Source organism: Oenanthe melanoleuca, chromosome 1, assembly GCF_029582105.1.
Source record: "Oenanthe melanoleuca isolate GR-GAL-2019-014 chromosome 1, OMel1.0, whole genome shotgun sequence".
Classification (NCBI taxonomy): Eukaryota; Metazoa; Chordata; class Aves; order Passeriformes; family Muscicapidae; genus Oenanthe; species Oenanthe melanoleuca.
Genome location: NC_079333.1, coordinates 7,883,023 through 8,171,380, shown reverse-complemented (window position 1 = coordinate 8,171,380; position 288,358 = coordinate 7,883,023). Strand labels below are relative to the sequence as shown.

The 288,358-nt window shown below is 37.3% G+C and overlaps 1 protein-coding gene and 1 long non-coding RNA gene across 4 annotated transcripts; one reads left to right on the top strand and one right to left on the bottom strand.

The window, feature by feature from the left end:
* Positions 1-130,710: 130,710 nt before the first annotated feature.
* On the bottom strand, positions 130,711-267,638 carry GBE1 (1,4-alpha-glucan branching enzyme 1). 2 transcript variants are annotated; one of them, XM_056482866.1, is made up of 16 exons: positions 267,375-267,638; positions 234,073-234,242; positions 226,858-226,970; positions 211,176-211,301; positions 209,316-209,451; positions 206,683-206,773; positions 205,350-205,559; positions 183,947-184,062; positions 183,092-183,219; positions 178,612-178,710; positions 175,951-176,061; positions 173,064-173,235; positions 149,373-149,557; positions 148,140-148,268; positions 141,734-141,853; positions 130,711-132,438 (listed from the first exon to the last, which is right to left on the bottom strand). In XM_056482866.1, exons 1-16 carry the CDS (start codon positions 267,464-267,466, stop codon positions 132,382-132,384), a joined length of 2,055 nt encoding a protein of 684 aa, XP_056338841.1. In that variant the 5' UTR covers positions 267,467-267,638; the 3' UTR covers positions 130,711-132,381. The 2 variants fall into 2 exon arrangements, with proteins under 2 accessions (XP_056338841.1, XP_056338849.1); XM_056482874.1 differs by lacking the exon at positions 267,375-267,638 and adding an exon at positions 266,710-266,778.
* LOC130248857 (uncharacterized) lies at positions 267,303-278,685 on the top strand. 2 transcript variants are annotated; one of them, XR_008839698.1, is made up of 4 exons: positions 267,303-267,406; positions 267,866-267,968; positions 276,032-276,161; positions 277,583-278,685. It is a non-coding gene; the product is annotated as an uncharacterized LOC130248857 (long non-coding RNA). The 2 variants fall into 2 exon arrangements; XR_008839699.1 differs by lacking the exon at positions 267,866-267,968 and having other exon boundaries at positions 277,572-278,685.
* The last annotated feature ends 9,673 nt before the right edge of the window (positions 278,686-288,358 follow it).

Sequence of the window (288,358 nt, the reverse complement as noted above, 5' to 3'; positions counted from 1 at the left end):
GCATTTTCCTCCTAACCACTTTGAATGAAATTTCAGATGCTTCTGAACATTTCTTCTAATCTTAACTGATGCCTTTGGTGATATTTTTTTCCTCTGGAAAAAGGGAGGAAAATCTGAATATTTGAAAGTCAATATGTTTTCCTATTGTTAACTCAGAAACTTCCTATGGCTTTCTTTTCTATTGTTTTCTAAAGTTAGTTCTACTTTTCAAGCAAATTAATTAAGAAATATTTAAAGAGGGAAAATTTTTTTGAGTTGAAGGAGAAATATATTTTACACAATAGAAATTTTAGAAGTGAAGTCCCTTCAATTCCCTGCTTTTGCCAGGAAAACCACTTCCCATGCCATACAGAAATGTGTGAGGATGTCCTCCAGGTCCCATCCTCAGCCTCTGCATCCTGTTTCTTATTTTTACCTCAAACTCAATTCAGTTTTTGCACCACTGCTCCAGTCTCATTTGAAATAGCTTTACTAATGTGAGATTCACAACCGATTGTCTCCTAGAACAGGCAAAAAAGCAGGGATTACCCAAAGAGATAAAAGATAAAAGTAGTTCCTAAGCACTAATATATTATGTATTATTTATATTTGTTTGAAAAATAGAATACATTGGTACTGGAAAAAGATTAGGTTTTTTATAAATTATGCCTCCCTTTTATACTATGGAAATATGGAAATTTATCAAGAAAGTCCAAGTAAGGATGTGATTTTTATCTTAGTTTTTGTCAGACTTAACTGCTTATCTGTTTTAAATCACAAACGTTTGGAATCAGCATAAGAAGGAAATAAAATGACAATTTATTTTTGCATAGTTATTTTATAAACTTGAGATTAAAAACTGGAGGAAATGTAGGACTCTGTCAGGAGAGATGCTGCAAAGCCTTCCAACTTTTAGGTTTAAAAACCTTTATGAAAAGTTAGATAATCATTAATTTCTTAAGCCTCAAAGAAAGGTTTTCTTGTATTCAAGAAATAAAAAAATGAAACTAATAAAGGGGTGAAAAACTACATACATCTTTTCTGCTGTCCTTCATTTTCTTCTGCTTTTTATTCTCATACATACACATACTTGGGTTTGCATAAAATCTTGGAGATCTGCAATGCTGAGAGAAAAATCATGGGTAGAAGTGAAATATTCTCCCTTCTCACCTACCTAACAAACCAACTTGCTAAGTTTCACCTCTGGAATGTATAAGGAGAAAGAATACACTTGCTGTCACTGTGGCTTAAAAACCATATTTTAAACTCAAAGTTGTTTGGAACTCAGGTAGGGGTTGCCATTCAGAATGGCAGTGTGTAATTATTTACTATATTCTATTTTTCTATATTTTTATATAAATATAAAAACTTATAATACTTTCAGACATAATATTGATTATGTAAAGAGATTATAGGTGCTTGATATTACCTAAAATTCTGTCCTTTTTCAATTTTTTTAAGAGTAAACTAGAATTTGGCCATTCTATTTGTCCATAGGAAAAATCAGTAATATCCAACAAGAAAAATCCAGCATTAGCAATGTAAAATCCTTTACACACAAAAAGTACATAGAAGTATTATTATAAAATTTCTGAGCAAACATGTATTTCATAGTCCCAGAATATTGCAAATGGGAATGAAGCAAAATCAATTGAAGTAAAACCATTTAATTAAACCTGCCAGGTAATGAGGCTGCTTTATCCAAAACTTTCTCACTCAGCTTTGTCATGTTCTATTAAACCTCAGATCAAAACATTATCTGGCAATATTTAAGGTCTAAAAGCTTTCTGATAAAAGTCTTGTTTCTGTCAAAGAAATATTTTGATGGGCTGAATGATATTTTAGTGATGGGTCTTGCAACATCTCAAATTACATCTGAGTGATATTTATAGCATTTCATTTCAGGTGCTTGTCTTGGTCCTCTTGATGAAACCACACAGTTTCCCAGAAGATGGAGAGAAACCCAAGTGGGGGAAAGAGAGTTGGGTTGCTCTTAAACTGTTCTTCTCTTTTCAAAATTTTAAGAGCTTGGTATGAGAGCATCTAATGTCACCAAGCAGAAACTTCTTCAATATTGTGCCTTCAACCAAGATCCTTTTCAACAAAACAAACAATGCAAAAATAAGCACTGTTTAGTAGATTAATAATTTCAGAAGATATACATTAAAAGTCATGATGGAATTCAAAATTCAATGGCAGAAACTATCACTGTTGTCCTGAAATATTCTATGTTCTTCAACATAAACATTACAGTTTGTCATATTGGAAGTATTTGGTGTACATGTTCCCATTTTATTTTGTATTCTGTTGTCATATTTTTGAAAGGGGTGAATGGTGAGGAGAGGGACAAGAGGGGAAACAACGTGGCTGATGTTAAAAAGCTACACAACCCCAGGGGAAAGAGAAGAAGTTCATGAAAAGTGGAAGACCACAATGAATTATTAATCATACACTTACTTAGAGCCATCCCTGGGTCAGACAGTCCCTGAGCAGCAAAATGTGGAGACTGGGAGACCGTTCTGGGACATATCACTGTGTCCCTGCTCTTTTTTTACTCTGGTCCCTAGGCAATATACATTGGCCATTCTCCAAGACAGGATGCAGGACTACCTGAATTCGTACAACAGATATCAATATTGCAGCTCAAAACCACTCTTATTTATGGCCAGTTTTATTTCATATGTATAGTTAGGCTTTTACAGAATCCCATTTGCTTTAGGACTGCTGATAAGGTACATCTTGTTCATCTTGTATGCAGCTTTATTCCCTTAAAACCTGCTTCAGTAAAGGAGAAGTAGACAAAACCTGCCAGACTGCAAGCTTTAAATAATTTAAAGAACAAAGCCTTACTTATCATTCCAACAAAGTTCTCAGACAGAAGTAAAACAAAAACACAAAACAATGCCACAAAGCAAAGTTTTCTCCCTTAAGCTATATCTGGAGGAGCAATATAAGAATGCTTCCTGGCAGAACTGCTGGTATAATTCCATGGATATTTTTCTTTAAAATTATGAAAATTAAATAACTTTAGACAACAGACATTTGAATAATAATCTACACTAATGATATCCATGTACCCATGAAGCATCACTGCTAAGCCTGGAATGATAGTTATAATAACAAAATGGTTTTATGTTTTACAGGCCACATAGAGGAAAAATAAGAGTTGTACTGGAATCATAGAATTTCCCGAGCTGAAGGCACCCACAAGTATCACTGAGTCCAACTCCTGGCCCTGGGTGAGACAGCCCAAGAGTCACACCATGTGTCTGAACATGTGTCTGTCTCTAAACACTTCTTGAACTCTTTGGGACTTGGTTCTGTGCCCACTGCCCTGGGGAGCCTCTTCCAGTGCCCAGCCACCCTCTGGGTGAAGAATCTTTCCCTGATATCCAACTAAACCTGCCCTGCCACAGCTTTAGGCCATTCCCTCAGCTCCTGTCACTGGTGACTGAGTGAAGAGACCTGTGCTGCCCCTCCTCTTCCTCTTGTGAGGAATTTGTAACATCAGTGAGGTCTCCCCGCTCTCCTCTTCCTCAGTGTGACCTCAGCTGCTCCCTCCTGATCCCTTCAGCATCCTCATGGCCCTCCTTTGGACACTCTGTAACAGTTTTATATCCTTATCATTTATATCCTTATCATTTATATCCCTCACATCTTTCAGAGTAACATTATCGATATAACGATTGTTGTATGTTCATTCCATACATAATTTCAAACATTTAGATATGAATATTCGATTTTCTCACTCTAAGATCTTGTTTAATGTGTCAGCAGCACCCTACACAGTCATTCCTAGAAAAGGTGAGTTCCAAAGTTATGTCTAGCTCAGTATCCCATCTTTTGAGGGTACTTAAATTAGTTGTATTTAATAACTCTTGCTTGCTTTTTATCTCATGATCATTTTTTATCTGTGATCATTTTTAGAACCAGTCTAATGCCACAACATCCTGTGGCAATGTGATTCACTCTTTATCTACCCATTATGTGAATAAGCATCTACTTTGTTCCAGTTAACAATCACTCCCTCCTTTTTAATGAGAGACATTCCTCATTTCCTTCGTTTTACAGTCTTATGTCCTATTCCCCCTGCAGTGCTCTCTCTTTTGTTCTGAAGAGTCCTTGTCTATAAAATTATTCTTCATACAGAAACCTTTCCTTAACTCCTTTGATTTCCCTTCTATCTTTGCTGGTCCTACTACTCCATTTTTAGATAAATGATCTTGACAGCAAAAGATAATTTTATGGATAAAGCATTAGACTGTGGTCCTGGAAAAAGGAATTATATTTCTGCTTGTGTCACAGATCTTATGCATTATTCAGTTTTCTTGTCTGCTTAATTTTGAGTAACCATTCACTGCTAAGTGAAAATATTCCTCAGCAACACAGAACATTTCTGCTTCCAGCATGTAGAATATAACCACTGCAGGATATTTGGATATGAAATTATTACTTAAATGACACTATGGCATGAGTTTACTCTGGATATTTTTTAAAACTAATTGAGAACCTCAGATATTTGGAACAGACCCCTAAAGAATCTCAGAGACAATACAGTACCTTCAGAAGGAGCTCCAGTTCACTGTATCTGCCTCTCTCCTGTTTTGGACAATAGCTTTTCAGAAGTTGTTTCCAAAGTATAAATAACTCCTAACTTTGAGTAAAATTGTGATAAAAGTCCAGTATTCTGGATGGCTATGTAAGTTCAAACACGGCCAACTCCCATTTAGGTCATATACACCTGGACATTAAAAAGGTGCAAAAACAAGATGAGCAAACCAACAGTTCTCAGTTTCCACACTGCAAGGTGAATTGTTTTCATAAATGAGAACTTACCAATTCTCCTAATAGAAAAGCATTAGTCATTTTGTGCCCTAAAAATGGGTAATGCAGAGAAATCTAGAGAGAACTTTGGATTTTTCTTTTGTGAGTGTGTGGCAATTTCTCCAGTGCTATCCAATGATATCTGAATTCTATCATGCAAATGGCAGCAATTGCATCACCTTTCATGGCAAACCTGCATTCATAAACAATATGAGGCTTTCTAGATTTATTTTTACTAGGAGAGAGAAGCTTCAGCAGAATCCGTGGCATGATGCCAGCAAGGCAAACAAGGAGGATGCCAAAATAAATGAAAGAGCAGTTGAACTCCAAGCATCAAATTAAAACATTACTTTCTAATCAGTGAATAATATCTTTGTGCCTGAGAATCTTTGTGCCTGGACACAGAGCCTTAGGCATCTCAGCTGGAGTCCAACAAGCCCTAAGGCTTTACCCACACTCACAGCTCCAAACTTAATTTATGTACAAAAAAAGAGACTAAGAAAAATCCTCTCTGGGAGTCAAAAACTTTTTATGGGGGATTTGACATCTTTTCCAATCCAAAGTGCTTGGTGTAGTTAGTAAAGACAGGGAAACACTACAAAGCTTATTTCTCTCTCTTCTTTAGGTATTTATTCATGTGGACTTTGAAATAAGCTGTGGCATAGTATCAGAACATGTCCTAGGTACTTAAAACTAACTATTTAATTGGGAAATGTCTCCAAATCACTAAAAATAATTATTAAAAAATTCTATTGTATAGATAAGATATTCAGTTGGTTTCTCTGTGAATATACAAATTGAGAGTTTTGGTTTGTTTTGAACAGAAATTGTTTTCAGGGCTCCATATGCAAAGCAGCACCCTGAGCCAGAGGTCCCAGTGCCAGGTTTGGCATTAACATTAATTAATTTTATTTTTTAAATAATAATTAAATTAAATAATTTATTAAATAAATAAATAAATTAATTAAATAAATAAATAAATAAATAAATTATTAAATAATTAAAAATAATTTAAAAAAAAAATTAAATTAAATAATTAATTTTATCCACATTAACAGAGGACGAAACAAAACAGGAATTCCTTTTGCACTAAGTGCTTTCCTGGGTCACTGCCAGAAGACAGGACTGCCTTTCCCAGCAGGTTTCAATGAAATACTCCAGGTACTCCTTTCTGGGAGGAGCAAAGGCACAACCAGGCTTTCCCCCCACCATGATCAACAAGTCAACTCTATCCATGGCAGCAACTGCTAAAGCATCAGAGCTGTCAGTATTTTGGGCATCAGATTACACAGACAAGAAAGGAAAACAAAACTGGACAGTAACACCTTCCAAGGATGACCACTCTCCTCACAAACTCACTCCAGTCTCACAGTGGAGTGCCATAGTTTAACCATTCTATTTTCCTGTCTTGCATTTAATTTGATTTTCCACTTAGGGAATGACTGCACTTAATTGATCCATGTAAGCCCATCTCAGTGGAAGAAGTGAAGTCTACAAAATTCATCAGGGAAAAGCAAATGAAATGATTAGACACAAGCATCTCCCAGACATGCATGGCACAGTAAATTTTTATTTCACTTCAAAATGAAAGATACTTAAGCAAGGACTATTTGAGGGAAGGCATAAATAAATAAAATAATGTGTATGATTTGCTATTGAAAATAGAATAAAAAAATCCTTGGGCATAGTCTTAGATGAGGTAAAAGCTTGTGATGTAACATGTATTAGAAATGATCTGCACTAAGAGAAGGATATTGGTAACCCTTCATTTTATGCAATAGAACAAAAGATACTCTGTAAATTAACAATTACTGCCATAAATCCAATATTTTCCATTACTTACTCTAAGATGACCAAGGCAGTGAATCTTATAAGATAACTTATTTTTTGAGGGAGCAAACACCATTTACTATTTTCAGATATATTATTAACAACCCCAAAAGTACCAGTAACAGTCACATTTGTCCTTAGGCACAATTTTTTCAGTCTTTTGCTTTTGAACAAAAAATGTGTTAAGGCATAAAAGAGGTACTTTTTAGAAGGTATTTTCCTAAAAGTATTTATGGTCTATATATATGAGAAATAATGTTTAAGCAATTCCATCATATTCTGAAATTTTGCTTTAAAATAATCCTATTTAAATTAAACTTAATTTTTCTCCTCACTATTGTTCCACGTGTCCAGATATCAGGAGTGTTAGATTTTTTTTCCTTCTTGCAAAAGAAAAGTTTGTGTATATCTTTCTTTGATTATGACTGCATAAACACAGAGGTTTTCAATCACCTGAAGTTTTGTCAAAATCTCTTTGTTTCACCATGGTTGCATTTTTACTGAACAGTACCAGTGGAGCTGCTGGGACTTCTTCGAGACCAAATTCACAGATGACATGAACCCTCTTGAAAGTCCTTCCAGAATGCAAAGATCATGATGGAATTCTAAACTGGAAAAATCTCTTGCCCTTCTGTTGCACAGGATTTCTTTCTTCACTATTTGCCAAACTCTGATAACCAGATGAGCTCACCTGCCTCTCCTCAAATCTTTGTCATTACAGTCTACATAACATAACTGCAGTAAACAGAAGACTCTGGGATTAACTGCTGTCAGAATCCACTTTATGGGGTATCTTCAAATAAACTGAGCTACCATCTCAACTCTTTTACACATCTTTTAAACCATTTCTAGCCCTTTTTTCCATGAAACCCTAGAGCTGGCTCATAAAACAAAATTCTAATTCTGGTGTCTGTCTGGAAGCCACAGCTGGGAATTGCCTTCCCTTCCTGAAGCTGGATCTCAGCACTGTCTGTCAGGGCCTGACATCTGGGATTTCTAAGGCCACTTTCTGTTCTCACCTGCTACTAATCATCCATTATTATTCTTTATCCACATTAACAGCAATATTATTTTTGAAATCAATAATAATATTATTAAGACAATAAGTCTAAAGATACAACATCTCTATAGATCACTTTGGTTCAGTGCTTACCAGATGAAAATCAGGCTTCCTCCTTTCCCCTTCTCTGTGTAAAGATGTTAAAATAAATATATATATATATTCACTTTACAACACCAACAGACAAGGATATTGTCATGAATGTCTCTTGTCTCTGCAATTTCCAGGTAAATTATTTACTTATTCAGACTGTTGCATATATTTATTTTATACATTTAAATATTAGTTTGACATCTTTTAACTTCTCATTTTTCAGCTCTTCACAAAATGCAAGGACTTTGTGCCTTTAATTGGCTCAGCCTCTGATTCAGTATTTGCATGTGGTCAGCTCTGTGGAAACAAGGCAGTGCAATGCTTCACTTTTATCTGTAGAACTTCTTTTCTGCTGTAAAACTGATGGTCCTTTCTAGATTCTTCAAAGAAATTTCATTGTCTTTTGTTTTAACAGTGCACAGGACCAAAATATCTATGGAAGATCTAATAATGAGATAAGTTTGCTGTTATAGTTATTTTTCACCTTGAAAGATGCATTGCCTGCAAGTGCATTTCTAAATAGGAAGTTGGTGTGAACAAATGCACAGTGTGTTATTCCCCTTTAAAAGTGTGCTGACAGTTATGTCTTGTGTATTAAAATGCATCTTTATATCAAGCACTTATATCTCTTTTTAGGTTCCTGAGATTCCCAGACTTACTCACACTTAATCCAGGCTACATTTATTGTATTCAGGGTATTATAAACTTGCACAGAAATCTGATTTTGGCAACAAGAATTGTCTCGATATTCACAGATCAAAACATCAAGTGCTGACTTTTCCAATCTGTCCCTCCTTACAGCACCACCTGTGGACATTATAGAGCACCATGGATATGAAAGTCACAGACACAAGGCTGCTGTAGGTATGGCAGAAGGACACCTGCAATGGACTGATGTCTGCAATCTGGGACTTGCTTTTCCTTTGACACAAAAATGACCATATCTTTCTGGGAATCATTGACTGCAGGACTACATCACCTTTGGCCCATGGGAAGGATAATATTTCAATGCAAACCATTTGGGACAAGGAGGTATGTTGAAATTCTTTGTCTTGCTGTGCCTTCATCAGTCCTTCACAAATTGTCAGGAGGTGACTGCTGGAGGGATTTGCATCCTGCACCTGGAGAATCCTGAGGCAGAATCCCACAGAGATGATGGGGGCTGCCAGAAGAGCACTTGAAAGTCTCCCCAGGAGCTGCAGATCTCCTGAGATGCCCAGAGACTCTTCAGAAATTTTGCTGTTTTCCTTTAACCCAAAGAACTGCCTGTCAGTCTGCTCATGCCCAGCAGCATCCTGTGGTCTGCAGCTTTGGGGTGTGCCCTGGTAGATGGAGCAATGCATGGCTCTCCATTGGCATAGAATTCGGAAAGATTGGGAAAAGTCCTCAGGTGCACTGGTTGTTGTGTTGCCTGGAAAGGCTGACCTGGAACAGAGACTAGACAGAGCAAAAGAAATAAAATATATATTTATTGAAAGGATTCACCTTGGGCAAGAACCTGGTTGGGGCTACACCCAAATCAAATCCAAGATGCATCCTAGTAATGAGTTTTTACACTTTTTATAAGTTTTGTTTCATCTACATATTGGGGTCAATTGTCCAACCACAGCCCCAGGTTATGAAGTCTCAGCCCCTGGCTTGCCCCCTTTCCCTTGCCATTTTTTTTTCTTTTTGGGTACCAGTTATCCTTGATTCTCTAGCTAGGAAGGGATTGTTTTGTCTAACTACCTTGTAAAGAGACCTTACTAACACCCAATATGAAGTTTCAGAGTTACACACTAAGCAGCAGATTCTGAAAAATATGAAACTTAAAACCCAAGACATCAGTTCCTCTCTGGCTCTTCTGAGAGGTGAAGCAGGGCTGCAGCTGGCACGATTGAAAAGAATTTATTAGTAAGATTAATGTACCTATCATTCACTTCCCTCTATAACAAAATTCATTATTAGACTAGATATTACCATAACATAAAATACACTAGATGTCTTCATTTAGGAAAGCCCATATAGCTTTGTTATTACTGTTCCTCTCATGGATGAAAGCCCCAAAAATTGAATTTGGTTTCAGTGTTACACAAACATGCACAGCAAGGTGCAAGCTATGCTTCAGCAACTTTGGATGTGTAGCAAAAGGTCATCCAAATTTCACTGATGAATTTGTAACAGATAAATTGAGATAAATTCTGATTTATATCCCAAAATCTAGTTTATTAACCATCCCAAAAGAAAAATTTGCTGTTTGAAATATTTAAGGGTCAAATCTAATGAGTGGTCTCCTAATTTTTAAAATATTTCCAGAAAACTAGATTGAAGCACAGTAGAAAACCTTGCAGGAACTGGTGAAAATATGATAATCAATAGTGGAAATATTAAAAAATCCAATCAAATACTCTTCTAAAAATATTCCTTTGATGTCATTAACCTTGTCAATCATTCCTTTAAATAAATCCCTGTTCAAAAACAATAAAAAGAAGGAAATGTACAAGTATGTACTTCTGGAGCGACTTCATAAATTGACTAATTTTTGAAATATTTCACTCTGATTAATGAGAACAAGACAGCGGAAATATATTAAAGATGTGAACTGAAGATACAAACACACTCTACTTTTTTATAATGTCATTTTTCAAATGGTATTTTCTGAGCATTATTTTAAATACCCAATATCATTGCACGGAATCTAGCAATTCAAGGATTGTTTCTCAAAATCATTTTGGCAGGTCCTATTATTACTGCTACTGTAAAAACAAAGTAATAGGTGAATTTATAGCTGGGATGTACATTACCTCACTAATATGTCTTGATCTTGAACCTACAGAGGTGGATCTCTCCATCTACAGGAGAGCTAAAATCTGTTCAAAGATTCCATGGGGGCACCAGAAGAACAAAAAATTCCTTCATCCCCAGCTCATTACAGCACCAGGGTATTAGTATATTAGTTAGCTATTAGCTATTAATTATTAGTTAGTTATTAGTATAACTCCACATTTCTAGAATATGATCAGTGTGTGAGAGAATGACAGATTCCAAGAACCACATCAAAAGATGCAACAAGAAGCCAGCATTTGCAGTTAAAAAGAGAGGTGACTCAGTTTCCAGGGTTTGCTTTAAATGTCTAAACACTATTCTGACTCTGGAAGATATTTAATATTCAAAAATTTAAAAGAAACCCCAAAACCCTTGAGATTATTTTTTTCTCTTCTTGATGTTGTTCTGAAAGTGATATATCAGGGCTATGTCTACAATTTTTACTCCATAAAACCTACAAATAAATTATTCTCACTGGTGACACAGATGGCAAAAATAAGTCTGTATGTAAGATAATGGGAGGTCTGTGTATGTGAGAGTTACAAGATATAGGTGCTAATAATTAACATCTTTAAATCTAACTTCCTTTTCCATGTCTTTGTATGGAATTCAAAGTCATCTGGAAGGTATTGGGTATGTAAATTCCAAGGGCTGTACAAATCCAGTAGCTGAAGCTGAAACTTGAGATAAAAAAAAGAAATAAAAGATTTTTCTGAGAGAGAAAAGTAGTTTGTGCTTCAAGCTGAAATGATCCTGATATCTGATACAATGGAAGAGCTGAAGAAGAGATTAGCCATTTGAAAAATGACCATTTCAGAGTTTTCATTGATTTCTTAAAGGTCTATTCACTAAAAATACATTTAAAGCATAAATGACCAGGATCCTGCTAGTAGGTCATTAGTCAGATTCTAACTGTTTGTAGTCTGCTGTCTCAAAACAGTAAAAAACTATTGCTGCTCTAGGAGTCAGTTAGTATTTGCTATAATTGTGGGATGGCACATGCAACAGGATTCAGTATAACTGTTTGTATAAACCTGAAATTGTCTTACACTCTATAATTACTTTAAAATCACTAAGGATGCCTGTGGATAGTAGCACAGATCTTCATTCTAAAAAACCACAATGTTTTTGGAAGGAAAGATGCAGCCAAAGGTCCAGCAGTTAGGGCCACATGGTCACAGCTGATGCTGGATTCAGTGGTGTGGGAAAGCAAATGTAGTAAAGAAGAGAAGATAACAATTTATTCATAGCAAATTACTGACTTCTGATATATTTGGATTGCTCCCTTATTCTACCAGCATCAAGTTATTATCTGCTGGTTAGCTGTTATGCAGAATACCTGCTATTTTGAAGACAGATGAGGTCCTAAAACACAAGAAATAGAAAGTATGGTGACATTCTTTTAGAACTAAAAAAAAAAAAAAATCTGGAATGAATAAACAAACAAAGTATGCAACTCATGAAAGATTACACGTAAACAAGCAGCAGCTGTCAGGAGCAATTAGTGATAAAAATTTCTCCTAATTTTTTTTTTTTTTTAAACAAGTTAAAGAGTTTAGGGATAAAATGGGGGAAAAAAAAGCCACCATGAAGACAAAGAGAGGGGATACGATTCAGTTGCTTAAACAAAGTTTTAATTACCATGCAGACAAACAAACAGCCTTACAGGGCTGCCAGATACAACTTTAGATCCAGGTGAGACCTGCTGTCCTGTAGCTGGGAGCTGGAGGCCAGGCAGGACATTCTATGTGGCTGAAAAAGGATAAAGCAGAATGAATTTCTCAAAGCTCTGTTGTGCCTCTATTCACCATGGTGAGGTCACAGCTCCATGTCTGGGCTCACCAGCACGAGGGAGAGATGGACAAACTGGAGAGAGTCCTGGGGGAGGCCACAAAGAAAGGCAAGGCATTGAAGCATCTCTCCTAAGAGGAAAAGCTGAGTGTGGGACAGCTCAGCCTGGAGAAACCTCCTCTGTTGCACTGCTTGTACTGACCAAATGCCATCTTGCAAAGGCTTTTTGTTGTAAGCAATGAATGTAATGCATTATCCCTGAAATTACTGCACAGCCTGTGAGAACGATTAATTTTTCTGTAGATTACAAGGTAGTTAATTAATCTGAGTTAAAGTTAATTAAAATTTCACTCCCATAAGAAAAGTGTTGGTCCATTTAGCATATGTTGATTTTTTTTCAGCTAATGACCTCAAAAAAGGGAATGCTATTGTTCTTGAAGTTTGTTTTTGATAGCTGTGGAATTCCTGTGCATAATCCTCTGCTCAAGAAGAAGAAAAGTTAAATTTAGTATCTCTTATTATACAGTTAATTTTGCTTAACAGCAGAAAGACTAAATATTGCTAGGTAATTGTGACATCAGAGCTAATGAGTCAATCAAATTTGTATGCAGAATTTCTGGTGGTTTTTAATACATCCAGAGTCTGAGGGACACTGAGTAAAGGCATTAGAAATGGGATGTGGGGGGTACTCAGCTCTGTTTTCACTGAATTTAAAAATCACTTGGCCACATACTGTCTGTGCACAGCTCCTGAAAATCTCCCTTACACACATTCCCTCTGCTGGGGGAGCAGCACCATGAAGAAAAAAATGCAATAATGCACATCCATAGTGCTTATAGGAGTTGTGACCTGTAGATTGAGCTCTCCCTTCTGCCCTCATATAACATGCTGATGTCAGTAATATTTCAAAATTAGGATCTTATGCATCATCAACGTGCTTTGGCTATTTAGAGGCAAAACAACCATAAAACTCAGCTGGCTGGCATGCTCTACTTCCTTTAGTCTGTTGGTGAATCTGCTCTTAAAGTGGAAATAAATTATGATTTTAAATACTAGGAAAGATCAGAACTGCCACAGAAATATCTTATTTTTCCTGTGCATTATTAGTATTTAAGTTTTGAAATAATTTGATTAGAGTAAAACTAGTAGGTAAACATTCTCTTTATACTATTTAGGATAGGAAGGAGTTCTTTAAGCACAAAAGCACCACAAGGATGTAATAATTCCTCCAGAATAATTGTTATAAATTAAAAAAATATCTAAACTTCACACAAAACAGTCTTAGCCCTAATGTGTACTCTTACCATGAAAAAAATATTTTGAGGAAATTTGACAGTGGCAACAAATAAAATTAATTGTAGAACATTTAAAGAAAAATTGGGCAACTGAGAAATGCCAATAGTCTTGCATCATAACATATGCTAAAACTTCAGGAATACAGAAGTATTTTTGCAAATATTTATGTGCATAATACACAGACTTATAAATACTATTTCTGAGAAATCTATGAATAAACATATTCTGGCATTTCCAATAAAGCCTTCAACATCCTTTCTTGTTTTATCTTAAGTCACCTTTATCTTTTCTTATTCTATCAGTTTACTTAAAATATTTAAATACATTGAAGAAAAAACTTTGATTTGCACTATAAGATACGGAAATTTTAAGGTGGTTTTTTTAGTTTGCTTTTTTATCAGGTTTTTGTTTTAGTTTACAGGACAGGAATCTGTAGAGAAACTTGTCAGGAATATTTGTTTATGCTATGTATATATTTTAGTTGTTTCTTTTTTCAGAGTAAACCACTTTTATTTGAAATATAGAAGCCAAAATTTACTAATTTCAAAGTGTAGCCAGTTCATCATGGCTGGATGCCAGGCACCTAGTAAAGTTTTTCTCCATCACTTTCCTCCACAGCTGGAGAGGGGAGAGAAAATATAACAAAGGGTTCATGAGCTGAGATAAGGACAGAGAGAGAGCATTTACCAAATACATCACGAGCAAAGCAGCTCAGCTCAGAGATATTAATTGAATTCATTATTAACAAATCAGAGCAGGATAATGGGAAGTAAAACAAGACCTTAAAAACACCTTTCCCTCACTCTTCCCTCCTTCCCAGCTCTGCCCCCATCCCCAGTGGCTCAGGGGACAGGGAATGGGGGTTATGGTTATTTCATAAGCCATTTTTTCTGCTGCTGGTCAGTGATAGGATTTGTTCTCCTGCTGCACCATGGTGTCCCTCCCATAGGAGACAATCCTCCAATAACTTCTTCAAATGTGAGTCCATCCCATGGCCAGCAGTGCTCCCCAACCTGCTGCAGCCCTTCCACAGGGTCAGTCCTTCAGGCACAGCCTGTTCCAGCCTGGGTCACTCACAGGGTCACAGATCCTACCAGGAAACCTGCTCCAGTGTGGGATCCCCTCTCCCTGGGTCTGCAGGTCCCTGCAGGACCCTGCTGCAGCACAGGGCTCCCACAGGGTCTCAGACATCCCCCTGTTCTAGAATGGAATGGGTCTCCTATTTATTTTTTTTTTTAATTTTTTTTTTGAGCAGCTGTCTTGAAGCTCTATTCCATCACAATCATCAGTCTCAAGATGAAGTTCTCTTTGTTATAAAGTCTTTTAACAACTTTCTAGCCAATAGCACAATATTAAAAGCTGACAAGCATTTGCTCAGACCAATAAATAAAGCTACATTTACATCTTGCTTTGAGCAATGCTTGCTTGTAATAGCTTAAAACACAAATAAATCTTCATTAATAAGCTTACATATTTCTACTATCTTGCTTAACACATTTTCCTAAAGCCTATCTTTACACAGATTGTTTCTTTATTGTTTCTTGTCCTTGCATCTTCAGCGTTCTTGCATTCCTCCATCCTGAAATTTGCTTTCACACAGCTTTCTGAGAGTTCTATACCTTTTCTGTTTCCCACACAGGTGGATCTCTGCTCCCCTGTGCCCTCTTTGGGGCACAGCTCCCTCACCATGGTCTCACCTCCAGGGAAATCTCATCCCCCAGCTCCTGGAGCACCTCCTGCCCCTCTTCTGCACTGCCCTTGGTGTCTGCAGGGCTGCTCCTCCCACGTGTTCTCACCCAGCTTTTCTCTGGCCACAGTTACATCAGCACAATAAATTTTGTTTCCTGTTTAAATCTGTTATCACAGGGCCATTCCTGTCATTTCTGATGGGAACAACCTTGGCCAGCTCTATATCCATCCTGGAGCCACTTGGACATTGGCTCTGCTGGACACGTAGGAAGCTTCTGGCAGCTTCTTACAGCAGCCACCCCTGCAGCCCCCCTGCTGCCCAAACCTGCCCAGTACACAAAGATATTTGTGTAACTTAGGGGAGAGAATGTGACACCCACCAAAATTTAGGCCTGTCATTTCCTCAAGTACTTTTCAACGAGTTTTAGTGTTGTGCTGTGCCTAGACATTAAAATGCTAAAATTATTTGTAGTTTTTGCTATTAAAAAAAAGGAGTGGTAATGGACTGAATTAGTATAATCTAAAATTATAACATGAAAACAATCCCAAGTTATGATTATCCTTCATGAGAATGTAAAAACCACCATGACATTTGAAATATATTTGAAATATTTAGGTAAAAAAGTCTTTTGAAGGAATGGGTAGCTGTAGCCAGTTAAGGTTATTTACTGCAGACAACAAAAAAAAAAAAAAAAAAAAAAAAAAAAAAAACCCAAACAAAACTCAAACACAAAAAAACCACAAATAAACAGAAATTGCTTTAAGTGTGCTTCTAGCTTCCCCAGTTCCTGGTATCCTGCAATCCTGCCACCTCCAGGACACCCTGCCTGTCTTGGTGAAGAGACCACACTGTCCCAACAATCCCAGTCCAACCCTTAGGAACTCAAGTTTAGGGGACTGAGAAGTGTTAAATGAAGACTCCACTGTGATCTAATTTTAAAGACTTCTAAAGCAATGTAAATTTTACTTTTCTAGGCAAAACATTGCACAGAAGTTAATTACTATTGTTGATAATGATCTCTTATGCACTGCAGCTGAGTGTTGGTGATCCAAACCAAATTCCAAGGCTGTAGGAGGAAGCATAAACTAGTTAGGAAGGTTTAGTGTAAGCATCAGTTCATGGTCTAAAGTGTTTACTGCTTGAAACAAGCTTAGCTAATTGCCAATCAATGGGCTGCATTCTGAGAGACAAGTTTTTAACCAGTATATAGGAGAATAGTAAACTGAGGGTGAAAAAGAGAATGGCCTAAAATGATAACTCTGGTCTGATAAGCATAAACATTTACAGAAAATGATGTTTCTCTTCTAAAGAGGGAAATATTTTCCTAAGCACATCATCACAAAATGAATTTTTACCCTTCCCTGGCAGCAAAGCAGAAAAAAAAATTAAAAGTTGTGATCGAAATTAAGCTATGCAAACTCAACCTCTAAAAAAATAACTTCTTTACTGCTTGCTCTATTTAGTAATATGCTTGCAAATACATAACAATAACTTAATAATTGCACTCAAGCTTCTTGAATGAGATGCTTTGAAACAGCTCACAAAATGCATATGAAGCTCCAACAGTATGACTTATGGCTTATATAGCAAAATGTGATCATTTGATCTTTTGATGGATGAAGTAGATACAGTTAAAGCAAAGAATCAGAAGATAGGTATTTGAAATTAAACAGGCAAGGTGAATTTGCATATCAACTTGAGAATACAGATGGAAATTAAGGTGTATTTAATCAGCCACTTTATATTAACATTATTGATTACCTGAAGGCTTCTGGTTGTCACAGGAAATGTCAGATGCTCTAATTAGGTTATTGCACAACTTGTGTATGAGCTAATTGCACAGGGGACTTCACATAAAACAAATGCAATCTTTGTTTTACACATATATTTTTCCCCCCTCAACAGATCTTTTACATCTGCTGGACAATGACAGAATGAAATGCAGGTTCTGAATGCAGATTTGTTTTGGGAAGTCCAACAACTTTAAGTATGCAGACAGTGTGATTCCTATCTCTGGTTTACCAATGGGTCTATAAAGCCTTGCAGAAAGATTAATTACACCTCACATCAATTTTGGTCTCTAGATGTCATGTAAAGTACATAACACCAAAGAGGAAGCATAAGAATTTCGATTAAATCTATCAGAGAAAAAGAGAGAATCACAGGAAGGTAGTGGAATTTTAAAAAGGGTTGGTCTACTGTTTGCATTTTTTCAGATAACTAAAGTTCTTAAAATTAAGTGAGAAGTAGGAAGAAATAAGCTCAAAGGAAGATATGTTACTGATTGAAGAACTACTTCTATAAATCAGCAAGGTTTGAGAAAATAATAATCAACATTCAAGAACTCACAGATGCCATAACACTGTTATTCAAGGTTAAAACTGGTACAGAAAATAAAATGTCTGTCAAAGATGAAATAGAAATATAGTTATATGACTGACCTTTTGCATCAAACTCTACCGCAGTTCCATGATTTTCTCAAATGCTTCTCATAATGCTCATAAAACAATTCCACTCATAAACCAATTCCCCAAATATTTTAGTTGCAATTTTAAAATGCACAGTGCAAAAACCATAAAACCACTCTGCTCACAACATTTATCCAAGGATCTTAAAATGAATTAGTCATGCAAGTACCATATAAAGTAAATAATTAGAATTATATTCATTTTTGCAGGTCAGTGAGCAGGAAAAAGCTATTGAAATGCAGGTCCAAACTCTAATTCCAAATTGATAGCAAGGCCAGGAAAGGAAACTCAAAATCTTTTTCCCACTGAATTAAACATTCATTATCAAACATGAAATATGTGACAGGAAATCAATTTAGATTCTATAAGGGATCCTGTATGTAGGGTTTCTAAGAGGTAATGTTTTTCTATATAGTAAAATACTCTGAGGAGTTGCAGGTGCCTGCAGCCCCAGTTTTCAACACCAGGCACCTTCTCATCCTTATGGGCATTTCAACAACACTCAACACCCACGTTAACCTGAGGCCCAAACAAAGTGTATCATCCTAAAGGTGAGTCCTGCACAGAACATGCAGCTGGGGAAAGCTGACCTCATCCTCAAGGCCAAAATCCTGTTTTTTGTGACCTGTACAAGGCTGGGGTTCTCCATTTCCCTTCCTCTCTTTGGCTGTATCAGCCCTTTATCTCCAGCAGCTCGTGCCTTTTCCTGTCTTACACTCCTCCTAAGGTTATCACCAGGATTATCAACCTGCCAACACCAAAATTTTATCTCCCAGCTTTGATTCCCAGTGACTGACAATTTTCAAGATCCATCTTGTTCCAGTTGTTTGCCTCCTGGTAAAGGTTATTTCAAAATGACACTGCAAGTTACTATGAAATGCTGTTTAGAGTATGCTAATTCTTCCATACTACTCTAAGTGTCCATTTTTCAATTTCTCTCTCCTCCCACTTTTTTTTTTTTCCTTTTGAGAGAATAAATGCATTAATTAAAACTAGCTGCAACAGACTGACCATGCTGATCACACTTAATAGATCTAATCCTTTAAGTATGCCTTTTCCAGGACTTAAGAAATAATGAGATTTTACTCTACTTACAAACCAATGAATTCTGCTTGAAACTTCCAAGTAAGTGCCTCAACTGCATAAATACACTCAGCCTTGATACACAGCATCGAGTATTTTTAATCAGTCTTTGTTATGTTTAACACAAGTAACTTTATTTCACTTCTATTAACAGTAAAAAGTGGAAGAGAAGCATTTCAAGACAAGGCAGTGTTTGCCTAGTGCTGCAACTCACAAAATTGGACCCTGATCTTCACCTTGCCTTCTGCCATGCTATTTTTTGAGTTTGATGAATGTTAAATGTTAAGTGAAAACCACCTTTAAGAAAATTACCCCCAGTCTCAGCTTCTTGCAGTTACACCCCAACCAGGTCAGCCACTTTCCATCACTTTGTGCAAACTCCCTGTAGGTGACATAAGTCCAGTTCCATGTTTTTTTATACCTTGGAAAAAAAAATTAAAAGTGGGTTTTTTTGTTCTCATGCAGATGACTTTTGCACCATAACAGAAATCTCATTTTACAAATCCTCTTCTTTTCAACACTAGCAGTGTACAGTAAGTGGCTGCATCAGCCCATTGAACGAAGATATGAGCTAAATTCTAACAATGCAAAATGAAATTCTGTATGTTAACACAAATGTGTGGGTTAAATGTCACACAGCTTGAGGTTTTTTGTGGTCAAAACCATCTTCTCAGGTTGGCAGATTCTATTCTGGGGAGTCCCAAATTTCTGCTAAACTGGTCTTTGGCATGTCAAGTCTTTGTAGGTCGAGTTCACAAGCTCCCCAGTAATAGTTTATGAGAGCAAAGGATTCTCCACAAACATAAAAAGTGTGTTGGGGGAGGAAATGGAAGGAATGAGAAAGAAATAATTTTTAAGTCTGTTTTTTCTCCTATAAAAGATCCTAAACTTGAAAAGGAAATAGCTTCTAGAAAATTAAACAGTAAAATACAAATGAATTTTTAAAACACCAGTTAATATTTTCTGTCTTGAAATTAATTAAATTAAAATATATTTCAGGCATACAAAGTACCTTTTACTCAATATAATCACTGGTTAATTTGATCCTTCTTTTAATTTGATCAAAACCCCAGGAATCAAATCAGCTGTATTAAAAATAGCAAAACTTTCAATCCGTATTTTGATTAATTTTGATCGCCTTAGGCAAGTAATATCATATAATTCAATCACTGGTTATAGCACATTGCCATTTTAATTAATTATGAAAATGAAAATAATTGAGTGCGAACAGAGATAAGAGCCCAAGGAAGAAAATGTATTTATAACAGAAGGACAATTACAACTCAATGTTGTGTTATTAAGACATTGCTACTAAAATTTGAGTTTTACCATTTGTCATTGCAGCCCTCTCACTTACTGCCCAAGCCCAGTGCAGGACTTCACCTAGCAGTGCACTGTAAGCACAGGAAGATCAAAATTCAACAAAAAGAAATGCCCCCTCTTGAGATTCTCTTCTGTGGAGAAGCCTCTTGTACAATGATATGCAGCATTTTAGCCTTCTGGGGAATTTCAGTCCTGCCTTGAGGCAAATCTCCTCAGACAAGCTGCTCTCCTACCTCTTCAGGGAAAATTTGCTACCAGAACTGGCTCAGGAATGCAATGAAATTATTTAAACAAAGCTGAGGAGAGATGAGGGGGAAGGATCCAGCAGGTCTTTCATCACTTCCCATCCCTCTTCCTCCATTCTCCTTTCATTTTCACAACCCCCAGAGTGGAGAAGAAACAGAGGTCATGTTGGTGACTCAGGAGAAAAAGTCCCTGAATCCCTGAAGAAGTGCTGAGTATGGGAGCACTCAGAATAATGAAAAGACTGGTGCCACAGTTAATTGCTGGTCAAGCAGACTAATATTATGTAGATAAGGGATTCTGTAACTTCTCTTCATAAATATGGCAGGAATACCAAAATGAGTGATGCACATAAATTATTCCAAGAGAGTGATGATAATAACAACCACTACCACCACCAGATATAGAATAAAACCAAGGAAACTGCTAAAAAATAAATGTGAGGTCTTCTCACCTTTTTGTTTCCCTGCTTTCTTTTTTATTTAGTTTTGTTTTGTTTTTCTAGGATTAATAACATTGACTCACCAATCCATGAACATGAGCACATTTGTTCAAAACTATTTGTGAAAATCTGAGATAGAATTTATCACCTCCCTGCTACACACCAGGTAAAATTATTAGAGTTCAACATTTTGCAAAATAAACTCTGTTGAGGGTTGGCCTTGAGGGGAAGTATTCACAACACTCAGCTGCTGCCAGGTTTCCTTGATACATGTGACACTAAGAAAAATGAAAACATTCTGAGTTTATTAAGGCTCTCATCAGTAAAAACATCCAAAGCTTTTTGAAATTCCTCATCAAAAAATTGAAATATATTTTACTCCCATCATACACAACTTTTTGACTCCATTTTCTCCATAATCCAATTTTCTTCAAAAAACTGTACTATAACTCTGTGATGCAAAAGTATAATGGTAGTAAATTTTTTTTAGGTACAACAAGACCCAGAGCTACAGAGAATAAAACAGTTCCCACTATTTGTCTTCTCCAAGAGAAGGAAGTATTTTGGAAGCATCTTTTCAGACTCAATAGATCAAACTAAACCTGTGGCATTTAATAGCTAATTTTTCTTTCTTTTTATTTAATTAAATTCTGAATTTTTATTCCATTGCTCAATTCACATTGCAGCACAACAACATTCTGAATTATTGGGCTATCCCTCAGAATCCTGAACCATTTAAAACCCTGGCCTGTCAGCAGTATAGGTGGTCTGACACCAGATTCTGTGCTGCTGCACAGGTCATTTTGAGAGTCACTGGAAAAAAAATAGTCACATTGAATACATCTATTTATCTTTTATTTAATTTCATTCCAGTTCCCATAGTCATGACATGGTATATTTTCTTGTTTAGCTCCCCAGATACTCTCTGTCCATTCACAGAAAGCTGCTACTTGTTGAGATTTTCTCTTTCCCCATTCCCCCCCTACACACTTTAGGTTTAAGACCATTTTTTTTCAGCACAAACAATATTCTGATGACAGACTGTGATAGGTTTTATGCTGTTGATGTTCCTCATAACCTAAACAGGTTGCTAATATTAGTCATTGCTGGAACATTACCATAAAGGAAACAATAATTTTAAGTGCCATTAAAAATTATTATTATGTGCATTCAGGCATTTTCACTGAAAAGCTTTGATGGTGGGGGAGGAAATTCTCTTGAGAAGTCAAAAATCCAATTGGATCCGTTCTGAGCTGTCCAACTTTACCTGTGTTTGTCCTGTACTTCCCTCAGGATCAGAGCTGTTGTCTAGCACAATATATTCTAAGTTTCATCTGGTAAAATTAGTAATTGTTCAGATAGGCAGGAGAATATTTTTACAGACAGTCTATTAAAAGGCAATTTCAGATCCTAAATTTCTGTTTAAACCCCATAATTTATTTGGAATAACATGCAAAAGAATTTACCAAGCTTTTGCAGTATTCCCTTTTTGCATTTCTTTTTGTTGTTTTTATGTGACATCTGTAAAGACAACTAAGATGAGAGTGACTTAGTCTTTTTTTTCAGTAAACAACCTTTCAAAAGTAGACAGACTGCAATTAAGAACAAGCTTGTGACTCTAAAAGACTGTCTAAGAGAGCAAAAAAAACAACACTGGAACAAAACTTTGCCAGGCTTTGAAAAACAAATAAAAATAATGCATTTTTGTCAAGATTTTTTGCTCATTTCTGTATATTTTCTCCCACCAGTAGATACTGTTCGAGAGAAAATGGAATAAATTTGTCACTTATTTCTTGGAATGTGTCTTCCCTGTGTTAAGGACCTGTGATATTCTTAGTTTTCTATGTTTAAAACCAAACTGTTGGAATTGGTTATTTGGGGGAAACCTAATTTTAATTCTAAGTGGTTTTAAAGGTATTAAAATTCAAAAAACAAATGGATTTAAATAATTTTCAAATAAACTTTTATCACTTTTCAAATTTAATTACTATAAGAAGAGTATCACTATATTAAAACCTAATTACCTCATACTTTTTCTGGCTTCATGACAATGCACATAAAATGCTTAATATTCATGTAACATGCTACCTCACCCTGTAATATCACCATATTTATGGAAAGAAATTGTAATCCTCTTTACTGGCTCAGGTTAATTCCAATAAAATATTAAATCCATTTTCTAATCTAAATGAGTTCATTAGGAGAGGCATGGTACTGAGAATACCAAACTCTCTACAGAGTTCAGCTTCATTACATTTCAGTACTGTGCATTTCCAGAGCTGTTGTACTACATTTATGAGGATTTATCTGTACTGCTCCAAAAACATTCATCCTAATTCTGCTCCTTCTGTGCATGCTAATCATGAATATGTTAAGTGGAAATACTAAGCTAGCAGCCAATCTCATCCCCAGATGGGTTCAAGTTATGATTACAGAAGCAAATTTGCCATAAGCACTCATAAAAATGTGCCAGAGAAAAGGAAGTGAAGGTTTGGATTATTTTTATTTTCTTTTTTTTTTTTTTTTTTTTCCTTGACTCCCTATTCTATTTTTTTTTTTTACTTTAGCATAGTGGGGGAAAAATCTGCCAAGGAGAAGAAATGCCATAGAACACACTTAGAGGGTTATTTCCAAATAACTGGCAAACTATTTACATTATATTAGGCAGTGAAATGTAATGCATGGAAAAACTTTAAAAAATATAAACCAAACTCCTTTGGACTGACACCTGGTATCTTTCTCAAGTTTAAGGGCACCTCTCCACAAAAAAAACCAACAAACCACTGATCCCAAAGCACAGTAGTTCAAACTTCAGAGTGTAAGTGAAACAAGTATCTTCATTAAAAGCAGTGGGAAAGAATATTTTTACCAGGTCCTCTACAGCATCACCACCAGGAGTAATTCACTGAAATAAAATTTTTAGTTTTAAGGAAGAAATCTAAGATGAAGACAACACAAGTTGTTATCCAATTCTATATATATTATATATTATATATTATATATTATATATTATATATTATATATTATATATTATATATTATATATTATATATTATATATTATATATTATATATTATATATTATATATTATATATTATATATTATGTTATTCATATTAACTGCCAATATGTTATGTGTGTTAACTGCCAATCAATAGCAAAGAGGGACCTTTATCCTCAAACCTTTTCTCTTTCTTCTCAGGAGGATTAAACCACGATTTTGTCTGCACAGTTAATTTGATTTGATCAGTGTCATACTCCACCAGCAAAGCAAGGAAATCTTTAATGGCCACAAATATGTAGATAAACTACTGAAATATGGACAACCAGGGCCAGCAGGGACATTTTTAATCTGCATGTGGCAGTTCTGTACAGAATTGTGAGAACACATCTATCCTCCAGGAGAGGAACACTCCTTTAAATTCATCCCCAGAGTTAGGAAAAGTGAAAGGAAATAGCTCTGCCCTTTACTTTTGAATCATAAAATCATTAATGCTGGAAAAAATGGGTGTGAGTGGCTGGTTTTGAGCAGGGCAGCCACAAGGAATAACTCTGCCAACTTCAGGTGAGTGGCCGCTGGTTGTCACTGTTGCTCCACAAAATGGGAGCTGAAGAGCAGAAATTTCAAAATAGTTCTCACAGACAAAAGTTTCAGGCTTTTGGCTGATCCCTTTGAGTGGCCTAAGGTAAAGGCATCCACTGAATTTTAACAGCTTTCAAAGTGAGATTATTGTGTTAAAAAAAGAGCAGCAGTCAAAAAAAGTGATCAGACAACTGGATTTTTTTTTGTTATGACAAAAACCCAGCAGACCTGAATATACAAAAGAAAATTAAGTGCTAAAAAGCCCAGAAAAACAAACAAATCCAAACACATTTTAATCACAACTTTTCAATTCCCCTCTAAAGTCCATATGCAATTTAAAGATGTTTTACTGCACCAGTTTAAAGCCCAACCATGCAAGTTCTTCTAAACACAAAGCTGCTCACCCCAAATCATTCTCACCTCACAGCCCCTGAGAGTCTCTTCCCATAACCCCTGCATAATTTGGAGCTGAACTCTATACAGATCTCAGTGCTTGTCTGAGTAGTGCCAATGGGAAATTTGCTCAGAGTATTTACAATTTCCAGCTGCTCACACAAACCACTCAGTGGTGCTGTTCTGAGTGGCAGGCACTGAGTCAATGCAGTTTCCAAGGTCACCTCATTAGTTTGTAATTGCCACAGAATCAGACCAAATTGGTTGTGAACCTGGTCTACCACTTAGTCCCTCTATTATTCTGAGTAACTTCTCTTCTGAAGATGAAGGAATGACCAATTTTTTAACTTAAATGGAAAACAACTTTTTTTTTTTTTTTTTTTTTTTAATCAATGGGAGAAGCTTGCAGGGATTCTCTGCAATTAAAGGTTGGACTTGATGGTCTTAGAGGTCTTTCAAAACTAAAAAATTCTATGATTCTATTATGTCCTGCTTTATTCTGCTAAGAATTTTCATACAGGGATCCTATACCAAACAAATGGTTGAGTTTCACAAAAATTTGCTTTGATTTTTCACTTTAACCAGGAAGAAAAAAAAAAAGTAGAAAATGTAGAAGATAGAAGAAAGGATACAAATTCCAGGTTAGTTCTCAAGGGTTTATGTTCATAAACATTTCAGAAGTATTTTTCTTTACTTTAGAGAAAATCAAGTTTTTAAATCAAGGAGCACAATTTTATTGTCTTTTTAAGTGTTCATTCTTGAAAATAGGAATCTAACATTTAACAAAAAAAAAAAAAGCACTCATTTACACTCACAGTAATATCTCATTTCTAAATAAATAAAAACATTCACTGCAAATAGCAACATTTGCTAAAAAAAAAAAGGAATATACATTTTGTTACTGTATGTTTATATTTCATTTAAATAATCAGCTAACAGATGCCAGAGCTGAACAGCAGCACATATCTTCAGATAGCTCCTCCTTGCAGCCAATTTTGTCAAATTTTTTACAGTTTTCTCTTACTTTCACTGTTTTAAAGAGCTATTTATTCATATGCCTTCAGTTAAACAAAAAACTCATTTACCACATTTATATTTTTGAAATAAATTTCCTCACAGCACAGACAATGACTTCAGTGACTGCTGTTTTGGATTGTACTGATGAGCAGCAATTAACTGTACAAAACCTCCCAAGTTCATAGTGCTAAAAGGTGTGACTTTGAGTTCAATAGGTCACAAAGAACAAAATCAATTAAAAAAGCAGAAGGCTGAAAACAAGGCTGGCAACTGATGGAATTCCCACAAAGACTGAGAAAAGAAAGACTAAGAGATACAGAGACTAAGCTTTCTGTCCCATCACACACAGATTTCTGCCCTAAGATTAAAAATCAGCTGTGGTTTGTCATAGGAAAAGGGTTCCCCAAGCAATCCAGCTTTGGTGAATAATATTGGCTTGTTAAAAAGCAAACAAAGAAACAAAAGAAAATAAAACAACACTTTGGTTGTATGGCACTGGGGAATAGTGCAAGAAAAGCTCCAAATCTGACCAGCATGCAGGACAGGGGATCCCTTCCTACCTTTCTGTTCTGTGCCCTGCCCAAACTTTAATACTTAATTCTTGTTTGTGAAGCACAAAAGAGTGGGGCTGCAGAGGGGTAAAAATTTTGCAGTGGTTTTCAAATGTGTCTGAGTACCCAACAGAGAGTATATTAAAGAGATTATTCAATTATTGCATAAACTGGAGTAATGTTTTGTAGCATGCTGTGATCTTAGAAACTCCATTCCTTAAATTAAAAAAAAAAAAAAAAAATCTTAAAAAAGGTATTTTATTTGTAAGTATAATAATAGGGGTAAAATTACTTCAACCCCAGAGAGCTATTTTAAAACCCTGTATGTAAAGTATGTGAACTACAGGTTATTCACAACCTGATCACATTTCACTACATTGTACAGTGGCTAGCTTTCTTCTGACTGTAAGGGGTTTGTAGAAATGTCCTATTTTCAGGTAGGGAGATGGAATTTCTATAATCAATCTTTTTACTGTGGTACTTTCAGTCAGTGGGGAGCTACTGCATATGGACAAAGCAACTTTCACATGTTTATTTGGAGGGACTCTCAGCAGGGGTCTATAAATACCTTGCCCAGCAGCTCCCTGAGGAGAAGGCACATCAAAACCAAGCTGTGACATCAAATTGAGAGATAAATCCACACTGAGGCAGATTTCAGAGCTCCCTCCCCACAGGGAAGTGATGAGGGGCTGCAGAGTCCAGTCAGGCTCCAAACCTGGAAGCTATTCTGCCAGATTTGGGAGCAGACAAAGGAATTTTACTGTCCAGGAACCAGAAGCAGATGCCATTAAGGCAAAAAACAAAACAAAACTAAACTAAACAAACCCCTTGTGGTAACTGTATAATTGTGAGTATATGGACATTTTTCTTTTGCAGGATTTCAGGGACATGGATGACATGAATGAGTGTTTGGGGTTTGGACTTGACCTTTTTATCCTTTCCAAAAGAATACAGAAAGGAGGGGGGGAAAAAAGAAAAGGAAAAAGATTTTTTTTTTTATTTCAGTGTACCAGGAGCAGAGCTGGACAACTGAAATACATAAGTTAATACCCAGCTGTAAATTCAAGGATGAGGCCAAAACAAGCATAAAATCTTGTCCTACTAGGATTTTTTAAGGAGCTATTAAGAAATTAAATTCTGCTAGCAATAGTTTTGTGACTCCTTTAAAAGAAGAGTTACCAAATTAGCAGACAATGATTTCTGTTAAGGAAAAAAAAAACAAAACTGCAGTCTAAAATAACAATTAAAGACATCTATGACTAATCACAGTCTCATTGTCAATTCAGCATTGACCCTGGTTCTTTAAATTGCTGATTTCCCCACTGCCCACAAAGGAGGGGCTGGAACAGCTCTCCTGTGAATGCAGGAGTTGGGGTTGTCCAGCCAAAACAAGTTGAATAAGCAAAATGTTAAGAAATTAGTGCAGCAGGGCCGTGCAGGAGGAGAGTAGGCAGTATTGAAGCAACAGACTGCTCAGTACATTTATTTCAACCTGGCAGGAGTGACTTTTAAGTAGACTAATCATTTAAGCTATCAATTAAAGATGAGGCTTGACTGCAGCCACTAATGAGAAAAAACAAGGTATCATAATGAGTTGCCAGTATATTACTATTTATTTTCTGTGAGGAAAAAAAAAAAAAAAAAAGACACATTGCTGCAAATAGCACAAGAGAGAGCAAAGGAGAAATGACTGCATGGAGATGTAGCACTGAACAAGAGAGAGAAAAAGGTAGTGCTGGCTGGCAGCCACTTGCATGTCTCATTATGTGCTTATTGTTATTTATAAAAGATGCTTTATTATGCACTTTGAGAGCATTTCCCACTATTCAGGAACAGAAGAAAAATTCTTAAGGAAAAGAACCCCACAACCCAGCAATAAATGCTGGATGATTTTCCTCATCAGTCTGTTTGGGGAGGTGGCAGCCAGGTTAACCACCACTCCTACTTGAGCTTCTCAGAGCTAAATTATGCATGAGCAGGGATGGCACTGCAGAAACCATCACTAAGATGGTCACAGAACTACTCTGCAATGAGTCCATTGATGTGAGAGGAAAAATACACCATCAAAGGAGGGGGAGGGAATGGCACAAACAGTGTCAGACAAGTTGAACTCTGAGCAGCAGAAAATCTTAACTCTGTTCTAATTTTATAGTTTTAGACCTTTAATATTTTCTTGTAATTAAAAGTGATTTCTGAGATACAAAGGTTAGATTTATGCCTGACTATCATATTTTCCATCAAATCCATTAGAAACAGTTATCTAAAACAATGACAGGTAGTCAAAGCAATAATGTGACTACCTGTCTTCTCTGTTTTCCAAAACCAGCTCTTCTTCAAGACTCTACTTTTCAGGTATAAGACAAGCTATCATAAAAAAAAACAGTTTTAGAAAGTATTTTATTATTTGATTTCAGTAACACATTGAAAATTTTGGATTCTTTTGAATTCTGCAGTTTATTGAAATTACCTTGTTAAGATATTTATGAAAATTAACCTCTTATCGTTGCCCATTTGGGGGTTAGTTGGGTTTTTTTTCCTTATCTTCCATAAAATGTCAACTACACTCAACTATGATTTTGTACAGAAACATGATATTGCATCTCTCCTATTAATATATTTTTTCAGGTAAAAAATATATTATTAACATAATTGAAATTAAAATCTTTAAAAATAATGAAAGGAATTCAATATTTTATCATAAGGTGATTGTTCTTCACCAAGACCCTACCAGATTCCACTGAAAGGTAATATTACTTTTGATATTGTCTACAAATTCAGTATTTACCAGCCAGAGCATTAAAAAGAACTCTGAGACAATATATTGCCTCCACCAGCTGAGAATTCTACTCCTATCTTAAATTAAGTTATGAATAATTCCCATCCACTTGGGATTAACTCTGAAAGAAATTCCAGAGGGAACCAGCCCAGAGGGCCAGAAATAAAATGAAACTCTTAAGCAGGCAGAGCAGAAATTCAGGCTGCAGTGGAATTGTCAGGGTCTTTCCTTGCTGAATGCACCTCAAACCTCTGCTCTGCTGGCACCAGGATGGTCACAATGTGCCAAGGCATCAGCCAAGGTCACACCACACAAAAGATGCATTGCTGTGACCAAATTGTATCCCTTAAAAAGGCATGATTTAATAAAAATAATGATATTATAATCTACACTAAAGTACTTAGTAAATAAGATTTTAAGGTGAGAGGATAGGGGAAATTAGCTAAACCTCTCAAGTATGAGAAATAAAGAAACATAAAAATGTAAAGCCTTTTCAGCCTAGAGAAGGTGTAAAAAAGAGAGAGGGAAGTGAGTGGAAATCCACACAGTAATTGTAAATTTTAAAACCATGAGAGGAAATAGGAATCCAGTTCTTTAATTCCCCTTTATGACTCTATCTAGACTCAGGAGCAATATTCTTTATTGAAATATTTTCCATGGACTTACTGAAGGGCAGCATTTCCAGTGGAACACAGAGCTTAGTCTGGAGTGGATCTGATAAAGCTTCAGCCCATCCCTGCCCCATGGTCCTGGCAGGTCCCAGCACCTGGGTCACCTCTGGCTCCAGATCCCTTTTTCCCTGCCATGGGCACAACAAACTCTTCAGTCACATTCCAAGCACCACACACCAATCTCAGCTTCCTTTTCTGCTGCTGCCACAGAGCTAAAGCCAAAAGCAATAGCAAAAAATGAAATATTCTTTTCACTTATTGCTCAGCAGCACTCTAAGGATTACCAGGTAAGAGCTGAGACTCAAAAAAGCAAACTAGTTTTTGATCTTTGGCAGTTCTAACTACATATTATTTTAGAATACTGAATTATGTAAACCCACCAGCTCATGTTTATTATCACAATGACTTTTTTCAAAGTGATTAACACTTTGGTAGGATTGATTTAAACATTAACCTTCCCAAAATATTAGTCTCCTACAGGAAAATAAACAACCTTTATGTGATGTATTACATGTGCTTCACAGTGATATTCTTACTATGCAAAAAGATACTTCCAAGGAAAAAACTAGACAAAGCTAGACAAAAATGTAACCTGAATATTTTCTCAGATGGAAGTCGCAAGTTATTTGCTAAAAATCAGAAGCCAGACTTAGTCTGAAAACTTGCACAGCTCTGATAAGAGAGGACATCTTTCATAAATATTCATTAAAAATTACCTTTTCTGGATCATGAATTTTTCAAGCAGACACTGGTTTGACCTCTGCAAGGAACAAAATCCAATCTGTAGCACAATGTCTCAATTTTCTCACCAAAAAATAAAAATTAAAACAAATAAAACTGGCTTTTCTTGTTGAGCATCTACTTTTTTCCACTACATGAGGCCCAGGTCATTTAGCTTTGCAATCCAAGTATCCAAGCATTAATATTAAATTCAAATTACAGTCTTTAAATTCCAAAGTGTTACCTTCTTATTTTCTTGAAAAATTGATTGTGAGGCAAGACAATGGTTTGCATTTCAAACAATTTTTCAATCTACCATCACCATTCCTCACACATCTTTCAGTTCAAACAAGAAAGTTGTAATTGTTAATCTTAAACTCTTCATTGACATCTCCTGGGCTAGGCAGACTGGAATAAATTTGTAAATCTTCTCAATCTGCTTTTTCCTGCTGGAAGCTGGGGGCTCCCTTTGCACAAGTTTTATCACCCAGGTAAAACATGCAGATTGTTCTGGTTAATAAGAGAGGTACAAAAGGTGCTGGGATGACTGAACTCAGCTGTGCTGTGCTGAAGAATCCCTGGCTGGCTGTGATCTCTCCCCAGGGACTGTTTCACAGGGGTGTTTCAATCTAATCACCTAACTGCTGCTAGAGACTTGCTGTAGCCTTTTTAAAGAACCTTAATTTTAAATCATCATCATCACATTGGCAGCTTCAGCTCTTTTGCTGTTCACCTTTACCCCAACACATTTTTGATGCATAGATCAAAACACCTCCAGCCAATGCAGGCAGAAGCAGAGGGCTTTATACCTCAGCTTTGTACCCAAAATGGCACAGAAAAAGAGAATTATACCTTGTAAGGGTATTTCAACTTGTCTTAGAGAGAAGCATCATGCTTTTGGGCATCTTGCTGCATAATCATCATCATAATTTCTCCATAAAATCTCATTATTTTAAGGTTACTTGAAAACCAAGGATGGAAATGAGAGATTTCCTTGGATGATTTCTCTTAGTTGTAGGAATCTGAATAGGAGATTTGTTAAGCAACATATAACAGACACTTTCTCTTCAGATGCTCTATTCAGTTCCTCCTCCCCTCAGCTTGTATGCAGGCAAACCCTGTGAACATAGATATAAATGTAATAGAACTGTAGCTAACAGGGAAAAAATTGAGAAGCTGAAAACTTTAAATTTTGGCATGCTCTTATAAAATTCTGCTTACCACACTGTTCTCAAACACCCTAAATCATTTAAGCAAAACCACAGGATTTATTGCTTAAGATGAACATAAAATCCTTCCAGTGCACAAACTCATTGGGACATGCTAGAAGGGCTTAAGCTGTGTATTCATAGAGCTTCAGCAACAAAAAAAAATTATGTGGGGAGAGGTTGAATTGTGCCTACCTCGAGTAGAAACAGGCATGTGTCTGCATCAGCACACCATAACCTAGGCACAGTAATAGCCACATGCTAAAAAATGATTGAAAAATGTTCAGCATGGGAGGGGACTTTTAGAAAGTTTTATCTTGCTTACTTACCTCTTTGTTTTTACATCCATTTCTTTGGTTTGTTGTGCATTTCTTTGGACTGGAAAAAAAAAATGTACAGTCTGAAGTCCAAAAGAGAGTGGTTTGTTCAGTATAGAATTCAGAAATGTGTCAGGGGCTTTTATTACATTTTACATGTCGCTGCTTATGTGCAGAGAGAGCAAGAGAGAGAGAGGAAACGAAGCAACCCAGTTGCCAGAGAATCAAGATGTGGCAAATAATATATGCTCCCCCTTTCAAAGGCAAGGTGCATATACACATATAGGCTATTCATTGTGAACAGCAGAATTGCTATTTGCCTATTTCAAATGGAATCCAAATGTGCCAAGCACAGCAAGAATACTGAGAGCAAAGAGTGCTTAATATTCTAGCCCAGCTCACTGAAAAAAGCACTGAATTGACAGAGCAGTGTTCTGTAGAGCAACATGATGTGTCTGCTTTAAATGGAGAATAATGGATTTAAGTTTAGTGCAGAACTAAAGGGCTCAATTACTATTCATGAATTCTGAAATGTTCTACTACAGAAACTCCTTTTGCATGAAATGTTCATCAGAATCAATGTGTGGAACTACAAAAAGTAAACCTTGCCCCCTCTCACAATACAGTACTTACCTAGATTGGTGCATTTACAAAGAGCATTGCTGCAGCATTTATCTAAAGCCACCTAGACTACAAAATAAACTATTTTAAATGTGCTTCAGAGGGTTGCTGTAGGCAAAGCTGCTCTGCTAGTGGCATTTTGTGTTGCTTTTAGATAACTGCTCCAGCGTTTGCCTACCCTGAGAAGGGACTAGCACTTCAGGAAAGCTGTTTTCATGAGGTCTCAAGAGAACCTTTTGGGCAGCAATGTGAGAAGGCCAGTTTGCAAACCCTTTGAAGGGTTTCTCTAACACAGCTGGATTTTTGTTACAAAGGGCATTCACACTGATATTTTCAGAAATCTCTTTTTGTTCTTTCTGTAAATATTCAAAAACCCCATCTTCATTCAGCACAAAGTCAGAACCAGCACTCACATCCCATACAATTCAAAATTTCACTTGAAATATTAGGTTTATCCAATGCAAAAGTCTCATCATCTTCCACAGGTTTAGTCTGTAACATTTTTATGCAATATGAGGTTTGATCACTTGCTGAAATGGAGTCAGAGAATTGTCTTCTCTCTTGTGCTGCATATACAGGCATGTATTGATGTCTCATGGAATTATTCCTGAAATCTAAGCACATAACTCTTCAGATATGGTTGCCCTTTGCAGTTTACAGTACTCATTATAATTAGGACTAATCACAAGGAAAATTTTTGAGAAGAATGAGAAAAAAGTAGTGCAACCTGTCTTTAATATAAAGTATTGCTGGTATATCCCTTCTAATTATGTTCAAGTAGTAATCTCCCTTAAAAATGCATATATCTTTTATTTCTTTGTAACAAAAGGCCAAATTAATAATCTCTCTGCTTGGAAAACATCTGCCATTCAATATCTATTAGCATATAAAGGATGTCAATTCTTCAAACCCTTGTGTATCATGCATTATAATGGAGATTAGCACAGGATTTTTTGTTTGTTTATTTCCCCAAAACACTGTCTTTTAAAGAGTGAAAAGTTTTATGTGTTTTCTGGATGTACAGATGACTGTCAGTCCTGAAGGGCTTCCAGGGGCTCTGTGTTAACAGGCTCCCTCTGTTTGCATATTCCATGGCTCAAAGCAGCATATGCATAATTTTCTCATCATTGTGTGCCATCTGGAGTGTGCTGCTTGAACTGCAGGTTGAAAATAAGGTCTGAGGAGTATTTTCATTGCTTATATCTGGGAATGCTATTTATTTCAAGGCCTCTTTCTCATAAAACACATCTGAAATTTGGTTAGGGTTTTGCCAGCATTTTCAGTACAGTAGGAACTTCATTTTGGAAATTGCTTTTTTTGCCCTGTCTGCTCTCCTTTTCCTTCTCAGTGAACTAGAACCCAGGAGAGATGAGAACCAATCCTGATGCCTACCCCTGAATTTTTGTGATACCTCAACTAAGCAGCACAAGCTATGAAAAAACCATCCATGATTGCTGATTTAAACTTCCAGTTCTGAAGAATTAAAGGGAAAGTGAAGCAAAAAATCACCTGCAAAGAAATTGCAAGAAACTGATGACAATAAGCCAAGTTAGCTTACTTTTAAGTTTTAAATCATGTTTGGAGGAAGAAGGCCAAAAGCAGATCTGGAAATAAGTATAAAAGCAGAGATGTCTTTATTAATTGCAAAATCATCCTAAAAGGAAAACTTCACAGGAAAAAAAGCTTCTGCTGCCAGGGAAGTGCCACAGGGAATGAAATCCTGACTCCTTAAGAACAGCAAAAGCAGACACATGATACTCTCATCCCCTAAATGAGCTCTACATTTCCTTGCACTAAGAAGCAGCTCTTTTTCTTCTTCCCCCCACCCCTCCTTTTTTTTTTTTCCACACAAAAATCTTTGTCTTATCTTGTTTCAAAACCAGGTATTTAAAAAAATGAAACCTGTATGTCTCTGGCACAAAGAGAAGGTTGGGTTGGCTCTATGGGAGCTGGATCCAAGATCCTGTTTCCTAAGGGTCTCACAGACCCACAGTGTGGGAGGCAAGTTTGGAAATATTGAGAGGGTGTCTTTGTAGCTGAATTTCTGCAAGGATATATAGCAAACAGGTTCAGTTAAAATTTTAATTTTTAGATAAGCTAAATTTCAAAATCTCAAATGCACTCATGGCAGGTAATCCAACAAAAGGTAGAAAGTGAGTTTGGTACGACTCAGCTCCTTCAGCAGCCTGGAAAATATAATCATATTTTCATAGAGGAGACAGCTTTTGTTCTCCCCACTGCAGTTATGAATGGGGACTGCTGTGTTACCTTGAACTCTTTAATGCATCTTAGTTAAACAGTGACAAAGACTGGACTCAGACAATTTATTTTATGCAATCTAAAGTCGCTGGGCTACAGCTGAGATTACTTCAGGTAGGAAAATGTATCAGGGTTCATCCAATTGAAACAGTATAGATTAACTCTGTTGCCATAGAAACATATGATTTTGGCATAGCAAACACAAGAACAGTACATCTAGTCTGGTATTTCACTTCTGCCAAGGACTCTATCAGCTGATTATTCAAGGGATGATTATAATAAAACAGATATCATATGCACCTCTTCATAAATTTGAGACTATTAAAACAGCATTCTTGGAGTTATCAAAAAGTAGTGCAAAATTACCTCATATTACTATATGCACACTGAAAAACACAAAAATTGAAATAATTAAATGTATGCAGGTATATTAATTTTCTGTAATGTAAAACTTCTGACAGATAATTATCTGAATTATTTGGACAACTTTCAGACATCTTCAAGCAGATTTTATAAATGTAAGTCAACCTTCTTGCAAAAAACAAAGTTAAATTGTGTGTGAAATCATATTAGTAGCTCCTTTTTCTCTTTTATGTGTTTAACACTTTGAGTGGTCTTCAAGTTTGTCATCTTCCTACAAATTAGTGCATTTAGTGTTATTTTTCCAAGAGCTATGCCTAAGAGAATTTCCTTTCTTGACTTTTTTTCAACTAGCAAATTTCAGAGAAGGATAATGGTCAGCTTCCTCATGGATACCAGGTTAGTGATGCAAAAAAACTTTTTTTTTTTTTTTTTCCCAAATAAATGATTCAATTATGCTATAAAGTATATGCAAAAAAAATTAAGCCAGTTCAGTTTTCCATTTTCCAGATTTTCATTTTAGATTGCAAGCAAAATATAGACAAGTATACTCTAGAAAGAATGAGATACTGGCAAAGTAACCCTGTGAGTCTGGATTCTACATTTTAATTCTGGAACAACTCCATATTAAAGTGACATTCATTCTAATAAGAAATGTAACTCAGAAACTGCAAAGTTTTTAGACAATCTTCACTGAAATAAACATATTTTTTCACTTCATATTAGATGTCTCCTTCTTTTCTCTTTGGTAAGCTACATCAGTATTAAACACAGATGAAAGCTCACAAGTGATCAGAATTACACCATTTCTATTTTTGTGTGCACAGCCTTTTATTAGGAGCTGTGATTGGAAAGCTCTCTATATTGAATATCTCTCATTGCAAGTACAGGAAACATCAGGCAGACAAATTGTTTTAAAACGTGCTACACCTTAAGAAAGAAAATTTATGTATATAAATACCAGGGTTACACCTAAACTCTGTTACTCCTATGGATTACATATCTGTTTAATTCTATTGGTATTTGGGGCCTCAGAAAACAAAATACCAAATATCTTTAAGATATATTCTGTCTTACTACGAGACTGGAAATGTACATTATTTAGAAGGCTTTTTTTAATAGGTGGCTTTTTGATAGAATAAAATATCTTTATTCTAAAGAAAAATTATTATATTGAAAATGAATGTCTATGAATTTATGCCCCCAAAATCTTTCCAAAATAAGTAGTATTGTGATGGGATGACCTCATCCAAGTGCCAGCAGTTTTCATTTGCTCTCCTCAACAGGACAGTGGGAGAAAATAAGACAGAAAAGCTCATGGGGCAAGATAAACATCTTATCAGTATCCACTGCAGACAAAACAGATTTGACTTGGGGGATATTGATTTAATTTATTGTTAATCAAAATAACTTCAGGTTGTGAGGAGCAAAGACGAAAAAATAAAGTAACATCTTCAGAACCTTGCCCAGCTGAACTCCATCATGCCCACTCTGCCTCTCCCAGCACAACAGAGCAGGGGAAGGGGAATGGGGGCCACAGGCAGTCCATAATAACTTCTCTCTGCTGCTCCCCCTTTCCTCACACTTTTCACTTGCTCTGGCATTTTTTAACCATCTACTTTTTAGGCATACTCAAAATATATTAGAATATAGAATGTATTTTAATCAGTTTCAGATTTACAAATAAGGTGATGCCAGACAAATTTTAGAGCAGACCCATCAGAACCCACACATATGTTTCTTTAGAACTATGGTCTGTTTTCACATGTTTTTCTATCTCTGCCATCTGGGTATGCTGCATCCTTCAATTCCCTGGGGCATCTTTTAAACTAGATAAAATTAAGTTCTTCAGGACTTCTCCTTTGCCATTATCTCCAAGTATTCTACCCACTGGTATGACACTTTTTAAATCCAGGCAGCAAACAGAACTGAAATATATTTCAGAATCTGACAGAAAGCAACTAACCCACCAGACACAGCTATAGCATTCCAACCACAGGACAAAACTAATTCCTTTGATACAGGAAAGTGTTTCAGCAAAAATAAGAAAGGACTGCTTAAAAAAAACCCAACAAAATAAGCAAAACATCTACAAAGTGGATCTTATTACCATTTAGCTATTGAAAATATGAGGAGTTAAATGAAATAATACAAATGACAAAATATTCTATCCTTGCAGACAGTTCAGTAGTCTGCAACAGGCACTGCTTTAGAGTTAGCTTTTCACTCTGCTTGGAACAGAATAGATCTGTTGTGCATCAGCAAAAACAATTACTTTTTTTCTGAGAGTTTTTACTATTTTGCACCTGATTCCCCACAGCACTGGGTCCCTGTTTAGGTGCTCAGGTGCCATGTCCCAGCCTGGCATCTTCCTAAATCAGTCTGACTGGCAAAGGGACCCCTGACAGGTAAAGCACAGTTCCTGTAGGAAACCAACTACTCAGGAGAGAAGTATCAAGGGCTTGAACAGAGCTTCCCTTCCAACCTGAATCTTCCTGCACTTCTCACAATGATTTTCCCTGGCAGAACAACTCCACTAGTCACAGGCAGAGGCATCAGCAGCTATCCAGGCACCTCTGAACCTGCTCTGCTCCAGAAAATGCCCAGGCTCTGCCTAAATGTGGAGATGGCCCTAATGGTGCTGCTGATAGTGTCATTCAAAAGAAGAAGAGAGATTTTTGAAGGGGGATTCTGCTTCATTCTACTGTTCCTATTAGGCTCATTATACCACCAAAACTGCTGCAGTCAACTTAGGTAGACTTAAAAGATACTTGTGTTAAAATTATTATTTTCTGCTACTCATTTTCTCACTAGGCACTTCACCACCACAACTTGTCTGATTATTTAAAAGCTCATTCAGCTATGTTTGCTTTTCAACAGACATATAGCACATGTGACTGCCAGGTCTGTGCTCTCGTGGTGTCACTTACCAGTGTCACAGAAAGTCCATTGTGTACATTTTCTAAGGGGCCTTTAGGGGTAGGAATAATTTTTTTTTCTCTCCTCACTGTTTCTCTACCCCTTCTCTATAGACAGTGAGTTGAGGCACTGAAAAGCTGCTGGAAAAGTCCTGGGCAGCTGGTTCTATTGGCACTGCCTCAGCAGGATGGGTTGGGCCAGACCTTCAGGTGTCCCATCCAACCTCAGCCACTCTCTAATTCTGTGAGCTTGGAGCCATGACATTTCACATCCTGTGAGGACTTTCAGGCTCTTCAGGGGTTGAGATATGCTGCTTTCCACTCTCATGAAAGGTGAAAACACTGAAAAAACAAGTTTGGCGATATACTCAGGCACCTGTAAATTAGAACACACAGAAGAATAAATTACTGCAGACTAAATACATTTAAACTCCTAACAGAGCTAAAATGCTATTACTTCACTCAACATGGAAAAAAAAAAAAGGTTTTTTTGCTTATATGGAGTTATAGTTATAAGTCACTTCAAGCATTTGCTGAGAATCACAGAAAAAGAATACAAGTGACATTTCTCTGGCTTCTATCCATAAAACTCTCTATTGATCTTGGTTAATCTTTAGATGTTACCCTTTTTTAGAGGTCACAAACTCAGCATTGATATCTGCATTCCTATACTGTGGTAAAGGACTAGAATCCATGTTATATCTCAAGGTTTTTTAAAAAATATTGCACCTTGTCATGGCAAGAGCCAATTACCATACTGAACAGATTATTTTGTAAATGTTTGAATTGATTTTTCAATTCATTCTGGAACATAAATACAGCTGATGGATGTACACAAGAATTATTATAATTTTTTTTTTTTTCAAATCCAAAAGGAAATATTTTGTGCAATAATTCTATAATTTCATTTTACAAGAAATATCTGGAGAAATTACTTTTTAATCTATGTGATCATACACCAAGTATTGTGAAAATGACAAAAAAAATCTATAGTTCTTTATTTCCAAAGAATCCACTTCTGTTACTGGCATGTTTCACAGCACAACTGACAAAACTCTGGAAAAGGAAATACAATGGCAGATATTCTCAGTCCCTTTAGAAGCAAATACATATACATTCAACCTTGCAAGAAAGTCCTTTTGTCCTTGAAACATCTCATTTTAGATAATGATACTTGTACACTTTCTTCACAATAAAGATAGAAACCAAACCTTACTTAGTAAATGTAACATTTGTGAAATATTTCAGTGTCTAAGATTTGAACTCCTTCATGTGACCTTCCCCATGAAGTATTAACTTTAAGACTTGGATATGCAGCTCTGATTTATCTGTTGATATGGGCAAAAAAGTATTCATAAAAATATATGTGATTTCTAATTCTTGCCCTGCAGCAGCCAAAGTATAAAATGCATTAGTCCAACATGACAAGCTCCATCTCTGGGTTTGTTTGTTGTTCTTTTGGCAGTACCCCAGCATCTTCACCAAGAACTAGAGGGGAAAGAAGCATACAATAATTTTTGTTTTAGAATGAGAATCCACTCAAGCTGAGAGTCCTGATGCTTCTGGACCTCTTTCTACAATGGCATCTTTACAATGCAGAAATCATAATATTTTTTTTAGACTAAAATCAGGATTCTATAGGATTTATTCTGAGGTGATTGTGGCTTTCTACTCTTCTGATTTCTTACAGCAGAATCCCAAGTGATTTGGGTATTAATTGAATTGTTGAATGACAAAAACACATTATTGAATGACCAAAATATAGCTAAGTCTGGGAGACTTGTGCTCCTTGTTAGAAATTTTGATGAAAATATAAATTTAGGGCCATTTTGCAGGTTCTCTCTTTTATTTCACACAGTATTTCTCTCAAAGGGTGCTTGTTAGAGCAGTGCTCCCTGTTCTGGCCCCAGGTCCCTGAGGAGCTCATCAGTGGTCCTTCAGGGATCAATGGAAGACTTTTACTTAACTGTGAAACTGAGCCACCATTTACAGACAGGGGTCCTTGCAGGACAGGAGAGGTCGTTTCCAGGGAGGTTTAAAGTGCAAAGAAGGAAATCAATATGTAGTTTTAAAAATAACTCTGTTCAGGGAAGAGAGGAAACAATCATACAATGGGACATTTTAAAATTGTTTACTCTGTGTGTTATAGTACCAGGCATCAAGTGCAGCATTTTCTATGCCACACATTAAGCAGAAGGCATTTTCCCCAATGGAAAACAACACCAATAAATGACATAATAAATTTTAGCATCTTCCAGATAGGACAATAGCTTTAAAGAAAGGAATAAATACATAAGAAAAATGCTAAAAACCATGCAAATTATCAGCTCTAATTTGTAAATTTACTCCTTTGAGTGAGTTATCTTATTTTGACTTTGTTTTTCATTGAACAGAGGACAGTCTGATAAGTTTACATCAAATGGTTTGTATTTACCTGAACTGGTTTTAGAACCACAGTATAACCAGCTATTCAGCCTGGAGGCAGTGTGGGGGAGCAGCAGCCAGAGCCAGGTTTTCACAGGTTGGCCAGCTCTCACCTGGCTGCATGAATTCTGACAAGTGCAAAATTATTTACAGCTCTCATTTTGGAAAATCAAGCCATCTCTGTTTCCAATTCCCTATCCTCCTGAAATTTTAAAAAAATCCACTGTTAAATGCCTAACTTGCCCCCAAGTTCTTTTGGGAATTTGCCCAGATTATTGCTCAGAGTATGGCAGTATACCTGAAACCTGTGATACAGACATTAAAATGCAGATCTTGTATTAAAAAACTAATTTATTTTTGAGATCTTGGCATGAATTAATGCTTGCAGGGAAGAGAGGATCCCAGATCCTTGCAATGATACCTTCAGTAAGGTCAGGCAAGACCCCCTGAACTGCTGCCCTGCTTGGCTCCAACACTGCAGCTGGCCCATGGTTTTAACATCACCTCTCTGGCACATGCAGGATTCATTGCAACTGGCTAATTTAAACTCCATTAAAAACACCTCCTAAGTATCTTACAAAAGACTGTTCTCCATGACCTTTCCTGCCTCTGCAGGAACAGTTCCTATTGACTGTTTACTAGTGTCTTATCTCTGTACAATTTAATCAGTTTTGCAGCAGAAACCCCCGGGGCAGTGTCAGAAGGAAGTTTCAGATTCTCCACCACAGAGGTTGATCACCACATTTAAGGGTAAAAATCAGTCTGTGCACAACAAATCCAAAGAATTTTTGTAATTTGTTTGCATGTTTTTGTCAGAATTCTTCATTGAGTTTATATAATTATTTATCAAAATCAAACATCATCAGAATACAGCTGTTAAAAAAAAACCACCTGCACCTTAAAAAAACCAAATGTGTCACAAAATGCAGAAGTTACCCACAGAACACAAGAGAAATTTTCTTCCATTGCCAACCTCATTTTATACTACTTACTATTTTTGCACCTTTTAAAAACTTCTATCCTCTTTATCAATGAAGAAAAACACAAGGCCCATAAAAGAAAAGCCCTGAAAATTAGCATCAATGTTAATATTTAACAATAGTCAGAAATTCCTGGTTGTAGCATTTTCTTCTTGTCTTCTTTGTTTTAACAATCAGTAAAATGTCAGTTAAAACAAAACTAAAACAAGCAATAAACAAGTCCAAAATCAACAATGAAACCAACTGAAACAAATTTAAAATGGGAAAGAATGGGGAGAAAAAAATTGCTGTAATACAAACATCAAACAAACAAACACACCTGAGTAAAGATTCCTAAAAAACCAAAGGCTCATAGAAGTCTCATCCCATTTTTAGAAAACACAAAGGAGAAGCAGTAAGGACTCAGTGTAGTGATAGAACAAGGGATTCAAATTGAAAGAAAATAGGTTTAGATTATTTTTTTAGATTTTTTTTTATTTTTTAAGAACACTTCTGCTACTTTTCCAATACTAGAAAATGAGAAAGGAAATAGACAGGAAAGGTTCTTCTTTTCCTCAGCAGTCAAACTCCACAGTTGCCGAACAAATCTGTATTTTCAGCTCCTATAAAAACTGCCAGCATATCATGGTTAACTCAGCTGTACAGATAATTGGCCTTAGGAGGCTGGGGAGGTTGTTTTGAGAAGGCTGCTGCTCTCACTGATGGATTTTAGCAGCAGGACAGAGATAAGTTTCTGCCTCTTTCCCAACTTTCCTGTCATCTGTGCGTTAAGTATTGCAGCTTTTGTCTCTTTTTGTTTTGCCCGTTATAAACTTGTATGTATTGTTACTTCGAGGCAAAAAAACCTCAGCTGGTTCATGTGGTTTCCTGGTGGAAAGAAACCACTGAGCCACTTGCAAGGGCTGAAAGAAGGGGCAAGAAGAATGGTGCTGAAATTTAGAAAATACAAATTTGGGGAACATGCTGCAAAAACCCTACTGTTACTTGATGCTCCACAGGGAGCTGTGTCAGGTTTCCTACAATTAAAAGTTGGCTAAAATCCAGCCTGGACTCAGAGATTGGGGGAAAAGTGGGATGTAAAGCCTTTACTCTCCTTTGCTGCCTAACCTGGCTTGCCTGGCTTTGTCTCTTTAAATTAAGCCACTTAGTTTATATCTTAAAAGCCAAACCAAATGAATTTTCTTTAACATAAAAATCTTGGGAAGTTCACTCTCAGGGAAAAAAGAATTTTAAAAAAATTAAAAACAAGGTCTAGACAGGTCTGCCTGCTGATTTGAAGATTTTAAATAACACTGTTTGCTGAGAAACTTGCAAAATGCTACTGGAATGATTTAAGATAGCATGAAAGGTTACTCAAAATCTTGACAAGGAAATAAACCTGGAGCAGTATGCTTTGATGGACTCATCATACCTGAAATGAAAACATTTTGTAGAAGTCTGCAGTCAAAGAACTGAAACTATCTGAAGAGAAACAAAATATGAATCATATGCACAGTGAACAAAATTAAAAATTCCTTTATGAGAAGGGCTTAAGAGAAATCCACATTCACAGGTTGTGCTTATATCCTTACATATGAAAAACTTTTGTGGCTTTCAGTTTGCACTGACAACATAAGTTAATATGATAACTGGAGTTCCTTAAAGAAATGGTTTTGATATAAATAAAGATCATGCATAACTCCAATGTCTGTTGGAGTTGACACCTTGGTGGGGGTGAGAACAGACTGTGGGCTACAACTTGATTATGGATGTAAAGCTTGTGTTAATTCATGAATTTACATGCATCTTTAAACTCAAGATTAAATACATACATTTCACAAGCCTGTAAAAGTAATGTGGGGAGAACCATAGAACCACAGAGCATAGAACCTTCTCCAGGGCTGCTCTGGATCTGCTCATCCCAGCCTGGATTGGTACCAGGGCTTGCTCTAACACAGGTGCAGCCCCTGGGAACTGGTCTTGTTAAACCTCATGAGATTCCCATGCTCCACTTGCTGAGCTTGTCCCAGTCCCTCTGGATGGCATCCTGTCCTTCAGGTGTGCCAACAGCAAATTTGCTGAGGGTGCTCTTGATCCCTCCATCTGTGTCATTAATGAAGATTTTAAATAACACTGCTCTCAGTGTGGAACCCTGAGAGACACCACTTGTCACTGTGATAGCTGGTACACCTGAGGTGATTTTTGCAGACACAAGCAAGTATGCATTTGCTACTCAGAACAGCTAAAGCTGAAATGGCAGGAAAGAGTAAATCTTTTCACTTACTCCCAACTTTTGCACAGAAGAGAGAAGTTACTCTCAGTTTCTTACAGAAAAGAAGATGGAAAAGGAGATGAACATTTAGAATTTAAGGTCTGCCACAGAGAAGACAGGGGAGGAGATGCTGCAAGCAACAACCAGGAGAGAGCAAACCCCCTGAGGTACCTTGGATGCTGCAGGGCAGGGTGAGCTCACAGGCTGCCTCTGATGCCTTGGCACGAAGCTCAGAGCTGCAGTCCCAGCTCACAGGCTGCCTCTGATGCCTTGGCACGAAGCTCAGAGCTGCAGTCCCAGCTCACAGGCTGCCTCTGATGCCTTGGCACGAAGCTCAGAGCTGCAGTCCCAGCTCACTTTTCTCTCCTGTTGCTGCCTTGAGCCACATCTCCCGTGTGCCCAGCAGCATCCACTGAAGGTCAGGCAGTCCCACGCTGCCTCCCTCTTCCTGCTGCTCCTCCCTGCTCCTGAGCCTTGCCTCCTTGTGGAAACAGGCTTTACTCCAGGGAGGCAGGGCAGCACAGTCATCTGGCAGAAAACATGTTGCTTTAGCAGGTTTGTTTTCCACCAGCGAGCCAGCTGAGCAATTCCAGCTTGCAGAGCCTCCCTTACAGTTTAGTTAATCTGATTCATTCATTAATTGAACCCTTTTCAGTTTTGACACAATCTTGATAATTTTATCTCACATACAACAGAAATAAATATGGCAAGATCCACTTATAGAGTAGAAACAAAAAGACTTCAGCCCAGAAAGGAGTGAGGGATTGAGAGATGAAAAAAGAAATTTAATATCCCCAAAACCACCAGGAATCACAAATCTCTTTGTTAATTCTATTAACTCTGCCAACCAACTACAATTTCATACTTTCAGTGTTGGATATTTTTTAAGGGCTTCTACACTGGCCTGACCCCTTTCCTTACTGAAATCTCACCTTGGGATATTCCAATGACAAAACTTACCCTGGCCCAAGAAAATGTGAGTTGCAATACATAAGTGGCATGTATAATATGGAGAAGGTGAGAATGAGCAAATCAATTTGCTGCTTATTGGAAATTGGCTTTTCCAAGGGCTGGTCACCTAAGCAACCTAATCATGCTATGCATGCAATCTGCATCCATTGAACATTCAATATTGATCATTTTTTTGTGACTGCTGTACAAGACTACTTCTGGTGTCTGGGTAAGTACTGTGCCTTCTAAAATAGATGAGGTTTACTATTATTCTATGCAAGAAATTAAAAAGAGCTGTAATTCACACTCTCTGGTTTACCACTGGGATCTTGTATACTCTCTTCCCTATGGCTATGTGCAGAATATAATTACAACCCTTTTTTTTTTTTTTTTCTTATATTTCTTTCCCTGCTAGAAAAAATGCAATTTGGCTGAAGGTAAATGTTATGTGAAAATGAATAAATCTCAAATAAACATCTGCTAGGATGAATTCTTACTCATAGAAGTCTTGGATGGAGAGCTAGGAGAGAACAGTTTGTGGAAAGAATCTCTCAGATCTGAAATAACAATTGCTTGAATAAGAATGGGCAAAAATTAATAAAACCTCTCTGCTCCAAAAGAGACAAAGCACAGAATCTAGTTCAGCCACCCTCACTCCACATTTTAAATGCTCAGTAGTAGCCTGTTTGAAGTGAAAACCTAGTCTCACATTCATTTTATTGCAAAATGAAATAGGCTTCAAACCTTCAATGTTTCATAAAATTGATTTGCTTTTCCACTTTAATTATAACAGTGCCTTACTTAGATAGGTGGGCAGCTTTTTGTCATCACACAAGCAATGTCTTCTTTGAGAAAATCCTTCCTACTCTGTGCTAATTGGAAAGATGTAGCCAATGCTAAATATCCTTCAAGTCAGGCAACAAAAGAAAGGGGTGCAATGCACAGTTATATTTCTGCTTGCAAGTGGTCCTCTGATATTTCATTTATTTGAAGAAGTGGCCATTCAAAGAGGCATGATGATCTCCTTAGATTAAAAAAAATTAAAAAATAAAAAAAGACTGGTAATAATGGGTAGAATGCTGAATCAGTCAGGTGGGGACAGGTATTTTTACAAGTGAGCTAACATTATACATATACATATACATATACATATGCATATGCATATACATATACATATACATATACATATACATATACATATACATAATGTTAAGTACAGTTCAATGCTGTAAACTAAACTAAACTAAACTTTGCTGTTTAAACATAACCATTAGTGGTATTAGTCCATTGATGGTAAGACTGTGGGTAAAGCAATTTATTGTCTCAAGTTAGAAACTCCAACACAGAAATGTAAATGATAACTTCCATTAACTGTTGTTCTGTACATGTTTACAGTGAATTCTACAACTTAATAAATATGATTTAAAAAGAAAATATTCTAAACCAATGCTTTCCTTAACTCAGTCTTTTTAAATGTTTGTCAGAAAAGTAACTTTTTGGTTGACTTCTATTTTTCTGAAAACTGTTGCCTATTATTACCCTAAGAGCTGTAAGGTTCATGGTACTAAAAGGATCTCCTAAAAGGTTCAAATGTTTATTACAATAATTTCTGTAATAATACATCATAAAAATAAAGAAAAAAACCTCATAAATATGTACACTCACTTCTATTTGAAGGTCATACCTAACACTGTTAAGCAGATGTTCTAGTTTAACATGAATGCTGGGGAGGGGGACTGAGGGGAAAGAAAAAAAAAAAAGGAAAGAACCATCTACAAGAATGCTAATTAAAATGTGACAACAATTGATCGCGCCCTTTCACTGGGGGCACTTTAACAAATTTTTGCATTTGACCTTCACTGCTAAGCCACAGGAGCTATGAATTCATAGCATAACTAATTAATGATCGATCATGCTGTGTTTGAAGAGCCAGGGGGCTGCAGGAGGCAGGGCTGGAGCTGCGGGCGCGGTTCCTGCCGGAGCCGGCTCAGAGCGCTCAGCATAAATAAAATAAATAAAATAAAAGAAATAATCCCACATGCACTGCAGAGTGAGAGGGGCTCTCACACAGCTCCTCACAGGGTGGCACTGCTTAACTCTCTTGGGGCAGAGAAAGAAAAAAAAAACTCAACAAAAACCCAACAAAACGCAAACAAACAACAAACAAAACCAACCAAACCAACCAAATGAAAAACAAAAATGAAAAACAACAACAAAATATCATAAAACAAAAAAAAGAGTAATTGAAGAGGTCCCTGGAAACCTGGTCTCATAGGAAGCTGGGCTGCAGGCATGGCCCAGTGAGATGCGAGCAGAGCATTGCCGATCCATTGCCGATCCACGCCAGGCACAGCTGTATCCCTAAGGCAGGGCAAGCAGCACATCTCCTTTCCTCAAGAGGCTCCTTCCCCATCAGATCCCTTCCTTTGTATGCAAAAGTTGTGTTTTTAGCAAAATATGCAACCTACATGAGAGCAAGGTGTTCCCACCTCAGGCCGGGATGTTGGATTCTTTTCTCCCCATCACACCGATGTTCTGGAGGGATGTTTCCTGTTTCTGGGGGCTGCTCTGCTCTGATGAGACCCAGCAACCATCAAGTGAGGTGTGTGCTGCCCTGTGATTGAAGGAGTAGAAATGCTGGTGCAGGTTAGAGGTGTAACATGTCTGGGGAGAAGGTGGGGAGAGTCCTCCACAAATTACAAGTGAAGTATCATAATAGGTTCCTACTCAGTCAAGACTAATCTAAGTCCTTGTCCTTGAATGTGCTGTCATAGATAGACCAAAGAAAAGCATCCATAGAATACAAAAGTGAATAAATTGCACCTACCCAAAATGTGGGCTTGTTCAGCCAGGAAAAGAGGGGGATTAGAGGTAACCTAATTGGGGCCCTTTAGTACCTAAAGGGAGCATATAAGAAAGATAGAGGGACTTTTTACAAGAGCCTGTAGTGACAGGAAAATGGGGAGGGATTCAAACTAAGAGAGAGTATGCTAAAATTATATATTAGAAAAAAATTCTTTACTGTGAGAGGGGTGAGGCAGTGACACAGATTGCCCAGGTAAGTTGGGGATGCTCCATCTCTGGAAGTATTCAAGGCCAGGCTGGATGGAGGTCTGGGCAACCTGGTCTAGTGAAAGTTGTCCCTGTCCATGGCAGATGGATTGTAATGAGATGATCATTAAGGTCCCTACCAACCATTCTATAAGTCTGTGCTTGCAGAATGAGTTATAAAAATGTTTTTGCTCTTTTTGTTTGAACGAGGTATCTGTTGACTTAATTCTATGTTCCCATGTTGACACACCAAAGATGGCAGGAAATAAATTCTTGCTAATTTTCTCCCAGACATTCATCAGTCTGTATGACTTCTATATTCGTTGGCTCTTTCATTTTACCTTTTCCAGAAAGAAGAAAAGTTGCTTATTCACATCTGTTGGAATTGTGCAAATAATCAGGAGTCAAAAATGGGACCTTTAATAGCAACAGCTTAATGAGTTCCATATCTCCCCAAAGTGGGTCAAAGCTCCTCAAAGCCTTCCTGAAAGGATCCTAAGCTTTGGCCAAGATAAGTCACACACATGCAGTGACAAGAGGTACAATGAATGCAAGTTACCCAGTTTTCAGGAAAAAGCCCTTAATTGAAAAGTGGTTGAGCAGCACAAAATTGTCTTTGGAGAGATAAATCATATAGCTAAATAAATAATTATATCTATTTGGTGAAATTAGGAACTTGAAAAAAAAGACTAGAAATTTAATCAAAACCAACATCTTGGCTAATATTAATAGAGAATTAATTGGTAGTTCTAGTCATGTGTATGTCAACAAAAATGACTGAAGAAATCAAAATACTGCTGTAGATTGCTTGGTTTTCCTGATATTGTGGAATTAGTAAATAGATTATTAAATGTATTTTCTCAAAGATGTGTAGACTTCCAGCCTTCTCTGTTATCACTAGGATTTAAGCAACTAAATGTGTTTATAGATCTCCTTATAAGTGGGGTTTTTAATACCAAAAAGCAGAAAAAGCCCTCATCTACTATTCAGAGAGATTAGAGGGTATCTTACCTGCTATTAAACATTGTTCTCTCTTTTCCCTATAAACAGAAACATACACTGATCTTATGCAATAATTTATTTCACCTTTGGGACGTGAAAACCTTTCTGCTTAAGAGTTACACAGCCATCAAGAAATCTAAAGTGACTGGCAAAGATATCAATGTTTTTTTTCCATCTTGAGTGGGTCATAACAGGGCAGCAAAATACCATGGTAATGGAAATTAAATGTCAGCCAGAACATTTATAGGGGACATTATTACTTACCCTGAGTAAGAGTTTAAAAAGAACATGCTGACTTTGGTTAAGTTATTAACCAGAGCATGCTAGTGTTTACAAACTAAGAAAGTCATCCTAGGAATTGTCCTTTTTGTGGCCAAATAAATCATCATTCCTTCCTTGTTAGCTCTAATTTAGGCCATGGATATCAAGAGATTCCAGACCATATCTCTAGGATGCCAGGGCAGGAGAACTGCAGCCATGCACAGCTCAGCGTTGTGTCTCCAGGGCAGGGATGTACCAACCCAACTCCCCTCACAAGTTGATCCAGAACAAGCAGACTACATTGCAAAGCTAGATTATGATTTCATTAAATACCAGGTTCACCAAGCTGTAATACTAAAAATCCTTGAAGAGTTGATAATAAAATATAGGAATATTCTGATGTGTGAGGCTTCACGGATAAAGAATATTAGAATCTCTATACAACACAGATGAGTTAGTCACAGAAATAAATATTGCATTACTTTGAAATGCTGAACACCTTGATCACAAATCTGTCACAGAAAGGGTTTTAAGGAGGAGACAGTAATAATAGCAGGCAGCTGTAACTCTCCAGTGTTGAATTCCCTCCAGAGACAGAGAAAAATCATCATTTAATGCCTATTTCTCTAAGTCATGGAAAACACAAAAAAATTAAACCAACAATAATGGAAAAAAAGCCAGAAGAGCTTACATTTGTAAATTAGAGCTTTAGATAAATGTTTTCTTAGTGATTGCTCAAAGAGTAATAGCTCTCAACATTATTTCTAAACACACAGTTTCAGTATTGACCCAATGATCTGGTTCTTACTTACTAGACTGTACAAAAACCCTTTGTGCAGGATCCATATCCAAATTCTTCATAGACCTCTAGTGTGAGAAAATTTTCTTTCTCAGGATTACTCAGCTTATAATTTCTGACAAAAAAAATAAAGGTATGGATTTCTCTCTAAGCTTATCTTCAAACTTTGGGCTGTGAATCACTGAAGGAAAAAGCAAGGGAGGAAGGGGATGGAGAGAAGGGAAAAAAAGGTGTGCACATTTCCACACACAAAGGAGGTAGAAGGTATTCCCCATGATGGGCACCTAAGAGGCTGATTTCTGAAATCAAATCCCCAGATTCACCCTCCCCCTTCCTGCCTGTCTTTCATTATGTGCTGTTTGTCATATTCTGTTTTCCCATCTGGTGGCAGCTGTGTACATCTAATGAATCCTCCAAAACTTCCAACTTTGTCTCCTTCTTCTGCTCCTCAGTTCATCTGCTGTTAACTTCCTCAAAGCTTTTCTCACAAGCACTGGGGTGGCACATTTCCACTCTGCAGGTGTAAGGCAGGCATTGCTGCTGCTCCCTGTGTTGCTTGTCCCATTTTAAACCCCATTTTTATGGCTTTTAGATTACAGCAATAGGCACACACTATACAGAGAAATATTCACAAATGACCCCGTTGTTCAGTATGCTGCATCCCATGTGTTTGCTTATGGCAATAAATCCAGTTGCATTACTTCAGCTATGGCAGATTTATACCTGCTTCCTATCAGTCAATGAATTGACTTTAAAATTTTGTTCAGAGTTTTTCATTACCAGTCTGAATCATCCCTTTCATACCTATCAAAATTGGTCTCCATTGATACATACCCTCAGTCCTTACTTTCTAATAATAAATCTCAAATTCATCAGCCCCCTTGCCAGGTCTCTCATCCATGAGTAGCAGAGCATTCACCTGTTATGCCCCTGAGCTGTGGAATTACCTGAACTCAAGTCTCATCTCCAAATCCCCTGAGCTTTTCTAATCCCTCTTTGATTCACACTTATTAAAACTTACTTTTCATATTTGATCCATTACTGACACATGCTGTAGGCTTTACTGACATAAAAATAGTTCTATTTCCTTTATAGATGGTGCACTGACAATGTCAAGACAAAAAAAAAAAAAAAAAAAAAAAAAAGCCTCTTTATTGGCTTTATATATAGATTGCAAGACTTACTTTTCTGTATCTTTCTTTTCTGGGGTTAAGCATCAATTCATCTGCTTAGGCTGTTGTGTCCAGAACTCAGCCCTGAGAATAATAGAGAATAAAAGAATAAAAGTAGAAATTCCTGTTGCTGTTAGTAGCATATCATGAATCAAATGCAGAGTACTGAGTAGGCATATCATAGAAATCTAATTTGTAGTAAAGGCATTTTACAAAACATTAGCACCCAATTATCCCTATGGCCTAATTGAGAGCTATGCTCAGGAAAACTGAAGCAGAGGCAGGAAACACTCCAGGACATTCCTGAAGGGACTCAGGTGTTCCAGTGTCCACAGTGTCCCAGTGGACTGGGACAAGGTGTTTTGGCAGCAGTAGGTATGCCTGTGTATTCCCTGCACACACTCAGCTTGCTCTTAGTTAAGTAAAGACACACCAAACAAATTATTTGAGTGCTTTGAGGGGAAGCACGAGAAGCTCTGGAGCGCATTGGGACTAACTCCAGAGGACAGGCATAATCTTAACCCAGGATCTGCATCCAAGTGACCAGTGCTTTATCTCACCCCTTCAGGGTGAAATAAGTGATAGTTTTAAAGGCACATGTGTATGAGAGAGAGATTTCTTTCCTGATCAGGTGAAATGGCTGCACTTGCAACTCTTTTTATTATCTGACTGACTTTACTAAACTTAAACTGTGAGTTTTCACTGATTTCTCAAGTCTTGCACTGAACCCCATGCAACAGGGCATTGCTCAGCTCTGGCTGGTCCCTGGGCACAGACCAGGGAACACTGACCTGGACTTCCATGAGTAGGACATGGGGATAACTGCCATGGTATGCTTGTTCTGTTACCAGAAATAATGAATAGAACTGGTGAAGGGAAAACTCAGAACAAACAGGCAAATGGTGATGGTTTTTCTTTCATATTTTCATTCTCCCTCAGTTAAACAGTATGTAACACAGCTGAACAGGATATATATATATATATATATATATATATAGATATAGATATAGATATAGATATAGATATAGATATAGATATAGATATAGATAGATATAGATATAGATATAGATATAGATATAGATGATATAGATATAGATATAGATATAGATAGATATAGATATAGATATAGATATAGATATAGATGATATAGATAGATATAGATATAGATATAGATATAGATATAGATATAGATATAGATATAGATATAGATATAGATATAGAGATAGATTATATAGATATAGATATAGATATAGATATAGATATAGATATAGATATAGATATAGATGATATAGATATAGATATAGATATAGAGATAGATTATAGATATAGATATAGATATAGATAGATATAGATAGAGATAGAGATAGAGATAGAGATAGAGATAGAGATAGAGATAGAGATAGAGATAGAGATAGATATAATAATTCTTATCTTTACTGGTTGGGTTCTAAGTCCAAGGCTTGATCTGAGATTAATGGCAGGTCACCACATTTATTTCCATAGATTACCTGTCCACTGAGTTTGCTTTAGTGCTCTGGAACTTCTTCACTCCTCTCTGGTTTCCTTAAATTCAGCATCATGATTCAGAGAGTTTCCCAACAAGCCCTTTGAATACTTGGGTCCAAGTATTTAAAGAGCTGCCTCTGCCCTTTCTATCAGATGTTATTGACATTAAGCCATGCTCAGGTTTTCTTTTTCAACACCTCTGATGCAAAAGTCAATTAGTAGTGGTATAGTAGAAGGTAAAAGAGGAAACACATTCAGGGATTTTTGGTGAAAGACAGAAAAGCAAGGCTTGCATTGCTCTGCTGAAGAGACTCCTTTGCACACAGAGCCAGAACACCTCCTCTAAACTGCTGGCTGCAGCAGAAGATAATTACCTCCTTCCTGTGGTCTTCTTAAATTCCCACAGCACTTAAATTCCACTTGCTGCTCAAGGGAATGCCAAAGGGGATGGCCCCAGTGCCATGTGCCCTAGGGGACTGTGCCATCCCTCCAGGGTTTGTGTTAAACACCCACCACTGTGGGTTCAGCCTTTGCAGGGATCCAGCTACTTCTGCTGTGGACAGTAGAGAAGGGACAACAACATTTAGGGCTTTGAACTCACAGTTTAGAAACTGTAGGAGGGAAAGTGTCTGTTTAGTTTAAGTTTCTGGATAGAGAAGCTCCTCCAAGCATGACAGCAGCTCAGGAGTACATACACAAGTGGCTGTTTAAAAATTTAACAAGCAGGCAGTGGAGGCTGCTGTAATAGGTTGATCAAAGGCAAGAGCCAGCATCCTGACAGTGAATGAGTGGTAACAGCTATGATGGGGCTGGACTCTAAAGGGCCTGGAAGGTAAAAGCAGTTATTTCTGATGCAGCACAGGAAAAGGAAAGATGCCAGAAAGGGATAATGAAAGAAACTGATCTTTCCAGTACTATCTACCACAGCTACAAGTGAAACAGAACACTATTTGTCAAGGCCAGATTGAGGGATGCTGCTGTAGCTGAGAGAGATGAGAGGCTGAATGAGCTGTGTATAAAATCCTGTATGGAAATCTTTTTCAGAAGTGCTAAAGGAGGAGAATCTGTGAGACTGAAATGTTGTCCAGAAGCTTCTCTAGTCAGACTGTGGGGGCCTGACTGCCAGGTGAGGGTGAGGACAGCAGGCAGGGGCTCTTCAATTCCTACTGAGCTTTCCTGATGGCTCCCTGAATGCAGGTGCCAGAGGTGGGGACAGAGGTGAGCTTGGGGAAAACATGTAGATGCTTTCATTAGATGGGAGAAAGAGAGAGAGAAATGCAGAAAATATTAGCTAGGATCAAACAGCAGGAAGGAGACAAGAAAAATAAGCTTTGAGAAGCAGCTGAAGAAAGCAGGGAGGGGGTAGCAGGATTAGACCCCTTGTTGGTTTTTCCCTTACTGCTCAAACCCCATCACTTCAGTTATTTCATTCCTGTGGCTCATCCCTCACCTGCTACAAAGGGCTGCAATGGAATAGTGATTTCTAGGTGGGGAGTACCAAGGCCAGCTTATGCCAGCCTGAGGTGAGGCTGACAGAGCAGAGAGAAACAGAACTCTGCCAGCCAGCAGCCAGTCAGCCACACTCACTTGGCACCAGCAACCACTATGGCTAAGCAAAACTATCATATATGTTGTTGACAATCTGGGAATCTTCTTTGAAAAGCCAAATCTTGCCTTTTATTCTTTTTAATGAGCTATTTAATTTTTTCCAATGTTCAGCTTAGTCATTCTAAAATATTCCCCTTCCTATTAGCTATACAACACATGGAACAGTGGGAGTACTCTGTGGTTACAGACTAATTCTAAAACCAATTTAAAACAATGTGCATGTAATTTACCATGTATATGCCTCTAAAATTCCCTAGGCAGTTGTACCCTTTATTGCAATCAGGGAAAGTCTTTTACTGTAGTTCTTCAGTTTTCCACACATTGCTATTTTTAAATAATGTTTTAAAAGCACTTATAGTTCTTAGAGAAAACTAATCCACTTGCATCTCTACATCCTGCAAACATATCAAATTTATTCTTGCATAAATGTTTGGGTCCAATTCTTGCCTATAATTTTTCTAAAATAAACTGTCAAGAGGAAAGATGCAGAAAATAATTCTGTCTATACATTGAAGGAGTTAGAGGACAATCTATTGAAAACAGAGTGAAGAAAACCAGGGAAAGTACAAAGCTAAGGACAGATATGGATGACAACATCAGAGGCAATTAACAGTTCAGGGAATAGAGCTTTGGCTGGAAACAAGACAAAAAGCCTGGAAATCATTTGGAAGAGTACATTACCAAGTACTGAAGCTAAATTTTAGAAAATCTGGAATGGAAACACAGTTGAGAGAACCCAGACAGGGGCAGATCCTGCAAGGGAAGGAAAGATAAATTGGGAAAGTTACTTTTGTTACTCTTTGCATGGAATAAATTTGTAGGAAACTTTGCCTAGATAAGTGAAATGAGAATGTAGGAGAAAAGTTGTGAGATCTTACCTTTGGATTATCATCTGACCATCAAATTAGAAATGTTGCTGCAAAAAAATACAAATGTGAGTAAACAATTTGCCATTTGAAAATGAGTATTACCTTGTGTAGGATTATGCATACTTTATTACTGAATACTTTATTGGATATTTAAGTGGCAATTTCTCTGAAAATGGAGAATTTAACACACAAATTACCAATACTTACAAAAAAACATGGCAAGTTATAGAAAGGAATCTGAACTGAAAATGACCTTCTAATTTCCTGCACAGAGATGCAATTGTAGAGATATCTACAATTTCCCAAATCCAGTTGGTGCTTGATTTAATAATTTCTATCCATTTTATGCTGCCTTTTCTCTCTCTCAGGAAGCAGGCAGAGTGCCAGGTCCTACTGGATAAAAAGGATGTAGGAATAGGACTTATTTTCATACACTTAGCTCTTTCTTATCAAATACAGCCAATTTGATGTCTTTCTTGTATCATTTCTGCCATCATCCAAGAGCATTTCACAAAGGCATTAAGGTATTATTTTCTGAGTCTCTGACAATATTGTTTGTTCATAAAAAAAGATGAGTTTGCTGAGGAAAAGAGATTAAAAAGACAAGCCTAAATCTAAAAGAAAAATTGCATAACTGGGAGAACTCTACATATTTATCCCTTCAAACAATGATGAGAGTATCCTGAGGTGAGTCTGTGTGCTCATAATCATTACATCAGAAATTAAGTTGCACATAGTACAATCACACTTGAATGAAAAAAGGGTTATCCAAAAGGGTAAAAGTGATGTGCATAAAGTTCCCCAATGTTACAAAAATCCATTTTCTAGAATCCCAGACTGTAAGGTGCCCTGTGTTGTCTATTTAGCATCAACGACAGAAAAACTGAATACTGTATGTGATTTCAACAGCATCAGTCTTGTGAATAAAAGAAGACTTCCTTGTTAAGGCTTAATGACAGCAATTAGCAAACAATCAAAGTTGCATTAAATTCACCATTTTGCAGGAAAAAAACATTCCTATTTGGTAAAATGCAAAAAAGGACAACACCCAATTTAAAATACACATCCATATTTTTAATATATCAGAATGAAGATTCATGTTTCAGGTGTCCTGAGTTCTGAAGTTTTTGGATGTTGTGTCAAAGTGAGTATGTGAACTCTACACACCAAGATGACAGTGGGAAAAGAACAAATCAAACTTACATCCTCTTGTATCTTTGTTGAAAGCTACAAGATGCCCAGAAAGTTGGTGAAGTTCCCCAAAAGTTGGAAAGAGCATTCTGAGTAGATTTGCTTGCATTACCAGAGCCAGCTAGAAACAGCTTCTGCATCTGTAGATAGAGGCTGAGATTAGTTCAGTCACCTGTCAAAAGCAAGAAGTAGAAAGTAGCTGCAGCCAAAATAAAGTTACATGCACTACTTTACATAAGGCCCTGTAGGAAGGGCCTTACTGTAGGAAGATTAAATTATTTCCTTTCTCTTTAGGCTAAATTTTAAGCAGGAAAATCAAGGAAAAAAAAAAAAACAAAAAACAAAAAACAACCAAATGCTGTCTAAGAGGTTGTTTCACTAGGATAAACTACCTATCTGTTAAAGATAGTTAAAAGTTAAAAGTATAAGATTAATTAAGACAGGGAAAGTATTTCCTTGAATATTAGCAGAAATGCTATGAATGTTTCAGTGTCAGGCACAATTATCAAAAAGCAAAGCATACAGAATTTAAATGGGAGAGTTATCCTAGAGCCCTTGCATTATTTTCTTTCTTGCCTTGTCCATTATGGGCTGTCAGGTCATGGTTTTCATTACCATTTCCAAGGATTGTTACAGAGCAGAGCTGCCTGGGATGCAGAGGAAGAGTTTCTTCCTTTTCCTTTGAGTTGTTAGTTTCTAACAGAACACTTTCTAATGAAAAACATTGAACAAGAATTTTGTACAGAAACATGTCATGCCCAAGATGACCTGTGACCAGAGCTCACTGCAGAGTTTAGATCCAGGATCTAAACTTTTTTTCCCCACCCAGTTCAGAGCAAAAATCTGAGCATACACATTTCAGGTGCAAATTTTAACCAGCAGGAATTCTGTACAGAGTAGGGGAAAACAGAAGAGGAAGAGGAAAAAATAACTGTGTGGCAGCCCCTCTCTACTCAACATAGCATGTCAGCAGCTGATAAAAGCCAGCCTGCCTCACTCAGGTGTACATGCACATAATCACATTAACAACAGTGAGTTCAGCCTTTGATCACAGATCATCACAAAGCACACACCAATAAACTTCATCTGCAGTGTGCAATGGTATGGCTTTCTTTAAACTTTTTAAATGTTTTTCAGAAGTGGACAGCCAGAAACAAAACTGGAGGAAAGAGCTATGTGCTCTTTTTACCAAGAATATCCAGCTGTCCTTTGTTGGGTACACATGTAAAAACAGAGCTGATTCTTTTGTTCAGACATGGACTTGAAAAGGTCATCCAGTTTAAAGATGCAGACCATGCCATCCAGAGTTAACTGTATAAAACACAAGAAGCATTTCCCACAAACCAGTTTTCAAAACATCCCTTGTGGCCCAGGATCAAACAAACAGAACAAGTCCCAGTGAGCACTCAAAAAAAGCATGGGAGGTTTCATTGATTCACACACAATTTAAAAGAATTGAAGATTCCAATAATTAAATATTAGGAGGGGTTTTTCTTCACTGACAGAAGTAGTAGGTGAAATACAGTGAGAAGCAGCTATTTCCAGCTGCAGCACTGAGAGCACCAGTGCAATCCCACTGTCCTTCACTCACAGTCTTGAAAATACTTTCTTGTAGGGAGTTGACAACAAACAATGAAATCCAGGATATTTAAGGAGCAAAGAGTAACTTACAGAGAAGCTAGAGGAATGTTTGAGTTGATCTTTTACTATGAAGCAGAATAATATTTCCCTGTCTCTGAGTGATTGAGCTGCTCTGCATAACAAGTGGTACAATAAAGAACAAACACGTGTCAGAGCAGAGAAAAAGCTTGGGTCCCACACTGGATCCAGGAATTAAAGTTGATGTTTGTTCATCAAATAATTTGAATAATGCTTTTCTGACATGTAGATTGCTTCTTGAAAGAGACCTTCTATATCCATCTTTTTTTCTTTCTTTTCACACCACTAGAAGTGGAAGAGCAATTTCATATCTGATTTTCTATTGAATTATTTTCTTAGTTTAGTTAGAGAAGGTAAAAAGATGAAGCACTGAATTATCCCCTCCTCATTTCTTAACATTTTATTGACAATGAAAAGCTATCCCAGTCCAGTCACTTTTCTGAATAAATATCAACTTCTCTTGGGCTTTTTTCTTCCTCTCATTTCTTTCCCTTAGCATGAACAGCAGCCTGACAACAAATGTGCAGGCAAGCAAACATTTTCACAACTCGAATTATAGAAGAAAATAGCACATTTCTCTGTAAGAAGGTACTGAGAACTGCTGTTTATATGTATCCAGAAGATGTGATTAAAGACCACATACCTAAATGTTCAAATTTCTTTTCTAATTAAGGTGTGTGCTCTGTTTTGTTTCCACACAAGTGTAGGACTCCTCAAAGTTATATCTTTAAAATATGTCTACAAGTCACTATCAGCAATTGAAATATCTGCTCTTTGTCATTTCTAGGGAAGAACCTCAACCTGAAAAAAAAGGATTTTGGCAATGAAGTGATTGTTGGAAAATTGATATCCTGCTAAGTATTTTGAATTATCTGGAGAGACAGAGACCTGTCTGCATTAAATAAAATGCATTTTTGTTAAAATTACTTGAAAGAGCATCATGTAAGAAGTCCATACACATTGCAAAAATATACAACCTACAGAAATAAAAGGGAAAGGAAAAGATGCCTTATAAATAATCAAAAAGTTCAAGGCTGCATCTTTAAAACATTCATTGGAAAACACTTTGTTTGCATAAGAATTAAGCTAGTCTGCAAACTTCAAAAGTATTTGATTAATTTTTTTGCTTCTTATATTATTCATTATTAAAATTAAATTCTGTAAGTGAAGGTTTTTACAGGAAGTTAGAAGAGTTACATAAGTTTAAATGGCCTTAGGTTCAATTGGGTGTTTTGGAATAATCTTGGCTTCTTGTGGTTGTTTTACAGTAAATAATCAGCATACCTGCTATCAAGCTTTAGCTAATTACTAGTCAGACACTTGTTTTGTACAGCTCAAGTAGCTTTGGCAATTGCTGAAAATAGGCCTTCTTCCCTTGCTTGAAAACTCTGAAATAAAACCAAAGCCTACCAAGTATGAGCCTCAACGTCAATGAGTGAATTTATACTTGTGTAGACAATCAGAAACACAACTTGAACTGCCTGTGGCAACAGGGGAAGGGAAAATAAAAGACTAGGACAAATAAGAAAATAATCCTAATGAACCCCATGAGGAAGAGATTTAAATGATCTCAGATTGCTCTTCACTAATGGACCACAGCTCATCACCATGAGATGCTTTCTGTGCCTGACAACTCGTGGTGTCCTGTGCCCTGCTGCAGGGAATTCCTGCAGTTCTGCCAGGTTCCCCCTCACCTGTGGGATCCCTCTTGCACCCAGCCCAGCTCATGGACCCACCCTGCTCACTGCTCCCAGAGGCAGGGCAAGGGGCACACCTCGGTGTCCCAGAGCCAGCCATGTGTGCTGCTGTCCCAGCAGGGCAGCATCTCTGACCTCAGCCACAGGCTCCTGCCCTGCTGAGGAGGCAGGTTTGGGTGATGGGGGTAGGAATGTGGCACCCTTAGAAATGCTGCCCTCTGTGTGAGGATCAGTCCCAAGTGGAAGGGCAGGGGGACTGACAGAGCAGCTACATGCATTTTGTTGCCATAAGGAAAAGGGGTTTAGAGAGGGAGAAGAAATTTCCAAATTTCTTACATTATTCACTGTTATAATACATTTTTGTCCACTTGTACTCTTGGTTCATTATTTCAGCTCCAGTCCTACCTGCCAGGTTATTCAAGTACCATACAGTAAATTTGTGCTAGGCAGCCTCTCTCCTTTCTACTATTCATATTTCCTAAGGAGACAGCGCTGTTCTTACAAGAAGAGGCATTTAATTCACAGCCCTGCCACGGGCTCCCTGTGTGACCAGAGACAAGCCACTTAACCTTTCAGTGCTTTGGTTTCCCCTTCTCTAAAATGGGAAGAATAACAATGCATTTCCTACCTTTTATTCATTTTGTCTGTTTAGACTCTAAGCTCTTTTAGGGTGGAGGTTATCAGCACTAAGTTACAGGACTGCAGCATTTATCAGTATAAAAATATCAGTTGCCCGTGTAAAATAGTTCAGAATTTTTATTTTCATAGATGAACTGAAGTTCAGCACTATCTGAGCAAGTGCAAAATGTTCAAATGCTCTTTTAAAAAGCAAGAAAATTGCTCCACACTGCCTGTGCTTACAGATACTCTGCTGTCAGCCTCTAACAGCAGCGTTTAAGCAGCTCTGCTGTGCCTGGATTCCTGATTTGTGACAGCTAGGAATCTTACAGATGGAGAGGGGATTAGGGACTGCCTTGTCTCTGAATTCCCCAGTTTTCTTGTTCAGTGAATTGTTAATGTGATTTTAATGCAGGCATGCAGGTATATTCTTCTTTGATGCAGTGGTCTCAATATGCTGAGTGGTCACAAGAAACACAATATTTCTTGTTTCAGCCCAGAATGTGCCATAATTTGGGGGTTAAACTTCTATCACTTGAGTGCAGCCAGCTACCTTCTCTTAAAAAGAGAATGAAAAAGTGTGTGTGTAGGCTTGCTAAGGTCACTGACTCCCTGTTTACACTCACCTAGGCTCTAGCACAGACCTTCCACCTTCAACAAGAGTATTTGTGACATTTTTGAGACTGGGTGAAATGGACACATTAGTCTGCACTGAAACTCAGCATGGAAAATGGTAGAATTGCCTGATAAGCCTGTGAAAATGGAAAAGCATTTGTCTTTTAGGCTATCAACCTTGCAGCCATGTCTGCAGGCTTTACTTCAGATGCCACAGTCAGAGTGGCTTTGCTCTCCCCTATGTGAGCTCCTACCTCACCAAGATAGCAGAGGACAGATGCTCCTGGGCTTGGAACCCATTTTTTGGAGTTCAGCAAGGTTGGTTCACTCTTCCTAGTAAATTTATACTGAGATCTTTGGAAAGACAGGGGGAGAAAGGGAGTATGGGGGATTGCAATGAAGAAACGTATCTTGTCCAGCTACCAGCACTGTAGAATTATTAATGTTCTTTCTAACAAAGGCTGCACCATGGATGACAAGAGCATTAGCAATTACACATGTCACCACTATGAAAAATATTTTCCCTGATTCTTAAGACAGCTAGGACTTTCTTGTAGTTGAATATCTAAAGAAGATCTCAACGTGTACTGATTAGTTTGGAGTTTTGTTTATTTTTTTACTCTCACATTCAAATTTATTCAGCATACAAATTTCTAATGCAATCTGAATTTTGTGCCCAAGATGGTGACTTGAATTTTTAGAAACAGCAAAGTTCCAAATCACAGGGACAATACAGCAAATGTTTTAGATTTCACTCAATACTGTAAATAGTGATGGCCCAGGTTTCTAGGGAGTTGAAAGTTTGACTTTGAAGAGGAGGTAGGAAAACATATATTTTAAGTTTCAGATCCCAGCTTTATTTTAAATCATCCAAGATTCATGTTTTTCCTTTAAATCTGTCCTTTCTGATCAAGTGACAGGGAAATTCTGCTGACATTCACAAGTATTCACAAAAATCAGAGGCTTAGAGCAGGGGTTCAATTCACACTCAAATATTTGAAATGCTAGTAACCCTTTTTTAAGATTTATAAGTGAAATTGGATTTGCATCAAAGTTTTTTATGATACAAATTTTTCAATGTAAAGCAATCATACCAAAATAAGAGTTGGAATCATTTGAATGTAAAAAAAAAAAAAAAAAAACCAAAACCAAAAACAAAAAAAAAAAAAAAACCCCTCTTTAACATTAAATAAATATATATTGACTTAAAATGAGAAAGTATTTGTTTGTACTTTAGACAGAGGTGTCTGTTTACCTTGACCATGGTGTGATTCCTGGGGTATCCTGCACAGGGTCAGGAGCTGGACTTGATGATCCTGATGGATCCCTTCCAACTGAACATGTTCTGTGGCCCTGTGACCTATTCAAAGTTTTATCTTCTTTGTTCAAATAGCAGTGATGCATAGGAAATAGTTTGGATCTTTTTTTCCAAAATTATCAGTATTAACAAGCAGCATGGTTTCATATGCAATAATAGTTTTCCATGCAAGCAGAAGCTCATTATTGCCCACAAAGTTGGAAAAAACCCAATGTTTTTGTAGGGAGATACCATGAACACAGTCCCACGTGAAATATTTCCTGTAAGAAAACCTGTTCATGTTGCAGAGGATGTTGCCCTCAAATTCTGCATCTTCAGGGTATCCTGATAGTTGGGAACTCAGAGCACAGAATGGCTCCTCTTCTCTTAGAAGGGAGAAAAGATGAGCCTGCACCTTCCCTCTCTGTGCAAAGAGCAGTATTAATGCTGTGCCACTTCAGGCATAAATCCTAAACAAGTCCTCTCATCCATAATCACCAGAACCACTACCAAAATCATTTGCTATCAAAGCAAAAAGAGGAAGACCACAAAGTGAAGGCAAACACCTATTTCTAAATATTTCATTATAACCACAAATTATCAGAGGGAAAGTGTCAAGGCTGTAAGCAGCAGAGAAAAGCTGTTCATTTAGTAAACAACTGTAGATGGTAAAATGTAATTATCACAAAAGCAAACTTTACTAAGGGGATAAGTGTGAGACTGTTACAGTAAAAGGACTCTTTGCATTTTTAATCTGACAGGCTGAAAGTTCTCTGGAGAAAACAGTTCTTAATAAAACCACAGAGGCAAGAGGTTCTTTTCAGCTCTTGTTCTCCACTGAGCCTCTGGTAATGAGCTTACAAAGCAAATTAAACTTGTTTGTTTGCAGTAGTGACCACGTGTGAAAGATAAACAAAAGCCTTGCTCAGTATTCACTGCCAAAGTAATATAAGCAGATTTTAGAAAATTAATCATTCTTGACTCACAAGCTGAACTAATAATCTGGATCCCAGTCCTTCTTTCAGCCTTTGAGAAATGTGATAACTCTTTAAAGTCACTTTTAGGGATGAAGTAAAATGCTCAAGAGGAGTAATAAAAGCCAAGCTCATTCTGTGACCATCTTTTTGACCTTAAGCCTTGATAAAGGAGATACCAGAAGCATGACCTTCTTAAGAGCAACCAGACACACAGTTTCTGTCTACATTTTCCCTTGAGAGTAACTTCCTCAGAGGTATCTTTAATACTGTAGATAAATTTATTGCAATACCTCAAATGGGAAACCCAGTCTTTGGTTTCTACATTTTTATTTAAATATAGCCAGCACTGTCCTTGCCATACTGCTTACTATTCTACCATTTGGAGCTTTACTGCTACTCAGTTGCCAAAAATATGCATATGCAAAATCTGAATTGTGAAAATTATATCCTAACATGGGACTGGTGAACAAAAATTCCTTCCCAGGGTCCTTGTAGATTCTGTCCCCTGAGTGGGCACAGAGTTCCATTAAAAACAATGGGGAGACTCCCACACAATGTCAACAATCAGAGCTGTAGATGTCAAAAGGACAAAAAACTGAAAGTTGATAAGAAATATTAGATGCAAAATATCCCAAATGTAACCCTTTAGGACTAGAAGGAGTTTTGGATTCACCACAATCCATCTGTACTTCCACTTGCTTCCCCTGCAGTAATTCTGGAAATCCCTGCTCTACAAAGTCCAGTCAGCTTTTGGAAGGTCCAACAGGAATTTTGAGAGAGACTTGGAATTGTTTCATCAGTTTAGCCTGCTCATTTGGGAACAGGCAATTTGCTGTTCTGAACATCTGCATTTGTTTATTGCTTCCCCAGTCCCCAAGGTCCAGAAGAGCTTCAAACCACAAAATCTTGCCTGTGCAATAAAACACCAACCTGCTCTTGAAAAGTTATCATAGCTCAGCAGCAGGTGCTTGGTTGGTAAATCTGATGACATTGCTTCACATTCCTTCCTTGATTCTCCTGCTCTTTCTCAGGCAAAGATCCCACTGAAGTTAAATGGAGCTATGCTCTGGTAAAGATGGTTACTCCTAATTTAGCAGCTCTGCCTATGTCTGTGGATTAGTGCTTTGTTTGTGGCATCTTAATCACATTTTCTGATATGATTAAGGAGCCAACATTGTCTTAAGTTTCAGGGCCATAATGCCCTATTGATTTTGAAACAAACTCCCCATTGATTTCAGTAGGAAACTCTACTTATAAAGCAAAAAAAAAAAAAAAGAAGAAAGAAAAAATAATCAATGGTGTATTATGGCCCTTGGAAGGTAAACAGGACAGGAGAAATAATTTGAAGTTTCACACATTACAAAGGAATTTTGTTTCAAAACATGAGGAAATAAGACTACTGCATTGTCTGAACTTTCTTATTGATTTCCAGGCTCAAACAATGTATAAAGTACAAACATGCAATGTTCATACCAGCCTGAGGGAAAGATAATAAAACCTGCTCAAGTTATGGTGCCAGGCATGTCCAGAGCACAGCTATAACAGCAGCTGTGTGATGGTGAGGGCAGAGCAGGACTGCAGCTTTCTCCAGATCAGTTATTTCACTAGACTTGGTCAAAGAAAATATCTTTCCTCTAACACATAATTTCTGGGAATTTAATGTCTATTTGGGTTTGGCTTTAAGGTTGGGGGGTTTTTTTTGGTTTGTTTGGGTGTTGTTTTTTTTTTTGTCTTTTTAACTAGAAATAAATTGCTATTAGTGCACCACATTTAGGTATAGAATCGATTTCTTTAATCAAAAGAAAATAAAATAATACCAAACTCTAACAAAAATGGATAAAGCCTTCAATTTGTATTACTATAAGATGTTTCCAAAGGAATGGGGGGTAAAGAAGGTACTTTATGAAAAAGACTCTTGCATGCTTTTCCTGCACCTTCCCCTCTCTCAGTCCTGTGAGGACACTGTAATGAGGAGCTACAGCAGAGACTGGCTCTCCTCTAGTCCAGACTGGGTCAGGGCACAGAGCACAGCTCCCTCTCACAGGTGAGCACCTCAGCTGCTGCAGTCTGGAGTGAAGGATTGAGGTCTCTAGATGTGGCTGTAATAGACAAACTGGGTATGGACACAGGTGGGTCTGCACCATGCTCAGCAGCAGGTTACATGTTACTTCTGGCAATGTCAAACAGCATTATTCTCCCCACCTCCCTTTCTTTATTTGTGCTTGGATAGAAGATATTTGATCTTCCTCCTTAGGAAGATCAAATTCACATTCAAATTACACCAGGAGAGGGGAGATGTATTCCTTTCATGTCCTGGTATGGTAATAGCAGTGAAAACTTGGAAGAAAGAGATTGCTGCCCTAAAGAGCTTTCTAAAGATCCCATGTCCTTTGTTCCCTCTCCCCCACCCACCACCCCTGAAATCAACAACAAAAAACTTTAAACTCTGTAAATTGTACAAAGGGAACAAACATTAAATAGAGGTATAAGATATTTGGAATGTTTTGCATTCTTTTGTGTCTGATTTGAGAGTAAGTCATCAATTTTTATTTTTTTTTTTTAAATACAAAATTGCAGTGAAAGAAGAAATGGCTCTAAACAAATAACTGATTGTTAAAAATGAAAGTTTTGCACAATCAACTCCACCATGTGAAAATACCTGAGCACCCCTGTGGGTCCCTGTGATGATTTCTCTCCCAGGAAACAATCCCTGCATCCATCCTGGCACCTTCTGCCCCTTCCAACCAGCTGCTGTGGCTCTCCCAGCTGCCCAGAAATGACCCTCCACCCCACTCTTCCATGGGATAGCTTCCCTGAGAAAACACACAACCCTCAAAACAGGCAAGAGAGAAAAATTACTTTTCTAACACAATGCTGATGAAGGAACCTTCACAAACATTTCTTCAAATGCTTTGAGTGTTCAAGGGGAAAATAAAAATGATTGAGATGTTATTTTGTCTCAAAGTGAGGCTGGAAATGCAGCAACATCTCCCATAAAATGCTCAAGGGGATTTTCAGCTTGCAGTCCTAGCACATATTCATGATCAATGAATAACCAATGGATTCAAAGGTCTGCAGAAATTCATGAACATGTTACCCTAGAACTGCTCTAAAAAATAAAGAAGCTACCACAGTCTCTTAGTTTACAGATGAGCTAGGAGTGAGTTTTTAATGACAGAGGTACACAACAGATTATAATTCTGGAAATGAAAGCTAGTCAGGTAAGTAAAGGGAACTCACACAATAGACATTTTATCAGTTTTCTATTTACCTGAGAGACTCAAATGACTCCTACAGAACAATTACAGAAAGAACACGTTCCAGGACAATGGTGTTCTAAGAAAAGAAAAGGAAAAGCATGTGTAAATATTCAGAATATTCCTCACACCACAAGAACCCAATTCAGAATTCAAACCAAAGCTGTGTCCTGAATGCATTGCCCCAGAGATTGGCCTTTCCTGGGGCTCTGAGATCAGCTGAAAGCCAATTATAATGTGTGAACCCCAGGAAAGAGGAAATTCTTTTTTGTTATTCTAAACAGAATTCCTCTGTAACTGTGGCTATAAAGTGACTTCTTGAATTTCTTTACATTTCAAATGCATCTGCTTCCTTGACTAGTAGTGTTTAGTATTTAATAAGAGGGAGAAAAGGTGATTCTGCTTTTCAAAAGGCTCCTGTTATAGGTGGTGAATTTCAAAGCACTCTACTTGTTTCTGCTGTTATTTCTGAGAGTGAATATCACAGAATAATTCTGCTGCTATTTTTCCATGTTATTTCTTGAGTTAAAAGACCTGACTTCTACACATTCCAAGGTTGCTGATTTCCACTGCAATTCTTATGCATTCAAGCTCACATTATTTATTCTGCTTTGTCTGCTGCCTTCATACCTAGCTGTCTTCTCCTTAAACATTAAAGTAATATAAGGAACTTTTAGGTATGTTTTTTAGTTAAAACAATATCATGTGCCACACAAAGTCCCTGTGTTGTCAAAGGATTACAACTCACAGACTAACATTTTCTTCTTATTTCAGTTTGGCTCTAAGCTGAAGCACCTGGGCATGTATTCTGTTGTACTGTTTGCATTTGAAAATCACAGAGAAGCACTAGCAAGTGCAGTATGCAATCAAATGTAATTAATCAAATGTCTCTGTAATCACAGAAGATGGCCTAACTGAAAGATCATACAAGCTAGTGTCAGAAGCAAAGGACAAGTTAGTGAAACACAATAAAACAAAAAAGAACAGCAAATTAATGAGTAGAACAGAGCCTGTCACTGAACTGAGGTTACACAGCAACAACAAAAGTGTCTTCAAATGATCCACCTCAGTACCACCATTGATCCTCCAGTTCAAAATGATGCTGCTCTTCGGGGACTGGTGCTCAGAGCATCAAAAGTGCTGGCTTCAAAAAGGAGAACTCAGGTGGCTGGAACAATTCTGAGCCCTCAGAAAGCCTGTCAGCCTGGGAGGAGCTGGGTGGTTCTTGCAGTGCAGGGCAGGGGTTTGCACAGGAGGATGAGCTGCTCTGGGTGCAGGGCACCAGGAAGATCTGCAGCAGGGGAGCTTGGCTGGCTCCAAGGACAGACAAGGCAACAGAGAGGGGCTTGCAATAAGGAAAAAAAGTCTCCACAAGCTGAGGTCAAGCTTTCAATGGAGCAATGTCAGTTTTCTCACTTTTTTTTCTTGAGGTTCTGGGTATTTTACAGGCTCTGGCAGAAGAATGACAGGTATTGGGTTTACTCTCTTACTCTCCTCTCTGATATATGACAGATTTCCCTAGATTTCACATATTCAAATAACAAGTAAAGCTTACTCCTACTTGAGAATCCCTCTGGCCCTTCTGAAAGACAGAGCAGTGCAGCCAGGGGAGATGGAGATCACCAGGGTGGATTTTTGTGTTTTATAGGAGAGGGTAGAGTTCTTTTAAATTCATTTCTCTAGACTTGATATCACTCAGAAAACAAAGTGGCAATCTGGTGATAGCTTATAGGTCAGTCTATTTATTTTTGGTTATTTCTTATTATATTTTCTGCATATTTACCTGTTACTTAGGAAAACACACAGTCAAACATCACAAAACTTGTCAAGAACTGAGCACCCACTAAACAACTCCACTATAGGGAAAGTCTAAAAAAAAAGTACCTTATGAAAAACAATAACTTGTAAAGCACCTAATAGTATCAATAACTTGTAAAAGATGGAAAAAAATTACTTTCCATAGAGAGACTCCTACAGTAAAAATGAAGGGAATTTTGGCAACTTCATTTTCTTCCCTGGATGTACAGTATCTAGTCATTGCAGTGCACATAAGAAGTAATAAAAATGTATGTAGATGGGTGATATAAATAAGAAAGTCTTTAAGGTGTGAATTTATTCTTATTCTTCATTGACATTGAGACAGAATAAATATTTCCTCATCAACAATGAAAATTATTTTGTGAAAAAAGGAAGAAGGGGTAGAGAAAAATTAATTACTTTTCTTCAGAAGGAGAGAATTTTTTTTCCTGGGATACCCATGTTCCATGACACAAAAGAATACAGAGCATAAAATCTGAAACAGCATTCAGATTTTATTATGGCATAGGTTCTAATAAGAATGGATTTCATTCTGAGCCTGCAAATCTGTACATAAAACTATCCTCTACTTTCAAAACAAATTTTAAAAGAAGTGAAGAAAATTCCACAATTTTAAATGTTAACTACATCCTAAAAGAGAGTCTGCATAGGACTCTACCTTTGGGTAGAGTTGATTTGGTAAGGCTTATTTTTCAGAATTATACAGCAGCATGCAAACCCCTGGGGATACTGATTCTATTTTATTTTATTGTTCCTGAGTTCAGTGAATTTTTTAAAGGGATCATTTTGACAATCAAGCTAACAGCAGCTCTGAAAATGTTGTAGTAATCTGTATTCTTTATTAAGCATACATTTGCTGACTAAACAAATGGTTCTTGTTTATTTCCATGGGATAATAGCTCTGGTGTTATATTTGTCTGCAAGTCTATTGCATGATTTGCTGCCACAGAGAAATGAGAGTTTTGGAAATGAGCAAGATCCAACTGCAGAACTAAACCCCAGCTCCACAGACCCCACCTGATCACACCCATAAAATGATTGTGGTGTGCTGTTCTTTATTAGCAATGCTGAGCATTTAAGTCTATTAAGATGCATTTCAATACCTCAGCCAAATGCAAATGCCTTTCAACCTTTTCAGAGCAGTAAGATTTATCACAGTGTTTAAAGAATGATTGTGCCTCCTTTCTTATACAAGCAGGATTTGTTTCCATGGGTGCCATTCCCAGCAATTTAGCAGCTATAATTCAGTGGGTTTGATGTACTCCTGTAAATATTTGTGATGGAACTTGAGTAACAGCCCTGGCACATCTACTCTGATTTACTGAGAGATACTTGCAGGAATGCAGCCACAAATCACACCACAGTTGGCATTGTTAATTACTGAAGTAATTACACAGTTAAAACACCATACAGTGCAGAGAGCAGCTCCTGTCTGCATCTCCTGTTACCAATAAGGATGTTGTTTTATGGTAGCACATGGGGTGACAGTTATGGCAAAAGGTGATGTTTATGAGCACATTTTCATCCCTGCTCTTCCATGATTACATCACAGAAAATAGGTTGCAGAATTAGTAAACTGAATGTGAGCATACAAACATGCCCTATCATATGCAGATCTGAGAGGAAATGAACTTTCAAATCCAAGTTCAGATTGAATGAAAGTTTGTGCAGGCCTTTAAACTTAGAGGATTTTTGCTAAATTTGTATGAAAATAGACTGTGCTGTTGAGGTATTAAAGCATCCCCCAAATCACAGCAAACAACAGGACACTACAATCAATCCTCCTGTTCATCCCTGTTCATTCCCTGTCCCCACCACCCCCCTGACATGGTGGCACACACAGGGCTACAGCCTGGTTCTTCCATCCCTCAACCTGTTCCTTGTGTCTCCCCTCATTATGACAGACTAAGAACAGCTCCACCAAGTACAGACTGTAGGGGAAGCACAAATGCAGTAGGTCCATCCCACTACACAGTAATTACTACACAGGGATGAAGGCTAAACACCTTCCTGGGCCCAAGCACTGATGAAGATATTTCCCAGTCACTGGCAGGGCTGCAGAGTAGCAAACTAATCCACAAGAACACAACAGTGAAGTACAAAAATTGTTTATGACATTGAGCTCCTTGGTTCAGTATTGATTTTTTCCACTAATGATGCCCCAAAATACCTGAAGCCTTTTATAATACTTCTCCAAAAAGAAAATTCTTTGGTGTAAAAGAATAGCCCAGGACTGGAATGCCAAATCACATATCTCTGTAAACCACATGTTCATTTTGTTTTTGTCAGCCTCAAATCTGAACATAAGTAAAGAATCTGCAAATAGGCAGGCTATTGAACTGAGTAAGGTTGTGTCTGCATCACTAAAGAATCCTTTTGAATTAAGTCTCTCTGACTGGATGTGAAGCAGTAATCTGTAGTCAATAGATACCTGGAGGTATTTCTATTTTTCAACAGCCTACTGAACACCTTATTCCATTTATTTTCCTTTCACCCTGAAAGAAATATGTCTTATAAACCTATAGGACAGGCTACATAATGCTATCCATACAACTCTGAAACCCTTATGCCAGGTTCAAGCATGAGAATTACTTGAAGCTAAGAAGGAAAGATGCACTAGGTAATAAAATGAAGTTAGTGCAATATAAGAGGACCAGGAAGACTGTGTAATTACTCAGCACTTCTTTGAGAAAAATCTCTGCCTTCATTTTCAACTACCAACTTTTGTGAATTGTTGTGGCCAAATTACTCTTGAAGATAAATATGATTAGTCACCTAAATATATTTCTGTATTAGGAAGGCTGCAGACTTGTAAGGTGTAAAATTTTAACACACAGTTAGGTATATTACCAACTAGTCAGAAATCATTTCCCTAAACGACTCCCAGCCCCAGGCTGGCTGCTCCAAGAGAAAAATCTTCAGCTAATCCTCCTCACAGCTAAGAGGTCTCTAATTTGGGATGTGTGTGGCAGCAGAGTGCAGCTCTCAGGAGGATCCAGGAGTGCCAGGGCATCAGAGCCTGGGCACCCTCCAAAAAAACCCAAACATGAAGCTACTCCTTGCTCAAAGCCTTCACACCCTCCTGCCAGGTCCTCCACCCTTGGTACCTTTCTGGAAAGGTTGGCAGTGCTGCAGCACAAAGCCAGACATCACAGAAGGATCTCACAGACCAGTTCAGAGCCCTCCTTGTGCTCTGCCTTGGGCCTGCAGGTAAAACCAGCAGCTGGCAGGGAATATTCCAAGTGAGAACTCACCAGAAGGAAGCAGCTTCTCGTCTCACTGACAGGAAAGGTCTCATGTGCTGCAATAATCTCATCTCCAGAGGGTGAAGCCCCTCCTGGGGTGGCTTGGGTCAGTCACCAAGGGTTTCTGCAAACCTACTGCCACCCCTGTCAATGTGATTTGGAGCAGAGGCTCCAGGGCAGGCATCTGAAAAGCTCCTGCCAGAGCACAGACACATTTTAGCCTGTGCCACTTGGGCAGTTCTGTAAATCTGTATTATTCCATAAAGTCTTGCTTTGGAGAGCTGGTAAACACACAATGTTTTTTACCTGTATTTAGAATCTGTTAACCTCAATTAAGTTCATCATTTTTAGAATGACTAACATAAAACTTCCCCTTTGAAGCTTTCCTTTACTGAACCAGAATGCAATAATTACAAGGTGCCTTATGTCTGGGAGCAATTTCAGGAGCAGGTATTTTGCCTAAACCTACTGAGGAAAATGCTTGCATTGGATAATTCCACAAAAGAACATTAACTGCATGTGCAGCCATCATCCTTTAGAGTCTGGCTTTAACCTGAAAGTTAGATTTTTTTTTTCCTGGACATTGTTTCCTTTTATTTTCGCTAATGACAAGTGCCTCTTTGTTGTTTTTGTGGTCATTTTTCACACTTGATACCTAAATCATTTTTTTATAGTGGAATAAGCAAAAAACCATGAAATACATATTTTTTACAATGTGATATCCAAGGCTATGGCAAGCCCCCCTTCTATTTTGCATGATTTCAGGACAACAAGAATTTGAGTGAAAGAATCATGCATTGCTAAAATGATATTACTTCATTTAATTTGAAACCAGGCACTGATACATATAATGATCTTTTATCCCTGGTTTTATTTGAGAGACTACTACTCTGGCCTTTCACACTATTCTGGTTTTCTAACTCCATCTGCCCACAATCTATCAATGTGTACAGGACTATTTATAATAAAAGTATAATTATTGAGTGTCTGTGGTCACTCAATTTCAACTTGAAGCCTGTTTGCAATGCATATGACCAAAAAAAGGGAGGAATCTGAATGAAAATTACAAGTTCAACATAACTTCACAAGGTTTCCCAAGTTATAAAATTACATCAGTGAACATTGAGCTAAAGCTACAGTAGCTGGTATTAATTCTGTCACAGAAACACTCAATTCAAGTGGCTCCTCTGCCCTGCAATCCCTTCCTAAATGTGCATTATTCAAGCTCAATAACTAATTTTGCTGGAATAGTGCAGAAGCCTTCTGATATCTGCTTGAAGTCATTGCAGCTCTCCAGAGCATACATCATTTTATTATTATTTTTAAATAAAAATCATGGCCATGACCAAAGTGAAAGTTTTATATTATGCCCCTCAAGGAAGATTTAAGGGCTGAATCCAGACTGATAGGATTCCCTGAGAATTTATCAGCCTTTATAAAAAGAAAGAGTTAAAAAACATGCTCAGCAAAGATTTTCAAATTCCACCCCACATACAATCTGAATGTAAAGAGTGCCTGAGTTTAAAAATATTTTACATTGTATGATCTTCAGACTCTCAGTATAACATTTAAAATGCACTAGTTAACCTTGGCTATGGATTTTAAATTTCCAGCAACAGAGCTGGCCAGTGCAGAGTACCAGATGGAGAATTTTACATTTATGCATACAGGCACTGGAAAGATGTGAAGTTCTCCTTGCAAGCTGTTCCACATGCTGACTGCAGCACAGAGTTTTACTGAGTGACTGTAAGAGGTTATGAAAATGAGGTTTGCTTGAGTCCCTTTAAGGATGCCTGAGCTATTTTCCAGACCTGCACTCTGTTAGGGGTATAAAGTTTAACCCTCAGAAAATTGGGGCACAAATTCTTCTCTTACTGAACATCATGAGGAAATTTGGCTGAATTATGACCAGAGTTTATTTGAAGTGCTGCATGCTGCAAAATGGCCAGTAATCCAAAGTAAGGTTTTGCAACCTAGTCTTGTTACATGAATTGGTTATTATGTTAAATTATCTTTTATTACAGTCATCACATCACCTAGGTCTCTACAAAAAAAAAAAAAAAAAAGAAAAAAAAAGAAAAAATCTTCTTTGGGGTTTTTCTTATGTCATTCTCTTGCCCCACATTAAATACAATCAAATTGCCAAAGTGCCAACAAGTTACATACAGTATTTCAAGTATTATGTGAAGATAAGGATGATTCTAAACCATTTTATTACAGCCTTAATTCTCCTGACATACTAAACTCAGAAATAGAGCTAACCAAACCCTAAATATCAGCTGCTGCTCAAAAACATGCAAATGAGATAGTCTCCTGAATCCAGTGAGCATACCTTTCCATCCATTTCAAGGACTGCACAACTGGTACTACAGTGGTGAATTTGGAGTGGCAAAACAAGGTTTCATCCTTTAAATTGTAAATGTATATATATATGTATATTTGACCTTGTAAAAGCTATCAGAATGCAACAGGCACACCACTAGATGCACTTTTGTGTAATGTGAGTGGCCATTTTGCTTGGAATATTTAATTTTCTCCCTGGCAGAGAGCTGAATTTTGGATTCAGTGTGAGAATAATGTTAATAGCACCGTGATGGTTTGGTTGGTGCTGAGCAGTGCTTACCCTGAGTCAAGAACTCTTCAGTGTCTCATGCTCTGTGTGAGGAGGGGCACAAGAAGCTGGGGGAGCATGGCTGGGACAGCTGGCCTGAACTGCTCCACACCACAGAACATGCCCAGGAGATAAACTGGGGAGTTGGCTGGAAGGGGTTGGCACTGCTTGGGATGGGCTGGACATCAGTCAGCAAGTGGTGAGCAATTCCATTGTACATCACTTGTATTTCTTGGGCTTTATTCCTCTCTCTCTCTTCCTTTTATGCCCTTTTTTCATTATTATTATTATTATTATTATTATTATTATTATTATTATTATTATTATTAACTTTTTTTCCATTATCAGACTGTTTTTGTCTGAACCCTTGGGTGTATTTTTTTTCTGATTCTCCTTGCTCTCTGTGTGGTGCTTAGTGTAGTGCCAGCCAGGGTTAAATCATGCCAATGAGGTAGACATCAATTTGACTTAATCTGTTTTGCCCTTGACTAGATTACAACCCCCTGCAGAATTAAATACTGTTAATGAGCTTTGGATTATATTCAGAAAGCCAGGCCTTGGAAAAAAAGGGGGGTTCAGTTCAGGCAAACACTTCAGTCCAAAGGTGAATTAAAGTACAGAATGTGAGTGTATTTGGGGGAACAGAGTGATACCTGCTGAGCCCCTTCAGGACCTACAGGCTCAACACCACAATGCCATGTTAGTGCTTCTGCCAGCTAAAAGGTGACCACATCAACAAGGGACCAGAAGACAGAGGAACAAAGGGAAGGAGAAAGGGAAAAGTGACTTTCAAAAGACAGATCTTGTTATCTTGTACCTGCCTTGAATATAGGAAATACAGCTTTTAGTTTGCAACTGCTAGATTTACTTCACTGCCATTTTACTATCAGAAGAGCAAAGAATTAAAATAAGTTTCTGAAAATAAACATGCAGGCCTTCTTATGGGTTTGCATGGTTTGTTTTTTGTTTGTTTGTTTGTTGTTGGGGTTTTCACACAAACCAGTTAGCATCAATCCAGTCTGATGAGCTCATATGAAACAATAAATGAAACTCCTAACTTTTCCAAACCACTCCTCTCCAAGCCAGTCAGGTACTTTAACCCAAAAATGCTAAAAGGGGAAAAAAAACCATGATCATGATCTTTGTAGACATGATCTAATTGATATAGCTTTGACTTCAAAGATTTTGTATTAGGATAACCCATAATCCAAAAACTTACAAGAATACACTGTACTAAAGAAAATTATGAAGAAAAATAGGACAGAAATAGAATGCAGCAATCCCACTACATATAATTTTTTTTCTTAAGGCAGCATTTACACTTTTCCCCCTCAATGTTCTGTTCTGTTTCTACTCACCCATTGGAGAGCTGCTCCACAGCTCCACAGTCACAAGCCACCAATTCCTCCCTGCTGTGTGGTGTCTGGGATCCACCAGCCCTGTGCCAGGCAAGGATGACACAGTGATGGAACTTCATCATCTTCTGGGCCATGGTGCTCTCTGTCTCACCCTTCCATTCTCAGATCACCAGCTCCCACTTCTTAATGACATTCCCAGTCTTCTCAAAACTCAAAATAAAACAAGAAGCAAACAAGCAAACAAACAAAACCCCACATCCAAAGCTGGTAGTATTTGTTTTATAGATATCATAGAGGTGGTGTACTGTCCAGTTGAAGGATTCCACTTAAGATCCTCTTGTTCTGCTGGTTTCTTAAGACACTTCTATACTACTAGGGTTTTGGGGGTTTTTTTTGTTTTGTTTTTGTTTTTTGTTGTTGTTGTTTTTGTTTTGTTTGTTTGTTTGTTTGTTTGTTTGTTTGTTTGTTTGTTTGTTTGTTTTTAATGTTCCTTATATTTTAGAGTTTTCTGTGCCAAAAAAATTGGGGGAAGGATCTGAAAAGAAATGTTGCATTAAGTCAGGTTAGATGGAAGGAGACACTTCTCACTAACTTATCAGTCTTTTAATCTCTAATGTTTTCAATGAGGGAAAAAACTATCATTTGGGCAAGCTTTTTTAAAGTATTCAGGTCTATTTCAGGGGCTTGTAAGTGATATAAGTTGGAAGTGGAACAAGCATGGAACAAGCACCCTCAGCCAAAAGCTGTGGCATAGACACAAGTAGCCGAGTTACCTCTTGGCCAAACCCAATTTTGGTGGCACCTGAGAAGAAGTGCCCAGATTATCTGGCTGGCATTAGCAGGGTGGACAGGGCTGACAGCTTTGATGCCTCTTAGGTCCTCGAGCAGAGATGACCCAGTTAAGGGGAGTGCTGCATTTTGGCTATAGCAGAGCAGTGAAAAGGATAATGCAGCACAGTTCTTCATGTCATGGAAAAGCAAAAGAAAGCTTTTATTTAAAGAAACACTGCACTTATATAGGGTAGTTCATGCCATGCAGGATAGAAAAGGCTCATTGGTCCAAGAAGGCAGCACCACTTTGAAAACATGCTTTCTGCAAAACATCACATCTCTCACATCTCCAGCAGGTGTTTAATCATTGTTATAATTTCCTGTCCTTGAGCAGCCTGAGAAAAGGCTGCTTTCTTGGCTCCCAGCAGCATCCCAAGGACAGGGGAGTGTCCCAGCTGAACAGTGCTTGCCTTTCCCAGGCCTGTGTGAGGAAAACAAGCAGATCCCCTGAGCTAATCCCGTTAGAGCTGCCACAGCTCCGCCGTGCCCCCAGGATTTTGCAGCTCTGTTGCTGTGCCATGGGCTGTGTGTGGGTGACAGCCTGTGCATCAGCCTCTCCTCTGGCTTGTAGAGAACATGCTGGATTACTCCCTCTCGTGCTTTGGCTGCACTGGCTGAGAACTTCTCCAACAGCTAAAGCTGCTTTTTTTAAGCAGCCACAAGGAGCTGATTTATCAGCCAGTGCAGGGGAATGTGCTTTGCAAAGCAGTAAGCTACATATCTGGGTCACACACTGCATGGGGTGAGGCACTGTGTGCAGCTCAGTCAGGAATCAGACAGCTATCAAGTACTGGGGTTGGGTGACAAGAAAAAAAAAATCCTCAAACAGCAGGGAAGGAGTCTTCTTTGGGATAAGAATCACCATATGCTGAGCTGCTTTCTTGCCCCCAGCTAGACTGATGTACTTAAGGCTGTCTAGAGGAATAAAGCAAACTGGCCTCTTTATTGCCCAATTTTTAAAGGAAAAGCACTTTTTAATTGATTGGTCTTTGTTTTGGACATCAATGACAAACAGCCATAAGCCTCTCTCTTAAGCCATCCTAACCTATTTGGACTATCACTGTAATTTAAAAAATATTGATGGTTGATTGCATGTGTGTTCTTATTATAAAAGCAGTCCCCAAACATTTGCTACGTATCCTCCCTTCTGATGTGAGAATAATAGTTTTTGGTTATGCACTTTTTGTTCTCTAAGGCCCATGATGGTGTCTTCAGAGCCCAATATAGGCCTCAACTGAAAAACCTGAGCTGGACAAAAAGAAAAAAAAAACTTCAGAAAGGTGAATATATGCACTGCAGTAATTAGGTCAGAAAGGTCTATGAGAAGGTCAACCAGTCTCAGTAAGTGTTTAATCACTCAGGATGATTGGGAAGTATGTGCACATACTTATCCTGAAGAAAAGAAAAATACATCGGTGATTTCTTCCCCTGAAAATTTCATTTTAGACCCAGACTACTTACCCATTTGGTTTGATGTGTATGTTTTCTAGAATCCAGCATATTTTCCTTGAAGCCTGTCAAATCTTGAATATTCACAGTAAGCAAGGCAAGGTGAGCTAAAGGCAGAAAAACCAAAATGAAACTCCTCTGACAGGTTGTTTTGTGGCACATGCTGGAGACAGAAGGTCACATTCTTATCAGAATAATCCATTCTGACCTTAAAAGCCTTTTGAACAATGTGAAAATGCTGGCATGCCAAGATTTTTCTCCACATTACATACTGCCCAGAATGAAAATTATACAATGGCTCTGAACCATTATGAGAATTATTTTGCTACCAGTCACCTGTCCCAGGTATTTGTAAATAAAAAGCTAATTCAAAATTGAATAAAGCCAAGTATAACACTTTTTTTTTTTTTTTACTTCATATAACAGCAAAAAATAAATATTCTCTTAGTTGCAACATACTGGATGATATGACAAAAGAAAAATAACTTTTTCTGCTACTTTTCATTGAAAACATAATTTAGTGTTTTAATGGCTTTGTGTTTTTAACACTCTGCATGAGGTTACCCCACTTCACCCTTCCCAGGGAGATCAGCCAGCAGAACATATTTCCCCACGGGGACCCATCCCAGAGGCTTGTCCTTCAAATGAACAAGAAACCAGCCAGATCTAGTTTGGAAGCCACAGTGGTGTGGGGTTCAATCCAAATTGAAATGCAGTGTCTCTCATCCAGTTTATGGCAGGGCCAGCCCTGAATTCATGCTCTTGTGAAGCTTCCAGATCCCAGCTGCTGCTCTCTGGTGTGAGCTGAGCTGTGTCACTGTCACAGGAGCACCAGCTCCCCAAAAAGGATGCTCAGCTCACACAGAGCCTGCACATTTGGAGCCTGCCTGTGAGTCAGTTCTGCTTGCTGGGAGCTGGCATCCTCAGAGGGCTTCAAAAATGCTCCTTTTCAGCAGCTCTGGCCTTAAACTTTCCCCTGCCTTGTACCTCCTGCATCATTCCTGTTCCCTTAGTACCACCCTTGTCAGCAATTAGCAGGGCTTGAGGGAGCTGGGCAGTAAACCTCCAATAAAATTGATACCACAATCACAACAGTGGACTTAGTGGTACCCAGGCAGTAAACCAGAAAAGAGGAAGAGTAATTGCTGAAATTAATTGCTTAAAAAAAATTAAATAAATAAATAAAAGAGGAGGGGAGGTGGATAAAAGTGTGCTCACTCTGTTACACTGCAAATACTGACTTTAGCCCTTTCAGAACTGCTGCTGAACTGAGTAAAAGCAGGTGCAGACCTTTTGAATGCAGGCTAATCACCTTCATGGTGAGGAGCATAATTTCCAGGATCATTTTCAGGACAGTTAAGTGGAGCATCATGGCTGCTAGCACCTTTAGCTTCATTTGTGGCAGAATCTGTGTCACAATGCTGCTGAAACTGTTCCTCTCCCAGGCCAATGCAGAAGGGTTTTCTGCTCTCAGCTGGCAGATATACCTCAAAGTGCCCAATAAACCAACTACCAGGCATTAAGTCAGCTGCAGATCTTTTAAAAGCAAACCCAAACAAAAATACCAAATATTTCATTCAAGATTTCTCCCACACAAGGTCATTAAACTACAAGAATTTGACTACAAATCAACATCTAGCTTTTATCCAATACAAGGTTCATTGATAAGACATTTCTATTCCTCTAAAAGGCAATAATTACTTATGAACCCTTGCAATATGTTTTTGGAATCAATAAGTATTCACATTATCCTAAAAACAAAAAAAACAAGGCACAGTGTCTGTATCTCACCCATTTGTCCAAGGCATAGTCATAGGAACCCACACCTCCATCACATTTTACCAATAATCCTTAAAGTTTTTTATTCACCTATTTTTCATGCAAATTTACAGCTTTTCAGGAAAGAGAGAGGAGACAGCATTCAAAAAAAAAATTTTCAATACATGGCTGAAGTGAAAGTCTTACTTTGGAACCAACTGCCCTGATGCACTGTGATGACTCAAAATTGCCAGAGTTTTAGAAAGGTAAGAACTTCTTGCACTTAAATAGGAGGTACTTACATTTTTATTATCTCAAAGGAAAGAAAAAAAGAAAACAAGGCAGTGCTGGCTCTGAGGTAGATTATTTATATACTAACTCATTATAGGTACATGTAAAATCTCCAAATTGTAAAACATGTGACAACTTAAGTTAATTTTATCTTTGGATTCATATCTAGTAGAAAACCTGTAACTGCATCAGTCAGTTTAAAACAAACCTCATAAAGTGGCCATAATTTTTATTTTTCTGCAGTTCTGGAAATGCACATTAAGTGCACAACCCCACTCTTACTGCAAAGCTTTAATCTCATTTGTATATTCTGGTTATTCTCCAATGCTAAACATGCCTCTAGCAAAGCAGAGCTCAGCTTATTAACACAGATTTTTAATAATTTCTCCCTCTCCTTTTCCCCTCATTTTATTTTTTATTATAATTTGGGTTTTTTTTAACTCTAACAGGCTCTCCTGAATCCATGCTATCAACCAGAAAACTATTGTGGGCCATTTGTTTTGTCTTTTTTTTCCTCCTCTCTCTCACTTTTAAACAAGTGTAATTGGAGCTGGAGCAAAAAGACATCCTTGAAGGAGAGATCTGGAATTGTCATCCCTCAAAAATATTAGGCAGTGCTTAGATGTCACCTTAGATGCTCCTCAATTCCCTCTTAGGGGAAAGGGCTGCCTGTCTCGCATTCCAAATGCATTTTGACAGCCAGGTTTTCTTTCAGGTCTCTGAAAAGAGAATATTTCCTGACCCAATACACCTCCTCTCATTAACAAAAAACCAAAAACCAGATAAATAAATAAATAAATAAATAAATAAATAAATAAATAAATAAATAAAACCACAAACAAAAAAAACCCACTCAAACCACCACAGGAGCAAGGAATTCTTTACTAATTCATCTTCAGCTCTGAAAACAGGGCTGCATCTTTTGAACAGGGAGTTGCACATAACTCCCTTAAAGTAAGCACACACTCTCAGAAATACATTGGTCCAAATTCTTACTTATCCACTTTGGGCTTTATGAGAGACAGTGATTTATATTCCTTACTGAGCATAAATGAAATGGAGGAATACAAATTTAGCTGATCTGAACTGCCACCACAGTTAGAGAAGGAAAGCCAGGGACACTCACACACTGACTAATATAATTGTGATGGTACTTAAAAGAACAAAGACAGCAGCAGAGACATCTAATTTAATACACTGATAGAAAGGAAAATTTTATGTCTTAAGCAATTGTTGGTTTGTTGTTGTTTTTGTTTTTGGAGGTTTTTTTTGCCATAGCTGCTTAACTTTCCCTATTACTGACAAGATCAACTTGCACCAAGATCCTTTAAAGGTACAGTCTTTGACCTTAATGACACCTTGTATTTGAAATAGTTTTTTTCCCAACAAGAGATAAAGGTAGGAAAAGAAAAATTGAACCTTTTTATAGTTCCTGATTTCTGTTAACATAAGGAAGAGAGAAACTGTTGTCATCAACAAGGCTGGAAAGCAAACAAAATTTAAACATGAAACATTTCCAATGTGAATTATACACATGTTTTGAACCACTTCAAACTCTCCTTTCTCTGCTCTCCATTTTTAGATTACTCATATGAATTTTTTTCACATGAACAGCTTTTCTACTTGGGATAGTGATAGCATCCATATTTCTACTAAAAAATAAGATCATGTAAAGGGTGGTCAGGGAGAAATCTAAGAAGGTTCAAATAATTTTTTAGACTTTTAAATTTTTCTCATTGGTTCAATTTTAAGTCTGCAAGACAAATCTGATTCTCTGTATTACAATTCCTCCTAGAACTCCTCTGCCCCATTGGCAAGGCTGCTTGGAATATCATTACATTTCACTTGCTAGGACTTGGATTTTTCCTACACTGTTCTTTTTTTGGCACACTGAAAAATTTTTATTCCTTTTGTATCTTTTGAATATATCAGATTACTATAATAAATGATAGGTGACCTTTATAGACATGCTGACACAGAGCCATAAATCTTGTTTGGTCACTTACTTCCTAGTGGTTGTAATAAAATGGGATAACTCAACTGGCTCATTTAGCTTGTGGGTTGTTCTAAAATGACCTGAAACTTCATGCACTGTCCAACACCTGCTGTAAATTAACTCATCTTTGCTGAGGCCTTCTAGCCACCATCTGAATACAAATCAAATGGCCACAGCTGGCAGAACAAGCTGCAGGTGTTAGGCTTGGTTGCCACATCTGGACCAATTCTGGCCCTCCATGGTTAATAGCCCTTTAGATTAGCACACTGTTCCATCTTCTCTTCCTTGAGATCATCTCTTTTTGCTTTACATCTCTTCTTGGGCTTCTTACCTGGGAGAGGTTTAGAGGCACATATCAGAGGATGTTCCAGCATCCTCTGCTTAGGGACTCAGATATTTTGGTCAGAGATGATTTACTCAAACTCAAAAAGCTCACCCATCCATCTTTTCTGCAAATAGATGCAGCAATGCCTGAGGATGTGTTATATAATGATGGTTTGAGGCATGTGTACATACTCATACCACACACATACTCCTCTGTCACTGACCTAACTTCCTTCCAAGCAACAAAGCTGTGCCAAGTTTATCATGACAACTCAAGAGTCAGGGAGGAAGACAGGAAGCTCTAAAGAATGAATTACCATCTGCCAAGTGGCTGTGTACCTTGCCTTAAAAATTATTGTAGCATAACTGATATGCATCTCTGTGTGTCTAGACACAGCATCTCTTTCTCCTCAGTTACTGATGTTGATCAGACAGGCTATGAAAGCAAATTTTCAGATATTCATCATATGCCTGTATCATTTTGAATGCATTCTCTGTCACAAGTTTCTTCACAATCACAGGGCTTTTCCTTTTATGTGTATGGCCTGTATAGCAAGGATAAGAATTAACTATGAAGCATATCCTATATATCAATTTTTATGTCAGGAATGATGACGAATCCAATGCAACACTGATGGATTTCTCAAAGCTTGCAGAAACATCAGTCATATACAGCCCATGACCTGGAGTAAAGTGGAAAAACAATAAAACAAGAGCAGAAATCCTCTTTGAAGTTGACCTGTAAAATGTTAGTTCTGAATGACTTTAAGTTTAATTCCTATCTAACTGTTCTCTTATGGGCAACTGTACTGCACATGAGAAGGTTTGTCATCATCAGATTCTGTTGGGACTATTTCAAATGCAGTGTGTATGCATGGAACTGCAGCAATGTTTCAGTCAGAAAAATGTTTATGAGTACATTTGAAATAAAAGTGAAAGCAAGATAAATTTTTGATCTAAGGAATAATCAGTATGTCAAGAAAAAATGCCTCTGTTCATATCTGAAGCGACAGGAATTTCACCAGCTATTAACATGAAAAGTTACATGTATTGGAAATTCAAGTTATTTTATCAGAAAACATGATAAAGGCAAAATGATTCACATATCACCCTGACTTTTTTGTCATGACTATTCTTTATACTTGAAAAAAACAAAACCATTTCAATTTCAGAAGTCTTAAAACTCGAGAGCAATGTCACCTGACACCTCATCCCCATTTATGCAATTTTGCTTAGAAATCTCCTAATGATCTTATTCACATCAAGCTGAAAGAGCTAAAATGCCAAAAAAGATCTGGTTTAATGTACATTTGAGCCTGGGCAAGCCTGGAGGGCAAGTGTGCAAGTGTCAAAACAATCCAGCTAAACCCAGGATGCCTCTTGCAGGGTGGCCAACACAGATGACACCTCTGGCCCTTTTCTCCTGTGCTGCTTTGGTCTCTAATCAAGGGAGCAGAGCACCAAACTGCCACTTGGGGCAGATTCAGAATGAGGGTGGATAAAGTACCCCATATTCAAGGAATCTTCCTCTAACCCAGCATCTATTTATCAGTACAAATAACCCACATTTTAAAATTTTAACTATCTCAGATAAGCCTAGAAAGCATCTGGCCTGCTATAAAGCACTTTGAGCAGCCGCTCACTAACACAGAAAGAATTTAAGGCACTGGGATCATAGATCTTATCAACTGGTCTGGATCTACCTGTAAGAGAAAGGAAAATTTCCAAAACCTCCCTGCAAATACAGCTTCAAAATCAAGCTGACAAATCTGTCCTGCATGAACACTAGCTCATGCCATCAGGACAGCAAGCAATGAATTATTTTAAACACAATCCTAACTGCTGTTGACTAAATATGAAGTCCTAAGGGGACTGTAAAAAGTGGTAATTTAATTTTAAGTCACTTAAGAGATGCTGAGTTTCAGATACCAAAATAAAATTGCCTGAAAGTTCCTTGCTGATGCTGTGCATATTCCAGATTATGACAAAAAAAAAAAGCCTCACCCTTATCTAGAAGATTTATTAAATTGAACATTGATCTATGCTCTTGAAACTTGAGGGCATACCTTCTTCCTCAGTAATTCTAGGAAAGCATTTCCTTTTTTGGAATTATATCAGCCCCAAACACCCTCAATCTGCAAATATGTCAGTGAATTAATTCAAGCCATAAGGAAAAAAGATGTTTGTTTTTTAAAAGCAGAATGTCTGTACAGAGAGCAACAAACTCTGTGACAGCAGAAGTTTCTGTTTAGGTGAAATGCCAGGCAAAAGGATGCATTTCATCCCACCACACAGTGCCCATTCTGTTCCAAAGGCAGTATCCCCATCGTCCAAAGGTCTAGGCTCTTCTGAGGAGCAGCTCTCTTATTCCTTCATCATCTCACATTTTTCAATACAAGTCTATTTAAAAGGCTCAAGGCTTGCAGTCCTAGTGGAAGTTTAATTGCCTGCCTTCCAAAGTGGAGCAGAAAAACACTCAAACACACCAAGGAGTGCTTCATGAGAAGAAATGCACATGAAAAATAATTTGCAACCTGTCTGCTCTTAGCATTCAATTAACTATCCTTTTTATTCAGTAGCAACAATAGACTGACTCCAAAAACCTAAAAAAAAAAAAACACAAAAAAAATCTGGTGTGACTTGAATGTCATAGTTGTTCGAAGCATCCACTTTTCATAGATGGCAAGGAGTGGATATCAATAATTTTATGACAGCATTAACACCTTATATTAAATTTTACCTGAGTGACTAAATCAATGCTCTTTGAAATCAGAGACTTGATCTAGTAGCACTGGCAGACACATGCCTCATTTCATGGCAGGAAGCTGTCCCCTCTTGCAGTGAGGCTGTGTCCATGAGGAGCACTGCAGTGGTACTTTAGGGACACCCAGGTTCATTCCAAGCACAGGATACACCTGGATTGCAAAAGCAGTGCAGCAGGATTAGGAAAGTATCACACCTTGCTGTCCTGATATTCTTTCCAGGTCTAAAATCAGGGTACTGAACACTGCTGCAGGGATCTGCTGCAGTTTGCTGGGCTCTACACTAAGGCATCTAAATAGAAAAAAACTAAATCTATTGCTCAAAACCACATAAAAAGGCCTTATCTACAGTGGAAAACTACAACATACTAGAATATGGTTTCAGGAATGCTAGAAATTAGGAGAGATTTAAGTGCATCATATCAAGGATAGCTAAATTTAGCAGTAGTCAGATAGTCATTGTTAATACAAGGTTGTTTTTTGCTAACACTGAGCATAATCTCTTTGAGGAGATTGGATTTTTTTTTCTAAAGAAAGGAGGCTACAAGTAACAAGTAATGGCTAATTCAAAGTATGTTTCCAGCAAAAATAAATGAGCAGTTGTGTTACTGTTGGTCACTAGGTCAAAGAACACTGTAGTCTTCCTTGTAGTGTTTACCTGGACCTAACACTAAAATTCCAGCCTTTACTAAGATTTGTATTGTGTTATTTAGCACATTATGTAGTGCCTATAAAAGCTTTTTCTCTCCCTCCTGCTGTGAGTTTGCTCTGTGTGTGCAGCCACATCCAGCACTGCTTCATTTCCTGACCCCAGTGGGTTCTCCTGCACAATGTGATTTTTGCTAAAGGGCCAGGATTGGGCAGGTCAGGCACTCTGCCAGCTCCTCCAGCTCTCCCATGAACATGGGAAGAGAAGCCTCTGCAAAGGCAGGTAATTACAAATTGTGTGGCACTGTACACTCCTGGGATTGCCCAGCCCCACCATCCACAGAAGCTGGCAAAAAGAATGATTCCAAGAAAGATGAGACCAAGCTAACAAACCAAAAAATCCTTTGAAGTTTTAGTCATTCTGAACTTAAGACCCTCTGTAGATCTGGTATCTATACTGTCAGCTTTAGGGGTATTTCATGTCCAGCCTTCCAGAGCATGCCACTGTGAAGTGATTTATATGTATATTCTATAGCAGTGAAAATTAGGACAAAAGTGACTATTCAGTCTTCCAATGGAAGCCAGGCAAATGTAATTATAAATAGAATTAAGAAGAGTTTCCTCCTTCTGGCCAACTATTCTAAAAGTTTTTGGGGGCAAAAATGGTAAGGAAGATAACAAGCATGCTGAGAATCTGTGTTAGGCATTTCTACACATCTTCTACTCTGCACTCTACTTTTTTAAAAGAGATTTTCAATACTGCCTGTGTGAAAGAACAATTTTTTTCTATCTTCCTTTTTTAAAAAACAACAGTATAGTTAGGTCCTATAGGGCTAGAAAAGTCAAACCAGAAATTATAGAGAAATGAAATTATTTACTAGAATTTAATAATTAGGTGGCTGAGGTTTCTCCTTGTTACCACACTATGCACATATGATGATCCCAAATGAACAGCCTATACTTTCAAACATCACACAAAGGGAATTTCCTGCAGGGCTACAAAAAGATTGGGAAAAATCACTCTGCAAGTCAGTTCACTTTATTTTTAAAAGCTTGCCAAGGTCACAAGCCCAAGGAAAGCTTAATTAAAGTCGATGGAAGATGCAGAAGTGAGACAGAAAGAATAAGATGGCAAGAAAAATCATTTTTTAAAACATATTAGATTATGTGAAGCCAGAGAGGCTTGACACCATCGATTTCAGAAATGGGTTAAAGATAAGGAACCAAGTATTGTAGGAATTACAATGAGGCAAAGCGGGCTGGGAACATCTGCTGCACACATCCAGTTTCTAATTCCAAGGGATGAAATGAAGGCTAAGACTAAAGGGTGACTAAACCCAAGAGGCTTTCATTTGGAGCCACATACTTAAATCACAGGTCCACAATGAGGGGAAAACAGCCCAGATCAGTGTTGTTGCTGGGCAAACATTTTAGTCCTTCCTGTCGTTAATTGCTAGTAAAACCCATAATATTTTGCCTCACATAACTATGATTTACCTACCCTGCTCTACCCACTGCCATTAGAGGTGTGAGCAGATTTCCTTCCCAGGTTTTCCATCAAGCTGAGAAGCTGTCTTGGAAAAGAGCAGAACATGAAAAAACCCACAAGCTCAACTAGCACTTATTGTGCATAAAATTATTGCCAACACTTTATGGTACTTTCATAAAGCTTCTCCTCCTCATCACTGCTTAACAACCAAAAAAACCCTCTCCACAGATAATGTAGAGTTTTAATGTTTAAAGCAGCCTTTTATACAACTGCATCTTCAACTGACTTGAATGGCATGAGGTCAGTGCTTGAAGGTGTAATCCCTGTCAACAGAGCAATTTTCATTATCTGGGTGAAGAGTTTGCATCTTAACCTCTAAGACACTCGACTCCTTGCAGCACTCCTTGTCTGCTGGTGCTCTCTGCTGCAGTCAGCAGCACCTCAGAGGGGAAAATGAGGGATGGAAGCTCCTCACATGCTGGAAGCCAGCTGGAGACCTATTAAAAACTTTGGAAACCTGCAGAAGGAAAAGCTTTGCGCAGAAACACAGAAGTGTCTGAAACATTCCACCAAACTTAATTTGGTGTTCAGGGGTATTTTTAGAATGAAGGTGGGGAAGGGTCCTCATTAAAGGAACTCCCTAAAATCTCCCAGAAAGTTTTCAGATGAAAGATTAATAGGATTAATCCCTTGCTTTTAAAATAGAAAACGACTGATTGCTCTTTATGGCAAAGCATTTGAAAATACAGTTCAGTGTTTTATAATGCAGGGCTAGAGACTCTTGGGGAAGCAGAAGAGCTGTCTGCTTCCAACATGTTAAAAGATTTTTAGCTTGAGGCAGAGCTGACTAAGGGAATACTAGATTTTTTAATCAATTTTACTAGCCCCTCTGTTGTTTTCCAGATGTGCTTATTGATTATTAGTTTCAAACACTAATGCTTAGTCTGAATAAAATGTAAGTAGTTAAGAATCACAAAAATATTTAATTATTTTTAAAAATTAATAATTTAAAGGGCTCTGTGTATGCCAACATCTACTACACATTTCTTAGCATATTTTGGAGAATGTGACCCCCACACTATAATCAGATTAAAAAGAGAATGAAGAAATTACATCCACCTGAAAATTCTGGAGAGCTTTGGTGTTACCTGATTATGCTTAGAATTAACTAACTGATTATTAGCCAAGGAAATAATTTAACCAAATACAATATTGGAATAGGTTCAATACTGCTAAATTAATGAAACCCATTTTCACAGTTAGTTTGTGCACCAGCAGTCAAAGTATTGCCATTGCTACTGAAGGAAACAAATATCTCTTAGGTAGCATGTGAACAAGACATCTGCAGCTGCCACTTGTCAGTACATAGGCTGTGGAGAGAAAATAAATAAATTGTTCACAAAGATGCTTTTATTTTTCTCAATGTGACTGCAGTCTGTAATTATTTGGAGATTGTGTGTCAGCAGCATTTAGCCTATGACATGCTTGAAAATTGTATTTAGAGAATTAATATTGCTGTTTGCAGTAGGTCACCTTGGGATATGTTTCAGCTCTTCCCTTTCTTGATGATGCACTTCATTATATTTAAGTACATCCCTGGAAGAGGCAGACTGAAGCAAAGGCAATTAAGTGAAGCCAGGTTAACCAATTTAAAAGTTAAGGGGTCTGGGTTTTTCTTTTGAAAAACTATTTTTTTCCTGAGCAATTCTAAATATCTCTGGCCAGATAATTTGGATTAGGTTAAGAAAGTTAGCTACAATCCCTGATGGTCAGATTTCCTCTCACTGCAAGGATATGTGGCTGTGTCACCTGAAGTTCAGCCTACCTCAAAGGTTTCTGGTTCAGCTGATGTGGGGCTGTGCTGAGAGTATCACAAGAATAATATCCCCTTGCTGAACCTTTGGAAGAATGTTTCAGTGCAGATTTGCTTGGTTCACAGAAGAACTTTCTCTCTTGATACATCTTCCTTATTCATTGTCAGGCATGTGGAGGCATCACCTGCACAGAAGTGGCAGAAAACAGCAAGGGCAGAGGGATGGGCAGGAAGAGGGAGGGAATTTCTTAAAACAGGTCCCCTCTAATCTTGTTTAGGTATTCAAGGACAAGATTCAAGTTGCTATCAGCAGCCCATCAAGGTAGTTCTGACTGGGAAGGATTGTGTAATGGATGGGGAAGAGGTGTGTAATGGGTAGACAGAAAGAAAGAGAAAAACCCAATGAAAATAGATTAATAATCACCCCAGGATGAAGAAGAAATAATTTTCATATTGGGACTGCTAAAGATCTGTTTGATACAGAGTATTCCATAATTATGCTATAAAGCAAAATGTTACAGAAGTCTCATTATTGCAGATATTGAATTGCTGTATGGAGTGTTGAATTTGTATATGGAGATAGGTAATGGTGGCAATTGAGACAGCAAGGAACTGGATCATGCAGAATCACAGAATCATTTAGGTTGGAAAAAACCTCTAAGACCATGGAGACAAACCATTAAGTCATGACTGCCCCATTCACCATTAAACCATGACCCTAAGCATCTTGCCTACCTCCAAGGATGCTGATTCCATCACTCCCCTGGGCAGCCTGTTCCAATGCCATACACCTCTTCAGTGAAGAATTTTTTTCTAATATCATGACTCATTTCTATTTGGAGTGTTACCTAGGGAAGAGAGAGGCAGTCAGGGAAGAGAGAGAAAAGAGCTTTCTGACAAATTTAATTGGAAAACCAGAAATCTATTACTTTCACTTTTACCTGAAATGGATTTGATATAGTATGAAACTGATTTCAGCTTACAACCTAAAAGTCTATTTCTCAAACTTTTCTACAAATAAAATTTCACTCACATGAATACAAATATTTGTGAAGGGATGAACACAGAAGTCAATAAAACACGGCCAGCTGTTTCCCTTTCAAAATAAATCCAGCTATTTGTGATTTATTTTTCCTGTTATTTTGCCCAACCTTAAGTTGAACCTAAAGCCTGACTTCACAGCCTTTAGGGGAAAACACAAAGATTTCTCTTCCAAGTAGGCTACAGCAATGTTCTGTAAAAAAATAAAAGGTTTTACCATTTAGTTTGTTGAGCTCCATCATCCCTTACTAGACTCCAAATATTGCACCCTCATTAAAAGACATAACCTTTTAAAAGCCACCTTAATTTTGCCTCTAAATATTCAGATGGTAGAGGGAACAGAAAGCTTTTGCTTTTTATATTTTTCATGGAACAGTACTTAAAATCTCCTATGTCAGGCTTAGGTAGTTCTCACAGTACTCCTTAATGTGAAAATTTGCCACTGGGCACTGCCCTTAAAGCTGTAGCTCTTAATGGTGGTGATTAAGTGAGAGAGAAAAGCCACTTCTACTTTGTCTGTAGTTTTCACAGAATAATGGATACAGTGCAATCTTAGTGAAAACCAGAGATGCAAAGAGTGGTTTGATCCTGAAAGTCATTTCAGTGCTGGAAATGGATGCTTTTTGGAATAATGCCTGGTGAACTGTAACTTTCAGAAAGTCAACAGACTGTCCTATTAAATCTAAGAGGTTGGTTTGGCTGGTATACAATAGATACTGAACCCAAAGTACAGAGTCAGATTGACTTACTTGAGACATTTATCTGCTGGAATGATAGCCCAGCTTTCACTCTGCTCTGCTGAACTACCACACTCCTAATCAAATCTTTATGGCCACAGAGGTATATGAGTGACATAAGGCAAGTGTCAAGTGTCAACCCAGGGAACCTAAGGCACATGGCAGAGTTATTATCACTTATTTTTCCCCATTTAGGAACAAAAGGGGCACACAGAGTTTAAACACTTGACAGGAATATTCTTTTCTTTCCTGGGCTGACTTTTATGCTGTGTGACCTAATCTCTTCTCTAAGGTGAAGTTTCCTACTCTGTTATCCATGGTGGTTGATAGGGAAGAAGGCAGAACGTGATCGAAATTTTACCATAATTCAATATATACTTCCATAAAGAGAGGAAAGGAATTTTTGTGAAATGAGCTACCTATTTTTGATAATTTGCTCAGGACTGAGCCCATTAGCAAAAACCCCATCAAGAATGCTGTTTCACTCCATCCTTGTGACCAGGTCTAAGGCACTTCCCTCCCTGGCCCTCCTGTTTCTGCAGAAAGGAAATCTGGCACGAGGGACAAGAGATGCATCACATAACAGCTGAGCTGGTGGCAGGAAGCTCAGGCTGCACTGGGAGTGAGCTCAAAGGTCATATCAAACAAATTGTTTGACTTGGTTGTCTCCTCTCTTACATTACAAAGTCATGCAATTCCTTCTCCTTGGGTACCATCTCCCAGAGATAATAATTGCAGAGTTTTGCCCTTACTTGTAGTCAGCACAGAATGCTGCCATCTGATTTCACAGATACTGGAGGTGCCACTTGGCCATCTCCATCCTCACTCCCCTTCAGGCTTAGATGGAAAATGAGAATGAAACTGAAAAAGGAAATTATCCCCTCGATCACCAGTGTGAGCATGTGAATGGGATCAGTGCAAAAGGCTTATTTCTGCTCTTTCTTAAAAACAGAGAGAAAAGTACTGTCAGATTCCTAAAGCTTGTTCTCAGTTTTAATGAGCACAAGGGAATAACACTGAAAAGACTTGTATGTTTCAAGCTGCAATACATCAGGCTGTCAAAAACACTGGAATGCCACATACTCTAATCTTTTTTCACTCACCATTGCACAGTCAGTACAATTATCTTGTTGCAGCAAATTGGGGGAAAAAGTATTAAGAGTAAATTAGTGTTTAAAAGCAATGAAATCTGCATTGCAGGTTGTCCCATTTCCCAAATAGAGAAATATTATGAAAGCATTAAATAAGGATGTGAAATTTTAAGAAGCCTATTTCTCCTTCCCACAGCATTGCAAATACTTCTGGTGCACAGCCATGGCATAATCTGTAATAGTATCAGTGACAAGGAAAAAAAATTAAAACTGGATGAGACTTGTAGTTTTAGAACCAATATATAATAGCAAACAAATCTAATGGAAAATGCCATGAATAGTAATTGCCTGTTTGCAAAAGATATGAAGGTCAGGAAAAACACTGGGTGAAATTTAAAAGATGGGAATACATACTGGGAGAAAATAAAGAATTTCAATTCATGCAGATACCTTTCTCAGTCAGCAATAGATTTTTCTTTGCATCTTTAAAATGCTAAGTGTACTGTTCACTAAAAGTAATTAATGGTAAATAATTTGAAAAGCCTTTTCTCTTTTCAGGTCCCTGCTGTTTATGACACTTCAAAACCACCAGGATGAATTCATCTACCTCTACCTGCTCACAGAAGTTCAAGAGCCACATGCAGTAGTTGGTTACTCCATCACCAAATTCCCACACCACATCAGAGGTACAAATCTAAAGGGACACAGACAAACACAGATATAAATGATTAAGGCTTTATTTGGTCTTGTCATTATTATCAAGAAGAGGACATTAGGAAGAAAATATTAGAAAAGCAGGTTGAGATTACATATTTAAAAATTTTCCTAAAATTTATGACTGTCAAATGTGACTGTCTTCTGTCAATGATGGAACATTATTTCAGAATCTGTGAGGTGTGATTGTCTGTCTGAAGTCCTAAACATAATTAAGTTCACAGTTTCACAATTTGGCTCTTAGGGAGCATTGCAATACATAAAAGATTAGTACAGCCTAAAATGGTAGTTCACTCATAATATTTAATTACACAAAGGTAATAGAAGAATAGAATAAATTCAGTTGTCTAGATTTTATATCTCAGGTGAGTTTTGGATTTTGTTTTCATTTTGCTCCTGAAGGACTTGGCAGTGAGCAATGGATGCTGATCTGCTAATGATTCTCCATGGCTGGAGCCTGATGCAGCTGTGGAATAGATTAAACCTCTGATGTGGTCCAGTTAATACCCCCAAACATCTCAATCTTCACTGTTGCTCTGCTTTAGAATCTGGTTCTACTTTTAGTCAGTCCAGTAGACTGCCAGAGAATCCACACTGATTCTATTGTAAAAACTCACCTCATTGTGCCTTTTCAGCTGCAAAACAGATTTTAAAACAGGTTTTAGGATTATCTTTTTATCTTGATTCTGCTTGCTGTTTCCCCACCAGAGGGGCAAGTTTATGAGGATAAGTTATGCACAGAGAGGCATTTCTCTCCTGTGGTAATGGAAGCCATAAAAGACTTAAACCCATTTGCTTCTGTAATTAAATCATCCATCTCAGGAGAATCAAGAAAAAGCTGCAAATGGAGAATTTTCAAATTAAGAAAAATTAGGTGGTAAATAAGTGTTTATAACCCACCCAGGTTAAATGAGTTTTCCTTTAATAGACTGAATTTCTTGCTCTTAAAAAGAAAATACATCAATAAAAATCTGACCAATGCAACAAAAAACAACTGAAAGCTGAAGTCACTCCCTTAGTAATGGTTTATTCTGTCTGACTTGAAATATGAAGTTCTGACATTTAAAAACTTATTTGAATGGATTTTTTAAATTATTATTGATTTTTTGTCTTTCACCTTAGGAAGGCCCACCAAGAGATGAATGATAATTGGCCATTTTGTCATTATAGTGGTTGGTTGGTGCATAATTCACATGGGTAGAAATATAGCAAGTGTTTGTTGTTGTTCCTGTCCTTTTGAAGAAGTCTAAAAGGGCTTTTGTTAATTCACTCTGGTACCACCATATACTTGGAAATATATTTTCCACTTAGATAAGGCTTCTCTTTTCATATATATGCACAGCCACACCACTGTGCAGATTTGGGAAGATCTTTGATTATATTGGTGAGCCCTGCACAAGGGGCTGCTTCCAGCACCAATATCCAATTGATTTTATAGACACAAACAACGAAGCCCTTGGAAACCAAATTCCTTCTGAAGTGGCTGAGCCTTTTCTGTTCATCCCTCTAACTCCAGCATTCAATTCCAGCTAAGAAAGATCACATTCTCCAAGAAGTACTTTTTCCCCTCACTTTTTTTTGGTGATTAGCTATAGAATTCAGTGAAGTGCCTGATGTTCCACATTAAGAAGGATGCTAAGCGGTTTACAAATCTCAGTAATTAATGACTATTTTTATCACAGAGAATATAGGCGACTTTCTTATATCTATCTGAAACTCAATATAAGCCTCTATAAGCCTCCAGGCTGCATAATTGGTGCAATAGAGCTGAAAATGAGATGGAGGATATAATACAGCTCAAGTAATCCTGCCTTGAGCTGAAATGGAACAGTGGAGGCTCTGAGCATCCAGAATGTTGTTTCCACTAAGATTTAAAGCCAGCCAGCTGTCGCCTGCTGCAGTGAAAATTGTAGTGTTATTTACTTTCTTTAGTATACTCCAAATACTTAAAGAGACACAACCATATTTATGGGCATTTTTTTTATCTTTAGCAATTTAAGCAATGTATGCGGTCACATTTTTTCTTGTTAGGGGCCAAATTTGTGCATATCCTTCATAAAAGTTTCAATTCAAGCACCCTGGAAATTACCTCAGGTCACAACATCCTGGAAACGATGCAATTGGATTTACCTTCTCTATGCAGGAGCTCTGAGAAATAAAATCTTTTTAAAATCATAATGGGTTTATAAAGGCCTCTGAGAACAGGAGGGAACATTGAAAAGGTTTATACAATGGTGACATTTTAAGATTGAAAGAGAGTACTTGTTATACAGAGACCTGATGAAATCTGTCAGGTTGGGATTTACTGTTTAGCACATTTGCCTCAAATGTAAAACCACAAAAAAGAAGTTTAAAAAAGTAAAATAAAAACCACATCAATCTCACCTTTTCTTTTCTTTAAAGTTTGCATTGCAGAGAAGACTTGAATAAACTGGTGAAAATAATGACAAAATCTTTAGTATACTTCACTTTAATTTGTTATGTAATTTATGTAAATGATAAACACAGTATGTTGCATCTCATTTTTCTGTGAGAGTACTGGGAAAATTCCCCAGTGTTCTGACTGAAATACAGTCAGTCAGATTAGGGTTTGGGGTTTTTTCCTCTCTAGGGAAATCTTCGTTATTTTAAAGTTATAACAGTCTATAACCTATGGTTTGGGGTAAAGATTATCTCTGTTTTTAATTGCATGCAAGGAGCCTAGCAGAGTAGAGCCCAGGGGCACTGCTGTAAAACAATCATTAAATAACATTAAGCCCATGGCAAGGGAGAAGGAATCAGTGAAATCATTGTACATTTTTCCCCCCAGATTCACCCTCAGCCCAGTTCTAGGTCAGCTGTAAATGACATCTTTGGATTTCAACAGAAAAATCCCATTAATGTTTCTGCTATTGCCACAGTCCTACTGTATTTGTCCTTGCAGCAGATTCATCACCCCATTCTGCTTCATCATCTGCATGGCTAAAACACCAATTCTCTGTCTCAGGGACACGTGGATTTCAACAGTGATGGACTGAAAACGATGTGGAACCAGAGAACATTGTCATTACTGCTCAATACTGCTGAATGATTCTCAGGAGCTTCTTGAGCCACAAAAGTCCTGCTCAGAAAGTGCAGCCACCTCTCAGAAGGGGAGGCAATCCCTGTTTCATACAGATGGGATAAATGTGTAAATAACCTGTCCTGTGGGAGCTGCTCTCGTGCTGCAAGCCATCCTCCACCATCACTCAAACCTCTGTCCCTGCATGAACACTCTGGGCTGGGACCAGAGGCTGCAGGAGGAGAAGCTGGAGGGGCTGGTGGTGCCTGGCCAGTCTCTGTCACCTCCCTGCAAGAGAATGCACACGTCTCTCAGTGCTTTTAACCCAAGCATGGATGGGGTAGTAAAAACTAACTTACCCCAGAGACCCTGAAATTCTGTATTCTGTGACTTTGGCCTAGGCAAAACATTACTTTTCTCATTGAGATATAAGTACTTAGCTTCAAAAGTGCAAAGATGAGGCATCCTGACTTTTATGGATGGACAGAAAGCATCTAAATGTCCTTCCTCTCACCACAGAGTTTGGTCCTCAGAGGGAAATCTGTGCCCTGTATTCATCTCTTCTGAGTACTGCATTTTTATGTGCTATTTTGCCTTTATGGATTATGCTGCCAAAGAGTTGCTAGGTATTATGCTAAGAGATAATATAGAAGGTTATGCTAAAAACTGGTTTATCACACTTACATTGAGGTGGTGTTATCAAATATGTCTCTGTATTCACTGTGGAGAAATGTTTCTCCTTTTCTACGTTAATTATTTACCTTTTAACAGAATCTGATTAGAATTGGGTTTTTTTTCCAAGCCAGGGTGAACTAGGATGGAGGAGGGAATGCATTAAACTGGAGACATGAACCTCACTTTATTTTCTTTGGTTCATGAAGCTCATTTGACCATATGAGCATTCACTCCAGGAATTTAAGACCATTCTTTCTGAGAGGCAACTCCACTATTAAGAGACAGGCTTGTGAGCCACAGAATGCTTTGATGATATTTCTGGAGTTATGCATGACCAAGGCAACAGTGTTTTAGTTAAACGCAATGCAAAATTGCCAAGAAAACCTTCAATTAAAAAAAAAAAAAAAAAAAGAAATGAGGAAGCAGGACTGATCATTCACTCTCTAACAGAAAAAGTAATAGAGCTGTTCTTATGAGGACCATGTTCTCTATTCATGTCTTGAAATAACTAATCAAAATTTTGATTTTACTATTCAGATCTCCTCTATTTTGTTCTAGAGGTCCTCATATGTTTCAAATTTGCGTATTCAAATACACTCCTTATCTTTCTACTATCATCTCTTTCTCTGGACTTCTCATCAACACTATCTTCTTGGTATCACACAATTCATTTTTCTATTTCCTTCTCAATATTTTCCTTTTAATTCCTCACCATATTGACCTATTTTCAAGAACAGTTTCTCATATCATCAGAAGTTGAATCCAGTGTATACATTAGAATTAAGTTCTGAAAAGCAATCTACAGGAGAAAGAGACACAAAATCCTTTACCTGTCACACTCTCCATCCCCTGCAACGATACCCCAAGGGGCCAATATTACTTTCTGGACATGTACACACACAGCTACTGCTTTTTGCTGTGTCCCATGCCTTTAATTGGAGTTCTGGACAGAGGGATTGCCCAAAGTTTAATAGACTTCTGTTGCAAGGAAAAAAATTTGTTAACAACACATTTTGAAGTTTACTTTCTAGAGTTTAGCCTGGCAGATAAATGCAGAATAGTTCCTAAGCCTCAATAATGCAGAATCACATACTGTTATCCATTCCTTAATGACAGAGGAACATTTATGTTGGAAATTGGTGTCTGCCAGCAAGACAACATGTACCTGCAAATTTTGAAGCAGACTGTATTTGACACATCAGAGTAGAGCCAGGAAGAAGACAAAAATAGTTATCTTCAACTGGGTAAAAATAATTATGGGAGGATAGTTATGATATGTTATATAATATATCAATAAAACCATAGAATTGTTATCTGCTGAGCTTGGGGGTGCATTAGATGCCATAGAAACTGTACAAGAGTGGATGGAAACCCATGAAGAGTGTGAATAATCTGGCCAGGTAGGTGTGAGAAGCTGATTCAAGAGGATCAAAATGTGGGAGGATAATTTAAAAAAAAAAACAAATCAGTTTTCCTGCAAGAATATCAGACCTGGTTTGGCACTTAGAGTCTCCTGACATCCCATAAATTTCGTCTGTCATGCTGAAGGACAATGAGCTCCATGCAGGAGCCTAGGAGGAGCATTTACATCTCATCAGCTTGACCTTGATGTGTCCACAGTAAAAAATCTCAGGTCCTGCTGTTAAGGAAACTTCCCAGAGAGATCATTCACCAGGCTCTCCAGCAGCCACACTCCCAATGTCACAGGCTGTCCCTGCTGGCACTGTCACCCTTCACAGGGGTGGCTCCAGTGACCTGGCAGGTCCCTGCTGGGCTCCCTGCACACCCACCCACAGCCAGACCAGCTTTCCTCACCAGCTCAGCCCCAGCATTTCCATGGCACAGTCTCAGACTCGTTCCACAGTGCCATTTATCCATGGCACAGCAACAGAACCAGCCTGAGCTGGTCCCCAAGAGGGACCTGAGCAAAGGAGCCCCTGGGCTTTTATCCACCCCCTGCCAGTGCCAGCACTGCAGCCTGGCTGTTCCTCCTGAGGCAGGGAGCCCTTGGCTCCTGCTGTCCCAGTGTCCCTCCCCTGGCTGTGCCACAGCTCCTGAGCCCTTTGCTGTGCCCAGCTCACAGCCTCCTGTCTCAGGATCCCCCCCAGAGGTGAACCTGCAGCTCCATCTGCAGCTGCACCCCGAGCTCCCTGCTCTGGATGTGCTCCTCAACACCAAATGTGCCCCTCAGCACCCCTTGCCATGGCAAATCCACCCCTGGGCCATCCCTACACACCACCACACTGCTCTGGAAGTGGATCCCAGATGTCTAGGCTGAGTTCTGATCCTGCTCAGTGCATCACATAGCAACAGGCCCTGCACTTATCCACAGCAAAGCAGGCATTGAGGTGTATTTTGATTTTTGTGGTTTTTGCTCAAGAAGAGCTTTTCTGTCTAGAGCTGGACATGGTCACATGTACTTTGGAGTCTGGGGTTTGGACAGAGGGAGACAGAGCTTTGATCAGGGAGAGGGATGAATGGGAAGCAGGCAGAGAGCAAACCTTCCATGGAGGAAGAGCGCTGAGCTCTGTCTCCTCTCCCAGCACAGGCTGTGAGGGATCTGGGCACACTCAGCAGGCCCAGATACTGTCTGCACACCGACAGAAAAACTGCAAACTGAAAAGGTAAACAACCAGCATTTATTTGTGTAATTAAAGGAGACTAAAACATGATAGAAATATTAATCACCACAAGAAATCCCGTAACCAATTTCCAACATGATTAAACTCGCATTGTTGCAAAATAAAGCAATCTAATCAACAGCCTGTGTTCTAATTACATCTACCTGATCTCAAAATATTCCTGACCTTGTTTATATCCCCAAGCCCTTTTATCTTGACGTTCTGTGAAATCATTTCTAGAATGAATCAGGTAATGTGTTTTTCTTTCGGCGGCAGGTACAGCAGAGTGAGCACAGGGAGGTTCAGAGACCACGGCCACAAAGTGATGATTGAAAATTTCAGGTAAGGGGGGGAGCAATGGAGAGGGAAATGAGAGTGCTCAAGGGGAAGAAATAGGCCTACTCCTGGAAAAGGAAGGAAAACACACCATATACAAGTGAGGATATAATAGACTAACAGGGGGAGAAAAAATATACAGTGCAGAAAAAGAAGGTAGAGCAGAGAGATGAAGGCAGGGCAATCAGAGGCACCTAGAAGTAGGATGGAGGTAGTGGAGAGTATTCAAGACTCCCTTAAATCACCATTAATCATGTTTCAAAAATTCACATTTCTATCTCTGTCTCACATAGTACTGTTTTATTCATTTAAGCATTTCCTCAAACTTGACCTTTGCTCTCGTAGCCATAGAGTTCAAACAGTTAATGATGGTTGGTCAAGGAGGAGATGAGTGATGAGAGGTGATTTATGCACATAGCTGAATAGATAATATTCAAATTACCTCCAAAAGATAGGGAAGGACAGGGACTTAGGGGAGTGGAAAAACTGTGTCTTCCTGTTCCACTGTACAGCAAAAGGAATTACAAGTTTTACATCAGAATGTTGGCTTCTGGATGCTACAGCAACATGTAGAATTAACAAACATGGTGTGGCTGTGGAAAAGGCAACATGCTTCAAATTAGAAAGATTAGAAATTGGACCCTTAATACTTTTACCAGCAGACTAAGCACACAAATGATGAAGAGGGAAAAGGAAATGCAGACTTTCAAGGTTTTATTTCGTGTTATAAATTCTTATATAACCCAAACTACTTAAACAACTACTTTTCCCACACACATACATATTTTACTTCCAGTGTTATGATTTAAATCAAGTTTGCCTCCTGGAGTGCTGAAAATCAAAAGGACCTGTAAGGACACAGGCAGAGCCCCAATTAGAAAGACTCCAGACAAAATGCTGCACAGGGCTGCCCCTCATTTCTCAGACATCAGGAATTTACCTCAGGTAAGAAAAAGGTAAGTTTATATATAGCAAGACTATTTGGACTGAGGAAAAGACAGAAAACTTTCCACTGAAAAATGAGCAATATTCAGCAGTTATAGTAGAAGCAAACATTACCACATTTTTTTCAAACATTCATGAAGATTTCAGATCTTTGGTGTGAAACCCTAGCTCCCCTGGTTTTCTGTTTCTTTATGCAATCAGAAGGATACAATAATTCAGAAGAATAATGCAGAAATACAATCATTCCTAGTTTAACATCCATGGAATAAATTTCACTGCATGAAAGCTTTTTACTTCTCATCTATTTCATCTTAGATCTCTGAGATTTAATGCTTTTCCCATTGTTAGTTGCTATTAATGACAAAAACTCTTTTATTGAGATCAGTATCTGAGAGGGTGGTCTGTTCTCACTGAAAAACAGCAGGGTTCTGAAATTTTGGCAGGCTTCCTCTGAAGCACATCTAGAGGCCCTTCAGTGCAAATAGGTATTCAAAGAGGCAGCAGCTGGAAAACTAAAGAGTGAAAAAAAATGTTATTTTGACAATGACCTTCATTCCTAAATTAAAAAAGAAAAGAAAAGAGGAAGAAATAGAAACCAAACGAGAGCTCTATGAGCTATTACCAGGAAATGTTATGGATGCAGCCCTAGAGTTAGAAGAGAGGAAATCCTGGCTCAGATTTTCACATTTACTTTGTACAAGGCAGGACCATGTGGGAAGGTTAAACCAACCTTTGGTATGGACTAATTTGCTTTGTTTAGAACCCACCGTGACATATAAAAGTCTCACAGGAGATTTTTCCAAGCTTTAGGTGCTTGATCCAAGGGCAAAGCCAGGAAGGGCTTGGAGAACAATTTGTTTGGGAGAATGCCAGCAGATCAGACTAAGATTCTCCTCAACAAGTAAGAGGCAGAAAGAAAATTAGAAACAAACAAGAAATGTGACAAAAAGAGAAAAAAATGCCTGGGTTAAAAAATAAACAAGCCCCAGCTTTAGAAGAAAGCTAGCAATTCCCAGGAGTGCTTACAAAACTGCAGCACAGGTTTGGTTTTTATTCTAGTATACCAGTGGCTGTATGATAATACAGAGATGTTCAGATCACCTTTGTACTAGGACAGGCCCTGATTATAGGCAAAAACCTAATGTTGGCTGCACAGAGCTCAGCATATAATCACTCACCTTTTTTCCCCTCACCTCTTCTCCTCTGGCTGCAGTGTTTATATTATTTGAAGTGCTCAAATCTCATTTGTTTGTGTACACCCCCTCTAAAAAGGTCTCTGAGCTTCTGTGGCTTTGCTGTTTCTCCTAACACAGAGAGACAGAGAAACAGGATTATAAACTTTATATAAACTTCCAATTATGCAAAAAGTTGAGCAAGTTGCTGATGATTTATAAGTTGTTTGATCTTTTATAGGTCATCTTAAAAGTTAACATTTAAATTATTTGAGAAATTCTGACTCTTAAATTGGCTGTTTCAATAACATTATTGCTGCTGACTCCCTCGAGTGCTTGTGCTCTTCGTTTCCTGACTTTAATTATTAATCCACCACCGCATGTTGTGTTTCTCTGTAGCAGCAGAAAGGTTAATATTCATAACCAGTTTTTAGGTTATTTTTAAAGGTAGGTGAGGAGCAGTGCAGGGGAAGATGGAGGAGGGAATGGAGTTTTAATTACTTGTTAATATTGCTATCTGGTTTGAGGAGCTGACAGCAGCTCTGCTCCTTCCCAGGCTCTTTATGTGCACATCCACAAGCACAATTCCACCCAAGGCTGAACATCACTCCCTGTCTCTCCGAAATTACCTCTGTGCCAGATGCTTTCAGGAGCCTCTGACCAGCAGCTTTTGCAATACTGATCTGCTGAAGTGATAATTGAAGGGAAATATTAAAGAATCATCCATAAAAAGAAAGCCTGTGCACACATGGAATCTCATCTAATCTTATGCTGCATTAAAATACAAATAAAACAGACTGGCTTCTTTCTGTGGTTGGGAAAAACCAAATCCAACTTCCATGCTGTGAAAGCACAGAGCCTGCTGGAGACTTGAGCTTCTCTCTGCCTTAATCTTTACTGTCTCAGACTGATTTTTCTCCTGACAAAATCTGGACTTAAATAACCAGCACAATTTATTCCCTTCTGCCTGAGTCTCCAGAAAGTGCAAAAGCATTGTTTTGTTTTGTTTTGTTTTTTCTTTTTCTCTACAAAGCCACACTGAGAAATCTTCCTTTATATCAGCAAGGATTTCCATCACAGACTCGACTGCACATTTATTATCAGAATGTAATATTTGGTCCTTTCTCCATAATGGGTGCACTCAACTACATCATTTATAGTGAAGCCAAAGTGAGAAATAAAGGAGGAAATGAAGAAAATCCTTTCATGGGCAATCTTTGCTCCATTTTTTTCCTCAGGAAAAGGTAAAACCAGTTCACAGTTAGGCACATCTAAAACCTGAATCAAAGCTCAGATTTGCCCAAGACAGATCTCTCTACATGTCCCCGCACAACCTCTCTGTATCCACATGGGCAGGTTCCTGCTGGGACTTCTTCCTTTCATTTTCCCAAAAAAAATAAAGTTGAAAGTGGACCAAATTGGTGCCTTCCTGTCTTTTAAACATGAAAAGGAAATTGACACACACACACTTTTTTGCCATTTTAAGTTCTCAGCCCATTCAAAATAAGACCAGAGGCCACTTGCTTCTATTTCCAAGTCTCTCTCCTCCTTTGCCCTCGGAAATGAACCACCAGGAGCTACAGGGTACAAAGTCAGGTCTTATCCAGAATATTGAGATGAGAAAACTGCAATCTGAAAGGTAACCCAGCAGGTATTTATGGAAGACAGGCTAGGATACATACTACAGTATTAATTTTCCCAACCTCACCAAGAGGTTCAGGATCATTTTGGTAATAAGAAAGCTTGGGATCACTAACATTACTAAATTCAAATTCAAAATTTAATGTTTACTTGGCATTCCTGCTGTATCTAATCATGCAAAATGCATTCCAAAGCCCATTTCCCCAGGTTCTAAGGGAGAGATATGACTCTCATATAAATGAAATGCCAATTGCTATCCTGACAAGTAACCCACATATTGAACAGATGAACAATTGGTGGAAAGAAAAAAAATAGATGGTAATATGGTTTTTATTGCCTTGTAGGATTGTTACAAATTCCTTTCTACTGAATTAACCTCATGGACACTATTATTGCCACCCCTTTTTTTTTTTTTTTCCTTTTCAAGCAAAAGTTTCTTTGCTTTCAGAATTATTGTTTTTCAGAAATATTCTACAGGCAGCAGTAGAAAGAAAAATAATTCCCCATGTTTTCAACAGCTTCACTCATCTATATTCACAAGAAGATATTTACCTATTATTCTTTACTGTAAGGATGATGTAAATATTTATTATGCAGTACCATTTGAAAAGTCTTTTTTATGTTCTACACCAAAAAGATGAAGTGAATAAAAACTGAAAGTCTTGCTGCATATATAGGATATAAAACTCCAACCTGTAAACTGCACTCTCTTTTAAATTGCTTTTTTGAATCAGAGAAATGATGAAACTAACCTCAGCTTATTCCCTGTCAGCTGTCAAAACATGCATGCTTGCCCATGGTTTCATGCAGAAAGCTGAATTTTGAGTAAGATTACATAAAGCTAAGACAAAATGCCTACAGAGATACTTCAGTGATGCTTCTCTGAAAACATTAAGTGTTCTTTCTGCTCTGCCAAAGCCCTCTAGATGGCATTCTTTAGTAAACTTTGGGCATTGCACACATTTTGGCCACAGTGCAGTTTACAGTGTTTTCACTAATGTTTTTAAATTAATCTACTGTAATGACTGTCAGTTTAATGAGTTATTAAAAGATATTCATGCTTGTGTAGTGCAAAGTGTAACAAAAATAGAATAAATAACATTTTGTTTATTGCAAAAGTTCCTAGAGTAAAATATATTTATCTGTCTGAAGTGCATTGCAGGCTTCAGAGAAAAGAAAAGCAACAGCATTTTCAAGCAATTAAGTATTTTCTGGAACAGGGCTCATGCCTACAAAAACCATAGTAACTCATCTTCCTCCTGAAGTAAGGTCTTTATAAAATGAGAACTCCACTAAGTTTGAATAGTTTCTCTGGCAGAGATTCTCTGAATGGTTTTACAAGCAGAACAACTTGTAAACAACAGGACAACCTGCTGCTAGGACCCCTGCTTAGCTTTACATCAGAATGCTGCATTAATTTGTAGTAGACCCACAAATGTCAGTCTCATTAGATGAGCAGACACAAATCCTTATATAACTCAGGCTCTCTGCTACTGCTTCATGGAGCCCAATAACTTTGCAGGAGTAGATCCCAGCAGTGAGGCAACGTGTCTGGAAAAGGACAAGTCAGAGAGATTCTGTCATGCCATAAAATAAGGTGTCAATCTGCAGCATCAATGCACACACAGCACACACACACGTGCATGGACTGGGACTCTTCTGTGCCAATTCAGCACATGGCCACTGGACCCAAACAGAGGGATTTCTGCATTCTTGACCCACACAGAGCTGCCTGATGATAATCTGGGGCATATCTCCAATCCCCCATGCTTTGCTAAAGAAGGTAGGTGTTTGAAGCAGACTTGAAAACCCAACAAATCATTAGTTCGCTTGATTCAATAAGTACATAGGTGTTTCATTTAATTTTTAAACCCCCAAATAAAGCCATGTATTCCCTCTTGTCTGCATTCTAACAGATGGATGCTACCTCATGCCTTATGCAGAATACCACAGGAACAAAGAACTGAACAAATGCTATGTAAAAGAAGAACAAGCCAAAAATACCCCGGGGTTATTTCAAACTCCAGCAGTTTTTTGCAGGTGTTCTGGGCTTCAACAGCACAGTGAGACTTTTTCATTCATGTTCTGCCTGCTTCCTGGAAAACAACACTGATGTGAATATCCAAGCTAAAGAAAACAAACCCCAATGTATATTTCAAAAGGAGAACTGGCTTTATATCCTATGGATTGTTATATAGCTGTGCTCACAAACTGTGCCTAGGCATCTGAGGCATGTTGAACTATTCAAGCATAAACAGAGCCAAGAATATTTATAGTTCTATTCTGTCATAGTGGATGTTGCAATTGGACAAATAATAGGGCCCAAGGTGACATACTATAATATTAATAGAGGGGCAGAGCAAGAAATTACCAAACTGAAGTGCCTGGAAATCTACAACCTACAGCAAGAACACCCAATGTCATAAGAAAGTCATTCCAGACTAAGAACACATGGATCCAGGTTCCTTTTAATCATTTTGTCTGGTTGTGTACTCTGTTTTGCAATGGTTTAATTGTAGCTGTACTTCAAATGTGGTGCACTGATGGGGGACAGCAGGGGAGCATTAGGCGTAAAATTTAACTGCAAAGCTCAATGCAATCCTAATTATGGTGCTGCTATGACACCTCCATAATTACTCATTCCTATCCACTGGCTCTACTAAAATAATTCACAAGACAGAAAAGCAAGCTGAGAATGCCAGCATTGTCACTGCAGTCCAGCACTACCCAGGACTAAAACATGGTGATGTTTGGCTTTTTGACACCCACATCCCTCCACAAAATTTACAGAAGCCCTATTTTAAGCTCTGAGTTCCTATATAATTCAAAGATCATCTAAAATAGACAGAAGGAAATGTGGAAGAGAGAAGTGCTTAAAATTTCATCTTTCTCAGGTATCTCTGTGTGATCTGTGTTTTTATTCAGTCAGGATCCACAGCTCTGCAGGACTTGGGAACCTTTTTTAACACAGGCAGGCAACTTACACTTTCCTTTTAGAAAACATTCAGAAATAGAAGTGGAAGTTCTAGTGCTGCTATTTTTCTTTTCATAACAACCCAGGAGCAGAGCATTTCATTCATGGACAAAATAAATAAGCATCACCATGCCTTTGTCCCTCTCTAGACCAGCAATGCAGTGACAGGGCTGGCATTCTCAGCTTGCTTCTTGTCTTGTGAAACACTGAGCAGAGACAGTGGATAGGGAAGAGTGATAATAAATGTCATAGCAGTGCAGTAATTAGGATTGCACTGGGTTTTGCACTTGATACAGGAAGCATGGATCAATCTTCAGTCCTCCCTTTGCCTGGGGAGTGCCCTTATCACGGGGCTGTGGAGACAATCCTTCACTTTTTTTTTTTAAAGATTGGCAAATCTAGCCTCCAGCTTTACAATTAGGACACTTTCATTGGAAAGGACAAGCAAGGGTCTGCCTTCCTCAGGTAAAGAATCAATTAGGACTTCGACCTTCACATCATAGCACAGGGATATGTATCAGGACAGGGGAACCTTCTCAGTGCTTACCATTCCTCCAGACACCTTTATCTTGTGATGGAAGCTAAATCAAGCCTGGAGAAATAAGTACTTGTTCATGAAGACAGAAATCCACCTTGAATACTCCACTAAAATAGTATAGGTGTGTGTTCACACCCCTTCCAGCATCAAGACAGTTATTCTGTGCACTGCACTCCTGTATTTGTGCCTCATTTTACCTGGTTTATTGTTTTACAGTATATGTCTCAAAGATCATCAGAGTTGGAGGAGCTAAAAAACTCCTGATAACTTCCAACACACACTCTGGGGTGTGAAAAAAAGGCAGCAGGCTCTTCTATCACAGAAAGGTCAAAGAGCACTTGATTTGGCTGTGCAGAAAAGGTCAAGGACAATTACTAAAACTCTCATTGCTGTATTTCAGTCTTTCTGTCCTCCAATTTTAGAGCAGCTTAGGTAGGGTACAGAATCATTTATTGGATCATGATGCAAGAGGTCTTTAAATTTTAACAACAGAGATAAAGATTTCCTCTATTACTGGCAAGTCCAAGTCATTAAAAAAAGTTCAAATGCTTGGTTTGAAATAAAAGGCTTTAAGAACTTTTGAAACAATGACAGAAACAATACATAATTTTGGGGTTTTTTTTTTTTTTCCTTTTTAAAAACAAAGACTGTGGAATTAAAAAAAAAAAAAAAAACAAAACAAAAGCAACAAACCAAAACCCTCCAAAACATACCTAAAACCAGATTCTTCAACAACAACAACATTGAACTGTGAATCTGAAATGAGACACCATTTAGTGCAAGCACTTCAAATAAACAGTAAGTTTGCAACACTGTCCCTGCTCAGCTCATTCATTCACTGAGTGCAAGGTTGGCTGATAGGTACTGACAGCAAAGGTTAGATCAACTTCCCAATCTGCTGGAGGCTGCTTAAAGGATTACTACCAAGGGACTTAACAATATTGAAAGTTCCTGATTCTCTCCTCTATTTTAGGTTATTGCAGGGAGCTTCTTCCCTCTGCCTACGCAATAGTAAAATATCTAATCAAAGATAAAATCAAGTGCACTTTTCATTTCCTGATTATTTTGTGTCTGATTTCTGAAAATTGAGACCTATTTCACCTAATCAAACTTTTAAACCAATCTGGACTCAGGAGGCACAACCACAAGTCCATATATATCCAACAAAACCAGAATGTGGAAGTTGTCTGTAAAAATGGACTGTTTGTCTCAGTAATCATGTTTAAACTAACCAAAAAAATTTCTTCCTAACCCAAATTTTTTGCTTAAAAACAATCTAGATCCACACTTCTGGTATATATATGTTTACACGCACAATATATATATGCACACACATACCATTAGTGTTCCCTGAAGAGTTTTTTTTCAAATTCAAAGTTTTCTCTTCCTGAGCACTGGCAAAGCAAGGCAAAGGAAGTTTCAGTGCTTCACTTGCCTGAAGTCAGTTCAGGAGTGATCCCCCTGCCTACCAAACATACATCTGTCATGTACAGGTATGTGAGAGCTGCTCAAATAGACTTTTATAACAACACAGAAGTGGAGGTTTATTCAGAGTATGCCTGATCCCAGCTGAATGTAAAGGTCTAAGTGACACTGGAGGGCTAATAATCCAGTGGGAGAAATACTTCTCCAGTCCATTTGCTGATCCATCCCACAGTATGAAAAATTACATCAGATTTCCATTAATCTCAGAGAACAAGTAAAAATCAAATGTCTTCAGAATGCAAACATACAAAATATTCTGGGTTCAAATCCACCTTGCTTTTTCTAAAGATCTAAAATCCAACTATTGCATCATCCATTAAATTGCATATTTACAGCTCTCCTGATTCAAAATATATGGAGAAATCCAAAGCTATCTAAATTTTCTTTACTCTCCTAAAACACAATTTCTGATCTGAAGCCAACCATGGGACACAGCAAACCAAAAGTGATCTGGCTGAAGAAGCTGTGCAAAATTGGCATGAGAATGGCTAATGAAGCACAGGCCTAAACATAGTCATTCTGCAGCAGTGCAATATGAATATTTCAAAAGCAAAGACATCACTAAGACAGAATTTTTAAAATATGTATTCAAAAATTCTTTAACATGCATATTATCCTTTTTTATTATTATTATTATTAATTTTTTTTCCCTGTAATGGTCTGGGGAATATCTACTTAGTGCCTGTTACCTCTTATCCAGTGCTTCCTGACAGGCTTACAAGTGACCACACCTGTAGCAAAGAGGATTGCCAGGGAGAGGTTACAGATTCCTGCAAACATCTTCAGGTAAACATAGCAAAAAGAGAAGAGGAATTAAAAATATGAGAAAGGGTTTTTTTATCTGCAAAATGAACTACATCCACATTTTGTCTAAAGTTTTCTATTTAATTATTAGTGGTTCAGAGATAAAAGGTAACACATAAGAAAACTCTTAAACTTGAGATTTTGTCAATACAGAAGAGAAACATGTCTGAATATATCATTCCTTAAGTGGAAAAAAAGCTTCCTTCTTATTGTCAAAATGTTAATCTGTATGGGAAAATGGATAATCATAATTGTGTCCTCTGCTATTTATTCAAGAAAGAAAATTAGGTGCACCATATGTAGATAATTTTTGTCTCTTCTGTAGGAACAAATCATCCTTCTCACCCTTCAACAATCCATCACAACTTTTTTTGCCATCAGCCCAATGACCAGCTGAAGGGATTTTGCTAATTAACTAGAAGTTGCAATGTGCAAAATTCATCCATCAGGTTGTTTTTCCTTCCCCTAAATAATAACATAATCAGAACATTAAAATGCTCCTGTTGGCTTTATCTCATATCCTTATGTAAAACAGAATTATTTAAGAACCAGAGTAAATATTGAGAGTATTAACTAGTGAAAGCTAATGGATGATAGAGGCCCCATGAAGCTCAAAGTGAATGCCAAAATGCTCCAGCAAACGAGGCCATTAGATTTTCCACCCACTACGCTGCCAATAAGGCAAATACAATGATTTCATTTATCTAAATAACTGCTGCTAGTCACAGATAATGGCAGCTTAAGCTACTCAGTGTGCAGCAGGCCACTTGGAGAAACAAAACAAAAATAAAGGACTCTGCAGAAGAATAAAAGAGCTGTGCAGTTGTGTGCCTGGGCTCTGCCAGAGAGCGCCCATTATTCCTGGTTACCAGAAGGAGCACGCAGGTGAGCAGATAACTGCCTGGATAAACAAATGTTCACAACACAGCTCACACATTGAAAAACTGGCCCACAGACCAGACCTGCACAACCTTGAGCATAAGTAGGCTCTTTCTTTTTTCCCTTTCTCATGCCTGCATGTACCAGATAAAGTCACAGGACTCCCAGGCAGCGACTAGAACAAATGAGCTGGTTCAAAGGGCTGTTGTGAGACGCTCTCCTGCCGTACACAAAGTGCCATTTTTCCTCTGCCTGCTCAGTGCCATCTCTAATCCAAAGCAATTGCCCTAAGGTGCCAGACACATAGAGAAGAGACAGCCAGCAGCAGCAAGTAGCATCAGTCTGCCTCCTCCAGATACTCAGTGTTGCTGGACAGAAAAGTCATGCTGCATTCCGCCTGTGTCCCACCAATTCCAGGAGAACTCATAATGATCTCAGCTGCTGCTCCTCAAATCACCACAGTAATTCTGTAATGAATGTGTCACTAAGGAGAGGAAAGTCATCTAGATTTACTCAGCAAAGAATATAAAAAGGGGGTTTAATTACAAACAAGATGCTTTATTTTCAGGCAGTTCACAGTTAATTTTTTCGCCCTGCCACAGCAGTGAAGATGTTTTAGCTGATCAACAAGCAGACCTTGAACCACATAGTTTACAGTGCAGAACTTCAGTGTAAATGGAAGTAGTTGCTGATTTACACTTTGCAGCTGAGGGCAGTAACTTTCCCAGCCAAATTATGCAAAGCTACCTATGCTCATGTAGCAACCCAGGGGAATGGAGTGAAAAGAAGTGTGGAGAGGAATTATCAATAAATGTTTCTAGCATCGTTTGCCAGAAGATGGTAGACTCCATGTCATGCTCTAAAGTGAGAAAAAACCAGCAAATAGACTAGGTGCTGATTTCTCAGGCTGCTTTTGAAACTCACTGACACTTTCCCTAGGTTAGAGAAATTAAAAGAAATATTGAAAAAACATTCAAACGTGTTACAGCAGAAAATATTGCAGGGAACAAAATGGCTCAGCTGGTAGCTGATCTTTGATGAGCAGGTACTCTGACCTCCAGAAGGGCAGTGTAAGGTGAACCTTGAACACTCTCAAAGAGCTTTGGGCTGGCTCTTTTCTCATCTCTCTGCCTGGGGGACCAACAGCTTCAGTGGCACAGCAAATGAAATCAACATTAAGAAGCTTGTGAAGAAAGATTGGCATCTAGAATATCAGTACTCATATAAGATAAGGCTTAGAAGGACAAAGGTAGAACAAAATTATCAAACAACTGTTCTGTATCACTGAGGAAATACCATCTCACCAGAAGCTGCCACACAGGAACAGAGAAGCATTTTCCACCCTCTGAAACGAGCTGGTTTTCTCCCAACAGTAACAGCATAAAGATAACTTAGATTAATGTAGCTGGAGAGAATTTTCCCTACAAAAGCAATGTCTGCAGGCTGAGGTGCAGCTGAAAGGAGCACCCAGGCATGGAGGGAGCTCACCAGCAGAACCCAGCCTGGGCTTCTGCCTCAGAGCAGGAAAAATCTTTCACTCTGTGCACAACTTCAGGGCCCAGGAACAGCTGGTGGAAAAAGACATCAGTGCAGCTTCACTGATTGTTCTGGAGTTATCTCAGGAAAGGTGCTCTTCTCAAATATTTACTTTTTGAACTAGCAGAGGCTGTGACCAGATGTAAAATTTTGAGAAGCAGCTGGGCTCACATGTGCTTAACAAGGGAAGGACCAGGAGTCAGCATCAGTGGATGAGAGAAAAAGTTCTTATTTCAAAGTTTTTTTTTTGTTCAGAAAAGTACCAGATTTCAGTCTTGCATTTGCTGCCATCAGCCCTGACCTTGGAAACATCACTTCCTCACTCTGCTCCTTTGCCTTTCTGCCTGTACAGCACCTGAAAATTATTCTTTTAACCTGCAATCTGTCATAACTAAATTCAAAAGATTCAATTTTGATTTAAAACTCCATATATTATGTCTTTTGCATATTTCAGTTGAAGCATGGCTCTTATTTTTTAAATAAACACTTGACTCCTTTGTTGTTAATTGTACAAGGTGTTTTTTCCCCCCCAATTTATATCTCTATAATGTAGAATTTAATTTACTTTTCACCATTTTGCTTTTAATTATTACAAGACTCCTAACCAATAAACAGAAGAAACATATTGATGGGACAAGCCTTTTAAGTGATGGGACATAACAATTATTAATTACAACTTAAAAGTCCCTAGCAGCACTTTTTTGCTATAAATACTGCCTGACTTCAAAAGCTGGAAAAGACTAGTATTGTGCAACAGTCAATTAATTAGATATACTGCAGATACCTTTCTTAATGAATTTGATTATTAATAGCACTCTCAGATTTAAATACTGACTCAAGTGTTAGCATCCATAATTTTTTTTCAAAGATTAATATATCAGACTGCATAGGCCACCTAATTTAATTGCAAATTATTTTCTCTACTATAATGTGGTCTATGGTATGTTGAGTTCACCTTATTGCACTTATTCAGACAGCTGTGCTAGGTGGCAAAACTTTAAATCATAAAAAACAAACAACATTTTGCATTTCTTCTCTCTGTTCTCTGTTATTTTCTGTGGAGCATGACAGAATTTTATTCTTAGCTTAAATAAAAGGATTGTAAAATAGCATGGCTGTCACAAATAAATCAAGAGTGTCCTTCTTAAAGACATGAAAATGCTTAGCAAGTTTCTGTTTTAATCCCAAGCATGTTGGGAACTGGTAATTCCTTTTCAGAAGGAATGTCTCTACAGGTAGGGAAGTTGTTTTGTCAGTTCTGTGAAAGTGCTTTTAATTACCTGATTTTAATTGAGTCTTGCACATACACATTGGGAAACAATTTATGAGGTTTTCTGAGTCTACAACACAGTTTACACAATAAATCATTCTCTCTGTACTTAACTCACATGCTGTCTTCGAGCCAGGGTTTGCTGGTATTCTGGGATTTTTTATCTTTTCAAGGAATATGAAAAGCACAGAGAGACAATCTTTTGGTACCAATAATGTGGCAGGGAGCAAGGTTTGGGGCAGAACAGGACAGATCTGTTTTCCTCTCAGCTGCACCAGTTACACATCAGGAGACTGGACAAGCCATGCCACCCTCAGTTTGGCATTTGCACTGGGGACAAGTGTTTTCCATTCCTGTTGCAGTTTTCTGAGAACTGAAAATACAAAACCTGCACTTGGGAACAAAATGCCTTGTGACTACATTGCAGAAGTTCAAACACCAACTTAGGCCAGGGTGAAATTAAGCCTGCATTTTGCAGTTTACTCCTGTTTGCAAATAGATTAACTTCAGCAAAAAACACTGATTCACAGTTGTGGTCACAACTTCCTGCAAAGGCAATGGGAAGGGAAGACATGATTAAATGCTTGAGAAAAGTTCAAATATTTGGATTGCAGCAGAACCCAGAGGTCCCAGGTAAAACCAGCAGAAAACTACCTCTGTTCTGATGTGCTCCTCTCAGGAACAGGAGTATCTCTAGTACTATTTAATTAATTAGTGTCTTAGTTTGCTCTTTGTTTTACACAAGATGTGAAAGGTTTTCTGTGGATGAGTAAGAGCACAGAAAAGGAGAAAGTGCTAAACATTCTAAAGACCTGACTGCACTGCCTGCTTCTGGGGGCTCCAATATCTTCATAAATTGATGAGAGTGATCCTGCAGTGAGGAAGACTTTTGCTGAGTTGTGACTTCACTCAGTGTTTGTCAAGGTAAATAAAATCCAGAAATATACTGCAGAATGGAGTGGTGATGTGAATTTCTGCAAGCAAAGCCATGGAAATCATTGACCACTCACCCTTTACAGATCCTTCCTCCTGATCCTTGGCTCTTGGCCCTGGGAAATTCTGCTACAAAGGAGATTTAAAGCAAGCATATATCACTAATGACAGAAAAGACATTCACAAAGCTGACACAAGAGTGTGGTACTAAGTGTACAGGTAATATCAGCCTCCTGAAAAATTGATTAAATTCCTTATGAAAATTTTAAGGCATATTCCTTGGGAAAAAATAAATCCTATTGAGACAGACAGAGAGATTACTAATCACATTTCTTCTCAATTCTTCTCCCTAGCCCTAATTAGTAGGGAATATTTGCATTGAAACAATCTCTTTTTCTCCTCCATTCATTTGATCAGCTGCTTATCCCTCACCTGGAGCCATAATCTCTTGTCTGTAGCTTCATAATCTTCTGCACTGCTAAAAGGATTAGGTATCCAGGTGAAGCATAAACAGCAGGAACAGATGATCACACAGGAAACAAACACTATCCTGATTTTTCAGATGCCACTTTTCCCCACAGTAATTAGGTAAAAAGAAACTCTAACAGTCACTGCCTCTTAGAAAGCCAAGAAGGAACCCTGTGAGCATATAGGAGAAAATAAAAAACACAACACAAACCTTAAGACACAACTTTTTTAAATAGTTCTCCCCCAAAGTAAAACCTCATAGAACTACAAAATGAGTAATATTAAAAGAGAATAAGAAGATTAAGGCAAAAAAAAAAGAGACAGAGATTATTCTTATGCTTTAACAATTTGCTGCAATCTTTACAATGCAAATATTTTGTATTCTGAAAACAGATGTCATTTCTCTGGGCTTCTAAAAATCTGGTGAAGCTGAACTGGGGTGGGGGGAAGGTTACATTTTCTGTAGTTTTCTCTGGGCAAGATTGACTCTGCCACTGTACAGCCCACACTCACTTGTTAATTTCTTTTATAAACTTATAGGGCATTTCTTAGCATGTGACTTGTTTTAAAGCCAGGCATCTATTAAGGTTAAGCACTCTGACTGCATGTGATCATTAAAAATGCATAAGGCAAGCATTCCTAAAATTCAATATGGATTTAATTCAAAACTCAACATTTGTAAAATTCAACATGTCAAAACTCAAAACTGTAAGATCTAAATCTAGCCAGTTCATACCCTTTTGACACACCTGATATTTGAGATTTTCTTTTGTTATTTATCATTTCACTCTTTTCCAATTAGATTTCTGACATTAGGGGCAACTGCAGCTCTCACTAACACACTGTACAAATGGAAAAATTTCAGTAATTGCTTTTGGTCTAAATTTGTGAGAAAATAAAAAAAAATATTTTGAAATGCATTCTTCTCTTTCATTAAGTCTGGGTATACAATAAGTTTTACAAAAAACAAACAAGGGCAGATAAATATGACTTTTTTTGGTTATTCAGCAGTGCTTACATGTGGGAGTTGGGTGAAATGACAGCATCACCTGGAAAATGAAGCCACTAGAGAAGTAGAAAACAAAGTCATTCTATTCAAAACCAGATAATACTTCATGCCTCTCCTCTTCAGTGCAAGTTACAAGGTGCTCCTACTTACAAATCTCCCAGTATTGTCTGGGCCAAATAATGATTTGATTCCTTCCCTGGCAGTTTAAGGAGCAATAGATCTGCTTATCTCCATCAGGAGCCAATGCAGATTTACAGGAGGTAAAGCAAGCAAGCCAAAACCTATTCCCAAGAAGTTCAGTGTCCCTTCCATCGATTAGGACAGATTTCAGTGAGTGAGTGGACATAATAGACTGCAGGAGGTTGGAAAGGTTGTTAAAGATCTGCAAAAGCTCCAGTCAAATGAGGATGGAGTTAACACAGTTGTGCTGATGGAACCAGAGCCTTCTGTGCTCCTGCCAGCAGCACAGCAACACAATCACTCCAGGGAGTGTCAAAAGAGTCTGTCCAAGCAGACAAAACCCAGCACCTGAGCCAGGGAGCTGATATTTGCCTATACCTACTTTTCTTCTGAACTGCTGTTTAAAATCTGCTGTTTAAAATCTGACCATTTGGCAAAAGTCACTGAAAAATAACAGCCAAACAGATTCAAACCTCACCTGGCAGTCCTGTCTACTACACTGTTATAGACATCTACAAACCCTTGTTTTCAGCAGAGATATCTGTGGAAGTGGGAGCAAAAATTCATCAGGGGTTCAGGCCAGACAGAAGATGTGTGCTGGTGCTGTGGCAAGGATTGCCTCTGGTGCTGTTGCACACTTAATGTCAAGCTGAATTTGAAAAATGCAGCTCATTAACTTGAATTATGAAAATAATGCAAAAGGGCACTCACCAGAGGACTTTATTTTTTTCCTTTCTTCTTCCTTTTTCCCCCCTCCACTCTCCTTTTTTCCCCCCCTTTTTGCTTTTCTGTGAAAACACTACCACTCTTCCAGGAGATGTATACACTGCCTGGAGGTTTCCAGGGAAAGCTACCCTGGCTAAGACATTAGTTGTGATCTGAAAAGCCCTCTCAGCTCCAGCTGTGGCCAGAGGCACAGGACAGCAGTGAGCAGGGCTTGCCATGCAGGCAGGCACAGTGCTGGGCTCACTCCCCCCATCCTCAGAGCAGCCTCGGGCCATTGACCTTCCAGAGCAAGCTGCAGAGCTCTTCTCTCTCCTCCATGCAAGTGGAGAAATGGCTTAAAAGGCAAAAGCTGAGACTAAAAAAGCTATGATATGGAACAGCCTGCTTTTTTTTTTTACCTTCCTTCACATTTGTATTCATTATTCTAATCACAGCATATACTAGAAGAGCCTAGAATCTAGGGCAGGTGCCTGAAATGTCACATATAACTCCAATCCACTAAATATCTCAGAAAATTGGAACATCATTGGTGATTGCTCAGTTACTAATTAACAATGAAGGACAAAAAATCACTGCAAATGTGCTATTTGGCCAAGAATTGACTAAAAGGTAAAGTGTGGAAAAGAAATTATGTGTGTGTTAATGAAACATGCAACAGGAATATGCCCCCCTAGGGCAAAAAGTTATACTTTCTTAGACAGCCTTAAATAAGAAAAAAAGTCACACAAATTAGGTGTGGGATAACAAAAATAACTCTTTTTTGAGCAGCAAAGCTTTAAAAATATTTATATATAAACAGCACAGAGTTAAGGTATCAGTTTCTACAAAAGAACTTTAAATTAGCCACTCAAAAACCAAATTCACCATCTTTCAACGATGAAAATGTTCAAGATGAACATGTCATAAATGTGAGCTGCTGACAAAGAACTTGTAAGTTGATAAAAATAAAGATATATTAAATGTTACAGCTTGAACACTTTTTGATACACAGTTTGGTAACTTATTGGTTCAAAGACAACAAGTGAGAAAGAATTAAAAGTCACAACAGTGTGACTTTTATGCTCAACACTTGCACAAGATAAATTTACTAAAAACTATCAGATTTATGTTTCTAGAGAGGGGATATTCAGTACTGTAGCACATCAAGTAATATTTCTTAGTAAAGAAGAAAGAAACAGTGTTCCTATTGAATCTCAATTGATTTGTGCTGTGTTGCTGCCAACACAGACAAACACAGGAGATTAGTAAAGGGGGAAAATGCTTATTTTATATATAACTGGATAAAATGTGATCCATCATCCATGAAGGCACAGGCTGAAACTGCTCCCTGCAGCCATCTGCTCTAGACCATCCCCTGGCCAGCCTGGGCAGGTGTTCTGGGAATCACCTCGTGGTGTTTTGGGCACAGTCGGGGAATAAAGTGGATGAAAACAACAGAAGAAAGAACAAAACAGGCACTGGGGTAAAGTAGCAGGAGGTTCTCCAGGGTACAGAGCTACAATTTTCCCTCTTTCAGTGACTCTAGCTGACCTGCTAAAGTCCATTTAACTCTTCTCCCTGTCCTCAGGTGCTTTGGTTTTGGGTTTGGTGTTTTGGGCATGTTTATGTTTTGTTTACTTGGTGGTTTTTTTTTTGTTTGGGTTTTTTTTGTTTTGTTTGTTTGTTTGTTTGTTTGTTTGTTTGTTGGGTTTGTTTTTTTTTTTTTCTCATTGGTTGGTTTTTAGGGCAGTGGGAGATTGGGATTTTTTTTTGCTTGTTTGTTTCTTTGGGTGGGATTTTTTGTGGGTTTTTGGGGTGGGGTTTTTTGGTTGTTTTTTACATTTTTGACAAAGGATATGATAGAAGATTTTACTATTTTATTTAGGTAGGTTCACTTAATGACCTCTCACCTTTGGTCAACTAATTCAGAAAGTGTTCTCCTTTTCTTCTGATTCACTCACAGTCCTCAGCTCACTGCATCATCAAAATTCTTGTTGACCTGGTTAACTTGAATGTTTCCAATTACACTACTTTTTTTCTCATTTAATCTGCCTTTTTGTTTCTTCTCTCATTCTAATCTCTCTGTGTTTGCTGTAAGTAATTTAGGTCCTTAAAATCATTGCAGTAGTGAAAGTAATATCTGGAATCTCTGTTAAATAACATAGGTGCCCTACAAGGATTGTTGAATTCTGACCAGCCTGGCTGGTTCTGAGAGCACACCAACAGGCTGCAAATGAGATAAAAACCTGTGTGCTGAGAATGCTGAGATAGAATAACACTAATAATGTTACACAGGTTAACATTTTAACAAGGATTCAGGGAAATGTACTGGGAACATTTGAGGAAAAACTACAGAGCTCAGGGAAAGCAAAGAAGAGACCAAGCAGCTTTAGTGCATGTCTACTCTAGATGGAGTAGGAGAACTAAATAATCAAATTCCAGCATCTTAAATCAAGGCACTGGAAAGCTGAATTTCTAGTTTATTACATGAAAGTTATATTGCTTGTTAGCTCAAGTGTTTAAGCCCTTTTCTTTTTTAGTTCAAAAATGTTAAATTTTGTAGTCCATCAATCCAACCATCTCAGAGCTGTTACTGGAGCTAAAAAACCTCATAAGGGAAAAAAATTAAAAACAAATTAATGTGAGAAGATGAGATAAATCAAGTAGTGAAGTCAAGAGTAAATTATCAAAAAGATCTTTTATCAAAAATGAATATTTTTTTCTACTTCAAGAGTAACCCATTAATTTTATTCCCCCACTCCATTCCTTAGCATGATTGTAGTTCAAGCAGCATAATATAAAAATAGGCTTATTAAGATATGAAATGTGTTTAACTCTCATCATAAGCACCACAGTCCTTCAAAATTTAATTAAAAATATATATATAAATCAGGAGAGCATAAAAGCATTTGCACTTTTCAATAATTAAGGGGAAAAACACATTTATAATTGGCAAGCAGTAAGCAAAAGGGAGCCAGAAAATAAATGGCCTGGGTTGGACTTGGCAACTCTGAAGTACTAGGACTGCTTTCATTGACCTTAAATGAGCTTTTGCAGCTTCCTTACAGAGTAATTCCAGGGATTTCTTTCAAAAGATAAAATGTAGGAGGCCCAGTGTGGTCTGAGTTGGGCAGAGTGATTCCTTGCATACCTGTGTCATTTCTACAAGATACTGAGCCCCCCAGTCCTGAAGGAAAAAGGAGCACAAAATAAAAAAAGCATAAAATAGATATTCCTCTTTAAGGCTTTTATCTCACTGGCATCCCCCACTGGAGCAAGCTCTGAAATTCCTGTCTAGAGTGGCCAAAGAGAAGGGGTGGGACACATCAGCCCCTCCCTGACACAGGTGTGACACTTGATCCTTTTGCAGTGGCTTGTACACACGTGGACCTGTTCATTTTATTCACCCCTGCACAATAATCCTGTGCATCCCTTTTCTCTCAGGGAGTAATTACAAGATGAGGAAGCACCAAAGGGTCCTTAAGCCAAGGCTCCATGGTGTTAAAGGAACACCCAGGGCTCCTTTTGGGATTTGCCAATCCCAAAAGCAAGAACCTGGGTGACAAATTCTGACCCTGGGGAGTTGGCTGCAGGGGTTATCAAACACTATGAGATAACTGGCACAACAATTTCAGGGCTTCTGGGGACTTTTTGAGAGAGCTTGCAATAAAATAACAAGGTAAATCACAGCAGAGCAGATTGGGGATGCAGCAAAAGTACTGATGGTGAAGGAAAAGTAATCAAAAAGTTGAAATTGTTTGCCAATCATTATCAGCTCTTATTATATGATTATTATTTGGCTGAGATACCTGTATCTGTATCTCAGGAACTGCAGGAACCCAAATTCCATTTCATAATTCATAGGCAGCCTGAGAGGTAGGCAGAATTTTTTGGCAAATTTACAACATTAAAACACTTCTTCAAATTCAGTATACTGAACCTTGAATCCTGCTTTCCACTTCATGTAACTCTGATGCTAAGGTATCAGAGTCCTGGTAATTACATCTCTGTGTCACAAAGACAAAACCACAGCTTTAAGGGGGAAATGTAAGAGTTCCCACCAACCTAGAATTTGATCCTAGAACTTTCCTGATTCACTTCCTTAAGGGAGCCCAGTTCAATGACAGATTCAATGGAATCTACTGAACAAACAAATAGCATTGAAACCACTTAAGCAAGAACATTCAGGATTACAGACTCTGTGGCTGCTTTAGCAAGTTGTCAGGGCAACAGTTTCACTTAATATTTAAATAAATATAATTAATGTGAAGGAAATATACAAGCTTATTTGCTTGTCTGTAAATTTCCCTAATGAATGCAGAGCCTATTAAAAAAGGCTCATTAGCAGAATTCCACAAGAGGAAGATCAGTCTTTTCATTCTGTTCCTAAAACAAAACAAAACAAATCACAAAATCCAAACCTCTGTTAATCAACAATCTGATGACATATTAGGAAAGTTTTCATTGCTTATTGATTATGTATATATGTCTAGGAAATTCCTAAGTAAACCAGAACTTTTGGGTTAGGTTTGTTCAGGCATTCAAACAGGAGCTGTAATGACCCTAAAATGGATGGAATTTGATAAGTATTGATGCAATCTTGTACTCAAAGGGAAGAATAAGAGATACATTTTGTGTGCACATGCACAGGGCACACACACATCCAGAAATGTACACATGTGCTTTCTACGGAGACAAAAAAGCCTTAAAAAGTCACAGTCACAGGTATTCCTAAAAGAAAAAAGTGGTGCTTTAGTACCATTTCCACTTAAGGTCCTGGCAAAGATCTGGTCTGGCTTTTCCCCTACTCAGGATTAAGGAGCCAGGTCCACCTTGCTCAGTTCCCCAGGCACATTAAGACCAAGATGTCCAAATTTAATGATTGGGCCAAGTTAAGTGTTTCAAGCATTGCAGAACATTATTTTACCTTGGCAGCAAAAAATAAGTACAGTTTATATGATTCTTAAATATTTGTATATTATCAGTGTGTTGAAAAAAACAAATAAATTCAATTATTCACCTAGAAAGACATTGACATCTTCTTAGAAGGAGAAATTAATTTAAAGTTATTGCTGGATTTTTATGGAAATTGAAGAATGAATTTTCCTTGAGGACTGGAATGAGAGTGACAATTTCAATACTTTTGCTTAGCCCTCTTAAAAGTTTTAGTTTTTTAAGCTTTAGTGGTAGTTAAACTGTATTTATAAATAATTCTTGCTCTCTGTAATATCAAAACCATATGGGATTATTCTATAAGCAACAAATCTATCTGAAGTGAATTTTTTTTTTGTTGCTACCACAAGATGCCTGGGCAATGCCTGTCTCTGGTGACCTGGAGGTCTCCTTTACATACTCCAGAAATAGAATTCTTGCCATTTATACCTTTTCATACCTTTATCATTGAACATGACACCCCCCACAATTACTCCATTTGCTGCAGAATGCAACAGTACAGTGCAATGACAAAATTCAGCAGAAAATGAGCAAAATCAGTATGTGAAGGGCATCAAGGTTCATCCCATCCAGCTCACAGGTGGGCTTTTTTCATTAGTGCAATTAAGGAATAATTTAGTAAGGAAATGCATTGCAAGTCTGAAAACAGAGAATGAACATCCTGAAATGAATCCTCCTTGTGACAGATCTGTCAAGTGGGCCTGGATCACTTTTACTTCTGAGCTTCTGTTGAAGATGAAAATCACCCTCCCACCATCCTTTATGAGAATATAATAGTGGAATCATAGAATGGTTTGGGTTGGAAGGGACTTTAAAGATCATCTCATTCCAATCCCCCTGCCATGGACAGGGACACCTTCCACCATCCCAGGTTGGTCAGAGCCCCATCCAACCTGGCCTTGGAAACTTCCAGGGGTGGGGCAGCCACAGCTTCTCTGGGCACCCTGTTCCAGCACCTCACACCCTCACAGCAAAGATTTTTTTTCCTGATATCTAATCCAAACCTGCTTTCATTCTGAAGCCATTCCCCTTGTCCTGTCACTACATGTTCTTGTCCATAGTCCCTTTCCATCTTCCTTGTGTGCTCCCTTCAGGTGTTTGTGGCACCAGGAAACACCAAAAACTCAAAGACTGAGAACCAACTCCTGATTTTGAGCTTGTGGCTGTGCCAATGGGAATGGCAACCCTCAGGGGCAGCAGCCTAGGAATGAAACAGAGAATCTCCAGAGGGTGAGGGGAACTGTTTCACTCTGTGCTGCTATAAATTGAAAACCCCCTCACACTAAAAGGAAAAAAAAAAAACAAACATAAAACTTGTTAGCTTTTAAAAATCTTCTGGCACACAAAGACAAATTAGTCCCAGCTAAAAAACCCTCCCAAACCAAATTACAGCTGCCATCCAAACATCCTGTTGATAATGATTTCGTTCACTGAAATTTTACATGCACTACTTCAATTTATGAATCTGCATTTCAGATGAAAAAGTGCAAAATAAGGTCTAGTAAATTAGATATTAAAGATTTTGCTACTGACTGCAGTTTCTGTTGCATTAGACAAGCACATTATTTGCCATAGCAGGCAGAAAAACAATGACTAAAGGCTGTTATTATGCTGTAACAGCTACATTAAGATAACTGCAAAAATAATTGTAGATTCACAACATCAGCTCTGCGTAAACAGCTCCAGAAACATTTCTATAACTTTAATTTGCAGTGTTACATAAAGAACACGGCTTAAGCAAAGGGATAGGGATAGACAATAGTAAAGTCTTGCAAATTTGGAAATAATAGTGCTGGCCTATTATGCTACATCTGTGTTAGCAAATATTTTAGGAACAGATCAAAGTGGCTGCTGAGCTCCTCACACTGCTATTCCATGTGGCTTTGGCAGTATGCTCAGCATTAGAGACAGTCTTACCTGCTATGCTGAAGCTGCCTGACAGGAGGATTTATTAGATGCACATGGGAAGTCCTTGCAGTAGACAGAGTCCATGCATGGAAATATTGTGGGTCTGAGGAAAACACACCAAGGGACACTCAGTGCTTTGGGAGAAGAGGCTGTTTGCTCACTTACACCTCTAAAGAATCTACATTTTTTGTCCCAAAATAGCTCTGGGAACTGAGTTAGGATGTGGTATCTGGGGACTCACTTCAAAACTGCTCTGATCTGAACCACTGCTGTAGACACAGACTTGCAGGGCTACCAAACAATTTGCAGCACATTTATCTTTCTGAACTCAACTACCACTTTCCTCTTATCCCTTTAAGAGGTTCAGGCCTTTTAGGTAACACTTCTAGAAAAATGTCACACAGCATTATTACACATCACTTGGTTAATTAAGCAGCATAATTTGCAGAAATATTGTGCTGTTGCTAACGATGCGACTTGGAGATGCAGAAAAGAAGTGGGTACAAAATACTACAGAATGTGTACTTAAAAATAAAGCCAAAATAGTCATGTTTCTCTGATGGAGAGATACATAAACAGAAGATTTCAAAGCAGGAGAAGCAGCTGCACTACAGACACCTACCAGAGATATCAGGATATCTGTGCTCCACATGAGCATATCTGTGCTCTGTCACATCCCCAAACAAACCTGCCTTCCCCAGAAAGAGGATTATAGACAAGTACCTGCTGCTGGTTCCTTGGCTCTTTTGCCAGCAGCAGTCACAGTGAAAGATGAGGTGAGCAGCAGATCAATTCCAGCAAGGACTGGGAGTTAGAAACACTAAACTCTGTGTGTGTGTGGCACACTTGAGGTTTCATATCCCTGTTTACCTTGGTCATTCTGTCACCTGAGTTCCTGACACTGCACTTGCAGCCCTGGAGCTCAGGCAGTACCTGCATGCTGGTATGGGCATGGCTGGCTCCCCTAAAAGAGATGGAAGAGGGTGAATTTGATGGTACCAATCCAGCAGGTTGCAGCAGGATTCACAACTTGCTCCCACCCATATACTGGGTGTCATCACAAACCCTTCATGTCTTCATATTTTGCTTTGCTTCCCCCAGTGCAATAGGCTGTACCTGGTGAGTTTGGCAGTGATTCTCTCAAATTCTGGGCAAGTCATCTGCCACAAATCAGCTTTACCAAGTGAAGATGTGTGGGACACAAAACTGACTTTGAGATATATGCAAAGACATGCTAAGACTTACCACTTCTCCTCATGGGGAAAATTCCAACTGCAGCACACAAGCATTGCTCAGCAGATGACTTGGAGGAAAAATTTAAGAAGCTGAAGGTGGTTCATTCACACACCTCTGATTGCAGCTGACATCTGTGCTGTCCCAGTCATTGCTGGGAAGGTAACAGTTGAAATACTACTACTGATCCTTTCAGGTCAGGAACAGCCCTGAAAAGGGGACCCCAGACCAAAATGACAGGATCTGTAAAATCTGGGGATGTTAGGAGGTAGAAACTAGACCTTTAAAGATTAAGTAAAACATGGACCAACACATTTGTTTGTGCTGCATTCGCTGTGTCTCCAAGCCAATCTCCTGAGAGATTTGTCTTTTGGTGGTCCCAAACCCTTGCAAATACCTGCACATCAATACTTCCACCTCCCTGGGAGGTGGGAGACAGAAAAATAGGAAGGGATAGGGTCACAAGGACTGCTCAGAAGATCCATGTGGCTCAATGCAAAAAAAGAAAACAGCTAGAGGCACATAGGGCTGAGCATGGCACAGTCCTGGAATGGGGCTGGACCCTGCAGGGAGCACAGCCACCAGACACCTGCTTACACTGTCCAGAATAAACAGGAAGATTGACCAGCTCAGCTCAGGAAAAAGCTAAAGCAGACAGGACAGGTTGAAAGCTCTGCCTCACATCACAGCATGCCATGAAACCCATCAAGTCTGTTAATACTGAAGGTCAGTGTTTTTAATCAGTCACAGGAATGTCTACCTGTGAGCTACAGCAGCGAGAAATCAGCAATTATCTTTCATGTTTAAACAACCTTGCACAGTGTTTTACATAACAAGGTGTGTATCAGCACTCAAGCTTAAATGGGACTATTACAATCAGACACTGTAACAAGCAGGCAGTGCAAGGCAAGTGTTTCCTGGCGAGAGCTTCTATAGCAGCAGCAGATGCATAACTCCAGGATATTTGCTCCTTTCATGTTTTGTAACAGCTCTACCCAGTAGGGCAAATCATGTTCAGCTTGTTTCTAAACACTTAGCCACATTACTGAATTCCTTGGGAATTTTTAAAATGGAGTTAATTGTAATAAACAACTGTCTGCTGTGTTAATCCATGAGTATGAGGAATTGCATTGCACTTGTCTGATCAGCTTGAGGAACACAGGGTGGTTCATGCAGAAGATTATTGAAAAATAGAAGGAAGAGTTAGTTCTGGGTGATAGCACAACTAGAGCAAAGACAAGTATTGAATGCAGCATTCACCCCCACTGACAGGTCGCAGGGAGACTGAGATGTCCATCAATCATAGAGTCAGTTTTCCAGCTCGAGCTACAGATCTCAGCAGCTTGTGCCACTCTAGAGAGTTATATTTCCACAAAATCAGTTCCCCAGTCCAGTTCATCACTTGGCATCACCAGCATTTGTGCAAGGACCACAACCAGGACAGCCTGACCCACCTGGGAAAGAAGATGCTGAGGGCAGCAACTTGGCCAAACCACTGCCTGCCAAGTACCCAAAAGGCACCAGGCAGGAGCTACACAGGTGACTGGAATTTTAGAAGTCCAAGGAGGCCTATGGAAAGCCAACTCAATAGCCCTATCCCTTTACATGATTATTAAAACCTCTTCTTTTCCATAAAAATGGCAAAGTAATTCAATTACACAATGAATTTAATGAAAACCCCTTTAAAGCAGCTGCATACACAATCATAGTTAAAGCTGTGAGTTTCCTGCTTTGCACATAATGTAAGCATTGATTTTGAATAGTATTTTTTTTAATAGAACTATTCTGGAAGGGTTTTTGACAAATCTCTTCCTATGAAAATGCTCACTTGTCATAATCCAATATTTTTCATGGAAAAAAAAATCCCATATTTGAAATACTGGAATACCTTTTGCCTTGGGAAAATAAGGGGTTTTATTGCACAAAAACCTGTTCTCTATGCCATACAGCTCACCTGCTCCATTTCATGAAGTGATCAACACTAGGTCCCTTCAGATAAACAAACCTGGATAGAAAAATTCATTTCAGTTTTGGACATGATGTGCTTGCATAATTTGCTTTCTCATGCCAGCCTAAAGACATTCTTTTTTTGGTGCTGCATAGGGCTAGCTGTTTTCTGACAAAGACATGCCACAGTCAAAGATTTAAAATGATTAGTGGAATTGCAAAGGCAGGAATTTAAGTATTTAACAAAACCAGGAAAAATCTTCAGCATCTCTTCTTATTCCCACCCCAGAAACTCCCAAAGCAAGGCTGACCCCACCTTCTGACTGATGACAGAAAAATGGGATTGCCTCAAACACTCATAACTAGTAGTGACACAGGTTATAGAATACAGAAAGATTCAGAATGCTGCCTCTGGTCTAAAATCACAGTTACAAACAAAGAAAACAACAAAACAACAGAAGCGGCAAAGGAGCTTTTTGCAAAAGTAAAGGCTAAAATTTCATACATTTTAAAGATCAGGTATTTGTTTCAGTTAATTTTCCCTATCTTTACTGAAACAAAATGTAGTCTTCTGCTAGAAGCAGCTTCTATCCCATCCTCCCCTTAATAATGAATAAACTTTTAGGAAACATTTTACATTAGAATTTGCTTCCACTTTGAAGTAGAAAAATATTTTTCTACAGGGATAATCATATGCTACTACAGCAAAAGAACAAATCCAAGAACTTTTAGCATGAAATGAATACACAGACAGCCTTTTCCTTCATACAGGTGATACCTGAACAGCAGGATAATTAACCCACTCCAGTTGTCTCACTCTACAACCCAAGCAAACAGAAGATACACACTTGTGTTTCATGAAAGGCAAGGAAAGTTGGGGTTTATATCCTACCTGTTATTTCAAATTACTTTAGGTGACTTCACCTACTTTCCTCCTACCAGCCAATTTCCTTCTGAGTTAGACAGCTCACTCAGTTTTTGCTGGAGGTGGTGGCTTGATCCCAGCAAACATCCAAAAACCCTCCCAAGGTGCTTGCTTAGCCCCCTCTCCTCCAGGATGGTGAGGGAATAGATGGAAGGTGAGAACAAGGAGAGCAAAAGGTTCATGTGCAAGCAAAGCAGGAACAGGAATTCATTCACAACTTTCCATGAGCAGGAAGATGTCTAGGCACTCTCCAGCAAGGGATGAGTGAGGACAGGGCAGGAAATAGAAGGATTCACACTGCACAAGCAGCATTCAGCCAAAACACTGATTTATCAATACCATTTTAGCATGAACCTGCCCCACCAGACCCAGTAGCCCAGGACAGCTGGGTGCTTGCCCCCAAGTCCTGCTGTGCTGGTTTTGGCTGGGGTAGAGTTAGGTTTCCTCACAGTGTCACAGGGCAGTGTTTTGGATTAGTGCTGAACACAGAGTTGATAATATAGAGATGTTTTTGTTATTTGTTTCCCATGCTGGCAGGGGGCTGGGGGTGCCTGGGAGGAGACACAGCCAGGACAGGTACAAACTGCCCAAAGGAATATTCCAGCCCACGTGACATCCTGCTCACTGTATAAAGTGGGGAGAAGAAGGAAGAAGGAGGGGATGTTTGGACTGGTGACATTTGTCTTCCCAAGCCACTGTTATGTGTGATAACATGGGGGCCTTGATCACCTGGAGATGGCTGAACACCTGCCCAGCCATGGGAAGCAGGGAGTGAATGCCTCGTTTTGCTCTGATGTGTGCATGACTTTTGCTTTCCCTATAAACTGCCTTTCCCTCAACCCATGAGTTTTCCAGCTTTTACCCTTCTGATTCTGTCCCTGACCCCTCTGGTGGGCAGTGGACAAGTGGCTGCCTCAGGCTTGGCTGCTGCCTGGAATTAAACCACCACACCCATTACAGCACTGTCAGCTTGGTTTCTTCAGTGTCTGCAGACACACTGCTCTTCCTAAATGCACTCTATTCTATCATAAACCTCATACCACCAGCAGAGACAGAACTATATGAATTTAATGCATTGAATATTCAATAATATTGTCCTTGCTCTATACATTTTAATTGTCACCTGTGAGGCACAGTCACAAGAAATAAGCAGGTTGAGAAAGTCTGCTCCTAGCTTTTAATGATACTGAAAATTTGGAGTTAATTTGATGTGGAGTCAAATGGCATGGATGATTAGTGCTGCATCAATTTTAATATTCTCTTAATACTGAGAAATTATTGTCTTCATCTTAATTTTCTAAAAGAGTTTTCAGACCTAGTTTAATGAAACACTTAGATTTTTCTTCAGTGATCAAAATAGCTTTGTAAATATGCAAAACCAGCAGCTAAGCTCAGACTGATTTCTTCAATACCTACAAATTCTTATCTTTTGTCCTACTGTATTTTAGACTTTAATTTACCATGAACAGTCAAAACTTATTTATATTTACAGGGTACATATTATACTTACAGGCATGAAAAATATAATTTGTCTCATCTAATGAGTTACCATTAGCTTTTGTTTCTATCTTTCTATAAGCAGAATATTTTTAATGTATTCAATTGGAGTTATTTTTTACCCAACAAGTTACATAATTATTTTTAAGAAGAGCAGTCATATGTCAGCCCATCACTGCTACTGCAGCTTATTTGCACATAAATGAAAAACTGAAAAAGCCTACTTAAAGGAAGCATTCCATGAAGAAAAAAAACTTTTTTCTCTATATAAGGCAAACATGACCAAAACTTTTGAATTTCTCTTTTTCTTTCTTAAATGCTTGTGGGACTTTCAGAAAGATGCTGCTTCTTTCCTCAAGAATTTGAAACCAACTCTAGATAATTTGGTTTGGAAAATCAAACAGAATTAAAAAGTAAGACTGGCATAAGAAGCAGCTCTCCATCACAGCAAATTACACTCTCAACCCTTTCAAAACACTTGCACCATAAACTCTGAGGTGTGAAAACACACACATGTGCAGAGTCTTCCTTGGCAAAACCCTTCCAATTAATTGCTTCAAAAATGCCACTTACAGGCTGATTCTTGTGAAACTGGGATCCCAGCTAAGATATGATACATGAAAATATGTAAAACACTGTTTCATCTCTGTAGTGGTAGTTCAGCAGTGACAACGTGCCCAGTTTAGAAACACCAGTCAATGATAAAATACTTAGATGCAGAATACTGAAATTCCTAGAAAATTAAATTATGATGCAGAAGAGAGGCAAACTATACACCTCAATATATCCTGAAGATAATTTTTAAAGTTATTTTTAAGCTCTGAGAAATGAGATTTCAATAGACAGGAAATTCTTCCTTTAACCATTAATGGGTTGTTAAGAACATGGAGTCATGAAAAAAAAGAGGAAGCTAAAACTACTTCAAGATGCTTAAAACATCATTTGAAAGCAGATTGACAGATTTAAACACAAAAAAAACCATCACCTTGCAATATCTGCAAGAATCACACAATTGCTTATCTGGTATCTTACTGTTCACACAGCTGCTCTTCCTTTAGCATTACCAGCACCACATTCCTGTCCTTCAGGGCAAATAGTTTAAAAAGTCTTTACTGAATTGAATAGAATGAACAAGAAAAACTTCATAGGAAAAAAAAACCCAGAAAGCTCAAAGAGTTTTTTCCAATTATATTTGTTTTCTAGAAGTACTCACCAATTTTAAATAATGACTCCATTCTTCATCTTCAAAATAAACCCTGAGTTGTGGGAAGAGGAGAAAACAGTGGGGAAATTAAAACTCATTGCTCACAGAGCACACCAGTGTTGTGGATGCCTGCCTGTTATCACAATAACCACCTGGTCTGGAGAGTAACTTGAATTACTAAGTACAAAGAACCCTTCAAAAGACACAGTGCAAGACAGAGGGAAGGTCAGCCCAAATATTTAGATAAACTGTCAGGTGAAGGTGAGCTTGAGTTTTCATGGTGTGTTAGAGAAACTGTGGAGAAACAGCTTCTGGTGCCAGGGATAGCAAGAATTCCCAGATGACAGGGAACTGCATTTCCAAATGTTGAAATATAAATCCTTATCAGTGCTGCACACTAAGAGGTTATCTTTAAAGAGTGTTCTTCACTATGTCTGAATATCTGTGGAGAGCTTTGTGCCCAGGGATACATCACCATGGACCACTTGGTGTCTTTCCCTGAAGGAGCTAAGGAGTGTTGATTTGAGGTGTGGCCAAGAAAAAACCTCTGCAGCTCATCTCCTCTCAGAACGTGCCAGGCTTCAAGCAGACATGGTGACAACCTCAGCACATGACAGCAAGGAAAGGTCTTGGTTGCAATCAGAGTGTCACTAGAAGGAAGGCAAAAGCTGAATTTCTCTTCACAATTCATCAGTATTCAAAGAGCAGGAGGAAGAAATTTGCTTTCCATGGGTATTGAAAGAGAAAATTTTCCAGTCTTGCAAGACAGGCAACAGCACACTCACCATTAAAATGCAGAGATGGGCTCCAAAAAGCCCTAATTATTATGTTTTCTGTATTTACATGTTCACCTTGCAAATTTTGTCATTCACTTTTATTAATCATTAAATTAAAGAAAATGTGCATAGGTCAAATATTCTATCAATCAATCTCATTATGAATGCTTCTGACCAAGACAAGTCTCTGATTTTAGGATGGAACAAAATCTAATCTGTCTTTCAGTGTTAAGACTGCTGTAAAATAATTTTACAATGCAAGGAATGAAACCATATATGCATTTGTTTTCTCCTCCTCAGAGTTTATTTTGCATGTGATTTTACAGTTTATACTTCACATCATACATTTATTCCTTCTCTTGAAAAAAGGGTTTGACACAGACGCTTGCCATTACATTTTGAAACCTGGAACTGGTGCCAGTAAAAAAAAAAAAGAAAAAAAAAAAAGAAAAAAAAAAACCCCTATAAAACATATTAGATCAATACAGTGTAAATATAACATGTATTAGAAGTTGCTCATTATTTCACTACAAGGAAAACAATCTGGGGGGAAAAAAAAAAGATAATCAGTTCCAGTTGCTAAAACAGTTCAGTATATTTTATTTAAAGTCAGAGCGTAACAGGAATGCTTTTATTAGCCCACAACCAAACAATGATCAAACTGGTGCAGAGGAAAAGGAAGCATGATCCTATGGTACTCAACTGCAATAGAACATTCTCTGCCACACAGAACATATCAGACTGGGGATGTTCACAAAGTCCTTTCAGTGTGAACTCTGCAAAAGACTGTTTTCCATCATGCTGCATTATTCCATCCCTTATTTTGCTTAAGAAGTAAGCCACAAGTAAGCATTCCAAGAACTGTGAATAGATTGTCAGTGTTGGCACCAACTATTCAGTAGTTTACACAATGGTTCACAAAGGAAACTGGGTAAAATTATGACTTGGAAATGGTCACGGACATCTTCTTCTTTGGCTATTTTAAAAGTTAGAAAATTCAGATTGGTACAAAAGACATTCATTTCGGAACCAATTCAAATATGTTTTTAAATAAATGGAACAAAATAAAGCATGTCTTGTTAATTTGGTATTAATTTTCCAGAATAATCTGCAATACATTTTCAAATATACAAAATCTTACTCTTTACAAAAAAGTTGTAGCTCATGAAGGAACTCACTTGAATTATCTTAGCAGCACTCCAATAATTAACTATCTTAATTTTAATCAATAAAACCACCTTAGTTTGATCACTGAATTTTGAGACTGCTTCTTCACAAGAAGCAATGTTTCAAAAGTTACAAAAGTGCAAGGACATCATCATGTTCCAAGCTGAAAGGCAGCTTCTGGAAGTAGTGAAATCAGTATTGCAAGGTCCTGATGTTAGCAAAATAAATGCAGTGGGAAGAACTACACTTTAAGTACCTTTTCCAGTGTGGTATTGTTGCATTAAGACCAAAACATGCTTCTCACTGAACATTTTAGTGATTTAAATAAAATAAGTGTCATTTTTATCCAGCTGTAGCAAGTGAGATGCTCAGACTAAGTGATCTGGGTGGGAGCAGACAACCAGCACACACAATAGCATCAGCAGGCCCCCACTCCATCAGCCTGCTCGTTTTGCTGCCCAGCATTTTTGTGCATTTCTAATTAAATAAAAAAAAATGGCAAAGTACAAGACTCTCAGAGGACCTTCTCATCCATTTGGATAAGCATTTCTAATTCCATGTTAGACTTCATTGAAGAAGAGGAGCCTCAAATTAGGTCCCACAAACAGTTAAGGCTGCCTTTTAGCCAAAAACTTCTGTTTTATTTAAGCAAACTGCTTACTTTTAGTAAGAAGCATTAATATATAATGACTATTTGAATTCACTATCAAAATGAGGATTATAAGAAATTACAAACTTTGGAGCAGGATCACTCTTATCATTCCTGATAAAATTCTGTAAACAACAATTTAATTGAGAATACCTGCTGCTTTGCAACACCTTAAGTGTAATTTTGTACTACTAGAACTACAAACCCAACGTTTTCCTTTCTGCCTCTTTGAAAAGCTTCCTCAAAAGAGGGTCTAGCAAGTCAAGAGCTCTGCAATTACATGTGAATATTAATCTTACATTTTAAACACCTAATATTACTATACTCAGCCTCAGAAAGCCTCCTTAGAGCAAATTTTGCTATACTTAATACTAGTACAGTGTATCAGCACTTCTTTGTGACTTGCTTCTTCTTGGTAGGAACAGAGAACTTCACTTTGGGATGTCTGTGTTGTGAAGCACCAGAGCCACTCTGCTTGGAATGTACACCTAGGAAGAACATGACAAGAACAAAAGCAGCTGAAAAACCCAGAAACCTTACAGCACATAACTTCTAAAAAAACAGCACATGGAGAATATTTTAACTGTTAAAAATCTGTCACTTGGGCACTACTGTGGGTCATAAATATCATATTTAAGGAATGATTACTGACTGCTTAGTCCCTAGTAGTGAAATTGCACAAAATAAAAATTTTAAAGGCAGCCTGATTACAATCTCTTTTCTATCTCTCTTTTCTATTTTTCTTTTAATTGCTTATAGTGATATATTTTAGGTGGCTACCAGGAGAGGGCCTCATATGACTTACAATGACCAGTTTCAAAAACCTGAGAACATCTAGGTCAACAAAGTAGTCAGTGATGAATGACAAAGTTTTGCAACTCTCTTTTGCTGTGAGTTAAAGTTGTCCCAAGACCTGTGATGTGATTTCATACAAGTAAATATGACACAGCAGCATATTCTTCACATCCTTGTCACCTTTGGAATGTCAGTGTTGAGCAATAAAACTCACTCTCAAGATTGGACAGAATCAAAATTAACCATTTAAATGATTGATTTTTCTTCCCTTTCTTTTTTTTCCCGAAATAGAAAATACCCAAACACATATAATCAAAAGACTCCTCATAGATCACAAAAGAACTTGTGGCAATGTATTTTACATGACATTTCTTCCAAGCTGAGCAGAGTCACAATCAGAAAGCAAGACTGATATGTGGTATCTACCAATTACCTTGATACATGGTACTCCATCAATTGTCAGGTCTATGAATGTGTTTTCTGAACAAGTCAATAAAAATGCAATTATAAAAGGTAACACAAGATTGAAGATTATTGGCTTCATTCTGACAACGTCCTCTTTTAGACTATCCTTCATCCCTGTGGAATGTCTAATATTCTGCAATTTCAGCTGCATTATCTGCTAACCAGAGCCTGATGGCATAAAGGCTTCCATTGTTTTCTAAACAGAATAAAGCAAGAAAGCAAAGAGCTTTAGGAAAAGGAGAAAAAGGAAAAGAACAGCTGATCTTCATTGAATCAGACAGAGCAGTGTCCAATGCTTCTTGAAAGGCAGCGAACATAATGATTTCCCCTAAGGTTTCAGTGATAAATAGCTCCTATAAACCAGTGCAGGAGAGGAAATACTTAATGAAGTCAACTACCTCAAAACATATAGATAAAGGAGAGATTCTGAAGTTGTGTGCTGAGAAATTCAGCGCTCTGGGTTTGGATGATGAAGTGGGAAGGGAGAAGAAACAAACAGAAATAAGTTTTCTAAGAAAGAATTTGTAAAATGTTACTTCAGTTATGGAAAAAATAAAATAATGCTAATGTAGGACACAGCAATTCTCAATTATATTCTGGTCAATAATGTGTCAGATCCTAGAGGAGTAAATTAGCCCAATTCCTTTAAAGTCAATTTACATTAGCTGAGAACCTGAGAGCAGTGTGGATCATCCAACTCCAACCACTTCACTGACAACCAGAACTTTAAAACTGGTTTTAGCACAATATCAGAACTTGTGCAGATGATTGCATTTAAACTAATGACAGCTATATTTTGCATTTGCCATGAAGAGATTTATCTGCCAGCTTATTACTTTAGTTACTTGTTTATTCCTTACCTAGGGAAATTAAACACACTTTTTAGAGTCATCTTGGTGGGCTTGATGCTAAATCATAGAAAAGCCACACATGGCACGACTCTTATTTCATTGGTAAGTGTAACCACCTCCAAGGCTATTTGCTACAAAAAGCAACAATTAAGGCATGAATAATGAAAAAATATCAATTATTGATAAAACCTATTAACAATTTAAAATAAGATTATTATTCATTCCACTAGTGTACAATTTTTTAAAAAGGTAAAATACTATACAACTATTAGATAACACTCCTTACAAATATATAGGTATTATTCCTTTCCCTCAGCCCAACAATATTTCCAGAAATACTACACTCTATGTGCTCTGGCTTTTTTGCTTGTTTAAATAGACAGAACTTAGAACATTTGTGTGGTGATTTGAAAATGAAAAATGTGACCAATGAGGTTGGAAAGATCCCTTGTCTTCCCTGAGGCAAGGTGAAAATGGGAAGATTATCTGCCCAGGATTCCAGCATGGTTTTCAGGCCAGATTTCTCACCTCCAGTCTTCCTTCTCACAGCCTGAACCACCAAACTTCTTCAGCCTTTTCACTCCAGTATGATTCCTTTTCTTTCACCACCTCTCACCTGAATTACCACTCCTGTAGTAACGTATCTCCCTTCAATTAAATTTATTTTATCTGTATTTTTCCTGAGTATACTGACTGTTTCAAGCCATTGTAGCAAGTCAGTGCTCCAAGGAATATGCTTCAATCTGCCATTCAGTGACACTACTACAAAAGTCAGGAACCCATTGATGAAATGCAAGCATTTTATTTTATGTTTGAGTCCAGACACTTTGAAATTACAAATGTATGGATTATCCTTAGCTCTAGAGGTGTCTGGATTGGAGCTTGGACATACAATTGATCAATGATTCACTCTAATTCAGTGTCATCTACAACTGTGCTGTCTCATCATGCTGGACACTGCTCCAGACTCCAATCAGCTCCCTTACAATTCCTGAGACTCTCTCCTTGATACCAGTCAACATCTGCACACATAGCCTCTGACTGCTGAAACAGCAGTGGTCCAGCCAGCTTTTAACCCACCTAACAATCTTCTCCAGCCCTGTAGCTCCTCAGTTCCTGCAGGAGCCAAGGCTGAAAGTCTTACTGAACTGGCTGGAGCAACCTTGTGCACACAGCTGGAGTAATTACACCAAGAAAGCAATCAGCCTGACCATGCATGCTCTGACTTTGCTAAATCCAGGCTGGCTTTCTGACCCATCTCATGTAACCCACTTGCTTGGACACAGATTGCAAGAGGAGGTGGTTCTTGCCTTCTAGAGAATCTGCCCTACAGTTCCCTCAGCCTTCCTTTTCAGCCTTGGCTCAGCTGTCAGAAATCTCCCCTGACCACTATGATTTTTATCAGATAATAGTCACCAGCCTTGCAATCACATCACTGAAACCATCCAAGGCTCTGGGTGCATCCCACTTATATAGAGCCTCTTTAACCTACTGCTCTGCTACTTTATTTCCATTGGTGCACCATCACATGAAAATGGTCTGAAAGCAGGTTTGCCCTTGGAGTGTGTGCCAAGAAAAAGGCACTGAATACTCTTGTATTGTCCATATTGTCCATCAAAATTTTGAGTTCTTCCTTCGTCAAGGGACTTGCTTTTTTCTTTTTTTTTTTTCCTTATCAGGAGATTTGCAGAATCACCTTCTTGCCCTTCTTCATTATGTATACATATATATACATATATACATATATATATATAGTATGCAGCCTGAGATATATATCTACCTATAAATAGACAGGTATACTAAAAAAGTACATAGAGGTTTCCTGATTAAAACCATTATAGGAAACCTAGCTATTCATCAGCAAAAACCACTACCAGAGATATTAAATTTTTTAGCTTTTCCATACCCTAGGAAGTGTGTCTCAGAAGTTTATTCTTTCATATACTGTTGCTGAATTACACACTTTCAATTACCAGCTTCAGTTCTATTGATCTCTGTTCTTCTGCTTTTTCTGATCACAAGTTTTATCCCATTCATGTCTCCTTTACCATTTCCCAAGGCTCACTTGATGAACATGGACAGAAGTGAAAACCCAAAGAACAGAACACTAAAGAGAATTCATTCATAGCTTGACTGTCATCAATCAAACCACCCTCAGAGTCTCTCTTCTGTTTCAAGCTTTCTGCTCATCCTGAACACCCTTTATAGACACTTTCTCCCCTCCAGGCTCACCCACGTTGGAAGCCTCAGGAGACCCAAACTCCCTGCTGGAAGCAGGGTGAGCTCTGAGGTTGGAGCAGGTTATTCAGGATCTCAGTGAATTGTCCCTCTGCTCTCTGTACCAAATGATAACTTACAACTTCGAGCCCCCTAAGATTCATGAGCATGATTCAGCTGCAAAGAGATTTTTTGACAAAGTTAACTTTCAAACATTTAGTCATAAAATATCACTAAAATATTCTCTATTTGGCAGGAAGGGAGTAACTGCTGCTTCATTGGCAGAAGTGCTAACAGATAGGATGGTGAGGGACAGGAATCTTGTTTTTAAGTCAAATCCAAAATGGGTTTTTGTTGGCACCTTTGACCTTTTAATACTGCATGTCCATATGAGGCAGCTACACTGTTTACAATCAACCTCTTTCCCACCAACTTTCTATAAGGATCATAGTCTACTCATGCTGGCTACCTCACAAAAAGGACAAAGACAACTGGTACTACTACTAGCAAGGAATGTAAGACATTTTCAGCCAAATTCTTACTCCTTATAATTTTTTTTCTTTTTTTGTGAATATCCAGAAAACTTCTAGAAAAAAAAAAAAAGAGATTTAAAGAGCTAAGAACAATACAGGAATACCACATGTAGGAAGCACCTGTGAACAGCAGCAGCTATAGGCAGAAATATCACCTTACATATTTCAGGAAAGGACTAAAATACACAGAAATCTCCAAATGTGTCTAAAAACCTACAAGCAGGAGGTTCTGCAAATGACAACTGCTACTTTCAGATCTGTCAGACTCATTCAGTACCAGGTGCAAGCACAACCAAAATTGGCTGGAACTGCAATGAACTACTCTTCATCTGACTTTCAGGATTGGAAAACACCAAGCCCTAAAAATAATTTCAAGGTCATTTTGTAACAGATGGGAGAATTACTAGAACTCAGAGCTAGATCAGGCACTGCAGAAAAATACTCAGCAGCACATATTGCAGCTGGTAGATGCAGAAGGCAATGTCACAAGTGCCTGTGCCAACATTGTCCCAAACTTTTAATTAAAATGAGGGCTTTAGACAATCTCCTGTCCCTGTATCACCACTAATTGTCACACATGGACACAATTCTGAGAATATAATTAAACATCAAAGAATAAAATAGATGATAGCTCTTCCTTTCTGACTATAATTTATTATACAAAACTCACACATTTTGGTTTTCATTTTGCCAGATACTGCATATGACAAAGAAGGTATGATTAAAATGATGTGAAGTTCTGCCTTGCAATTTGTTTTTCAATTTGCAGCTATACAGGATGAATATACAGAAAATAATTTCTTAGACTGTGTTGCTTCATTTATGCACAAGAAGTCCATGTACTGCACAGGGTGTGTCTCAAAATTTCTCCTCTTTTATCTTCTGCACTCTTTTTTCAGGTTGAGAAAAAGTATGTTAAAAAAGTCAGGAAAACCCCCTGAAAAACAAGTACACTGAAGAGGAAGATAGAATGAAACAAAACTACTAACACAGTAACTTTACATTACATTTGCTGGTGGTTTTAAGAAGTCAAAGGATCAATGAAGATGAACAAATGAATTTAGAAGTCTTAAGCATCAAGAGGGAAAAACCTAAAAGACTTTTGTAGCATTAAATTCTAGCTAATTCACCTAGTTTGAACATTAAAGTTTATAACTACAAGCATTGTTTCATTTAATCTGTATATCTGTGCATGGCAGGGGAGAAAACAGTTAAAGATTGCATCAGTCCCTTCAAATTCAATACATGAATCCTTAACATAAAAGTTATTTAAATTAGTATTTTCAAAGCTAAGGTCACTAAAAGCTTTTTGAATCATTTCAATCTATGGGAGTATTTTAATTTGCCCACAGACTCAAGGAAGCAGGAAGTTGCACTTTGATATTGAATAGTATACATTAAGGTCAAGGTTAAAGACTCAAGCCTGTAATAAGGATATTCTTAAAATAAACTATATAATTTCACTTCCATTTAATGTGAAAAGATTATATTGCTGAATGCCAAAAATAGAGAAACAGAAAAAAGACAGCACTGGGGACAGGGGAAAAGGAATACTCTGCTATGTATTTATTTTTTTTTAAACTAATTGGAATGAACTACAGAAAAAGTAACTCTGTGAAAGTCAAAATACGTTAAGCAATTATATTTCACAATAAATGGCATACTATTTCTCCAATGACACAACATCCTCTATAATATTCCACTTAGCCTGCTTATTACTCAGTTTCTGTTGGCACATGAAGTAGGAAAGTATAACCCCTCCTTTTTCATATAAATCCAAACTTTTGGCATGGTGCAAAAAATTTACTAGGACACTTATTGATAGCTAGCTCTTTCCTACAGCAAAATTCAGTGGGTTGGATACCTTAGAAAAAACCAACAAGACATTTTGAGTGATGCATTATTAAAAAACTGTATTTTTTTTTTCTTTCCCCTGCCCCAAATCTAAGTGTCACATTCAACCACAAAAGCCAAGTTAGGTACTGAAAAATGAATTAATCCATAAAGGGGCACTAAGATCTGACTGGGGCTGAAATGTGTGTGCAGCACTTAATTTACATAGTGCAAAGAGATGATGAGACATAAGCAAGACTAGAGGTTTACAGAAGCATTCAAAAAGCACACTTCTTTTATAAAACATACCTCGAAAAAGACTAGTATGAGAATATCAGAGTAGAGTTGTAAACAGAAATGAAACTGTGGTAAAAAGAGTCTATTCTTACAGAGACAAAATGGTTCACTGCTTGTTATTAGAAAGTTCCATTACATGGAGTGTTATGTACATTTCACATATTTGTTAATAATCCATTATAGAAAAAACAGTGAAACAGAAAAAATAGTACAGTTATTTAAATAAGCCATTTTACACAGGGCATTTCTGTGCATTTTCTAAGGAGTTTTCAAGGTATGACTGATGATTTTAAATTCTAGCCCTCTAAGAGCTTTACTAAACAAGCCTGACAATTGTACAGTGAAATGCTCAGCAGTGCTTACAAAGCTTCATCTTCTTCCAGGATCCTTTGCTCCAGGAATTTCACATCTTCTTCTCATTTTGATATGCCACCTTGAATATTTCTTTTATTAGGTGATTTTTTAGAATGAATCATATCACATTTAATCTTCTATTTTTGTAACACATTTGTGTGCTATTTAAGCTTGTCTTGAGAAGAAGAATATTGCACGTGATTTCATTTTGTCACAACCCTCTGGGCATGTTTTGCTGACAATGTTTACACACACACCTTAAGGGAGGTGCACCTCTCAATAAAAAATTACTTCTTCAAAGTTTGTAGTGGAGGAGAAACTAAAATTTTTGAAACAAGAAACTTAAGTCTCATGCATTATGAAATTATTAAACAACAGGAACAATTATTAAACAACAGGAAAAGAACTTCCATGAGTTTATTGGAGTGGCATCATATGTTATTTGAAAATAAATTTGGTGGGAAGATTTTGAGTTGGATTTTAGAAACTGCAATTAAGACTAAAGAAACTGCTAAGCAGGACAAATTACCCAGTAAGTTAGATATAAACTGCTATTTGAAATAAAACATCTTTGTTCTACTGCAAAACTGCAGCTGGAGGAATTTACTGTAACTTTTGCTCTTTCTTATGTGAAGATCCATTTGTTGAATTTAGGTTTTCAAGATTTTTTTTCTCAATTATTTTTACTTGATGTCCTTTCACTGGTACTTTACCTTTAATTGGTGCATGATTTGGTGCGTGGGGAATCCTCTGTGGAGGTGGCTGGAGGTACTCTGCTAATTGGGTGGCAGAAGGACATAAGAGAAAGTTTATCTGGGCTTCTTTCTGACCTGGAGGTGCCATTGCCATGCCACAGCTTATGCTGCAAAAGTGCATTTGCTGCTGAGTTTGCCACATGCCTCATCTTCCACATACACCTGGCAAACCACAGCTTTGGACTAAATCTAATGGACTAAACGTGGAATATACATTCCGAATTACAGTTAATTGGCTTGCAAAAATTAAGTTAGTGATAGATAATTAAGATGCTCTCCAATCACACAGGCAATGTATTTGAATTGGGCACACGAAGCAAGAACTCTGGAAGCAATAATTTGCTACATAACCTTTCAGGAATGAAATCTTAGACCTTTCATTTCAAATTAGCACAAATACTTACCCACACTATGAAGACACTGTCACATGCAGATACTTTAAAAAAAAAAAAAAACCAAACCCAAAACCCATTCCTAAGGTTTACAACAAGTCCAATGAAGGCACAACAATTCTTTCATGCAATGAAAATATTTTAAATCAGGCAAATGAAAGAAATGCCAATACTCTGGATACAATGAAAGAGAGAGAGAGGTTAGAAGTGACAATAATTCTCAGGAGTTTAGATCTGATGAGAAAAGTTGTGAAACTAGAAATTCATATTCTGTTCAGCCATGGAAGGGGAGTGGCCCACACAAATCAGTGCAGATGCTCCATTTTGCAGACTCCTAAGGTTATAAATGTAATTTATTTTCAGGTGTTAATGTGTAGCAATGTACCTGTGCATGGAGAAACATTCCCTTCACCCACATAAATGTTCTAGGTATAAAATCTTCTCAGGAATATAAGTGATTTCAGATTTTTTTTCAGTGAACTCCTGCCTTAATTCCCAGCCTTTCTGAATCTTATCTTCTTGTGCTTCTGATCATATACACGTATGTGCAGAAAAGAATGGGAAATATGTGCATATATACATATATACACATACATATACATCAAGAAAAGTGAAATTAACATTTTAAAATTGCTAATTGTGATGATTCTGATTTCAAGAGCAATTAAGAAAAGTAGAGTTTTATTAGTGACCACCTCAGCTAACAGAAATTGGTGATTTGTGGGAAACTTCATCCATTATTCATATCATTTAAGGATTAGAAATCCTTGAAATTCTTGATGTGAACAGAGAAATCCTGTTCCCTTTTGCAAAGTTTTTCTGTAAACTGAGGAGGAAAAACCCAGTTGGCAAACACATGACTGGCTCTAATTCATTATTTTAAGACAGCAAAGGATCAGATTCTGCAGAGCTTTAAACAAAGCAAGGATGAAGGTGCAGTTTCTCTAGATGAAAATAAAGAAAATGAAAATATTAAGGATAGCAACTCAAAAGCATATTAGTAGGTTTTCATGCATGTTGGCAAGAAGCACTGTGTGCCAGACACTGCAAAAGTGCATAGAAATATAAAAATAAGGTTGAAAGAGAAAAATTAGTTAACATTATTGGTTATAATCAAATCAATGTCATCTATACTGTATTTAGAAAAAGGTTAATTTCAGAAAATAAATTAAAAATACCCCCTTCCCCCAAATACTAGAAGACACTCTATATTTGTCCAAAGAACTGCAAAACTCACAGAAATGAAAGTAAAATTAAAACAAACAACCAACTTCCCAAACAATTTACTTACCATAATTGAATTAGGTCGATAATTGTGAGGAAATTCTTCAGAGAAGTATTCTGTATTGTGGTCCAGCCTTTGATGCCCTCCATATTCTCCAGCATCAGAATCCAGAAGGATTTTATACTTAAAGGCAACTGTTAAGGAACTGTGCCAATTATCTCTTCAACAGAAAAGGAATCAAAGCAAAAGTCTAGAAGAACTAGTAATGGAAGTAATGCAGTAATGAAAGCAGGCTGATATACTCAACATAATGCAAAAATCACAACAAAATCCAAGAAAAGAGTGGAAAAGCAAACAGAACATATGGAAGTCAAATGAAGTTTTGTCCTGAAAATTTAGTTTTAGCACAGTGACTCTCCTATTAAAGCAAGTACCTCCCAGTCTCTTCTGCAATCAGCCATAAATGATAAGTTTATAGCATCAGAGCAGATATGCACAGCACTTTAGGTGAATTAGACTAAAAACGCACTACTAAACAAAACAATGCATTTGAATTGCATTTAATTAATAATTAATGCATTGTGACCATGAAAATAAATCAGTATTTAGCAATATTTTACAGTCTGATCAAGTGCCAATGAGAAAAGCATGTAATTTTACAGAAGAGAACCCCACAACTCCTCTGAGAATCTTCTCAAAAAGAGCTCTAATTATTATAGCACAGAGAAACAAAATAAAGAATATATTGTAAAAGAGAAGACTCATTAAGAGACAAATATTCTGACTGCAGTTGTTAAAATGGGGTGAATTATTTAACAAAATGTTAAATTTTGTTAAATTTAATAATGAGTTGGAATGAGTTGGAATACCTGTATATACTTAAAAGGATTCCAACAAATTTAACGAAAAATAAAAATGAAATAAAGTTAAAACAATAAAGTCAGAAAACACAAGGAAATATATGGGCAAATAAAGAGCTAAGTCATATTCAAGAGTTAATTTCTTCTTATTTGGGATAACCACAAATAAAATATTTAAATATTTTTATTATTTCAATACCTTGTATTTTCTTGTTTGGACATAATTAAAGCATCTTTTTCCCTCCAAAAGTTACAACAGAAAGCAATCTCCACTCCCCACCACCCAAAAAAGAGAGAAATAACAATGCTCTATAATCCACTATCTGCTTCCTCTATTCAAAGCTGTGGAGGAATCTTACTTTCCTAGAGCTTGTACTTAATAGGATTAGGGATGAGTGAAGCAACAGTCTTTCATAAAAGTCAGTGGTTCTTAAACTGTTCTTAGGTTTCTGTGTTTGCTCAACCTTTTGAAAACAGGTCTGCTCAAAACCTGAAGGACTGTGGTATAAACAGAATTGTTTCCAAGTCTCCTTACACAACTCCATCAGATGAGGTGGGAAATTTCCCAACCACCTTGCCTTACTGACTGAGATATCTGGTGACAAGGAAGGCTGAAGCATGACATCACTCACAAATAACCACAAATTCACTCTGAGGCACTTCAGTGTAGAAGATTGCAAAGGAGAAAAGCAAATGCACAAAAGCAAAACAGCAAACCTGCCAATTAGCTCCCAAATCACAAATGGTAACTAATCCCTTCCCCACAAGTGTTTGCAGCAAAAGGAGAGAATGGTGCAAAACTGCCAAGTTAGCTGTTGAGTTCTACAAGGAATGTGCCCAAAGATCACCATATTCTCCACCATATTCTCCAAATGTTTATCTTTCCATATTAATAAAAAAATAAATTAATAAAAGGAAAATTATACTTTGCCAGCTTTAGCCCTCAAAGGTTTTCATGTGCACACCACACACATCTCCTCTCTTTTATTTTATAAACAAATTACCATTCATTTGTTGTCATGCACAACATACAAAGCCATAAACTACAAGATCCAGTCACTCTCTTCAGTGTCCCTTCAGCAGCAACAATGTTTGCTATTATTCCACTACATATTTTATTAATATGGCAGGAGAATGCCTCCATCAAGCATTTCACACCTTACTTTGGTGATCTGCACTATGCATTAAATTTAATAACTTATCAATGTTATTGAAAGCCTTGACAAGTTTAATGATTCCCTCAAAACTATTTACAGCAAATACCATTGTTATGGCTATGCTGTTTTAAAAACAATTCATGAAATTATGTCTGCATTGCCAGAAAGCACTGTTGCCATTATCATCACATTTTCACAAATATATGGCATATTTTTTGTAAATACTGAATTAACCAGATCCTGAAATATGAGGTCTCAAAAAGATTTTAAAATCTTCACAGATCAGTATTTGTCTGGAAAAAATAACTAGTTTGGTACACATATGCATTTAAAGCCTCACCAAAAAATCAGTTTTCACATTTCAGAATTTTACAAGCATCTAATTTTCTGAAGATTACTTTCACAAAAACATTAAACAACAGATGTGCATTTTAATTCAGTACATTGTAGAAGTATTTTTTGATGCAGTGGGTCTGTTTCATTTATGTGACAGTGTTGGAAATACTAGCCTGTATTCTCACTGGGGAAAAAAAAAAAAGCAAGCACCTGATTTCTGCTGTTTGGTGCTCCAACTAAATTTCTCACTTACTACAAGGGAGGAGAGCAGCAAAAGCAATGAACCCTTGTATAGATAGAGTTGAAAATGGAAAAATTGACACATTATCTACCACATTAATTACTGAATTACTATGCTTTTCTAATGTTTAAAAATACATATTTTAACATAATTTTAAAATATAATCTTCTGCATGTTTAGTGACACATTTGCAAAGTAAATGCAAGTCATAAAATAGGATAATTTGCATTTTCTTTCAACACTTAATGGATAAAAGGAACCAAGTAGTGCTTGTGGGGTGATAGAGTCTTAAGTGGTAAGGCCATTTTCCTTTAAATATTTCTTGAATTTCACTGAAAAAAACTAGCATAACTAATTTCAAGATGAAGGATACCATTTCTATTTCTCCCCACACACTACTAATTTTGAAGACTAAGGATTCAACCTAGAAGTGACAAAAAAACATATGGAGAGTATTTGGCTAAATTTTGTAATGAAGTTAAACACCTTGACCTGATAAAATTCAGCTCAGGATATTTCACTGATAGTTGAAGCCATTTAAGCACTCAACACATGCACAAGTACTGAGAGGGAGGGGGGTACTGTTCCTTTTTTTTTTTTTCCAAATATGATTTTTGTTTAAAACACATATAAATTTACAGATATGTCAATTCATGTTGGTTGGTGATTATAAACATAAAATGTACATTTATTTTTGAGTCAAAGTAACAAACCTTCTTAAAAAATGGGGGTGGGGAGAATATACACATATAGCTTAATTTTAATTAGGCACACATGAAAGATTATTTAACAGAATCAAGTGTGGAATTTCAAGGAAGGAAAAGGAGTAATTTCTGAAATTTTTAAGCCCCCTTCCTGTTCTTTTTCCATCCTTTCAGCTATGTTCCTTTAGAACAGAGGAAAGGCTTCCATTTTGAATTTTCACTGCAGACTGGCCTTGGAATCAAACACTATCCTTCAGAAAGGCCCAGGAAGTATTAAAAACATAAAACTGGAAACTTATAAATGATTTCCCCATTAACATTCAAAGTTTTATCTACAATCAGAAAACTAGAGACAGCTGACCTAGATGTTGATTGTTCATCTACCTCAAAACTGAAGCAAATTAGGCAGAAATAATTTGTTAGCTCAAGCTTCCTTTCTCATGAAAAGGCTTCTGAAAGAGCATAATTTATGAAGTAAAATTCCAGCATAAGCACAGAAATGTTCTTCTTTTCCCTTCACAGAGTGGCTCAGAAACTGGGCAGTAGGATACACCACTCTGATACTTACAGACTCACAGTGCAGCAAACCTCCTCTTCTCCCTTGCACATCAAAGAGGCATTCCCACATTAGTATGCTGCATTTCTTATTCACACCTATTAACCTTAAGTATCAACTACCTTGATGGAATTTAGCATTTGATTGATCCCAAATTAAGTCCTTTGTCTCAACGTGCCAGGATTGCACCAGGCAGGGACAGTTACACGAGTGCACTTCAAAGCGGCGCCTTTGCCTTCAGCAATCAGATGCCAGTGACTCATTTAAATGACCTTCCTTGCTCATTAGAAGCTCTAGGTGAACGTTGTAAATGTCAGAGAGCCTGAATTAATGTGAGGATTTTTATAAAAAGCATATTTTTTGCAGCATTTTGATGAGAATATCTGTGATTCCTCAGGTCGAATATAGCTATTTGCTTATGGACAACTGGCCTCAAACCATAGAATATGCTGAGTTAGAAGAGATCCAACTCCTGGTGCAGCATAGGACAGCCCCAAGAATCATATGTGCCTGAAAGCACTGTCCAAATGCTCCTGATCTCTGTCATGTATGGTGCTGTGATCAATGCCTTGGGCAGCCTCTTCCAGTGCCCAGCCACCCTCTGGGTAAAGAACCTTTACCTAATAACCAACTTAAACCTGACACAGCTTCACACCATCCTCAGGTCCTGTCACTGATCATCAGAGAGAAAAGATGAGTACCTGAATGTCCTTATGAATCCTAAATTCATGCCACTCTGGTATTCATTCACTCTGGGACTACAATGCTTTGATACATGCTATGCAAAAACAGCAATATGTAAAACAAAGAAAGCATTCCTTCCCATGACATTTTTTTTTCTGCTTGAGCAGTATGTGACAACATGAAATGTCAAAATACAGAGAAGCTACCAGCAATTCATACTGCTCAACATTCATGGACTGCCATGCTCACATATAAAATTAAGGTCTCATTCCTTGAATACCTCACACCAAGGTACATCATCTTAGGAGAACAAATTATAGAACAGAGCATCCCAATGTCAAGGAAAATGAGTCAAGAGAGAAGACTAAGTATAAGGAGGAAGGAAAAACTGACCACAAACTGACTATGACTTTTCATATAGATATTGACTAGCTGAATGTACTCATAAAGACATTCCAAACCATGTGGGACCAGCAGAACTGACTACAGGTTTTCTTATAAAAGTAGAATTAGGGTTGTTATGCCAACACCCTACAGACACAGAATAGTTGAAAGAAGAATGACATTTTCAGTGAATTCAGAATGGAGGACTACCTACAAAAATGCAAACTAGGCAGGAAACTCTGTACCTTTCAACATTCCTGGCAACACATCTGAGAAGTTGTATATAATAACAGCTTGGAGATATATATCAGGGTATATGGATAGACCAAAGCCATCTACTTAATAAAGGCAAATTTAATGACAAGTGTTAGATGCACTCATTCGTCTACTTCAATCCACAAAACTTAAGCCTAAGTACTGAAAGAATCATCCCATTCCCACAATTCCCAGTGTAATTCAGAAAAATGTTCAATTCAAAACCATTTGATCATTATATTATAGCAATTTGTCTCTTGCAGCCTGTAACAACAAAGGGTATCAAATTAAAAATCCACTAATTTATTAAAAGAAACAGGCTAACAACAAACTTTTGCTTTTAGGTACTTCCTCTTCACATCTAAGTTTCAAGGGGATCATAAATAATTCCTTCTCAAGTGGAGAAGTTGTTCTTAGGATTTAGTATCACATTACCATATGTCCTAATACTAGGACATCCTTGATTGAAGTCTTAGGTTAAAAGGCACCATTAAAAAACTGTACATAAAATTCATGGTTCTAATTGCAGGGGAAGAGTTAGGAAGAAACCTTAGTCAACATTAAAACACCCCAAAGTATTTAAAGAAAATAGATAAGGAAATTCCACTAGATATTAAAAAGCTCCTCTGCTCTTCTCTGGTGAGCTCCCCCTCCTACAGAGTTCTGTGTGCACTGGAACTGCAGTGCTTTAAACCCACACAGCAAGTGTCACTAGGCTGTGTTTGTCAAAGGACTTGAAAGAAACTCAATTTGGGCTACTAAAATTCCTCAAGAAAATAAGAATTAATTTCTGGAGTTGCTAAGAATTTGGACACAAATGCAAAACCAGTCAATGACTGGAGCAATCACTGCTCAGGTGATGTAAGAGTTCATTCTCAATCCACTCAGCTTTAAAGTAGGATTGTACAAATACAAACTTCCTGATGAAAGTTTGCACTAATGCACTTTCCTCTGTGACTCCATGCATCATTATCCCACTGTAGTGGCTTTCTGTCATGTATTTAAGAAGTGGAAGTTACTTGCTTTTTCATTCCTCAACAGAATTCCAAAATACAGCTTCACAGTCTTTAGTCTTTAAATCGGCTTGCTTTTTTTTTTCTTTTTTTTTAACTTTTGCTTTCTACAAAATTATCTCTTATGAAGAAGACTTAAAGCAATCCTATATTGGTGACAAATAAGTGATTTCCTACCTTTTAGCTACAGGTTGAATTCATATTAGGAAAAAAAGATATAAAATCATCTTTCAATTTCTAAAATTTTTCCTCACGAACAGAACAGTAAAGAAAAGGATATTTTCCAGGAGTTTCAATACCCACTCTGTAGTCCACATAACTTTGGTACGGATGGAAGTTGAAAATAAAAATAAGACCTGCTCTCTCAAATGCTATGACTTTATTGGCTTCATGCTTTTCACTCACATAGGCCTGGGGGGAAAGAAAAAAATCAAAACTTTAAAAATATTTAATTTCTAATTGAATTAACAAAACCAAGAAATATCCCTTTGCTTCTGTAGCTCATTTCAAGTAGTACAGGTAAATATTTAAGCAACAAAGATAAAGCCATTAACATGCAAACTGAAATAGTTTATCTATGAAATGTCATAAAAAGTTTTTGATTATTAAACTGTAGCTTACTTATTACAAAGCAAGATAAAATAACAGAGGTAGAAGCCTGTTCAGCACAGAGCACTTGAAAAATTCTTGCTCTAAGGTTGGTAACATGGTCTTTTCATCACTCTTTCCTTTAGCAAAAAAATGGACTCCTTTTGTCAAATGAAATCTTCAGCTTATTTGTTATGGGGATCTGCATCATATTTATTAATTTATTATTAATTCAGGAAATGGAACACTCAATTTTTTTGTTTGCTTTTTAGAAATCAGTGTGAGAAACAGCCTTGATAAGAAACAATAAATGGCTGCACATACCATCTTTATTTGTTAAAGCCATTAATAAATAACTAGACATCAATTAAAAAAATCTATAAAGTGGATTATTATTTAAAGTGTACTAGTACGAAATAATTAAACACAGAAATGATAATATTTGATCTTTTATAAAATTGACAGTGTGATACTAGTGTAAAAATGTAAATACAGAAGCAGCAGGTTGTTGACTACGAGATTATACTTTACACTAGACTCTGCTGAAAGTTTTTCCTCAAAAATGGAGAAATGATTTTTATAAAGTGTAATGTTGGAACAACTTATACTTTTTCACAGCAATACTTGGATTGGATTACGGACAATTTTATGGTCTGCTTTATCCAATCCACTGTTACTAAATAAAAATTGGGAAAATAATAGGAAAAGACCTTGTTATGAAGCTAAAAGGAGAATGTTTCAGGTTTCTATTATCTGTGGAAGATATTTCAGAGCCATGTTTTGACAACTTGAAATATATGGTGAGGCATTACACAGTGCATAATAAAGTACTGTTTGAAATTTCAGCATGCAAATTTGGAAATGTTGTTACTCTACACATGTACCCAACTGGTGTCTAAAACTAATCATTTTGTATGTACAGCTTACCTGGGGAGATGCAAGCCAGCCAAATCTTTCCTCCAATTTATTCATATCTCTATCAAAGGCATTTAGGAATTTATAGCGAAGAAGATCATCCTCAGTGAGATTAAACTGTCTTCTGGCATAGTGGTAGCTCTCATTATTCCCTATTCTGGGGAAGTCAAGCCATTCTGGATGTCCAAATTCATTACCTGCATTTAAAAATATGAAGGATCTGTGAAATCACATGCTAAGAATACACTAAGCCTGTGAAAGCAAAATATATTAATGTGTATTTCCTTTCTACAAGTTTTAAATTCCAAAGAATCTGCTTCTAAATAGAAACAAGTAATTTTATTATTATGTCTCTCATTTATTAATATATCTCTCAGAACTTCTATTTGTGTTTGCAGGGTGGTTTGGCCATTAAAACTACAAGAACAAATATCCATGGATTCCAAGGGAAGTATAAAGTGACGTACTGTGAACTCCACGTTACCATGCCATGCTTAAAAATTTCCCAAAAATTGTTGTGTGTGTCTAAGTGCCATTACATCTCAAATTGGTTTTCTATAGCCAGTCTCACCCAGATTATACAGCCCAAAAAACTACTGAGCAGACTTCTCCTGAAGACAAAGAATAGGTTTATTTGAACTTGGATCACATTAAAAAAGAAGGAAGAAAAAGGTTAAGAAAAAGGTTAGCTTCTCTCATGCAGAATCTCCAAAGCAAATCTCAGCTGCCAAAGCTAAATATTCAAAGCAAGAACTCATTTGAGCCTCAATATTTTGAGTTACTTTAATGTACCCAAAGTTTGCTTGTTTTCTTGATTTATATATTGTCATTATTACAGCTTGAGGCAACGCCAAATGCACTTAACTCTAACTCATGCTATAACCTGTTGTCCTGCAGACTCTGTCATTTTGGACTATTCATTTGATAAAGAATAAAAGGGTATCAAGTGCCTTGCAAGTTAAACACTCATTTCAAAGCCCATGACAGCTGATTCATGACAAACATTTCAGAGATTACACAACACCCACTCACCATAAAACAGACACAAAAACATGTACCTGGAAATAAGTATGGAAAGTAACATGATGACATTTAAGAGGTTTTCTGCTAAAGCAAACTAACAAAAAGAATAGTAAAAGGATCCTCACATTTACACTTTGTCAGTGAACTGTAGCTTTGTGGGTTGACAAAGGGCAGGGATGCCAGGGGAAGGGAAGAGATTCCTGGCTGGATACCCTGCATGTGCATCCACCACCCATCTGCTCTCCCACCCAGCCTGCACTACCTGGAAGGCCTGGACGACACAGGCAGCAGGGACAACTATGAACTTTGATTTGTGAAATGATTTCTGTAATTCCATGCTTCATGAGAACAAAGAAATGAACAGAGGACAAAAGAGAAAAGCCTCATATATATTTAGGAGAATCCTTCAGAGTGGTATCCGCTTTGTAAACAAACTGACAAGTTGTAAATTAAATTTCCTATTCAAAAGCTAAACCACTACATTTCATATTCAGCTCAAAACTGGAGACAAATATAAAAGAATCAGAATCACAGCAGGATTTTTAAAATGACCTTGGAATAATGCTGGACTGAGCTCTTAAACTGTGCTAACAATACAGTTTGGGAAATGAGGAAAGATATTGCTACAAAACAGACACTGTATCTAACCAAATTCAATATTCTCTGAAGAGCTGGGCAAGGTATTACCTTCTTTCGTGATCTGCACACTATTGAAAAGATGAACTGCATGAGATAGCTCAGCTAAAGACAGCAAAAAACATCAGAAAGTCAGAGATGACACAACTTGAATTGATAGGCAAGGAAATCATACCTATTTGTTCAAGAAAGAAACAAAAGTGGGGGAAATAAGAAATAGAAGAGAGCAAATAAATTAGACTGAACTAGCCCATCATTTCCATAGATTATTTCACTGTAAGTAGAGTAGACTTCCTTCAGGTTTATAATATGTAATGACTCCCTCACCTCCACTTGCTTTGCCTGTTTCCCCACCACAGTAACTAGTGTGGCTCCAATGCTGTTTGGCTGCCTTGGCTTTTTAAAAGGAACAAGATAAGTGCAGCAAAATGCTAAGAGCAGTCCTAATTTCCTGACTGTTGCTAATGGCTAAAATATAAGGGAATTTAGCACAGTGCAGCAATTTGACAAAACACTAAGACACCTTCTGTTGCCAAAAACACAAGCCAAGGTCTAAACTCTGCACTACTTTGAGTCTGCCTATGAGCATCTTCTGGAGAATATGTTCCTGAGCCTTTTGTCTAGTTGCCTGACTGTAAAGGGATCATTTGATTTCTCTTTATAGGAAGAAAAATAGTTCATAAATTGTAACAGAATGAATTCAAGTAATTTTGGTTATGTTTTTAAACTGTGGTATAGAGAAAAGGAAGTAACACTTAGAATGCATGTACATCTTGCAATGCCTTAAGGCCATTAATCCTATAAAAACCTGCACATCTAAGTGCTACTTTTTTTAATTGCTATTTTTTCATAGTTTAACTACATAACAAATGACAGGAGGGGCTAGGAAAGGAAAGGCACAGGTAAGTGATGCTTAGTTCTAGAGATAACTATTGGTTCACTAAGTGTGAAGCATGATCTGCCTCCTTCCCCATGCTGCACTTCTCATCTCTGACAAGAATCAGCAACATTCACTTCTATGTTTAGAGGCTCCCACAATTATCAAGAAGTACAACTGGGATTTCTTTTCCTCTAATTAATTTACTGTTTGATATAAAAGTCTAAACTACAGATTGATAAAAACCCAGCTGCCACAAATGATGCAAATCAAGACAATGGAACTAATGTGGGGAAGGCAGAGAACAAAGCTGAAATTAACTGAAGTTTTGATTAGAGAAACAAAACAGAGAAATCCTTGCAGTGCAATGCATGCTAATTTTATCTAGGAATTAATTGAAGTTTGCTATTACCTGCATATTGTGCACACTGGACAACTTTATTATGTACAGGATTTCAAGATCACAATTCCAGCAAATAAATTAACTTTCTACTACCATAATGAAAATTTATGTCACCTTTGTTTATGAGGCTAGAAATGCATTTACACCACAAAGAAGTTAGGCTGCTGTGGATTTTTTTAAAGTTGAGCTGCACAGTTTTTTTGATCTTTAGACATCTTTAGTAGCAGTTCTCTCTCAAAGAATAAGCCTAAGCAGGACTGAAGGGATATTTAAAAGATGGAGCAGGCAGTTTCAAGAGATGTTACTAGGAGTTATTTGCATTTTCAATTAAGTATGACACTAAATACTTTAAAAACAGTTAAAACAAGTAGTTTATTCTATACAACAAATGTAAGAAGTTTAATTAGGTACATAAGGCTTTAAAAGGTTTTAAATTATCTAAAACACTACAAAAAGATCATATTTAAAGCTGATCACCTGGAGACTGGACACAATGGGGCAAAATTCAAACAGTTCCACCTTAAAGTACATCCATCAAAGTATGTGGAGTTACACCAATTTACAGAAGCCAGATAATAAAGTCATCCAGGAGTTGTAACTGCTTTGAATTTAGCTTCACTACCTTTGTGAACATTGATGACAGTGTAACAATCTGCAGGCTATAAATAGAATCAATGTAAATCAGATAGAGATAGCACATGGTATTTATCATTATTTCAAATGATAAACACTTCAAACAATGAATCTTCATTTTCCCCAGTTGTAAAGCTCCTGGGTGTTAGTTAACTAATTCTGATACCCTGTGCTTACTCATATTTGTACCAAATCTTCTTAACATTCATTACTAGCAAACCCAAACAATAAACACTACACTGCCTCTGAATGATGAAAGAATGAGCCTCACACTGCAAGCATTCCTATAGCCTTGAAATCCATGAAAAAATAAAATACAATGAAATTCCAAATGGACTCCTGAAACACCTGGCTTAGATGACATGAAGGCCTTAATATTTTTTTAATCCACTAGCATTGGTATTTAAAGACATATTGGGTCAGAAATGACTAACAAAATCAATTCAGCCAAACAATTATATTTTAACTTCTGCAGAAAACACAGGCTAGAGGAAATCTCTAGCATGAGGTAATGGTAGTGAGGGCAGTTGATAAAGACAGTTCTGTGAAAAAATGTATATTTCTCCCATTTTCTGAAAATATCAGATATTATGTCCTCCCAAGTTATGAAAGACAAAAATCAGGATAAACTACATATTTGTCTTGCAGCTTGGATCTTCCTTGCCTCCTAGGGGAGAAGGGAGGGAATGTTTAACATTCCCTGCATTAAAGGATCAAAGAATGTGTCTTCTCTGGGATGACAGAGTCAAGAGGAGACACAAGGATGCCTCCAATGTATCCAAGACATGGCAAAGGATTGAGTCCTTAAAATGCTTGCCCTAAATCACACAGGGACACAGTATCCTGTACAGGAATACAATTCCTGATGTTTCTCTCCCACTTCCCATCAAGGGTTGCTCTGTCTTTACTTATTTCCTACTCATTTTTAAAGGTTGGGAGCTATTGTACTACACAATTTTATAAAACTGACCAAAACAGTTCCAAGTTCTTGAAAGAGATAATATTCCAATTGTTTCAACAAAAATTCCAGCCATACTAAATGGCATGGTTCAGTTCTTCTATTTCAAAATTGGATCTCTCTTTTGCCAGACAAATTACAGAAAAAAAATCCAAACCAAATAACAAGAAATTAAGAATTTTTCTCAGAAGCACCAACTCTGCACCTCTATCAGGAAATGCTGGATGGCTGAGAAGATTTCCTACATAGAGGCAAAACCAGGCACAGGCATAGTAAATAGGCCATAGCATAGCTTACTATGTTTTACTTAATTTTTCAACAGAATTATGTCAGATGATGGTTGTGCCCACATGCTGGTATTTAACACAACTATATTTACACAGAAAAACCCCCTATTTATCTGGAATAAATTATTATTTTATATACTTATTTGTAGTGTTCCATCAAAGGAGTATTCAATAAAATATCACTGACAACAGCACTCGGTTCCTAAGGGCAGATGGAAGTTTTCCCTTGAGTGTTTACTGAGCAGAGCAAGAGTTTCTGCAGTTCACAGCAACAGACAAGAGAAAAAAAAAAAAAAAAGTGTATCATGAAATGTCACCTAGGTTAGAAGGGATCTTCAGAGGGTAATTACTTTATTAACCTACTCTTAGAAACTTTCAGGCCTGAAAGTTTACATTTCACCCTCCTTTCCCAGTGTAGAATAATATATTTCTGACTTACAACTTACTGAAAGCCCTCATACAGTATTTAAAACAATGAAGCAGCAATTAAACTCTTTGTGGTGCTTTTACACAGAAACAGTTCCCATTTTGCTGTTTCCTATTAGCTGCATCCTGGTAAAAACAAGAGACTGACTTTGCTACTGTGACATTTCCACCAGGCTTTACATGAACAGGGCACAGTATACATTATTTAGACAACTACTTCCAAGAGCTCACTAAAATATTTAAAAACAGAAATATTGCAGAGCACATTGGAAAGGTTAAAAAAAAAAAACCAAAAAACAAAATACACACACACAACAAAACAGACAAAACCCCTCCAAATCTAACAAAAAAATACAAATTTATATCAAGAAATTTTTTAACAGAAGATGCAGTCAGAGAAGATCTAGCTAGATTTTTCAGTTTGGTGCACTGCCATTTATTAACTGGTCCCACAACTGACAGGTTAATGGGCTTACAAAGTGAATTTAGGACAAGGCTGGAACAGAAAGAGATCCAAGAAAGGCATCAATCCATTTGCCCTGGGTTATCCAACAAATAGCAGTTTACTTGCTGGTGTCAGTATGAATTTCATTGTCTAATTTAAAGACCATATAAGGAATTAAGAAAAAAAAAAGAAGTAAACAGAAGGAAAAAAAACACATAGTGTTTGGTGCATAGGAAAGTTAAAGTAAATAAAAAATGGAAGTTCATTATTATCCTGTTCTTGTTACAGGAACAAATCTAATTACTTAAATAACTATGCATTAACAGCATAAAATGAGTAAATTTGAAGTTAAAATTTGGAGTAAACTTTAAACAAAGTAGGAGGGGAAAAAGTCATTCTAAAATAGATGTCAGGAATCAAAACAGAAGGTACATTGTGAGAAGCCCTGGTTTTCCTGAAACAGTACAAATCAGCCATCAGAGTATACTTGTGGTTGCCCCTCTAAACCTCTTCTTACCTGATGCTCTCAAAGGAGTACATTCCCAAGATTCTTCCTGGACTCACATATCACTGCTTGAGATTAAAGCTTCTTTCTGCCAGCTGCCTCCTGCCCTCCACCTGAGGCTGGTTCAACCCTGCCATGCTGAGAATGTATTTATAAACTTCCTAAAAAATCTGCTTTAGAAAAAATCTTCTCAAGATCCTCCCAAACATCACTGGAAAGAATGGCAGACAAGAGAACTTGGGCACTCATTAAGGGATTTTCAAAAAGAGAATTATGTAATTACTTGAAGTCTTGAAAAGGCACAGCATCATACTGCTTCTTTCTTTGTCCTCAAAGAAATGGAAAACTCCAAAGGGCCCCTGAAGTGGTCCCTGGACACTGTTGCACAGTTCTTAAAGAGTGCAAAGACCCTTGATGGACTCAGTCTCAAGGCTGTGGCTGCCAATGTTAAGACTCCTCTGCTGCAGAAAATTTACCAATGTTATTTCTAAGTTCCCATAACAGCTATGCTTCAATTCAGATAAGAAAATGGAGTTACTTGTTTTCTGAATGTTGTATAAGTGATTTGTGAATTTGGAAGATAAAATCTGTGATTTATTAGCAGGATTCAGCACTGTTTCAAAGCAACCTGTTACTGTAATGTCTCCTTCTATGAACTTGCATATACACAGATATAAATAAACATAGTATTAAAAAAACCAATCAATTGATGTATTTGTTTCTATGCATAATTCTACACAACAGCTGAAGTCTTAGGTGGAAATAACACCTACCTGAAGCCTTTAGATATATATAGATATATAGATATATACTTTAGATATATAGGGTATTTGCTTAAGAATTAGTTGTCCTTGGAAAAACAAAAAGAATATTCAGAAATCATAATGGAGAGTAAAATGCAACATCATACTCTCAAAATAAAAGTTTATAGAAAGAAAGGATTACAAATCTTGATAACAACTTATATCATGCAGAAAATCTTGAATGCTAGCAGAGAATTTTACCACACTGAAAAGTAAAGAAATAGCAAAATGATTTTGAAATTAGCCACATCATATTAGATAACAAACTTTTTACACTGGAATCCTTTCAGATTCCCAATTTTGCAATTAAACATCATGGCACCATGTACTGAAGAAGTTTTTGACCAGAATTTTATCTTCCAATTAAATACTGTTCAGAAAACAAAGATTGGGAACATACAGATGTATTTCCCAATTTTTCAATTATTATGGATTTTGACAGCACCACTCCAGCATAATGTGTGTTGTGCTTGGTCAGTAATCCCAAACCCATCATTAAGGAGAAAGGCAAATATTGTGATCCAGATTTGTATATTAGCAATGTCTCACATTACAAAACTGTCTCCCAAAATAAGAAAAGCTGCAAGCGTTTTAAAGTCAGGTTTCTCTTACAGATGTCCTTAAAAAATTTATTTCAAGAAACAGACTCACTTTAGTGAGCTGATAAAAAGCATAGTCCTGGCAAGATCCAGCCTTCCTACTGTTCAGCAGTGCATTTTCTTTCTACAATGACTTCTAATTCACTACTTAGCAGGAAGACATTCACATTTTTATTGTACTTCTACCTCACAGCAAAAGAATGTATGATAATAATGTATGTAAATAATCATGAACTGAGAATTTAAGGTCATACCATGTTAAGGTTTTGGGTTTTTTTGTTTGCAGTTTGGTTTTGTGTGGGATTTTCGGTGTTGGTTTGGGTTTCTTTACACAACAGATGAAAATAAATGCCAAAACTGACACTGGAAAAGACTGGCCAACTATTCCTTTGGTTTCAGGGCTATTGCTGAGGGATGAATGAAATATGAGCCATCTGTAAAACTCAAACATGCAGCAGAAAATATAAATGCAAAATCCACATTTCGAGAGTCACTTAGTTAATAGTTTAAAATAGTCCTGAGAGAAGACATATCAGCTAAATAAGCTTTTCTATAGCTATTAAAGTAAATGTTATAAGGAGATTCACAAGAAAAATTGAATGTGTAGAGAAAGAACTCTGAGTGTGGGGAAACAAGTAAAACCAATCTTCTCATACTGCTACTTTCAAATGCTCACACAAAACCCTTTTGTGAAATCAATACACACATAAGCTGTAAGAGTAACCCTGCATAAGATATTTTCTTGGGAGAGAGTGATGATAGCTACATCTAGCAGCCAATACAAATGATGGTTTGGTGTTTTCCAGCTCTATTTAAAGACACACCAAAACCACCAACCCCCATATGGGGGCCCCCATGGGGCTGCTCAAATAAACATCTAACAGGAGTTGAGACAAATTAAAGCAGGATGGTTAGAGAAGAATGACATCACCTGGAGTAAAAATTAACTGACTATTTAAGCTAGGGAATAAAACCTCCTTGTGAAAGTGTGAATATTTTGAGCAACCTGAGGAGAAAAGAGGAAGCCTCAAGAGCTACAAATTCTCATTAGGCCTATGCCAAATTAAACAGTACATTTACATTATGATTCATTTGCTTTTTGCTTACTAGTAAATTAATAGATTAATCAAGTACCATAACCAGTTTAAACCCTATCAAGTGGAAATAACTTCCTGATTTTTCTTCTCATGATAATTTGACTCTTTATCTGGGAAAAAAACTAGCATTAAAATACACTGATATTAAAAAAAAAAACAAAAACAAAAAACAAAAAACAAACCTGCTGCTTTGCTGTGTGTTTCAAAAGCAGTATCCTCAGTGGATGGTAAATATTTATGCTGGTATAAACATAATTTATGTGTATGTCAGAAGAACATCCCACATCAACTTCTTGACTTTTTGCATTTTTGCATTGTTTTAGAGTCTTTTGCTTCCTGCCTTCAACTTGTTCATTGTCAGCTTCACAGTTTGGGGCTATTTTTTTTGTTTGTTTGTTTTTTGTTTTTTTAATTTTGTTTTGTGGGGATTTTTTTTTCCAAGCTACTCTTACATAAAAAATGAAAGATGATAAGTAGTTTATGTAAGACTCTAACCAGACACTTGACAGCTATTTTTCTAAGTCATGTTTATTTGTTTTAGCACATTTCAAAAATCCTAGCATAATACTCTCATGGCAACAGCATAATCTGTTGGTAGATCTCTGCTCATTAGAGTCAATCATAACGAGGATGTCTACAGCAAGATTATTTGAATTGTTGGTGGGTTTTTTTTTGTTTTTTTTTTTTGTTTTTTTTTTTGGTATTGAAATTTTCAAGTTTGGGTTTCTTTTTCAGAAAGAACAGCTAGAGATCAGGAGTCAGGGTCTCTAGTCATGCTACAGAAAGGGCAGATTTTAAGAAGCCTCATTTGCCTGAGAATCAACTAAACTACTTATGGCTAGTAGTCTGTATATTAAAGTCAACTGTTCCTGAACAGAAAATGCATGGTTGAGATTGAAATGCCTTGTCTGTAAATGAGATGCACTAATGAAGGTGCACAGGAGGGGTGCATTGAGAGAAACCTCTGATGATGTAATTCTGTTCAAGGCAGTAATTGCCCTGGTCTTCTCTCTTGCTCTTACTAGACCAGGGACCAAATCTCATACAGCTTTCAAGGAGGTATTCTGTACTTCTTGTAATCTACCAGACTGCACCTGAAGAATGTTAAAAATCAAAATTAATTTAGATTCACTGAGATGTGTTGCTTCCACAAAAATACTTAGTCTTAGGATGCTCACCACATCAGATTTTAAAAAGTAGCAAAGATTTACAACTGCTTCACGTAGACGTTATGCACACACATCTTATATGAAAGGAAGTGTCACAAAATTTGTTTTTTAAGCATCTTATACCTGATCCTTGAGTCATCTTTAGTCACACCTCAGAGTACAAGAACAAAAAAGGAAAATTAAAATATCATAGAAATATATTCTTTGTATATTATTAAAATTCTATTACAACTGTTTACAACACCAGAAGAGGATAAAGAAAGGCTGTAATTAAGAACCAGCCTCTGAAGAGCATCACCTTCTAATACTAATCTATGATTAATTATACCAGAATAATTGCTGGTCTTTCAGTATGAGTGGGCATGTGGAGACTGCAACACAGTGCAGGCTGGGGCAGAAGATTTCAAGTATCTTGGTGGCCAAATGGGCTGGATTCACAATGTAAAGGTAGTCTTGACTCACCTGAACATTAACTAGTGTCAGCAAAACTGAGAAGCAGGAAAAAGGGGAAAAAAGGAAAAGAAAATAAAGCAAAAAAGGGAAAACAAATAGAAGGCAATAGTTTTGGAAGCTGAAGGAAAACCATCACTCAGATAAAGTGACTTTAAGGAATTGGTACTGATGGCACCTTTGCTGCAAGCAGTAGGTAGAATTATAAAATAGTCACCAAAATCTATAGGAATTGAGCACAGTTATCCAGGAAGATGTTCATCTTGTTTTGTTTTGCTGCTTCCTTTTGTTGTTGTTTTTGTTATATGAGAAGACAGAAAAAAATAAATCTCACTATATTAAGAGAACAGTTGTTCGTTGAAATTTAAAATATAACACAGAAAGAAACCAGACTGTAACTAAATGTTACCACAGCCTTCCAAAAAGCAGTTGTGGCCAAAAAAGCCCTTTCTGCATGTTTAGTTACTCCATCACATTCTCCTTCCCTTCTGCTTCTGAAGAGGACATGCCTTGAAAATCAGCTTTAAAATACATCAGAAGAGCTACAATATGCCCTGACTTAAGTGCTGTGATTCCACTCCCCTTTCTTCAGGTAATCATTCTCACCACAGCCAGAAAGACTAGAGAAAAGATTATGGACATTTGCTCCCTAATAACAGGTCATTTGATAAAGGGATTTTAAGAGGTATTCAGAGTACCATCAGGCAGAGCTTCTGCCACTTTTTTAATGTGGTCTCCCAATTTTCAGGGTTTATTACAGAAAAAATTTCAAATAGCTGGGAAATCCAAGAGCCACTAACACAGTCCATTTCCTGATGATGGACACATTACACAGGGAGCTCCAGACACATATGAACGTGTACATTTAGAACTTTTAATGTATGGGACATATCACTGGAAAGTGATCCTGTGCTTTTCCTGACTGTGGTGCAGGTGGGAGGAAAAGTTGAATTTTAGATAGTGTGTTCTAGTGGCAACTGAGGAAGGGATGACTCTTAACAAATGTCTTCATAGATAAGAATGCTAACTTTTGTCCAGAGTAATTCCCATGAGAAAGGAAGGTACCATGGTTATCTGTCTCCACACATGATTTTTTTTTTTTTCAAATAACTTTGTTCAAAAAGGTTAAGAAACAAGTAAGTAGTTGTAAAAGAATGGTCTAGAACTGTGAACCTTTCAGATTCAAAGAAGAAGAGGTTCACCATGAGCCATCCCCTCTGTTCATGTCATTATCTCATGCCTCTCTATTTTCAGAGGACAGCCAACCCTTTTGGCTTTGAAACTCAACAAATTTGCTATATACACAGAGGCAAACATGACAGTATTCATCTAATGCTAAAAACATATTTAAATTAGCATCAAGACCTGAATCAGATGAAGGCATAACAAAGCTGTGAGCCTTTCAAGACATAACTAGCTGATAATTTTAGATTTTTCTTGTGACACCAAGTTAACAGACAGAAAACAAATTATACTGAAAAATGAGAATCAGAGCAGAAATTATTCCCAGATTACATTATGGCTGCTTAAATCATAATAAAATTTTAATTTGTTATTCACTTTTGAAATAAATACCTCTGAACTAGTGTAAAAATAATAAAAGCAATCTCATTTAATTAGTCACCTCAAACTTTTACCTTGATCAACTTTTTCCTAAAAACATATGTTCATATGAATTTCTCCTTTCCCTACCCCAAAGTTTCACATAACTGCTGGAATTAATTATGTATATTATTTCAAAAACAATGTGTTTCAATTCACTGAAATATTAATGCATTTAAAGTACTACACTTCATGCTGTCATTGCACTGTACACAAAGAAGAGATACAGCTTTTTTAGGGGCCAAGATGAAGATATACTGCACATAATGCTTTTTGTGCCTGTAAGACAAAACTTCTTTGTCAAGGGAAAAAGTAAACTTTGATCTCAGAAAAAAACCCCAAATCTGCTTCCATGTCTGAAAAGCATTGTTACAACTGTTTGAGGAAAGCCAAATATGTACAAACACTAAGATGATTTCTCCTCTCCCCCTCCAGCAATGCTGTATGGAAATTTGAAATGACAAAAGCAAAACACAAAACACAGACAAGAAACCATTAGAGATTACTAGCACAAAAACATTTTGTATTGGACATATGAAATTTCTCAGTAATGATTTTTCATTCCTTTGTGGTTTTTTTCTCTTAAAAAAATAATCTTGCTCAAGTGATAAATGCTTTGCATGGATCATCTATAAAAAAGGGGGAGAAGAATCCTCTGAAATAAGTAAAATTACACCTTTATCTGCAAAAGAATATTTGCCAATGTCATTACTCATTTTGTTTTGTTTCATTGCATTCCTTCACACAGTCACATTATGGTGGTAGCTTATTTCAATATTTGTTTTCTTATTTAGATCTTAATGGGAACATTTTATTGTCAGAAAACAACGTATCCTTTGAAAACCTAATACTTCATGGTAACAGCAGGAGGGAAGAAAAGAGACAGGGCTCTAACAGGAGCCTGGTAAAAAACTTCTCATGCCCAGCCTCAAATTATCTCAGACATGGATCACATCATCCCTTTATGAACTGGGAAATAAAAAAAAACACAAATCAAAAATTTACTGAGAGAATATGACATGTATACAGCACCTTTATTAAGATAAATTTTATAAATTTCTACAAGCCTCTTCCTGTATTTCAGTTTCCAAAGGTAAGTAATGGATTTAGTTCTGTAATCATATGTGCAGTGTACAAAATATGAAATAGCTTTCCATGTAGGAAATAAACTAAAAACACAGTCTTTCCTGCTTACAAACATAAAAGCAACTAGTAAATACAAAAAGGGACTTTGATAATTTCTCTGAAAACTTCAATTATGTCTAGGTTCAATTCCACAAAATGAAAACTATTTTAAATGAAGATACTCCCTGACTCATATTTAATTAGGGCACATGTTTCCAACCCATAAGCAGGAAAGCAGGATATTAATAAATAGCCTACTATAATTCTAAGACTAGTCACAGAATGGTAACAAGTCGAGTGCAATATTGATTTTTCCTTCCTGTTTCCTTTTTGTCCCTCTCTCCAAACAGAACAATAAATTTCACATACTGAGAAAATTTGCACAAAGAAGGCAAGTTTTCTTTACACCTATTGAAATGAATATGTCAATAGTTTGCCATGCTTATCAGCCTGTGGGCTTCGAATAGTCATAGAATCATCACACAAATAGAATCATTGCAAAGTCCACCACTAAACCACATTGCCAAGAGCCACACGTGATAAACACCTCCAGGGATGGTGACTCCACCACTTCCCTGTGCAGCCTGTTCCAGCATCTGACCACTCTTTCAGTAAAGAAATTTCTTAATACTCGATCCAAATTTTCACTGGCATAACTTGACAGCATTTCTTCTTATCCTATCACTTGTTATCTGGCAGAAGAGACCAACCCTTACCTGGCTACAACCTCCTCTCAGGTGGTTATAGAGAGTGATAAGGTCACTTCTGAGCCTCCTTTTCCCCAGGCTAAACAAAATGTATTGAAAAATAAAAATATTTGAAGAACTAACCATTCACATATTCAAGAAGAAATACATAAAAGCTATTTAAGTACAGCTAAAAAGTACAAGGAGGAAAAAAGCATAGTAACACAAATGAAGGCTTATGTAAAATAGAATATACATTCACACAGTATTTTGGTATCTACATATAACTAGCACTTGGACTGTGTTAGCTTAGATGAAAGCAAAATGTGAGTTATGGAAGTCCACCCATGTTCAGACTTCTGCATTTCTCCCTTCAAGCAATATTATGCACAATTCATGACTTGCTAAAATGGTGGCAGCAACTAGGAATTACAATAAATAACCAATCATGAAAATAAACAAACAAGAACAGCTCAGCTTGAACCAAGATTTCTGTTTGTTTTTTAGGAGCTCAAGATAAATCATGGAAAAGCATGCTGCCAATCCAACAGTGTATGTTAACACAGGCTAATGTCTTCCATCAGATATCCTTTTTTTCCTCCATTAATATTTTGAAATAAGACCATACACTTCTCCATTATGAAGATAAAGGTTGTGAGCTTAAGCTGCACAGAGAGTTGACCTATAATACAATCACCCAGATGATCCAGGCTTTCCTACAGTATTTTGTATTAACAGTTAGCAGGATTAAAAAAAATATATATGAGAGGCTTCAGGGAGCTGTTTCATAGTCTACAGATTGACTCTTAAATCAAGAGTGAGTGGATTACTGGATTGCTTTTAAATAATCTCTCTAAAAATGCCACTTGAGAAGATATTCTGTGAAAATACCTTGCTTGCAGAACTTGCTCTGAATTTCATAAAAAGATCTGAATACTTATCCCAACTGAGTATAAGTTCTAAGCCTCTGGCTGTAAAAAGACTTCACTAGTACTTTTGGCTTTGTGAATAATCCTGTTCTCCCTGAGTCATTGATCACTTGTCCTGTTACTCCTCCTGCCCTGCACTTCTATGTAGTAAATTAAGACAGAAGTAGTGTTTTATATTCAACAAGGCATTCCAACTCAAAAAGTGTCTGTACTATTTGGAAAAGACAACAAATCTAACAAAAACCCCAAAACAATCCCCCTTCAAAACTATTACTCCACTATAAATTCCACTGGTATTTACATCAGACAGTAGAAAGAAATTTTTTGCAGTGTCAGTGGCGAGACAATGAAGAAGTTGCCCATAGAAGCTGTGGATGCTCCATCCCTGGAATTGTCCAAGGCCAGGTTGGATGGGGCTCTGACCAACCTATTTTAGAACCTAAACATCCTACAATTCTACAGAATTTCAAATCGAAGATCTCAAAAGAGACCTGAGAAAGAATATGTCAACATTTATAAATGATGTTCTCATCCTAATTAATATGCTTTGCTCTAAAGTTCTTAGGAAAAATAGAAAATACCTTGTCTCTTGAAAATCAATGCAAATTTAAATACAATGTTGCTCAAATTCTTATTCTAGAAAATTCCTCTGTGTGTGTTGGATTGATGGCTTCAAAAAATTAGGACAAAGCTAATAATATCTTGTGAAAATAAGCTCTTGAACCCATAAAGATGTCTTTTTTTTATTCTAATATCATCACAAAGTGTTATCTCGGCTTAAGCTGCATTGATCTGGGGAACTAATGACAGTACTGAGATGAATTCATTTCAAATTACCTCAACTGCTTTACAATCCAAACTGGAATATATACCCAAGGATCCATTATTCAGATTTTATGAATACAAAACAACACCCATGCAGCCCTGTCTCAAACCAACAATTCCTTACTGAGTAACACAGGAGGTTTAAATCTATTTGGCTCTGCACTGCCTAGAGAAACCAGCCTGAGAAAGAGCAAAGTGTCACCAAAGACAGGCTTGTGATGAACAGACCCCTCTGCATGCTCCTACACCAGCCCACCAGAGCCTGATGTTGCTAAATTACTTGATTTGGACCACCTTTCTCTACCTCTGTAAAAGCCAATCTACCAAGTATACTCAGGAAGAAATTTTTTGCTCTTTGGTAGATGTCTTTAGAGAAAATAGTCCTATTTTTCTCTCAAACCTTTCCAGACTAGAGAGTACAGACAGATTACAAAAAGCAGAAGTAAAACACAGCTGTGTGTGGTTTCAGAAACAAGCAACTTAGGTACTGATAAATTATCAGCATCAAAATTGCATGTAACACAGTGAGCAGCAGGGATAAAAGACAAAAGCTTTAACATCCACATCATATTTACCCCTGCTTGAATGGACATGCTTGCTCTTTTTTCCTGCTCTTAGAACACAAAGTTCTTGCACGGATTTAGTTTTTATCAGGCAGACCACCTCTGCAGACAGCTGGCATCCAGGAAATGAGTGACCTCCTGCAGCAAGCATTTCATTAGTGACACTGATAAACTCATGAATGGTGACTCTTTATTCACCAGTTCTGTGACATGGCAGAGGCCAAGTTCTGAGTGAAAAGTGTATCTTATTACATGAACTTATTGAAGAAGGTACAACAAAGAGAGCCCCCCATCCCCCCCGCAAAGTTTACTGTCTCAAAAAGGCAAATTATAATGAAGATCTGAATTCTGGGCTTCACTTTTATTTATAGATCAACTTAGTATTTACTTGAAAATCTGAAAATATTTTTAATTTCCTTTCAGTTTTGCATTGTGTCTTTCAACCAGGGACACACAGCAGTAGAAGCAGAAGTCTGAGCAAAATCATCTCAAGAAGGCATTTTACACACCTAACAATGTGAAGGCTCTTCTGAAGCACTAATGATTATTAAATTCTTCATAGATTGAACCAAGCTTTTTAAATTTTTAAAGCTTTTGACATTTTTAAAGCCACTGTAATAAGTAAGTTTAAAGCACTTCAAATGTATATAAACAGAAGATATTCAAAGCATTTTGCTTGAATCAAAGTTAACCACAGCAAAGGAAGTTTAAGATGGCTGTTTAATTGCTTAAACAATGAATCACATGCAAAGAAATGTTTACTCACACACAGAAAAATTTGCATATGCAGATATAAAAATGTTTTTATATATTATAATTTTTTTAAAAAATTTAGCATAGTTTTATACTAGCAGGCAAAAATATTCTGTCTTTTACTCAAATCTTAATTTTGGACAATGCTTAATCAAAACAAATTTTTATGTACAAACTGTGTGTTTATATGCACAAATTCCAAGAAATTTAAGACATGTTTTTAAGACAGAGCTTTTACTACAGTGCTTACATTCTGAATTAAGGAAACAATAAAAATCTAAAAGTGAAGTAAATCTGTTGACTTTAAACTTATTTAAACTTATGATCAAGAGAATGAAAACAAAATATAATTTAGTCTTTGAATCTATCTTTAATTACTTTTTTTTCCATAAAAGACAACTAAGTAAAACTAATCAATGTCATGTATAAATAGTTTAATTATAATTTATTGTAAAGAAATTCTGAACCTTATAGCTGTGGAGAGAAAAACTAAAAACTGTGACAGGAGAAAATAACAGCCATGTCCTGTAGAGTCAGAAATCTAGGTGTGAAAAAAGCTTTTCATAATGATATGAGTTTGTCATCATTTCTGTAATATATTACATTTTAGAACAACTGAAAAGAGAAATTCCTCTATAAACCCATGCTGAAAGTTATAGTACATAGTAAAGTTATAATATATAGTGTAGAGTTATATAAAATTGTAATATAGAGGCCTATTTCTGTTTTCTTCAAAACAACAACAAATAAAACAACAAAAAAAACACCCCAAAATGAAAGCTGTCATACAAACAGAAACAGAACTTTTATAGCTCTAGTAACTGAAAGATTTATTTTACAGCTCCATTCATTATTCTTTAGCAAGCCCTCACATCTCATCAAATATTATATTAGCAGACAAGGCTGCATGCACTCACACACTGACAGTGGAGATGTCAGAAGTCTGAACTGTCAGCTGTACAAATCATACAATATGCAAGGCAACAGATGGAGCCCTAGGAACAAAGCTTGATGAACTAGGAGAAGTTTCAACAGTACCCCACAGTTAAATGATGCTACTAAGCATTATGATAAATAAAATAAACAAAATTTTAAAAATAGCAGTCCCATCCTTAAAAAAAAAAACCAAACAACACCTTGTAACTGATGCACAATGTCAATGTCTTGATGTACCATAAATCTCCATTAGCAATGCAGTCATACCAATACTCAGCAGATGTGGGGACAAACTAAGGAAACATCAGCATTACTCTGAGAAAAACAAAGTGCCACTTGTGCACTCGATGAAGACTATTTCCTCTACAATCCTGGAAAATCCCACCTGGATTTCACCCCATGAACACAGCTGCAGCAGCTGCTGGGTCTCAAGCAGTTCTGAGGATGCTGCTGACTGTGAAGGTTTCTGTTTCAAGGTTTCTGCCTTGAGAGATCATAGTGTGGACATGGATGCACCACCACATATAGATTGCTGCCATCAACAGCTTTATTTATATATTTAAATAACATACACAAAGGCATAGTGCCTTACTCCCTACACTTTCAAGGAGAATGTACAATCAACCCACACAACAGATTCCTAATATTTGGACACACTTAATTTGTGGAGAGGTGGGATAAGACAGGTCTGTGTGTGATTTAGTTTTGAATTATGAGACAGTCTCTCTTTGTTTGTCTCCCAGACTCTCTAATGTGTTTTGAGCAAGTGTAGAAATGAAGCTTGCTTCAATCAACTAAATTAATAAACACAAACAGTTTGTACCTCTAGACCTTGCAGAAGAGACTGTCAAAGTGATTTATGAAGACTAATATATAAATTTGGATTCTTCCCACTGTCACTGCCAAGTTGTGAGTGGGGTTGCATATGGGATATTATGCAATAAACTTGTAGGTGTCTACCACTAAGTCTCTCAGAAACTGTAGGTGAGATTTCAGATTACACACTTCTTTTCTACTTTAAAGTGAACATAATTGTCTTCTGCCAGGCTGCCATGGAATTTAAGCACCTGTTGGAACTGGCAGGACATTTTTTATCTATCTTAGGCAAGCATATTAAGAAGCATGACTTCAGACTACCTCTCCTAAAGCTGCAGTCTGTACCAAGTGAGCACTTCAAGGCTGCTTATCCAGTGGAGCTGACTGAAATGAGGGACTTTGAAGAGCATATGCTCCCCCAAGGCCACTCTTTAGATGATGGTCAAAAAAGTCACCTGTAACCAGTGCACAGATGTAAGAGGCCTAAAACAATGAGCAGAAAAAAGTGTAAAAATGCAGCATACCAAACAGAAAAAAACTCCCTTTAGTTTAAGCTAAATATCCTTGTTCTTGATAAAATTCCTTTTTCATCTAAAATAGGCAGCAATAAAAATAGTAGTTCAGATTTTGTTTAAAGTAGCATTCCTATTTATATTGTCAGTTATGCTGCACCATTTTATTTCAGGTTTTTAATATTATTAAAGAAAATGACACACACCTTTCTCACACTGATATTGGTGCAACTGATATAGTTTTTGTACCATTTATTATCTTGTTTGTCAGTATTTTTTCAAGGGCCTGCTGTTATGAAATTCCTTAGTGCAAAAGTAAATAACAGAAAAAAATAAAATCTAAGTTTCTCTCTCTAAAATACTCAGAGGAATAGATGATGCATAGCATTTTACTTTCAATGGCAAAGAAAAACAAGGTCTTATCATAAGAAACTTTTGGTGCATGCAAAAAAACTTCTAAAACTAGAGAAGGTGGATAAAACTGCTGTGTAAATGACCCAACAAGTGAGAAAGAGGAAACTTAACAGAAAAATTAGATAGCAGTGAAACAGGTGAATGTCAACCCAAACATAACATCATCAGTCAATGCTCATGATTGCAAAATATGTTCTAGGTACTCCAAATAACTTCCTAACTGTGTGTATATATATATGTATATATATATATATATATATATGTGTATATATATATATGTATAGTCTCAAAAGTTGTTTTTCAGTGAAACTTGGTCTCTGGAGTCTTAATCAAGACTTGTTTTACCATGGAACAGTCATGAAAAATAGTGCTAGAGGTTCATGTAGGAACTAATCTCCATTTAAATCAATAGATTTGAGCTTAAGCCAATTTCAAACAAACAAACAAAAAAAGAAGAGCCAAGGAAATTATTGTTAGCAAGATGAAAAGCAAGACCCAACAGTGACATAAAACAGTAAGTGTTTGTGCTATGAAGGATTTCAGGGACCCAAAATGCTATTTAAGGCCCTTTGGGTATGCATATTTGGGGCACTAAAACAACTACCCCTGCTTGTCTAAATCTAGACACACAGATGTATCTTGCAAGATAAGGAGAGACCATGGAAACAAGTCCACTGAAGAACTGGCACAGCTTTTTTACATGTCCTGCAGGGTTTCCCTAAGTGCAGGGCACATGCAATGAACAAGAAAATACAAAAGGAACATTTAAAGAACAATAATCACCATTGTCTACAGCTTGTCTTCAGGGACAGAATGAAAAATGAAGCAAAAAGAAAATGCAAGGATGTAGAGACAGAACAATTTTGTAGTGGTGATTCAAGTACTATTTTCAGGAAATATGTGTGAGTCTTTATACTGAAGTTACACATTGCTGGGTAACAACAGTGGTTGCTTTATTTTCAAGCTGAGATTAGAAGATTCCTTAAAACAACTTCTATCAGTCCTTGTTTAGTGCTTGAGGAATTATGTCCAGTCTTGAGCTCTTTTGTTATTTTATATGGGACTAAAATTGACAATCAAGAATTTTAGTCAGACACAAGTTTTTTATTTTGGATTTGTTTTCAAATCCTGATATTAGAGAGGGCAGAGATCTACTAGCTAAATATTTTTGCAAATAATTTTCTGGTTTTAAGGTAATTAGATGTGTATGGTATTTCGGTATGCATATAACTACAAACAAAAATATTGGAGTAGGAAGAGTGAGGTTTTTTTCTTATTATTTACAATTCAAAAGACTACTTTCACTATTGAATATATACACATTATAATTGCTTGAGCCTATAAGTGCCATTAAAGTTCAGACATTCAAATGTGCACTGTCTATGTCAAGGTCTTCATAGAAAATTAGTAAAGAAAGAAACTCCTTAAGAAGCACATGTGGTCCTCACTAAAGCACTGTGCAGAAAAACTTGAAATTTTCGTGACTTGCAAAAATTCTGTGACAACTTCTGACTTGTAACTGTCTCAGTATTAAAATCTGTCTAAAACAGGAGCTGGGTTGCACAATCTATATTGGGATTGTTGTTCTCTACCAGCTCTGAAAGAAGATAATTTAGACACAGCAAAAGTTTCAAAATAATTGCTACTATTTGCTATCACTATAAAAAAAAAAACTGGCCTTCCAGAGAGTGCATTCACTGCTGCAGGACATTTATCATTGTTATTCTGAATTTCAGCCAAGCATATGGAGTTTTTTCCCTTCCTAGGTTAAATCTTCCATGCCAGATGCACACATGAAGCCCAAGAGATCATCTGGAAAGCTGCACAAAAAACCAAAACACAGACTGGAGGAAAGAATGCTCCCAAAGGCTTTGGTTACAAGGGAACCAATTTACTGAAATGACAGAACTTTCCTATTCACATTTAAGTTTGCATACAACACTCATTGCCAATGCTGGGATATAAGCAAGTGGGAAGAAAAATAAAAGCTTCCAGTGAAAATTAAACACCCAGAAACATGAAAAATAAGAATATCAGCTTTCAGGATTTTTGCAGTGGTTTCTCAGACATAAGAAGGACAGAGAACCATCTGAGTGTGAAACATGAGAAAGATGAGAGAAAGCCACAATCAGTGTTTGATGCACAACTTTGGCCAACAGGAATCTGCTTGCATGCATGGAGCCCAAACAATGCTGAAACACGTGTCATTAAATATTATTCCAGATCTTCCAAGAGAAATTCCAGGATATATTTGAGAATAGAGATTTCTACTCCTGACACAACATTTTTTTAGATGAGGTTTGTATTTCCTTAAGGTGAGCAAAGCATTCAGAAAGCAGGGTGTTTCTTTGCTGGATTTTCAGAGACAGAAAATACAAGATATTTAATGGAAGGACTTAGGGAAGCACAGAGGCATCTGGAATGTTTTTTCCAGGTGCTGTGAAAGAAGATTTCCACTCCTTCCCCCACTCTACTTCTCTTTCTTACCTTTGGCATTCACACAAACCTGCAAGTTGAAGAACTCATTTGTCACTGCATTTGCTTAATTAGATAGCATGTTGCAACATGCATTTTAAGTCAGCAGGCTTGCCAGCATTCTGAATTTATATTCAGAATTTATTTTCTCCTCCAAAAGTTATTACAATCTTTTCACCTTTTACATATAGCAAACTATAATGTAGTTACTGAGCCATTTGCAGTACTCAGAGATACCCAATATTAATTGCTCAATCAGCCAGCATTGACACACAGGATTTAACATGCCACATTGCATTACTGATTATATTTCTAATCTTACTAAGTCAATCTGGGGCCAAGACACCTGCAGTTTAGATGGAGTATTTAGTAAACACCTGTTTCCTTAACTATTGTAGTGTCCCTAGTTTGAATGGAAGCATACACCTCATACCTTGAACATTTTAGTGCATCATTGCACACTTCATAAATATTTATTTCATTAACTCTTCTTCACTCTTGGGGAAAAAAATAAAAACAAAACAAAAAATCCCTGCATTTTATTGGAAATAGTAGTTTTAATAGTATTGCATATAGTGAATTTGTTCTGTATTGAAATTGCTTCAATTCTTTTTAAGAAAATCAACCCAGTATTTTCTGAGTTTTCTCCAAATAAAGAGTATGTGCCAATGCAAGCAAACTTAAATCCAGTGTCACCATTGTCTTATGTTCTCCAGGTTTTAATGAGAAAGTATGATGCTAAATACACCATTGTGGAAGAAGGGCAATACAGATACAACAGTCCCCTTAAACTAGATAACAAAATACTTAACCACAAAAGTAGAAGAAAATACTAAGCTAAAATTTCTATAATTTTCAAGTGTAAAATCATCAGAAAATTGAAAGTGATTTTGTAGCAGGCTTTCAGCTTTTTTGTTCCTCATGAGACTGTCACAAATGCTATATATAACCTGTCAGACCACATTACAAAATTTTTACTGTAAAGAACTATTTTGCAAAGAAATTAAAATAACGAATGTGGCAAAGAACAAACAGCATAAATAGCTTTGGAATTTTGGATAAAGCTAAGCATACTCAACTTTTAAGATGATGACATGAAACTGTAGTCATTGCTGATTTAATTAGACTAACAGTTGAACTGCCTTGTAGCAACGTGCTTAGGAAGTAACTTAACAGTTTTATTTTACAGTCTATGAACCAGAAGAAAGTACCACTAACTCTTACAATTTCTGTGCTTTGATAGCAGAATGTGCCTCCTGTGTCTGTGATTTGTCCTTGCCTACCTCATTAAGCACTAAGAAGCAATGAAATAGGTCAACTGATTCCAGACTACTTCCTGACAATTAATAACTGAAATAAGCACAGAGCCATCTTCAGTAAATTCATTGTTACCCTAAAAAAGGTAAGAGAGTAAAAGAATAGAGATGAAATACAACTCAGCTGCATGAGCTACCAATCACCACCTGATAAACTTGCAGAACAACAATTAAAATACTAGTCTGAGTTGCAAAGGTTATTTCTCTTACAGTTAGAAACCACCTTGATTTTATTTTCTTGTCTTATCATACATACATCATCTTGCAGACAGAAAAACAATGCATATTACCTTTTGTAATAAATCTATAAAAGCATTTATGCTCCAAATTTCAGCACTGTGATAAATACTGTGGAAATAAGATGATGTCAGATCATTTTATTTCCCTGCCACACATTCTGTAGATGAGAAAATGAGAGACTTTCTCCTGAGATTACTTACCCATGAAGTTCAGATAGCTCTCTCCTCCAAGTGCATGAGTGATGAGACGAATCATTTTATGAAGCTGTATCCCACGATCAATAACTGGTGTCAGAGGCATGAGCACACTCATGTTTGTGTACATCTCTGCATCCATCAGGTGAAAGGCCAGTGTCTTATCCCCAACCAGTGCCTAGAACAGTTCAAAAAGACACTGATGGAAACACCTGGGTGCAATAGAAGGGTCCAAGTTTTGGTTTTGTTTTTTTTTTTAACAGGTGATCTGTATTGTAGGGGGAGGACTTGCAAGATCATTGAGGAGCCAAGGACATGGCTCAGTCCCTGTTCCTGCAGGAAACATCCTGCCACAGCCAATAATCATCAGGTCATGGTGACCCTATATTCTGACCCTATATTCTGATCATCTGTGCATTGTGTGATGTGCAACACAGATCTGGTCTGCTGCCAAAAACTGATGTTCATGAGCTGAGCCTCAACTGGATGTCAGCCCCAATTGTCTGTTTTGCCCTTGCAACTCTTCCCATTGCTACTGGGGCTCCTGGACTGATGAGATTGAGTGTATAGGATAACAGATTAGCAACTGTCTAACCCCTGGTCATACATTTCACCTACTAGGTTCAAACTGCATAGCTACTTCTAACAACTTTTTCACCTACAGATATCAAACATGAAATATCAGCATCAATTCAGTAAGTCACAACTGACCCATCACTTGGAATTTTTACTGGAAACAGAGAAAATAAGAAAGCAATCACCTAAAGTAAAAGTTCTTGGAATGTAAAAATAAATGGGTATAAACAAAACCCTGGTTCAGACATGCAGAGTGAATATGAAGCATTCACTTATATGCAATCAAGAATGTGATTGGTCTTCTGTGATTTCACACAAAAGAAAAAACTGAATTATTAACTTGCTAGTGCTCACTGCTACTTGAGAAAGGCCACAAAATGCTATTCCATGTATTATCAGGCAGGTAGTAGAAAAAAATTTGGAGGATTTATATTTAAACAGCTGATTTTTGTTCAATTAGCCCAATTCTTGTTTTATACTCTTGAACAAAAACTTAGTAAATTCCAGAGATACAGATAAATTGTAAACAGGTCTAGCTGAAAAGAACCATCATCCTTTCATTTTCCAGCAATATAACAGCATATATAGATTATTCCCTTCAGTAAAAAATACTCTATTTAAAGGAAAAAAAAACCCAAACTTTACAATGACAAGACTGAAGACTGCAATGAACAACTATTTTCTGGACTCAGAATGTGGCATTTGTTAGTGCCATTTAATATCCCCTAATCTTTCCATTGGAAGAGCAGAAATTCATGTTTTCTGTGGCAGCTGTGATTTTATAAATGGATATATTTCCCCCTTCAATGATCTCTTTACTGCCCCAAAGAATCTTATTCTGTTCAGTGTTTTTTTTCTTATGAAAATCAATCCACACCTGCTATTTCTCTCCACAGCATTATGCTGTGTATCCTTTAAGAATACAGGACCAAACCTGTCTCTAACATTGAAGATGCACACAAATCAGGAAAGACTGCAGTGGCATGCTGATGATTGTGCTCTTTGCTCTATTCCACTCATAATAATTCCAGGATTGCATCTGCTTTTTTGACAGCACAAGGCCTTGTATGCTGACTGGCAACAGTCATATGTGATATGGAAAACAACTCAATTGGTAAAAATCAGCATGAAATAAAAGAAAGGCAACAGTAATGTTATATGTTGTGCTTTAGGGTGAAGAATCAGCTTTGATGAAAACATATTATAGAATAATATAAATTTCCAAGTAATTTCTGAAGTTCTTTATCAGGATCATGCATTAAATGAACACTATAACAGACTCTGAGATTAGAATGTAAATAGGTACACAAAATGGATACAATTAATGGTAAACTCAGAATGTTCTTTTTAAAATATACTATAAAATAGACTATATACTATATATATTATAAAATAAAACATTACAAAATAGACTTATTTTGGACATTTCTGCTGGCATTTTTCATAGAAAGTACAGGAAAATGGAACATCAACCTCTCATATAAAGGAAAAAAGATCGGTTACTTAAATAAAATATCATTTTTAAAATAAAAGATTTAAAGTTGCTAATTTTACAATTCCCGAATTATGTGTTTTTTGACTCTTCAGAAACAAAGTTTAAAAGGTTGTAGGAGATGAGTGCTATCCAAACTCATAACTTTTTCATTTTTCCATACACACAACTAATACAATGCTGTACTTTGAACCAAACTGTTACAGAACATTTCATTTACATCTCAAAAGATGACATTTTCAATCCTTCCAGAAAGGAAAGACTTTCATGAAGTGAAAAGAAGTCACAAGCAAATTTCTTAAATTGGCATATTGTTTATGCTGATCAGAAGCAGTGTTCCAGTTTACTTAATGGAAACAGGATTTTTAAAAGCATGGATTGTGCACTTCTCTATGTCCTATGGCAGGCTAAGCAAGAAGCTATGACTCATTTTTGCTCAAAAACAAAACAATATTACCAATATTATATGAAATACAAAAACCAATATTACCCATGCACTCCAGGGATGATTCTTCTACTTAAAGGATCATAAAATAAAACACAACAAAACAAAACAAAACAAACAAAAACAAACAAACAAACAAAAAAAAAACCAACAACAACAACAAAAAAAAAAAACACTACCAACCAAAAAAACCAAAAAAAACCAACCAAACAAAAAATACCCAAACAAGAAATGGGCACTAGTCCAAATCTACACATTTCTGAAATTCTTTCTATCAAACTCAACTCCTTCCTCATTAAAAGGGACCAACAAAAAAAAAAAGCCAGACTCCTAAATAAGATCTTTTACTTAGTTATGAACAAGCAAACAGCTGAAAATACCTGGTCATGACTCTCTGCATAAGCAATGTATTTTTCTTCATACCGCCTGTTTGTTAATGTATGCACAATATTGCCCATATTCCAGTCTTCATCTTTCAGCTCCTTAATAATCTACAGAAATAAAACAAAAATCACTGAAAAGTTGCTTTAAGTAAAAACATGTAACATTATCTTGGCACAGGAATTTCCAGTGGATTGTGAACTGTATTCTCACAATCCCAAGTTTTGAAGTGATGAGCTTTCTTTGATAATTCAAAGAGTTGTTTCATTATTTTCAATTTTATCACATAAATATAGTACCTAGAATACTTTGTTTTTCTTCTACCTCCTTGGGGAAGCACAGACAACAGGTTTTGCCATTTATTATGTGAATCCTCTGGTGGATAATATGATTGATAGGACTTGCAATAGAGCACTGATCCAAAACCAAGGAAGAAGTACGTGGGGTCAGATCTACCTGGTTCACAATATCAGGTATCCCTGGCATATGAGAGCTTCCAAAAAAAGCTTAACCACTGGGCAGTGTGGTACTACCTCTTGATTTTTAGTAATTCAAACTGAATCCCATTAATAGGAATTTTCTGCCTCATAGCACATTATTTCCTTCCTCTCCTAAATCTAGCTCAATCTCAGTGTTTGTTCTTTTTTTTTCCACACCACTTTGTAGATCTCCATTGACCACTATAACTTACTTAAATGCATGTACACAAATATATAGACATAAAAATAGAAGTGATAAAAAGGCAATAGTACCAAGATGGGCAATATCACACTTTAAAATTTAACATTATAATTGTAACTGCCCATATACTCCTAAACAGTCTTTTTTTCCCTTTCCTTGTTGATGTATTTTTTTTAGGTCCATAAAGTCTGTCTCTGAACACATTGAGGTCCCTATGCAGCATCATGTTACATACTACATCTATCTTGAATCTGAACATGTGCAACCACTGCTGTGACAAACAGTTTATCTTTATTACTTTTACAGATTCCTAAGAATTCATGGAATCTTAGAAGATCTCCTATTAACAGGCATATACTTAAAAACTGGAGAGAAATGAGAATAAGCAGTCTAGGAGCGCTTGATAAAACTTCTCCATTTCAATCATCTCAGCTTTATTTTTCCCTTCAAGAAATGTGGTAACAAATTCTTGCATCATCTTTTTCTCTAACTCCAGGTCTCTACTGTGGTCACTTATTTGCAGTTTCTTTGGCAAGAAGCTTCCTGTCTGCATCACTCTAAGCTCTTTTACAATCCCAACCACAACTGATTTGCACTCAACATCCCATCAGTGTCCCATGCTGTCCCATGTCAAGCCAATGTCAGTTTTTCCAGTTTAAGCTGGAAAAACTGACATTTTCTCCAGTTAAAGAACAGAATTTACTGCAGCACAGTTATGTTTTCTATCCAAGTATTGCAAATTAAATGAAGCAGACCACATCAGAGATTGCTAAATTAAATTGCAAATATTTTGCACTCATAAAATTCACAGTTTGTTTTTTTTTCCATGTAACATGAACTTGGTCACTTGCATTTTGTTTACCTAGGAAATCGCTCATCTTGCCTGCCCTAAAGTGTGGTAAGGAACAAAAAAAAGCCCCAAAAAACCAAATTAACAAAACTTCAAGAAACCCACAAAACATTGCAATTATGTATTTGTTGTTAAAAAAATGAGCCCTTACTGCATTTTAGGACTGAAATGCCTAAATTACACATTCCAAATTTTAATGATGGTGTCTCTGTTGGAAAAGCTGTCAAGTTTACCTTCTGAAAAGAGGCTTGATATCTCTTTTTCAACTGGCCCTCTATCTCCTAGTTACAAAATTGAAATACGCTGAAAGTATGCTAATTTTTTTAATTATTATTCTTAGCTACACACTATATTTATTGAAGCATTAGTGGTCATATAAAACATTTATTGTTTTCAGATCATCATGCCAGCCCAAAGGATTTGGGTTTAATCTTCTATCTACCTGAAAAATATTCTCTAAAACATGAGCAGAAGCATTTTCAGATCATTTAGTATTTGATACTTTTTCTTGTGATTCTCTATATTAAGGAAAAGGTGATATAAATCCTTACTGTAGTCATATTTTATTAATATTTACAGATTCATATTATTCTTTTTTTGTAACCCTCCTGTATCAATTGCAGGTGTTTGTGTAATTCAACTAGGTTTATTTTGCTTCAACTTTTAGATTTATATATATTCAATGCCAATATCTATGGCCCATGACAGGTGGTTATTGCATGTTTATGGAGTGATTTTTTGTTTGTTTTTATATATTTATATGCACGTGGCTAACTTTTTATATTCCTGTTTATACTCAATATAGATTAAACATTCTACAGCTGTTGCAAGATACAGGTCATTTCAAAGACATCGAGCTTATGTGTACTGTATGAAGAAAACAATTATCAGCTGGAATGTGAATCCCAACTCCTGAACTTCCTCACCTGAAACCTACATAAAATCTGACAGCTCTCATTTCAGCCTCTAATATCTGTGCTCAAGCCTGTCAGAATTTATTTCAATAGCACATTAACAAAAGCAAAGAAAGCAAAACTTGTCAGTAGGACTCAGAAGTGTTTGTGTGTTGCACTGACAGAGGAACACCCCACTTTGAAGAGCAGAATGTATTTTTTTAAGAAGTTCTCACCTGTATCCACTTATCTGGGATGGCCATGGCAAGTCGATAATCAAACCCTCCTCCTCCCTCTGCCACGGGCCGACACAGAGCTGGCATTCCAGAAACATCCTGCAACAGACAGGACACCCCACAACATAATTTCCACAGCACTGCAAATATTACTGCATGCTTTCCACCATACAGTAATACTGATATACAAACACACTATAAACAGCTTCACAGATTGACCTGGTTAAGGGAGAAAAGCATAAACTTAAATCAGCTATTACTACACTCAAATGTGCTGTTTGAATGCAAAAGTTACAAAGAAAAGCATTATGACTTTTCTCATCAAACACTCTACCTCAGAATATTTGAATGGGAAGAGACCTCAGTAGATGCAGAGTTTGAAATAATTAGCTCTCTTGAGCTCCAAGTAATCAATAGAAAGTACAAAGTAGTCAACAAAAGACAAATTAAACCTTCATTCTGTTTATTGATATTTTGCATAAGGAATGGCATAAAAAAAGGTTAAATATAAAGTACACTAAGGAAGAAAAATACAATCTCTATTCTTTTCCCAAAGCCAAACCTATTGATCCAGGTAGCCTTGGAAAGTGACATGCTCTTACTGCATAATTTTCCAGTTTCATATTGATGGATGCTGACTATTCTTAAATTTGTAATTCCAAGTTCTCAAAATATTTGTTTCACCACATTGTTAGGCAATTTTATCATGAAGCTTTCTTTTCTAAAGCTATCTGAATAGAAAATGCAAGTCTCCAACAATTGCAAAATATCCATCAGTACTCAATTTTATTAACTTTTGTGGGGGAATGGCTTCTCACTGACAGCGGTTATGGATTAACAAACACCCCTTGCATCTACACAAGAGAATTTATGGAATTAATACTGACTAGAACCAGGGTTTAATTAGGAAGCTCATTCTGATTTGCTGGATTCAATCCAGTTTTCAATCCAATTGCTGCACTGGAATAGTGGAAAAGGTATTTATATATCAAGTCACACACATTTACACATACAGGCATACAGACACTGACATCAGGGAGGAGATCAACCCTATCACCAGGAAGCTCATGGATGGCATCCCAGGGGTGGAAGGCAGGGCTGCCATCCAGAGGGACTGGCTGGAGGAATCAATCAGCAGAAATGTCACCATGGAATGCCACCAAGCTAATCCTGACCCTGGGACGGACCATCTCCTGTATCCATACGGGCTGGGGCCAGCCAGGCTGGGGCTGTGGGCCAGCAGCAGGCTGAGCTTAAGCCAGCAGCCTGGCCTGGCAGCAGGGATGGCCAGCACATCCCAGGCTGTGTGAACAGCAAAGCCAGGAGATCAAAGGAGGACATTATCTCCCTTCAGTCAGCAGCCATTGCATCACACAGAAAATTGCATCCACATTCCACATGCTGTAAAAAACAAAAAGTGACGTGGAAATTCTTTACAAACTTTTAGATGTGATTAAAAATCAGTAACTCTTCTAAATCAGCCAGAAAGGATAGACACAGACTATTGGCCTCTAGGTCATACATGACATGATGATATGTAATAAAAGCCTTTTCCTGTGATGCCTTGATGCCAGTCTGGAGGAGGTCCAAGTCTTGAGATTTAAGCAGCTTCCATCTACTTTAATCACAATAGTGAAAACCATATTTTTGGGAAGTAAAATTACCAATTTAACAGCATTTTTATCCACGTCTATAAATTTTAACTGGACATAAAAAAATTAGATAGAATTATAATTAGTTTGTTTAGTAGATCTTCTATCAAATGTACCTCTACCAGGAAACTTCCCAGCCTGGTACAGCCCTCAGACTACAACCCACTACTGATCCTCCACACAGGGGGCAATGAAGTGACAACATGTAACCCAAGGGGGATCAAAAAGGACTTCAGGGCCTTGGGACAGTGCCTAAGTGAAGCTGAGGCAGAAGCCCTATTTTCCTCTATAACTCCAGTTGAAGGCAGCAACAATGAAAGAAATGGATGGACTGAATCTATTCATACATTGCTCCATGGCTGGTTTTGACAGTGGAATGGCCAGGTATGCTGGCTTCAGACAGGAATCACATTTCTCACTGATGCCTGGGTTGAAACCAGTTTAAGTGGGCCCATGAGAGTATCACAAGTTTTAGCAAGACAAGTCCAAGGGGCTGCACCTGGGTTGGGGCAACCTCCATTGTTAATCCAGGCCGGGTATGAACAGATGCAGAGCAGCCCTGGCAGAAGGACTTGGGGGTGCTGGTGGATATGAGTTGTCTGTGTGCTCCTGCAGCCCAGAAATCCCAATCTGTCCTGGGCTGTATCCAAAGTGGGTAGGGAAAAGAGAGGGGATTCTGCCCCTCTGCCCCTCTGCTGAGACCCCACCTGCAGGGCTGCATCCAGCTCTGTGCTCAGCACAGCAAGGACAGGGACCTGCTGGAGCCAGCCCAGAGGAGAGCCATGAAGATGATCAGGGATGGAGCACCTCTGCTATGAGAACAGGCTGAGAGAACTGGGATTGTTCAGCCCGAGAAAAAAAGCCTTTGTGGTGACCTAACTGTGGCCTTCCAGTACCTGAAAGAAGCCCACAAGAAAGATGGAGAGGACATTTTTGCTAGGATATGTATTGATAGGACAAGGGGGAATGGCTTCAAGTACGAAGAAAGATTAAATATTAGGAATAAATTCCTTACTGTGAGGGCGGTGAGGCCCTGGCACAGGCTGCCCAGAGAAGCTGTGGATGCCCCATCCACAAGTTCAAGGGACCAAGGTTTGATGGATCTCTGAGCAATCTGGGCTAGTGGAAGGTGTCCCTGCCCACGCCAGAGGGGTTGGAACCTTAAGATCTTTAAGGTCCCTTCCAACCCAGGCCATTTTATTATGCTATGATTAAACCTCGAATTTCAAAGCATTTGTTCAGACTAGGTTTGAAAAGAGCTGCATATAAAAACAGAAATCACAGCACACTGCTTCTTTGCCTGTTTGTGTTTATAATACTTCAGGCATGACGTAATTTTACTTAACATTTTTTTCTTCCCTTTATAAAGAACTTTAATCACTGCTTTATTTAGAAGACCAAAATGAAAAATAAGCATATACTCTGTAACACCTAAAAAATTAGCAATTACTAAGACAATGAATATACAGAATATTAAAAAGCTGTAAAATCATCAATTAATTACATTAATTAGGGAATATATTACAATTAGTTATGGTCAGAGAAAAACATTTTTCTCACATGCACTGATTCTATAGGCAAGCAGACATTCTTCATTGCCTTTTGCAATTTTCAATTATGTCAATAGTTTCTCCTTCTGAAATTCTCCTTTAACCATGAAACACATTGATCAATTCTATGATTCATGTAGCAACTTCCCGAGGCAGAAAATTATGTATTGAAAAAGAAGCAGCTCTCAACTTAAGCAAGAGAAACTGAAGATGCATCTTATTAAAAAACCAAAAACTCTTAGGCCAGGTAATACAAGACAACTATACTCAGAATTTCTTTGGTAGGAATGCTTATAATCTAGGACTACCTGGAAAATTAACTGATTTAATTTCAAATAAGCCTACAGCTCAATGAAACCACCTCAAGTTTGCTACTGATTGATTCCCCAGATGCTGTTTTGGTAGCTTGACATTTAGCTCTTAGCAGTGGTTGTCTATGACAGAAAACTTTACCCTAAGTAAGAAATGAAGTTAAGCAGTATTTTGCTTCTCAAAGGTAAATAAAGAACTCTTAAGCATCACAAACCCTTTTATTAGAAATCTATATAGTTCCTAGTGGTATCAGGTAGATCCCACTTTTTCTTTTAAGCAAAGTGAATTATTTAAACACAATAACAGAAAAAAATCCTCAATGTTTAAATTATTTTTCTTCTGGATAAAGACAAAATATCAGTGAAAATATTTACAAAATTTTGAATACTCTGCTGTTTCATACTCTTAGAAGTTCCCTGTGCCAGAAACATTTTTCAGTCAAAAAAAATTGATCTCAATCAACTCAATTAATATAGTCTATTTACTCCTTTAGAAATGTGGAGAAACTTAATAATAAATCTAATTAGCCTATATATTCAACATTTATAAGTTTATTGCATTTAATTTGAAGGGTAATTGTCAGATATACCAATATAATTCAAAATATGCAAAACATCATTAGGGCTGTTAATCTTTAGTACCACAGAGCACTACTGACAAATGGCTATCATGCACAAGCAATAAACTAATAAAAACAATTCTCATTAAAAGTTCAAGGTGATGAAGGAAAAAAAAAGAGAAAGAAATTGCCACATTAATTAATAATCTATTAATGCAGAGAAAATTCCCAGAGCACATATTCAGGTTGTTTTTCCCCACCAGGCAAAGTCTGTCCACTAATTAATATTTTTCAGCTCATGTCACTGCTTGAGTACCCGAAGTGTGACTTGATAATTAACAGGAAATTCACATCCTAAAGCAAACTAATCAATATTAATGTTACTGAGGATGGCAAAATGATCTTACCTCTGCTATGGTTATGCATTCTGGGTGCAAGGTATTAATCATGTGATTGGCCAGCATCAGGTAACACAAAGCATCTTCATCCACATGTAGGCCAAAATACTCATTATAATCTCCACTGAACCCTGTGCCTAATAAAACCAGAAGTTTTAAAAGCCACAGTCAAGTTTTATTTAAAAACACAGGCATTTCTCACAATATTTCATTTTATAAGCACAAAACCTATTAATAATTTTCCATCTATCCTCATAGCAACACAGCAAGAAAATTAACAAATCTGGAATTTTTTGATCATTCACAGAATATCCTGAGCTGGAGGAGATTCATCAGGATCACTGAGTCCAGCTCCTGGCCTTGTACAGGACCATCCCCCAGAATCACAACCTCTATTATCCAGTTGTTTTAGGAATCTTCTGAACCTGCTTGTGCCAGCTGCATTGTGCTCCCATCCAGCCATCCACTGTGGTACTGCAGCCACAGGGCTCATCCCACCAGTTTTCCTTATGCCAATGGTGTCAAATCCCTGGGACTGGGCTAAAGCTTCAAGCTCCTCTTGTTTGTTCCTCATTCTGTTGGTACAGAAACACTTCCAGTGTGGTTTGCTGCAGCTGGCACCTTGTGGAGCAGATTGAGAGATCTTCTGTCCTCAAGTTTTGGGTGTGCCACTCCACTGCTCATCACTACCAAGCCTGGTTTTGTCGCTTCCCCTTCCCATCTAGTTTCAAGCTTGACCAATAAGCCCCTCTAGCTCCTGTGCTAAACCCCTTTTCCCCCCTGAGAAGTGAACTTTACAGCATTATTTCCACAGCAGTAGAGCTGCACTGGGAGTGCTGAAGCCAGAGCTGACAAATCCCTTACCAATGCCGTGGTGGTGGTACAACATGGACGTAACGCCGTCGAAGCGGAACCCATCGAAGCGATAGTCTTCAATCCACATCCTCAAATTAGACAGGAGGAATCTCAGGACTTCCCAGCTGAAATAGCATGAGCATAATTTATTAGGCTTTAAAAAATTAGAGTTCCTTATACCATGTGTTCCACTTGCATATGTGGTACTTGTACAGTACATTTTACTATTTTAATGAGTTCTTCCCTGCTTTTCATTAACCTTTCCCTAAAAAAATTGTCTTTAAGTCTTTGCCTTTTTACTGCACAAAATCTTAAGATTGGAGATAGGAAGTTAGTAAAAACTGTCACCTATCTACATAGATATCTAACAGGGTAGTGTCTGAACACATATACTATATTTTACTACCTATACTTCCTGGTTTAATTTTTCTTTCCCTCTCTAAAGATGGTTACACTCTGTGGGAAAAGATGCTATAGAAAAGGAAATAAAATTTTAATAGTCAAGATCTTCTTCCCAGGATTTTATGGGTTTATAGAAAATTTTAGGCATAATTGCTGTTGAAAAGCTGCCTTTCCCAATTAATGACAAATCACATGTCACCAGTAGAATACCAAATCACCTACTATGTTGCAATTTTACACATTTGAAAATAAACCAAGGGGAAGTTGAGGAGGTATATTTTGAAATTCAGAACATCAAGAATGGGGTATAAACACACACACACATACACAAAGCATGGAGATGAAATCAAAATATAAAAGAGGTTCCAAAATGAACAAGCATGTGAAAACATTAATGAAAATAATTTGATATTAAGGAATAAAGTAGTGCCAGGAACAGTTTTCATATTATTTATCACCTCCTCCCCCTGGGCATTGGTCTCTGCAGCTTCTAAAGACACCCACATCTTGTTTCTACTGTTCACCCTCCACGGCACAGCCCCCTCTGACAGCCTCACATGCATCTCCTGCCAGCCACAGCTCTACAGAGCTCACCCATCTCAATCAAACAACGCATGATGTAGTGAAACTGGTTTTGCCCACATCTTCAACTTGCCAATATTATGATTTCTCTCTAATCAATTTCCCAATACAGCAGAGCTACAACCCCACTTCTACCAAGTTTCTGTTCAGAGAAGAGCCCAGGAGCAGGCAGGGTCTCTCCAGCCACCCTCTGCTGGGTGAGACAGAGGGAAAACATTGCACAAACCACACCACAATTCACCTATGCACATGGTAGGCATAGGCTAGTGAGTGGGACCCTTCCTCCATTTACCATACATTAGAAACAGTAAAGTCAGGAAGAAATTATGACACAAGGATTAAACTCTGTTTTGAAAAACAAATGTCACCACTTTCCTTCCTCCAAAATCATCTTCATATAAAGGATGCTTTAAGTCTTGAGTATTACAAGAAAAGATGGGAGGCTATGGATACACTGTGAAGTCAAATCCTGATCTCATTAAATAGCCAATTCTTATTTACATCCATAGATTTATAATATTTCTCCTTATTTTAGTATGCACTGCACAGAGATACACACTTGTGCATCTAAAGAGAGAAATTACCAAATCAAAACCTCCAAATTTAGGGAATGTGAATCAGCTCACTGTGAACTCCTTTAGTCCAACACCCTTCCTGGGCATGCCTTACATGACAAGATTTTTTTTTTTTTTAGCTCCTTTACTACACTCCCCTGCCTCAAATCATCCAATTCACAAGTTAACATGACACTAGGAAAATCTCAGGGCTTGTCTGAAGAACCTTCCATATATTTATTATTTCTCAGGTGAGATGGTTTGCAGTGAATGAATAAAACTGAGATTGCTCTGATATTGAAAGGATAGAAGAGTATCAAAAGTCCTACAAACTGGTAAACTGGTCACAAAAAAGCAATTCTATGCAAACTTTTGCTGTGTCTTTTTCTGACTCAGCATGAAATTCACAAAAAGCTATTTCCTGCAAGCCAAATACTGTGAGAAAGGATCACAGTATTTGAGCAAATAAAAATAGCATCTTGCACAGAATCAAGATAATGCATTATCTTAAAGGACATTAATCACCACAAGCACCATCCAGACTTAAAAGTTATTTCTTCTTATTACAATCTGCTTGACTTTATAACCTTAAAGTCCATTAGATGGTGAAGAGGACTTGTACATTTGTAAAACATACACAGAAGTCTCAAAATGGATAAAAAATGCAATTTTTTCCACCATTGTTGGCACTGAAGATTGATCTTTGGGAAAAGATGGAGAACCAGTATAAACATAAATTGTAATGACTTTTAGATGAAAAAGTGACAACAATAAGAACAAACAAGATGAATTTGTTGCACCAAAGTATTAGTTAGAAAATTGATGAGATCAAAAACCTGAGTAGGAGTAGCAGATGTTTTCCAAGCATCTGATTGCACATGGGAGAGAAGATCATAAATAAATAAATAAATAAATAATCATCTTACCTCTGATTTTAGTCTGAACTTGGAAAAAAATATCAGCTTTAGGATAATTTTTAAGAAATATATAAAGTACTAGAACCATATTGACTTTCAGAGAGAAAACTACACAGCTCCCAAACATGAGCCAGAATAACAGATTTTTTGAGACAATCAAATCACACAAACCACACAGAGGTTCATTTTTTCATCCAAGTCAATTTGTTCATAGGAGCAGAAATAATAGACATGGAAGTTGACAGAACAATTAACTTTGCAGAAGAGGGCAACATTGAAGAGGCATAATTGAGACACATCCACAAAAAAGGAAGAAGTAATTTAGGAGCATTCCTAAAAGAGTACATTCTTGTATTTTACAGACAGATATGGAACAGGATAGCATTCATTAGGAATGTAATGACTTCTGAAAAAAAAGCCATATCTTAAGTTATATACTAAAAATCTCACATTTTTGCACACTAAAAAATTGCAAGAGTTCTTTCATTGCATGCATCAAAGAGAGGAATGTTATGCTGGTTCATCATTAAGGATCAGAATGATTTACAGTGTAAGAAATCTAAGTAATTCAGAATACACTCAGACATGCAAAACAAAGACGATCTTTGCAGAGAAGTACTGCAGGATTTTTTCCCCTCACCCTTGGAGCCCATAGCTCATTTATTAAAAGCAGATTTCTTGTTTGAAAAAGTGAAATGAGCACATCTACCTAGATGACCTGGTTTCATGAGGTGATGAGAAATTTAACAATTTTCCTATACTAGGTCAGCAGAAAACCTGTGAAATTGCTTACAAGATATACTCGTTATTTGCTTTTTTCCTCAATACTAATAAAGAAAGCAAAATAATGATTCACCATAAGCATTTTAAATTCCAGTCCATTATGAACATAAAATATTTAAATGCATTTAAACCAGTTAATTTTGTCACTATGGACAAAAAATAATATTGGCTGTGTCTAATGTTTGAAGATGTAATTCTTGAACCATATTAATGTTGACCTTCAGGAATTGCATTTATTACTACATACTGGAGAACTGCTGACCTTGTTAGAATCTAGACTTTTGTGATGATACACCTGTTTTCTTAGTGCTTAGTTAACTTAAGACATAGCAGCACTGAATTGCTAAATTATTATTTCTCAAACTAACCCCAAACATTTCAACAGTTGACTGCCTTAAATTCAACCAAAAGATTGCTAAACAAAGAAACTGGCATTCAATCTAATGAATATATTGCTAACTATAATGCCAACCTTCAGTGAATCTGGTACAAGTTATTTTATGACTTAAACATCTGGATCTAATACAGAGATGTTTGTTTTTTTCACCACTGCTTATGAGCAGTGTTACTCAGATGCACTTTGTTTGATTAAAGTTATACAAAAGGGTAACCAGTCTTACCCTGTTTGGAAAACAACAAGAACAACAATAAACCCCTTTGTATTTCAACCTCCTTAATTTATCACTACTAATTCCCCTCTTTCATCTGCATAAAATCATGGCCAAGACCCCAAGTTCTCTTTAGTCATAAGGGGTAGAGAAGCCAAAGCAGGGTGGCAGTGCCTGTTTAAACCAAGGGACAACCTTGGCTCACAGCACTCCAATTGCTCTGAACAGCATTCCACAGCAACACACTCAGCTCTATCAGCCAATAGAACATGATAAAGTCTTTAACAGACCCAAAGAACTTTTGTTTGGCAATCCAAACTGCACCATCTCTCCAAAATGGACTGTGCAGACAACAAATAAAAGACCGGTCCACCTGGGGCATATGATAGCCTGGGAGCAGAAGGAGTCATCAAGTAACATGTCATTTCCCCTATATCCCTAGAAGAGACAGAATCTGTGAATTTACTTCTAAATCCAGGAAGAGGATTTTATTCTTACCACAGAAATTGAGGATTTATTGATGTCAGCATACTTAAAAATCCAATAATATGACATAATTACAGACTATATCAAGTAAGTTACTGAAAGATTTAAAATTTTCTCTAACAGTTAAAAATAATGGTTACTTTTATGAATAATTGTGGCAGAAGACATCTTTGCTTACACCTTAACATTTCACTCCTTGCATTAAAATTAAAAACCTCAAAATTATTTAAGAATTTCAAGGCCAGCCTTCAGGAAAAAAGTCACTAATATAAGTAGTACTATGAAAATGTCATGAGAAATCCAAGTTACTCAAAGGAATATTTTCCAATTTTGAAGCATTTGTTCAGTGAAGATCTAAAGTTCTTTCACAAACCAAATCATATTGGTTTCATTTAGGCAAAAGTTAATAGTAGTAAATTAATTGGATGCAGGGTTGCACAACTACTTCTGTACCTTTTGTGAGCAAAACTCCAATTCTTCATAAACCCAGGCAAATATACATCTTATATGCATGATATATAGAATTGTAGAATGGTTTACGTTAGACAAGACCTCCTGAGATCATTGAGCATAATTATTAACAGCATGGTGTTCAGTACTAAACCAGGTCCCTGTGTGTGCCACATCCACACATTTTTAACATTGCCAGGGATGGTTCTTCCACTGCTCCCCTGGGCAGCCTGTCACGAGTGCTCACCCTTCCAGTGAAGACATTTTTCATGATATATAACCTAAACCTCCCCTAGTACAACCTGAGGCCATGTCCTCTTGCTACCTGGGAGAAGAGACCCACCCCACCATACTACACCCTCCTGGCAGAAAGTTGAAGAGACCAGTAAGGTCTCCCCTGAACCTCCTTTTCTCCAAACTAAATAGTCTGAGTTCCCTCAGCTATTTCTCATAGGAGAAGCAGTTTGGTTTTATATGTGTGTGTATGTAGATATATATATACATATAAAATAACAATACTAATATATATGATACACAATCCACATGATATTTTTATAGAGTTACACTTTTCTATTTAAAAGTTCCAGTAAGCAGAACACTGGTTATTATGTAGATTTTTTGTTTTGGTTTGGTTTGTTTTGAGAGAAAACAAGAGCAGCAGCTTTGAAAATGCAGAGAGTTTTCCATTTTAGTTAAAATTGTAATTTGAGAGTGCCACACCAGACAACAGCCCTTCTGGAACCATTAATCCTGATCCCATGCTGTAAACAATATAATAGCACAATGCATTTATTTGACTTATAGACTCATGCTCAGTAATTACTTTGGGAAAATGATTTCTTAGAAATAGGCACATTGTTTATTCATATAGAACCAGCAGTTCTGAAGTGCTCCTGAAAGTATTTTAACTTTTTCCCCCGCAAAATTCTGCTTCCTCTGTTGGTACAAAGCAGTGCCATAAAACAAGGTGAAACAAGAACTTCCCAATTTTTGATTGCTTAGACATTTGATTGATGCTTTGAAAAGACACCTCATTTTAATGGTGCAGGTTAATTCTGCATCAGCTCTCTCTCATATTTTGCCAATGAATTAAACATGTTTATGAATATATTCAAACAACTTTCCTGAAATGATATTTGCACAAAAAGAAATTTTCTCCTCAAATGAACTATGGACTGTACAAGGGTTTAAAATAACCTGCAAGTAAGCAGCAGTGTCTTAGGCTTACATTTTTCTGGCTAGTCCTACCCACATTTGGTAAGAGTAAACTAATATAAAATAAAGCATTCGGTTATTTGCCCTATAAAATGGAAACGATTCAAATACTACTCAGAAAAGGTTATGGCCTGCAAAATGTGAATATAAGAACAGCCTTGGAGGCAAAACAGGTAGGTACTTATTGTAATGAAATTTCATATTCTTGATGCTTTTTGCTCAGTGGGCTTCCTGAGGTAAATGGAAAAAAAAAAGGAAAAAAAAAAAGGAAAAAAAGTAAGCACTGAAGACAATTACCTGCAGCTTTAACAGAGCCTGCAGGGCATACATAAGTATAAAAAAAAATATTACAAAACTCTTTTAAGTGCTGATAAAGCCTACATGGATTTCAGCTCTGATTTTGATAAATTAGCATTTGTACCACTTATACTCTGCCCAAGTAAATTATGCACTAATAAAATAAAAATCTTTGAGATTATTTAAAATTCTGTTCTCCCAAAATAAACTTCTTAGACAATATTAAATTTGCTTGGTCATATAATCAAGTCTGTAAATTAAAAAACAAAATTTGCTGTTCTACAAGGTACAGCTAAATCACAGCTTTAAAGATGCACTCTCAGAATTTGCATACAATCTAATGCAATTCACAATTTCCATAATTAAACAGTAGTTTACAGTTCATCACTGAGTTTTCCTTTCAAAATAAGTCTAAATGTAGTGCACAAATGGCTACAAACTATTACACATCAGGTGACTTTTGATTTTAAGCAGATCATTATCCTGAACTTTACCCAGAAAATGGCACCAGAGATGAGGACTGGTAAAAAAAACAAAAATCAAGTGTCAAGGTGATTTAACTACTTTGTTGTGAGGTGCTTTTTCTCTTCTGAAATATTATGCTATTATATATGTATAGGAATAGAAAACAATTATCCTCAACTTCCTTTATTCCCTATATAGGAAAATAAAATTATACTCAAAATCAATTCATTTCATTAGCAGTGATAAAAATATTAACTACCTGGCCAATTGTTAACATTTTTAAACTCTACTTTTCCAAAATCATCTTATTAAAAGCCTGAAATAGTTCTTTCTATAAACCTAATTTCATTTATTTAACTTTAAAATACTTCTTCCCTATTTTTTGGCCACACGATACCTTAAAGGGGCACTGGGAAGATGTCTGGTTCACACATAAAAAGATTTAAAGTATTCATGCTATGCCTGTACCTTCAAAATGCAAACACAAACTGGTTCAATTTGAATTCAGGTGCATTTCTTTCCCTAATGTAAATGAATAGCAACAGGTGTTTAAGCAGCCAAGAAGCAGAATTCTTCACAAAAGAATTTTCACATTTTGAAAAATCCCAAATAAAAGCAGTAGAGAAGTGAAGCAAGACCAGACCTCTACCACTTAGAAAATTCCAGCATTAGTACAAAAATATCATCAAATATCTTTTTTCTAAAAGTTAGAGAGCACTGATGATTGAAAAGTTCTTTTTCTGTGTACAGATGATGGCAAATCACACTTGCTGCAGTGGTGTGAGTCTCAAATTCGTCTCTACAATGATATCTCGTACAATACCTTATCAATCTACCATTCAGTATCCACATGCTACTACAAAATATATTTTTCAAAGTAATTACCTTGAAATTTCCAAATCAAAACTTTAATCCTCAAGCAACAAAGCATGCCAGCCGTTTTTTATGTTAACGTGGCAAAATCAACCTCATAAGGAATAGTTATTATCACATAGAGAAGACTGAAAAAGGGACAAACTTTTGCATTTTACCAACCAAGGACATCACCTTAGAAGATATCTGAATATCCTTTTACTTCAGACCCTCAGAGACCAGCACACTGAATCCCTGAAGACTTAGTATCCTGTCTCTATTTTATTGACAAAAAGTCTATCCTTTCCTTCATCCCAACTAGAAACTTGGTAGCAATCCCAAATCTACAGAAGGATAAGACAATTTTAAGATGACTGAAAGTGTTCATTATCAGTCATCATCCAGTACAGACAACACAGGAAGTTCTGAGACACTGGCTCCATGTCTTGAATGGCAATCTACTGATTTCTAACCCTGGGGAAGCAGGGGCTAAGGGAAGTTCACTCTTTATGCTAATATTAGCTAATACAAGGCTTAGATTACTTCCTCTCATGCTTCCAGATTTTATCTTCAGCATCAGCAATTGCTCTGGATACAGTCCAAAATGTTCCTTTCAGCACTGTGGGATGAGACTGCTCAGTTATGTGACAGACTTTGGCATGGAGGCAGAAAAGTTAGTACAATGAATTATTACCTTCACAGAAAAACAGTTCCAGTGGAAAGCTCAAAGAGGCTGAAGACTGTCTTAGATCATCCCCAGCACAAGATTCAAGGAATCTGCAAGGGGAAGCAGCCACCTGGCAAAGCTGACCCAGGCATGCAGCAGTCCCCATTCTCTTTGAGTAAGTACAGAATACAAAGCTCTTGCATTTGCACAAACCAGCACAGGAGATCAGGAGTACAGGGCTCATATCAAACTGGAATCCATCCTTAAGCACAGCACAGTATTCCTTTCTTTGCTGCACATTTTAAAGCTACATTCTTCAGAAATGTAATTAAAGAAAGAGATTTGCTCAGACTGGACTGTGCCAATAGAGCTGCAAACTTGCAAATACACTTTCTATATGTTTCATATTTTTCTAAGAGATCCAAAAAACAGGTTTGTATTCAGACACCTAGTTTTTAATAACAATTTCTTACTAGATACTGCCTTTTCAACTATATAATTTGTACTTCATGAAGATAAATATGCGAAGAATAAACACATTTATGATAGATTATTACAGTAGCTTTGCTTAGTAAAATACATAGCAAAATTATTATTTGTCTCTGGAATAAATACCTACAGTGTAATTCTTGTATTGATTCACAGCTATACTTTTTATCCATTATTCTATTTTTTAAGCATTATGCACTGATTTTAAAACCTCTTGTGACCTGAACACGTTTTAACATACCCACTATCTTTTTGTAATCACCAAAATTGTAAGCTTCCACAAAAGAAGGTGGGAAAGACACTGAGCCAAAATGTATTCAGTTGTATTCCCACTAATTCACTGCAATTAAATTGTGACAATGGAAGCCTCAGATAGTATCTTGAAAATATTGAATAATTAGTGTCCTTAGATAAATATTACAAAAAAACATATTTGACTGCCTACAGCTTACTTAGAAAGTTGTTTTAAAACAACATATTCCTCCACATTTGAAAAAGCTTTGAGTACTATATTTACATTTTTTAGTCAACTGATGCCTAGGAGAGGCTACCTGTAATAGAGGCTAAACAGAGTTAAAGGAATAAAGTAGGAATTTATTAAAAGGCTTTCAAAGGACACACTTTGGGCAGTACAAGAGCCCAGCAGTGTCTCCACCCAAGATGGACTCCAAGTCACAAGTTTTCCCACTCTAGTAAGTTTTGATCTATTTACATATTGGGGTTAATTGTCCAATTACAGCTTCAGTTTAAGAGCTCCCACCCTCCCAAACTGCTCTCCTCAATTCTCTGCTGTTTGCACTCTTTGGGCCTGAAGCTGCAACCATGTCCTTGGTCCTCAGGCTGGAAAAGGATTGTTTTGTCTAACTAAACTGTGAAGAGAACTTGCTAACACTTTACATGAAGTTCAGAGTTAAATACTAATGCAGTACAGAATCTGGAAAATATGAAAGATAAAACTTAAGGCATCACAACAATGGAATGGCAACTCATACAAGGCAACAGAACCCCCTGGTAGTTTTAAACCAACTTCTGTTCTTCTAAGATAACTGCTTAGTACACAAGAACTGGTACAGTATCACAGAACACAGAATAATCTGTTTTAAGGGACCTTAGGGATTATCTTGTCACAACCCCCCTGCCACAGGCAGGGACATCATCAGCTTGGAGTCCTGTGCACCCTGAACTTCAACATTTCTAGGGATGGGGCATCCACAGCCTCTCTGGTCAACCTCTTTGATGTGTCATCACCCTCCCTATGAAATTTTTTCTTCTTATATCTCCTTCCTTATGATTTAAACCTACCCTTCCAGTTTAAAACCATTGCCCCAAGTCCTGCCACCTGTGTCCTGTCCCATGTCCTTTCCCTCAAGCCAATCAACTGTACCACAAAGTTTGGTGCCATCCACAAAATTCAATCCCACTAAGCTCCTTGGGGACACCACTTGTGACTGATCTCCACTTGGAAATATTAATCTACCAGTATATTTCATGCATTGGAAATATGTGTTTATTTTTAACAGTAAGGTCTTTTACTGAAATGCCATGATTTTTAATTGAAATGAAATCAACTATTCCTACCACAGATATTCTCTATTTCAGATCATGTTTCAGTGCAACTATTACTGATCCTGGCTTGCATGGTGGCATGATAGAAACTTTTAATTAAAATACATCTGAAGTGGAAACTTCATAATATTATAGAAAACAAGTTTCATTCTCTAGACCAGGACAGAACACAAAGAAAACTAAAGCTAATATACTCTGAAATACTTTAAAACAAGTTTGCCCTTGCACATATTGACAGCCTAGTATTGCTGGCAAATGAGTTGCTCAGTCCTCAGACTCTAATTAAATGTTTCTGGTTTCCCAAGTTTGGGTTAGGATGGTGCTAAGAGTAACTGCTGATGAAACCTAAAAATCATTTCCTATTTCCAGCAGACAATTAATGAGTTTGTAAGAATGCTATTTATTTTGCACTACTTTCTGTAAGTCACTACTTTTTTTAGATAATTTGTTAGCTGGATAAGGATTAGAAAGAACATCCAGCTGAAAGCTGCTTCCCATTTCCTGACAGACTTTCAGTTTCCTCCCCAATTAACCCAATGACAAAATAATTACCTTGGAATTTCTTATAACAAAGTCAAAGTAGATTTTCATCTTTTCCAATGCCCTTATTCCAAGAAGGTGTTGGCAAAGGAAGCCTGAAAACATTGATAATGTAAATTTTAGTGTTTCTGTTGACTTTTTTCCTCTCCAAAAATGTTCTCTTTGTGAATCACCTACAGGGCTTAAGAATCCACCCTAAAATAGTTATAAGCCTCTAACTAATTTGTAGGAAGGGAAATACAGAATTTTATATTTCAGGCCAGTGAATAGTCTAAAAATACAAAATAATAAATACTAAACACTCAAATCAGAAAATGGGGAGAAATAGCAGTGGAAATCTTTTGGGATAATTTTTCTCCAGTGTTTGGCTGACTAATTACTCCAAATTACTGATTCTTTGAACATAGACTCTATCTATGAAATCTTAAAGGCAAGAGTCAAATTTCAGAAGAAAAAGTGAATTTCTCCAAGTCATTATCCCTGAAACCAACTGTATATAGAGCATTTTCAAAGATTATGGTATTGGGTTCCTCAAACACCAACTTTTGGAACTTATTTCTGAATGTCCAAGTTTAGTCCATTTAAAATGAAAAATTAAAAGAAATCTGTTAGATTTAGATGACATCATTCAGAATAACAAATGCTTTTTGCTCATAGCTGTGACTACATTTACAGTCAAAATGTCATTCAGACAAATTTGACACTTGAATCCAGTGAGGTATATATATTTGTGTGAAAAATTCTATTATTATTATTTATTATTCTAATTATTTATCAGCCTAACTTGGTGTCATAATAAGTGAAACAATAACTTAAATGTTTTTTTTTTCCTTTTTTTTTTTTTTTTTTTTTTTTTTTTTTTGTTTGTTTGTTTGGATTTTTTTTTTTCCTCTTTAGGGGAGAAGGGAAGGGAGGGAAGACAAGGGGGAACTAGCACTCCCTCCACCTGCTTGGAAAAGGTCAGAGTATAAAAATGTAACACTGTACTCATAGGCATGATTTCACTTCCAGTTGTGGTTTAATAACAAATGGATTCTTTCCTCAAAAAATACCAGTTTCTCTATTACTCTACTGGAGACCTTAGAAAATTTAGACTGCTAATAATAAGCCTGAGCTGAAATATATTGCCCTAATCAAAGGTGTGCTAGATTGCAATAAAAATGTTGCTAAATACAAACAGCAAGAGGGGAAAAAGATGATCACTGTAAAGCACTGAAGAAAAGTAAAGGACAGCATCAATTTCTCAGAAGCTTTGTGGGTTAGAAACACAGGCTGTAGAGTCTAACTTTTTTTTTTTTTTTTGACAGGGAGAAAGGAAAATGGCTTCACTCCACATCATGAAATGACAAATTCTTTGGTGTTTACATAAATCCCTGCAGCCAAGAAGAGGCAATCTTATGTGTTTATTTAATCAGGAAAATGACAACAGTCATTACTTTACTTCCTTTACGTATCTTAAAGGAATAAAGAATAAAAATATAGACTGCAAAGAGCATTCTTCTCTTCATTGTGAAGCCTTTTGATAAATATACTTAGACACTCTTTGTGCAATGACTAAATATATTATAGATACCAAAAAAATCCATACTTTTACTTAACAATTCTTCAGAGAACTTCATACTCAGCTCTTTGAGCAAATTAAGTCGTATCCTACAGAAAAAATTACCAGAGTACAGAGCAGTGACTATGGATGTGCTTTTTCATTCTTGTTTATTTGTTCACATATATCTATCCTTAAAACTACACTTGACAAGACTTAATTATAGTGCAGTAACACTAAATAAATCAAGGGGTAAGGTCTACAAAGTATTACTTGTACACTTGCTTTCCTCTGCCTGAAATAAACTCATTTATTGTAGTAGAATAACTTAGAAAAACTTGTGTCAACTATCTAAACCATTAATTACTAACTAGAGCAATTAATTTCCTTTTTTTTTTTTTCCCCAAATAACTTTATAGCAATTTTCAAGACCTGACAAGGAATTGTCAAAATCAAAGAGGAGACATGGGGATGAACCAGGACAAAGAGATGTTTAATTGCAGTTCTCAAGGCAAACTAGAAATAATTCTATAAAGATACCTTTTTTATATGAGAAACTGCCCAAAGCAAATCCATGGGGAAAATAGCCAAGGAAATACAGTAGACTTTTTTAAAAACACAAAAAGCCACAAACCACTCTTTTTCCTGACCTGATATAGAACAATTTGCTTTGTTCCCAGGGATAAAGCTTTTAATACAGTATCTTCCTTATTCATTAAGACACTTTTGACATGATACACTATTTCAGTTCTTCTGACTTGCCCTGTAACTACATTAGTCAGAACAGAGCCAAAAGCTGCTCCCTGTCCATCCATTACTATTATAATAGGAACAGCAGTACCATTTTTTTCTGCTCCAATTTCACCAGTAATTTCTTAAGAATCAATGACAACATTTCTTTCAATAACATCAGTTCCAAAGTCACTCTGGTATTTAAATAACCCCTACAGAAAACATTTATATACAGCTGAGTGTGTCCTTATAAATATTCCCTAAATCTCAGCCTCCTATCCCCAGTACAGTCCCATCCCAAGCTGGATCTCAGTCAGTGCCTACAGGTGGGAATGAGTTTGTTTGACAGAGACAGCTACTCCCTGAAGCAGCAGGCTGCCACCTTCTAGAGACAGGAATTTTTATCTTTATGCCATTCTCAAGAAAATGTGGCATCCCTTTCAAGACTGTAAATAATACATATATTACATGTATCAGCATAATTATTTGCAGATTATTTCTGATCTGTTGGCCATACGTATGCTACTGACTTTTTAAATTCTTCAGCATTTTGATTGTTTTCTACTTTGTAGACATAGCCATTAATTGATTTGTTACCTGTTATTTATTTTATGCTTTCTCCAATGAGCTTTTCAAAAATGGATTTCAAATGGATCTGTGCATTACATAACATGTAAATAATAGAATAAAAAAACCCAAAAAATTGTCTTAATGTTTCCATCTTCTTTCCCTACTATGAGTTGCCTAATTTTCCTCCAACCTTGAATTTCTTTGGATAAAAGCCTATTAAAAGAAAGTCAACATCCCTCCTTTCATTTGTGGATTCTTCTCAAACTTACACAATTATCAGCCTTTTCTCCAGCACAATCTTTTATTCACAACAGATGCTGCTCATGAAAACTGCAGCAGAAATCACTTAAGAACAGCGTGGAAGTTGTCAATTCAAGTGTGGATTACTAAATGCAAGATCATTATTGCATTTAGACTGATGCAAATTGATTCTCCGCAATGTGTTGAATCTTAGCTAATTTTAGATATTTATTGAAATACCATAATCAACTTCAGGTAAGTGTGACTGCATTTATTCAAGATACAATTGAATTTAATTGGCTACAAGTGGTCACCTCTATATTTCAAAATGTGCTACCTGACAATATTTAGAATGATTGACTGCAACTTTTCAGTGTGCCTTTCTTCACATCTCAATATCTTGCTTTATCACTGTACCACTTTCTGAGCAGCTACATTTTAGAAACTTCACACAAAGCTGTGAATGCAACATTGGAGGTTAATTTGGGAAACTGGACACCTCAAAGAAAGCTACATGGATTCTTATGTGAAGCTCTGAGTTTTAGAGCACCTATGGATTTAAAGCTTCACAGTCTGTTATACCAAAGCACAGTATAATTTGCAAAAAAACAAATACAGTAAAACAATTAAGCTTAATTAAAAACTTTAAAAATTAAAAATTAAAAAAGCAATTATACAGCAGCTCTCAACTGCACATACCATAAATCATATTACCATGGCTGAAACTTTTTTTGCACTATTACTTTAATTTTTCTGATTAAATTGCAGTAAGTTCCTATGTATCATCCCTTCTGTCAATGATTTCAGTAACCATTCGCTTCAAAGATGGCAACTTATGAACTCCAGTGTCCCTGTACTTGAAAGTATTTGCTTACTAGCACTTACAACAATGACTAAAAAGAAGAAAGAACAAAAAGAAACAAGGAATTTTAGGCATGGAAGGTCTTCAACTTTAAGGTTTAAATTTTATCAAGTATTTCTATATTGTCACAGTCACCATCAAAATCCAGTCTATTAGAAGTAGAGTGCTAAGGAACATAGGCAGACAGTGTTTTTAAAGACAATCTTTAATCAAAATAATTACATTTATGAGGGGTGGGGGGGAAGAATAAAAATCACACTATTATGCTGCAAGCAGTGCTTCCTTAAAACAGTCATTAAGAAATAACCTTTGCCAGCCAAATGAAATTCCAATGCATATTATGCAGATCTTTTAAGTACAGAGTCTTCCTAAACTAATTTGGTAGAGGAAGACTGGCATGAAATGAATTAAAATCTGCACAGCTTTATGTTTTACATATTGGAACACAACTTACATCTCTGTTCTATTGTAATTACTCTAGAATCAACAACATACCAAAAAAAAAATTAAAAAACACATGACTGAGAATCTCTCTCATTGCCAACTCTCTCTGCATTACCTTTAGTCTAGATGTAATTATGGCCAAGATTCTCCCCAGTGAAAGCATATTTGTGGCAACCATGGCATGGCATTGGATGCCCTTATTAGTGCCAAATACAGCTGGGAGAATGCTACCTGCACCTTGCTAAATCCTCAGAAGCTGCAGAAAGAAATGCTTCAATTCTTACACTCTGGGAAGTCAACTGGATGTGATTAACTAATTATGTGCAAACAACCCCTGCTTGCTTTTCCCTCTCCTCTTCCTGTGCCCCAAACTGTGTCCCAAAACCTGCACATCCTAAGCTTCTGAGAAAATTCCTTCATTGAGAGAAAAACTGAAAAGACTTTAGATTAGAACTAGATGAGATAAGAAAGGTAAAGTTACAGACAGACAGGGTTTTTAGGAACACTAGGATTCAAAAGGAAAGGAACATTAGGATTTAAAAGGAAGAACATGGCAAAGAGAAGGTAAAAGGAAGAAACAGTGACAAGGACAACCCAGTACCACCAAGGGTTTGTGACAAGTAGTGGCAATCTCTTTCTCCCATCTGACTGGCACCTGCCTGGTCAGCAGTGTCTGTTCAGGTGTCACCTTGGAAGCAGTGAGTGTCCCAGCAGCCTGTAAATCCTATCTCTCCTTTGTGCACATGAAGTTTGCAGTCAAATCTTTGCACTCTAACACATATGTCAATAAAGGGCCCCTGAGGTGGATGGCAAGAACACACACAACCTGTTACCTGCAGTCTGCATCTCATGCTCATGTGCCAATTTTCCTTAAGAGCATTAGGCAAGGAACCAGAATCTTTAATTCTATGGTACTCCACATCAGCCTAAGCATCAGCTTAAATATATTTAAAATGCTAATGGTGTAAGCAATAAAGTGTAGCAGTAAATCCATTTCATCCTGAAAACTGTTGCAAACGATGGGGATGCTCCCAAAGAAGGCAACAAGTCTTTACATCCACTGATATTTAGAATTTATCACTGAATTGAAGGAAAACAAAACCAAAAATATTCTGAACAGCTATGTTTAGAGAATTATGAGCTCAGACAGGTACCCCTACTAACTGAACACTAAACTCTGAAAGATTTATATTCCAATTCATTCCACCTACTATCATCACCTCAGCGGCAGATAAAGACTGGCAAAGCAGGCAATCAGAAGAGAGAAAAACAATTTGGGTGAAGAATAGCTGTTTAAAGAAGCTTAAACACAGAGCTTGACAGAGGCTGCTGAAGACATCAGAAGACAAAGATGTCTTTAAAGAGCCAGATCCTAAAGGCAAGCAAAAGCAGTGGGCCCTTTCTCCCCAGAAAATACAGCATAGGTTTTATGCAGGATTTAAACACTGGGTGGCAGAAAAGGCCACTGTCTCAGCATCCAAACATAGGTGGATGTTTTAGATGCAAGAGAGCACCTGAGACACCTGCCCGAGGCTGGACCACAGCACAAGGGAAAAAAGCTTCAGGTGACCCACCCCACCCTGGAGGGGCAAGCTGGGGAAGAGGCCACCTACACCAGAACAAAGACACAAGCTTCAACACCTGACAGCTGCCCTGTTTCTGCAGCACTGACAGCAAGGTTAAAAGCAGTTTCAGAGCTATGACAGTTTATAACACACTTTAAGAAAAATTTAATTAAATAAAAAAAAAAAAAGGTACTGAGCTATAATCAGCTGTTCCACCAGCAGTTCAGAAAACTGAGCAGGAGAGAACATCTGGACTGGTAGCAGGGGACTAGCAAGTCATCTGTTGTCCTGATGTAAAAACTGTGGCTCATGGGACAAAGTGTTTATACACACTAAACCCTACCTGTACATTTCAAAGCACGTTTGGCATGGATAGCACTTGAAACTCCATGAAACTGATGAAAAAAAACTTAGAGATTTCTCCCATTACACAGCTTAGTTATGATTTTTAACCCAAAAAATACGGACACAACATCCAGTCTTAAAAAAAAAAAAAACCCTTGAAAACAGGCATTAAAAATTAAAAAAAGCCCCAAGGGAGATGCCGGGGCACCTGCTGGCCCCAAATCCCTGTATCCAATATCACCTGTTACTGATCATACTGCTGCATTCAAGGAAGCTAGACTAATTCAAATTAAAACTGCATTGTAAATCAATCTCTGACTTTTGTATGCCCAATTAATGTCCTAGACTATGAAATAACTTAAATTTTTGCCTAATTACTTAGGTGAAAAGAGTCATTTGGTAAAAAAAACCAAACAAACTAAACTCCCTCCAAAAAATCCCAAACTAACAACAATTAAAAAAAAACAACCTGAAGGCATCACATGATTTCTGACTTTTAATCCTACCATACTCCTAAAGGCTCACAGAAATATATCAGTATACCTATTGACATTCAGAATTGGATTAAGACAGAAGAGAATCCAACAAAGTCTAATGAAAAAACAGGAAAAGCCTTAAAAGTAAAAACAATACCCTTGGACCTCAACGAGTCTAGAAGGGCAACATCATTTTCACATTCTATTTATGTAGTGCTGTGGGAAAAATCTTTACTAGGTAATATCTTGCTCTCAATTATTTTTAAATTGTTTTGCCTGATTATTATTTTAGATACATTCGCTATTTGGAACAATGAATTTAAATTAAAAGACAATCAACCACTCTAGTTGTAATCCCACCTGGTCTCCAGGGTCTGCAACATCATTTCTAATGAACCTGGCACCTGAATAACCTTTGAATATGTTTTTAAGGGGAAAAAATATATATACTTTGCTTGTGAAAAATTAATTATAAGCAGAATCCTTACTTAGGATTCCTTTAACAGGAACACAACAAAGGCCAATAATTTCCTCCAAAATTAACTGTACAGTGTCAACTACAGTACCAGTTCAGAGCTTCTGGCAGCTCTTTAAGACTAAAGCATTTCCCTTCATGAATTCAGGGCTGGAAAAGTCAAAATATTAAAGCAAATTATATAAAAGTATGTTTTTCAACAGAAAATATTAACATCAATGGCAATTCTCACTGAAGCTTTGTGATTCTGGTTTTTGGGCTGGTTGCTGAGGAAGCAGGATGGACACAGATATAGCCAGACAGGATGGAGATGATGGAGAGGAAGAACCACCAAATTAGCATATTTGAGGGAAAAAACCCACAGGATCTAGATTTTAGAAAAACTCACAAAAATGTGCAAGAGCTACGAAAATTATTAATTAATTAATGATTATTGTTTCTTGGAGATACTCTCTACCTATTTGAATTTTACTAAAAAATAGTATTTAAATGCACAAGAGATATAATTCTTTTTCTTAGCATGGATATAGATCTTTTGCCACATTCTGTTACAGCAAGTATTCACAGTGCCCTTCACAGACAACTGAATAATCTTGCAAATGCTGTGAGATAAACTTACTTACATTTTGGCTTTCAAAGAAAATGTAGACAGACTAAACTGATAAAGCAACTGTTCCTTAATCTCTTTCACAGTACAGAATTAGTTTCTCTCAATTCCAAAATGAATTGAGCATTCTTTGCATTTGATGTTTAAGTACCTGTAAATTTAACAGTTTTTCCCACTACAGAGGGAAAGGGATTTAGTACAAGCTCTGCACAGGACAGAAGGCTGTGCTAGCTGAAGAAATTTCACTCAGCAAGCAATCTTTTCTGTAGACCATTCAACAGACTGTGTTTGCTGTCATTTATTTTGAGCAAACTTTCAACATCTGCCAGCAACTTGAGTCTCTCTCACAGATTTTTATACTCGCCTCATCCAGACTAGATCTGCTCATCCACTGGTATGGAAATTAGCAGAATGCCAGTACAGACTAAACAGGGGTAGGAAAAACCCCAAAGCCAACATTTTCAATGAAATGTCACTTTGATTCTTTCACAATTTTGCTTGGAACCTGCACACACAAAGAATAAAGGAAAAATGCAAGTTATTTTTTAATCAGTTCTGTAAAACTTACAATGACCATGAGAGTTATATCTTTTCAGCCTTAAAGCTTGATTATAAACACATAGAGAATATTTACTGTCTCAGGTATTAGGGTAAAAGAATCCCTTAATGACTAGAAAATGTTCACAGCTTCCTATGCTTGAAGAGGAAGAAGGGGAAGAGAGGGAAGACACAACTGTTTGAAAAGAGAACTCCAGATTTGTTCTTGCATATCATGAGAGGGTAGGGGCTGGGAAATGGCCTTCAAGAAACCCTCAGCTGTCCATTGCAGAGCTTCAGGTTCTCTGATCTCATCCCTTCCCACTTCCCCCTTCCAGTATTCAGCCTGGCACCTATTCCAATGCCATGGCATGGAAAGACATTCCACAGTACAGGCACATATCACTGACCCAACTGAGCTATGGAGGCAGTTCTTCAGTTCTGCAGAAATATTCACCATTGCCAAGTGCAACCTACAAAGCAGCTATTTGTTTCTCTTATTTATAAGTACCCCCAAACACAATACCAGCACCACTTTCTGTGTCTGCTTGGAACAGAGGAAGATCCCTAACTACATTTTATTGTCCCAGTAGAGACTCACACACTTGTTGGCTACTCATAAGCATCAAATGAAATAAAATGTGTAATACTATCATATTGATACTAAAGCTTTAAGATTATTTAAAATACAATTTATTTGAGTATGAATTTAAAGCTTAATAGGAAGGACTAAAATGCATTTCTTATAACAATTAAATCACAATCCAAAAACTCCCCCTGAAATAACCTGTTAAATTGTTCCAAATAACAAGTAAATAAAGAAAGAACAGCTCATCCTGCTATGTACTGAAGTGGACAAGTCAGTTTTCACACTGGTCACTTGGTTTGACACTGAATTCCATTAAACAATTAATCTATGCTATGTAACATGACTTTTGCAATGGTGCAACACAATCACATCCATCCAGTCCATGGAAATTCAATGCAAGTAGGGGAGAAAAATGGGAAAAATAGGAAAAACTGCAGCACAAAACCCCTAACAACTAAGACACCAGAAGTCTACAGTTGCTCTGTGATGAGCCACCAGAGGAACATTCAAATGTAACCTTGAAAGGTTTAACACAGAACTTTAACTGATACGAAGATCACACAGGATTATGCATTTTCAGGGGGGGAAATAAGAGAATTTATCCTGGAATAAGTTATTAATTTTCATAGAATTTCATTAAGATATGCTATAAGGAGATTGTAAAGTTAAGCAAAATTTATTTTGGAATGTTTAGGGAAACAAAGGAAAGGAAAGGGAAGAATCAAGGTAGTTCAGGGATGAACAAACAGAAAAAAAAATGTGAGAAGGAGACTGAAATAAGCTGGCTGCTTGTGCCTGTTTCTCCATTTAAACCACTGAAACATTCAGTGGACAAGATCCATCTCCTTGCCCCCAACACCTCAGAGAATACAGAGTAAACAATATTAAATACTAATAATCATCTGGCATTAATATGTTTTGACAGACACTGTATTTATACTAGTTAATTAAGCTTGCTCAAACTGGGTCTCTATAAGTGAAAATGACCCCTGCTCTATATTAACCTCCAGAAGCTCTTTGAAATGGAGTTGGTTGTCCTGGGGGGAAACTTTTCCCACATTTCAACCACCTGACAGTTTGTCAATAAATTTACAGAGACTACAAGTTTTCATCAGCTTTTCTTATTATTTTACTTTTATATACAAACATAATCTATTATCTACATGCAACATACTATATATAGAAGGAAAACATTCATATATTCTTTAATGCATAAAATACACAGTTCTATATTCCTATATAGCAGATATTTAAAATTATATTTATATAGAAATATATTTTAAAATAAAAAAATTACACTATTATATAATATATACAATGCATATGATATATAACATGCACATAGGCAGGCATAGATGACAAGAAAATAACAAAATTGAAATACTATCATTTAGTGTTAGATTTTAAGCATTTAGGCAAGTAGAGGAATTTAACTCTACATACCGAAACTGTCAAACAATCCAAACTACTTTACCCGTTTGAGGAGGAATATAGTTTTAAGAGAATTGTTATGAAATGATAACCACTAGCACAGCTGAAGTGATGTTTTATACTCACTTTGCATAGTCAAAGAGCCTGCTGTCCCAGAGCTGGTGAGTGCCTCTATATCCAGAATGGAAGAAACAAGAATCTGTACCATCAAACTGGTTGAGACCATCCTCTGAGTTTTTTGAGGCGTGGCTGTGCACCACATCGAGCAGGACTGTGATGCCCATGGAGTGAGCAACGTCAATCATTTCCTTCAGGTCGTCAGGGGTTCCGTAGCGGCTGCACAAACACAACGTGGGACAGTCACGATTTGTGCTGGCAACACTGAACATTCAGCATGGGAACCACATCAAAGTCAGCAGCTCCTCATCACCTACTTTATAGATGCACACAGGTTGTTTTTCAGCCTCCTAAGCAGTAGCTATTGCTTACAAACTAACATTTCAAAGCATTTTTCATTAGAGGAATTCCATCATCCACACAATCCAGAAATAGATTCAGTTTTACTCTTCCCTGTTTAATAATACATCAAATTTAGTATAAAAGGTAACAGATACAACTTAAAGCTGCTATTTATTATTGAACACTTCCTTAGCTCATAAGGGACAAGAATATATTCATACTGCTGGAATAAAGTAACACAATGATTACAAAAGTATATGTATAATCCACAAAATTCACAAAATACACCATCTGCTGTTTTCCTGCCTAGTTATTAGATTTTGGTACTACACAATTTTCTTCTTTTTTAAAAAAAATATTTTTGCCTCCTCTCTGACATGCCTGTTTCAACTAATTAAGCCAGTTTAAAACTGCCAATCTAAATTTTGCCTGGTTGCCACTTGAGCTGCTCTAAGATTAAAAAAAAACAAAAAAAAATTTAATTGACTTCCACATTTATCATAATTTGCTTAACAACTACCAAAATTCATTTTTCATGTAATTTTACCCTATGCCTCAAATCTAAGTACAGTCTGTTACAAGCCTGTAAGAGTTTCCACAGAACACAGAGAGCCGTGATTTTAATCAAGTTCATTATGAACAGTGTGTAGTTCTGTTTGCCATAAAACAAAGCCCTACACATCCTGTTTGTTGCTGCCAAGAATTCCACAACCCCAAAGCCATGCATAAAGACTGCTGAAGGTGGTTTACCTGGAATATGCTATAGCAGCTGAAGTTACTTATAGACTTTTTGTCTGCATCCTATCCCAAGCATTTCACAGAGCAGCTGATCACTGTGCCAAATTGATTTCAGATTTAAGAGGAAGGTACAGCAAACACCTAAGCCATTGTTTCCCCATTAAACACCTTCTTGCAAACACACACCTGCAAGCAACACTGATTTCAATGGATGGGAAGAAAGGGAAAAGAACAGAGAAGATGCTGGAGCACTTAAACTTACCTTGATGCTGCGAAGAAACTTGTGACCTGATAACCAAAACTAGCATAGTATGCATGTTCCATAATAGCCATCAGCTGGACACAGTTATAGCCTATAATAAAAACAAATATAAGAAACAAGTGCCTCAAGGATAGTTAAAAGAGTATTCAATACTTGTAACATCCATTCCAGTCCTCTTTCATTTTAGCTGTCTCTGACCCTAATGGTTAATGACTAAAGATTCAGTAACTTTCACAAAGCAATTCTACCTAATAGTTTATACTTGTGTGATCTCCTTACAAATGAAACAGTCAATTTTTCAAGTGATCTACACCTATTGAGTCTCCCAGATATAGATAGAAATAAGTATAATCATTATTTAACTTCAGAATATTGGTTATGCCAACCTGCATGTCCTGAACTGCTTCAACTTTTGACACTTGCAGTCAGGGGGTCTAGGTTAGACACTGGCTACACATGACAAAAATCACAGGATGGTTTGGGTTGGAAGAGAACTAAAAACATCTGCTAGCTCCCACTACTCTGCCATGGGCAGGAACATTTCCATTAACCAGATTGCTCAACACACCTTCCAGGGATGGGGCATCCATAACTTCTCTGAGCAACTTATTCCAGTGTCTCACCATCCTCACAGTAAAGAACTTCTTCCTACTGCCCAACCTAAATAAACCCTCCTTTAATTTAAGGCCACCCCATTCCTGATGTCCACTTGAACATCAAGCCACTGACTGAAACTCTGGGTGTGACTATCCTGGTAATTCCTTATCCACCAAGTGGCCCATCTGTCAGACCACATCTCTCCAGCTTAGGGACAATACTCTAACTTCATGACATTTGAATTTTTTTTTATCCAATCAAAATCACTTCAATTATTTTTTCCCTCTAGAAGAGTCTTCTCAAAAGAAAAAAGAGAAGTGTAATGTGTTTTTATTCCAAATTCACCCAAGAAACAAAGCAGTCCAAGAGGGCTGGGGGACACACTGTGCTGTATCACCAAGATAGTTCAGTGCTTTCTTCAGGAAGGGAACTCTAAAGAATCAGGTTTTATCTATAGGCTATTAAGACTCACACCACCACCACCATGTCTCTGTTTGAAGAAAAGAATCACTTCATTCCTTAGTTTCAATAAGATGCTGTGAGATTTTTTTATTTTTCCTCAGTTTTTTATAGCTGTGACATTTAAAACCAGAGCTATTATTAGAAGACAGTTGGTGTGAGCTCAGCAATTTGTCAGATTCATTGCTGATTTATAATTCAGGCTCAATGTACTTGTTTTTATTTACAGCAGTTTTATAAATAAACAGCATCAAATTAATCTCATTCAATTTGCTTGCTACTTATTTTACTATTTGTCATGCACGTATTTCTACAAACTAGTAATATATCAGAGTTCTCATATAGCGATGTCTTTAAGCTTGTCCTAAAAAGTAAGACATTCCAAAACTGAATCTAACAGACCTTACAAATATATTTTAAAAATACTTAATTCTCACAATGTTTACTTAACATAAACAAGAAGGAACATTAGTTATAATTTCTGTATACCCTAAATTTGACATTGCTTTTATTATTTGGTCTCTCAGCCTTTTCATAACGTTTCTCCACAAAGGAAAAATTGTAGGCAAAGCAGAATGCTTTCCTAACTCTGTAAATTCTATTAGCTCCCTAGGACAAGTGAAATTCTTTGGCAGTAAGGAGTCACAGATATAAAATGTAAAATCCAAAACTGCTTTTTATTAAGGGCTTCCAGACGTGCAAACTCCCTCATCTCACCTGCAATCTCAACTTTACCAAAAGGCAAAAGCCACAAACCACTGACAACATGTAAAGCTACAAGAAAATGTCTTCTACAAGCATAATAAAAAAAAAAAGTCAAACACAAACACACCCACCATCCACAGAGGTTTCAGCTACAGAGGTCATGATTATTTTACAGCAATGTAAAATACATATTTCATCATATGGCAGTAATAGGGAGAAAGTTCTAACATTGTCCATTTTGGAAACAGTGCAAAGACCATGGGAAAAAATAATTAAAGTGAAATTGAGGTGAACACTTTTGCTGTGCTTCCTGAGATAATGGTACCAGCTTTTTCACACATCCTCTCCAATATACTTCTTTTCCTGAAGAAGGTCTTTCATATTTAAAGTTTTCTTGTTCTGATACTTCAGAGCTACTGCTCAGGAATAAAAGAAGCCTAGCATGCTTATTCTGAGAAAACAAAGAAGAAATATCCAGGTATTTATTTTGTCTTTCCTCAGAACTAAGCTTTACACTAGTAGAACCAATTAAGAATGAAGTATTTTCTGAAGAATGTCACAAAAACAGGTCCCTTTTCAAGCTGAAAGCAAACCATGCCAAAAGCAAATTACCTTGCAATACTTATCTGGGGCTTTAACAATTGCATTTTACTTAAAAATCTGGAATGGACTTTGATTCATATTTCCTATTTCAGTCCTCATTTGTTCTCCATAAATTTCACTTGTTTATAATTTTTGCTTACCTAAGAATCTATTTTTATAGTATGTGTGATTGGGAAATGCAAAAATACTTCTAGATACTTGACAGTTATCTTTTCTAATGAGCATAGGCAGATAAAATTATCTCTGCAAGCACTTCTAGTATTACTCACCAAGATCCTTTATTCTAGGTAGTACATTGTATGTGAAGTTTTTATAAGAAGCTACTTTCCCTTCTGGAGAAGCAATTCCCACATGAGATTCATAGATTCTTAGGCTTTTTAATCTTTTCGGAGAAGGATTCTTATGCTATAAGAGAAAAAACAGAGTTGTCATTAGGAACTGCTAATGAGTGTTGTCATAACCACATGATTTGCAAGATGAAAAACAATTTAAGGTTTATTTTGCTTTTCCTCTAAGAGCATTTTAAGCATTTCAGAAGCAATTGACCATTTTAAGCTGTTAAAGCAAATGTATGTTTGAAATTAACATCCTTTATGAACAAGAAACTGAACATTCATGATTCAACACTTTTCTTATACTCTCTTTAAATTACACTTCATTGTTCTAACTGATAGTAGCCACTCCACTTGATGTCCTTCTGAATCACTATGAAGCTTGTTGGAAAATAGAGAGAGAAAATCGTAAGATAGGGTTTTTTATGTTCTTAAGCACACCTGTTTTTTTGCAGGTACATGAAATCACTGCCTTCTCCTAACTGAAACTTTAAAATATTTTATTCCTAAAGAATACAGTTCCATAACAAAGAATCACCTATATTCTAATTACTTAGGATTAAAATACAATTAAAAAATCCCAAGTCTGGAGATCAGTAGACAGCATTTCTAGATGATAAAAATACGAGAAGAATACAGAAGACATTAAAGTTAATATCCTATTTGTTAGTTTATTATTCAGGTGAAATTTTGAAAAGGTAGAACAAAACTAGTTAAATACACACATGAGAACAGAAACTAAAGGAACAATGTGAACACTAAAACTTCTGGTTGAAGCTTATTACCTGTGATTTCTTTCCATTGGACACGTCTACTATTCATAAAGAACTTTTTTTTTTTTTTTTTTTTTTTTTTCTCCAGTAAGGCCTTGTCTGCACCCAGAAGTTCTGGCTTCTTTTTCATTTTAGTTTATCCCAATCTCTACATTTCAAAAATACCTACCCATTCCTTTTCTTGATGACACTGAATATCACACAGCATCATACAGAGAGCAGGTCACCAAATTGATAAAGACTGCACACTTTAATAAGAGTTAATGTACATTATGTTACCTATTTTCAAAGAAAATATTTTCCATGCCAGTAACTTTTTCTCTATCAAGCAGCTACTTGATAATTTGAGGTAGATGAAAAAAATTAATTCAAAATAGAAGAAATCTCCAATATAAATCATTGCATACCACTTTTCAGGGAAAACATGAGAAAGTTTAATATGAAACAACATCACTCAGACAGTCTGAAGTTTCCAAATGTTCTCCTAGGGTATTTTTCATATGTGATGCAAAGAGTTCTCTCCCTTGTAGCAGTGTGTGAGAAGAAAGAGTACTTTAAATTCAATAATGAGATTTTCCTGATACAAAGAAACCAGGATTTGATTGGAGCGTGGGCATTTTATTTTGGAAGTTTTTCTTCTGACTTCATGGAATATTAACCTAGTGTTGAACTGAACATTGCATTTGCAGATAACCAATCCTTAAATCCAGTATTGATAATTCCCTGCTCTCCTCCCTACCAAGAAAAGCCATCTTGTCCCAGAATACCTGTCAATCTTGCCTAACAGATGGCAAAGCAAGTTTAAAACACCAGGTTAATAACTATTTTTATATATTCTACAGGAGGCTGAAAAAACAGCTCAAAACCATCCATCATTAAAGCCATTTATTTCTGTCAAAGCCATGAATAAAAGCCCTTCATCTCTCAGCTGTTTTAGCCAGCTTGCTATCTCCTTTTATTTTCTTCCAAACAGGGATACAAAGATAACATTATACACTTCTTGAAAATAATATTGAAGCCTTACTATATATGACTGTGGTGGATTCCAGTGAACCCAATCATAATTCACTTTGTCTTCATCACGGACCACGTATCTCGCCCAGGGTGAAATGCGATAGAGGAGGGCGCCGTTTTGAGCACGAATCACCACCTATAAAATAACACAACATAAGCAGGCAGTCACTTATAGTCACAGGAAGCCTTCCATGCAAGCCACAGCACAGAATGAAATAGCATACTACACAGAAATTTAATTTATAGAACACACAAACACACAATACAAGTCAAGAGAAGGAAGAACGACCCTGCTCACAGGGATGATTTGCAAAGGGACAGTAAACCAGACATGTCAGACAGGAGTGATGCTCACCAGCAAGAGCTGAAAGGTGAGGATAGATACAAGCTTTATATAAGTTATGGGAGAAGCAGCCTTCCCAAATACATCTGTTAGGTTCCCTAATTACCCCTGTCATTGTTATTTCCTTTGCATGTTCTTATAAATTTAAATAGACGTACAGTATAATGCCATTAGGATGAGAACTGTGATTTGTTTTACTTGGCAAACAAACAATCTAGTAAGGCAATTTTAATATCTTAATTCCATCTTCTTTTTCATGCTCTGTGAGTCCTTAACAATGCCACATAGGCTGGAACCACAGATAACACAAGAAGCACAGGACAGTTTTGCATTAAGGCAAAGAAGAAGTTCCACCTCTCCTACATCCTCCCACCCCATCCCACCTCCCCTCTCCTCAGCACAGAAGGAACAGCACCACTCTGGTTTTGCTTGGTAACTTGGCCGCCACTAAAACAGTAACACAGATGGTTTGCAAATTTAAAACCTAGAAATGTACAAGCAAGTGATGGCACAGAATTCTTAATTCTGCTTTTTTTAGGAAAGTGATGACTGAGACTTTTTAGCTTGTTTGTTGGTTTTACAGGGATTTTTTTTTTTTTTTTTTTTAAGAAAAACTATGAAATTATTAGAAGACTCAAATGGGAAAGGGATTGAGTTGTTTTCCAGCTCCTTTCTCTGTTTAGAAAAGTGACTTGTCTTTGCTCTCAATTCCTAACAGGTAGTCTGGAAGAAAAAATTACCAAGAATTGCCTTTTCACCTCAGACAAGTGTCTTTCATTGTTTTGATAATTATCTGTATCCTTAACCCAGTAATGGAAGAAGGATCACAGAATCATGTTCAGTTGAAAGGGACCTTTTAAAGGTCATCTCCACTAACAAAGAGGAAAATATGTTAATGGAAGTTGATAGAATAAGGCAAGGAAGTATGATTGCTGTGCCTCAGTACATAGTAGTATCATAACTCCAAAAATTCAAAATAGGTTTTAGAAGATGGAGTGATGGATACCAAAAACCTCACCAGAAAAAGCAGAGAGAGTTACTGCAAACAGTGTAAAGTTGCATGGAGAATTTCTTCTGTTAGCTGTGCTAGCAAAGCTGATCCAAAGAGTATTTCTGCAAATGATACCAACACTGTGAAGATCCTCCTTGCTGATAGCATTGACAATTTGCAAATTACTCTTAAAATAATAAAACTTATCTCCTCTCTCTAATATCACACTTCTGATGGTGCTATTGCTTCTTTTATTATTTTGTCCCAATTTACCCATCACAGAAATAAGATGATTACTGCATATAATAACCAACTCATCTTGGCATTCCTTTTTCCTAATATTTTAGCATAATTCACACTAGACAGGCTTATGAAGTGTGGGCACATTTAAGAAATGTGAAGTAATTAATCTACATTCAGAACATTAATTAGCTGTAGTACTGGTTTAATCCAAAAATGATACTAGAGGGGGGAAAAGTAAATTTCTTTATTATGATATATTAATCCAGTCACGCACTGTCTTTAATTAAAGCCATTAAGCAATGAAAAAGTTAGGAAAAAGATAGAAATTAGAAAACCATTTAAATGACCAACCAGTTACTTCACTTTTTCAATTTATGCTTCTAGAGTTACACTGCACAACCAAACTCTGTATCCTATCCTTCTGACAAATTGTAAGAACTTCTGTTGTTCTGTAGTCAGATAAATTGACCTTATTTTCCCTCATTTGTGAAACACCAGTGCATTTGATCTCCCATTTATTCAGAAGTCATTTTGTTCAGGTGCTAGTTTTGCATTTATTCAAAACACCTACAAAGCCAAATTTAAGGGCTACACTTTTCAGGAACTGAGAGATGTACAGGAAGTTGTACAAGTTTCTAGCAACATTCATAGGCAGAATTTTAACAGATAAAACTAAAACTTCCTAGAAATACATATGTTTATTTGTCTTATGATAGTAAGGGTTGGGTTTACACACTTGAACAATCTTAAACTTTAGTCTGCTCTATTTTAAGGCTCACAATCTAAATTTTTCTGCTCATTCATTTTAAAACTTTGCTTTCAGTTCTATTATGCAAACATAAAAAAACCCTCCCATGCTCAAAAGAAAATATTGCCACAGAAGCACTAGGTTGGAAGAGACCTTTAATGTCATAGAGTCCAACCCAAGATACATTCATCTAACAATAGAAGCAATGTAATTTGACCATGAAAATATCAGAAAAATCTCAAAAAACAAACAAACAAACAAACAAAAAAAAAAAAAAGGAGGGGGGGGAGCACTTATTTTAAACAAGTAATCATAAAATTTATTTGTTGCCTTTTTTACAGTATAGGTGGTCTTAGTTTTCAAATATGTCCAGCCAAGGCTATGGATTAACCTCACTCCTACAGTAGAAAACTCAAGTTTGCTTATTTGTTGTTGTAATTTTTGAGTATCATGAACTGTGCTCAAAGAAAGCAGAGTCAAGAAAAACAATTATTACAACACCAGAGCTGGAAAAGTTGCATTCTTTCCTTTTCTGGTTTGTAAAAGCATAATCAACACAGTGTCCTTGTGGATCTATCAAGTGATCCCCGGCAATTTCAATTCTCAGTTACTATGCTGGTTTAATATATTTCTTAATTTTATGTGAATACCATTTACAGAGTCTCTCCTAGCCTTAATTATCAAGTCCTGTATTCAATCATCTTATTCCTCAGCCCTGATTTTGTATAAACCTATTAATAAAGTTAGAAATAAAAATACTCCAAATAATGTTTTCTGAAGTTTCTTGAGACAGAACTCTCATATCACCACACTGAGCTGAAGCATGAGCAAAGAAACTGGAAAAAACTGAATGGCAGCACAAAACAAATAGCAATTTAGCCTAAGACTGACAAAAATAGCTCTAATGCAAGCAGTCTGACAGCTTTAACTCCCATATTTGCTTTGCTGTTGAAACAATTACATATAAGTAAAAGTTGTAATAAAATGAGTAAAAATATAAAGCACACATAAAGGAAAGACAGGTGAAAACTCTTGCTTGATTCACCCCAAATTACGACTTCTGGTCCCTTCTCTGCAGTGTCCAGACAGAAGAATTAGTGGCTGTGTATACTCTAAATGTGCTGTTACAGATTTTACATTCATAAGGAATACTTAATGTAGTCATTACACAGTGCTTTTGTCAGAGAACCTATAAATCAGTTTAACAGATATTGTACTTTTCCTCCAAACTAGTTTGAAATGAGTAAAAACAAATTCGTAAAAGTTGCAGCCTAACCAGCTACTATTTAGTTCATCAAGACTTTATAGATGATTTTACATTTCTAATCAACTCAAAAAATTGTTCTCTAAAGATCATATATGAAACCATGATGCACATTAAATTAAGCTTTTTATTTCATTTTCACAAGGCATATCCCTGATAATTCCTCAATGTATATGAGGAGGCACATCCCACTATTTGATATAAAAACTACAGCCCCCATTAAACAAAGCTTTTAAAATACATAGCATGCAACACATGTCTAGTGAACCAAGCAAATTGACAAAAACTTACCCTCATCACAAATAACCTGTTTTAGAGTTATTTAGACTTAAGTTAAAGAAAATCCTATGTAAAAATAAACTCTGTATTTTTGATCCTATTATTACAGAAGACACTCCAAGAAGAGGACAAGTGCAAGGGAAAAAAAATGAAATCCAGGTTTCCAGCACAAGCTAATACACCTTCCCCAATTAATGGAAAAAAAAAAAAAAAAAAAAAGCAAAAAACTATTTAAGAGGAAAGAAACCAGTACCTCAAAAGAGTTACATTTACATTGTCTAAATTTAGATAGAATGAAATAAAGACAAAATAACAGATGTAAAGAACTTGCTATTGTCTACATCAATGACTTCTTTGTGTGTAACATGAGATAAAGTGATATATTATCAAACTGCATAGTACATGGACATCATGATTTTTCATTTTGTATCTGTGTGCTGAGAGGGAAGTGTCTTAAAACAGCAAGCCTGTTTAGAACTCTACAAAAAAGATGTTTTTTTCTCCCCCTATTTCCAGAGTCTCCATGATGGCTTTCCCACTGTAAAGGTCTAACACAAGGATGTAGGAAATTCAAAGTAAGTCATGCTGATTCTTTGCCTACATCAAGTCTACAAATTGCTCACCTAAATAGTTTAGGGTTTTTCCCCACCTTCCCTAGTGGTAAGTATTCAAAATTTTGATGAGACCTTTGATTGTCACATGATTCTGGCTTTATTTATGGAAATAAATTGTCTCACAGAAATAAGTGTCAGGAAGACAGAATGATAATGTCCTTCAAAACCTGACATTAAAAAGTCAATTTGTTCTAAAAATGGACATGACACAGACACATAATTTATATTAAGTACAACTGCAAAACAACAGAAGTGAAGACCTTAACCTATGCTGCATATTTTTTGTATGCAAAGGTTAAAAATTTATGTTTGGTACTCATTTTCCATTATAGGGATGTTGGATGTATTTTCAAAGTTTCTGTCTGAAGTGTTCAGCATCTTGAAGTTTAGCATCCCAAACCACTGTAATAAGTGCTGTGGATTTCACAGATGAGTTCATCTAACACAGAAGAAACATGATCTTAAACCTGAGTTTTATGGCATCAGCACTATTAAGTGATTGATTCTGAAGAACTTTCAGATCTGAATAAAAACCACTAGAAAAACAAATGTACATCTTAGAGAGAGAAAACATAACCAACAAAGGCTGGCTTTGAAGGTGTGCAAAAGTGCATTCCAATTTTCCAAATGCTGGACTGCTGGAAGACAAAGCAGAACCTAAATCTCCCAATAACATTAGCACCAAAGCGACAACACATTCCATGTCCATCCACAGGACAGGAAATTCATGGTATGGGGAGTAGGTTGTAGGATAAAACTAAATATAGGGGTTATGAGTCTGTTTAATGATGTTTAAAGCTCTCAAGAGCAGTTTATTAAAGTTAAGGGGAAACCATCACTCTGAGGTCAGTCCAGTATCATAAAGAAAACGCAATAACACACAAGAGCAATTCAGAAGCTGAAATGGGTCTCATTTAATATAATGATGCTGCCAATGCAGGACAAGTGAGATTGAGAGGCCTTGATTTTTCAGGCATTTGAGACTCTTGGGTATCCCATCATTCTGCCTTTCCAAAATAACACAGGCCTTTTATATTATCCACAGTACAGCCAACAACTCCTTCTGGATGTCTTGGGGCATATAAAGGAAAACACTGTGCTTACATTCAGACAATTTTCAACCTACTGTGACTCAGTGAAATCTGCTGGTTTTTTATGAACAGACACCAGACATTTTTTCTTAGATGATCTATAATGATAAAAAGTATGAAAGGTTCACAACAAATTTAAAAGCTTTGTCACAAAAATAAATTCAGACAAAATGCAAATCCATGTTTAAAAATGAAGCTTAATGTGGCTGTGCTATTGTTATGACAGATTAAGCTCTGCAGTAACAGGACACAAACCACCACATTGAAATTTGATATGCTTGTGAATATCACTTTTTTCTTTGTGTTTGTCTACCTTCATCTTCTCTACACATCAGCTCCATTTAGCTACCCCAACTCCCAGTGTACACACACTAAGATCTTCAGAACAGTGTGGGAGAATAATTCAAGGGACAGTTGCACAAGATCAGACAACTTCTCTGCTCAGCAACCACTCCTTTAGCTTTCAGAGTCTGCATCTAAAGCAGACTTCAAATCCATACATGAGCATTTCATTTAATTATGATGTGCTCCCATAAGGTGTCTGCCTCTGTTTCCACTAATTAGGAGACAGGCTTAAACATTAGAAACAAAAAACCATGCTGTCATTCTATATTTTTCAGATATTTATTTTGATTTAAAAGTATAATCTTCTGGACTAGTTATTTAAATTATATATATATATATATATATACTCACACACACACATTATATATAATTTAAAGATATTACTGATGTTTGAGAAATCTGTTATATAGTGGTTTATCATTTATACTCGAGCTAGGGAAAGGAATATTATGAAATGATAACTAAATAACTGATGAATATAATCAATCCAATAAATTGCTCTGAAACACTGTATTATTATTTCATTACTTTAATAGCTTGAAAACATTTAGAATGATTCTTGGTATATGTGGCTTTTCATACAATGATATAATTAAATTGGCCATCAAACCAACAATAGCTAATAAAATGAGAGAGTGGACTAGCTTTAATATAAATATGGAAATGTCAGCAACTTGTTATATAAGGGCAATAAGCTATTATTTCAGTATTTTACAATCTACAGTATTTCATTACCTTCAGATCTATTCATTTCTGACACTAAATTATCCAAATATAAAAGGAATACATCATCTCATATCAATAACATGCATCTGACTTAAAAGCAAGTTCAATGCAAAGCATAAAGCATGGGCAGGATAAGCTCTTAAAGACTCCCTAGAAAGTTATATTAGATGCTGTGATAACATAACAAGGTTTTACCACTACATGATTTTTTTTAGAAATTTAACATCAAGGTATTTCCTTCCCTCAGTTGTTCTAAAAGTATATGAAAACAGAAAACAACTGCTTGAATACCCAGATTTATTTTTTTTTAATGTGCACTGTAGAGAAAAAAGTTTACATTTTTACTTTTGCTGTAAATAAATAGGGTAACCAGGAAAAAAGCACTACAAATTTACAAGAATACAAAAGAATCTGACCCAATATACTTTGGACGCATTGCTGCTGTAAGAAGACCTGGAATTAGATTTTATTTCATAAATGCTGTTCAGTTTCCAAGACAGGTCCTGCATTCAAGATGTCAATATAATCCTGCTATTCTCTTTATCTTTAAATTGTAAATCCTTTTCTCAACACCCTCAAGTTGCTCCAGAAACAGAATCTCAGAGCTGTTTAGGTTGGAAAAGACCATAGAGTCCCACAGCTAGCCCAGCAACATGCTCACCATTAAACCATGTCCCTGAGTATTTTCTTGAAAACTTCTGAGCATGGCAACTCCATGCTCAACTCCCCTCTTCCAATGCATGACCACTCTTTCCTAAAACCCAGTCTACACCTCTTCTGGCACAACTGGAAGAAATTTCCTCTTTGGCTTGCCACTTGTTACCTGGGAGAAGAGACCACTCCCACCATGCTACAATCCATCAGCTGGAAGTACCTTTCCCTGTACGCCTCTGCCTGGAACCCAGAAACCTGGGAGCTTTGAACTTTCTGTGATTCTGACACTGACCCCCAGCAGAACACTGCTTTTGACTCGAGGCCTTGGAGAAGGCTTCCAAATTTGAGTGATGAAGTTAGAGTCACAGGTGTGTAGTTAGAAAAGGAGTATGTGATTTCACATGGTGAAGGGTTTTTAATGTATAGTAATAGGTATGGGACAAGATGAAGGGTTTTGGGTGTTGTCTCTGTCTTCCTTATTCTTCATGATTTCAGGTAGTCATTTCTGGTTGGTCACAAGAGTTTGGGTATTGGGTCATAAGTATAAATAATATAAGTATTAGTTCTTTATTGGACTGTTCAGCTTTAAAAGACCTTGTAACTATCTCAATTCAGCTCCATTTTGCTCACTTTTAGCTGGTAGCTGGAAGTGTTACAGAACCACGAACTTTAGATATGATTTACTAAACAACCAAATCCAAACACAAGAAATTTGTCTCCTTCATGTTTTTAATCCTGACTCTGAGTGAAGACAAGAAAATGAAGACAAGAAAATGAAGACAAGCCACTAATTAAGTGGTGCAGCTAACCCATTTACATTCATCCACATAAAGAATCAACCCTGACTTTAAGATAGAACACATGGTTCTGATGATCTTTTGCCAGTGGACTATAAACTGAGGCCATTTACAACAGAAAATAAAATCACATCACCCCCTCATGAACACAAGAGGAAACCAAAGAGCAACTCCTCTGTATAGGTCAGCACTGGTTTGTGAGAGAAGCACTGGAATCTAGAGGCAGCACTCCCTTTTATTTGGTTCTTAATGCACAGGACCACAGCAGAACACTCTCTGATAATACAGTGAATCCTGCTGCAGAGCCCAGGACTGGAATCTAGAGTTTCTTGTTCAAAAGTTCACTTGACAGCAGCTTTACATAAAAATACAAAAGCCTGATAAAAATTTGGGATAGAACAGCATGGTAAACAGCATTATTCTGTGCCTCGCTCTTCTTGCTCCTGCACAGCCCTGTAACAAAGCTCAGGAGAGGCAGCAAGGAAGCAAAGGAATCAGCAGCTCTTCAACACTTCAGCTTCTCCAGCTCAGGAGTAGCTTCCCAAATGAACCTACACCCAAACAGGTGGGGCAAGAAGCATGGAAAATGGGAGATCTTTACAGAACTCAACTTGCCCTGAAAAACTTTACCACACTCTATTCATACTGCTCCAAATAACCAAGAAATCGAGCATATCTGTCAAGGTGCTTGTAGACTGAAGTTATTTCCTTACAGTGAATTGATCATAAACCTTGAAATGAAATTTTGGAAAGAATGGACATCATGTTGCTTCTTCCAGGCTGTTCTCCCTCCTAAATTGCAAATTGGTTACACTGGAAAGAAAAAGTAATAGAACACTAGCCACATTATTCCTTTGCCCAGCTTTATTTTCCTGATCAATTTAGGATTACTACCAAAACTAAATCAGCTGATACAAAGACATCTGGCTTGCTCTTTTTCTTCCTAATCATTTTCTGAAAAAGAAATCTGCTAAAGAGACAAGCATTTCAATTAAATATTGAAAAAATATTCCTTAGTTATCAGACACAATAGTACTATTTAGGTAGTTTACAAAATTCAAAATGTTTAACAAAATTCTGCAGACAAATCTGTGCCATTCAGAAATCATTGGAGACAGTTATTTGCTCTGTAAATATATCATGACATCAGCTATTACAATTTAAACTTATGGATATTAAATATTTGTTCACAATTCCCCTTCTTTCCCTGTCCCTTCTCCCTCAGCGAAAGAAAATAAATTAAGATTAAAATACTATCAAGATATGAAAGAAGCAAAAGCCTATCTTCTAAGCCAAGTCATGCTTTGATTTTCCAAAAGAGGGAGATGCAGCTCCATTTGTGATTTAAGTATTTCAATTGCATTGCAGAACTTCTGAACATCTTTAGCTAGTTTACTGAATCAGATTAAAAAGGAAAACTTTTGTTCCTTTTTCTGTTTTTGTGCCTCTCTTAGAAAACTAATAGAAACTAGTATTGACAGAAATGAAGGATAGACAGTTCATTTTCACAGTGGAAAAACACATCTGTGCTGAGGGGAACTTTTTAGTCTAGAACCCTGATTTTGAAAATCTCTTCCCCCCAAAAAATTAATAAGTCCAAGGAAAATTAATCTCTAAAATACACAGCTGAAAAAATATTTTCCTTCTCTTAATCAGAAACAAGTTACTATAAGAACAGTGACGAAGCTCAAAGACTATAAAAATCTGTATGCATTATATAGAAGCACTCCTGTATGTATTGTTATACTCTTAGTTAAGAGGCTTGGGGTACAACCTCTCCTATGTGTCCATGAAGAGCTGCACATTGTTTAATAAATCCAGTCAACATCAAGAGACCATTTACCTCCCAATGGGGAGATAACTCTTCCTGCTGGAAAACCTCATCTGCAACCCAAAGAAGTCTGCAATAATTTCCTGAAGGGTCATGGCTCACAATCACATGGTGAAACATGAAGGGTACTGCCACAGAATTAATGTTCTACTTCCATCAGCATGACTTACATCCAGAAATGCCTATGGTATGTGATTTAAGTCCTGTTTAGTCACTTCAAAATCCCAGGAACACATGTCTGTTTCTTCTTGCACATTGGGTATGTACCATGATGCTGCAGAACACTTGTTTCATTCATGGTTCAAATTTGCAAACCTGGTGATTGTTTTTTGGGTTGGGTTTTTTTTTTTTTGCATCCTACTGATCATTTAATACATGACATTTAAGTGATACAGAACTTAGCAGACTGAGCAAGGATATTCCCTTTTCCCCCAAGCTAAGGTAAAAATCACAACAATTAAAAGTGCTTCTATGTGTACATGTACACGAAACAGAAAACATTTCTTCAGGAAGGTTTCAACTGAAATCAATTTTAGTACCTCTGCTCAGGTACTCAAGACTTCCTCTGTAAAAGCCAACTGAGTGCACATTACCTATCTACTAATGACAACAATTTCCCCAGGAAAGTGTTTCATTCCCCTATATTGGGCACTTATGATACATCTAGACAGGGTGCTGGGCTATCATGACCAGACCATACTTTTGTCAAGAATGGTTGAACCAGAGGATCCTTGAGGTCCCTTCTAACCAGGTATTCTATGTTTCTATTTATATCTTACAACCCTGGAAGTCCACCACATCTTTAACACTTCTGTCCCCAGAATCCTAGCCACCAGCCTGCCATTATTAATAGATATCCTGGGTTTTCACATTCTCATTATAAACACGTTTTTGACTGCAGACTGCTTGAAGTGCATGAGACCTGAACTCCACACCAGTGTGGTACTATGCTGCTGCACCTCCTGAGCAACAGGGTCAGCTGCAACACCATCTATTTCATCAGTGACAGTAATTACACTTGATTAATTTTACTAGCAGTGGTTCCCTGACAGATTAACCTACCTGCTCACCATATTTGATTCCTTTTCAAGGTTTACAAGTTTAACACAGAGCATGCAGTTCTACTATGAAGTATAGGATAGAGTGGTAAAAACTAAAAGGATTAGGATTTAAAACTACTCTTCACAACTAGCTTTCCTCTACCCAGCACTTTATGAATACAAATGTACTTTTAGGTACTATAAATCATGATTAATAAGCTGTTAATGTTCTGACTCAATGTAGTACTTCCTTTGCACACTTGAATATTAAAAAGGGTAATACATTTGGACTGGAAAACTATTAAAACAAATCACAGTGAACTTTGAAAGCATTTTGTACAAACTGATGAAAGAACAGTGTTGTTCATGCTTGCTTCAATCTTATACTGGCCTTGGCACCTACAACTGTTCAGCAATCACTGATACCACTCAACATTCAAGAGTATCTGTAGAAAAATAGTGTTAACAAGTGCACAAGTTATCAAATCTAATCACCTCATTATAAGAACACAAGATACTCCCTCAAAAAACTATGAACATCATCATTCAAACACATAAAATATATATACACACACAGAGCCATGAAGAATTAAAGGATACAGATTTAACAAAAAATGAAATGTAGAGTTATTAAAAAAGTTTCTACCACTTTCTGAGGTGCTCTTTCCAGGAAAAATATATGAACTACATTTCATGAATACTCAAGTGATACTAGTAGCATATATAGATTCATGCACCTACCCAGCACACTGTTAGCTAAAGTGTCAGATGAGTTTATTATTCTAAAAAAATTATTGTTCTGGCAATAATTTCAGAAATCACATATCTATTGTCATAACTAGAAAACTGAACAATAACTTCTATTTTAATATATCCCCTCCAGCTCACAAAAGAAAATTTAGTGGTTCTGCTACATGGATTCTTCTCCTAGTTAGTGTTACAGGGCAGCAGGTAGCTCTACCATAATTATCAATATTTTTCAAGTACTGATCTTGCCATTTTTTCTTATTTTAATGTGTGAAAATATTTTAGAACTTGACCATGAATTTGGAAATTATTTTCAATTAGGTTTAAATTCTTAAAGGATTCAACTTCCCAATTGTTTTCCATTTTCTGTGTTCCTTGGCAGTCCTGTAAATAATACTATGCAAGTTTCCCAGTGCAGATACTAAGATCTCAGTTTTTACCAATACTATCCCTAAACTCCACTAAAACTATTTCAAAATCAGGATCTTCCCAACAACAGTGAGAACATAATTTATAGGTACATTTAAGCAGTTGGGAAAATAATTTATAAATAAACAGTAAAAGGACAAAGTGTAACACTGATTAAATTCCTGCATTAATAAGATCACATATGATGAGACTTGCTATAGAAGTCTATCCATGATAATTTTAAAAGCTTTCTGTGTCCTGTAAAAAGTAATTAAGAATACCAAAAATGAAGGAAAAAAAATCAGTTATTTTCCAGCACAAAATAAGGTAAATACTTGCACTCCAACTGCTATCACTGTAGAATGACAAACATGCTGATGTTTAAGCAAAATATCTTTCAAACTACCTCATTAGAAACAATGAGAGGTAAAAAGGCATTTTTTATTAAAGGATAACATTTGGCTTTGGGTTTAAATCTGTGCTCACTTATGACATCTGTCAGAAGCTTAAAAGCCAGCACTAGCCTACCACAATAGCAACAGTATTTGTTCACAGAAATCACTCTAAGCTCCCAATTGATCCATGGAAGAAAGAAAAAAAGACACCCTTTTCTAACAGGTAACCTTATTTTGAAGATGGATGTCAAAAATCACAAGGGAGTCACTCAACTATCATAAGCATCCATCTCTTGACATAGAAAAAGTGTCAGAAGATTTACAGAAGGTTTTTTAATTACCCATTTTCTGTAATGTTTATATTTACTCATGAGAAGACTGCCTGAAGAGCTACAGCAGACAGCCTGCTACTATTGAAAACAGGCAAACGTTTGACCTCTGCTCCTCATTTATTTTCACACGAAAATATTTTTTGACCTGATCTAAATTAGTGTCACCGACTACACTCCATCCATTTCCCACTCTGGCTTAGATATTACTAATTTAAAAGAAATGACCTTGTTACCATTTCAGAACTTGGCACTCATCTGTGTGGAACTGAAGATCAAAGCAGAGTAGACAGAAGCTAAAGATAAGGACCTTCTGGAGGAGACATTTCTTCCCCTAACAGATTAATCACCACAATAATGTCTGAAGTTGACTATTTTAACTTAACTATTAAAGAATCATACTGGTAAAAGAAACTTTTAAAGCTGTAATTCCCTTAGTAAAGAAAAATGAGAAATACTTTCATTACTAGAAAGAAGTCTGTTGCTTAGTCTAGTGCAGACACCAGTGCCTGTGTATTTCAACACTACCTCTGCAATCTGCATAGCAATTTCTATCTGCAAACAATCACTATTCTCAGCTTCTACATGAACAAAGAACACCAAAACTGTGCTCTAACACACAAAATACAGACATTTATGAGCAATTACAAATGTTTGAACCATGTAGCTCAAGGAAAACTGACAGAAAAGCAGCAGCATTCTGCACCCATTAGTAGAATGAGGGAGGATGAGATCTGCTGTAGTATGAGGGTAAGGTACATGCCTACCATGTGCATACTCCAAAAGCTTTTGTGATAAACCATCTCTGAACTACCTGAACTGGATACTTTTTAATTTTTTTCTTAGTGCCATCATCTGACTACATCACAAGTACACACTGTGAAGTGTTGGATTCAGTCCTGAAGGCACCAAGGAATGAAAAAAAGTGTCATGAAAGATTATTAGCAAAGCCACAGATGAAGCTGGGAGTAGCTCCATATGGATGGAGCCATCATTTGTGACTCCATACACTCATGAATCAAGTTTCTAAATACTTGATCTATACTCAAAAAAAAAGAAAAAAATTTGTTTCACATGCAGACAGGCAGTCCTGCTTCAAAAGCCTGTTGGATCACAATGAATTTTGAGTGTCAGTGGCAGCCACATAACTTTGTCTAAAACTGACCATGGAAAGCACAATTAAAGTGACAGGATAGAAAAACAATAATACAATAATAAAGGAAAAACTAACAATCTATTCTGCCAGTGGGCATCTTTTGGCTTTTCAGAAAACTCAGAGCAACTACAGAAGTACAGCAATTCACCTTGGAAGTACATCATATCTAGTGCAATCAGCAGCAATTCTGCACACTAAACAAATTATGTATAATGCAATCCTTGCTTTATGGAGTTTATATTTCAAAGAAAATGCTGAACAGGAAAAAAAATACTATCAAGACCTGTACTTCAAAATAAGGAGATATGACCAGTGATTATCTAAGGAAAAAAAAATCTCCTTACATTGCTCCAAAGGCATTTAAGAATCTATACTTTTTTTGCTACTATGCTAATAATTATCAACACTCATCATCATTCACACCTCTTATCTTTACAAAGAGCATAGAATATTCTATAGTAGATGAGTCAAGAGTTTTGCAGATAAAACACAAAAGGTAAATTTAGCAGCAATCAAAAAAGCTTACCTACTTGCATCTCAAAACCATGGAAAATATTAAATAGCCATTCTGCACTCTAATACCTTGCTGCATAATCACTGCATTTGAGTTGCAGACAACAGTTTTCTTTCCTGTTCTGTAAAATAAAAACAGCTTTCTTGTCCTTGAATGATTATTCCTAAATGTCTATTTATCTGTATTTTTATTGGGATGATTTCACAAGCCATAGCAAAAAGCATAGAGATAAGCACAAACACTGAGTAAGCATTTCCAGAGCATTTTTATACATATCTTTGTTTTAACAGATTTCTTATTTCCCTAAGCTGATTTCCAGCAGAAAAATGAGGATTTTTTTTTCAGTATTTTAGTTTTGTTGAGGGGATCTCTGAAAATGTAGTAACATTATACAAATGCTCCCAGTTTCATAATTTTCCTAGTCCTATAGGTAATTTCAGTACATTTCTTTCCTTTACTACTTATTACTGCCCTCTATTAGCACCCAGTATCCCTGAAACTCAAGCTCTGAGTGCAATAAAGCACATCTCTGATTTAAATCAATTTCACCTAGAAATCATCAACTCTGCTGTTGTCATTAAGTGTATTTGTACTAAGCATCCAACTGTGGCATTTGACAGCTAAAAGAAAATTTCCATTAATTTCTGGATGAAAGCATTTTAAGGTCATAGATGCTCATGAAATAACTGTGTTCAATTTCACTTCCTTAAGACTTCCACTCAATACTCTGAATTCCTAAAGGATAAATAGAAGTTTTATAAATCTGCATGCACCATTAAAGCAACAAAAAAATAATCTGAAAAAAACATTAAAGTATTGCAAAAGTTAAAGGTATTGAGATTTTACTAGGCTCTTAATAACATGTAGTTGCATCAAATACAGAAAGATTTTACCTACACATTACTTAATTCCTCTTTTTTCAGATTATCAGTTTGTAAAATGTTTTCCTCTTATAATATGGTGCAATACCCTACACTACATCTCAGCCACATATGCCTGCTCCCAAAATCTTTTTGTGATGCCTAATGTTTCACTCCTTTAGGTCACTTTGCTCAACTAAACAAACTGATTCTGCTCCTTAGAACAATTAGAAGATGAAAACTAACTAAAAGAAAACAAAATGAACAGTAAAGAGTAAGAAGAGTTACAAGAGTTAGATTAAGTCTAGAACCAACACCTTTAGCTTTGATCCATGGGGCACAGGAGAGTGGCCATCTTCAGGTGGAATGAGCAACTCCCACTTTCCATATTCCAACTTCTTGTATGGATGAGAAAACGGATTCCAGCCATCTGCAATATAAGAAATAATATGTGTTCATCTTCAAATGCATCCAATCACAATTCAAAGTGGTAACTCTAGAGTTCCATCTTTCTCAGAATAAACTTCAGTGAGAGCAGACACAAATACTTTTATACCTGATACTGCACATGCATTCAAAAGAATTTTATGTCTTCAGGAAGATTCCTTTGTCATTAAAGGAAATTAACTGAAGCAAGCTTAAATCCCATAATTCAAGATTCTTGGTCCTCTTTGGATTTACTGAGCACTGGAGATGTGCAAAGATGGCCATTATAGTCTGTCCAACTGAACAGACACCTGCCAAGGAATCTGGAGTCTTTGAAAACAAATTCAAGGTTAACTCCTATGATTGGAGTAAAAACATCACTTCTGATCTGACACACTAGCAATGGAGTCATATCTAGACTAGAAGGAAGTAGCAAGGTAAGTTTGAAAATTACTTTTTTATTTTTTCCTTGAAACATCTATTTCACAGTTCAAGGCAACAGTCAAGCTAAATAGGAACCAGTCAACACAGAAAACTGAATTACAAGATGTTAAAGCAACACATGCTAATCTTCCATCATGCTAATCTATTTGCATACAATAAATGTAATAATAATCAAAAAAATCTAAAAAAAAAAAATTAAAAAACACCAAAACTCACACATCATTGAAAGAGGAATAAGCAGCCTTCAGTTTAAGAATATTGTATAAATATCAGACTTGCATAAAACAATAGTGCTACTGAACATATCAGGGTTAAAAGCATTTCAATAAAAAAAATTGGACAGTTAAACTGAAGCAGGATCATAATTTTTGCCACCATGGAAATCACAGCAGAGGAGGCAGAGAAATGAAGAAGTTCTATTCATCAGCACATGCATTTTCATAATCAATAATAATCACAAATATTATCTGCTAACAGAAGGATGATCTTCTCTAGCAACGTACGGACGTGTTGAGCTTCAGAGAAAGACCAGACTGCTTTCAAAGCTGCTGGCTGCATTTACACAGCTGCTTAAACCCAAGAATTGCCAATCTTTAGTTAAAGAACACTGAAAGACACAAATTAAACAATGCCACACAATGATGCCAGACAATGGTACCTACTCATTTTACAGTGGAGAGTAAAAGAGAAATGCAAATAATTCAGTATTCTATTTAGATTATAGTTTTTATAATGTTTTAAGTACCTGGATAGTGGAGTAAAATTACACATATTAGCAGAGGGAAACTACTTACTTAACTACAGCTTAACAGCAGAAGGACTTACATATTACAATTACACATATTAGTAAGATTTAGATGGTCTCTCCTTCTTGGCTTTACACTGAAGTTTCAATCAAAAATAATAAACACTACTAATATCTACCAGGACCAACATCAAACAAAGAACATCTTGGCAATTAAGCAATACTCCTTAATAAAATGCCTAAACTGCAAACTATAGACAGTGTTTATAAATTAAAATATAGTTTTTTTGTTTTTTTAAATTTCAGAGCATGGTAAAAAGATGAAGAATACAGCACTTTAAAACAGCTGGGTGGTTTTTTTTTTACTTTTTTTAATTACAAGCAGCTAGACAGTCTCAAACATTCCAGGCAAAAATGAGAAAACAGAAGAAAGATGAAAATGTAACAAAGATGTTAAGAAATTGCAAGAAATATGCTGTAAAAACTAGTTAGTATTTATGATTGTCGAGGCCCATCTTGGGGGACTTACTCCAAATTCTTTTCATCTGCTTCTCCCCCCAGATATCCCACCAACTATCTTCATGGTTTCTTATGAAACTCTTTCCAATGGAGCTACACCTCTTGATTCAATGCACAAACTGAACCACATATGCCAGGTAATGAATACTGAGCAAATTTAAAAGTTACAGCAAAAGAGTCTTAGGCCCAGTTTTTGTAAAACTCACCCAGGAGAACCTCCACAGAGATAATCATGTTCAGCAAAACCACTGCATTCTTATATCATTAAAGAAGATTCTCATGACCTCTGCCTAAAATCACATCTCTTCCCTAATTCAGAGAGGGAATGGTTACATCTCTCTACTTATTTAAATATTTCTGCTCTCCACAGACAGATTTGATAATACCAAAGTTGCCTGAACTTTCCCCTTCACCTGCCAGCAAGGCCAGATGCTCCTGCTAATCCCTCCTGCTCCCAGCCACAGCCAGTGACTGCAAGCCTGTGGCTCCTGATTGAAAAATAAATGCAAAGCAAAGCCCATCTGCCCCAGATGGTCCTACTCAAACCCACTGTTTACTAATTATGCCTGGAGAATAGCTCACTTAGAAAGATTATAACAGAAAACATTGCTTTGTATTAATGCCAAAGGCATAATGAACATAGAACACCCTGAAAACTGAAGATTCCCTTCAAAGAGAGAGTAGTTCATGCTTCTCTCAGTTTTACTGCTTGGTTTTCTGACTTGTCAGCAAAACCTAGCCAAAAATGCCTGAGGGAAGAAAAGAAATAAACAAACTCCACTAACCAACAAGTGATTAGTAGGCTATTATTAAGATGAAAAACAAAAAGTCAAAAGAAATATCTTAGTTTGAGAACAGACTTCAAAGATTCTGCCAACAACACAAAGAGGAAAAGGCTGAAAAGATGACCAGCAGGAGTTCAAATAATCAGCTTGAATAGGTATTGGGGAAAAAGAACATCATTACAGAATACCCATAAGCCATTCACAAAGGCAAAAGCTTCTCTACAGAAGTTCAAGCCTCATCTGTGGCTTAATCCAACACAGAAGACATCTTTGATAGCATGGTACTTTGTTTTCTCATCTCTCTGATTGGATCTTCCAAACCTAATCAATTATTTAATTACATCCTACCTCAGCAACAAGAGGCACAAGGCAACTTCTTGCTCAAAACTACACCCTTAGGAAGCCAAAGAATCATGAACTGAGCTTTAATATAGAACAGAATCCAAAGCTATAAAGGTTTGTGACAAAAACTCAATGTAAATGCATATTTCCAGCTAAATGACAATTTGACTGAATTCTTGTTCAATCTCCTGATTTTGTTTTCACATTGACAAGGACATAGCCATGTACCTCTGAGGGGCATGCCTGAACTTGGAATTTCACACAAGAAATTAACACTTCTCACAGAGGAAAAGAGTTGGTCTCACATATTAACCAGCAATTGACTTTGTCCTATATAATAACTGTAGCTGTTTTTTTCAAAAGTGAAAAATCTTTATAAACTAAGGCTAAATTCTCAAGTGAAATCAAATCTCTTATAGCCATTGTATTTCCACACACTTTCTGATGAACTAGATGCCTGAAAAGAATAGAGCTCAGCAAACACACAGTATCCTTGAAGAAAGTCTATCAGACAAGCAGCAGTTCAGACAAGGGAAAGAGATCAAAATCCCAGTATCCCAACATGAGATCTGTATTCTACTTGATTAGAATATGAAAATCAGAACAGAGCTGGAGAGATTCTCCAAGGACACTATTCTGTTCTACACAGGGGCCAATTAGGTCTCTCTCTTCCCCAAGTTAACAATTTTTTAAAGCAGATTACATTAATGATCCTGCTTTTGAGCTGCTGGAAATTGGAAACAGCTCAAACACTGACATAGAAACAAGTTCCATTGTTTCTCAGATAGATGCATACCTGTGTATTAGTGCTACCTATATTACAGTCTAATGCTTTCAATCACCTGCACCCACAGAAATATAACACTGACTTTACTCATCAAATTTAGGCATTTTTCTATAAAAATCTTGGAAGAAAGCAGTAAGAAATTCAGTATGATATCATGACAATACCTAGAACCCATTGCAGTAAAAATCTGGAATAAAAAGCAAAAAAAAATCCCAAAAAAAATCCCAAAAACATTCTGATACAAAGTTTTTAGCCAACTGTCAGATACCCAAATTACGAAGTGCCTTAAGGTACTCTCTTTCCACTCTGAAGGGAAAGAGAGTGGAAAGTGTCAAAGTTTAAATAATAGACAAATATCCTCCCAGAACAATTATCCTACCCTCCCTCCATCCTCCAACCACAGCAGAAGCCTTCCACACTGGCACAAGAAAAAGGAAGCAGAAACCAAATCAAAAAGACATTCCAGACTGACCAACATTTTAGATTAATTTTAGATGAGAAGGAGGGAAGGGAAGACAGATAAAAGAACAGAAACCATAAATATAACAAAGCATTACAGCAAATGCTGACTTCCAAATTAATATATGCATACTTACTCTCAAGCTTTTTAAAACCAGTAGCTTTCTTTTTAAAATTAAGGAACTGTTTACAGATAACTCACTGAGCCTCTGCATGACCAAATACAAATGTGAGTGTTCCAATTCCCAAATAAATTCTGTGGGTTACTCTCAAAACTCACAGTTCAGTGACTTACTTTGAAATAGTCAATTGTAAAGCAGCAATAAATTGCCAGTAGTCACTGGGTTCCTCAGCAATAGAGCACGCAAATAAAATATTCAGTGTTATCACTGAGAGCTTTTGAAGGGACTATAATGTTGCTAGTGCCTCTAGTACTGGAAATTCAGCTGACTAATTGCCTCATACACTTGATTTACTGATATGCTGCAAGTACTAATTGACAAATCTTAATGTTTTTGGATGTTCATTTAATACTTCTTAGAGTAAAGCATATTACTAGTACACCAATGGATACAATACTTTTTATCTTCAATTATGGAGCTTTAAAGAGACAAAAATAGCTCTGAATGCATTGGAATTTTCTTAAATGTTTTTCTTCTCCAATCCACTTACAGATTTGTGTGCTATTATGAATTCCTACCAGTTTTTTTCCATCTCCAAAAACAAAGCATGAATTGACAGCTTATATATTATATACCACCATATTTCAGTTTAAAACCTAAATATTTATTTCTTAGTCTAAGACTTCCAACTTCCTCTGATGAGGTTAGACTATGGTTCTTTTTATAAAAAAGTTTTATTTAAAAAAAAGAAATCTTAGTCAAATCAATTGCAATATCCATTTTAAATACAATATAATCATAAATTTAGTTGAAGACTTTAACCTGCTTGAAAACTTAAAAAAAGGTTAAAGGCATTCAGTTTTAATTAAACATACCTGCAGCAATCTGACTCTAAATCTTAGGGTTTTGCAATCCAATTTCTCATGAGAATATTATTCAAGATCATATGAATTGAATGACAATCTTCCATTCCTCCAGTCTTTCCAAGTCCACTATTGTCCCCTTTGGAAATGAGTACTTTACTATGACTGACTGATATATAGGAGAAACAGCTTTTCCACATTATAATGAATTTCTTTTTTTTTTTTTTTGTTCCTATTGCCATATTTCATTGGTGTCTCTATACAACTACTCTAAGATAGTAGTCCTAAATTTTTGCTTCATATGCTGTATTACATCAAATACTTTAAATGAAGTAGGGTTTAGAAAACTATTCCAAGTGTTTAGCCACCCTATTCTGGTATACATATACTTTCCCCCTCCCAAGCATATAAGCCAATTTGCAAGTTATACACTCTTTTCAAAATATTAAACATATGATTAAAATTCTGTTTTTAATACTACCATCTCTTAAAATACATATTTAAAACAAATGCACTCTAGTCTTTAGCTGTGTTGAGAAATTTAACCTGCACCCATCCCATGAAAATCTTGAGCAATGAGTGGGACTGCAAAATGTAGAGGAGGGACAAGGAGGATAAAATTCTGCATGTTTATACAGACAAAATTGACCTATGAAAATAACCTGATCTAGCTGCCTTGCAGTCTATATTGATACCTGAAATCACTATTATCTAGCAGTAGGTGAATTATACACAACTCACTATTCAGTGTTCAATTAGAAGACATATCCAATTTCAATATTAAAATGCAAGAACTACACTAACTTATTTATCAATGTCTATTCCAATAAAATGACAAGCAGCACTTCAACAAAAGCTCCTTTATTATTCACTATGCTAATCATATCAAACAGGATCAAGGCTGAAAACAGTGTTACACTAACTTTTCTGTTCAACTTCTGCATCAAAATTGGGATTTTTAAAATTAAAACCTTCCTAAAATAGAGATTTTTCTTTCAATAGTTTCCTCAGACAGGGGTAAGGAATGGCCAACATTTAGGTTTGTGTTTAAGGAGTACTTAACTTCTTCAAAGGACTTTTTTTTTCATATTTCTTCTTTGCAATATAAATACACTGAACACTCCCTAAATCAGTATTTTTGCAAAATCTTCATGCTTCTGAAACACAGTTAAAAGAACAAAATAATTTCAGAGATAAAGTCTCTGTTCAGTAAGAACCAGTATTAGTACTCTGGCAGACCTAACTGAAGAGAGAGTAGAGGTGAAAGGGAAAAACTGAACAAAACTTTCCAAAACTAAACAAAAAGGAGAGCAAGGTATTATATTGCAGGACTGGAGAGCAATGATGAATATCACTTCCATATAAAAATTTTAGAACACAATTTGAGTGTAGCTAACCTACAAATAAGAAGCAAATTTATATTTTTGTTTCAAATTCAAAGAGAATAGTCTTCCTGCTTCTCAGAGCAAGCAATGCAATTCCTCCATGTAATACTGCCACCTTCCTATTCTGCTAACATCTTTCCTTCTGCCCTCACAAAAACAGAGTAGCTACCCTTTCAGTAATATTTAGGTTGAATTTAGGCTACCATTTACCAGCAGAACTCCTGTCTCAGGATGGGTGAGAATTCTCAAGGGCCTTAGTACATAAACAACACTGCTGCTTGATCAGTAAAAGAAGGTGAAGAAAATTATTTCACTGTGATTTTTGCTTCTCTGCATATAGTTTAACAAGAGTCTAGTTATAAACCTTTAGAAAGAACTTCAGGAAGTTTAGATACAGCCTCGAGTTGCAGTGTGATCCAGTGTGACACGAGTCATTGTCTTTGGGATATTAAAAAAAATGCATAACACTGACCATCCAACAGAAACACATCTTCATAAGCTACTGCAACACAGAGGAAAATATTATTCATTTAAGCCACGACATACATTATTTTTGCTATCAGAATTTCATCATTGCAACAAAATTTTCTTTATAAAAAAGAATATTGATATAAAACATTGTACAGGAGAGAAGAAATTTTCTAAGAATACTTACTGAAGTCACCTGCAAGAAACACTGCCTCTGCTCCTGGTGCCCACTCCTTGCAGTATATTCCACCATCCGCAAGTTGGTTAACTCCAAAGGTTTTGTAACTTTTTGTAAACTTATCAAGGCCACCTTCACTTTCCTCAATGTTCTTCAAGTGATTGTAAAACAGAGAATACCTTGCAATGAAAACAGAGAACAATTTTTAGAAAGATTAGCAAGTGTCATTAATAAGTGTAAAAACCTAAAAAAAAAATTTAAATGAAACACACTAATACAAAATTCACTGTTCTCTACTGAAACAGAAAAAAAAAAGCGCTACTGCAAACCACACAATTTTTTCATGGTTGTTACACAGTCTAAAATTGCAATCTTTGTGTTTGTCAGTGCTTTCTCTACTTTAAAGGAACATTTTGCACTTTCAGTCTAAAACTACAGCTCCTGATTGGCAGCTAAGAAATCCCAGTATTACTACACAACAGGAGAACTTCACACTCTGAACAGCCTAGCACTTTTCCTTCCATCTTATTAATACCAGATACAAGCCTCCTAGGGAGAGCTGGATAGGCCTGCCACATCTCTCACAGCCAGTTTTAATAGACAGACAATCTCAGGCCATTGAAAAGTTTGCAGTTCAGCATGTCAGCATGGACAAACCCATCTGGTCCTTGCAGAAAGGGGCTCATTAGGCAACCCCTTTACAGAGACTATCAGCAAGACTTTGCAGTCAGTCCCTGACACTGCAACAATTTGGAAAAAATTACAGCTCCATAAAAGTAATTATTTGGACCATACCCTACTTACACCAGTAGGAATTGAAATGCCCTCAACCTCTAACATAAAACTTTGCCTGTAATAGCTTAGAGTTTTTTGATATACTTTGCTATGCTTTTCTCCAAGTAGGTTTTTGGAATTGATGGTAACGTCAGGGGTACAATATAAATGAAAGAGTCAACTTTGACCCCTAAATTATGAGCTATTTTGTGCAGAAGCACAGCTAAAAGCTGCAGTTGAGCACTTAATTAATGCTACCTGAACAGTTTTTTGATTGTTTGTTTGTTTTCAGTAAGACACTCCTGAGGTAAATTAGAAATGTGTTTTTTTCTTTTCACAAATGGTAAGGAGTCTTCTGAAGTGTATAAAAACCAGCAAGAACCCCAGCAAAACCAAAACTTGCCTGCCTTATTACACTTCCTACATTTTGCAATAGGAAATAGAAACACTAAACCAGCACTATGGAATAGCACCTTGCTGCTTAAGGAAAAAGAAGCAGCAGTCGGTTTGCAGTGCCAGGATTTAAAATTCTGTGATTTTTTACTAAGTTTTGATTTTTTTTGGCCCTTAATTAGTTCAAAGTAGAGGACTAAAATGTCTAATTATTAGTTAAGGCAAAGAGCATTACCTGAACTAATTTAGAGTATTATGACTGCTTTTAAGGTTAGTCTCCCAGTGAGTTTTTATTATTTTATTATTAAGACTGATGATCATCTTTAAAGGGAGAAAGATTTGAAAATGCCTCCAGGATATACTCATAACTATTTTTGCCCATCCACCTGTGTTATTCCTTTAAAATTTGCTCATGGGTATAATCCTCAGAAGTGCATTACTAACTACTACTGCTCTGATAATCAATTTCATTTATGTCCTTGAGGAGAAGTATTTTGCCAGATTTCCAACTATAAATGTATTATATACATATACAAACTCAGTTGACTGACTTACATTTTAAACAACTGCAATCACAAAGATTTATATTAAAGCTTAAATGCAGAAACACAGAGCAAGTCACAAATAGCCTCAGAATTTTAACATATATCATCTGGTAAATTCAAATTATTTTTGAAGGGTTCTCCTTGGGGGAAAAAATAAAACAACTACTATAGCTTTGAAATTTAAGTCATTCTTTAAAATACTGTAGGATACAAGAAATATAGTTATATACATATGTATACACATGCAGATGCATGTTTTGTGTGTTTGTATACCTACATTTAATTGGTTAAGAAAAAATAATGTAACAAGAAGTATATTTGGAGTGTTATCTGCAAATCCCTGTTTCTCTGCCATGCTGTTTCAAAATTGCTGCTGTCACATGCATTGCTTCCACCTTGTTCCACTGTGGCTGAAGCAGGATCTGTTTTACTGTAGGTAGCTGCTGTAACTTCAGAGATCTAACTGAAGCAATGAGATTGACACAGGTAAAATAGAAGAGGGAGTTTTGAAATATGTTATCTAACCAAAATGATTCTTTTCCTCCCCACTCTTGCCACAAATACACTGTCACAGCTTTAAGAAGATGACTAGCTGGATGCAGTATTTCTCATATTGAGCAGAAAGTAAAAGGAGCGGTGAGCTTAGTTTTTAAACTAAAGTCAAGCCTCTAATCCTTGAAACTGCAGAAGGAGGAAATGAATCCTTTATTGCCACAGATGAACAGCAGGCCATAAAGAAGGAATGAAATCTCAGTGTAGAAAAGAAAGACTACAATTCACATCACCTAGAGGTGCAACACACGCCAGCGGCCCACTCCTCTTCCTCAACACAATCCCTCCCTAGGAATCAAACTCATTCATCTCATTAAAAAAAAAAAAAAACACACCAAAAAAAAAATCTCACAAATTTAGGATTTGAGGGGATGAAAGAAAATGGACAAATGGACTTTCAGAAAGCAATTATGTGATTCTGTATCTTCAGAAAAAAAATCACTAATAGAGACATCATAAACTCTTGATTCCTGTCATAAAAGCACTAAGAACACCCACTGCTTCAATTTTTGTCTTTCAGTAAATTCAGGGTTTAAGCAAACCATGAAACAATGAGACCATGGCATTTAGTATATTAAATGACCATGAGTATTGTTGTTAAAAACACTACTCTTTGCTCGCTTTTCAAAGAGTGGTGAGCAAGATTACATGCTCAATAAATTATTTTTGGGGGGAGAGGGAGGGGAGGCAAGAAAGGGAACATATTAGAAGAATTGTTGAGCAAGGATGTGTAACATTTTTACATTAATTGCTTTTTATACAGGACAGACTTGGAACAAGCAACACAGCATCATGTACATTGAGTAAGAATGCTCCTTCTATTTGTATAGAAGCATGCTGCTTTTAATAGACTAAATTAATTCAGTATTATTGCTGCATCACATTGCAGAACAAAGATTTTTGGAACATCTAGTGTTCTCTGTAATTGATTAAAAATTATAATCCAGAAAGAATTTTTTCTTTTTAACCATCTCCTGAGATTATCCAGTAAGGAATTGCAGTTTGCTCAAAGCTCACAAAAAAAAAACACGCCAACTCTTGAAATGGATCAATTACTTTTGCTATGAACTATTCCAAAAACCCATCTCAGGAGATGAAATACATCTGGACACAGAACAAGGCTACTTGTCACAGAAGGCCTTGTAAAACAGCAGAAAGGCTTTGGAAAGCAGCAACTCTAGCCTGTTGCTCCTTAGAAGGAAAGGACTAAGTATATGCTCATGTCCAGATTTAGGGAACTTTAAGGTTTTGCTTTCACAGATGTTTTGGCTTTCATTTCTACACTACTAAGGCTTGTTAAACACTGGGGATTTTATAATCTTCCAAAGTGACACCCCAGGATTACACACAAAAAACAACAGGAAATATTTTAGTTTTGTGCAGTCAATTCCTAGCATTTATATTGTTCACTAACAGCATACAAGTCATAAAACCAGAGATAAACACTTGATTAAGACTACATTTTGTGATCTCCTCTTCAACACTGAAAGTTATGTCATGTCCAGCTATGCCTATATATACTTGTATGACATATGACAGACTCAGAATGCATTTGGTAAGTGAAAATCTCAACATTCTGGGCATGGGAATAGTCAACCTCAACATCTAGAGCTGTAAGTCACAACAAAAGACTGACTTCTGCCTTCATGCTTTTCAAGTTCTCAGAGACTGCAAAGTCTCTCAAGATTTTGCAATTTCCCAGCACTAACGTTGACACTGATGAGGATTACAAGGTAAAAAATGTAACCAACTATGACTTGAAAAATAAAACCATTACCTTTGGGACAAAAAAAAACTCTAAACTGAGCAACAAGAAGATCCACAGAACATCTGAGCAGAGCATCTGAAAAGACTAAAAAGTTGCTCATTAAGTCCTTTACTGCAGTTACAGCAACACACATCACACAGGTGCAGGCAGCAGAAGGGAGGCTGCTGATTGTGTATTCCTGGCTCCTGGAGTTTTTATGAAAAAAGCAAGGTGTTCAAATCCCATGTTCATTCATCTAGTCTCTGTTAACAGATCAATGCCTCTTGAAACTGAAATACTGACATTGTTGTCTTCAGATTTATTGAAGAGATTTCAGTCTTAGCATCAGCCTAAGAACACAGAACACCCAGAATGAAACGAAGTGCTACTCTATTACCAAATGCTTTTACACCAACATTTTTGCCCTCTCCATCATTATTTCAGTATGAAACACTGGCAAATGGTAAACATCACCTGAAACACAATCACAACAGTTTTTCCTATTGTTACATTCATAATTTGTAACACTGTATTGCTTTAAATCCCATGCTTTATATTCAGCTTTGTTTAAAGCCTTACAATAGAAGTGTAGGAAATGGCTGACTTTCCATAGAAGCAGGATTAAAACATCAAACATGAATTACTATAATGGCTATCCAGTAAACAAGTATCCTGCCAATAAAATAACATTCCAAGTGAACACATGAAGACAATATTACATCAGCAATCACTTCAAGAAATGACATGCCAGGTGAGCAGTTATTCTTCACACTTCTATCACTGAAACACCCTAAAATATTTTCTTATGGATACCTACACAGCTAAAACGTTTACAGTAGAAGTATAGAGTTCTCAGTTTAATGCAAAACCATACAGACTTATACCAAAAAAACACAGCGTTCTATTTATTTTGTAGCTTTGATATACAAACATCCCTGGTTCTGCAGTTCCTATAACCACTGAATTAATTCAACTATTGAACCCATTAAAAAAATGTCAGGTATATGTTATAATTGTTAGCCTCAATACAAAATACAAGAAAAATATAGCTAAGCTTCTCCTTCCTCCCCAAAGTCGACTGCTTTATTGAAATAAGACTTTTGGCAGATTATTGAAGAGTCTGATGGCAAGTGAAAGCACAGAGTTAGAACTCCACATAAAGCTTTCACATCTTCATTCTTCCAAGCAGAAGAGGTACTAACTCCTTCCTGACCACCTCATAAAATAACAAAGATGTATTGTAGTATTTTCAAATTTTAAATTTAACCAGATTAGCTTTAGTTTCTTAGGCATCACAGGAATCTAAACAGAAACTAATGTAACCAAAAAGGCCTTGGCAGCATACAAGATACTCTCATTTAAAGAGGCTGGTGCTGAAGGCCAAGATGGCTGCAAAACCTCAAGACATTTTTATGCCATTCTCATGGTTTTTTACAAAGCTGTTGTTATTGCAGTCTATAGAACAGTCAGTTTATTGTAAGACCTGTTGCAACAACAGTGAAGTTAATGATTTTAACCCCTCTTCTGCTTAGGATGCTGTTTTTAGTAGCTGTTCATCTTTTAGATTTTTTTCCATATGAGCTTTTTTTGTCATAGTTTATTTCTCCAGTATTGGCCTAATAATAATGCTAATTTATTCAAAAGATGAAAGCAAGTAGAAGAGACTTCGATAATTGTCTCTTGTATCCATATGGAAAGCCCAATTCTGCAGATACCAAAGAGAAATGAAAAAGAAAAAAAAAAATAAAATAAAAGAAACCCAGTAATGTACTCTCTGCAACCAAATCCTCCATTTTCCAGCAAGTACAAATGTATTAACGTCAGTGTCATGGACCAAAGTCCATAGGTTTATGGGGTTGTTCACAGATTACCTCTTTCTAATATTGCTGCAATCACTTTGAAGATGCAGTTACAAAAACTTTCACTGACACCAAAGCCAGTGCAGAGTCCCTGTTCAGATTAGTGAGGCTCTGAATCTCATCTTTCCCTTTACTCTGTAGCCAGTTATTCCCTCACCCTCTCACAATCAACTGGTTAGAAAGCAATGGATTAAAGGAAGACTCAAGCAGGAGAGATAAAGCTCTTGTTTGCAGCTCCTTCCATTTCATCTGTCACTAGTGAAAATATACCAAAACAGGAGCCTTGGGTTTTACTTCATCCTCTGCTCCACCCCCTGCCACACACTTTTCATTTGGCTATTCAGAGTATTACACAGAGTAACCACACTTAAGGAAAACAGGAAGTAAAGGCACAGTAAATCTTGGGTAGGTATGACTACTTGAGAAAACAGATTAACTGTATTTTTAACTTTTACCAATTTTATAGCTGTAGTTGATTTACTTGCACCTTTTCTGAGAAAGTCCTGTCCTATTCAGGAAATCTTTTTAATACACAGTTAAATAGCCTAAGGAACATCAACATCATGCAACTCATGAAGCCTTTAAAGTGTTAGAACAATTCTCAGAGAAGTGCTTTAGAAGCACAAGATAGCAGTAGATGATGATTATAAAGATGCAGGAGATGACCACTTAACTTCGCTTTTCTGCAGGTTTAAAGTAAAATTTGTTACATGATTGTGAAATCATGATCTTAAGAAGTTTCCCCATAGCTAAAGCTGAATTCCCCAAATATTCTAACTGCTCCATTCACAGAATTTCTCACTACAAAGCAATTTGCCACTCTCCTACATCAGAGAGAATTTAAAACACACTTTTAGCTGAAAACTACAGCTTTTGCAAGTTGGTCAATGACATTAAGTTCCTTTCAGGAGCAATAAAATCAACAGTTACCCAAGTAAATTGAGGATGCAGCTATTCCAATAAAGAACCTATACAGCTGAACCATTTATGTTGTAAGTCCTACCAAAACCATGCATTTTTACTATCTACTAGAAGACCATCCAGCAGAGAACTCATACGAGTAAGCAAGAAAGGCAAAAGCTTGAAAAAAAATTTCTTCAAATATTCTCTACTTGGCAGATAATGAATAACTTCCAATTCTTTTTGGATTTCATAATTTCTGAATGCTGAGGTAAAGCATTTATACATACATAGAACACTAATATAGTTCACATCTCAAACTAAATGCAGCATCAAAAATTAAGAAATATTTGCTTAGGATAAATAATGCATAATCACTTGCTCTCTTGAAAGCCATCAACACAAGACAAGGCATTTGATTCAGCATCACCTCCTTGCAAAATAACTTAAAGTGCAATGACATACAAAAAGTCTAGTACATAGAAGATTAACAAAAAATGGACAGAAAAAGGGGAACTACAGATTTTCTTGACATGCTACCAGCAATTTCTAGCAGAAATGTGAAGACCTGTAAGATGTGAGGTCTAACACAGATAAATATCATTCCATAGTATTTTATTTGTTGAAGATTATTTGTTGCTGACCAGCAGCACCTTCCCTGCTTTAACCATGAAGGTAACTTAGTGGCTTTGGCAGCATTTGACAGCTGTAATGTTTTTGCCATCAGCTTCAGGATGAATACACACAGCTCTCAATTCAGAACCAAATGCAGGAGAGATTACAAGATGTACCAAATGCAAATTTAATGCCATCATTTATTAACAATAGCTCCACTATTTATCTAAACCAATCCCAATCCTCAGAACAATCCCTCTCCCCACCCACCTCCCCTGGCCAATATTTAGAGGCTGTTTTATACACACTCCTGTTAATCTCTCACCCACTTCAGTTTTATTAGAAACACATGGATGCACTTCATAGGGTAAGTGTAACAAATTACTAGTGGTTTAGAAGGACCAAGAAGCATTTTCTTTCCATCAGAAGCCAGCAAACTACTTAGAGACATCAATTCCAGGAGAGAAGAAAAAAGAACCGTGCATTATCAACACTTCCTACAAGAAAGCCATTTACTTTAACCCACTAATGAAATAAAAGGTATATAGTAATTTTTAAAAACTGAACAACTGAAGCACAGACTCCTCAAGAAACAAAGATCAAAAAAAAAAACAAAAAAAACCAAAAAAAAACCAAAAAAAAAAAACCCTAAAAAAAAACAAAGAAAGAAAAAGCCCACAGACAAACCCCCATGCCTTAGAATACTAAGCTGTGTTACAACCTCCTGGAATGGCACACCTATGTATATTCTGTATCTGCCAAAGCACTCAAGACAGCTTCCCTACCACAAGGACACAATCTAAATAAAACAGCAATTACAAAATAATGAGAGTTCTATATATTTTCTCTGCATGTAAGGAGGCAAATTTACCAGAAACATACTTCATTTATTTAGGTATAGGATTCTTTCATTTAATAGTCATTGTCTCGCTATTCCTCTGCTAAGTAGTCTTTATTATGCATGAATTGTACACTAAATTCCCTCTTTCAGCTATAATAATTTGCTTCACTGTTGTGATGATATCTGAAGTTGATGGAGTTTCTGGAATTAATGTAACTGCAGAGAAACCTCATCACATCTGAGCAGAAAGCTGCAGAAATGCAGCGACAGATTTTCTCGAAATCAGTAGACTAAGGCTGCGTTAGCTCATGTTTCATATTACACAAGAGAAAATAAACTGAAAGGTCAGTTGAACAGTTACAGCATTGCCCTTTTCCAAGGTAATCAGCAGAGCATGTAGCAAAGACGTGAACACAAGCGTGACTGGAAGAACAGTAGCTGATAAAGAGGCTCTTGCTGCCAAAAGTAGTGGGACAAGACTGCTGTCACTCAGTGACTGTCGAGGAGTGGGGCACACTGCACACCTTACTTCACTAACTCTGATTTATTGCTTTAATTTGAAATTGTGCTCTTGCTAAACATTCAGGTTTCCATATTGCCAAAACACACTAGAAAATGTAGCACTGAACATTAATCACATTCACGGATAACCTACAGGAACAATATAATTATTAATTTGTTTGTAATATGGACACAACTGAGTCAAAAATTCATCTGCTTTACACTAATGCATTTTTAAGTTCACAAATTCTTCTTGTTCTTCAGTACTATTTAACTGGAAATCAAAGATTAGATTTTCTCTCCATGCTAAAAGCAGCTTATTGTTCCTTTTCTAAGCATGTATTTATTAGTGGAACATTCAAAACTGCTTCTACTCATCATATCAACAAACGCTTAAAAGCACCTTAATGTGGAAAGAACTCAGATGTTTTATTCACCAGGATTCATTTTAATGGAGCTGTAAACAACAGCTTATCAATTACCATTTGATTCCACTGCTAGACCAACTTTGTTTTAATATTTGTAAAAACAATTTGTAGTTCCCCTCTTGGTGGTCAAGTGTTATTAATTATTGTAGAATTTCAGTAACCTGGAAGCACCAGTTGTTTCTAAAACATTTGTGCAGTGAGAAGGAACTCACACACCTCCTATAGGTTGTAAAAGCCCTGCACAGTGAAAATAATAGACTTCAATAACCCTTTAATTTTGCTTTAAGGCTGGTTTGTAATTGTGGGTTTGGGTTTTTTATAAGCTTGCCACAGCAGCAAACATAAGAAGACACGGGTTTCTTTTCAAAATTGGATTTCAAGTCTGCTGTATTAGTTTGACTTCCATATTGAAAAGCTGCAAGTAACATTGACTGCAATAAATGAAGCTCAACAAGACTTACCTTTCTAAATAAATTCACAAGAAATTAAAATGGAAAGTTTTATTTGTCTACCAAACAGAAAAAAATCCTTTAAACCAGAAGTCAGAACTCCTGATTTATTTGAAATAAAACACCAGATATTCCTTTACTACTCATCCCACTTTGGCAGAAACACAATGGAGTAAGAATTTTTATTTTAATTCCCTGACAGAAAACTGCACAGCTGCTTTAGCTGCATCTTCATTGCTCATTTCCACAAGTCTTATTTCACCTCCCTTAAAAACATACTCCAGAACTTAAAAATAAAGTAATGATATAATGGATCAGATCAAACAGCTTTCATATTCAAACTATTGCATAGGTCACTATTTGAAAGATATGTTAGAAACTTAAATAAAAATTCTCATCCTTGATAAATATCAATCAAATACAACATCCCCTTAGTATAGGATTGCGTCTGTGTCAAACTTGAAGCAGATTTAAATGGCAGCTATTACAAAAGAGAGTAAAAAAAAAAAATTGATAAAAGGTACCTAGAGCAACACCTGGCTTCTTTACTGCCTCTCCAAACCTTTCTCCCTGTAACAATTTTCCTCTCCATAAACCTACCCTATTCCACCTAATTAAATAACTCCTTATATTCTTTTAGTTTTAGAATGCACATGTACTTGTGCATTGTCTAAAAGACATGATTTGTTGTTTTTTTTTTTCATGCACAAACATATACTCCCAATCCCTCTGTCATGCACACAAATATCCTGCCATTACAGATTTCTTCTTGGCCTTAAAGTGTTTGTCATCATCCATTTTTCATTTACCTCTCTATGTTATCCTAGCAAACAAAACTTCACAGTACTCCAGGAGAGAAAAGCCTGTGTGAGATTTCTGCACAGCATCATAGCTAGAAAAACAAGTATTAAACATGGAATGAGAAGGAAGGACTATTGCTTTTATGACTGACCACTATGCCAGCTTTGATCAGCCGTCACTGGTTTGATCAGGGAGTGTTGTCTCTGCAGGCTCAGGAGCGGTGGGGGCTGTTCACACAGACCACACATTCAACTCCCCCAGCATGCCTGCTCTGCTTGCTGGGCTCCCTGTAATGCCTGGGAAAAGCAGCCTTCTGAGAAGGCCATTTTAAAGGAGAAAAGGTCACCTCTAGTGATTGGAGAATAAGATCTGGGATACCCAGGGTGGGGAGAGGAACATCATTATCACACCAGTTCCAGCCACCTCAGAGGCACCACGGTGGCTTCCCAGCACAAATGTTTCTAAATTTAATTCTTTACTACTTTCACTGCAGACAGGACCAACACAGGAAGCCAAACACTCAAACATTTATACAGCCCACAATGCCAAGTCTTCATAATTTACTGTTAATGAACTAGGAGTATAATTAGAAGTCATGTACTTGAGAAATGTCTGTAACTAGTCCCAGGCATTCAAGTCTATTCGCACAGAAGACAAGAAAACAAAAAACAAGTATTGTTGTTAAGGGCTGCTGTGAGCAGTTTATACAACAGTTTATGTCATTCACAGCCAAGCATTTTCAGGGTGCAATCTAAACTTTTTTTTCCCAGACTTCAGTTAGAATGAATAGCAAGATAAGAAATATTAGTCATTAACTAGTCTGCATTATCCCAAAAAGGCAGACATCAGATTCTCCAATATTTTAACCCCTATAGAAAATAGGAGACTTAAGATTCTACAGTCTGGCTATTCTTGTGAAACACTAAGGCACTGTATCTCTTTGACATAATCTCTAATCTGACTAAAACTGTATGATTTGCTGCATCACATAAATCTGTTAAGCATGTAACTGCAGAAAAAACACTTCCTAGCAGCTGCTGGAGTCATCCCACATAGCCCCTTCCACATGGTTTAAGCTCCTAAGTACATGTGACATAACTTTCAAGACACCTCCCTTCTGATGGGATTGTAGCTGTGCTGGATAGGGAAAGCCCAATCATTTTAGACATAATTTACTTTGAAGCCTCCAAGCACTTGTCTACTCCAAGCGTGTCTTGTCTACAGTGTGACTTGTCTGTCACAACATTAGAAACCTTATGATTCAAGTTTTGAATTGAAATGACTAAAGAAAATTGCAAACAAAATACAGGGGAGAATATTAACTAGTGCTTCATTACTATGCAAGGCTCAAATCTCTTAATAACTCAACACACATCAAGACAGTGAAGTTTACAGTAGAATTTTAAATATCTGAAGTGATGAGGTAACTTGGGACACAGAGAAAACCACTTGCAGCTATTCAAAGCAGAACTCCAAACTTAGAAAGTCTGGTATTGCCAGGGTTAGTCACTCTGATACACTGCATATGCAGGTGTAATTAGTCTCACTATGAAGTACTACTGGGAAAACTTCAGAGATCATGGAATAAACTCTTGCCTAATTTTAGGACTTAAGAAATAGAAGATGAGCAATTTATTTATTTATTGGGTAGATAAAATTATTTTTCTGCAACTTCAAATTCATCTTGTCAACTTAAGACAATATGCACCTTGTAAAACAACTACTTAAGTTTGAGCCATCTTTCAAACAAAATTTTTACATAGGCTTTGTTTACACAAAATCTTTTTTGTAGAAAATTAATATTACTAAGCACTCACTACAGATGGATAAGCTCAAACAGCAAATAGGTTGAGCAACATAATAATGGATTATATGCTGGACAGACTTTCCCTTTTTGGTAATTTTCCACCCATTATGACATTCTTATGACTACTTAGTATATTTTTTTTTCTCCTTATAAAGGAACTTAGACAATTTGCATTGGCTGACCTGCTTGAAGCTGTATTTCAAAGTACCTATTTTTACAGTACAAAATAGAAAAAAGGCAGGGCACTATAGTCTTGATTGAAAAATATAACTATGTATATGATTATCTGAAAATCTGATTTATTCCCACATCCCCGTTCCCACTTGAAACTCATACAACAGAACATAAAAGTAATATCTCTTTTACTGGAACTAAGCCTAGAAAATACTACTAGCTCCAATTTCCAGCCTGGAGAGCTGTCAAAGGAAAACCTGCAAACTAAGCCAAGCAGGACAACAGGTTAGTCCCAAAGCTTCAGTCACACAACCTCCTTATTTGAGGTCAACTTGATATGCACAAGCACAAGGGAATAACAAAGCAGAAAAACCATGAGCCAAAACTTCAAGTATTTAGAGTTATTTAGGAAATTAACCTCTTCATTTGTGAGCTACATATGAAGAAAAAAGCTGGTAATAATAATACTAATACTTCCAAGGCATCAAGGAATAAAAACAATATTATTAGCTATGCAAAGAATTGATGTGTTTAATTTTTCATCGCATTTTATTCTTTACATCAGAGTAGCCTGGCTAGCTATTTATTATTCCAGAAATAAATGTATAACTTGTAAACTTGTATATAACCCTCCCAAAAAACTATATTTAAACTTTTCCTTCTACTCTTGAAGAGCTTGAATTCACATTCAGCTTTAACGAAGTTACACATACATTACCATCTACAGCATAATTTCCTGTTCTTTCCCTCCTAACACACACAGTTTGGACACTGCCAGTTAGAAGCCTTTTTCAATTGTCATCTGAACTGGTACAGGATGAAAGATTTGAGAGTAAACATATGCAAAAATTGACAGGGGTGCCAGCTAAAGAGAAAAAAATTCGTATCCTCTCAGGACCAAAGCCCTAGAGAGGGTGCAGAATCTCTATTCCTGTAGGTCTGACATTCAAGAAAACAAAATTCTGAACAATTCAGTCCCAATTCAACATTGGCCAGTCCTGAGCAGGAGGCTGAGACACAAACAGCATTGACAGGTCACCTACTAGAAGAATTGTTCTCTGAACATTTAGTACTTCACATCTAGTGTAGCCAGACAGTTCTGCTTTAAAAAAAGAAGCAAATTAAAAACCACCACAAGAATGTAAGATATATAAAACCAACAATGGATATCATGACAGAAATACCACAAGCACTGCAAATGCCAAAGCATTCTAATATATCTTGGATTACTGGCAATCACATTCACGTCCCCGAATCTTGCATTAGTTTTCTTTGTTTGTGTATCTGTGTCTATGCACACAAGAATTCCATAAGGCTAAAACACTCAGAACCATGGAAAAAAAATAGCCCAGCTACTACTTTGAAAGTAGTTTAGCATCTGTCTTCCTTTGCAAAGGACAAAACATACCTCTACATCACCAAGGAGGCAGTCAGACAGTGTGATGGCTAGAATTAGTGAAATGCCATATATCATGTAGCCTCTTTCACAGCATAGAGCTCTTAATATACATTTCCCTTAATTTGAAATCTGAAGGAAGACTGAATTCTTATAGTCCATCATTCATTTACACTAAGAAAATTCATAATTATTCTCACTTTTTTTTTTTGAGCTGAACATTTAGTGCCTTTAAGAATGTCCACACTAAATGAACTGTTCATTCCTTTTAAATGTTAAGCCACAGAGTGGATGATTGTGTGATGAAGTTTACAGACACCTTTGTTCAAAAGCCCTGGTGTGATGTCCCAATGCACCACATTACACAATACTCTTTGGTTATGAGAAAAAGCTTCCAGCAACACACCAGACAGACAAGAGAGTGGCAGAAAGGCCCTTCTCCCTCACAGTCCTTTAGCACAGGGCAGACAGGCAAAGCCCACAACCACAGCCTCTCCCCCAAATCCAAATTATCACGCAGCCTATGCAGTTATGCTTCATGTCCTACATGGAGCAAAAGCTCATTTAAGGTTTCCAGTAGAAGATGAACATATGTGAGGAAGAGAATAATAAGTAGGGTTTGAATTTAAATGTTTTCTTTCCTTTACCTGCACTGGAAGGCACCCCTGTGCATGGCAGTGGGGTTGTAACTGCATGATTTTTAAGGTCTTTTCCAACCCAAACCATTTGATGGTTTTAGGAAATACAGCTGAAAAAAAACCCAAATTTTCAACTTGCAAGACAACTACTTAACAGAAGCTTCTTAACTTTATTAATTATTCCTAATCAAGCATGAATTTTTGAGTTGCTTACTGAGGTAAAATCCACAAAAACTAGATTCATGGAGGCATAGTCAGTATATGTAATGAACAGTATGAACTGAAAGTGATCTGGACTGGATCTGGATTAAGGAGTCCAAACCAGAATTTCATCCCATTTTCTAGTATTTAGAGTTGCTAGAACTGCATTGCACTCATGTGTAACACTTCACTTTGAGGGAGGCTCACATCTGCTCTCCAACACAGATCTCAACTTGCACACATGATACAACTCTGTTCTATTAGACCCTCTAATAGCACAAAGGACCAACTCAGCTTCTCCACCAGCCCTCCCATTGAGTTCCTCAGGCTCCCAGCACTTTCCAAGTCCAGGACAAGCAACAAGCAGGGTCCCACAGTCAGCCCCTGACCTGTTCTCTGCCCACAACTTTTCCTTCCCCCCTTCACCTCAGTTTGGAACATTTGGAACAAAGGCAGGCTGTGAACTATCCAAATAACAGGGCAACTTTTCTCCATACAGGTCTCAAAACAAGTCAAAGTGTCCATGATACAATTTAATGAATCTGACATTTCAAATAGCTCACACATAGCCAAGACACACAGGAAAATAAACAAAACAAACCTATGAAAACAAAATGAAACCCGTTCTGTTAAAAGTTTAAGGTATCTTGAATGAAAAAGCTGTTCTTTAATTAGCCCATTATTTATATATGAAATTATTGGGCAAAACAGGTAAGCACTTTTGAAGTATGTATTTTGGCAGAGGCAGATGCCAGCAAACATGAATGACAATGAACATAAGGTAACCTTTTAGTAAAACAAACACAATGCAAGGCTTAAACTTAAAAACTAAAATCTTGTCTCACTGCTGGTCAGCTAGCTCATTCCAGACCAAATTTCAGCATCAGGTACCCTCCATTTTTTCTTTAAGAAAAAATTCCAAGTAACAGATAGTTGTTAAAGGATTTTGTGGGGGGTTTTGTTTGTTGGGGTTTTTTGTTGCTGGTTGATTGGGTTTTGGTAGGAGGGTGATGGGGAAGCAGCAGTTACAGGGATGAATGCAAGAGAAACCATGTCATCCCACTTAATTATTGATTTCCTATTTTATTTGTTCTCCCAGAAACAAAAATAAACCTAATACTAAGTTTAACCTGCATCAAGGACAGCTATTCTAGGACTATTCAGTGAACTTCAAACTTTGCTTACTGCTAGATTTCAGAAAATAAAATACTCACTCCTTGGACAGTTCACAGCAAAGTTCAGAAGGGAAAAAAACCAAAACAAAAACACACAAAACCCCACACCCAAAAAGTCACAGAAAATGCACATACATAAGCAGTGCCCCCCCATATCAAATCCATTAATGACAAAACTTGAACAGAGTTGAGTAACCAAATAATCCCATTTCATTAATAATTTTGAAGACTGAAGAACAAATGCTGCCACAATTTTAGTTTGCACTTGCAATCTCCTTTATTTTTGAGCTGTATGATCCCATGCCACCAGCTCCACCCAATATCCTCTACTCCTTCAGCCCTGAGGTCACCTGTGAGTGTTCCAGGAAGAGTTTCAGTAGTATGCAGCATATTCCAATTGAATATTCCAGTGTTATAAAAATATATTTTATAACAATGACAGAATCAGACAGATTTTGTTCCACAAGTACTTTTATTCTGGATGTTTACAACAGATACACCATAGACATTACAGGAACAATGAAAAAAAAACAAAACAAATTCCTGTTCTAGATTACTACTAAGATAACTGAGTATCAAATTTCCATCTTTCTAAAATATATTTATTTCTTTTGTAATTAATGCTCTGGAGTGAATTCCCTCTACTACCTTGCAAAGTAGCTCAACTGCTGTATTTTTTCAAAAGAAATATGTATATTATCAGCCTCAGAATCCCAAACTTCTCAAAGCCCATGAAGTGCTGGCTTGCACATCCATAACACTTACTCCAGATCTCTCCCTGTGTAAAAAGAACACAAAGGCTTATAAGGAGCCCATGGCTCTCACGGCAGGCAAAAGCAGCAAAGGTAATTAATGTAAAGAGCAAACAGAAGATGTGATGCAAGCTGTCTTTAAGATCTGAAAACACAAAGTCTGTGTATTTTACTCTTTCATAATATTTGAATTCAAGACACATTTTCAATAACTACAAGGGTTGTGCATTGTCAGAAATGATGCCTTGAGAGGCTACCTAGAACAGAGGCCAGACAATTAAAGAAATAAAGTAGGTATTTATTTAAAAGGCCTTTAAAGGATGCACCTTGGGCAGTACAAGAGCCCAGGTGAGGCTCCAACCAAGACGGACTCCAAGTCACAAGTTTTCACTCTTTTATAAGCTTTGGTCCATTTCCATATTGGGGTTAATTGTCCAATTACATCTTCAGGCTATGCAGTCTCATCCTCCTAGTTTGGTCTCCTCAATTTGATGTTCACACCCTTTAGGCCTGAAGCTGCCAGGGTGTTCTTGGTTCTCAGGCTGGAAAAGGATTGTTATGTCAACTACAAAGAGAACTTGCTACACTTTACATGAACTTCAGAGTTATATACTAATGCAGTACAGAATCTGGAAAATATGAAAGCTAAAACTTAAGGCATCAGTATGATGACATGATTTTTGTTTAGCTGGGTTTTGGTAGGGTACAAAGACTTCCCATAATATACAGCATTCCCTGGAGCACTGACATGATCATATCCAATACAAATTGCAGAATGAATAAGGCAAAAGCTACCTTTTTTTTTTTTTTTTAAGATTTAACAGTTACCTGTATTTCCAAAAATTCAACAAAAAAGAACTTATCTACTAATGAAAATTTCTTAGTGATATCTAGTAGGGATATCAGAGCACCAAGAATTAGTGAAGACACACACTGAAATATGCCATTATAGGTTGATAGCCATTTTACTCATGTAGACACATGATACAATGATGCAACTATTTAAGGTCCCTGCATTTGGCCATCTCTCTTGTCAGCTATCACAGCAGAGCATAAAGGAACGAGCAGGCAGAAGCAATAATCCACCACAAAAGTTACTGAGATTTCATGTGATCTACAATTACCATGTCACTGCAATAACCATCATGAAAAGCAGTACTACAGGTTGCAATTACAACCCGTTTGCCTCAGTCATCTTATGACCATCCTAATAGTTATTAAAAAACCCTACCCAGACAAGTCCCATACCACACACTTCCCCTTCATAGCTGGAAAACAGAACACAGCAGAGTCTGGATACTTTCTGAAAGAGATGTAACCCAGGCTTTCATGAAAACTTCTAAAGCTTGCCCACAAATCAGCATTTCCTACTTTCTTTTCCTTCTGCTCTCAAGTTTGCCTTGTGTCTCACAAATATGCACATCCTTTAATTTTATTTTTGTTGAGGCAATGAAGGTTTTTAAAAGTTGCAGAGTGAAGTTATTAGACAAGACAGAAATTAAAATTTATATTACAGTAGCCACTTTGTGTGTACGTGCAAGGGAGTGCATGAAATCCCACTGCATTCATCCAGTCCCAAATTTGCTTTGGCTATATTATGAATGGTAGAAGCAGCAAAGTATATTGGAAACTTATGGCAGTATATGCCACACAACCCTAATATTTTATCCTCATCATGTCACCACCTATCCAGGCTTCCAAGTCAATACGAGTTTTGAAAGACTAAACCTACAATCTGATATCCTACACTGCAACAGACCAGCTTGTTTCCTGGGGATATACACAATTTTAGTATTGTTTAATGAGTAGCCCTGCCATTTAATTAAGGTCATACATGTAATCTCCATTTGGCAAGATCTATCACTGTAAAACTTCCCCACTTTATTCCATATCACAAAGGAACCTTTCCAGAGTCCACCTGTCAAGACCACAATTTTTCTCTTTGCTTCAATTTCCTCATGGTTTCTTTCATTCATAATTCACAAGTGGATCAGTTGATGAAACAGTATCAAGAGAAACAGCAGGAAAACAGAGAATCTTAAGCTAAAGCTTTTAGCCTAGGGAATGATGCATTCATTGCCAAAGCACATGCACAACAGCACTTCCATCTCTACTGTTTTCTAGATGCCTCTTTACATCTTACAAGCTATTAGATTTGTACCAGGTAAAAGCTCATATCACATTGAATTTAGAGGTTTCTACAATGCCTCTTGTCTTCTGAAAGGGGAAGCAAACCACAGCAGGAACACCACCTTGATGAAGCACAGCAAGATCCAGAGAAGTCTCTACTGGCACTTTTCAACTCCTTCCTATCTTCTCCAAGAGAGCTGTTCAGGCAACCTCAGTCTCAGTCAGCCTATTCTGCACAAAGCTTTACAAAGCCAGAAAAGTAATTTACAAGCTGCAGGGGATAGAGTACTTTCTTTACACTGACATTTGAGAATCAAAAACTTCAGCAAAATAGATACAGAAAGCTAATCTACCTTTTTAGATTTAAAAAAAAAAAAAAAAAAAAACCAAAAAAAACCTCCAACCAAAAATATTTTCACTTTAAAATAAAAATGCCCATACATCTAAAAAATCTTATGGGAATGTACCATTATTAAGTATGCAAGACTTTTAAAAGACTTTTTAAAATAAGCTACAAATTACTGCTCATGCCTATTTTTCTGTTACAGTTTCCTTGCAAGAATTATGGTCCTTGGAAAAAAAAAAAAAAACCCAAACAAAAAAAAAAAAAAAAAAACAAAAAAACCAACAACAAAAAACTTATCCTTACTCTTCTCCTACTCATCACTTATACTTTTGCATGATCAGAAATATCAAAGTTAGGATTTGGAGCCATCAGATCAAAATTATGTTTCTCTGTGCCAGGAAGAAGCAAGTATCAGCTTCTCACCACTCCAAAAGGGTGGTAAACAAGTTAATTTAGGAATTTTAGGGTTTTATACCATTATTTCTCTGATACAGATTTGTCTTATCTTGCTCTAACTAGCAACACTCACTGAAAATACCAGGAGTAATGCTTAAAAAAAAAAAAAATTAAAAAAAATCCCCTCAAACACCAAAATACAGCACAAGCCGTTTCTGGTCTTTATTCTCCTGCTTTTTCTCAACTAGTCATCACCATTATGGCAATTCATTGAAAACCAAAGGATTAAACATATACCTGTTAAACTCAGTATCTATGTATTGACTGTATTTAACAGCATTGTAACAGACATGACTGTAAGCACCATGTTGTCCAACACCTATCATGGAATAAAATCGATAGAATGAATGCCAGAAAAGGTTCCAGAGGCTAAAAGCCTTCTCCCTTCTGACAAATCCCTGAATTTCCAACAGTTCCTGGCAGACAATCCATACAGACTAGGAAAGAGAAACAAGATAAACTTAAGAAACAGAATAAGGGAACAGCAGACACATACACACAAGAATATCGACACACTTAGCACATCTGTTCTTTTGAACAAAGACTGGACAGAAAAACCTTAGTTTAGAAAAGAAGTCAAAAAACAAATACAAAAACCACCACAGTTTACTACTATCACATTGCTTTCCTTCACACAGACTAAACATGGTTTGTATTAGACAAATGTCATGAGGCATTTAATAAAAACCTATCTGTGGAAAAATCTCAGTGGCATTTTTACAGTTATTTAAACAAGCAATTACATACAGAGGCTGCTGACAAGAGTCAACAATACCCAGAGCAGCCTTTGGAACTGATAACCCAGAGTAATCAGTGAAGTCAAATATCTGAAGCTCAACCTGTTACCTCTTGGTAAAGTCCAAAAGCTGCATAAACGTGGTGGTGTCAGACCTTGCAATTCAGTCAGCCCCAGCACCATCTAAAGGAATTATCCAAGTGTACCCAGGAGCTGTCTCTCACCATTCTAACTGTGAAAACTGCTGTTCTAAAACCAGGTTTACATTAGAAATGCTTGCCAATGTATTAGCAAACACTACTGGTAAGCAATGTCCTTCTGGCTGCAAAAGTCCTTAGCAGGCAAGCCATTAGATGAAGACATTCATCAATACTTTTTGTAACAGGGTTGGGACTGGGCACCAGCAATAATATGTATTATGAAAAGCATGCTCTTACACCATAAACTGCATCAGTATTGTACACTATATAGGTAATGTCTTTTTCTGGACATTTACTAATTTCTCTGGACTTTCTACTCCAATAACTCCCTCTTTTGGCTCCCCTGCCAAGGAGTGCAATTATTATCAAACCCACATCCCAGAACTCACTACCCATTTTTGAGGAAACACTGTTAAAATTGAATCAGAGTAGCTGACAGGTATGGGTTTGCAGCAAACTATGATGATCTCCACCACATAAGGACAAACAAGCTCTTCAGTGAGATACCTGGAGAGGAATCAGATCTTTACAGACTTGGCATTTCCTGCATCTGTAGGGCTTGGGAGCTGTTTCTGTTAGAAGTCATCATGGTCAAAGTGGTCTACAATGACACTTAATGGACATAATTGCCACTTACAGCTACCTCCATTTTAAGCTGGAAATCACTCAAGTCAACCCTGACTGCTGCTGAAAGCTCTGTCTGATGTCTACTTCGATGGAAACATGTTATTTATGATATTAGGGAAGGTCACGGCTTACTTCTTGTTCTGCAATCCAAAGGCCCCCATCTCAGATGAAGTATTTGCTTCTGCTGGAGAAGAAAGCCTGCTTATGTCATTGTTTATACTACTTACTGCTAAGCAAAAAGCCAAATCGCTTGGCCAAAACACAGAATGCCTGATAGCCACACTCAAAGACATCGTTTGTTATCTTGTAATACTCAGGCCATAACTTCATGGTCCAGAAGAGATCCTATTCACAATGGAAAGACACTTTAATCCAGTCATTGTTACTGTGCAGTAACAACATTCCTGCTTCACTGGCTGTGCTAAAGTAGTCGACAACCAAGCCCTATTTCAGTCCAAACTTAATAAAATTTCAAGTAAGAATGATCATTAGTTGTATTCAGCTACCTAATCTTTTCAGTAAAGCTTTTTCTGTCCTTCCCAAATTCACAAGCTGCAGCTGAAATACACATATCCAAACAAAAACTGAGTGTGTTAATTTTACTCATTTGGAACCCATAGACACTCTCTACCAATTAAAGGTATAAAGGACTAGGTTAACTGCTGCACTATAAACACTTTTTCATCCTATTATCAGTTCACAGAAAAAGCAGGAGACTGCTTTCCTCAGAAGAAAAACCGTATTTTTGAACTACCAGATTTATAAACTGTTTTTCATTGTAATTCAAGAGCCCTTTTTTTTTTTTAATTATCCAGTGAAAAAAAGTTAACAGAAATGGTGTAAGTTGAAGCAATAGATGAACGAAATCTGTGAAACCCAATGTACTTGGAGCGTTGCCGAAAAGGAGCTGATGATACCTGCTCTGTTTGTTGTTGTTATTATGGCTTGAGCAGCTTGAAGGTTCACCTGAGCAGCAGTCATTGCCTGAATGTGAGGACAAAGTGAATTTTAAACTAGCTTATGTGCCATCCTCAGTCCTAAAACATGCTCATACCTACCTCTGGAACAAAATATCTTCAAGTTGGAGACAAGACAGCTCCTGCTATAAATCAGCATTCACTGCATAGCAAATTCTGAGGACAGAAGGGTGGAATTTACATGCAAGCAGTAAAGCTAAATGTACCCACATAGTATTAGTAAATGGCAGCATTAAGTCTGGCAGCAAATCCACGTCTTGCCTCTGGCAAACTTGAGCTTTTCAACCATCATCTACCAGAGCAACAAGAAAACAACATACATTTCATTCATTACTTGGTTAGACAGTGACATTATGATCCAAGGACTCTGTCCAAAAAAGAGGCACCATACCAATTATTAGAGTTTTGAATTTTTGAGGAAAGATCTACATTTGCCTACACACACATCAACTGTGGCACCTAAAACTGAGGGCACAAGAGGGAGATGAAGAGGGAGTCTTCAGCTCTGAAGTGTTTTTGACTACATGAATTTATAGTGTTCAAGTGAAGTAGCAAATAATCTGATTTATGAACTCATACACTTATTTATTTTAGGACAAGTAGCAAATTCAAAAAGCTCTTTTGTCCAAAATTTTTGATGAAACAAATAAAATGCAAAGAAGTTTGGCAAATATCTCTAAATAAACACTTCTTATTTATAATTTTTTGTCTGAAAGACCTAATCACTGTAATCACATTCAAATTACACTGCAGTAGCAAGCAGAGCTTTTAATAGTAATCTGCTATTTAAAGAAAATACTGTTACAAGCCTGATTTATTTTCCATTAAATACTTTCCAATTGTTGTACACAAGATTAAAGTAAAACAGCAATATTTTGAAAAAAACTTTCAGATATTTATAAAATTAGGCATTAAGGGATTCTTATTAGAAAATTTATAACAAATATGCCATAGATTAAGTCAGTGAATTCCATAAGCCATAGCTAGACTAGCCAATGAACTGTAGTGGAGGCTGAATTTACAGACAGACCAGCTAAAACTTCACAAACAAAGCTATGTATATATACACACTTATGCATTACACATATAAAGTGCAATTAATAAAATATTTTTTGGTCTTTGGGAAAAACAGATAAAAGACTGTACAGTAAACAAAAGAAAAACTTGCATTCACACTCAAAACAAACCTTACACCACTATAAGCTAAGATAGAGCTACCTTGAATTTTGCACAGCTTTAGGGATCCAATTTCTCCCCATTTTTAGCAGCTGAGGTTTGTGTTTGGGGGTTGCATGTGGAGGCAGAGCAGGGAGGAAAGAGTTAAAACACAGACCTTTCTGACACTCTTACCAATGCCAAACTCCTGCCTCAACTGACCTTTTTAATCCCTTTATCACTTTAGACTTTCCCCCTCACTGCCTGACAAAGCAGCCAGCAACGCCTCTTTGGATTTGCTTTCTCCAAGAAAAGGGAAAAGCTGCTTAGACAATGGACACAGACTGAAGTGTGTAACCCAAATGCTACACTTTGCAGCCTCTCTCCTACCACTTTAAGGCTTGCCAATGAGGAGATTATTTTTCTAGTCATGCTACATGCTGAAATTAACCCAAAAGCAGTAACCCAAAAGCACCTGTTGTTGCTCAAAACAATTGATAACCAGCACCAAGAAAGTAGCCAAGGGCTGAAGAAAAACTAGCACAGAGACAGAGCATCCTAACTAAAATGAACATGGGCAATTTGGTAGAATTATTTAAGCCTCAAAAAGGCTGGACCAAAGGAAGAAGATAGTACAGCTACCATATTACTTGCAAGATGAAAGATTCAATGATATTCTGACAATGATCTTTTTTTTAAGCTATATTTTTCTAAATAACTTCCTCAAAGTGACAAAAAATGTACAGAAGACATCTGATACTTAATGAAAGGAAAATGAAAAACTTTTTCCAACAAACTATGTTTCACTGGAAAAAAAACCTTACATACATGTTCAGAGAGGCCATGCCATTGGCAGAACTAGACATGCCCTGTTTACTTCCAGAAGTGAAATATTTTGTTAAAAACAATATCCATCTATTCAGCTTGAAAGATACAGTGATCCATGAGCTTTCCAAAAATTAAAGTTAAAGCTTGGGAGTAAACATCAACTGAGAGACGGGATTTGATTGTTCAGACAACAAATTTAAATCACCTGGCTCATTCAGCATTCAGAAGCATTACCTTGCTCTCCACTGCTTTAACATTCTCAAAAGAAGCTGTAGTCTAAACAGCCCCTGAAGTTGTAAAGCTTGTCTTTTTTCAGCTCTGCTCCTTCCTTTCTCACCAAGGAAGGATTTTTCCTCATTACTTCTGTATTTCTCTTAGAGATGTCAAAGGTTTACAGGGAGTGAGAAGGACAACTGCAGAAGGGTGGGACACAGAAAATAACACAAGATGATAAATTCCATCAAAATACAGGCTGAGAAAGGATTTGAGAACCAACACAAAGTATTTATTTGCTTTAAGTTTTACATTGATGTACCACATATAAGATTGTTCTCTGATTTCTAGTTCTCAAAAAGGCAAATTTTAGCTCTAAGGAGCCCATGTACTAACTCCTGTCTCAAACCATCACATCTGCTATGTCACAAACACTTCTATGGAGTCACCACTACTGGTTGTGTAACAACACAAATCTGTTGTGCAAGTATTTTTACATGCTGCTCAAATTTCCTCAAAAAAGCTGGCAACCAAAGCAGTATTGCAAACTCCCTATTTCTATAAAAGTTGCAACAATTTCCTAAAGGAGTAGTATTTTTAAGAAAGAAATGTTTATTCAGGTCAAATTAAACTTTGCTGAAAGTGATCAGAGAGTCAGAATTTCTTATGATGGAAATGGAATTCTTTTTCTTAGGCTGGAAAGCATCTTACCAATCCCTATCATACCAGGAACATTTATACTGGGGATATATCCTACAACAGGTATCAAACAATTATGTTAATTATTAACAGGTATTATATAATAATGTTGACTTGCTTAAGCCTGACACAAAACACAAAATTTATTAAACTCTTTTTTTTTTTTCTTTTTTTGCTGGGATAGCAGGTATGGTACAATCAGGATACCCCCTAAGCTGCTAAAATGAGCTGCTGACTCTTATGTTCATGTGCTGAATACATTCTAGATGGGCAATTTCCAAACAGTTGTGGTAGTGCAGCATGTTTTCATTTACAATACACAGTAACTCAGCATCATTTTAATAACAGTTTTTTAGACAATTTCCCCTGGCCTTCCTGCCTGTCCTCTGAATCATCTTATCAAATGCTTACACAACAAAATACTTGGATCTGATGATGACAGTGCATTCACATGTAACTATGGGGAATGCCTGGAGGTATATAAATATAGCCTGTCTCTCAGGGACACATTAGGAAAAAGAAAGTGCCCTCAAACCAGAAGTCTGACCCACACAGTTTAGCCACCATCTAATATATTGTTTTCTCAATTAAAAAAAAAAAAAAAAAAACGTCCCCAAACTAACTGTAATAAACTACCTACATCTGATCAGCACTAAGTTTATTTTTCACTTGTCCCAAGGCAATGTCTCCTAAAGAACCTTCTTCTAGCAGCTCCCTCCTGAAGAGAAGGAGAGAACAAACGAAAATCAGACCCTAACCAATGCCCAGAAATAGAGAAGAAATTATCCTACAACCACACAGATTAGCAAGCACCTCTCAAGATCCATGTAGCCTGTTTATATAAGCCAACTTATCCACACTTCCAGAAGTCTTTTATTGACTGAAAAGTTAGGGTTTGGCTTTGAGTGTAAGAAATTAAAGAAGAAATACTGATAAGCTTGAAATGCTCATTCTCCAAATGCAATACTTTAGCAGGGTTCCTGCACATAACTATTCCTACCATAAAGGACAGCATCCTTACTTTGGCATGTCATATCTTGTAAGTGGGAGAATCCAGATCCCAACCTCCCTTTAAAGACTGGAACACACCAACTCACTCAATGAGCACAACACCAGTTCAGGCAACAAGGGCTGAAACTGACATTTTCTACTCCATGAACTATGGAAACTGACACATCTCAGTTTTGTGTGACTCAGAATCACTCCGTATGTACACCTAGGCTATATTTTTCTGAACTTGGCACAACCTTTTAGCAGTGGCACTCCTGCTCTGGAGAATGTAGGACCACCCTAACTGGAACTTCATGGTCCACTTTGAAAATATTTTCTCTCTCCATCACTAAGCACAAGGGCAGACATGCTAACACTAACAGAGGCAAAGCAACACACCAGGACAGCAAGGATACAAAAGAAGTAAAGTATCCCCGGCCTGAACAACAGCTTCAAAGAGAAAAGGAGGGTGTGTAACAGAAGGCATTAGAGCTATCTCTACCTGCAAGCATCACCAGTCAATGGCATCACATCTGAATGACTAAAACTGTCACTAAGGCTGTATTCTTAGTATATCAGGAGAAAAAGTTCAAATGAGTTTAGCCTTAGAATTTCCCAGATTCAAGGAACAATTTTTTCAACATGTTCACATAACAGAACTAATTGACCTGGGTTTTTTGACAGGTTCTCAGACATCTATTTTACCAAGAGCCTATATTAAATTTTAATTGCAAATAATGCCCATATAACATTGACTAATTGGGTCCTTCCAAGAGCAGGATCTTGGAGGTATATTCTTTGATAGAATCAACAGTACTCACCTCTAACAACTGGCTTGTCAGATACTTGGGGAAGAGGCAGCCATATTCTAGGTATAAACTAACTTTTTTGCTGAATATTCTTTTTTTCTAGAGAAAAACTTATGCTTTAAACATTTTAAATGCAAAGACCTGATCCTGTCGCACTAGACACTTTGCCTGAAGACATTATTTTCTTTTCAACCTGATGAATAACTGTATGAAACAGAGTTCTACAAAGTACAAAGCAAATGGAAGGATGAGTGAGAGGTTTTAGATCTCTGACATTGCACAAGCCAAAAGAAGCTATCTTTTGTGGAAGGTAGAAAATGAAGGAACAGCTAGGATTAGATATTGGGAGTAAATATAAGGCAACAGGGAGTTTGAAAGTGAAGCGTCATACATAAATATTGAAATTGAACAGGGGGAGAAAAGTACCTTCATGAGACAGGACGTCAGTTTAAGTCCTCCATAAGAATGCCTTCTTTACAGCTTTGAAGTAGTGAAGAAATATGCATAAATACCTGAATATAAAGCATTCAGCAAGACAAAGCTTTTCCTCACTATTACAGTGAAACAATAATCAGATTCCTGGTCACGTAATAAATTATTCTAGAATTCCAGGCAAATTCTCAGAGTTGATCCAATATGCTCAGAAAAGCTGACACTACACAACAGAGCTGAGGGGACCTCAATTCATTTTTTCAGAGAAAACCAAGTTTTAATTATTATACAGAGGCAACTAGTCTGCTAACAAAAAAGGAATACCTACATCCTTATATTTCCCTGCCTTTTTATAAATATGGCAGCTATTAACAGAATTCCAACTTGAATCTTTTGATGAGGACAACAAGACATACATATGTAAGGACTTCCTCACATACTTAAAAATTAGGGTCATCAGTGAAATAGTCAACTAGGCTTGTCACTGTTAACAACCCAAGTGCACATGAGCTAAAGACTTTGACAACACAGAAAGACACCTTCCATTAAATTGTCAAGGTTCTAGAATCAACAGAAGTATACTGAACTTATGGGATGCCACCAAAACCAACAAAAATACAGCCATATATGACATTTAGTTCTATATAGATGATTTAGTTCTGCCCACTCAATACAACAGTCTGCATGAGACAAAATGGAAAAGGAAAGCCCAGTTTTTCTGATGATACATAATAGTTGTTAATTCTGACACATCCTTCTCACCTTTCCATCTTCATCTAAAAATAGGATTCTAGCTTAGTCACTCTTCAACTGCCATTCCCAAACTTTCTACACCCCAACAGCTGCCTTCCTACTCAGCCCTATCACACCCAACTCGACACCTCTTCATTTTCAATACCTCCATCAGGTATGCACCACTGTTCATCTGCAAAAAAGATTAAAAGAGACACAACCATAAAGCAGCATTAAGCTGACATTAATCAGATAGAAAGTGGGAGATGAAAATTGAAGAATGGACAGTATTTCCTATTTTTAAGGGTGGAGGGATCTAAGAACACTATGAGAAAGCTATGAGCCAAGTGACCTCTTGGTAATTGATACTGCTACAATAGCCACTGAGTACATGTTCTCATCTTGACCAACTCACCAACACTTCAAAAGGAATGGAACCCCTCTCTCTCAATCCATCCCTACACTCAAGCACTATCAACACCATTTTATCTAGCTCAGCAAACCAATGATTTTTGAAGTCAAAGACTGAAGCAATGCATTGGTATTGTTCTTCTTATTTCTTCTATAAATTGAACAAATCAAAAAAAGCCTTCACCAAAGACTACATAATCAGTAGGTTACAGAGGCAGTTGCATGGTCTGGTAAAATATAATAAGCCATGCACATTGTTATAGCAGAAAATTCTAATAGGCAGCACTTTTCAACACCAGTTTGTAATTCCATAAAATGCAATTACACCACAGGCATTAATGGTTGTAATTGAACCAATTATGCTCTAAGAGGCAAAAGACTAACAATACATACCAAATTATAAGAAGTCTTTAGTCTAAATAACACTTGAGACTTAACAAAATACTCGTGGGGAAACATATCACAGATGGTCAAACAATGTAGCACAGTGATACCCTACGCAAACACCATCACTTGGGGATTTTTTTGTTTGTTTTTTTTTTTTTTGAAGCAGATTCTTTTTTAGAGATCTGAATAATGTATACTTGTGTCAAGGCTGAACAGGTCACCATATAGACACTGATATCCCTTCATCCCAAAGATAATCCTTCCTTGACTCAGGATCAAGTTCAGGCATTCATCAAAAGAAAAAAAGATACAGATTTCTATTTTCCTCATGAACACCATTTGCAACATGCCCAGGCACAACAAAGTATTGAAAAGGGAATGTGACCAGAAATCTTTCTTCCTCTTAGTCACTCATTTAACTATGTCAGTCCATCCTCCATGTTTAGGGCATTACTAGGTCCTACCATCACATTTTAGGCATTACTTCTTTAGAGAAAACCTTTGTTCCTATCAAAGCACTCATCCAGCATTTCTCGAGGATTTATGAAAGAGAAGGAAAATAGCCAGTTGTCTAAAGCACAAAGTTACACTTTGCAAGAGGTTAAAGGAGACAGTCCTTGAAAGCAAGAGGAAAATTTTCAGAACTCGAGGCAACATCACAATTCATTTCATCACGGATCTGGCAACTCTCAAGGTGAATCAGGATAATCATATTACACTGCAGAATCCAGTCTGATGTGACTAAAGCCTGTCTGTCCTTCAGCAAACCACTCCCACTGAGAGAAAGGAAAAACAAAAGAATGCACAAAGGTCTCAGTATTGGCTACACTGCTATGCAGACCTGGTCACCACCTTGAGGGTGAAGTAGCACAGCACTGGGCAGGAGAGGAAGATGTGAACCCCAGCAGGAGAAGCGTGCACTTGCACAAGGCACAGATGAGCAGGAACACACTAGAGCCTCTGCAGAAGACAGCTTTTTGTACCTATGGCACACAGGTAGGGCCTGAGAGATGGGTTTCCTCAGAACAGATGTGCAAAAATTAACTTGAGGAGGCGTGGGCTGCTCATATCCACTCACAGTTTTAAGCACTCCACAGGGACAGGAAGCTGTGACTGCCTAAAGAAAAGAATGAGCCAGGCTGCTCTCCTGGGGAATGCAGGAAAAACAGACTAGAAGCAACAAGGTTGCATCAAGTTAAGTTACAGTATTAAAAAAAGATTTCCACAATTTGGGTAGCCAAACACAGGGAGAGACTGCCCAAGGAGGCACGCTCTCAGAGATCCAGCCCAATCCAACAAGGTCCTGAGCAGCCTGAGCAGCATCAGAAATGGCCAGTCTTTGAGAATAACCAAGGCACCTGTGCAGCCTCTGTCAGCCAAGGATACACAGCTACAAAGTTCTCCACAATCACCTGGCCATACAAATACAGTGCCAGAGATAAGAAAACAGATAGACTCAAGCCCAAAGGGCAATTCAGCAACTTGCTGGGGTCACTGCTAAGATTAGGGCCCAAGTCTTTTATTTCCCAACATTTCTCCAAAAGAACTTTTAGTGACCATGATAAAGGGAGGACTATTTCACATTGTATTGCACAAGGCATAATATAAGGATCTCCACCGAGTAAAAGATTTGTTTCTCAAGCATCCTTAATCCTCTGTCAAAAGCCCCAAATTTTATTTCTTTAGGCAATACACAGCATGATAACTATAGGATATTTCCATCATTCCACGATGATTGGTTCTAATATTAAGTAAGGTTAATATCACTGCAAACTCTAAGAAGAGATTCAGAATACTATAGGAAATGTATCCATATATATTGTATTTGATCAAGGCTCTTTCAAATCTGTTTTTTCCCAAAGCTTCCTAATCCAAGCAAGTAAAATACTTCTAGTGCTACAAGGTGCCAGGCACTAAATCTGCCTCCCATCCCCTTTATCAGGAAAAACACAACCTTCTGAACCAAGACACTGCATGTATTTATGTTGTCCAAACTACTCAAGTGGAAAAAAAAAAATGTCACTGGGCAGGGGTATCCAGAGCAAAGTTAGACAAAGTCAGTCAAAAGTAACAGAACAAATAATGAACAGATTGTCACTGGCTCAGCAGTTGAGTAGCATCATTTCTACTCAGTTTTCCTACTCTACAAATCAAAATTCATTGCTAATATAGTCCTCCTGTCCTACCTATAATTAGGCCATGGCAAGCAGCTAACAAAACAATCAACTTTTAAAACACAGATTTGCTTAATAGCATACATTTCTAGCAGCTTCATCACAGCCTTATCCTGCACCACCTATGGTGTAGGAAACCAGATCCACTGAGTTATTTAATGAGTCCCATACCACAGTCATGGGTCATACCAGTTAAATACATCAGGATCCCTCAGCCTGGAACAAAGATCACATAGTTCCCCACTGCTAAGAATTTCTGACAGCGCACACAGTTGTGCAGGGCTGTTCACACCTCCCCCAGCAAAGGAAATGGACACAAAGTAAGAGAATCCCATATACTGAAGGCCCTAAAGAATTGGTTCTTCACACAAACAGCAAGTAGCTGCAAAACTCCATTCTCCTGGGCACTCTTGATAAAACACACCTGAAGCTATTAAATATAAACTGAATCACAATTCATAGAAACCACAATGAGCATTGCATGCAGACACTAACAGGTATTTCTCTTGCTTAGAACTTCCCCTCACCATCCACAGGATGGGCTACTTCTTTGGCCTTAGAATAAATCATCCAGTTCATCACAGATTGCCACAAAAGTTTTCCTTTTTTTTTTTTTTTTTTTTTTAATTCATTAATAGGATACATGTTTCCACAGTAACTTTATGGCAAGTGACCAATTAGAGGTTCAGGAGCCAGAAAGTGACAAGAAAGAGACAGGACCATGTGAAGCTCTATGCTCCAGATGCACAAATCTGAGAAGTACACTAAAGTTTTGCAAAGTCACTGTACTCAGTACAGTCATACTGTCCTCAGAAATACAAACACCACTATCCACAATATGAGTGTTTTGATGGCAGGCACATTTGGGAAACCCAAATGCTTTTATGAATGCTTTTATTAAGAGCTAGATCTGCCCATTTATTAATTCCTATACTCTGACTCCCCACTGAAAAAATTAGGTGCTTTATAGCACTGCATGCATGGCCAGGAGCTTGTCAGGAACTACTGTATAAAACTCTCAGTTGTTTTGTCATTAAGAGATTAGCTTGAGAAAATGCTCTGCAAGTCAGCCTAATAGTTTACTCAATCCTTAATCCTATTTTACAAGATCTAGACTTCCCACTATTCAATACCAGAACCCAACAGAACAGCTAGTAATGTTAAACCATGTAGAACATTAGAATAGGGAAAAAAAAAAAAAAAAAAAAAAAAAAGTGAAAAAAAAAATATGTTCCTTCTTACATCACTCATACATAGTGACTTTTCCAGACTTCTGGGACACAGGGCATTAGTCAGTACTACAATTATTTTGATTGCCAGAGGACCACTAGTGAAACACAACATAAATGTGCAACATAAAAGCTCCCAATGGCCGTGTTCAATCGGCGGGTGAGGTTTCAGCAGCTTTTCCAGGCCAGCAGCCCGGCTCTGCAGGATGCAGGCCTCCTCCTGCCCAGGCTGCTCTTGCAGGCTCTCACCCAGGCCCTGGACAGAGGGCTGGTGTCACAGCTCCCAGCGAGAGGCACAGAAAAAGGGATGCTCAGCCCGGCAACCTGGCACCAACCTACCGCACATTCTGCTACTTCATGCATGGCAGGTCTGAACAGCTGAGCTGGCGGTTCAGGGACACCTCAAAACATGCGCCCGCAGGAAAACTCTCCAGAAAGATGAGATCTGTGAGCAGTTTATTTACAGATTATTGAAGCTAAACACTTTTTTTAGTGATAGCAGCTCAGTGCATCACTCTCACGTCCTGCCTGCATCTCTGGGATCCCCAACACAGGAAGGGCACTGACCTTTTGGAACTAGTCCAGAGGAGGCCACCAAGCTGATGAAGCATTTCTCCAATGAGGAAAGGCTGAGAGAATTGCAATTGTGCAGCCAGTGAAAGAGAAGGCTTAGGGGTGACCTAATGGCAACCTTACAGTACCTGAAGGGAACTTACAGGAAAGATGGGCTACGCGACTTATATGTAGTGACAAGTAAAGGGGAAACAAGTTCATGCTAGGAGTAGGTTTAGATTAGATACGAGGAAAAAATTCTTTATTGTAAGGGTGGTGAGGCACGGGAACAGGTTAATCAGTGAAGTTGTGGTTGTCCCACCCCCGCAAGTGTTCAAAGCCAGGCTGGATGCAGCTCTAAGCAACCTGAACAAGTGCAGGGTGTCCCAGACGATCCTCCAGGTCCCTTCCAACCCCAACCCTTGTGCGCTGCCGTGACTCTCGCCAGCTGTCCCGGCCGCCCCGCCGCAGGCCGGCGAGAGGCCTCCCCGCACCGCCCCGGCCCCGCAGGCCTCGCCGAGCCCCGGCCGCGGCTCCGCCCGCGCTGGCGGCGCCTCCGCCGGAAGGGAAGCGGAGCCGCCCCGGCCGAGGGGAGGGGAGAGCGGCGCGGGGGAGGGGACACGGCCCAGCCCCGGCGCCCCGGAGGCGGCCGGGCGGGCGGCAGCTCCGCGCGGCGGTACCTGCGCTGGAAGTCGGTCCGGAAGGGCGCCAGGTAAGGGTCCCGCTCCAGCAGCTGCTGCAGCCTCGGCGGCTCCGTGCTGGCGGCGGCCATGTCGCCGCCGCGGGCTCCGCTCGATCCGCGCCGCCGCTAAATACAGCGGGGAGGGGGCCGGGCGGGCGGCCGGGCGCCCCTGCCTCTCCCCGCCCACCGCCCGGGGCCGCCCCCGCCGCCTCTCCCCGCCCGCGGTGCGGCGGGGCCGGGAGCCGGGCTGGGCAGGGGAGCCGGGGGTGCCCGGCCCGGATCGGCCCGGCCCGGCCAAGGGCTCGGTCCGGCAGCCCCGGCTCGCTGCCCGTGTGCGAGCAGCTCCGGGCTCCTAACGGCGTGCAGAGGAAATAAAAAAACACCTCGCGACAACAGCAAAAGCATTGCGGGAGCCCGGCAGGAGGGGGATGTCTGCCTCGGCGGTACCCCCGGCTTGTTTTCTTAGTGGCTCTTTGATGTCTTTTTCAGCGTGTCAGCTGCCGGGTGAACTCTGTGTTCCCACACACACAAAGCCGGCTGCACGTCCCAGCCAACATCATCAACAACCCCCCAAAGCAGATTTGGCATCATCGTGAGTGCTGGAATAAATTTCTCGACTGTTTGATAGGGTGCTGGCGTGCTCACAGACAGCTCAGCAAAACAAGACTGGGGACATCCCTGAGTTCTCAAAACCACCGTGTTTGTACAGTAAAACGCTGCTTTATCAGACACATAAACTCCAAACTTGGTAAGATTAGTTCAGCTGATCCTGGTGCAATAGCACAGGTAGATTGCTGTAGAAGTTTTTGAGCTAATATCAGCATGTCTCGGTTTTGGATAGGCCACCAAATATCCAAGGCAACTAATCACCAGCCTGGCCATGCCTCTAGGCCAGCATTGAGCACTTTTATTTAAGGTCCAGCAATTTTGCTTTGTTTTGATATGTAGTGAGAAAGTTTATTTAGAGGCCTCTTTTGAATGCTTTTCAGCCACAGTTTATAAACATGTCAGTTTCTTCTACTTTAACTCGTTCCCACAACCATCTCCAGAATTGTTGTCCTCAGTTTGAGACTCATCCTCCCTTTTCTTGGCTTCCTCTGAATTGAAGTGCTGTTTCTCCCTCCTGTCTGCCAGATGACTAACAGCACGGTGTGTGATGAACACTAACGGTTCATTTATTACTTCTCCCAAAACTGGCCACAATGAAACTTTCCCTAATGATTTGTTTCATCAACAGTGCAGGTACACTTAACTACAGTGTATTTGCTTCCTTGTAACAGTTTCTAACTACACAGACAAAAGTCCAAGTACCTTTGTTCTTTTTCTCCTTATGGAGTGCAACAAGTATTCTGTCCAAAGACTGTAGGGCAATAGTCATACTGTTTGCTAGAGCAGCTGCCCTAATAGGATGTCCAAGGAGTTTTGGTTTGGCTATTGAAAGAGGCAGCATCTATGCTGTAGCAGAACTACTCATCATATCCTGCTCTGATAGATCAAGATTTCTTTTTTTTTTTTTTTTTTTTCCACAGTGGCCACAATTTCTTCAGTCACTGGAGACTGAAAAACTGTTTTTAAAATTACCTGGGTTTCTCAAAACTTTCTGTGTGGCAGTGATTTCAGTGCCTGTGCTAAACTAACATTTAACAACTCTTACTATCTTATTTTTGCTTCTTTCCTGTGTTCATTGTATTCTTCTGCAAGTAAGTCGCCCTCACTCTCACACTTCACTAGCCTGGTTTACTAACAGGGGAAGAGAAATTCCGGCTTAATATCAAGAGTCAGGAAATTGGGATTTTTACAAGAGTTGCATGTTACATGTGCTGCTGCTTTGGGGCTTGCAGGTGTTTGGGCACCTGAAGTGGAGGTGGGAGAGCAATTCCTACAGCCTCTGAATGCAATGGAAACAGGAGCTTCAGTCTTAGCACAGTTTCTTTGGTTTTATTTGTTGTCAGGAAGCCCAAGCAAGTTCACAGTGTTGTTACTAGCTTTTCAGCACAAACACAAGATAAATGAGCATTAGCAATTTGTGACTTTCACCTTCCTGGAGTCAGGGACCCCTTCATAGCATTCATTTTAAGTAGAAATGACACAGCATCCAGCCTCATACACAAGCAACCTTGAACTTCAGGAAGTTAAATTCTGCAGATAGCCCCTGTCCTTATAACAGACAAAGCCCCAGTGATATATTTAACACACTGTCAACCAGAATATGAATAAGCATATCATTTGTATCTACTGGTGTTTCATTTTACAACTTGGGCATGATTTTATCTGCCTGCTTTGTCAGAAGTGACTGCAAGAAACTAAGGCATATGTTATTTTGATCATTGATTACACCATGATCCTGCTATTCCCACCATGGGTCGAGGTTGGCTCTCAGGACACTGCTATTTAATCCCCTACCTGGAGGCAAAACTGGCAGTTCAGACAATGAATATTGTCCCAACAGCTGAATGTGTCTTTGTGCATTTGTCAGGGATGGATACAAAGCTGCCAGCTGCTGCTGCCAGTGGAAACAGAAAGAAGAGGACTATTGGGAATAACTGCTCTTTTATGGGGACAGCAGTGGATCATATAAGAATGGTGTCTAAGGCATGTGTCTGGCACCCAGCTACCAGTGAGTCTAGAGTATATCAATTACTCCAGAGTAGTCTTTTAAATTATGTTCATGCTTAAGTTATATATACTTTAAAATTTTGCAGTGGTGCTGAGCAGTAACTGTATTGATAAATTTATAAAATCAATTTAGATGGGGTTTTTTTAATATGCAAAGTTCAAAGATAAACTAAAATTTTGAAGAGAAAAATGTCTACTCCTGTCATGCAGCTACCTCCATTTTGATTCACTAATATATTGCACTTACTTTGCAAAAGATGACAGAAATGATAGACCGTAGGAACTAAGTTAGGAAGAAATCTTTTTCTTCATTAAGGCACTGGTTCAGATTCTCCCTCATCAATAGTTTGTTTTCTTATTTCAGCCAGAATGGATCTGTGAGGTCTGTGGCCTTGACTGGCTCTTACAGAGCAAATTCCTGAGCTCCAGGTTCTTCTAAGCCGAGTTGCTTAGAGCAGGACCTGGCCTGGCTCTGTAAGATGCTTCAGGCCAGTCTGAGTTGTCTTTGGGGTACAGGCTTCTGTTCTGCAGCTGATACAGAGACTGCCCAATCCCACAGTTTAACCTATCTGAGAAGAGGTGGCATGTACCAAAGGCAGCTGGATATTTTTTTAACCCTGTGGCAAGAACATTTAAGAGTGGCTGATCTCTCAAAGTGACAAGTCACAAGGCATGTCCTATGTGTGGTTCAGTTCAACACTTAAAGGTTATATCAAGACTTGTTATCATTTTAGTCTGGGCAGAACTCCTCCCAACTCCTTTTCCTGAAAGTCTTTTTACATCTAGGTATGGTTGGCCCACTGTGCTGGCTTTCATGTGCAGAGATGTATTTTTTTATTGCCAGTGCACCTACCCATGACTTAAAGATGGGAGATTGTCCATGAGCAAGAACTGACAACCTGTGGCTTGTGCCTATACAGGATCTCATAATTCAGACTAAAAGGAAAAGGTGTTCCTGTGGACAGAGACAGCTGTTCAGAAAGATTTGTGCTTCAGTATTCCAAAAGATTGGATTCTTGAAGGCTCCCCTATTCTTCACAGACATTTCAGACATCTGAGCATGTTACAGTACCCATTGCATCCTCCCACATTTGGACTGATTTCTTCATATTCAGTACCTAACGCAAAGGCGAGTTCAAAGTTTGAATGAAAATTAGTGTACTTTGCCACATTGGCCAGCCAAACTTCCCTATGTTATTTGTTCAAGGATCCATAAGAAATTAACTGCACAGTTGTCATCCAGATCCAAAGCAAATGCCCCCCTTAAGAAATAATTATCCTTTATCTCAGTAGTCTTCCCAGAGAGGTCAAACATCGGGCATGGAGCTGTAGCTCATTGCAGGGTGTTGTAGTAGGTGACCTTTAAAGGTCCCTTACAACACAAGCTATTCCATGATCCCATGACACTTATCCCTATCTTTGGATTCTAAGCCAAGGTGAGACACATAGGAGAAAGGAAACGGTCTGTGTTGCACAGCTGCTGCCAAACATCACATCATTGTTCCATAATTAAAACTGTTTGATTACATATGAAAAACAAAGCATATATCCTTGAAAATTGCAGCAAACATTCCAAGTATCTGTTGGTATATCTATTAGTTTAGAGGTTTCAGAATTTTAAGTTTTGGTTTATAAGAAATGTAGGGTATTGATACTGTCTTTTAAGGCAAGGGTACCTTACGGTCATGTTTCAGGAGCTTTACATAACAGCACACTTCAAAGATCAAAACAAAGACACAATTTGAAACACTAAAAAGTCAGTTTCAGGGTTGTAAGATTCCAGTAAGCACAGTTGATGGGAATGTCATTTTCACTTACCATTCAGAGCAACATAAAAACACACCCCAACAACCTGAAAGTCCTAAATAATGACTGCTTCTTTCTTTCACAGTATTGCAGTGTTATTAGGCTTTGGTGTCCTTATTTTGTATAATAGAATATAAAAAAATGTAAATATCTTTCAAAGTTGTTTACACATTAATCAAGACACTTCAAAGTGTGATACCAATTTTAAAACATCCACAGATGTAGAACAATATTTGTTGTGAAAATGTCTATGAGTCTTACTGAAAAATCAAGTAAGAATTTGTGAAACAGTCCACAGATACAGAACACATGTAAACCTTCAGGAATTTCATAATATTTTTGGATGTTTTAGATACTCTGTCACTTGTATGCCTTCTGTATTTCTCAAAAGTAATGATTGCCAATAGTAACAACTTTCTAAAACTTACTGAAATTTCCTGGTGTTTGCATATGTGTTTATGCATTGGTGGAAGAACATAAAACATTCTGAACTCTCTCCTTAATACCATACCACAATACTTTGTATCTGTCACCTCTGTTTTACCAATGTGTGTTCATCTCTAACACTTAGAAAATAAGTAGCTTGAGCTCTCTGGGATAGTTGCCCTAGAGGAACATTCTTGCTATTATTACTATTAAACAAGCAACTTATTAACACTTGCCAGATATTGTATTCCTTATACTCAATACACTTAGAACTGAGAATGAAACCCCACAGCAACAGCAGCAATTTTGCTTTCCTAAAATCCCTGAGGAATGATCTTACCTTGGGCATTTCTTGGTTGCAAAGTCCCACTTTCCTCCCAGAAGCACCACAGGCGTTTACACTGCCTGGCCTTTTACTCAGAAAAGAAAGTGAGGTTGCCAGATAATCGTTCAGAGGGTAACACATCTAATCCTTTGGGAGGTCAGGTGAGGTGAGAAGAAAGGAGGAGATGCATACTGCTAATGCTCTGACAGCTTTGTCAATATAAATTCATTAGTATGTATAGAACTATTTTAGTTTTCAAAAAGCAGAATGGTACCTCAGTTGTATTCATGAATTCAAGTCCCGAGTTCACCACAGGAAAAGCAGATGGATCTGGTGCAAACTGTGTATGAAATGCAGAACTTTTGGAAGTCCAAAATGCTTTCCATAGACAGCCTTTTAGATCTTGTCAATATTAGTTCTGGTTTACTTTTTAATGGCAGTCAGTGTCATTTGACCCAGTTGATTCTCAGGTGTGATCAACAGAGTGTTGCATGAACAGAAAGATGGGGCAGGGACTAGATCCTTAGTGCTATGCTTAAAATTTTGCTATAGTTAGAAAAAAACATCAAATACAGAACTGAGAACTTGTTGTTAGTCCAGTGAATATTTTTCAAATATCATTTTTCAAAACATTGGATGAATTTGGGGAAAAATAAAAACAAACAACACACCTAACACCCTCATTAATAATGCATTTATATATGCATATATGCAATGCATACTTGTTATACAGAAAATGCTTTAGTACACAAAAGGGTCTCTATTATTATTTATTATGCATTATTTATTATTTATTTATTATTTATGTATTTTTATCCTAGAATATCCCCATAACTGAAGGCACAGCCTTCATAATCCCAGTGATACAGTTACACTTACAGGTGTGCAATCTGTTGCCATAGGTGATTGCATTGTATGCAATACAATTTTCTGTAGAAATTTTTATATGCCTTGGTGATTCACCTTTTCTTCTTACAACACTCTACATTTCTATAAATATAGAAATCTTCATCCAAGACAAATATATACATAGACATTTTTGTTGGGAAACATTCATGGATTAGGAAGAACTAATTTGAATTCACATAGGTTTTTTTCTCATTTAAAGATAAATCCTTTATGTTGTATCCTTTTTCTCTTATTAGAAAGGTTTATATCATGCTCATTTTTAAAAACAGCCATGGAATTTCAGTTAAAAGAAAAGTGGTATGACTTTCATTTTTTCTATATGTATGCACCTTAAAAAAAAAATTCATTAAAGAAAACTAAGTGATACACAGCTTCCAGTATGAGTACATTTGGAAGTACAGTACATTAAACTGTGTTATCTGTGGGATGTAAAAGGAGCAAATATAATTAATAGTTATCTCAGTTACCCAGGCACCCAGCACCTCCTTCAGTATGAGTTTCTAAGGATATACAGGATTATTTGCTGCATTTCTGTTTCCTGAATATTTTAGTTGAAGTACATACTAGTAAAACAACTACTTCATTGCTACTTAGAATGAAAATTTACTTCATATTATTAGATAACTTTTTTAGATAACAGTTTTTTTTGCAACAAACAGCTAAATATTTCTATTTTAATCCAAATAGCAATCTTGGCTATTACAATCATGTATTATATTGGTAAATTTTGGTTTTCCAAGTTAATGCAGTCCCAGATGCATTAGAATAGTTAAAGTGCTAATGGCTCAGTCAGTTTTCCTCAAACATCCTTCCTTTCTGATTTCTCTGAGACTTCTGTTTATCTCTCAAAATTCTCCCTGGATGCTGTATTCCATTGCCTAATCCTAGTCAAAAAAAGGTTAATATTGGTGCCCAATCTCATTTTAGCTTAAGCAGCCACTCAGTGCAGGTTTCCTCATGCTTGTGCCATCAGCCCCTGCAGCAGGGCATCATTACACATCAGCAGTCACCCTGCTCACTGCAGTTCTGATTTCTCCTGCTTGAATATGCAGCTTTTTGTTTCTTTCTGCATTATGTTATCTTCTCAGGTAGCATCCAGGCTCTTCATTTTCCACTTGTCCCATAGTTCCACCAGGAAGGCAGGCTAGCCCCAGTGGGGAAGTTCACCCTGATGTCTATAATGATGGGGCATAAGCAATTAGTTGCCTTTTTCTGTATGCCAGTCTTCAGTTAGTGATCTGCTGGTTCCAGGATCACTTCTGCAGTTTTCTTATGTTGTTTCCATGTGTGTTTGTTCTAGTTCTGACTATTTCCTTACTACACTATTTCTTACTTATTCATATTGCATAAGTGCATGGCCTACTTTTCTGCCTCTTATTATTTTTTCATTTCCCTTTTGTCACTTTTACCAGAGAAGAATATTAGAGTGAAAGTTGACAAAAAAGGAGCAGTTTTTATAGCATCTGAGTCATGCACTCTGATGGACTTTTTCTTTCTTGCTATTATTGAATGTCCCCTAGATCTCTTCTTCTCTCATATGGGTTGCCTGCTCTTTCTGTAATGTTCCAGTGTCTACAAGCCCTAAAACTAAATAAATTTCTGTGTCCAGGACATCCACTACAGGTTGTAAAATACACCTTGCTCATAATTCAAGCTTTGCCTGTCTCTACCACATAACCTTTGAACAAAGATTGACAGATTTTTCTGGTCCTAATATATCTCTGCTTTCTTTTGGCTTGTGATCCACCCCCAGATGATACAGTCTTTCAAGTTCTGTGTCTCTTTTTCAAGCTTGTGCAGTGTTACACATCACTCACAGCAGGCAGTTGCTGCTGCAGAAACAGCTGGTTTGCAATGGTCTGCATTTCCAAGGCTTAGTTCCTGCTGAATGTGCCATTCCCTCAGCCCAGCCATTTCTTCTACAAAAGGGGAGGAAGACAGGTATTTCTAGGAGCAGAGTGGACATGTGCAGTAAGAGGTTGGATTTGGTTTTCTTCTTCCTTGATTCCCCTGTCAGTCCACCTGATTTTGTCCTTTACAGGTAAAGCCATAATAAAAACAGTCTGTACTCAGCTGGGTCATAAGAAAGAGACAGGACTATGATCAGAGGCTTTTAAAGCAAGTATAAGCAGGCTTGTTTCTTCCATTCAGTATCCACCTATCATCAGCTTGCTCTGACTGCCATCTCTTTTCTCTTCTTTCTCTCAGATTTTCTAGGTAGTTTCCCCATCCTTCACAAAACCTGCATAAAATTCTTTTATTTTATAGTAAATGAGATAATTGCCAGAAAACAGGACTGCACACCTGCTGCATTCATTCCAGTGTTCTATGATGACTGTAGGCTTCCTCCTACAAAAGTTTTTTCAGAGGCTTGGTTGTTCAGCAGCCCAACTGGAAGGATTCACAGACAGGTTTACCCATAATTTCCACTGGTTTGTTACACTGAAAATCTTCTTTGCTACACCATATACTGCTGAGAATTTTCTGTTAGCCCAGTAAATATTCTAACAGTATAATTTATCTGATTAATGCAGAAAAGCCTCACTTTTCTGATGTTCTGGTTACCTTTCCAGTGTTCCTCTAAGTCCTGAGCTTAGCAGTCTTCCTGATGCAGACAAGAGATGCTTTATAAGTCATCACAAGAGGCCTTCAAAAGAAGAATAGTGATGTTTATTTTGGGGAATTCTAATTCTTCAGCTTTGGGTAAGTTTGCTTTTATTTTTAAATCTTACAACCTCTGCTTCCCTCTTACCTATTCCCACCTAGTTTGAATATTGTGCAATATCTCTCCTCCTGGGCTCTCAGATTTCTACTATCCTCTGCAATTTTATTTCTCTGTCACTCAACCATTTACTTCACTAAACTCAGTAGTTTCAGCAATATAAAACTGTTATTCTTTAGTGGAGAATCCAGGAGAGAGGTTAGAGACAGGTTGATTTTTCAAAATCACACGAGTTTTGCTGAAGTGCACAGTCAGCAGAGCTGTATAAAACTGGAGGTCATTGCATTGTTAAGTTCAAATTTGTCATTGAGCTTCTCAAGTAAAGAATCTATAAATGGAAGACTTCATTAATGTTTTTACTGTTCAAAAGCCTGTTTTACAGCCTGCCAGCAATTCAGTAGTTTGCCAATATAGAATATAAAAAACTTAAGCCAAATAATTCTTCTAATTTATTCTGCTTTTGTGATATTTACTAAATTTATGTTACAATCCCAACAGATCTTATGGAAAACCTTATAGCCATGGGTTTTGGGACCATGAGCAAATCAGCTCATTGTGCACTAGTCTTACATTAGCCAACTGTTGATATAAATGCTGTAGAAATACTTAGGTATTCTAAATGCTATGTCCTGGTAAAAAATTACAAATATTTTTATGTCTCCTTCTATTCCAATCTTTTTTTTGTGAAAGAATTTGAAATATGAAGAACTGTGGTGGGGTAAATGAGAACACATGGACCTGTAATTATTCTGAGTCTCTGCAACCCATCTGCCATTTACTTTGTGTCATCACAGAAACTCATAACACAGTGTTCCAGGCAAAATTACCATTACAGATTTATATTGTTATAGGTTGTTATATATCTTATTACAGATATATCATAATATATTTTATATATTATATACAATATAATATGATTTATATATACATTATTATATTTATATGTTGTTATAGATACATATTTTTGCTTTAATACAAATCTTCTATAAATATAACATTTTTTTTACCAGTGCTACACTTCACTGCCTTTGGTCAATTAGGTTGATAGTAGTGAAGTAATGTGCATAATAGTACTCTCTACTAAGAATAGTACACTATAAAGTAGGAATATTTTCAAAAGTCTTTCATGTTTTACCCTGATTAAAGCTTAGTCTCATAAAGCACCCTGAGCCCTCTCTTGACATTTTTCTTGTTATTATCTGGTTCTTTTACTGTCTGTGGGGTTAGAGAATTAACTTGTCCAAATAGAGAGGTTTCTTCATTCATAAGATACTGTCCACACTGTTAGAATTATTTGTTCTATTTCCTCCGTGTGCTATTTCAGCTGCACACAATTAAAATACTGAATTACTCGTAAAATTCATGAATTATCTGTTGCTTCTTGACCTAAGCACTCCTGCAGCTGTCTCCTCAGCAACTCCTGTGTTGTCATCTGATTCAACACATGCTCAAGGAACACTTACAAAAGGAGATGAGTCATCTCCTAAATCTGGACCATCATCCTCTGAACACAAAAACCTTCCTCTGCAGGACTTAAGGGCAAGTATTAACTGGGTCATTTTGCATAGGATGATTTAGCTTCTCTTACTTTAAATTACTTGTGTGTCTAACTGAAAAGCACATAATTTAGCTGTATCCACCAAAATTTTCTTTGTGTCACTTGTGTTACATAGTGCCAAATACTTATTTACCTTTTTACTTCTGTGTTCTATTTCCTTTTTTTTAATTGTCATTTCAAAATAGACTGACATCTTCACTGGATTGTTTTTTGTACATACATGTAATTTCTGTGAACTGTGGCTACATTGCTGTCATTCAGGAACCTTTGAGTCTCAAGGAACATAACCTCCTGTATAATCAAATTGTTATTCCAGTTATTCATAACATTAAAAGATGATCACTGTAAATATCAATCTGACTTAAGTCATCTGATATACTTAGCATTTAAAAGGGCTGATGAATGAGGGCATGTATCAGACACCCTAAAAGTGAGGAAAAAGCAAGATTAAGTGTTTATAGCTTATTATTTTCTTAGCACTATAAAATAGCATACACATTCTTTGCATTTTTAAATGGATGGACTTGTTTCCAGTCTTTTCTCTGTGCTTTCCAAAAATGTGTGCTCTGGTAGTTTGAAACCACTCTAGCACTACTACTAGTGATTAATACTAGGATTTTTTTGGGTTTATATCCAAGCTGCTGGGTTACTTGCAGCTCTGAATAAGATTTACATGAAGACTTGTGAAGAGCTCTGTATCTGAGTTGTAGTACATTGCTCAAAATAAAGTTTTTCACCTGACTTCTTCGGTATAATTCTTTTCCTGTTTTAGGAATTTTCATGCTAGCTCTGTTTTTACAAATACTGTCTTTATTAAATTTATAATATCCCAAAGTAACACTTTCTGCTTTAGGTTTATTTTCTTGATTTATTTGCTAGCATGTTTATCTTATCCCTCTCTCTTGCCTAGTTCTTTTTTGATTTAACCTTGATTTTTTTCCCTTTGTTTTACAGTAAGTCATGTGCATTGACATCCCTAAGAAATTTGAAGTTACACAGAAGAAAATGAAACAACATATTGATGGATGAGATAGGCATGATGGTTTCTCCATGATGTCATTGCATGTTGATAAAGGGACAGCACTGTGAAATATGAGATGCAAGTGTCCTCAGAATATTACCCTGGTTTTACAAGGAGTTGCACAAGGAGCCATTCCTTTTCTGCAAAAGGAAGGCTTGATTATTCATAACTGTGAAAACAAAAAGCAACACTTCCAGCAACAGAAAAATAACTGTCATATGTTTCCTGGTTAATTTCCTTTCTGTTCCATAAGTATAGATATTGCTATTAATGAAAAAGAAAAAGCAAACTATGATCTCTTGTCTCTGTTTTTCATAAATCTAGACATGTTTTGCAAATTTAGCTTAAAACAGTCAAACGTCTTGCCCTGTTTTTTTCATTTCTAGAATAAACTGAAGTGTTTCAGCTTTTGGTGTCTGTCCTGCTTCATAATTTCATTTTTATCTTAGGGTTCAGTTTTTCATAAACATCAAGATTTTTCTCAATGCTGAAGAACTGAAGTGGGTTCTGTTGTATTTCTCTACTAAATTAAATTAATTTTATAACCTATTCAATAGTCAGAAACATGAAAACAAGTCTTTCTCTGAGTTTAAATCAGGTACTTTATGCCTTTAAGGTTAATATATTTTACATAGTGCTTTGCATATTAACTGAAGGAGGTTTGATTAGTTTTATTCTTTTCATTATTTTTTTTTTAAATCTTTTGCATTGTGTATTATCTCTATTAATAAAAAGTATAAAATCTTCTCTATTAACTTTCCATTATGTTAGAGAAGATTCAACAAAGCCTTTAATTTCTTTTGTCTTCCATTGTAAACCAGGACAGTTAAGGGAAAAAAAAAAGTCTTTCAAGAACATGGTATCTGCTTGTAAATATAATACTGTCATTCATCATTAGAGATAACACACAGGGGTTATAGCTGTGTGAGCTATTTAAAAATCAAAAGCAGCACACTCAGAGTGTAGCCACGTTTGGAGGAGCAGTACATAAAAGTTATCCCTCAAGAACATATCGTTCTGAAGGGTAACCAAATATAATTACTTCATGTGGTGCCACATAATTGAGATGACTTGGAATTCCCCCTCTTGTAGCACTTCTGATCTGTCTCGTAAATTTGACAGGGTAAGGTTAAATCTCCTCCTATCACGGGTTGGGAAGTACTTCTGGTACTAAGAATAGCTCATTAAAGGTGGATGGAATGTCTTTTTCTCATCTATATATTAATTTCCATAACACTCACTCAATGTGTCTTTGCTGGCAGACTGACATACCTTGCTGCTGTATCAATGAAAACTGAATTTCTTGTTTGTTAAAACTAGGTTCAATGAAGTAAAAACATGGGAAATGGAGCAAGAGTTTTTTTCAAAATATAAATTTCTGTTCTAAACAAGTCAGCATCTATTTCTTTTTAGAGAGAATTTGAATTGAACATAGGAACATGATAATCTGGGACCAGAATTCATATCTGGAAAATTGAGTGCATCTTGTTTCAGCTGAACTTGCATGATATTCCTGTTACCTGTGGATACTTAGCACTCTGCCACTGCTAGACATTTTGACATGGCTGTTCAAATGCTATTTTGAGTGATTTTTCTGTAAGGCTATGATTATAAAGACCCAAAAGGAACATTAAATTACTGAGCATGTTCTTTTACCAATTTGAAGAAATATTCCCAGAAATGTTTCTAAGCACTCACTGACTGGCAGACAGCAATGCCTTTATATCCAGTAGCACTGTCTCCCATGGGATCAGAGCAGTTGCTGGACTTTGCCTCTGCCTAATCTCTTCTTTGCAGTCTTTCTGAGTGACAGGGCTCTACCCACATATTACTGTAGCAGAACTCCCCTGAGATGCCCTCCTTTGAACCTGAGGAACTATGGCATCCCATATTCTTTATTTCTGAATATAAATCTTCTCATGAGTGTATCCCCTTTAATGTCTGGTTCTCAGTACATCTGATTCTTCCTACTTTGAGTGTCCTACAGCTAGCAGGTTTTGATGAGCCCCAAAGAGGCACCTCTCTGTTTCTAGCCTTATTGACACAGGATGATTTGCCTCCCTGTGACAATTCTCCCTGGGTACCACACCACTGTGCAGGGACTTGTGATCTCTCCAAGAGCTGTTTTACAGAAGAAAGCAAAATGTTTCTCCTTCTGTATCTTGGGGGAAAGTTTATCCCCTCCAATACATGCAGGCAGCCATCCTGCCAACAGTGTGCCAAGCAGTGCTGCCAAGAGCCACTGTGTTTTTCACTGGGTTTGCCCTGAGTTTGGATTGTAAAACTTAAAATTGGAAAGCAAGGCTGTAAACTGGAGAAGGGCAAAGTAAGTCACTCCTCAGTTAACAATTCCACCACTTCTTTTTTCATAACTCTTGATGTATTCTTGAGAATATTGCCAATCACGGTCTGAGTCTCTGCTTCCTTGATAAATTTCAAGCAAATTCACCATGAAAATATTAAGCAGCTGAAGTGAGATATGTATAATATTCCTGAAGCAGTTATTCCCCCAAGTTCTAGTGAAGTCAGAGGCACTTACCCTGCTGGTTATCTTTCACTCAACACAAGGAAGGATCAAAATATGATGCCTTTGCTAGCTGTTAGAGAAACCTCAGCCTAGGTTTATTTTAACTACTGCATCAACTTGTTTGTAACAGGATGATTCTTAGTAGTACAGATGGCAAAAAGAAATTTTTTTAGAGGACCTGGTTCTTTAGCCACCCCAGGCAGCAATCTTATGTTTCTTCTCAAAGAAACATCTGTGGGAGAAAGAGGGCAGTCAGAGGCCTCAGAACAGTTCTCAAAGCCCAGCTCACAGATAAGACAGTTTACTGTAATTCATTTCCTAATCTACTTCATACTGCTCTACAGCATTATTCATTCTTCTCACCCTTAGGACTTAATTTTTTTTAGCCTGCCATACGAAAAGCCGAGTTACAGACCTTATTTAATCCTGAAGAGCAGGGATGTTAATTGGGTTGAAAATGGTAATGATGCATCTAATTCTGTCTTATCTACACTGCTCATCCTGCTCTCAGGACACCTGAGTGTACCTGCATCCCAGAACAGAGGCTTGAACACGTATTTTTCTGTGTTACACCCTGCTTCTCCCTTGACTCATTATCAATGGCACATTACCCAGTGACTCAAATATGAATCCCCTATTTCCTCTCATTCTATTTCTGAGAAAGAGCAGGTACATGCTCAAAACATTTTTTGATGTATATTGCCTCAGCTAAAGCTTAATTAGCTTCATGAGAAAGAAGTGGGTTAACCAGCTGCACCTTAGCTGAAACCACTGTCACCTTTACATTTCAGGCTTTTATCTGGTTCTTCAGCTATTTCAATTGCCAGTCAAGGAGGGATTTAAGTCCACAGCATAATAATACTTGCAATTACTAGTAAATAGCATTTCACAGCACTAACCAGTCTGTCCTTACTACATCCATTTCAGGTAGGCAAATAAATGTTATTATCCTCATTTTGCAAACACATTGATTAAGTGACTTACCTAAAGGCCACACATCAATTTCAATGTCAGTGCCAAGATTAGCAGAGAGAAACTTCTGCATTGCAAACACAGAAAAAAAGGTGATTGGTATTATCAAGCCCACCCCCTTTCAGAAACAAACAATCATTTTTCAGCTGTGTAGTCAAATAGCATTTACCCTCTTCACATCCCCCATATGTTTTGTCCACCTCAAGCTGCTCCATGCTGATTACTCAAAATGGTTCCTAAATATGTCTTTAACAAGGAAAACTTTTCTGTCTGCCTCCTGCTTTTAACACAAGGGTTGGAAAGCACTTCCTGGAGAACCTGTGAAACTCCCACAATGGTGTCTGAGCCTGTGGAGGCAGAAGGCAAGGGAAGGGAAGGGGGAAGGGGCTCATGCTGCTTTCCAAAAGGATATGTGAAGATGAGTAATGACAAGAGGAAGCAGCAGGAGCAGGATTAGATAGAAATTAGTATGATCTTTTACAATCTCATTTTAAGAGATTTTTTTGCCTCTCCAATAAAGCAAATTTTCAATTTTAAGGTTTTGTACAACAGGTACAATTCTTTTTTGTACTGCTGTTTTAGCTGCTGTTTGGAAATTGTGGTAATTGAATTGGTAAGACTGGAAGCTGAGTCTTCATCTCTAAAACACAGTAGCATCTCTAGTCCTCAGTCTGCTGAGCTATTGGGAAAATTGCTCTATTTTAAAGCCCCTTCTTCTGAATTTGGAAGGAGTTTTGGATTTGATCTCTGTTGTCTGGTTTAGACAGATAGACTGTGTCTGTTCAACACCTAACTGATGAGTACAGACCTTATTGCCTGCAGGAAGCTATAACTAGTTATATCACAACATGCAAAAAAATCTGTTAAACATTATTAAGTGCCTAAATGCAAAAATCTGCTTTGCTTGCAGGCAGTTATTTCTAAGGAGAAGTGTATAACAGGGAAACTCAGCACTTTTAACAGCTAATTAAAGCTGTCTGTGTGTAAGGGTGGCAACCTTTTGTTGTGATTTAGGTACAGGTCACAAGATCTTCTTGAATCAGCTTCTAAATGTGACCAAAAAAAAAAATCAAAATAACCGTAAATCTTTTGAACCACTGCAGTTTAGTTCCTCAGCAGATTCACAAAGCTACCATTAGAGCCCATGGTGTCATCTGCCAACACCTGACCTAGTTGTTGAAGCTGATCCTGTGACAATTTCTGAAAGCTGATATGTTAAAAAACTGTTGAGCATTTATGATAGATACTGCAATTTGAGAGCAGACTCCAAGGCGATGAATTATATTCTTAATAAGCAGACATGACAAAGTCAAATTTAGAAGTAGAATTTGAACTAGTTGCCAAGTTTTTAACTGAAGGACATTTCTTCCTTTTATTTTTTTTCTTTCAAACCATGTGCATGTAGACACAAGAAATGTGTGAACTTACCTTCAAAATACCTCAAATATTAACCATATGAATTATACATACGCCTTTTTCTGACTTTTAAAAGATTATTTCTTGCATAAAACTAACATCATTCAATTTATTGCTTGTGAGTCACCTGTAGATTGCACTATCAGAATTATTCAATAGGTTTATGCCTGCCAGAATTTTATATTAGCTCCATTATTCACTAACAGGGAAAAAAAAAAAAAAAACATCTTTTTAAATGAATGCTTAAGCATGGGTGTTTTCTTGTCACTTCATTGGCTTGTCTTCTGTGTAATTCTAGTCCTCACTCTTCCACCTCAGAATTATTGGAGTGTCATATAGAGAAATGATAAGTTTAGCTGCATCAAATTGTGATAGAGGGTTAATCTTACGTAGGGAAAAAGCAAAACATGGCTGGATGGGCAAAGATGTGATTATGTGTTCTGAAGCCTGATAAATATTGTATCATGCCACAATTTAAGATGCTCAAGGGCTTCACAACCTTAATTGCATTTTAATCATGGCAACTCTGTTCAATTATGTACTTTGGCTTCTTCCAAAATAAAGCACTTCAGTCTTTGAAAAGAAATCACATCTCACCTGCAGGGCTGCTGCCCTATTTTCTTCAAGGATGGCTCTGGGTGCTGAGAAATGCAAACCAAAGGCATCTACATTGGAGAAAAACAGTGTAACTGGAAATACAATCAGAGGAAATAATATGGCAAACACTAAAATAACAGAAGAGATTGTTTTCTTGAAAATGGGGCATTCTCTTCATCCTGAATGTTCTGCAGAGCCAGTAGCACCTAGTGCTTCCTGAAGTGCATTACACTGCACAGTGGAAACCTCATTTGAGGTTGATCCTTAGCTAATACCATGAATATTACTATTGGAAAAGAGGTTTTTCTTATAGTTCTTTCTGTTTTGTAATTTATTTTGCTCATAAAGTCTGTTCTACCTCCTTTCTAAAAGAAATTAATGATTTTGACTAGGCACTTCAAATTCAATCTAAAGCACTTAGAGGCATGCCTGTATCTTCTGAAACTTGTAATACTCTCATTGCCTTTGGTGAAACTTCTCACATTATTCAGAGTCACAGGCACACTTTACTGTTTCACTGGATTACAGCTTTAGCCATTTTTTCTTTCTTAGCATTTATTTCTGTGGCTTGGTTTTTTACATCTCCAGTGGATTGATGATACTTAGACATTTTATTATGTTTTTTGTCTCACTTTTCCTACTCATAGGTTCACAGATAACTTGTGTATTTCATTCACTTCCACAAGTCCATTCATGATTTTAATAAATGCCTCAAGTCAGAGATGAAATTAATTATTCAGCCGCGCTTTGAACAGAAGTTAAAATTATCTAGTGAACATAAAGTTTGAGGCAGAAAGCTTATTTTCACTTTAAGGAGCCTCTGCAAACAAAAGTATTGTGTTTGTCCAGAAGCACAACATGTGCAGGAATTGTCAGTGAAATTCTCTTTGCCTCTCATGTGTGAGAAGTCAGGCCTGGCTGATCAACACACTCCCTTGTGGCCTTAAAAGTCTCTGATGAATTTTGAAGCATCAGATCAATGATATGTTATCTTTGTTTCAAAAGAACAATCCTCTGTGATCATTACTGCTGTGCTAGCTGATCATTTTAAATTAACATAACACAAAACAATTTCACAAAATCAATTCATACTCTTCTCTCCAGAGTTCTAATTTTAAACATGGGAAAAGTGGAGTCAGCAAATGGGTATGTGCAGGAATAAGGTGCCTTACATTTCCCACCCAACAACTCCTGTGGGTTGACCATATCTGGAGGCCAGGACACTCTCACACTAAAGCCACTCTTTCACTCCCCTCCTCACCTGGACAGGGGAAAGAAAATATAACTAAAGGTTCATGGATTGGGATAAGGACAGGGAGAAATCAAAAACTGATTACTGTCATGGGCAAAACAGGCTCTACTTGGAGAAATTGGTTTGATTTACTGCCAATCAAACCAGCGTTGGATAATGAGAAATAAAACATAAATCTTAAAACATGTTTCCCCCTTCCTCGTTTCCAGGCTCACCTTCACTCTTAATTTTCTCAGCTCCTCCCCTCCAGCAGTGCAGGGGGACAGGGAATGGAGGGGAAATCATTTTATCACATCTCTGCCACACCTTCCTCCTCAGAGGGAAGAATCCTCACACTCTCCCTGTTCCAGGGTGGGGTCCCTTTCATGGGAGACAGTGCTCCACAGTCTTCTCCAGTGTGAGTCCTTCCCATGGGCTACACTCCTTCAGGAACATGTTACCCCAACGTGGGGCCCCTGTGGGGCCACAAGTCCTGCCAGAAAACCAACCCAGCACAGGCTCCTCTCTCCACAGGGTCACAGGGCCCTGCCAGGACCCTGCTCCAGAACAGGCTGCCCATGGAGTTTACAACTTCCTCCAGCCATCCTCCTGCTCCAGAGTGGATCCTCCCTGGGCTGCAGGGGGATCTCTGCATCCCTGTGCTCTCCCTGGGCTGCAGGTGGATCTCTGCATCCCTGTGCCCTCCCTGGGCTGCAGGTGGATCTCTGCTCCCCTGTGCCCTCCAGGAGCTGCAGGTGGATCTCTGCTCCCCTGTGCCCTCCCTGGGCTGCAGGTGGATCTCTGCATCCCTGTGCCCTCCCTGGGCTGCAGGGGGATCTCTGCTCCCCTGTGCCCTCCATGGCTGCAGGTGGATCTCTGCTCCCCTGTGCCCTCCCTGGGCTGCAGGGGGATCTCTGCATCCCTGTGCTCTCCCTGGGCTGCAGGTGGATCTCTGCTCTCCTGTGCTCTCCCTGGGCTGCAGGTGGATCTCTGCTCCCCTGTGCCCTCCCTGGGCTGCAGGTGGATCTCTGCTCCACTGTGCCCTCCAGGAGCTGCAGGTGGATCTCTGCTCCCCTGTGCTCTCCATGGCTGCAGGTGGATCTCTGCATCCCTGTGCCCTCTCTGGGCTGCAGGTGGATCTCTGCTCCCCTGTGCTCTCCCTGGGCTGCAGGGGGATCTCTGCATCCCTGTGCTCTCCAGGAGCTGCAGGTGGATCTCTGCTCCCCTGTGCCCTCCATGGCTGCAGGTGAATCTCTGCATCCCTGTGTTCTCCCTGGGCTGCAGGTGGATCTCTGCTCCCCTGTGCCCTCCAGGAGCTGCAGGTGGATCTCTGCTCCCCTGTGCTCTCCCTGGGCTGCAGGTGGATCTCTGCTCCCCTGTGCTCTCCCTGGGCTGCAGGTGGATCTCTGCTCCCCTGTGCTCTCCCTGGGCTGCAGGGGGATCTCTGCTCCCCTGTGCCCTCCCTGGGCTGCAGGTGGATCTCTGCTCCACTGTGCCCTCCAGGAGCTGCAGGTGGATCTCTGCTCCCCTGTGCCCTCCATGGCTGCAGGTGGATCTCTGCTCCCCTGTGTTCTCCCTGGGCTGCAGGGGGATCTCTGCTCCCCTGTGCTCTCCCTGGGCTGCAGGGGGATCTCTGCTCCCCTGTGCCCTCCATGGCTGCAGGGGGATCTCTGCTCCCCTGTGCCCTCCCTGGGCTGCAGGTGGATCTCTGCTCCCCTGTGCCCTCCCTGGGCTGCAGGTGGATCTCTGCTCCCCTGTGCCCTCCATGGCTGCAGGTGGATCTCTGCTCCCCTGTGCCCTCCATGGCTGCAGGTGGATCTCTGCTCCCCTGTGCCCTCCCTGGGCTGCAGGTGGATCTCTGCTCCCCTGTGCCCTCCCTGGGCTGCAGGTGGATCTCTGCTCTCCTGTGCCCTCCATGGCTGCAGGTGGATCTCTGCTCCCCTGTGCCCTCCATGGCTGCAGGTGGATCTCTGCTCCCCTGTGCCCTCCATGGCTGCAGGTGGATCTCTGCTCCCCTGTGCCCTCCCTGGGCTGCAGGTGGATCTCTGCTCCCCTGTGCCCTCCATGGCTGCAGGTGGATCTCTGCTCCCCTGTGCCCTCCATGGCTGCAGGTGGATCTCTGCATCCCTGTGCCCTCCATGGCTGCAGGTGGATCTCTGCTCCCCTGTGCCCTCCATGGCTGCAGGTGGATCTCTGCTCTCCTGTGCTCTCCCTGGGCTGCAGGTGGATCTCTGCTCCCCTGTGCTCTCCATGGGCTGCAGGGGGATCTCTGCTCCCCTGTGCCCTCCATGGCTGCAGGGGGATCTCATCCCCCAGCTCCTGGAGCACCTCCTGCCCCTCTTCTGCAGTGCCCTTGGTGTCTGCAGGGCTGCTCCTCCCACATGTTCTCACTCTCCTCTCTGGCTGTCACTGACTGTCACTGCACACATTTTTTCCACATTCTTGAATATGTTAACCCCAAGGAACAAATGCTGTCACTGGTGGGCTCAGCCTTGGTCAGTGGTGGGTCCATCTTGGAATTGGCACTGTGGGACACAGAGCAATTTCCAGCAGCCTCTCACAGCAGCCACCCCTGTAGCCCTCCCTGCTATCAGAGCCTGGCCAACCCAATTCACCCTCCATTATCTCATGGTGCTTTTCAGATAGATAATTTCATGTAACTCTCAACTTCTGAAGGGATTTGAAGGTTATTGTGTTCCATTCATTTCCAAGTAGATTGGATACTAAAAATAAGAAGTAATGACTCAGAGCTTACCTTTCCTGAATCTGGAGCTGAAATGGTAAATATTTAATGAGGGAAACTCTTTCCTGAAGTTTTGTTCTTCTTTGTCCTTCCCTGTAATAAAAAGCAAAATT

Excerpts from the sequence above, each read along its gene's own strand:
- GBE1 (XM_056482866.1), bottom strand. The coding sequence starts at position 267,466 with ATGGCCGCCGCCAGCACGGAGCCGCCGAGGCTGCAGCAGCTGCTGGAG. Across the intron at positions 234,243-267,374 it reads CGGACCGACTTCCAGCGCAG|GTATTCTCTGTTTTACAATC; the intron begins GTACCGCCGCGC and ends TTTCATTGCAAG. Across the intron at positions 173,236-175,950 it reads ATGCAGAGAGTCATGACCAG|GCACTGGTTGGGGATAAGAC; the intron begins GTATTTTCAGCT and ends GAACTGTTCTAG.